The sequence below is a fragment of the Globicephala melas genome, chromosome 2 (genome assembly GCF_963455315.2).
Source record: "Globicephala melas chromosome 2, mGloMel1.2, whole genome shotgun sequence".
Taxonomy (NCBI): Eukaryota; Metazoa; Chordata; class Mammalia; order Artiodactyla; family Delphinidae; genus Globicephala; species Globicephala melas.
This window is the reverse complement of record NC_083315.2, coordinates 148,490,836-148,779,193: the sequence shown is the minus strand read 5'-3', so window position 1 is coordinate 148,779,193 and position 288,358 is coordinate 148,490,836. Positions and strand designations below refer to the sequence as shown.

General features: G+C 41.6%; 5 protein-coding genes across 12 annotated transcripts; 2 read left to right on the top strand and 3 right to left on the bottom strand.

The window, feature by feature from the left end:
• The first annotated feature begins 9,257 nt into the window (after positions 1–9,257).
• Positions 9,258–44,482, top strand: HEATR4 (HEAT repeat containing 4). The gene is made up of 16 exons (XM_030831642.3): positions 9,258–10,189; positions 11,133–11,323; positions 12,348–12,488; positions 14,010–14,213; positions 15,563–15,706; positions 19,548–19,727; positions 20,606–20,766; positions 21,397–21,501; positions 23,699–23,817; positions 24,532–24,712; positions 25,278–25,347; positions 26,215–26,404; positions 27,086–27,164; positions 28,493–28,652; positions 30,066–30,124; positions 44,285–44,482. The coding sequence occupies exons 1-16, from the start codon at positions 9,309–9,311 to the stop codon at positions 44,441–44,443; spliced, it is 3,024 nt and encodes a 1,007-aa protein (XP_030687502.1). The 5' UTR covers positions 9,258–9,308; the 3' UTR covers positions 44,444–44,482.
• On the bottom strand, positions 30,238–32,274 carry RIOX1 (ribosomal oxygenase 1). The gene has a single exon (XM_030831628.2). It carries the CDS (start codon positions 32,214–32,216, stop codon positions 30,243–30,245), a length of 1,974 nt encoding a protein of 657 aa, XP_030687488.1. The 5' UTR covers positions 32,217–32,274; the 3' UTR covers positions 30,238–30,242.
• Positions 44,483–66,402: 21,920 nt separating the features above from the next.
• Positions 66,403–253,756, top strand: NUMB (NUMB endocytic adaptor protein). 8 transcript variants are annotated; one of them, XM_030831631.2, is made up of 13 exons: positions 66,403–66,503; positions 107,344–107,472; positions 156,302–156,386; positions 187,067–187,207; positions 215,317–215,391; positions 220,966–220,998; positions 238,169–238,243; positions 240,260–240,400; positions 243,773–243,977; positions 245,718–246,011; positions 247,964–248,113; positions 250,358–250,504; positions 251,658–253,756. In XM_030831631.2, the coding sequence occupies exons 4-13, from the start codon at positions 187,082–187,084 to the stop codon at positions 252,371–252,373; spliced, it is 1,962 nt and encodes a 653-aa protein (XP_030687491.1). In that variant the 5' UTR covers positions 66,403–66,503; positions 107,344–107,472; positions 156,302–156,386; positions 187,067–187,081; the 3' UTR covers positions 252,374–253,756. The 8 variants fall into 8 exon arrangements, with proteins under 8 accessions (XP_030687491.1, XP_030687499.1, XP_069901089.1 ...); XM_030831639.2 differs by lacking the exon at positions 250,358–250,504; XM_070044988.1 differs by lacking the exon at positions 250,358–250,504 and having other exon boundaries at positions 220,963–220,998; positions 245,727–246,011.
• Positions 66,448–119,594, bottom strand: LOC138842571 (uncharacterized). Its single transcript, XM_070045040.1, has 3 exons — positions 119,501–119,594; positions 66,778–67,274; positions 66,448–66,732 (listed from the first exon to the last, which is right to left on the bottom strand). The coding sequence occupies exons 1-3, from the start codon at positions 119,592–119,594 to the stop codon at positions 66,448–66,450; spliced, it is 876 nt and encodes a 291-aa protein (XP_069901141.1).
• A 2,123-nt stretch (positions 253,757–255,879) lies between the features above and the next one.
• Positions 255,880–287,738, bottom strand: PAPLN (papilin, proteoglycan like sulfated glycoprotein). Its single transcript, XM_060293491.1, is given in 26 exon segments — positions 255,880–256,193; positions 258,565–258,731; positions 261,045–261,153; positions 261,260–261,387; positions 262,081–262,218; positions 262,851–263,004; positions 263,310–263,434; positions 263,570–263,707; positions 264,482–264,959; positions 265,967–266,081; positions 266,424–266,544; positions 267,528–267,783; positions 267,951–268,031; positions 273,652–273,793; positions 274,021–274,203; positions 274,721–274,928; positions 275,903–276,029; positions 276,515–276,638; positions 276,742–276,914; positions 276,991–277,071; positions 277,559–277,682; positions 279,263–279,393; positions 280,872–280,974; positions 281,282–281,342; positions 282,256–282,371; positions 287,685–287,738. Coding segments are annotated over 26 exon segments (3,951 nt in total).
• Between the last annotated feature and the right edge of the window lie 620 nt (positions 287,739–288,358).

The following is a 288,358-nucleotide window of genomic DNA, read 5'->3' as shown; positions in this document are numbered from 1 at the left end:
GTCCTCCAGCGGAGAGTGAGGTAAGAGGTGGATCAGACCACGGCCTTCTCCCTGGGGCCGTCCAGGCCCTCCGCAGCCTCCTGCCAGCAGGTGCGCTGGGGAGCCCCAGGACAGGCTGGGGGCTGTGTCCTGTAGGGCTTCAGAGCCCTTGCCAAGAATGCCCACTGGCGGGGCCCAGGCCTTGAGGCAGTGGTGAAGCTCTCCCCCATGCCCGTCTCTGCGACCTAATGGCAGCGGTAGTCTGCCTGTGTCGCAGTCTGTGGGACCTGACCTCCGCCTTTTGGGCGGCCTGAGGAGCCTGAGGGCCAGTTGGGTTCTGGACGCCTTGCTCCCTCAGTGATGACGGCTGGTCAGGGTCTGGGGACCCGGCCCTGAGGGTGAAAGTTGTGCCTTGGGACCTTGCCCTTTCAGGCCGGAACAGAGAATAACATTTGTTTGGTGGAGATTTATGAGAACATCGTTACCTGACCTTGACCTAACCTGACCTCAAGAACAAAGGATCTGGGACATCCCTGGTGGTCCAGTGGGTAAGACTCCCTGCTCCCAATGCAGGGGGTCGGGGAACTAGATCCTGCAAGCATGCTGCAACTAGGACCTGGTGCTGACTAAATAAATACATAATTTTTTTTTTTTAAAAAAAGGATCTAACATCAAGAAGTTTGCAACTAACCACGCCCCCTCCACCTTTCCTATAAAAGGTCTTTGCTGAAAGCTTTAGGGGAGTTTGGGGTTTTTAAGGCATGAGCCACCAATCTCTTTGCATGGCCCTGCAATAAACCTTTCTCTGTTCCAAACTCCAACGTTTTGGTATTGTTTGGCCTCACTGTGCATCAGGCACATGGACTTATGTTTGGTAACATTAATTGCCAGAGGAGTGGACTGGAATTGAGTTTTGTCACTTTGTTGAGTAATTCACACCAGCTAATAATCATGTCTTTTCTTTTAAAATGTGCACCGTAAAAAAAAAAAAAAAAAGACCTCCCTGGCGGTCCAGTGGCTAAGACACTGCCCTTCCAATACAGGGAGCATGAGTTCGATCCCTGTTAGGGGAAGTTCTCCATGCTGTGCGGCACGGCCAAAAAAAAAAAAGAAAATAAAAATAAAATGTGCACCATGGTGTTTTGCTTGTATGTTATTTGTCTATTATGATTATTTTTCCACACCATTCCACAACTAAGGGGCCTGGCGTCTTACTAGCTGTGTGACCTCACTTTCATTCCTTATGGGTGTAAAAACAGCCAAATGAGGTAATAGTTGTTATTTTGTTATCTGGACTCTTATATTGCTCCATTTAGGCAAACGTTATCTCCCTCTCGCCCTGGACTGCTCACCTTTTCCCACTATTTCATAAGCTATGGGTTCCATCCAGTGGTGAATTTTTCATCAAACTTAACTGCAGGCCCCTTCCAAGGCCTTGTACTTGATTTTACATTCATGAATTCATATCCTTTCTATTAGAGAAACCTGCAAATTGTATAAGCTTCAAACCCACAAAACCTGTGTTTGCCTCTGCTCCTAATAAGGCCACCCCCATGAGCTTCCCAGACAAGACTTTTTACCTAGTTTCAAATGTTCTCCTGTCCTGTTGGTCATTAATCATGCAACTCCCTTTAGCTCTAATTACTTTTGTACTGGTTCTGTGGGATACTTCACAGTGTATTTTGTGCACGAGACTCAAACTAAAGACGGTAAATAATAATAGCTAACTCTTAATCCTTACAAGAACCTTATGAGAAAATTAAGGCCCAGAGAGGTGAAGTGATTTGCTGAAGATCACACAGCTAGAAAGTGGAAATGCTGGGATTTATACCTTTGCAATCCAATTCCAGAGCCTGTGCTCTGAACCATTATGCTTTGTTTCTCACATGATGATGTCCTAGTTGAGAAGATTTGGGAAACAGACATTCATATACTGTTGGTGGATGTACACACTGGTATGAGCTTTTCAGAGCAACCTGGTTAAAAATATTTAAAAGATGCATTCTCTTTGACTCACAATTCCACTCTAGAAACTTTGCCTAAATAAACATTCATAAATGTGTGTAAATATTTGGCTATAATAATGTTTACCATATCGTTGTTTTAACAGAGGAAAAAGAAACTAGCAAGATAAATTTGGTTTAGTCAATTTGATTGTAATGCAGTAATACAACAGAAGAGATGTAGCCATTAAAAATGATATAGCAGAATATGATGAGGAAATTTTCATAACATTGAAAGCAGGTAGAGAACAGTTTGTAGAACTTTATATATATATATATATATATATATATATATATATATATATAAACATTAAAAAAAAAAAGACTAGTAGAAAGCTACCCTAAACTGTTGTCTCTTAGGCTTTGGGGTATCATGAGTAGTTTTAATTTTCTTCTTTGTGCAGAATTTCTATCACCAAAAAACACATGGCTTTTATAATTAAACAGGGTTGGTTTTTTTAAACTGTGGTAATATACAAAGATAAAATTTACCATTTTAAAATGCATAGTTACTTAAGTACATTCACATTGTTGTGCAACCTTTAACCCTATCTCCTTTTTCATCACCCAAACTGAAATTCTGTACCTATTAAACAACTCCTCATTCCTCCCTCTCTACCACAGCCCCTTGGACATCATTATTCCACTTTCTGTAGCTATTATTTGACTATTCTAAGTACCTTAGATCAGTGGAATCATACAGTATTTGTCCTTTTGCGTCTGGCTTATTTCACTTTGCATAATATCTTCCAGGTTCACCCATATATGTAGCATGTACCGGCATTTTATTCCTTTTTAAAGCTGAATAATATTCTATTGTATGTATATACCACATTCTGTTTATCCATTCATCCATCGATGGACATTTAGGTTGCTTCCACCTTTTGGCTGTTGTGAATATGCTATGAGCATGGGCGTACAAACATCTGTATGAGCCTCTGCTTTCAGTTCTTTGGGTATATACCCAGAAATGGAATTGCTGGATCACATGTTAATTTTAATTTCTTGAGGAACCTTAACCAGTGTTTTTGTTTTTGTTTTTTTGCGTTACGTGGGCCTCTCGCTGCTGTGGCCTCTCCCGTTGCAGAGCACAGGCTCCAGACGTGCAGGCTCAGCGGCCATGGCCCACGGGCCCAGCTGCTCCGCGGCATGTGGAATCCTCCCGTACCGGGGCACGAACCCGCGTCCCCTGCATCGGCAGGCGGACTCCCAACCACTGCGCCACCAGGGAAGCCCTTAACCAGTGTTTTAATATTTAATTTCTTAATTCTTTCATTCATTTCATCTCAGAGAACATGTCCTTTCACTCTTTTGTGAGGGACCCAGAGTCTGAGCACAAACTGAGCCCTGGTACTAAAGTTAGTGTTCAGGTTGGTCAGCAAGAGATGGTAACCACCTGAATAGCACAGCCCCAGATCAACGAGACAGACAGAACATTATGGCCAGAGATCTTCTTTACTGTCAGGACAAATTAGTTCTCTTCACAAGGGGAAGCCTGAAGACCAGTATTCTGTAGGCCTGGAATTTTATTATTAAAAATATAGGACCTGAAGAGTCCCCTTGTAAAAAAAATAGTGTTATTGGCTGAAAACCTAGCCAGAATTTGGGAAGCAGGGGAGATGGAACTGAACTGTGTGAAGGAAGGAGATTAAGCAGGGGCAGAGACGAAAGGGGAATGGGAAAGGTCCCAAAGACACTCATTCTGCTTTACCGTTTGTTCTGTCAACCTGGTGGTCTGAAGCATGCCAGAGCTGGGTGTTCATGTGTTCCCTTGCTCTGTCTCTTTCTCAGTAGGACTTATGAACGAATGGTGGGGCAGGGGGGTGGACATTGAGCTGCATAGACCTAGAGGTTTATTTTTCAAAGGATGACCAAGAAATCCATTTTGCCACCAATCAGTAAATACAATGCAACTTCCCAAAGTTCAATTTACAAAGAAGGAAATTTAATAAATAGCTGAAGATACCCCTGATTGAACCCATAGGTTCTGTGAGTAGACTCATGGAATTCTAAAGAGGTGGTTGCCTAGTAACCAATATAAGCAGCTTTGGAACCTAAAACTAAGGAAGGTTTAAGATGGAAGAAACTTGCTTCCCTTTGAAGACTGTGTGTGGGAAGCCACTTTGAAGGTAATTTCAAAACACTGCTGCTTCACCAGTATGTGAAAGGAGCTTATTAGCATCAGATGAATGATAAGAGACAGACAGAAGTAGTTGAAAATATTTTGGATTAAGTGTCAAAGTATCAGTGTGTTGCTTCAGGTACTAAGCAGTGCTGTGATCTTAGTCACGTCTGCTCTCCAGACCTTGGTTTTGAAACCTACTATAAAAGAGTTTTAACAGATTATCTTTATGGCAGCATTTCCAGAGTAATCTCATGAGACAGCAGTGTACCTGTATGAGTGCATGGCAAAGAATGGGAATTAGAAAGTAGAGGGGAGGGAATTCCCTGGCAGTCCAGTGGTTAGGACTTTCACTGCTCTGGCCCAGGTTCAGTCCCTGGTAGGGGAACTAAAATCCCCCAAGCCACTCGGCATGCCAAAAAAAAAAAAAGAAAGAAAAAAGAAAGTAGAGGGGAAAAAAATGAAGGGAACTTTCTGTTAAGAAAGAGGCAGCAGGGAATGGATAAAGAAGATGTGGCACATATATACAATGGAATATTACTCAGCCATAAAAAGAAACGAAATTGAGCTATTTGTAATGAGGTGGATAGACGTAGAGTCTGTCATACAGAGTGAAGTAAGTCAGAAAGACAAAGACAAATACCGTATGCTAACACATATATATGAAATTTAAGAAAAAAAAATGTCATGAAGAACCTAGGGGTAAGACAGGAATAAAGACGCAGACCTACTGGAGAACAGACTTGAGGATATGGGGAGGGGGAAGGGTGAGCTGTGACAGGACGAGAGAGAGTAATGGACATATACACACTAACAAACGTAAGGTAGATAGCTAGTGGGAAGCAGCCGCATGGCACAGGGATATTGGCTCGGTGCTTTGTGACAGCCTGGAGGGGTGGGATAGGGAGGGTGGGAGGGAGGGAGACGCAAGAGGGAAGACATACGGGAACATATGTATATGTATAACTGATTCACTTTGTTATAAAGCAGAAACTAACACACCATTGTAAAGCAATTATACCCCAATAAAGATGTTAAAAAAAAAAAAAAAAGAAAGAGGAGCAGGGACCTCCCTGGTGGCGCACTGGTTAAGAATCCACCTGCCAATGCAGGGCACACGGGTTCGAGCCCTGGTCTGGGAGGATCCCACATGCCGCAGAGCAACTAAGCCCACGCACCACAACTACTGAAGTAGGCTCTGAGCCTGCGCTCTAGAGCCCATGAGTCACAAATACTGAGCCTGCGCACTACAACTACTGAAGCCCACATGCCACAGCTACTGAAGACTGCGCACCTAGAGCTCATGCTCCGCAACAAGAGAAGCCACCGCAATGAGAAGCCTGTACACCGCAACGAAGAGTAGCCCCTGCTCGCCGCAACTAGAGAAAGCCCATGGGCAGCAACGAAGACCCAACACAGCCAAAAAATAAATTCATTAATTTAAAAAATACTTAACTTAAAAAAAAAAGGCAGCAGAGAGAGGGTATTTGAAATAAGCCAGGTTAAAAGGCTGTGTTCCCTGATCCCACTCTCCCCACTAACCAAACTTCCTTCACAAATCTGACAGATACATTTTGGAGCTATGGTTTCTCTAAATTTAATGTGTATAAAAACCTCTGAGAGCTTGTTAAAATGCAGATCTTCTAAGCTTCAATTGCAGCCCACTGAATCAATATTCTAGAGTGTGGGACACAAGAATATGCATTTTAACAAACTCCTCAGGTGACCTTGATGCAGAAGGTCCTTTAACTGTATCTAACAAGCACTGTCACAGAAGCTGACTGTCCCCTCTTGGGCCCTTCCTCAGAACTTCAGAATCTGTGTATGTAGATCAGAGTGTATTACTTGTCTAAAACGCTCAGAAGATGGGACTTCCCTGGTGGTCCAGTGGATAAGACTCCACACTCCCAATGCAGGGGGCCCGGGTTCCATCCCTGGTCAGGGAACTAGATCCCGCATGCCGCAACTAAGAAGTCCATGTGCCGCAACTAAAACCCCGAGTGCTGCAACTAAGAAGATCCCACAGGCTGTGACGAAGACCCTGCGTGGTGCAACTAAGACCCGGCGCAGCCCAAATAAATTAAATAAATAAATTAAAAAAAAAAAAACAACCTCTCAAGATACTGTGCTAAGGTTTATAGCCTTTCCTTCTGTGGCAGTTTCCACTGCTTTAGTAACAGAAGGAAAGAAACAAGATATTTCTCCTTTCAGCATGCATTATTTAGCCCACTTCAACTATTTCTGCAGAATAAAGGCAACAGACCAGGGGGTGAGGGTCGGGGACTGGGAAGTGAACAGAAGAGTGGAACTAAATTTGGAACCTCTGAGATAGCATCCATTTTGAGTCTGGATTTTTATATCAGGTGTTAACTGGACACATGTGGCATAAACCTTCGAGCCCCACTCCTGCCTGTCTAGCCAAGTTCCTAGAAATGCAAGAGATAATCTGGTGGTTGCTGCTTACCAGATTACAGGGCCTGATCTGCAGTTATGCCAGCTTTGAATAACTGTAGGATGCAATTTATTCAATTTCTTATGCTGTCAGTGCACAAAAGCACCCGGAACCTGCCACTCTGCTTTTGGTTCTTAAGGGCTATTTGTTGGGAGGGAACCCTGCCTCAATGTTAGTCCAAGTAATACTTAAGTTTGGATAATATGGAGCTTCCAAACTCTGTTTGTAGGTCTTTTCTTCCCTCTCTTAATTGCCTAGGGCCCCAGTATTCCTAAACTTTTCCCTAAGTGCCCAGTGCATCTACCTGTGGGGCCCCAGAGACTTGCCTTCTAAGGACAATACTCCAGGCTCTAAATCAATAACAATTCCTCACAGTTATGTAATACTTTGCAGCTTGCAGAGAACTTTCATACATGTTCCCTAATTTTGAGCTTCATATCAACACTAAATTAGAACAGGTATCAGACTCTATTTTCAGATTGGCAAACTAAGGCAAACCAGGGATATTAAATCATTTAAACATGGCTGGGAAGTGCAGAACCTGGCCTGACACTTGTCTTCTGACTCTAAGTCCGTCCAGGACAGACCTCTTTTGACCAAACCTTAGAACATTTTGTCCTGTCCCAATTCCTTTACAAAAACATATCTATCATGTGTTCATCCTTTTTCAACAAGCCATTATCTTAGATGATGATAACTATTCCTTGAGAATTTATAATAACTGATAATGATAACATGGTATTCTTTCTGTGATGATAGCATTGTAACCAAAGATTCTGTATGTCACAGGCTAAAGGGCATATATCTGGGGACATCCCAAATCATTCCATATAGGTAGTCATCTTAGGGTGAAACCAGTCCTCATTCTGTTTTTCAAGTGTTTAGGCTCAAAATGCCCCCTGACTTAGGAGCAAGATACTGACACACTGATATGTTAAGAATAAGATGTTCTATTAGGCAATACACAAGGCAGGAGAACACTAATATTGTGTTCATCTCGCAGTTCATTTTCAACCAGTGAGAGTAGACACTGTTTAAAGAAAAACAGCACCTTGTGACCACCCTCTAGCCTTGCCCTAATTTTTTTAGGCTGACTTTTAAAATACTCAGTGCCCGGTGGCCATGTTGCCTTCGTGACTGTGAAGAGATGGAACGACTAAATTTAACCTTATGTGCAAAAATTCCTGGAGGGACATCACATTAATCATATGTGACTTAATGTGAGTTAGGTCATTAATTCTGGCCTAGTGACATCTAGGTAAAAGCTGACCCTTAACAAAAAGACACACCAAGAGGACAGATTTAATACACAGAAGACAATGGAATAAATCAAGCCCTAAAAAGAGAAGGTACTGTGCTGGGTGTTGTGAAAGAGAGAGAGAAGAGTCAGATCCAGGCTAAGGGGTACCTTGTGCACAGGGCAGGAAAGGCAGGAGTTGGCACTAAGCACAATAGAATAATGGTCTCACCTTCATGCTTGGGGCAGAGGTTGGGGGGCAGTGTCACCTGCCCCTGGGAATGGCAAGGCCAACAAAATGAGTGGTATGGAGCCAAAGCCAGTGTGGCACAGAAGTTAAGTGCTCTGGGGTGGAATCTGGCAGCTGACTTTGAAGCCTGACTCTGCTACTTATGGCCTATGTGATCTGAAGTAATTTACCTACCTCTCTGAGCCTCAGCTTCTTCCCACAGGCAATAAAGACCAGAATATCACCCCAGTGTAAAGCCCTTAGCAAAGTACCCATAATTGTCAATTATTATTATTAGGCCAAGGAAGTGCTTCAGAAGGAAAAATTTTTAAAAAGCACTAACTCTGGGCGATTGTTCTCTACAGTGTTTTCCATGCTAGCTAAAACCTGGAAACAACTTGCCTGATAATTAAGAGCTAAGGTGATTTACCTATTTGATAAAATATTCTGTAGCTGTAAAACATTTTAACAATGAAGACTATGTAACAATATGGAAAAGTACTGGGTGACTCTGAAGGACAACAGACTGGAGACGTGGTCCTTACGGTGCAGTTAAGGAGCCAAATATTTAACGATGTGAGGTGTCACAGGGTTAAAAGTTAAAATAACTGGAATGGACTAGGAGTGATTTGTAAATCTGTGTATGACAGGGAGGCCTGGATAGGTCAAGAAAGAGTTACGGAGTAGGCAGGAATTGAGCTGGGCCTGGAAGAATGGACAGAATTTGTGTCAAGTATGGAAGAAAGGCTTCACATGGCACAGAAGGAAGAGCTACTTGTGGAGGGAAGAACACTCGGAGAAGAGCTAGGAGAGTCGAGAGGAGAGGTTACATGTCAGGACAAGGTCATAAACTGGGGTCATACTCAGGGAGAACCCTGAATGCCAGGCTGAGTTGTCTGAACTTTACGCTGTAAGTTCTTTGAACAGGGAGGAAGCAACTTTTGGGGAAAAACTGGAAACCTGGGATACTGCTGAAAAGCAGTAATCCCTCATAAGGAGATGAGGGTCTGAGCTTTGGGACAAATGTGAGAACTGGAAGCAAAGGTCTGAACAAGGACCATTTCAAATGTTGCAGCATTTCTTTCTTTTGTCTTTCTAATTCCCATGGCTTCCCCCCTCCCCTACCTGTTCTCCAAGTTCTTTTCTTACTGACTGCTATGGGCTACCAATTTCTACTGACCTAGAGCTCTCACCAGTTCTTGCCATCCCCTTAACAGGTGCCTGGTCATGCCTCCAGGTCCTCCTCTGGATCAGGCAGTGTGGAAGGAAGCATTTGCTGGGAAACAATGACTAAGACCGAGAAGGGAAAGACCTTTCTCTCCCAGCATTTCCGTCAGTCACTCCCCCCACGGCTGGGATGGGGCATGATTTTCTCCTACTTAAAACCAAGAAACAAGGAGGAGTGCGCCTCCGTTTCCAGTGTGCCTCCAGTCTTCCACTCCAGCCCGCAGCACTGTGCAAACCTCAAGAACCAATATTTGAAACAGGCAGCTGCAAACCTCACCTTTTCTCGGGAGGTGGTGCAGCAGCGAGGGCTGGCCAGCATTCCTTACAGCCAAAACAGCTTTGACCATCTCTACGATGCAGACGGCATCATCCAGCCTCCCCAAGTCAGGAAGCCCCAAGCTGAGAAGCCCGTCAGCTTCAAGTTCCTGGATTTTTCAGGTCCCTCAACAAGGGTCACCTCCCAGGCTATGAAGACGGAAAGCTCTGCCAATCTTAAGAAGCTGAAGAAATCAAAGCCAGCAAGCGCAGTCCAGGAAGCATCTGGTCCTCTCAGTCTTCATCCAAGCAGGGAGCTAGACGTGCTGGATCTGTCACTTTCTCCAGATGTCTACCTGGAGGAGAGGGAAACCTGGCTTCCCCCTTCTGAGAAGGAGGCCAGAGCATGGCAGGCTGTCGTGCTGGAAAAGCTTAACAAGCGCACTGCCCGATGGATCCAGAACAAGAGTCCTCTGAGGCCTGGGGTGTCCCCCAGTAAGTGGCAGAGCTTCTTACACCAGCAATACGACTGGAGCCACATCCGGGATGAGCTCACTTCCTCCAGTGACCTGGAGCTCTTGAAACAGCTGGAGGAAGAAGAGACAGCAGAATTTGAGGATCGAAGTGTCGTTCTGCCCACCCAGGAGGAAAAGAAGCCAGAGCTGCTGCTTCCTGTCTATTATAGGTAGACTGGCTGGGGCCTCGGGCGCGCCTTTGAGAATCCCTGGCTCCCCTTCAAGGACTCCTGGGTGGCCTCACACTCCTTATTTCAGAACACACTGTCACATTAACCTCTTGTGTTTTCCACCACCAACCTGCTAAGATTTCCACAAAGTAAGGTTTCGCAACCTCAGCACTCCTGAGGTTGGATAATTCTTTGTTGTGGGGCTGGTCCTGTGCACTGTAGGATGTTTAGCAGCAGCGTACTGCATGCCAGTAGCACTCTCCAGGTGTGACAACCAAAGATGTCTCCAGACACTGACGCATGTCCCTTTGAGGGACAAAGCTGCTCCCAGCTGAGAACCACTGCCTTTAAAGGAATGGGTTCTCAGCCTTTCCCAGCAGACTGAGCCATTCTGCTGTTCCAGGTACTATCCAGGTGCTCCTAGAAACGAATCCATGGTGGGAGTGAGGAAGGCAGAGACCTCATGAGGTTTGGTCCTGCCTCAGTCTGAATAAGGAGCCAGTGTGTCAACTGACTCGAAAACTGACTGGCGCAGGATGGAGAACTAAACAAGCTTAGAGAAGAGGATAACTGCACGTTTCTCACATTGCTTCCTTTTCATTTATAACTCTAAGGAAGACTGGAGCTATAACATCCCTGATTCCTAAAAGTGAACTAAAGATAAGTGGAAACATTTATTTATTCATCTATTGGACAAATATAAATTGCATTGCCACCACTTTCCAGGCACTCTGCAAAGTGCTGGGAATACAATGTAAATGAAACCGACACGGACCTATCCTTTAAAGAGCTTACAGTCTGTCCACTAAACAACCACACACATAATAGGTAAAGTGAGGTAATGTAGGAGGTGGGTTCCCTTCCCCAAGTCCATGCACCCTCTAAGGGCACCAGTTTTAAAGCTACCCGTCCCCCCTTTTCTCCCCATGTCACTCATTCCAAGATTGCCCAATTACTTGCCGCAAGTGCAGACAGTTGAAATCACACCTGGCATCAGTAAGACTGCTGAGGACATCGATGGAAAGGGGAGCATCTACCAGCCCCCAAGGCAGAGCCACTTCCGACAGGTGAATCCCCGAGCTGGAAAGTTTGCTTACTCCACAGACAACACCTTTGAACAGGAGATTTACTTTGGTAATGGAGCTTGGGCCCTGTAGTGGGGGCCTAGGGGGACATGGAGCAGGGAGGTGGAAGGTAGCTGGGGGATAACACAGTCATGGGTGTGGATGAGAGGCCCTGGATGAACCAAGTGTTCATGTTGACACTTCCTGGTTACTAGCACATGAGGTTTTTTTTGGGTTTGTGGGGTGGAGGCCGGGGACAGGGGGTAGGTATCTGATAGGAAGGAAACTCTTCTTCCTCTTTCCCCTCTCTCTATCCCTTTATGTTTACTAAAGAGGTAGTGGAGGTAGGATTGCAAAGTAAGCAAGATTCAGCTTTGGGAACAACCTACCTCTTCTCTGTTCTCCCTTCTCTCACTGAGATAATTCCCCCAATGAGGTGCTGTGTTGGAAAAAACAACCACAGGCTCTGGAGATCTGAGCTTAAATCCTGGCTTAGCCCCTTCCTACTAACCTTCAGCAAATTATATAAGCTGTCCAAGCCTTACATACCTTATTTGTAAAACAATATTAACAAAAATGCACTTTAAGTAGACAAGAAATATGGTGCTTCTTGCCCAATACCCATGAATGTCCACTACCTTCCCCTTCCATCCTGCTACCCTTTAGATGCCTGGGCTTCCAGGATACACAATCTAGGATTGCACGTTCCAAGCTGTTTATTCTTCCCTACCCTCATCTTGTTCCGAAACTGCTTTCAACTGAAAGTCTTCTTAAAATGTTTAACAAAATTATTCAGACAAAGGTATTTATGACTGATAAGAGATGAATTAGGTAACCCTTCATTAGTATCTAGCTTTTCATAGCGGACAATGCCTGTAAGTTAGGTTCTGACTTGGCTTCCAGGCTTTTATGAGGCCACCAGGTCATACTTCCAAGCAACAGTCACCTTCAAGGGATGCCCCCAGAGCATGGTAGTCATGAGTCCTAGAGGCTTAGAGTAGGGCAAAAGGAAACTCGGTTGATCCTGGTGACCAAAAACCCAGGAAGAGAGGAAGGAGGCGGGTTCTAGGGACTCATTATTTATCTGTTCACAGATAAAGTCCAGATCATCCACCAGATTGGTGCAAAGAGAGACCAAATTTTCCTGGAAAACCTCAATCGATACAGCAAGCAGCTATCTAAGGTCTTCCCTGAAACCCCAGAAAGGTGGACTTCCCAGCCAGTTCCTGAATCATGTAAGCACGAAGCTGATAATGGGGGTAAAGGTGGATGTAGGGTTAGTTCTTTAAGGTCCCTGTTTCATAGGCTGGGACACCACCAGCATCTAGGTGAGTCCCTTCCTACTAACTAAAAATCATCTCATAAAATTATAAAATACTAATTGTAACAGGAAAAGCCTTTGTGGCCCATACAGCTGAAATGAGATGGAACTTAGTTGTAACCAAGTGGTTTAGGGCCAGTAATTCCTAATAAGACAGATCTCACCTTAATGCTTCCAAATGAAGTACATCAAACCCTTGATCTAGCACTCTGCCCTTTTTCCTTGGGCTGGCTCTACCCTCCCACTCCATTCTCAGGCCCATACCTGCTTCAGGCCCTAGAATCAACCTGTGTTTCAAATTTCTGTTTCATGAGTACATCATCCTTCATTCTGTAAGTTAGGTAAGGTAGAGGGAAAGGAGTTAACCAAGAAATAAACTTATGAAACAAAAAGTGCCCATCCTCGGGCTTCCCTGGTGGCACAGTGGTTGAGAGTCCGCCTGCCGATGCAGAGGACACGGGTTCGTGCCCCGGTCCGGGAAGATCCCACATGCTGCGGAGCGGCTGGGCCCGTGAGCCATGGCCGCTGAGCCTGCGCGTCCGGAGCCTGTGCTCTGCAACGGGAGAGGCCACAACAGTGAGAGGCCCGCGTACCGCAAAAAAAAAAAAAAGTGCCCATCCTCCAGAGACTACGTCTCCATTCCCCATGACTCTTTTTTTTGCAGTGTCACCGTTCAGATGGGCCCACTGGTATGCAGAAACTAGCAGCAGTAGTGAACCATTCTTTTTCCTACCAGCCCCAAACCTCTGTCTCTAGTGCTGCCTGGCTCTAGAGGCAATAGCCACTAGAGCAGAGGAGGTGCTAATGATGGCAGATGTGGGCAGCTTCCACCAAACTCACACAGCCTCCTCCTTTGTTGAGGGCTACGATTATAAAGCAGTGAAGAAAGCATGTAGCAAAGCCTTGGGTTGGGTCTTAGCAAGTCACCTCTCAGGGCTTCAGCTGCCTCATTAAAACTGAGACACTAATCATTCCTATAGCAAGGCACTCGTAAACACTTAGCAGCTTATAGCACCATTCCTCCTCCCAAATTAAAAACATTAAAAAGAAAACAATAAATTAGGAATTAATGGCCAATTACATTCTACTTTAAATGGCAATATATCAAGTATTGAATTTTATGAGCAAACGTTGTTACATATAAACATATTTATATTCCTAAAGATTTATTAAACTTATAAAAAGGCTTATATGTATCTCAACTTTTCTTCCCCAAATTTCTCTGCTCCATCATCATGGCTTTATCATGTTTGTAGTCAGGACTTGTCATAACTCCCTATGGGACTTGTACTCAGTTTCCTACATAATCACAGGAAAGTTGGCTCTTGACAGTTTTGTTTTGCCTTAGTGCTAGCCAGGAATAGGAATGTGATGCTGGCTGGGAACACACGCTTAGGGCAGTGGGCAGAATACCTCATACTGCTGCCCCGCACAGCTTGCAGGCCTGTGAAAGGAGCCAGGCGCTGGACAGCTCTGCCCATACCGGCCAAGGATCTGCTGCTGCAGGTGGGTGAGGAGGACATGCCCACGAAGACCAGGAGACTGAAGAAGCAGGCAGAGTCACTGAAGGAGAATGTGACTTGGGAACTGGTAGTCCTGCGGAGGATGCTGCAGGAATGGAAGATGGCCTGGGCTCTAAGTGAGTGAAGGGGGTGGGGCGGGCGGGGGTCCTGACATATCAGCATGTTATTTGTGAAGGAGGAGGTTCTCACCTTGGACTAGTGTTTCTCAGTCTTTGAAAATCCATCCCTCTCTTGTGAGACATAAAAATCTGGTTGCCTCATCAAGGTTAGACTAGAAAAGAGCTTTTCACACAATGACAGCTGCATTTATCTAGATACTTTTTGCACGGGCAGGTTTTACATCAGTAATTTGTGGAAACTCACTATGCTGAGAACTCTTCACAGGCCGAGACCCTATCTTACTGACCTCTGAAACTTTACACTCAATAAGTGATGCGTGAAAGAAAGGCTGAAATGTGCCGCCCAAGCAATGGAAATGCAGTGATCAAAAGAAGCTTCAGTTGGCCGTGGTATATGCAACCCTTTTCCAAAATTCATTTGTAAATTTGGGATTATCATATATTTACTTTGCCTTCAGTGATATGGGAATAGAACGCTGAGTGCCTGGGACAGAGGAAGGGCCCAGCAAGGAGTGTTGAAAGCTGCAAGATTTGAGGACTCAAGGGCTGCTGGCTTTCAGAACATGAAAAACTAGTTTAGTTAGTGCAGGAAAAAGAGAGGTGATTCATCACATAAACTGGTTCAGGTAAACAAAAAGAGAGTTGAAAAAGAGATTCTGAGTAAAAGCTACCAGTGGGGAGCACCTACAGGTGGTGGGAGCACTGAAATAAAAGCTCCAAAGCTATAAAGAGAGCAGTTAGCAATAAAAGGAAGAAGCCCTTGAAAGCCAGATGGAAGAGCCCTAGAAGTCCAGGAAACCTAATGATAACCACAACCATTAACATGTGAGCCCTTATTATCTTGCAGGCATTTTGCTAAACACTTTGTCCAGTTAACTCATTTAACACTCAGCGTAACTCAATACAATGGGTTCCAGCATTATTCTCATCTTACAAATGAGAAATCTCAAGCCCAGTGAGGTTAAGTAATTTGTCCAAGGTCACATAGCTAGTAATTGCGATTCCAAACCAGGTATGTCTGATGACTAAGTCTCCTTAACTGCTATGTTTTATTGTACCTAACTATTTACCAGGTGATAACAATAAAGAGTTATTTAAGCCAAAAAAAAAAAAAAAAAGAATATAGGATGGGATTAGGAGTTTTGTTTGGGAACTACCTAAGAGGGTACATGGATCATCAGAGAAATAACTTCCCTCAGGACAGGACTCCATCTCTGGAGCCCTTTATTCTTCTGAACTGTTTTGCTTGAATTGTCCTAGGGGAAGGGGACTTCTTGTCACCTGCCTGCAGCACAATATCTAGCCCTAACCAGGTGGTTTTCTTCTAATTTTCCTCCTCATGGTAGTCATCGAGTGGCACCATAAGACAATAGAGGGCCTGCTGCAGAGCTTGGTGGACATCCATGATGACGTCCGCATCCAAGCCATCATCACTTGTGCCACAGCTGCTTTAGAACGGCCCCGTACTGCCATCAGCCAGGGGGACTCAGGTGAGAGCCAGAACTGGACTGCTTGAGAATATAAGCAATTCGCAGAGCCATAGAAATTTTGAACTGGCGGAGACCCTGAAGCTTATCTGAGATCATTTCACAAAATGGAAACCAAGACCCAGAGACTGGCCTGAAAAACCAAGACCCATCTCTTATCAGCAATAGAGATGAATTTAAAATTCCTGACTCCTAGTCTAGTGCTTTTTGCATGAATTTCATCACCCTTTGATGATCAGTAGCTTACAAGTAAGTTCACATTGTTCTACCTTGAGAGATCCCATTCATAATACCCAAAAAGTATGTGTATGTGTGTGTGAATGCACACACTTTTCTCCCGACTCCACTTTAGCGCTTCTTTTGACAGCACATCTCAAACTCAACATGTCCCATACTGAACTCATCACCCTCTCCACAGACCCCTCCCCACATTCCACATCGCAATCGGCATCCCCACAATCCATGCAGTTTCTGAGCTAGGACCCTGGGAGTCATCCTGGATAAAATCTTTCCTCTTCCCACAACCGATCGACCAATAAATTCTACAGATTCTGCTTCCTAAACATTTTTTTTATTATGAAAGAAATATAAAGTGTCATTATCAGTCAACACAGAGGAGTATAAAAAGAGGTGGGACTTCCCTGGTGGCTCAGTGGTTAAGAATCTGCCTGCCAATGCAGGAGACACGGGTTAGATCCGTGGTCCAGGAAGATCCCACATGCCACAGAGGAACTAAGCCCCTGCACCAAAAATACTGAGCCTGCGCTCTAGAGTCCACGAGCCACAATTACCGAGCCCACGCAACTACGGAAGCCCGTGTGCCTAGAGCCCCTGCTCCACAACAAGAGAAGCCACCGCAATGAGAAGCCCGCGCACTGCAACAAAGAGTAGCCCCCGCTCACCACAACTAGAGAAAGCCCGCACGCAGCAAAGACCCAGTGCAGACAAAAAAATTTTTAAAAAAAGAGGTGATTACCTTCCCCCAACTCACTTCCCAGTCCCAATCCCACCCCCATGCCATTCCCCAGGGTAACCAATGTTTAGTTTGGCATTCCACCATTTTCCCTATGCTTTTACAAACATATGCCAACATACATGTGAGCTTTTCTATTTATTACAAAAATGAGTGTTGAATTTTACCAGCCATTTTCTAGTTTCTTCTCCTTTAATTTGTGGATATAATGAATTCTGTTGTTAAACTCTTGGAAAAAATCCTAATGGATCTTTCTTTCACTCCACTGGGTTTGATTTGTTAATATTTTAGAATATTTTACTACATTTGTAAGTGAAATCGGTAGTTTTGTGTTTATTTATACTATCTTTATCAAGTTTTAGTTTTTACTAGCCTTTTAAAATGAATTAAGGACTTGGCCATTTTCCCCAATGGTCTGTAATCTTTTGAAAAAGAAATGTCAATAGTTTTTTCTTTGCTAGCAATAAGCAGTTAAAAAGGAAAATTTCCCATCTACAAGAGCCAGAACTGTAATCTACCAAGGAGCTGGCTTAACAAGACACAGGACCCAGATGACAGAAACTATAAAATGCTGCTGAAAGGACATAAAACCAACTGACTTACTAACCCCCAAGTACCCTCTCAGATACCACCTTTTGTGAGAAGCCTGGGCTGATACTTCTTCCTTCTCTGCTGATGGTAGCATCTTTTTAAAATTTTTATTTATTTTTAATTTTTGGCTGCGCTGGGTCTTCGTTGCTGCGTGAGGTCTTTCTCTAGATGCAGCAAGCGGGGGCTACTCTTTGTTGCGGTGTGCAGGCTTCTCATTGCGGTGGCTTCTCTTGTGGAGCATGGGCTCTAGGCACATGGGCTTCAGTAGTTGCAGCACACAGGCTTCAGTAGTTGCAGCACGTGGGCTCAGTAGTTGTGGCACAGGGGCTTAGTTGCTCCATGGCATGTGGGATCTTCCCGAACAAGGGATTGAACCTGTGTCTCCTGCACTGGCAGGCAGATTCTTAACCACTGCGCCACCAGGGAAGTCTGGTAGCATCCTGATATTATTCTGCCCTAACATTTATCATTCTGTCATAATTGTCTGTTTACTTTTCTGCCATCTCTACCAAACAAGGAACTTCTTAGAGGTGGGAACTAATTTTATCTCTACAAAGTTGTCAGGTTTTTAAAGTTTCATTTCACTTATTTCCTGTCTTCTGAGTTCCAGATATGGGCATTTTAACTCCAGGTTTTCAAATTTGCTGCTCCCTCTGCTGGGAAACTCTCCCTCTCCCTCTTTACCTGATTAACTTCTATACATGCCCTTCAATTTTCAGCTAAGGTATCACTTCCTCTGAGGAGCCTTCCCTGCCCCACCACCCAGACTTGGTTTGATGTCCCTGCTAATATGCTTCCACATGTACACATCCTTTATTTTAAACGCTTATTTCCTTGGGTATTAAATGGGATGATGTATGTTAGTGCCTGGCACATAGAGAAAACCTTCAATAGGTGGCAAGAGATATTATCTTATCCCCAAATCTTCCACATACATTAGAGAATACCTTTGTCTTTCCCTTTCATGTGATCCCTTTCCTGGGTGTCTAGATTTTGATTTTGTCTTGTTTCCTCCCCACAACTTCCCAAAGAAAATTATCTTACTCATTATTTCTTGAAATAATTGACTTCTGTCTGTTCCCCTGAAATGCACATATTTCCACCTAGCCCGTTCTTAACAGATGGCACAGTGGCCCACAGTAGTAGCAAAAAGGACAGATCAGAAATTCTAAAACCTTAGCTATAGAACTAGCTCTGCCACATCTTGGGAGGTCAGTTAACCTCTCTGAACTTCAAATTCCTTATCTATAAAATGAAACTAGTTGTGGACAAAAGGTTAACAAAACACTTTCCCCTCTTACTTGAGAAATGAGCTTTAGTTAAATGCCTACCTGTTGTCCCGATAACCTGATAAGGATAGGAACTATCTTTGCAGGCAACATTGCTTATGATAAAAATGAACCCTGACTGATAAATTACATCTGGACTGGGAAGAACTGTAAGTGAAATATACACGCCTGAAGGAGGCACCATCCTTTGGGCTCCCATGAATGCTGTAACTTGTCAAAGCATGCCCTTTGAGGACCTTGGAATTATATCTATGGAGTTGTTCTATAAAAGAGATAATAACTCTGGTGGAACATAAGACACATACCTGGGGATCGATTCCATGCTCCTGAACTGTCCCCAGAAGGCTCTATGGAATGCTAGACAAACCACCTCAAGAACTCTTGCCAAAAGGAACGCCTGATGCTGTCCTGTTGGCAAACTATGCTTCCATCCTATTTCCTTCCAAAGATTAGTGCCATGCGTGGCCTATGATAGTCTTGTGAGACTGTGTAGTTAAACCTGAAAGGACTCCTGCAATACACATATTTCAGGTGAGCTCTGCAGTCATACCTGCCTTGCCTACTTCAATGAGGGTTAGAAGACTGAATGAGATAATGAATATGAAACACCATATAAGCAGCAAAGCACTACCTAAATATATTTGCTATTATTATTAAAAATACAAAAATATTTAAATAGGTTGATTTTCATCACTAAAACTAATGGTGATGGTCACCATAGTCTAGCTGGAAACATTCTCCTTTGGCTTGAATATAGCTCTGTAGAGGCCAGATGATAAAGGATTGGGAACAGGAATACCCAGCACAAAAGTCAGCCTTAAAATCCTGCCCATTGTAGGGGCTCAGCTAAACTCTAATTATATTAAGAAGCAGTAAGCATGTGCAACTGAGACTGAGGTTGGCCACCATGTGACTACAGGAACAAGTTCTGTTTCAGAGGAAAGCAAAGGGGCTAGCTAGCACCCTCTTACTGGCTTTCTTTTGATCACAGACAAGGAAACCGTCAAAGCTCCACCTATCCAGGACTTGCCAGAGGTTCTACAGGCCCCCCTAAAGGCTGCTCTTTGTGACAAGAACGCCAGTGTGCGGATGGCAGCAGCAGTATGCCAATATGCCATGCAGTCAGATAATCTTCTTGCCCGGGAAATCATGCAGACTGCCCTTTTGAAGGGTGAGTAACTCCTTCTTACTTTTGACCTGGAAATATGGGGTAAAGAGAGGACACCTCACCATCAGCTTTTCCTAATCCTTTCCTCTCCACCATCATGCTCTATGATGTCTACTGTATTGGGTCTGGGCTTCCATTTAGATACTCAGAGATTTGTTCTTCCCAGGTACTTTACAAAATAGGTACACTGCCACCTAGTGGTACCTGGGCTAAACGTTTCATAAGTGCATTTGAACAGAAACCATGTCCCCTTTCATAAACCAGATTTTCAATTGAAAAGATAATGTAATATTAAAGAATACGTTCTAAAAATTTTTTAAATCACTACTTGAACACATCTTGCTTCCATTTTTGCACATGAACTTACAGGCATTGTCCACAAGCATTGCTGGAGTAATACAAGCAGAAAGGTTCTGTCAGATGATAGGCCCAAGGTGCCCAAATGCTCTGTCTGAAAGATGTACCTGCTCCTTGCGTGGCGGCAGGGGTGGAGGACAACTGGCTGACCAGTTTGGCCTTCAGCATGGAGATACTCAACGATTTAATTCATCTGTCTTAAGAAAGCCTCCACTCCAGACTTCCCAATCTCTAGTGAGGGGGACAACTGTATCTCTCACCCAGGCCGGGAAGTGCCTTCCTGCTGTTACCTAACAAAAACATATTAGGATTTGACTTTGCAGGTTAAGATTTTCAGTCTATATTTAGAACCTTGATACAATCCATCTAAATATGATTTAAATAAGGATTGAATTTTGAGACAGGGGGCAGAGGGAAGTGAGATATCAGGCAGGTAGCAGCCTTGTGTACCAACCCAAAGGCTGCTCTCTCTGTGGGGAGAAGAGATCGCCATTCTGGACTCCTTTTTCACCCCACTGTGGCAGGTAATAGCGTGGACAGCTGGGCTGCAGCTCAGTGCCTGGCTCTGGAAGGTGCTGCCACTTACCCCGTGATTACGAGGATCCTCCATCAGCTGTTTAACAAGAAGAATGAGGACACTGAGCAACAGTCTTGTATGCTCTTGAGCCATCTAAGTGCAAAGACAGTATGTGTCCATTACGGGGTCAGAGAAAGAAACCGAGTTTGGGGGGAACAATTGGGTCTTTGAGGTCGGTGCATGTAAGGAACTGAAAATGCAGGTGGTTGGATAGGGATCATCTCAAGCACAGGTAAAACCGGACTAAGTGTGGGTGAACCAGCGTGTATACAAGGAAGAGTGACAACAGCTAGCTGAGAAAGGTGAGAAAAGTAGGCTGCAGATGGCTTTTAACTGTGTAGGCAAGGAAAGTTGTGATATGCAGAATTTGCTTCTGCTAGAAGTTTACCACTGAAAACTACACAGACCTACAATTCTGTTTACTTCCAGTAGAAATGTGAAACTCACAGATTGAGGCATATACAAATCATTTTAGGGGGAAAGATAGTTAAATTAAGAAGAGAAGGTCCTAGGAATTTTCTGTTCAGATTACTAAATCTGTATATTGTTCCCCAGAAATCAGTTGGCTTGGATGGAAGAGTGCCCCATTGTAAACCCACTCTCCTTTGCTAGCAACGGGCATCTCATGTGTTTGTGACATTAACTATGCTGGATGCCAGGTTAGGATATAACTTCTTCAAGGCCCCATCATCTCTAAAAGTGATCTTGGATATCCATACACGTCTTCCATTTCCTCAGACCCTGATACATACCATGCTTGCCGTGGAGCTGAATAGCCATCAATGGAAAGACCGGATTGTAGCCTGCCGAGCTCTCTCCCAGATTGGTGGAAATGTCAATGTGGTAAGCCTTCTTTTCCTGTGTTTCCAGGACAGAAAGTCTAAGCAAAACTGAGCTAGGAGGGGTCTTCCCTGGTGGCAGCCATGGCCGCTGAGCCTGCGCGTCTGGAGCCTGTGCTCCACAACGGGAGAGGCCACAACAGTGAGAGGCCCGCGTACCGCAAAAATAATAATAAAAAAACTGAGCTAGGGAGCTCTTCCACTTTTTGCTGCTATCTAGTATCCCATTCTTGCCACACAGATCTCTGTTCCCATACTGCTACCTCTTACTCCTAACCCATAATTCTCTTCAAATGCCAGCATATCGTTCTATTACTTAAGACACTGCTTCTCAGCCTGGTGGCAGTCCACAAACTGTTTGTAACCTACCTACAATGAAGTAAGCAAGAAAAAAAAAAGAGAAAAGTTTAGAAACTTTTATAGTAATTTGACATTGCCTCCACATCAAGGTACTTTTATAAGTATCAGTCAATACTGTCCCTACTTTCAAAAACCTGACATTAGAGTTAGAGTAACAAGACTAACATACACAAATGATTCAAGAACAAGTGATAAATGTAATGTACTCAAAACTTTTCAGAGAGAGATTAGTGTGGGCTGAACCCATCAGTTAAAGTTCTGTGAAGGAAGGAGTGTGGGTCAGCTGAGCAAGACTTGGGACAGAACTGAAAAAAAGACTTCCAGGCACGGGAAACCCTGACCATCATTTAGGCTTTCACCTGACCTCCTTCTTGCCATTATTTTAAAATCAACTTCAGCTGTCCAAATGGGATTTTTCCCTTCTTCCTATGTGCCACTATCTTTTCCTTATAACACTAAGTAACTCCAAAATGGCCCAGAACACTGCCATTCCCACGAGAAGAGAGCACCCTCCATCCTGACCCTCACATTTTGATGTGGGAAGCACAAAACCTGGCCATTCAGTGTAATCAGTATAATTCTAGTCTGGGTTAATTCTGCCTCGACTGCCATAGTAGTACCCTGCTGCTAAAGTCTTGGAGCAGCAGCATAGGTATCACCCGGGAGTTTGCTGGAAGTGAAAAATCTCACCTCTGGTCAATTCAATCAGAACCTGAATTTAACAACACCATTTTAACAACATCTGATTAATTTGTACATTCACCTCCTCAGCACTTGTTACTCAGGATGGCCAACTGAAAGTAAAAAGCCATGCAGAGCAAGCAGGGGACGGGGTAAAGATGAGAACTTCACATCAGACTGCTGGGGTTAAGCAATATGTCCATCAGTCCTTTCACTCATTCAGTAAGCAAGCAGTTTCTGACCACATCCTACATGCTGGGCAGCATGCTACCACTGGGGATGCAAAGATAACAGAAGTAGCTGTAGAGTATTATGGGGATTTCCTATTGCTTACAGAAGGCAGAGGAGAGTTCACTGAGGAGATGCTTTTTGAGTTCAATCCTAAAAGAACAGGAAAACATCAGGTATCAGATAGGGGTGGAAAAGCGAGATGTTTCAGGCAGGGAGAATAGCTTTGGGCACATTACATAATCACCAACTAGTAATCTTCGTCCCTTTCCCTTTGAGAGATGTACTAACACATAGGGTGGCCAACTGTCCTAGCTTGTCCAGTACATAGGACTTTCAGTACTAAACCCAGGAAAAGTCCCAGGCAAATTGGAATGAGTTGGTCACCCTACTAATGTATCACTTTCAAATTTTAAGAGTCTCAAGTACAGATATAATACAGTAGTTTAAAGCGTGAGCTTCGGGCTTCCCTGGTGGCGCAGTGGGTAAGAATCCACCTGCCAATGCAGGGGACATGGGTTCGAGTTCCTGGTCTGGGAATATCGCACATGCTGCGGAGCAACTAAGCCTGTGCACCACAACTACTGAGCCTGCACTCTAGAGCCCATGAGCCACAACTACTGAAGCCCGCATGCAGCTACGAAGACCCAGCACAACCATAAATAAACAAATAAATAAATAAAATAAATTTATGAATAAATAAAGCATAAGCTTCAAAAACAGGCCTGGGTCTGAGTCCTGGCTCCAGCACTCAGCAGGTTAACCTTGGGCAAGAAATCTAAGCCTCCATTCTGTCACCTATAAATGGTAATATCTGCCTTATGGGATTGTTTGGGAGGATTACGTGACAGGTAGAAATACTTATTAGCACAGTGCCAAGTACAAAATTGACTTGGTAATAAATGGTAGCTAATTATTACACCTCTGTGTAGGATGTGAAACATAAGTTGATCCAGCTGATGTTGGGTGACTGGAATAAGAAAGTGAGACAAGCAGCTGCCCAAGCTCTGGGGCAAATGAGCCTTGGGAAAGAGGTGCATGACACAATCAGGTAAGACCTTGTCAACATGGAGAAAGAAGCTTTTTTATTCTTAAAAGTGTCCAGGGAGCCTGGGCTCCAGCCAGCCAGCATTTGTTAAGCTGCTCTGTCTGCTCAGCATTGTATAGATCCCATTGCAGAATTTTTTTGTTTTTAATAAAATAAAACATTAACAGCCCCTACAGACACTAACAATGTAGCTAAGGGAAGAGTCATTAATTGAATGCCCGCTAGGTGTTAGGCACTGTTTTAGATGTTTGAGAGTTCAGATGTATGCCATGATTCTGATTATACAGGCAAGATACACAAATGCCTAGCAAAGTCAAGTTTCATGAAGGATGGGTAAGACTACGTAGGCAGAGAGAAGGTAAGACCTTCCACACTGGGAGCCAAATACAGAAATGAACATGGCACATGTGAGGGCAGTGGGGAAGAGAACTTGACTGTAGCAAGAGATCCATGTTTAAAGTTTCCTTTATTCAGTCATTCAACAGAGTTTAGCGCCTAGCATACTCTAGGTAATAGGGATTCAAGTAAATAAAACAGTTGAGGTCTCTCTACCTGGTGAAACTTAAATTAATGTGCATAAGGCTAAGTAGGAAAGGGTGGGAATGGATAATGGAGAGCCTACAGAAGTTGGATTTTATCCTGAGGGCACTGGGGGTGGGCGTAGGGAGAGGGACCAAAAGTTTAAGGAGGGAAAATAAAAGCACCTGTGCCTTACAGAGTCAAGCTGGGCCAAGGAAACTCCCAGGAGCGTGTGGAAGCCCTCTCCCTGATTCGTGGGCTCAAGCTCATGACCGCCAAGCTTCTCCCAAGCTTTCTGAACTGCTTCTCTGATGACTTCACGGCAGTTCGGCAGGCAGCTTGTTTGGCTGCTGGTGCCCTGCAGATCCACGATAATATGGTGAGTCAAGGAGACATGTACCCATCTTACCTGATCAACCCAAGAGGGCATTACCCTGTGCTTCATTCGTACATAGCATACTCACCATTCTGTGGGGACACAGAATGAGAGATCAGAACCAGGAAGGTGAGGAGATATATAGGCCACACCAACAGTTTGGACCACACTTAGCTCCAAGCCAGCCTAGACTTCACTTTAGAGCACACCCCTGAATCCTGTTCTCACCTCAGTTAACTAGCTTCTCATTACATGGGTGCTGATAGGCTTAGGGATCGACTCCAGTGAATCGAGTTATAATCCCTAGTTATTAGTGGAAAACCTGATGGAGGTATTCAAAAGAAGCCTATATGGCCATAGATCTGTGAGCTGGGAAAATCAATCTACAGACAGGAGATAAGAGCACTCTGCGCCTAAGCCAGTACTTCTGGCTCCAGCTCATTTTTTCACTAGATTTGATAGAGGGCCACTTTTCCAGTTAAAGCACATTTAGACAAGAGGGGTCCCTGTCTCTGGTTCATTCTTGCTCTGATTCTCTCCACTCAGCACTGCCTTTTATCCATCCCAGGTCCTTGAATGCCTTCTGAATCTCACACAGAGAGATCCCTGCTGGAAAATCAAGGCCTTTGCCATTCGAGGTATTACAGGAGTGGCCCCAGCTCCTCAACCTTCCCGTATTTTAGTATAGATGATCCCCAGAACCTCTTTAGGAAGAGAGTAGAGCGTAAGGGAGGGGATAATCACAGCTTCTCAGAAGTTCCTTGCCTGAGAAATTAAAGATTATTTTCTTGTTCTTTTTAATTTTTAGTTAAGGCGTCTAGGTCTATGTCAAACGCTTTAAGGCAAAGGGCTGAAAGGACAATCCCTGCCAACAGAGTTAGGTATGAGTTCCAAGTAGGTATCCACTGTTGGATATACTTGCTTTCTCTGGAGGTTTCAACCATAGGACTCTGTAAAAGTCAGACCAGATTCAAGACTGCTACAAACCTAAAATCCTGCCCTCAAATTTCCTAGAGTTTCTTTTTAGGGATTTTTGGCATTGTTTCTCTCTGACAGTCTGGCAGGTCCCTTTAAGAATCTGCCCTGGGTTAAGCTGTGAAGTAATTGTGCCTTCTTTCCCCATTACCCTGCCTTGACTAGGTTGGTCTTCTGAGTTATCTATCCCATATCTCATTCCTAGATAAATAGGTAAATTAGTATATTCTCACATCCTAATGGACAAGGATGGCGTGGAATACCCCCCCCCCATTTCTGGGAATTCTCTGGGGATAATGTCCTATTCTAACCCATTCCTAAAATTCTAATGGTAATTGTCATCTAAAAGGGAAGGTAAAGACAAAATACTTAGTTTAGTATTTGCAATATTTAATTGCAAATTAAATAATTGCAAGTGGTTGCCTATACCTTATTATTATTATTTATTAATAAGGCCATTTCTGGATGCTAGGATATAGCAAGCTCAATCTTAAGTGACAGTGGAACACGCTGCCTTCTAATCTCTGCAGCTTTGGGACAAATTGGCCACGTGAATCCCCAACTGATAGACTCCCTGCTCTGGGCTATACACTATGAAGAATCACCAGGTGTACGACTAGAGGCTTGCCGTAGCATCCTAGCCCTCAAACTTCAAGGAGACCGAGTCAGGGACACCTTCCTAGACATGCTGCTCCTAGAGAACCATGATGCTGTTCTAAAGTAAGCACTAATCCTCTGGTTCCTGCCGTGACCTCTTTTACTGCCAACTCTCCCAACCTTGTTAACAGAGTATGTGCCTGCCTTTCCAGGCTGCTTAATGGCTGTAAAAAGCACAGGCTCACCTGGGCCATTCATCTACTGAGCAAGTGGGTAACAGAAAAACTGGCCTGAATTAGATTAAAAGTCAAGCTCATGTAGTTTACATACTTGTTCATCATCCCAGGTGGGTTTTTTTATTCAACTAACATTTATCAAGTGCCTACTTAGTGACGATAGGCTTTAGTGTCAAAAAGACCAGGATTTGAACCCCAGCTCAGACATGTGCTAGCTCTGTGAGTCTGGGTAAGTTACTTAAATTCTCTGAGCCCATTTTTTCATGTATCAAACGCAGACGGCACTCTGCCTTATGGGTCTGTGGTGATGAGTAATGAGATAACATGTTAGTACCTGTCATAAAGGTGTTCAATAAATAATATCTACTAGTACCTTCAAGTATATCATCTCAAAAACTACAGAGCACCCCTACAAGCTAAGCATCATACAATTTTTGCAAATAAAGCTCAGCAAAACTGCAGTTAGGATTGGAACTTAGGATTCTTGTCTGATTCCAAGTCCTGTATTTTCCACCTCCATGCTTTAAGGATAGGAAGAACAGCCTAAGAAGTCCTTCTTACCTTTCAGAGAAATTCACCATGCAATGAAGATACTCAACTTAGAAAATGAAGGAAACCAAGAAATGCTTCAGAAGATCAAGAACAGGGTAGATAAGTACAAGCTATGTTTTCAAGAAAAAATTCAGGGCTCTCAAGGGTTCCTCAGACCCCTTTTTTCCCCTAAGCATGTACGTACCCTCTTCCCCAACACAGAAATACTTTCTACAGCCCCAGATACAATATCTGACTTGAAGATACAAAATACATCTGTGCAAGATAGGATTATAAAATCCTACTAGTAAAAAGTAAAACAAAGCAAAAATCCCCTTAGGCCTGTCAAGTAGCCCTCAAAATCAGCTGTTTCTGAAATATTGTTTCCTTTCCTTCCCTTTTTTCCCCCACCATCCTCTAAACTCAAGTTCTTTCTTTTTTGCAGATAGGCATAAAGAAGGAATGAGGGACTGGAATAGGCCCCCTAGATTTTTTTTTTAATTAATTAATTTTTTTGGGCTGTGTTAGTTCTTCGTTGCTGCGCAAGGCTTTCTCTAGTTGCTGCAAGTGGGGGCTACTCTTCGTTGCGGCGCACGGGCTTCTCACTGCGGTGGCTTCTCTTGTTGAGGAGCATGGGCTCTAGGCACACGGGCTTCCGTAGTTGTGGCTCGCCGGCTCTAGAGCACAGGCTCAGTAGTTGTGGTGCACGGGCTTAGTTGCTCCGTGGCATGTGGGATCTTCCCGGACCAGGTCTCAAACCCATGTCCCCTGCATTGGCAGGTGGATTCTTAACCACTGCGCCACCAGGGAGGTCCCTAGATTTTCTTTTTCCTTCTAAACTTTCCTTAATTCCTAATCTGGGCTCTTTCACCAAAGGAACTCTAGCTGAACAGGTGGTTCTAATTTTTCAAAGCTGTTAGAGGAGATGAAAAATCGAGGGAAAAGGACTTTAAAAAGGCAAAAGAGGGCTTCCCTGGTGGCGCAGTAGTTGGGGGTCCGCCTGCCGATGCAGGGGACACGGGTTCGTGTCCCGGTCCGGGGGGGGTCCCACATGCCGCGGAGCGGCTGCGCCCGTGAGCCATGGCCGCTGAGCCTGCACGTCCGGAGCCTGTTGCTCTGCAGCGGGAGGGGCCACGGTGGTGAGAGGCCCGCGTACCGCAAAAAAAAAAAAAAAGGCAAAAGATTCTTCATATGATTCACAAAACCAATTTCACATCAAGCAAGCATTTCTTAGCAGATTCCTTTCATCATGTCCAAAAAGCTAAAGTAAATTTTTCAATAACAGATGTGAAAAATGTCCAACCAATATCACCAGAGAACAATGTTCTCAGGCATTTACATACCACCTAATACTAATAAGCATGATGCAATGCTACTTTATTAACGCTTTTTGATGATTTACAGCCTAGTATAGTTGTTTTTTTCAACATTTGTTCTGATTCAGATTCAAACACTAAGCCAAAAGGAACTGTTGATACAGAAAATATTCAAGATTGAGACAGTCATAGGAAAAGTGAAGGAGGAAGCAAAACGTGTTTACATGCAACCCAAACAAGGGCAAAAACCACTGAAATTCCATACTTTTCTCCAAGAAACTTTTCAGGGTAAGTTTTCTAGGGGTGGGTCCTATGCCTTGACTCCTTTAACAAGCCTTTTTCATGACTGGTTGTTTGGGGACTTAGTTGTGAGCCCTGTAGGATGAGAGCCAGGAAAGGACACTTTCTTTTCTTCTTGGCCACCATCCTCTCAGTCCTTCTGTTATCGTTTCCTTGTCCCCCTCCCCCAGGCTCTGATTTGCTATCTGCCCCTTAAAAAAAGAATGATGTAATTCTATCTGAACCAATTTGAAAGTTAGGTCAAAAAACGGACGCCTTAGAAAAACAAAACAAAAAACTGCCGTGTGTACGTCTGGTTAAGCACTCAGAAAAATCCTTGAAGCTTAATCTTGAATAGTAATATTACCTCTGGAAAGTGAGATTATACGTACATCTACGCTTTTGCAACTTTAAAAAAAAAACGATTTCATAAAGTTCTCAGCTTTACATAACTCAACCTATCAGTTACGGTGAAAGGATCTTAAAAGTTCCAGATACAACCTAAATGATGAGGTGTAGACATCAAGCTGTACCAAAACATACTTACAAAATCAGTGTGCCCAGGCGCAGCAGCAGCCTCAGGTCATTCAGCCAGCTGCCCACCAGCCACCACCCCAAACCCAGATCTTCTGCTTCCAAGTCCAGTGCTCTCTCTGGTACACCAGGCTCTTTTCCACCAACCATGAGAATATTCACTTGCCAGATTTGGGGAAGTTTCTTCCAACTGCCAGAAAAAAATGAGAGTGGAAAGTAACTTGAACACCAGCCTTCCCTCATGGCCAGCTTGCTACAAGTTGGCTGACTGAGGCCTATGACAGCACAACTAGGTGACATTCTGTCTCTTTGGGAGCAGTGCCAGCCACTGATGCAAGCAAGCACTGAGCAAAACCCTAATACACTTTTAAAAACATAACATACTCAAAACTTTTCTAATAGGATTGTGCTGTTTGGGGTTCGAGTAACATGATTAAAATGAATCAATTACCCCCAAAGTTGCAGAATTGGCCCCAATCCTACAACCGTCCCAAGTTACCTTTCACCTCAGCTGTTGATTTTCCCTATCGACCTCCCTCCTCCCACGTTTCTTCAGACCATGCCACATAAGAATCTAGCCCTAGAAAAAGGAAAACATTCTCTGGCATTTTAATAACTTTTCTAACTTTCACACAGACTCACAGTAACAAACAGGATACTGACCCCAACCCTCCCCCCAAACTGATGAAAGAGAACTCAAACGAAGGATGCAAATTCCAAATAAAAACTTCTAATGTCTCAAGCAGAGTAACACAGCAAATGCCACACAGTACACGGAAGCCTGAGGGTGATGATGAAGTTGGTACTCTCAAACGATCAGGAATCAGGGTTACTTCAGAACAAGCTCCTTCTTCCACCTCCAACTTCTGCTTTTACTTTTGTGCCTAGATGAGGTGGTGTTTCCTAGAAGACCGTCTGAGTTGTGTGACATTGAAGCAGTCATAAAGGTAAATGTAAGCACAGTCATGGTTATTAAGGTAAGAACGAATTTTCCCCCCCAAAAAAGTGGTGGTGGTAGGAGAGAATCACTACTGTCTTGTTTCTGGCAATCAAGGAGTAGCTAGTTCAGGTTAGAGGCATCTTGGTGAGCAGCAGCCCCTTGTCATATAACATGGTCGCCAGGGAAAGCTGGTCCTCCACACTGTCGCATGGCAAGTCCGCTACCCTCACAAACTCTGGGTAGGAGCGGAGCAGGAGTTCCATGGCATCAGCTTGCTGGGGGTATATCTCCAAGCACTTGGGCTCTTCCAGATGATAAACTCGGGAGTTTTCCACTGTATAATAGAGAAACAAATGGCCTCCCTCACCCACCAGCCGAGCTATACCATCCTGAAGCATGTGCACTTCTGTTTCTGTTGTCAACTGGGCCCCCACGTTTACGGGTTCCCCAGCCTCCCACCGAATTGGGAGCCCATAAACGCTTAGCGCCCTCTCCCTCTCAGTCAACACTGGGGGCAGAGAATCGTGGATGAAGTCTTTGGCTCTCTGGTCAGCCACAGCATCGACAGGGGCAAAGTGTCCCAAGCGGGCAACCAAGACCCGCACTTTCTCCATGAAAGCAGTTCTTCGCGGATCCTTAGACTCCGAATGCTGGGCCCCCATGTAATCCATAAAGTCTCGGGGCAGTCCCCTACGAAACTCCACATTTTCCTCCATTGCAGCCTGCACTGCCAGAGGCAGTACGGCCTCCAGGAAGTCGCCCCAGGTATTGCGCTGGTATGTGGACAAGGTCAGGTGCAGAGAGTGCACTCCATCCTGGCATTCGGCTTGGTGAATGAAGCCTCTGGGAAAATAGAGCAAATCTCCAGGTTCCAGCACCGTCTGCAGCACCGGCTCTCCTAGGTCGTCCTGACTGAAGTTGGGGCTGGATGTCAGGGCTAGTTCCTCGGTCGGAACCCGCGGTCGGTAGACCCGCCAGAGTTTCCTACCTTCCAGCTGCAGCACAAAAGCCTCGATATCGTCGTAGTGGGGGGCAAAGCCCTGCGAGTTGGGGGGCGTGAGGTAAACGTTGGAGCCTGCCATGCTTCCAAACTGCTCCTGGAGCACAGCCAAAAACTGCCACACGGTGGTGGAGAAAGCCTGCGGACAGAGGAGGCGCAGGGAGCAGCCGGCCCTGTACAGGGACCACGCGGCGGCGGGCAGGGCGCGGCCGGGTGGGTTCAGGGTCTCGCGCCGCCCACTGATGTAGCGCGCGGCGTCCAGGTGCTGCCCAAACTGCACCTCCTCGTCGCGCAGCATTGAGTCCAGATCGGCGGTAGAGAAAAGACCCTGGTAGTAGGTGTGGTCCTGCCGCCGCACCAGCACAGCCTCGCGCTCCCATAGGCGCCGGTAGAAATGGTCGGGCGGCATGGGCGCGATGAGCCACTCGAAGAGGCGCGCCGCCCGCCGCCGGCTGCTGGGGATGCGGTTCAGCTCAGCCAAGACGCGCTGCAGCGGGGAGTCCCAGGGCAGCTCCCCACCCGCGCTTTCCCCCTGCGGCCCCGACAGCGTCGCTGGAGCCACGGACGGCGGGGCGGCCGCCAAGTGCTGGGCAGAGCACAGCACGGCCGAGGTCTCCACCAAGCGCGGCGGGGGGCCCGAGGCCTGCACCAGGCGTGCCGGCAGGGCGGATGCCTCCACCAGGCGCGCCGGCGGGGTCTGCGCCTCCACCAAGCGCGCCGATGGGGTCTGCGCCTCCACCAGGGCGCGGGGAGTCTGCAGGGATCGGGACGCGGGCGAGGCCTCTAACAGCTCCGCGGGCCCGAGGTGGCCGTACGGCTCCCGCCGGGTCACATCCGAGAGGGCCGCCGCCCCTCCAGCCAGCGGGTCCCTGCGATCGTCGACCATCGACTCCACCCTCGAGTCCTCCGAGTCCTCGCTCGGCAGCGCCTGGGCCCTCAGCGCGGCCATCCGGGACGCGACACTTCTCCTCAGCTGCCTTCGGATCTTCCTGGGCCTCAGGGGCAGGGCCAGGACCGACCCGCTATGTGGCTGTGGCTGGCGCCGGCGCCTCAACCGCCCGCGCCTCGGCAGCCCAGCGCTAGCCCGGAGCCCGTCCATGGTCCTACCCTCTCCCGAGCCCAGCGGGAGATGCCGAGAAACCGGCTCAGGCAGTCGGCTTCCGCAGTGTACTCTGGGAAAGGGGTGGGCCTCCAGCCGCCTCTGGGTTGTCCCCGCCCACCATTCTTCCGCCGGCGCCTCCGGCTGGCCCCTTTAGAAAATGTTAATTCAATGCATGGCTTCCCGCTAGGGCGGCGGAGTCCCTGCCAAATTAACACGAATTCCATATTTAGGGGGCAGTTTACAAATCAAGTTGCCAGGGACTCCAGGAGAAAGAAAGTTAGCTACTGAACTTTTTCCTTCTAGTGTCTGCAAATTGCACTGTTCCTCGGGAGGTCCCCGTTTCTGAAAAACACGTTCCCCAGCAGCTTTGCATGAGAAAGCGCACAATTCTTGGTTTCAAGAAATGCCCTCAGGCAAAGTTCTAGGTTCAAATTTCGATCCGCCTGGGTCTCTTTACAGACTGATTGAAGCCCTAAATTCCTCCGCCTAACTTCCCTTCCTCCCCTCTCCATTACAAATTTTCAGTCATTGCTCTCTCTGAAAATGAAGCTACAGACTTTTCTACTTTTATTCTTTTTTTTATTTTTTTTTTTAATTTAACAAATGTTTACTGACTAGTAAGTGACAGACATTGCGATGGCATCGGAGTAACAATCATAGACAAGACAACGAAACAGACTATCACCTGCCTTCATGGGACACGTTTCAGAGGACACGATCAACCTGCAAGGAAATGCACACTTTCCTTTTTCTTCCCTTCATCTTTGCTAGTTTAATCCAGCTCAAACTTGAAGTTCATCTCCAAGGCTACTTCTTAATTAAACTGGAAAGGAATATTTTCTGACTTAATAATTCCATATTCAGTGAACATATGCTGACTCTACCTGCCCAGCATCCATCCCGGCCATCCACCCCCGCCCCCGCGACGAAAGACACTGAATTTCCTTTGAAGAACCATCCTGTGCTGGGACTCCACTTGGTCTCCAGAAGTGCTGCAGAACACAGTGAAAGCTCCCAGACTGTGGAAGGCCTGGCCACAATGATTGGCTTGTGCTTAACCAAGTGACCCAAGTTTCTCCAGTCAAAGTGACTCAGAGGAGCGTCACTATATATACAGGCTGCCTACGATTCTTTTTAGAGTCCACGTCTAGTGTTATCCTACTTCAGAAGGTCTTGAGAGGTGACCATATGCCAGGCGCTCTTCTAGACACCGGAGATGCAGAGGTGAGCGATATCCTCACTGTTTTTGGTGGCAGTTGAGCGTCCATCCAAAAAATTTCCTGTGTCCCCGAGCTGCTGCGGGAGACCAACTCTGAGTCCCACGTGTTCTCTCCAAGCTGCCCGTGCTGTTTAGGAAGAGCTGCGCGCAGCGTCTTGGTCCAGGGGAACTTTGGTCCCTCGTCAATCCAGTTCACTCGGGCGGCAGGGGTGGGGAGGGGGCCGACCTGCGCCTCCTCAGGGGAATCGGGGCCATTCTTTTTTTTTTTTTTTTTTTTTTTTTTGCGGTAAGAGGGCCTCTCACTGTTGTGGCCCCTTCCGTTGCGGAGCACAGGCTCCGGACGCGCAGGCTCAGCGGCCATGGCTCACGGGCCCAGCCACTCCGCGGCATGTGGGATCCTCCTGGACAGGGGCACGAACCCGTGTCCCCTGCAACAGCAGGCGGACTCTCAACCACTGCGCCACCAGGTAAGCCCCCGGGGCCATTCTGTATTCTTGATAACTGCCCTTCACACCCCCTCTGGGATTTTGTTTTATTAGCTACAACTTCTCTCTCCAGAATCTTCAAACTCACCTCCTCTGGACCTTAAATCGACTTCTTAAATCTGGGCCTCTCATTAACAGGCACTGTGGTAGGCATGAGGGTGCAATTGTTGAGAACATGGTCACTGTCCCCATGTAACTATTGTTGCTTTATACATAAAGATTACTTGTCTTCATTTGAAACATTTATGATAGATTACCAGGAATGGAATTGCTGGGTCAATTTAATTTTTGTGATTACTGTAGGGCAAGATAATTTTTGTGATTATTATAGGTTTTACCAAACTTCCTCCCAAAGAGTTTACAACCTTGCAAGCAATTATGAGCAGGTTAGACTACATGGCCTCTAGGGCCTTTTCTGTGTTTCTGTTTGATCTCTCAATCTTCTTCCTCACATTCCTATCCAAACCCTTGAGAAAGCATTTCGATTTTACCCCTACCCAGGTGTCACATCTACACTTTTAATTTCTCACATGGTCTATTACAGTGGTCCTCAAGTGAGGGCAATTTTGCCTTCCCAGGGAACACTCAAATATCGTATATTAACACATATATGTGGAATCTGAAAAAATTGGTATAGACGATCTTGTTTACAAAGCAGAAATAGAGACACAGGCATAGAGAACAAACCTATGGATACCAAGGGGGCAATGGGGGGGGTTGATGAACTGGGAGATTGGGATTGACATATATACACTATTGATACTATGTATAAATTAGGTAACTAATGAGAACCTACTGTATAGCACAGGGAACTCTACTCAATGCTCTGTGGTGACCTAAAGTGGAAGGAAATCCAAAAAAGAGGGGATATATGTATACATATAGGTGATTCACTTTGCTGTGCAGTAAAAACTAACACAACACTGTAAAGCAACTATACTCTAATAATGATTAAGAGAAAAAAAAAAAGAAATTGCAAACTCTACAGGCAGCTCAACATGTGGGTTTATACTGGGCCTTGATGAGAAACAATGTTGCTGGTTTCCCCTGCCATATTCTCTGGAACTCAGAACAAGAGACTTGATCAAGAATAGGAGAGAAACTTCAGTTCAAGAAAGAAGCCTTTTGACCTCATCAAACGTATAAGCTTTTGCACAGCAAAGGAGACCATAAACAAAACAAAAAGACAACCTACGTAATGAGAGAAAATATTTGTAATGTGACCAACAAGGGCTTAATTTCCAAAATATACAAACAGCTCATACAGCTAAATATTAGAAAAACAAAAAACCCAATCAAAAAATGGGCAGAGGGACTTCCTTAGTCATCCAGTGGGTAAGACTCAGCACTCCAATGCAGGGGGCCTGGGTTCGATCTCTGGTCGGGGAACTAGATCCCACATGCATGCCACAACTAAGACGTCCACATGCTGCAACTAAAAGATCCTACATGCTGCAACGAAGATCCCGTATGCTGCAGCTAAGACCCAGCGCAGCCAAAATAAATAAATAAAAATAAATAAATCTTTAAAAAAAAATGGGCAGAATACCTAAATAGATATTTCTGCAAAGAAGACATACAGATGGCCAAAAGGCACATGAACAGGTGTTCAACATCACTAATTATTAGAGAAATGCAAATCAAAACTGCAATGAGGTATCACCTCACACCAGTCAGAATGGCCATCATCAAAAAGTCTACGAATAATAAATGCTGGAGAGGGTGTGGAGAAAAGGGAACCCTCCTACACTGTAGGAGGGACTATAAGTTGGTGCAGCCACTATGGAGAACAGTATGGAGGGTCCTTAAAAAACTAAAAATAGAGCTACCATATGATCCAGGAATCCCACTCCTGGGCATATATCCAGAAAAGACAAAAACTCTATTTCGAAAAGACACATTCACCCCAATGTTCATAGCAGCACTATTTACAATAGCCAAGACATGGAAGCAACCTAAGTGTCCAAAAACGAATGGATAAAGAATATGTGGTGTATATATATATATATACCATAAAAAAGAATGAAATTATGCCATTTGGAGCAACATGGATGGACCTAGAGATTATCATACTAAGTGAAGTAAGTCAGACAAAGATCATATATCACTTTTATGTGGAATCTAAAAAAAATGATACAAAGGAACTTATTTACAAAACAGAAATAGACTCACAGACATAGAAAACAAACATGGTTACCAAAGGGGAAAGGGGAGAAGAGGGATAAATTAGGATCTTGAGATTAAGATTAAGATTAATATACAGGGGCTTCCCTGGTGGCGTAGTGGTTGGGGGTCTGCCTGCCGGTGCGGGGGACGTGGGTTCATGCCCCGGTCTGGGAGGATCCCACATGCCGTGGAGCGGCTGGGCCCGTGAGCCATGGCCGCTGAGCCTGGGCGTCTGGAGCCTGTGCTCCGCAACGGGAGAGGCTACAACGGGGAGAGGCCTGCATACTGCAAAAAGAAAAAAAAAAAAAAAAAAAAGATTAATATACACATTACTGTATATAAAATAGATAAACACCAAAGTCCTACTGTTTAGCACAGGGAATTATATTCAATACCTGTGATAACCTATAATGGAAAAGAACCTGAAAAAGAATATGTATATATCAGAATCACTTTGCTGTACGCCAGAAACTAGCACAACCTTTTAAATCAACTATATTTCAAAAAAAAAAGGAAAGAAAGAAGCCTTTTAATTCTACCTAGTGGGCCTTCTACATTGCCTCCCAAATGTTTTTCAAACTGCTTTGGGGAAAGTAATAAATGTTTGTGATTAAAAAAAAAAAATGGGGCTTCCCTGGTGGCGCAGTGCTTGAGAGTCCGCCTGCCGATGCAGGGGACACGGGTTCGTGCCCCAGTCCGGGAAGATCCCACATGCTGCAGAGCGGCTGGGCCCATGAGCCATGGCCGCTGAGCCTGCGCGTCCAGAGCCTGTGCTCTGCAACGGGAGAGGCCACAACAGTGAGAGGCCCGCGTACAGAGGAAAAAAAAAGGTCCACATCAAAAAAATCTTAAATAAAAATAAGTACCCTTATTAAAGCCCATTTCACATTCCATCTCCTCCCCAAAGGCTCTCCCATCTCCCTAGTCACAGGAGAACTTTGGCCCTTTCACATTGCTTTAGCACATTGTGCATGTATTGGTGTATTATATATCAGATTCCTTCTTAAACTTCCTAAACTGTAAACTCCTTCGAGCAAAGGACTTCCTTATGCCTCTTTCTCTTGCTTTTAGCACACTGCTCTTCACAGAGAAGATGCACAGGAAATGTTTGTGGGAAGCAGACCAACCAGAATTGAGTCCCTGCTACTCATTATCTGTGGCATTAGCTCAGTCAAGTTACTCTCTCAGATCTCGGTAATCTCATCTGTAAAGTAGGAGTAGTCATTGAACATACTTCTTCATAGATGTATGGAGAAAATAATGTTTTATTGTGAGCATAAAATAATGCATGCAAGGCACTTAGCACAGGATCTGGTACAGATCTAAACACTTAAAAAATTGTAGCTATAATTTATTATTATGGAGCAAGGACCTGTATGATGGCTTTTGTGCCTCTGGCCTAGTTCAGAGAAACTAGGAGTGGGGGAGTCAGAGAAGTTCTTGAATTGGCCAGGATGACAGCATGGGATGGGAAGATTAAGACTATTTTTGCCTGTGCCCTGTGGAAGTTTAAATGGGTGAGTGGGACCGTTTCAGACAAGGCCATCGTGTGAGGTATCGCTCTGCACAAAGTTACCTGGCCAAGGGCCAGAGTAGGGTCTGAAACCAACCGATGTTATCCTCGAAAGTCCTGTGCCCTACTCTAGGGCTGCAGTGTCTGGAGGAAGGGCCAGCAGAGGGGGAGCCCTCTTCCTAATTGACATACAGGCTGTGTGTGCTGGCCAGACCCTGATATCAGATTCCCCAGGGAAATATTGCAGAGGGCAGGTCAAGGATGGCACTGGGAGGTTTCATTGCTTTTTCAAAGGGAGCGGTTTTCAATAGACAGTGGACACATCCTGTAGTGAACTGGGGGGATGAGCTATGCTTCTCTGCTGGCAAAGCTGGGAAACACTGGGCTTAGCTAGACGAGAGCTGTAAATTTGTCTTTTCCACATCCTGTACAATATCTCCTCCTCTTAGTCTTTCCTGTGACGTCATCCTTTTCTTTCTTCAACATTTTGTGATTTCCTCAAGTAAAGAATGTTGTTGCTATCTGTCTTCTAGTTTCCCTTGTGACTGGGAGACACCTTTTGGAGACTGACTTACTTTTAATTTCATCATTTTCCTGTGGCTCTACTTAGTTCAACAAAAGCAGCTATTAATAACCATTTTCAGGAATATATTTACTGGGACTTCCCTGGCGGCGCAGTGGTTAAGAATCCGCCTGCCAATGCAGGGGACACAGGTTCGATCCCTTATCCAGGAAGATCCCACATGCCACAGGGCAACTAAGCCCGAGCGCCACAACTACTGAGCCAGCGCTCTAGAGCCCGCAAGCCACAACTACTGAGCCTGCGCACCTAGAGCCCGTGCTCCACAACAAGAGAAGCCACCGCAAGGAGAAGCCTGCGCACCGCATCGAAGAGTAGCCCCTGCTCCTCACTGCAACTAGAGAAAGCCCGTGCACAGCAACGAAGACCCAACACAGCCAAAAAAAAGAAAGAAAAAGAAAAAGAAATATATTTACTGACATGGAATAATGTTCTCAATATATCATTGAATAAGAAAAAAAGCAGACAAAATAAGTATTATGGTAGGATCCCATTTGGGAGATATATATGTGTGTGTCGATATGTATGTGTATTTCTATCTATCTATACATCCATCCATATATACGTACTACTGAAAAAAGTTTGGGAGTCTTTATGCCACAATATTTAACAGTGATCGTCTTTGGATGGTGGGATTCCAGGTGATTTTTATTTTCTTCTTCTTTGCATATTTGCCTGGTCTGGGTTTTCTACATTGTACATATCATTTGTGCAATTAAAAATATAGTGTTTTTTTTGGAATTCCCTAGCAGTCCAGTGGTTAGGACTCTGTGCTTCCACTGCAGGGGCAAGGGTTCCATCCCTGGTTGGGGAACTCAGAACCCGCAAGCTGTGGGGCACGGCCAAAAAAAAAAAAAGAAAAACATATATAGTGTTTTTTTAAACAACAAACTTCACTCTCCCTAATTCATTTCATTTCTTCTGATCTCTAATCATTGCTTGCCTTGCTCTTATTTTTTTGAATTGATATTATCTTTGTTTAATGAAAGAAATTTGACATTGAGATTACAGAAGTTACTAATTGTTCATCAGAGAAGCTGCTGTAGAAAAGAGGTTGAATAGAGCCAATCCCATGTTTAAATCTACATAGAATGATCTGAATCCTCTCAGAAAAGTTATCTCCCCCACCAAATCCCATTGTTAGATAGTTATACCTTTGGATAAGTCATTGCCTTTTTCATTCATTCTTTATTTAAAATTCAAATACACTGGGAAGGTGTAATAATTTGCCAGGGCTGCCATAACAAAGTACCACAGACTGGCTGACTTTAACAACAGAAGTTTATTTTCAGAAAACAATTTCTGGAGGCTAGAAGTCCAAGATCAAGGTGTTGGCAGGGCTGTTTTCTGGGGCCTCTCTCCTTAGCTTGTGGATGACTGCCTTCTCCCAATCTTTACATGGTCTTCCCTCTGTACAATTCTGTGTTAAAATTTCTCCTTTTCATAAGAAAGAACATCAGTCATATTAGATTAGGGTCCATTTTTACAATCTCATTTTAACTTAATAACCTCTTTAAAGACCATATCTTCAAATACAGTCACATTCTGAGGTACTGGGGGTTAGAACTTCAACACATGAATTTTGGGAGACACAATTTATCCCATAACAGAGGGGTGATATACACTAAGTCACAAATTCCTTTAAGCACTTTTCCTTTTTAAAGGAAGGATAACATGATAAGTTGTTGAAAGGGGGATAGGGAGAAAAAGAAATTAAAGAAAAAAGAAAAACAAGCGTCCAGGGTAGTGGTTCTCAGCCCAAGATGATTTTGCCCCCCCTCCCTTCCAGGGGACATTTGGCAATATCGAGAGACAGTTTTGATTGTCACAACAGGGGAGATGCTACTGGCATCTAATGCGTAGAGGCCAGAGATGCTGCTAAACATCCTGCAATGTGCAGTACAGCCCCACAACAAAGAATTATCCGGCCCTAAATGTACCAAGGTTGAGAAACCCTAGGATAAACTTTTGGATGACCCCATCAACATAAAAGTGTGGATATCTTTGATCCAGTAATACTGCTTCTAGGAATCTATCCTACAGAAATATTCATCCATGTGTACAAACATATATAGATATAGAGATAGAGAGAGAGATAGAGACAGAGATATATACAGATGCTCATTGCTTATCATTTCAAAATTGGAAATGACTCAAATGTCGACTAAGTTTCAAGAATTCTTGTTAAAAATAATGACTAGGAAAGATGTTGAAAATATATTGTAAACTGAAAAATCAAATTGCAGCACAACATATATGTTGTCCCTTTTTTAAAAAATCCATATACATTTATATATAGTTTCTTTAAAACCACATATGTTGTATTTGTGTGTGTGACTGCACAGTTGAATATTTGAAGTCAGAGGTTGTCTCTGGGGAATGGCATTATTGGCAATAGAAGAACTTTCATGTTTAACTTTATACATTTGTGAATAATTTTGCTTAAGACCTCAAGGATATAGGACTTTGCTTTGGCAAATGTGAGACAGATTACAGTCTAACTTTGAGACTACTGACTCACTAATTTGTAAAACTATTTTACCAAATTACTGTAAATTAGGGATCAACAAATTATAACTCTCAGGTCAAATCTGGCCTGACTTCTGTTTTTACACACCCTGTGGACTAAGAATGATTTTCATATTTTTAAATGGTTGAAAAAAATCAAAAGAAGAATAATATTTTCTGAAATAAAATGTGTACAAAACTCAAATTTCAGTGCCCACAGATAAATTTTATTGGAATACAACCACACTCATTCATTACAAACTGTCTGTGGCTACTCTCATACTACAATAGCAGAGCTGAGCAGTTTTGACACAGGCCATCAGGCCCACAAAGCCTAAAATATATATTATTAATATTTGGCCCTTCACAGAAGTCTGCCAAGTCCCGCAGAACATCATGTAAGATGCTGTCTAGGATGTTGAACTTCCAACTCTTTTGCTCATGGACCCTCTAAAAGAATTGTGAAAAGCTACGTCACGTCTTCACCTTTTTTCATTGGCATCAAACATTTTTTTTAAGTTTAAATAGACACAAAGCATCTAATTTCTAACATCTACATAGTCCAGCATTTATATATATTGATATTTTAAATTAAAACTGTTACATCAGGCTTCCCTTGTGGCGCAGTGGTTGAGAGTCCGCCTGCCGATGCAGGGGACGCGGGTTCGTGCCCCGGTCCGGGAAGTTCCCACATGCCGCAGAGCGGCTGGACCCATGAGCCATGGCCGCTGAGCCTGCGCGTCCGGAGCCTGTGCTCCGCGACGGGAGAAGCCACAGCAGTGAGAGGCCCGCATACCGCAAAAAACCCCCACAAAAAACTGTTACATCACTTTAAACATCCAACTAAATCTATAACAGTTCGATACCTACCATCATCCATTTAAAAAAATTATAAAATAAACAAGCTCTTCTTTGAAGTTGAAAATTTAATGTCTTTTTTTAAGCTTACATTTCCATTTTGAAATAACTTCCAGACAATTTTATTCTAATATACTATATGTTTATGCTTGAAAATATTTTTCATCATCATAACACTGTCTGTAACAAAAATATGTATTTAAATTGAGGTTACGGTTATATTCTCTTGTCATAGTCTGGGTTTTTCCTGGGATTCCCTGACCTCCTAAATGATTTTCTTTTTAATTTGTATTCATTAAGTTTCATTCTTGTGCTGTATAGTTCTACGGGTTTTCACAAATGCATAATGCCATGTATCCACCATTTCAGTATCATGCAGAATAGTTTAACCACACTATAAATCTTCTGTGCTTCCTCTTTTCCATCCTCTCTTCCTCCCCGCAAACAACTGACAATCAGTGATCTTCTTATTATCTCTGTAGTTCTGCCTTTTCTAGAATGTCATATAATTAAAATCATACATATGTAGCCTTTTCAGGCTAACTTGTTTCACTTAGCGATACATGTTCAAGGAGGTTCACCCAAGTCTTGTGGCTTGAGAGCTTATTTCTTGTCTGTGAACAATATTTCATTGTATGGATATACCACACTTTGTTTTTCATTTCACCTACTGAAGGTTGATTCTGGTTTTTAATGATTATGAATAAAGTTGCTACAAACATTCATGTGCAGGTGAGACTTACAAATTAAAAGTTAAAATGATATGACCCGTCACAATTGATTTATTCAATTTTTTAAGTAATGAAAAACAAGATAATAAATAATGTGTTGGTTCTTTTTCCTTAAATAGCAAAAATACAATATAATATGTAGCTAAAATTGTAAGTTATTTGTGAAATAAGAAATATTATACAAGGCATGGTGTTCTCTCTGCATATATGTAAGTGGGCATATATCAAACTTTGGGGTTAGGCTTTTGAGATTAATTAAAGAATAGTCAAGTATGGGTTGGCCAAAAAGTTCGTTCGGGTTTTTGTACCATCTTATGGGAAAAACCCGAATGAACTTTTTGGCCGACCCAATATAAAAAATCAGAAATAATCCCATTAAATTCATTAGACATCATAATAAAATTTTTCCTATTTATTTAATGAAGGAGGAAGATATATACATACACAAGGGACTTCCCTGGCGGTCCAGGGGTTAAGACTCCATGCTTCCACTGCAGGAGGCACAGGTTTCATCCCTTGTTGGGGAACTAAGATCCTGCATGCTTCACAGCATGGCCAAGAAATAAATTAATTAAATTAAAATTTAAAAAAATTCACCATTTGTAGTACCACTAGAGGTTTGCTCCCTGCAAATACACAATTCTGATGTATTCTATTTTGCTTGATCCTATCACAAAAGAAAAACATGGTGCATTTATTTATAATGCAGTTTTCCTGCACCACCACATTCTGGTAAGGAGCTCCAAAGACTGCAAAAATTCCAAATTCAAACCTGGTCTTTTTGTCAATGTAGGTGATAGTATGTATTTTAGTTAACAGTTTGGGGACTTCCCTGGTGGTCCAGTGGTTACGACTCCGTGCTCCCAATGCAGGAAGCCCGGGTTCGATCCCTGGTCAGGGAAATAGATCCCGCATGCCACAACTAAGACGCGGTGCGGCCAAGTCAATAAATATATATATATATTTTTAAAAAGTTTGGGGCTTCCCTGGTGGTGCAGTGGTTGAGAGTCCGCCTGCGATGCAGGGGACACGGGTTCAGTGCCTTGGTCCGGGAAGATCCCACATGCCGCGGAGCGGCTAGGCCCGTGAGCCATGGCCGCTGGGCCTGCGAGTCCGGAGCCTATGCTCCGCAACGGGAGAGGCCACGACAGTGAGAGGCCCGCGTACCACAAAAAAAAAACAAAACAAAACCGTTTGTTAGCTTGATTTTTAAAAAATATTTATTTATTTATTTGGCCGCGCCCAGTCTTAGAAGATCCTGCGGCACGCGGGATCTTTTAGTTGCAGCATGCGGGATCTAGTTCCCTGACCAGGGATCAAACCGGGAGCCCTGCAGTGGGTGGGAGTCTTAGCCACTGGACCACCAGGGAAATCCCTACTAGCTTGATTTATAACATTTAAATATTTAGACGTTTAGTAAATGGAATTCCATTTGTATTTTGGCCCTAAGCTAAGAATAAATTTGGGAATGAGATAGATAACTCTCTTACTATTTCATAGAGTAATACAGAAACCTAGATTAACATTAGAACAGCCTAGATGCCTGGGAATGCTTTAACCTAGGTACAAACTCAACTACGGCCATCACTACTTTGGTTTATAAGGTGAAAATAGAGCAGCGCTGTGTCCCCAGGGGCTGTTCACCCTGAGTGAATCCACCTTAGCACACATGAAGAATAAAGCTCTTTAGTCATTGCTACTACAGTTCCCATAGCTGCTGCTACGACTACATATTAATAAAGACATAGAAAACACAGGCTAACCCCAAAGATCACCGTGTGGAGGTCCAAGCATTGGGTGGGAAATTCAGGCATATTCTCCACATTAGGCTGCTGACTGCAATCAAAACAGGCAGGTCTTGGACTCATAGATTCTATTCTTTCATTTATTATGGTAGTTCACAGAGCTATTCTGATAAAACCATGGCTGAAGAGGCTTTCTCTTTGGATCTGTCACATGAGACCACATTTTGCACATGCGCTCACATGTTAATATCTCTCTGCAGCCTGTGAGGCCCCGCACACCAAATCCCTGGTCACAGAGTCCAGTCCCGGGCCTAAGCACAAGAAGCAGAGGTCATTCATCACTTGTCAAAGATCTACGCACTGCCCGGGAAAAAAGAATTGCGATGGGACCATTTGGATCTGACAACCAAGATCTCTAGCTAAGTAAAAACTCAAGTTTTTTCCAGGGTCGTGTCCTCTTCCCCTAGAAGGAAAGGTAATTATTTCTGGGATGAGCCCTTCTCTTGCTCCAAGACACAGGCAGCAGTGGACCTAGTCACATTCTTCTCTTTAACTGATGTTGTGTATCTCTTTGTCATTATGTTTATAAAGAAAAATCTGTTTAACAGTAAACCTGGCTCTTTAATGTGCACCATTTACACAGAGGGTTAAAGAAAATTGACAACACATTAGGTGACAGTCCATATTTTTCCATAACCCAGAAAAGTCCTATATTAAATATAGGTCAGAACTCCAAATTTTACTAGAATAGAAATATTCAAAGACCCAGAATCTTTTGTAAGCTATACAAAGAGCCCTTTGAAACCCAAACTAGAATCCCATTAATCTAGGAAAGAAAATCTTAAGTGATGTTTTCTATCTACAAGTCTAGTCTTGTTTTAGAGCAAGTTCTTTAACTGCAGCCCAGAAGGCAATAAGGAAGCCATGTCACTGGACTGTTACAAGAAAACAGAGCTAGTACAATATTTTCCACCTTGTACTGTGTGGGTGGGTGTGAACACTTTTAGATCCCTAGGAAGCATTGCTGCAGTTTCACAAGGCTGATTAGCAATTCTCATGAGCCTCCTTAATGTACTTAATGCTTAAAAGATTAAGGCATCATGGGAGAGTTACAAACGGTATCTGTATCCTAAGCTGGGATCCCGTAAGAGCACACAATATCCAAAAAATTGCCATGGAAGAGGAAAGATTCAGAACTCATGGTAGCAGAACTCATCCAGCTTTCTTTCCTAAATATTGATTGCTGTTTACACCCTAAATAGCTTTGGGACATTCAGTGATTAAAATAAAGCCAATATTAATTTCTCTCTCCATTTTTCTCCCCCTAATCAGATCCTCTCTTCTGGTTGCACTGTTACGATCAGAAATATAAAAAGCAATAATTTCCACTATGAACACCTAGCAGCTATTGAACATGGGGGAAAAAAGAACTTTGGGGGGATATCAGTTAAGTATGTAAAAGAAAATCTTCCCTTTTCCTGACTCATGTAACCCATGTTTTTATTTATTAATTTACACACTTCAAGTTAAATACTAATCCAAAAAGCACCATCACATACATCAAAATTATTTCCACATCTATCAAGTCTGAAGATTCTGAGATCTGGCTGCCATGAGACATTTGAGACAATAAATAATTCTGTGTGAGTACTTTCTCAGCCCTTCTATCTTTGACTTTGTCATTTCATAATGAAAGGACTTTATTGTGCTCTCTGCATCACTGGCAGGAACAAGAAGCCTGAACGGAACCCTTCAGTCAGTCAGCAAGGCCAAACAGAGGGTCTATTAGGCCTTCGGTACTCTGGGAGATGTAGCAGAAGCAGCAGAAATGGCCCTTGTCTTTGAGGAGTGTACAAAGGGTTCTATAAAACACACATATAAGAACCTTTGAAAGACAGTATGCTTAATCTAGTAGGAATTGTGGGGTACACAGAAGATGTGTTGTAGGAGTCCAGGGGAGAAGGGCGCTGGAGTAGTCATGGGTCTCAGGGATAGCACGAGCCTTAGATAGAGTGAGGGGAGGAGGGAAGATCTTCCAGGTGGGGGGAAGGACACGAGAAAAGCTGGAGGATGGAACTCGGCAGGGCTCCACGACATCTCCATTTTCCTCTTGTGTTTCCAAATCGGTTCACTTGTTGCTTCACAATAAAGAAGCAGGTCATCCATTCTCCTTGCCCTTGTGCTTTCTAGCTGTATCTATTCATATTAATAAACTGTTATAATGACAAAATATTCCAGAGATCCTTGCCTGTCCTTCCAGACTGAGGCAGTTGTAGGAGAGTTTTCCCACACAGAATGTTTTGGCTGTCTCCTTTCCATTGCTCTTTCCATTTTTCGTCTCCTTTCTTCTGCCACAGACATTCGCTAACTCCACAGGTTGATTAGACAAGGGATTGCTGCCTATCCTACTTTAAAAGGAAGCTTCTGTTTGGCCCAATTTGTGGGAGAAACACTATGCTGACCTTCTCTTTGTCGAGATCTAGAGAAATTTTCCATTTTTCAGCTAAGATTCATGTCCTTATTAGTTTACATATTCCTTCTAAGTTAGCATCCCTTAGTGAACTACATCAACAGAAATCTTCCGGACCAGACTAACAGCAAAGGGAGGGCGGTGGGTCGAAGGAAAACACCTGCGTTAGAATTTGTTCTTTAGAATTTGTTCTCTCCCATCCCACAACCTCCCATTGGTTATCACTTAATCCTCCCACTCCATCGTATCCTTTCTGGAAGAGCTATACTGTCAACAAATAGTTACCAAATGCATGTATTATACTTAGGCATCATGGCTGTGCCAGGAAGTGTAAGACAGTTTTTCTGACTCTGAGGAGTTTGTTTTCTTACTGGATAAAAGGGGCTCATTTGTTGGAGGCAGCAGCATCAGTGCCTCTCAGAGGTCAAGAGTGAGCTGGATACTCTGACTTTTTTGAGACTTCAGCTATATTTTTAAAAATGAAGTGCCAAAATGAAATTTCTAAAAATACAGTAGGTTTTTAATGTATCCACTTAAATTATTGCTTTTAACACAAAAAATTACAATGACTAACTTTTGAAACAATGTCAAAAATCTAAATTAACATGAATGTTCATAGCAATATTATTCATAATAGCCAAGAAGTGGAAACAACCCAAATGTCCATCAACTGATGGATGGATAAATAAACTTTGGTGTATCCATACAATAAAATATTATTTGTCAATAAAAAGTAATGAAGTACTAGTCCATCGACAGATGAAAGGATAAAGAAAATGTGATTTTATATATATATATATACATATACACACATATAAATGTATACCCACATATACAATGGAAATACTACTCAGCCATAAAAAATAATGAAATAATGCCATTTGCAGCAACATGGGTGGACCTAGAGATTATCATACTAAGTGAAGTAAGTCAGACAGAGAAAGACAAATATTATATGATATCACTTATATGTGGAATCTAAAAAAATGATACAAATGAACTTATTTACAATAAATTAGGAGTTTGGGATTAGCAGATACACACTACCATATACAAAATAGATAAACAACAAAGACCTACTGTATAGCACAGGGAACTATATTCAATATCTTGTAATAACCTATAATGGAAAAGAATCTGAAAAAGAATGTATAACTGAATCACTTTGCTGTATACATGAAACTAACACATTATAAATCAATATACTGAAGTACTGATAAATGCTACAGCGTGGCTGAACCTTGAAAACACTATGCTAAGTGAAGGAAGCCAGTTACCAAAGATCACATATTGTATGATTTCATTTATATGAAATTTCCAGACTGGACAAATTTTTTAATTTGTCTATTCCTTCTTAAACCAATCGTCTGTTGATGCGCACTTGGGTTATTTTCATGTCTCGGCTATTGTAAATAGTGCTGCTATGAACATTGGAGTGCATGTGTCTTTTCAAATTGGAGTTTTCAACTTTTCCAGATATATGCCCAGGAGTGGAATTGCTGGATATATGGTAGCTCTATTTTTAGTTTTTTGAGGAACCTGCATACTGTTCTCCATAGTGGCTTCACCAATTTACACTCCCATCAATAGTGTAGCAGGGTTCCTTTTCTCCACAGCCTCTCCAGCATTTTTTTATAGACTTTTTTCTTTTTTTAACATCTTGATATAGACTTTTGGACGATAGCCATTCTGATCGGTATGAGGTAGTGCCCAATTGTGGTTTTGATTTGCATTTCTCTAATAATTAGTGGTGTGGAGCATTTTTTCATGTGCCTGTGGCCATCTGAATGTCTTCTTTGGAGAAATGTCTGTTTAGGTCTTCTGCCCATTTTTTGACTGGGTTGGGTTTTTTTTTTTCTTGATATTGAGTTGCATAAGCTGTTTGTACATTTTGGATATTAACCTCTTGTCAATTGCATCATGTGCAAATATTTTCTCCCAGTCCATAGGTTGTCTTTTAATTTTGTTGATAGTTTCCTTTGCTATGCAAAAGCTTATAAGTTTGATTAGGTCCCATTTGTTTATTTTTGCTTTTGTTTCCTTTGCCTTAAGAGACAGGTCCAAAAAAATATTGCTACGATTTAGGTCAAAGAATGTTTTGCCTATGTTCTCTTCTAGGAGTTTATGGTGTTATGTCTTATATTTAGGTATTTTAACCATTTTATTTTTGTATATGGTGTGAGGGAGTGTTCTAATTTCATTCTTTTACATGTAGCTGTCCAGCTTTTCCAACACCATTTGCTAAAGAGACTCTCTTTTCTCCTTGTATATTCTTGCCTCCTTTGCAGAAGATTACAGAATATCAAATTTATATAAACAGAAAGTAGATTAGTGATTGCTTAGGGCTGGGAGAGGTGGGAATGGGGGAGGGAGAGTTGGAGAGGGGAATAGGAATTGACTGTTAATGGGGTTTCTTTTGGGGGAACAGATATGTTCTAAAATTAGACTGTGGTGATGATTGTTCAACCTTGTGAATAAAATGAAAAAACATTGCATCATACACTTTAAATGGGTGAATTGTATAGTATGTTAATTGTACCTCAATTCGGCTGTTTTTTTGTTTTTTTTTTTTTTTTTTTTTTGCGGTACGCGGGCCTCTCACTGTTGCGGCCTCTCCCGTTGCGGAGCACAGGCTCCGGACACGCAGGCTCAGCGGCCTCGGCTCATGGGTGTAGCCGCTCTGCGGCATGTGGGATCCCTCCGGACCGGGGCACGAACCCGTGTCCCCCGCATCGGCAGGCGGACTCTCAAGCACTGTGCCACCAGGGAAGCCCTCGGCTGTTTTTAAAAAATCTAAATCGAAAGGCTTTTGTGACTGTGAAAGGCCCACAAGTGTAGGATGCTGTGCAGTGTGGAGTAGTGAACAGAACACTGGCTTTGGAAGTCAACATGCCTGAGTCCAAATATTTTGCTGCTTATTAATTATGTGACCTTTGGTGAGTGACTTAAATTCTCTGAGATTTATTATTTTTTAAAATAAATTTATTTTATTTATTTATTTTTGGCTGCATTGGGTATTCGTTGTTGCATGCTGGCTTTCTCTAGTTGCGGCAAGTGAGGGCTACTCTTCGTTGTGGTGCGTGGGCTTCTCATTGTAGTATCTTCTCTTGTTGTGGAGCACGGGCTCTAGGTGCACGGGCTTCAGTAGTTGTAGCACATGGGCTCAGTAGTTGTGGCTTGCAGGCTCTAGAGTGCAGGCTCAGTAGTTGTGGCACACGGGCTTAGTTACTCCACGGCATGTGGGATCTTCCTGGACCAGGGCTCGAACCCTTGTCCCCTGAATTGGCAGGCGGATTATTAACCACTCTGCCACCAGGGAAGCCCTGAGATTTCTTTCATTCACTGTAAAATGGTGACAATAATTCCTACTTCATAGGACTGGGTTTTGTTTTTTTTAAAAAAACATTGATTCAAAAAATATTTATTAAAGAGTTATTACATTCCAGGAACTGTTCTAGGTTCTGGGATATAGCAGTGACCAGGATAGTCAAGGTTTTCTACATTATAACTCATGCAAAAAAATCTAGATTTTTACATGAAACTTGTCCACTGTAAAACATTGGCAATTACTTTAAAAATATTAAAAACACTGAAAACTAACGCTGTGCAAAACACATCTGGGAGCCAGATTTTGCCCTTGGGCTGAGAGTTTGTGACCCCTGATGTAGGCTTTTCAGAGGGTGAGTTTCTAGGCTATTGCTCACCTGGCTGAACCTCAGCACCCTCAGCCTGTTCCCATGTGCTGCCCAGCACCAACCAAAGAAAAATTCCTCAAAAATTCAGAGGAATCGTCCTAGCAAGTAATTGAGCTAGGCAGTGGCCTGGATCTCACCCATCTGTATAAGATGCTGCAGGCTTCCTCAGTGACCCAGTGAGGCCCCATTCATTTTCCATGCCTGGGCTGAGCTGGCACTTCCTACAGGGTAGGTTTGGAAGGCGCTTGTGCTTCCCATACCTTTCAAGATCATCTGTCCTCTGAGAATCTCTTTGGGAGGCCAGTTTAGGACACAGTCTCAGATGTTAGGATTTAGCCCTTTCATTCTTCTTTATCTGCTGATACCTGTCACCTCAACTGTTTTTGGACAAACATATAAGTGCGCACTAGTTGTATGGGAGGCTGTTTCCTGGAACTCAGTAATGGATAATTAATCTGTTTTAGTTCTCTAACATATCCCAGATCTCAGAAAAGAAAAAAAAAAGCTCTAAATATATCTTGTAACTATTCAATTCAGAGTCAAACAAATTTAAATTGCTCATTTGTCCATCAACAGAGCAGTAGAGTTTAAAGCTCTGGGAAGAGGGATTCTATAGAGAGAATTCAGGAAGTCAGTGCCTTCATTAGGCCATTTTACCGTCTCAACACCAAAATGCTGTTTGGGGTACTTCACCCCATAGGGTCATGGAATTTTCCAGTGCCTCTGAGTTTGAGACTTTCACAGGCAGAAGCTAAGTGGAGCACATCAGACTTCCAAAAGCCTCTACCAAGACAGCGTGGTACCATACCTTTGATAAAGGGGGCAAGAGTATACAGTGGAGAAAAGACAGCCTCGTCAATAAGTGGTGCTGGGAAAACTGGACAGCTACATGTAAAAGAATGAAATTAGAACACTCCCTGACACCACACACAAGAATAAACTCAAAATGGATTCGAGATCTAAATGTAAGACCGGGCACTATAAAACTCTTAGAGGAAAACATAGGCAGAACATGCTATGACGTAAATCACAGCAAGATCCTTTTTGACCCACCTCCTAGAGAAATGGAAATAAAAACAAAAATAAACAAATGGGACCTAATGAAACTTCAAAGCTTTTGCACAGCAAAGGAAACCATAAACAAGACGAAAAGACAACCCTCAGAATGGGAGAAAATATTTGCAAATGAAGCAACAGACAAAGGATTAATCTCCAAAATTTATAAGCAGCTCATGCAGCTCAATAACAAAAATACAAACAACCCAATCCAAAAATGGGCAGAAGACCTAAATAGACATTTCTCCAAAGAAGATATACAGATTGCCAACAAACACATGAAAGAATGCTCAACATCATTCATCATTAGAGAAATGCAAATCGAAACTACAATGCGATATCATCTCACACCGGTCAGAATGGCCATCATCAAAAATCTACAAACAATAAATGCTGGAGAGGGTGTGGAGAAAAGGGAACCCTCTTGCACTGTTGGTGGGAATGTAAATTGATACAGCCACTATGGAGAACAGTATGGACGTTCCTTAAAAAACTAAAAATAGAACTACCATATGACCCAGCAATCGCACTACTGGGCATATACCCCGAGAAAACCATAATTCAAAACGAGTCATGTACCACAGTGTTCACTGCAGCTCTATTTACAATGGCCAGGACATGGAAGCAACCTAAGTGTCCATCAACAGATGAATGGATAAAGAAGATGTGGAACATATGTACAATGGAATATTACTCAGCCATAAAAAGAAACAAAATTGAGTTATCTGTAGTGAGGTGGATGGACCTAGAGTCTGTCATGCACAGTGAAGTAAGTCAGAAAGAGAAAAACAAATACTGTATGCTGACACATATACATGGAATCTAAAAAACAAAACAAAAAAATGGTCATGAAGAACCTAGGGGCAAGTCGGGAATAAAGAAGCAGACCTACTAGAGAATAGACTTGAGGACACGGGGAGGGGGAAGGGTAAGCTGGGACAAAGTGAGACAGTGGCATGGACATATATACACTACCAAACGTAAAATAGATAGCTAGTGGGAAGCAGCCGCATAGCGCAGGGAGATCAGCTTGGTGCTTTGTGACCACCTAGAGGGGTGGGATAGGGAGGGTGGGAGGGAGACGCAAGAGGGAGGAGATATGGGGATATATGTATACGTATAGTTGATTCACTTTGTTTTAAAGCAGAAGCTACACACCATTGTAAAGCAATTATACTCCAATAAAGATGTTAAAAAAAAAAGAAAATGTGATATAGAGAAAAATGGTAGAGTCGTGTTCAAACTCCCTTCTGCTACGAATAACTATGTGACTCTGTGAAAAGTACTTTATCATTCTGAGTTTTACTTTCATCATTTGTAAAATGGGAAGAATGATAATTATCTCACGGGTCTTTTGCAGTGGTTCTCAACCTGGTTGCACATTAACATTGCTTTTAAAAATGTGGCAGCCTGGGACTTCCCTGGTGGTCCAATGGTTGGTTGAGATTTCACCTTCCAATGCAGAGGGTGCAGGTTTGATCCATGGTTGGGGATCTAAGATCTCACATGCCTCACAGCCAAAAAAAACCCCAAAACATAAGACAGAAGTGGGCTTCTCTGGTGGCGCAGTGGTTAAGAATCCACCTGCCAATGCAGGGAACACGGGTTCGAGCCCTGGTCTGGGAAGATTCCACATGCCATGGAGCAACTAAGCCCGTGCACCACAACTACTGAGCCTGAGCTCTAGAGCCCGCAAGCCACAGCTACTGAACCCACATGCCACAACTACTGAAGCCTGCACGCCCAGAGCCCGTGCTCCACAACAAGAGAAGCCACGACAATGAGAAACCCGTGCACCACAACTAGAGAAAGCCCACGCACAGCAACGAAGACCTAACACAGCCAAAAAAAAAAAAAAAAGAGAGAGAAACAAATTCAATAAAGATTTTTAAAATGGTCCACATCAAAATAAATTTTTTTAATTAAAAAAAAATGTGGCAGCCTGTTCTACAAATTAAGTCAAAATCTCTGAGGGTGAGATCCAGATAGCAGTAGATTATAAAAGCTCTGTAGATTATTCTAATATACAGTCAGGATTGAAAATCACTGGTGAGGATTAAATAATATTACTTGTGTAAAAAAAAAATTGTTACTTGGGTAAAGCCCATCTTACTAGTTCCTAGTTACTCCCTAACTTAAATTTCAATCCAGCAATTGACTATACTTTTGGCATAGGTTCTAAGATTGCACCACCAGGTGTCAGTCTGACCATGCAAGTTGGTTCCTGGAAGCTTCTGTTTACCTGTTCTCACAGTAACAGCCATGTACCATCCCTACAACCATTTGTTGAGTACCTGCCTGCCTTATGCCAGCTATAGTGCTAGTGACCATGTGATTTCTAATCGTACGACAAGTAGGCAAGATAGTTATTGCCTCTATCGTGAGGAAGCAGAGGGTCAGAAAGATTCCGTGACTTGTACAGGATGCACAGTAAGCAGCAGAACTTAGATTCAAGCCTCATTCATTCATTCACTCATTCAAAAACACTGAACCTTACTATGCACAAGGTACTCTACGTGGAATTGCGGATCCAAAGGCGAACAAAGTATAGTTCTTATCCTCTGGAAGCTCATTTTATCCTTTACTTGTAGGTACATTTGGGGAAAAAAAAGGGGGGGCATCTCATTTTACAGTTGTTCTTGGCCTCAGGCGAGCTACATCTAGAACTTAAATGCTATGTCCCTAAGAGGGTAGAATGGCCCTCATAGAATTTCCTGGGATGGCTGTTCCACTGTACCCAGCCATTATAAAAAAACAAAAAGAATTTGAGAGCCTATTAGTTACTTATGAAGCTAGGGACCACATCTGTTTTACCACTGTCTTATTTGCTTATTTACACCCTCAGCAGCAAACTATTAGCATAGAGTATGTGTCTAATTTTTAGTCAATGGATATTTACTGAATGAGTGAATGCCTAGTATTCTAAGCACTGCACACGAAGAGTCACAAGGGAAATGTTTAAAGAAGTCTGCACTGTATTCTGGTAAGCAGATTTGAATATTTCCTTCCAAAGGCTGTTCTAAAAAGCTCCAGTTGATTCATCCCTGAGGTGGGAAAGTCTCACAGATCTTGCAGAAGGTTCTAAATGAGCCAGGGGCCGGAGAATTATTATATTACTACATTTGATCACTGGATCCAGGGTCTAATGGCTACTCTGGAGTTTGGTCCGTATCACAAAGATACCAGCTGTTATGTCTCTGAGTTGGCATTCACTAACCAAGCAGTTTGACAGATTGGACCATAAGGATTACCAGGTTGAGACAGACCTATAGTCCATTTAATATTCTCTTACCTTGGATGAAAGGTTATTCAAGTAGTGGTTCTTAAACCTGGTTATGAATCAGAATCACTTGGTGGAGCTTTGCAAAAATGAAGTACAGATCTCTGGACCCTACTCCAACCTAATGAAGTGGAACCCCTGGAACTAGGAAAGGGATCTGGGACTCTGCAGTAGGACCGGGGTTGAAAAATGACTGGTTCACTCATGTATGACTCTGCAATTCATAAATTTGCTCTAATCATTTCTGTATTCTGACTATATTCCCTCCCTGGATAATGAGCTCCATGCATTTATTACCTACACCTTAAAGTATTCTTTTTTTTTACCAGTCCTCATCTTAACTCTACTGCAAGTTTGTCAATGATGTTATAATCCTAGGATTCGGGGATTTGAGAGCAGAGTTCCTGCTGATCTTCCCCATGCTGTTTGTGATACTATAGAGTTAGCTCAGCTCTCCCCCTAAAGCATGCCTAGCAGTCACGTGCCCATTCTTGAGATTTTCCTTGGTTTACAAGCAGCTCTGGCTTTATTAGGTGATCCATTCTGCATCAATTCGACAACCTTTGTCCACTTTGTGCAGCAGCAGAAAAATAATATCTGTTCCTGTGATGATTGTGACCTGGGATTGTTACTGCTTAGGTCATTCAGGACAGGTAAGTACTTGTTACAGGCTCGGGTTAAAGTCCTGTTATGAGTCTAGTCAGCCTGTTAGCTTTGGAGACACCAAGAAGGGGAATATACTTTCACTTAAGAACTCAATGACTAACACATCACTTTGGAATGACAATCTGGTTGGTTTGTGGAACAGAGACCGGGAGGGGTAGTGGGGCAGGAGCATTTATAGCAAAGTATACAAGGGAGTGAATAGAGAAGTAGAATACCAGGGTCACATACCTGCCGAATAGAATGAAAAAGGGTCTGGTTTAACCACTTCCTTAAAAATAAAAGGGCTAAGTGGTGGGAGATGGAGAGCCACAATTGGGGTGATCATTTTGGAGTCTCCAAATATCCTTTGATAAGTCAAAGTTCCTAAGTAGCCTTACACACATGTAAAAAAGAGGATAGGAGGGAGGGCTTAGGAGAGAGAGAGAGAGGGAGAAGTGTTACCAGGTCACAGCCTATACATCCCTCCACACAAATTAGGCCTGGCCAGGATCTGTTGCACCGAAAACTTACTGGTGCTTGGTTGGAAATTTGTAATACTCCAATGATGGGGATTTTTGGTTGTATTCCTTACAGACATCGGCAATGAACATGTTCTCAACTGAGGTTATTAGAAAACAGATCTCCAGGGACTGGTCCACCCAAGATGAAAATACTGTGGCCTCTGATTCCAATACAGGAGCTCAAAGATGCTCCGGGTCCTCTATGAATCAACAATCAAAATAATAACAACTTTTCCTGGCATGTCTTTTCATCTAGAGATTTCAAAGCATTTCACAAACATCTGCCTATTCCTTGGGTAGCTGATTAAGCCACATCTCTGACAATCATCTTTTGCGTGGGGTCCTTCCATCAACTGATGGCTGAGCAGGAAATAGAGTGTGGGCCTCCTGATCCAAGACCTCACACTCAACGCTCACTCCCTCTCTTTACTACCCAATCTGCAGCAATCTGTGCTCCCATGGGGCATAGTTCTTAGTAGGGCCTGTGTGTCAGATCTGCCTGCTTCTTTGCTGTCATCACTTCCCACTCACTGCATTTCTGATTCCCTGTGTCCTGGCAAGTGGGCTGTGCCTTGGTTGTTTGAAGGATCCTGTTTTAGGATCCCTAGGGATTCTTCATGTCTTGTCATCCTTCATCCCAATTCACAACTCCCCCACCATCTCAGGGCCATCAGAGTGCTGTGTCCTGTGGTGTATCCTTCCTCCTTCTCTATGTCCATCCTCACTTCCCCTCTGCAGAAGAAGAGGAAACCACAGACCAAGAGCTTTTGAGGTAGGAAGGAATGGGAAGGAAGAGTTTTGTCTTTTCTCTCAGTTTATCCTCTTGTTCCCAAGGAGGAGGCCAAGGCCATGAACAACGACCCCCAACGGGAGGATTAGCAGGATGAGTCTTTGCTTGCATCACTCATCCTGAGGGAGTTGAATTTTTTTGTTTTTTATCTGGAGCAGGAATGACTCAGTGCAGACCCTTGATGGGGAAATCCATCCCAGAGCCTGAGAGGGAAGTAGCAGAGGGCCACCACCAGCCCAGCATTTTAATTTAATTTTCAGACCAGAACAGTTTCACTGAGTCAGAGGAAACTGAGTTCTCCCTCTCCCCACTTTTGGCGACTGAAGGAATGACCCTGTCTCTCTATGGGAGTCCAACAGAGACAGGCAATGAGATTTCAAATTCATAATGCAGGGAAGGCCCTATACACACTGGTAGAAGGCTTTATTTAGTCATATCCCCCCACTGTGCTTTTACCAACTAATTAATGTAACCACTAGTGATCATTATATGATAATTAGCACATGCCTTTTTCATAACTCCCATAGCACCACCCCAAAATAAATGATGGTGTAGAGTGAGAAGGCTGCTTCTAGAGACAACTCCTGACTCATTCATTCACTGAGCATTTAGTGAGCTAGTTTGGGTCAGGCCTCGTGCTAGGAGCTGTGAGCAGGATGGATGAGTTTCCTGGTATCACAATGCTGCAGGGGGGATAGGCACTATGCAAGTTTACACATGGGGTGTGTGTATTCCCCACGGAAGTGCAGTGTGTATAAGAGGGGCATCCAACCCAGTGGTGGCTGGGAGAGGAGGTGTCAGCAGGCCCCACTGTAGTAGTGACTTTGAAGGTGAGATCTGTAAGATGAGAAGCAGCTAGTAAATGGAATCTAACTTAGGGTAAGCCTATACTATTGGTATAATTTCCCCAGAACATAGAGTTAAACCCAAAGCTGCCTGCTTATAACAACCCTCCAAAGTAACTCCCAGGCTCCTTCAAATACAGTGCCTTGGAGTCTGCTTCTGTACAGTGTGATGAGACCATGGGAAAGTGTGAAATTCTACACAAGTGGAAGATGTAATTATTGTATCCCACTAGAGAGACTATTTCAGGGAGGAAGATGGCACAGGGAAATAGGTGTGAAAATCGGGTTCTTCTATTTCCACACCCAGGCTCAGTTCTCCGTGCCCTTGGGATGTGCTGGGTCTGCCTCAGGAAATATGTTTGTCTGCCTTCACTTGAGCAACAAAATCCTTCTTATCAGCTGCTGCTCTGAGAAGACACTGGTGTCCTTTTGCAGGAAACTAACAGGAAAAGAAAGAAAGCCTACCACTAAATACACTTCCTGAGGACAAAATGAAATGGCTGTTGCTCTGGCTGCCTGTAGGAAAAGGCTGAATAAATAAACACACCATCTCTATTGTGTAGGCAGACTTCCTGGGGGCAAGTCCTCATCTCCTCAGCCCCTTTCCCTTCTAAAATTGGCCATCCTGCATAAAAGCAGACAGAGATCTTCTCTGGCTGCTGAGTGGTACTGAGCCTTATTTATAATTCTCCCCTTTCTCAAACGCAGAGGAAACATAGAGTTAGAAGAAGAAGAGACAAGAGTAACAGGAAGAGGAACTTGATGTTGCTATACACCTCTCCTTTAACCTCACAGAACTTTCCCAGCAACTTCTGCTTTGAGCCTTTCTGTGCACAAACTGGAAACACCTGGGAACACGCCCAGAGGAGAAGGGCCCAGAGCTGGTGCATCTCAGAAAATCAAGGAGCCTGTTTAAATCACAGCTGCACAGGTGACTTGATTTGGAGGCAGAGGTGTAACTGTTATTACCTGCGAGTATTTATTGAGCTCTAATGGTCTAGCACCACAGAAGAAACTGTTGGAGACGGAGGCTCTGGATCAGGAAACAGCTCCAGTTGAAAAGATCCTAGGGCATTTCCTTGTGATGATAGTTTCTTCTTCTGCCTGGAACACAGACAAAAGGAAAGAACATGTACAAATATAAAGAGAGGGAGGGAGGGAGGGAGGGACGGAGGGAGAGAATATTTGAGTAGCTACTCCTAGCCTGAAAAGATAAGATGAGGTGAGCTATGCACTTGGACCTTTGTTCTTCTACAGTGTTTTTGGTTTAAAGATCATTTATACTTTAGGGATATTTCTCTGCCATTTTTCTATATAATAATCATGGGTGAGCCCTGAGAAATGACTCAAAGCCAAAATAACGGGGTTTCCTTGATTATAATTCCTCATTTTCTCTGGCCACTAGCCAGACCTCAATATCCTCCTCCCTTACAAGGAATCCACTCAACGCAGCCCTGCTGGGTCACTCTAACCTTGTAGTGATCTTTCGTTCATGTTGCAAACTGGACTCTCTTCTTTCAACTTTCTAATTGCAAAATTTCTCTTTCTTCAGTCTCTTGATTCTGACTTCTCCCAATCCAGGTGTGCAATCCACCTCTTGGGTGTCCTTACTCCATCCACGGAGCCTGGGTAGAATCCCCCTTTCTCTCATCCTCAGTTAACGACTGACAGCAGATACACAGTGACCAGCTTCTTTTGAAAGGGACAAAAGTCACACAGCCAAGTCCTTGCTCATTCTGGGCACACTCCCCTCTCTCTGGAACTTTAATGGATCCAGGCTCAGATTTCTGCATACTGGAAGGTGCTGCCATACTTAGCCCATCTTGCTTGTTTTGAGCATGCCTTTCTTAGTATAGCGCAGGCAGGAAATTACACTGGATCATGGCTTTGTTGGTCATATTTTATGAGCCCCAAATCTAGAATTGTGTTCTGGAAAGTATAGGGTACACATGGATAAATGAGGCAAAACATTTGAAAATTAGACCACTCTGGAAGTTACCGTAATCATAGCATATCTTTCCAGTAGCTTGGAGGGGCAACCAGATAGCATATACTCATATAACATTAATAATAATTAATGGTTACTGAGCGCTTACTATGCGTCAGGTCCTTCCTGAATTATGTAGATTATCTCATTTATTGCTCATAAAAGTTTCCTCCTAGTAGCTAGAAGGGAGAGAAAACCAATCATTATATACTCAATAATAACATTAATAGTAATAATAGTTATTGTATACACCAGGTACATAATATATGCCAGGCCCTGAATTGAACATATTCTCTCCCTTAATGTTTAAACAAAACCTACAAGTAGGTATTATTATTATTATTATTATTATACTAAGGTAGTCTGCTTCTAAAGTGACTCCAATGATCCCTCTTCTGGTATGTACATCCTTGTGTAATCCCCTTTCCTTGAGTGTGGGCTGGACCTAATGACTTGCTTTTAACTAATAGAATGTGGCAAGAATTTTGGGATGTCACTTCTGTGATTAGATTACAAAAGACTATGACTTGCGTCTCTTTAGCAGTCTCACTCTTACTGGCCCTCTCTCTTGCCCTCTTGCTGGCTTGCTCTGATGAAGTAAGCTGCCATGTTTTGGGGTGCTCTATGGAGAGATCCACAAGGCAAGGCACTGAGGGAAGTCCTGAGCTAACAGCTCATGAGGACCTAAGGCCTTAGCCTAAAGCCTGTGAGCTAAGGAACCCTGCCAACAATGATATGACTGAGCTAGGATGCAGATTCATCCTAATTGAGCCTTTTTTTTTTTTTTTTTTTTTTTGCGGTACGCAGGCTTCTCACTGTTGTGGCCTCTCCCATTGCGGAGCACAGTCTCCGGATGCGCAGGCTCAGTGGCCATGGCTCACGGTCCTAGCCACTCTGTGGCATGTGGGATCTTCCCGGACCGGGGCACGAACCCGTGTCCCCTGCATCGGCAGGCCGACTCTTAACCACTGCGCCACCAGGGAAGCCCGAGCCTTTTTTTAAAAAAAATTAATTTATATATTTGGCTGTGCTGGGTCTTAGTTGCAGCACTCAGGATCTTCGTTGCCGCGTGGGGGATCTTCGTTGTGACATGCAGGATCTTTAGTTGCGGCGTGAGGGATCTAGTTCCCAGACCAGGGATTGAACCCGGGCCTCCTGCATTCAGAGCATGGAGTCTTAACCACTGGACCACAAGGGAAGTCCCCCAGTTGAGCCTTGAGATGACTGCAGCCTTGTGAGACCCCCAGAGCCAGAGAACCCAGTTAAGCTGCATCAGGATTTCTGAACCACAGAAACAGAGATAATAATTGCAGTTTTAAGCTACTAAGTTTTTGCGTAATTTGTTGTGCAGCAAGAGATAACTAATACATATCCCATTTTGTGGATGAAGGAACTGAAATTTAGGTAGATGAATCAACTTTCCCAAAGTCACACAGCTACGAATGGCAGAGCCAGGATCTGAACACATTTAGGTTCAAGAGTCTGAGTTCAAGTCTACTTTCTCATGAGATTCCAAGTGATTAGGAAACTGGAGCTCTAGAAGGTATTCTACTCTCTGAAATCCTTGGAGTGTAGCCATGTTTCCAGGAAACTCTTTGTGTGTGTGTAAAACTGGGATGGACAAAAGTTTAAAAGTTCTTTGAGCGGCCCACTCCCTGCTGCAGAAGAATGGCTGGTCCACCCATAGATCTGGTGATAGTAACCAGGGGTTCCATTCAATAGCACAATGGCAGAGCTAAGAGCTGCAGCCCATCCATTTTACAAGCACTCAAGCCATCTTACCTATGCTATGCAAGGTGGGTAGAGGGGTACACACACTTTTCTTGAGGATGAAAATTCATGCATTGAGTTATGAGAAGGTATGGTGTGCTATTTAAAAATCACATGAGCCCTGGAATTGGAAAGCAAATGGTTCTGCCTGAGGGAACACCCTCTTCCACTGACTTTTTTTTTTTTTCCTTCTTCCCTCCATGGAACAGAGCCTTGAACTTTGAAACCACAGTGCTTTGTTCGAGCATGGAAAGCAGCTTGGCACGTCCTTTTGTTGGAAGCTCCCCAGTTTGGGATGGCAAAAACATCTTCTTCCAGAAAATTTCCCTTTGTTTATCCAGAGCTTCATGCCAGTGGTCACCTTTATGAAATCAAATGAAGATGCACTTGATGGCTGGCTGCAGGGATCTATCCTTCCTTGTCAGCTTTGCCCTGGTGCCGAAGCAGCACCTGGCGATTTCCAGGTGGCAGGAGAACGATGATCCCATAGGGTAGCCTTCTGGCCCCATTCTCCTTTCAACCAGTGGCAGAGGCTGCGCTTGGTTGGTGCAATTGTGCAACCTGGTGTAAAGTCCATAGCTGCGGAGGTGGGGGTAGGACTCTAAGCTGGCTCAGCACTCTGATTGTGGCCTCTTGACTCTTTCTCGATTTCATTACCCTCTTCTCTATGGGCCCTCTCTCTCTTTTTCTTTCTCTTTCTCAGTTCTCATTTCCTCTGTCTCTGTCTCTCTTTCTCTCTCTTTCCTCCCTTCTCTCTGATGCCTTCATCCCTGTCAACCTCCACCTTCAGGGGTCCCAAACTCAGGGAACCATCGCTTATCAAATATCACGGCTTTGCCCCTAACTTCTAGCAGCAGGCAGCTCTGGCCCTTGTCCGCTTATCTGAGTGATTTTCTTCTCCACCAGTTGTTTGTTTCTCTAATCCATTTGGAATTGTGTGTAGAAACCACGGAGAAAAAAATCCAAAACCGAACAAACAAAAACCCGCAAAAGGAGCTTTTCCATAGTGAGACTGACCCCTGGACTAAAATAGAAATGAAAAGAGACTTAGATTCTGCTCCCTTGAAAAGTGATATGATGAAAAGAGAGGAGTAGCAAAGAAAAGAGAGCAAAAAGCACCAGCACACACTAGAGCCCAAGGCAAACCATACCACTCAGATATTGGGGCATCACTCTGAGTCCATCATTTTCCACTTCATCAGGATTTATAAAGGTTATTTTTGCCTGTAATATACCTGTCGTCCTGGTCTTGCTCAAGTGGTTTTGCACAGATACCATCTGCACCACCTCCACAGCCAGCCATGCGACGCAAAGCTGCAGACTCCCTGACCCCAGGGCTCTTGCTTTTTAAGAGGGGGCCTTGAGAGTGATGGAGAAGCACATAACACAGGAAAGAAAAGAGAAGCTGGATGGAGTAATTACTTTACAAGGTTACTTTGTGCACACAAAATCAAAACAAAATTAAAATGTAGGGTTCAAGCATTAACTTTTCCAGTACTGCATGGGCTTCAATAACACAATAGCCTTCTGTGGGATCAAAGAATGTTCCTTAAAACCTTCCTTCTTTAAGGTTTTCTCTCTTCTTACTGCATTGTACGTGTTTATATTACATTTTTCTTTTCTTTTTGAAAATTTATTTATTCTTGGCTGTGTTGGGTCGTCACTGCTGCGCATGGGCTCTCTCTAGTTGTGGCGTACCCTTTGTTGCGGTGCGTGGGCTTCTCATGGTGGTGGCTTCTCTTGTTGCAGAGCACAGGCTCTAGGCGTGCAGCCTTCAGTAGTTGTGGCACGCGGGCTCAGCAGTTGTGGCTCACGGGCTCTAGAGCGCAGGCTCAGTAGTTGTGGTGCACGGGTTTAGTTGCTCCACGGCATGTGGGATCTTCCCAGACCAAGGTCGGAACCCGTGTCCCCTGCATTGGCAGACGGACTCTTAACCACTGCACCACCAGGGAAGTCCCCATTTTTCTTCTTAATTGATTTTCACAAGGAATGGGAGGGTAGGAGTGTATATGTATGTGTGAGCAAAAATATTTATAAATGCTTTTTTTTCTTTTAGTGTATGAAATAGGAGGGGGACTTCCCTGGCAGTCCACTGGTTAAGACTCTGCTCTTCCAGATGTGGCACGTACATACAATGGAATATTACTCAGCCAAAAAAAGAAATGAAATTGAGTTATTTGTAGTGAGGTGGATGGACCTAGAGTCTGTCATACAGAGTGAAGTAAGTCAGAAAGAGAAAAACAAATACTGTATGCTAACACATATATATGGAATCTAAAAAAAAGAAAAGGTTCTGAAGAACCTAGGGGCAGGACAAGAATAAAGATGCAGACGTAGAGAATGGACTTGAGGACACGGGGAGTGGGAAGGGTAAGTTGGGACGAAGTGGGAGAGTGGCATGGACATATATACACTACCAAATGTAAAATAGATAGCTAGTGGGAAGCAGCCGCATAGCACAGGGGGATCAGCTCGGTGCTTTGTGACCACCTAGAGGGGTGGGATAGGGAGGGTGGGAGGGAGACACAAGAGGGAGGAGATATAGGGTTATATGTATATGTATAGTTGGTTCACTTTGTTATAAAGCAGAAACTAACACACCATTGTAAAGCAATTATACTCCAATAAAGATGTTAAAAAAAAAAAAAAATGAGCCCAGTAAGGAGAGTCTCAGCAAGCACCTGGGCAGATGGACAGCCTTGAAGAGTTGCTGTACCCTGTCATGCATGGCAGCAACCAAATGACTTCTGTGTCCCCGAGAGTAGCGGGGAAGTCACAGAGGGGCCCTCCATACCTGAAGGAGTCATACAGCTGGGATCTAGGGACACCTCCGCAGCACCCTGCCTGGCTGATGTTCAAAGCCCAGTCCAAGTGACTACCATCGCTGTGGGTGTCAGTGTGAGCAGACGGTACCAGGGACTATGCACCCCTCACCCACTCCTTAAGTCCCCAAGAAAAGGAGAGAACAGAAATCCCCAAAGCCATTAATGGCATCTTCTCTATGCCAGGCACTTGTTCTAGGCACTTGTATTACAGCAATAAACAAAACATTAAAAAAAAAGACAAGACTCTGCTCTTCTACTGCAGGGGGCACAGGTTCGATCCCTGGTCAGGGAACTAAGATCCCACGTGCTGTGTGGTGTGGCCAAAAAATAAAATGAATAAATAAATAAAACGAAATAGAAGGAATAGCTGACCTTTGTGGCAATTTTCCTGGTTTTGTGATAGTAATTCTGTTCAGTTCCTGAACTTAGATGACAAGTCCTCTTAGTGAGGCTGGCCTAATTCTATGTTCTCTATGGCACATAGTGACTATGACTGTGCAAGAGCCATTATTACCCAAAGTACCATAATAATGGACATGTCCTCCTATGACGTTATTGTTTCCTATCTTCCAGGACATTAATTGCCTTCTAACTTGCTCTAAAATTGGTAGGTAGGACACACTGCCAAGACTAGAGAGAAGAAAGCTGCTGGTAATATACTAAAAAGCTGGGTAAAGGACTTACTGCTACCTCCTTCTCATTGGAGCGTCTTCACATTTACACGTTACTTCTTTTGTTATGGGATGTTAGTTCAGCCTTGCCTTTTGTCTTGGATTCCGTCTTATCATGGTCAATGTCTGATCTTTCCTTCAATTGAATGATTCAGACAACTCTGAAGTTATTTTGGCTTTTCCAGTTTCCTTTTACAGGCTTTTTATGAGTCATTGAATTGAAGGGGAGGTTATTTCTAAATTGGAAGGTGAGGATGAGAGAAGGGGGAGGAAAGTTCCGGAAAATAACTGGGAAAAGACACCTTATTGTTATGTAGAGTTGCTGGAGGAATAATTTCCGCTTAGTTTGGTGATAGAGGTATGTAGTTTATTTAAACCTGACTAAAAATATATGTTAGAAAATAGACAATTTTTTTTTGGATAATGAACCATGCAGTTTTAAACTCCTTGTAGCTTGCTGGAACAGGATATAAGGGTAAATAGAAGAGATATGGAACAAAGAGTTAGTGGGAATAAGAAAGGGGCAAAGTCCAGATTCTTGGTGCCACAGAAAGTCCCCAACCACTAAAGGGATGCTTAAGAGGGAAGTACCCTTGACCTGTCCCAGTCCATTCCTGAGTGTATGTTTCATGACCCACAGGTTTGTGTATGCTAGGTGGAGTTGTGAGGAAGGTACATTTAAATCTGATTCAGAAATTGAAAGAATAATTAGGCCAGCATTTTGCTATTTAGGAGCAGGAAAAGGGGTGGAAATGAAAAAGAAATGCAAAAAACTAATGATGGATATATTTCTAGGAGCGCAAGAGTTTTTATAGCAACACCAAATTTCTCAAAAGTATCTACTGTGATTTGTACCCAAATGAGTAAAAATGCAATCATTTATTCTTGTGCATTGTGCCAATATGCGAAAGGAACTGCAGTCTTTCAATGGTCCTAATTTAGACTGCTTAGGAAGAGGAGAGGTTTAGAAAAAAAGACAAGTTTTTAAGTATCTGACACACAACTAGTAGGGCTATTTAAGAACTGCTGAGCATAAAAATCAAGTTGCGGGAGCCGAATTCTCTTGTCCAGAGCATCACAAGGGTAAAATATGGCCCATTTAGTCCAAACTTGCTGTTGGTTGCCTGGTCACTTCGCAGGAGCCAGCTAGGGGTGAGTCTGGAAGCTGGAGAACCCTCAACACGCCACTTCAATTTATTAACTGCAACCAAAGTGGACTGACCTCTGCAAAATAAACGGTTGTGCTTTGCCCTTTAGCATGGAGACTTCTGGAAAGAACGTCAAGGAAACTGGGCATCTTAGGACCTCAAGAAGGGGAAATTTTAATCTGTATACTGCTTTTCTCTCAAGGGGTTGTAAATGATTTTTAAACACAACCTCTGATGTTGCTGTTTTGTAAGTACTACCCTCTGGGTAAGCTAGCAGTGATAAGCTTCTCCTTATAGGGAGGAAGTTGGAGAAAGGGACGAGTTTCCAGAGTCCACTGTACTACAAAGAGTTAACCCTTCCCCTCGAACGTGAGCGTCTGCCCCTTGCTTTCTACTGCGCAACCAAACTGTGCCCAAGCTAGAACCAACCATGGCCGTCACATACTTTGCCAATTGACTTAACAGACACTTTCGGCAGCCTATCAGAACTTTGAACTGCCCAACCATCAACCAATTACAACTAAAGCTTGGTCTAGGACGCTCCAGGTCCGGGAGGGGGGGTAATACCGGGTCAGGAAAAGGGGTGGGAAGGAAGCTTTGACGGACGGGTAAACTAAACCAATAAGAGCAGAGAGCTGCCGCCCCACTACCCAATGGAGAGATAGGAAGTGTGAAGCGGGGTGGGCCTGTTGTCATGGGGGAGGTGGTGGCGCTAGGTGGCTACTGGCGCCCGAGGTAGAGGCAGTGGCACTGGAGTTGGCCGCGGGCAGCGGCAGGTGAGTACTGGTAACGCGGACCTGAGGTCTGGGGGCAGTCGCGGGGCGGAAACTCCAGCTCGGCGCTCCTGAGGCGGAAGGCAGCGGAAGGGGGCCTGGACTGCGGGCCGGGTCGGGCCCCGGTCGGGGCCAGGGCGGGGGCGGCGGCGGCGGCGGCGAGTTCGCGCTGACTGGGCTGGTGGGAGAGCAGCCCGGCTCCTGGCGGCGGAGTTCGTGGTGGCAAGGTAGGCTGGGGCCAGACCCAAGCGGGTCAGGCCGGGAGGTCCCTTGGGACGCTTAGCTGCGCGGGTCTGGGGCACTGCCCGGCGTCCGGTGTGTGAGGGGGGTAGGTCCTTGGGGAGACGGGGGTGTCTGGGGTCCCAGAGAAAGGGGTGACCCGGGGTGACCGGTTACGACCTGGTCCGTGGGCCAGGTGACTCGGACAGGACAGCTTGGGTGCGAGGAGGAAGGGGAACCCGGGAAGTCCGGGAGCGGCCCGAGAGGAGAAAGCTGGGGGGCCGGGAGACTGGGAGTGGCCCGGGTCCGAGGGAGAAGGGAGGCCGAGGGCGGCCGGGGTCTCAGCGAGGGCGTCGAGGAAAGGCAGGGAAGGCACCTGAGGATCCTCCTGAGAAAGGCGGCCATCCGAGAGAGGAGCGCTCCTGGGGTTCTTGGGGAGCTTTGGAGTGTCGGACCCGTGGAGACCTTGAATAGCTTGGGGAGGAACGGGAGCGCCCTGCCCCCCACCGCTGGTCTGGGATGGGAAATTCAAGACTGGCCTGGGAACCCCTAGGTCTGAGGGTCCCCAGGAAACCAGGGTTTTGAAAAAAGTTTTGGAGGGGTAGCTCGGGTTTGAGACTGTGGTGAGGGGTTTGGCTGAGGAATGGAAGTTCTCTCAGTTGGGGATAAGTCAAGCAAAATGACACGGCGGTGGGCGGGAGAAGTTGTTTCCTTGTAGGAAGGGAGTGGGAGGTAGGGTGTAGTAGGAGGGAGCGAGAAAGTTGCTCGGGAAGAGACTAGAGGTCTTGTGGAAACTGGCCGGAACAGTAGATATGAGAAATTAACATGGGGCCCTTAATAGGTTCTAAGGACTTCAGAAATAGTAGAACCTTCAGCTTCATAATACTAAGATGCCATCTAGGACCAGAGAAAGGGTTCTAAAAGCAGAGTTGTGACTTACATTCCAATGCTTTAGAAAAGAAATTTGTTTTAGGACGCGAGCAGTAATGTTAGAAAATAAGGACATTGACAATATGGGGAATTTAAAAGGGGAAAAGGGGATAGCTGAACTAAAGGAGTGCGACCGGGAACTTAGAAAGAAGAGAGGCATGAAGAGAACAGGCTTAACTTTCGCCAAATTAGAAATAAATTTGAATTCTAGTTCTACCACTTAGCTTTGACAACTTAACCTCTCTCTGTTTGGAAGTTTCATCTGTGTAATAAGGATAACAATACTTCCTACTTCTTAGGGTTGCTTTTTCACATGAGTTAATATCTGTGGAACTTTTAGAATAGTGACTGGCACAAAGTAAGCACTGTACTGGATTATTAAATGTGTAGAGGATAAAGAAAGTCCTGAATTCTTTAATGCGTTGTTCTCAAACTTTAACTTAAACCAGAATCACCTGGACGGCTTGATAAAACGTAGACTGCTGGCTCCACCCAGAGTTTCTGATTCAGTAGGTCTGGGATGGGGCCTGAGAGTTTGCATTTATCTCAGGTGATGGCTTATGTTGGTCAGGGGAACCACTTGCTTTATTGAAAACAGTAATAATGTAGCAACCTTAAAATACTTGTCTACCCTGCTAGAGACAGGTAGAAGCAAATTGCAAAACAAAGATCCTAATAATGTATAAGGGATGCCGTATTTTAAGCCTGTGTTTTTCAAACTGTGGATCATGATTTATTAGTAATTTATAAAATCAATTTAGTGGGTTAAATTAATTAAAAATAGAATAGAACAGAATTGACTACCATTGCACGTGGCAAGGAAAAATATTGTTTTGGGAAATTTTGCTCATACATGTGTGTACTAGGTCACAATGTAAAATGTATTTCTTGCATTAAAAAGAGTTTGTAAAACTGTTTTGAGCCATGCAGTGCAGCAAAAGCAGCCCTTCAGTAGGGACATCCAGCGACTGGGTTTATTGCTTATTTATTTTTCTTTTTGTGGTAATTTTATCAGGTGGTGATACATTCTATTAAATTTCTTCAGTTTCTGAATTGGTTTCTCCTGTGTTTGCCTTATCATACGTTGTGTTGCGCTTCTTTTTAAATACTGAGAATCTTTAACAGGAGGACTAAAGGGAATTTGAGGTAGAGAGGTGAAATTGAGTGGTGTTTCTCAGATGTGGTCCACTTTTGTTTCACTCATGCCCTCTTGTTTACCTTTTCTTTTTTACCAGTGTACTGTAAAGCACTGTCTGTATAAAACCTAAGTATACACAGACGTGTTGACAGTAAACAACCAACACAAATAGACTGGTTTGAGATCAGTTCCTGTATAGAAAGTAAGCAAAAACCAAATAAGACACATTTCAAAAGAGAAAAGCAAAAGGGTGTTTCCTTTTTAGAGAGTAAGGAATTCTGAAGTTTTCATGGCCTTAATACAAAATATATAATATAAAAGCATTTTTAAGGGAACCAGATATACTTGTGTATTTTAGATTTCTAGGTTTTTGAAGAGAGAAGACATAGTAATAATGCTCAGATGCACCTGGGATAGAGTTTTAACTACAAAGTAAATAGTTTATTAAGCAGGAGCTTTTGTTTTGATGGTTTTCTCCCTTGAGAATGATCTGGATCTGGCATAGAGTTGTAAATTTAACTTGTTTGAGGGACCCAAATGTAATCTATATACTTATTTTAAGCTATATTAAGAATATATATGTATGTTTTGTGCTGTTCTTCGTTTGATTTTTCTTCTGTAAGACTAGATGGTTTATATTTAGAAAGAGTTGATTCATGTTTGTTTTAATGGATGTAAGGACAGAGAAAACAGTATTGAAAACTGAAAGAGATTCTTATAGCTCTCTTTAAAATCTTTAATCTAGGGGATTTATAACCCTTTCATTAATGTTTTATGAAATTGTGAAGAAACTTTTGGAGTAGCTTTGCATCAGGATTTTTAGATTTTTTTCTCAAATAATTTTTAGTTCTATTTCATGTTTTTATTATATTTTTACAAAATTTTAATTTTTGTTTGGAAGACTATGAAACATGTAATTATTTCATTTTTGAGTTGAAAAACATAAGCAGTCTTTTCATAAAACAAATTTACTAATTTTTTTGTGACAGAGGTTCCAAGGATGAAAGCTTTTGAATTACTTGCTTTGAGTTAAATGTAGTATCCCTACCACCAAAATGGTTAAGTCATTGTACAATTGATGGGCACTTTTGTATAGATCATTCAGTTCTTTTTTTTTTTTTTTTTTTTGCGGTACGTGGGCCTCTCACTGTTGTGGCCTCTCCCGTTGCAGAGCACAGGCTCCAGACACGCAGGCTCAGCGGCCATGGCTCACAGGCCTAGCTGCTCCGCGGCATGTGGGATCTTCCTGGACCGGGGCACGAACCCGTGTCCCCTGTATCGGCAGGCGGACTCTCAACCACTGCGCCACCAGGGAAGCCTGATCATTCAGTTCTTTACTAACTGATGGAAGAATGTAAAATCTTAGTAATCGAGTGTGGGAAAAATATAAAATTCATTCGTCATAATTGTGGACATTAACTAGTTTGATTACTTACTTGCTTTTTAATGAATGGACTTTATTCAGTTGACTTATTATTCACCCATAATTTAATCATACTTATCTAGGAATATCTCTGATTGCTCAACCGTTTTTACAGTGAGATTTGTTAATTTGTAGTTGAAAAAATGGTGGTTTTTAAATTCCAGAGAAACTGCTCCTGATGGTACAATTTAGTGAGGCTCATTTTCCAGTTTCAAAGATTATTCAGGTAAATGGTTTTTAAAAGTGGAAGTTCAATTAACACTAGTTCATTAAGTTTATTTTCTATTTCAATAAAGTTTTGTCTTTTACACATCGCTTCTGATCTGCTTTCTCTGCTTCTTTCTCTTCAACTACTCATACAATAAATCCTAATGGAAATGTGCTGCCTGAAAATCTAGTTCTGTGAAAGTACAGAACCCCAACATCTGGTTTTTAGTTTGCTGGGAGAATTCCTTTTATCAGAAAAGGTCCCGTGGTAAACTTATTACCTTAAAAAAAGTCTTTTAATAGAGTACTTGGAAAGCTACCTGTTTTTTTATTTTAAATAAATTTATTTATTTATTTTTGGCTGTGTTGGGTCTTCGTTTCTGTGCAAGGGCTTTCTCCAGTTGCAGCGAGCGGGGGCCACTCTTCATCGTGGTGCACGGGCCTCTCACTGTCGCGGTCTCTTGTTGTGGAGCACAAGCTCCAGACCCGCAGGCTCAGTAGTTGTGGCTCACGGGCCCAGTTGGTCCGCGGCATGTGGGATCCTCCCAGACCAGGGCTCGAACCCGTGTCCCCTGCATTAGCAGGTGGATTCTCAACCACTGCGCCACCAGGGAAGCCCGGAAAGCTACGTTTTATTTTGGACTTGCCAAAATACATGTATTGTGTTTAATAAATTTTGATTTCTATGGAATGGATCTTTAATTCTGCCAGTTTCTGAACTCTGATATATGTTTCCTTGGTGGGGCTAGGGAGAAAGGAAACAATTGTACTCCTTAAATTTTTTTGCTATATTATTTTTTATCTTGACATTATGATAAATCCTTTATTTGCAAAGAAATACAATTTTTTGGAAAGAAAGAAAAATTTATTTGCAAAGAAAATTTATATTCAGTAATATAATGTATTGGAAATCTCATTATTAAAGATGGAAATTCTATATAAGGCTTTAGGACGTTTGTTCAGATATGAGACACAGGTAATGATAAATAGGATGTCATTATCCTATTGCCATATATTTTTGAGAATATAAAATATGCACTTGTAAATCTTGGGGCAAAAGGATTGAGACTAAGGGAGAATGAGGAGAATACTGATATGTTTGAGGAGGAGTCGGAGGATCTGCAGGAAGTATGTCTAGAGGAGTGAGCCTTTCTTGGCAGTTTTCCTGGAGTGACATATGTAAAGGAGGATGATCCTATTTGCAACATTCTCGCACGGACATATTTTTCGCTGTGCTTGTTAGAACTCTTTCTTTGTTGTGTTCCTCTCAGGAAAGTGTGTCAGAATACAAATGAATACACTGAGAATTGCTAGTCCTAGGATGGGAGGCTTTGCAGGACCATGTGGATTTAGAAGGCTGGACACTTGTCTCTGCTTCTCCGGTTCTTGGGAATAGGTGCCCAACAATTGTAACTAGGCCAAGTCTTCCCAGTTGTCCTTTCTAATGGAGTCTGGGATTAGGCAGTAGGAAGAGACTCCCAGTCATCTTAAATGGATTAACCAAGGGGCTGCTTAATAATTAATGTTCAGTGACTTCCCTTTCCCTCTCTACCGAAACTGTTTCTCCCTACTTGCTTGCTGATACCTTACCTTCAGGATCAAAGTCTTGAGTTCTCTGATTAGATAGCAAAATATTAATTGTGGTAACTTGTTTATATTAAGGTGGATATAGTTAATTAGGAAAATGATTATTATCCAGTTTTTTTCCAGTTTAGTTGGGGAGGAAGAGGGATTTAAAGCCATAAAACACTGCTTGGCTCCTGAATAAAGGCAAAGTCAGGGAAGTCAGGAACACAGAAAAAAGCAAAATTTATATCTTTAAAATTGACTTCCTTTGGCCTTAGAAAAGTAAAAGTGATGCTTTTGTCCTGGTCAGCTGTGCACAAGTACTCCATGGGTACCTTTCAATTGTGTCATGTGGTACTGCTTTGCATAATTTATAAGGGTTTATTTACCTAGTTATTTTTAATATAGCTGACTTTGTTATCAGGAATTTTAGCTCCCAGGATTATTTCATCACGATAAACTTTTTTTTCAACCTAGAATCTCATGGAGTCATAGAATAGCCTGATGATCACAGAAGTACATTTGTAATAGCATATTATGATATTGAAAAAAGCATCATTTGTGTTCTGAGTAAGAATGATAGAATGGAAGAAAAATCCAAGTTTTATCATTGTATGACCATGTTTTTGAATCCTGGATCTGTCATTTACTAATTGACTAATTGGGCAGTTTATTAAATCTCTTGTAGCCTCAGTTTTGTCATCTATAAAATAGAGCTTATCCTCCTTAACTAAGCTGAGAATTAAATGAAAAGCATTTTATGTAGTACCTTGCTTATAGTGGGCACTCAACACATGATGATGTTAATTTTTTTTATTAGTAATTATAACAATATTAGACTTCTCTTTCTAGGAAGGGCTAATATCCCAGATACTGTGATTATAAGCAATGTGGCAGTTAGAAAAACTGGAATTGACTTTAGTTATTTATTTTTAAATTAATTAATTTATTTTTGGCTGCGTTGGGTCTTCATTTAAAAACGGGGTCATCTTTTATTATTGAGTTATGAGTTGTGAAAAACCTTTATATGTTCTGGATACAAGTCCCTTGTCAGATGTATGATTTGCAAATATTGTCTCCCAATATGTGGCTTGTATTTCCACTTTCTTCCTTTCTTTTTAAAAATTAATTAATTAATTTATCTTTGGCTGCGTTGGGTCTTCGTTGCTGCATGCAGGCTTTCTCTAGTTGCGGCGAGCTGGGGCTACTCTCTGTTGCTGTGCGCGGGCTTCTCATTACGGTGGCTTCTCTTGTTGCGGAGCACGGGCTCTAGGTGTGCGGGCTTCAGTAGTTGTGGCACGTGGCTTGCAGGCTCAGTAGTTGTGGCGCACGGGCTTAGTTGCTCCGCGGCATGTGGGATCTTCCTGGACCAGGGTTCGAACCTGTGTTCCCTGCACTGGCAGGCGGATTCTTAACCACTGCGCCATCAGGGAAGCCCCTATTTTCACATTCTTGATGCACGAAACTTTTTTTGAAGCATAAAACTTTTTCACTTTGATATAGCGCTATGTTTGTGCTTTTGGTATAATATCTAAGAAACAATCGCCTAATCCAGGGTCATGAATATTTATGCCTATGTTTTCTTCTAAGAGTTTATACAAATTTTAGTTCTTATGTTTAGTTCTTTGATCTATTTTGGGTTAATTTTTGTGTATGGTATGGAGAAGGGGCCCAACGTAATTCTTTTACATATGGTTATCCAGTTGTCTCAGCACCATTTGTTGAGACCATTACTTTTTGTTTATTGGCTTGTTAGAAAAGTTTAATAAAATTTTCTGCTTTGTTACTGATTCTTTGAAGTAGCATTTTGTTGGCCTTTTGGTCTAGTGTGGCAGTTGGGGTCATGGTGCTGAGGGAAACAGTTTAGAGTTGCAAGAATGGGTTATAAATGAACCTGCTGATTTAAATATATGGTTGTCTAATTTCATCATTACATTCCTTTATACTTGAATACTATATGAAGTTCAGCTGCCATTTTTCTGCCTACTGGGCGACCATGTCCCATAGTTCTGCAGAAGCTTCAGTGCTGGACCATTTAATGGAAATCAGGGTCAGATTTTTAAACATGTGGCTTAAAAGAAGAAAAGCTTCTATTATGGCCCCTTTTCCTACCCCTCCCCCCTTTTCCTTCTTTAACTCACCTATCCTATTACCTTTTTATCTTAAGAAGACTCTTCTTTTGGACTATTAACAGATAGTCTTTTTCTGAAGGAAGATCAAATACTAAGGCTTTTTTATTTTAAGTTGGAGATTGAAGGAAATGTTTTATAGTGACGATTGAAAACATTATAGAGAAATTATAAGTATTTTTGTTAACCTTGGTAAATTTAAAATCCAGAATTAATATCAATAATATCAAAGTTTCCTTTTCCTTGTAATCCTAGTTGAAGGTTAGAAATAGCATGGTATTTTCCTTTCATTTAAAAAAAAATAAAAATACAGTTATTTTACAACTTGTGAGATTACTTAGCATTTTGAAAGAAACATTATTTATAGAACATTTAACTCTAAATTGGGCTTTTAACTTTTTTCCTATTTTAAGAGGCATTAATTATTCTCTTTTGGAGGTCTTACAAGCAAAGGCAAAAGTATACATCTTTTACGGAGTATTTGAATTTTTTGTGTCTCATCTCTGTAGAGTTCTGCTTCTTTAGAATATGAGGCCAGTACTTTGCCAAGAAAGAGCTAATTTCCTGGGAAATCAGATTGCTGGCTTGACTTCTTGCTGTGCCTTTCCCTTCTTCTTTTGTTGCTTTGTAAAAGAGCTGAGCTCAGTCCTGTGGAAAATCACTAAATTATCTAATTATTTTCCCCAGTTCAAATTAAATATGATTGATATATATTTGCACTGCATTGAATTCTGTGAGTTTTTCTTGTTATAGATTTGTTAGCATACCCTGAAGGACTTTGACTTCATTTGCTGAGTTGGCTGTTCGTATCTGAAATAATATAATACTAATGGTGTGTTTCTTTAATGAATGTTCTTACTCTTTTGGTCTTTTTTTCCCCCTCCAGTAGACCTAGTTAGTGAGGGGTATAACTTGTGTTCTTACAATAAAATTCAGACACTTTTATTAACATACATTTTATTAACATACATTTTAATATCATTACAATTATTTGAAAACAGTTTAAAAGAGCTGAAGAATGTTCCAATAATGGATACATCATTTATACAACCAGTGTCCATAGTGTTCACATTTAGATTGCTAATTTCCAGTTATTATAAACAAAACTTTAGTGAATATGCGAAACCCAAATCTTTGTCCACATTTCTGTGTTCTTTAAAAAATAAATTTATTTATTTATGGCTGCGTTGGGTCTTCGTTGCTGCCCGCGGGCTTTCTCTAGTTGCGGAGAGCGGGGGCTTTTCTTCGCTGCGGTGCACTGGCTTTTCTTTGTTGTGGAGCACGGGCTCTAGGCGCACGCTTCAATAGTTATGGCTCTTGGGCTCTAGAGCGCAGGCTCAGTAGTTGTGGCTCACAGGCTTAGTTGCTCTGCAGCATGTGGGATCTTCCCAGGCCAGGGCTCGAACCCGTGTACCCTGCATTGTCAGGTGGCTTCTTAACCACTGCGCCACCAGGGAAGTCCCACATTTCTGTATTTTTAAGATAGATTCCTGTAAATGGAACTATCAAGTCAAGGTATACATTTCTTAGGGCTTTGAAGAGAGCAAAACATTGCACAGTTGCTCTCCAGAAAGGTTGTAGGACCAATTTACATTCCCATTAGCGATACATAAGATTGAGATATATACCTTTTAAAGTATTTTAAATATTTAAAATGTTAACATAAAGAGAAAATAGTAACTGATTTCTTAAATTTGAATTTATTCGATCACTAGCCAAATATTTTAAATGTGATCTTTAACCTTTAAGTATTTCCTTTAAGTTAAGTTACTGTTGTTTTTGAATTTCATATATTTGCAGTAATACCATATGTACTCTTGGGACTTCCCTCGTGGTCCAGTGGTTGAGACTCTGCACTCTCAATGCAGGGGGCATGGTTCGAGGATCAGGGAACTAAGATCCTGCATGCCGCGTGGTGCGGCCAAAAAAACCCCCCAAAACCAAAAAACAAACCAAAACCCCATATGTACTCTTTTTATCTGACTTCTTTTGTTTAACATGTTTTTGAGATTCATTTTGTTTTGTACACTTTTATTACTAAGGAAACCATAACCAATAGAAAATTACAGCAATGGTATGGCCTTTAAAATAAAATGCCATTAAAGCATTCTCTAAACCACAGTTTGTTAACTATTTAATTTACCTCAAGTCAAAGTTGTATCTCCCTAAGACACCATTTCCATCACAGTAGCCATTTTAAGCCAGTCTTATTTCTACACGTGGGTAATTTCTGGAGAGAGCACTCTACTCAGGATGAACATGCACCAGGAATGCATAAGAAAAATATGTATGTGCAAATACATTTAAGAGTTTCTGTGGGAGAATCATTTAATAAAACCCTGGGATTTATTTGCCTCTTAAAAGCACCAATTAAAACATTTCTCAAAAGTTTATATTGTGGCAAGAAAACTCAAGTTAGTTACTAAACAAACAAAAAATAAGGTTATTTTCAGAATAAAAATTATCTTCAACTAGGGATTGTTTAAAATGCATTTTAAAATGAGAGAGAATTTGAAGAGAATAAAAATAAGACTTCTTCACTGAATAGTAAATTCAAAACATTTTTGTAAACACCAGATAACTTCCTAGGTGGCATAGTATTCCATTTTATAAATATAATACACTTTGTTTTTCCATTCTCCTGTTGATAGACATTTGCATTATTTCTGTTTTTTTTGTTTTTGTTTTTTTTGCCTGTTATGAATAAGACTGCTGTAAGCATTCTTGTACAAGTCTTTTAAACATATGTTTCATTTCTCTTGGTCGAATACCTAGGAGTGGAATTGTTGGGTCACAGGGCAGATATATGTTTAACTTTATAAGCAATTGCTGAATGGTTCTCCAGTTGCTCCATGTCTTTGCCACCACTTGGGTTGTTCGTCTTTTTGACTTTTAGCCATTCTAATGGGTGTAAAGTGATATCTTAGAATGGTTTTAATTTGCAATTTCCAGGTGACTAAAGATGTTGAGCACTTACTGATTTTTTTTTTGGTTAAAATCTTTTACAAAGGCAAATTTGCAGATTGATAGTAAATACTTTAACAGAAAGTTCAGTGTGTTTTATTACTATATAATGGATCTAGACTTATCTGATTTGTAAGATCAGAGATTAATTTGTAATTAAAAGTAAAATGAAAAATATTTCAAGTATAAGATTTTTCAGAAGTTCCATATCATAGTGATAATTCATAGTGGTTTCTTGGAGTTAAGTAAACATTTGCTGTTGATTAATATTTGTGAGAACTTTGATAAGTAAATGATTCAAAAGGAAGACTTCAGACTGTGTGTTGTAGAGCTGCTTTTTGAATTTTTGCAATTGAATCATTGATTCAGGAACATTAATATTGCATGATCTGGCTCAAAAACTATTCTGTATTTGAGCCACACGTGAGAACTGATAGTCTAGTAAGGGTATCAGGTAATAATAATAATACTACCAACAGCTAACACTGTATTCCAGGCTTTGCTCGAAGTGCTTTACATGCACTAATTTAATCCTACAATAATCCCTACGAGAGTAGGTACTGTTATTATCCTTACTTTCCAGTTGAGGAATCTGAAGCACAGAGGTTAAGCAGTTTGCCCCAAATCATAGAGCAAGTGATGGACTCATATTCTTACCCCTCAGTGCTAAAGTAATTGAATCAAATGCAGTCAAATTTGCATTCTTTATAGAATGTGTGGTAGTGGTGGTCAGAGTTTAAACTGGGATTTCTAAGTTTGAACATAGGCTGTCTACCAGTCTCTCTCCCTTCACTATCAATACTCCTGTCATGTATCCCGGGGGGTGATTTATGGAAGGAAAGTTTTATCTGAATTAACAGATGATGGAAACCCTAGTAACCTGAGATTGAGTGCTTTCCTAGAGAAGATGTCATTTCTCTCTATACCTTAATTGACTCTTGGAATTGGAGCATTTATTTTTGGACAGTCTTTAGTAGTGTTTGTTTAACTGGTCTTTGTGAAAATCTCTAAGTGTAAATGTTTAACATCCTCTGGAAACAAACTGAGTGAGATACGAGGTTGATGGAACTTGTGCCTGAAAAATGTTGGGCCTAATAACAGCACTATCTAAAATACTTAATGTTCATAGATATTTATGATGGGGAATCACAGTTCTTGACATTCTTTTCTTTCTTTCTGAAACCCCTGCATACTGACCCATGGAACACTTCTTTGTCATTAGTTTGGGTTTAGATAAGATTAATCTTTGAGGGGAGGACTATATTTTTTGGCTAATTTCCTTGAAAGAAGATTTGGAGATGGAAGAAAATGAAAGAAGTATCGGCTTTTTCTTTCACCATACCTTTTGTGGCTTCCTCCACTTCTGATTTGTGTCTGTTGATATGTTGATATCATGGGTAACTTGAAGTTGGGGTGGGTGGAAGTATTTTGTGTGTATTAAATGAGGGAATGCCAATTCCCGAATGAATAAATCATGAGATACGAGTTTAATTCCTGTGCTGCCACACTCTGTGATTTGGCTAAATGTTTTAACTTCTCTGGGTCTTTGTTTCTTCTTTAATAAAGTGAAGTCATTGGACTAGATCTTTAAAGTTTTTTTGATGCTGAAATATTTAAATTATTCTAAAAATTACAGTAAATAATACAATGAATATAATTCAGTTTTTCCATATAGAAAATAAGTAGTACTAACACCCCATTTATTGCGTATCATCCATTCCTTACTGATCTATAGTGAGGATCTGGTTTTTTTTTTTTTTGGCCACACCACGTGGCTTGTGGGATCTTAGTTCCCCAACCAGGGATTGAACCCTGGCCCTCGGCAGTGAAAGCACCGAGTCCTAGCTACTGGACCGCCAGGGAATGCCCTACAGTGAGAATCTTAAGTCATATGTCATGTTCTGTATACGCATGGGCCTGTTTTTTATGCTCTCTCTATTTGCCTATCCATGAGGCAGTACTACACTGTCTTTATTTACTGTAGCTTTGTAATAAATTTAGATGTCTGGTATGGTGAGGCCCCATCCCCCCACTTCATTATTCTTTAAAATTATCTTGATTTTTCTTCTCTCTGTTAGCCTATAAAATTCTGTGATTTTGTGTGTAGTACTGTAATACTGCTTGGTAATCAATACTTACTTATTGAATGAGTATAATGAACAACAGCTAGTTATGTTCTATAAAGCTTATGGACAACAACGTGTCACAAGTTAATATCAGTAAAAATATGACTCTTGACTTTTGAGAATACCACTAAAATACTTGGCTTTTCCTTGTGGAAATGTTTAATTAAATTACTTTGAAATTTAGACTGGGTGTAATATTAAATATCTTGAATGCTCCCCCCACTCCCTGCCCCATTCCATACTCCCTTTGGTTACAGTTTTGGAAAGAGTAAGCAGGATTTTTGAAAAATTGTAGTTTAGACAAATAGTTTAAAACCACTTTAAAAGTCATGATAAACTTCACATGAAATTGATGAAACATGCTTTATGAGTATCTTTTACTTTAAAACTAGTTGTCTGTATAAGCTCCATCATTTGGAATTTAGACCTGGAAAGGACATTCGTTTTCATTTACTTGAAAATACTCCATATTTTCATTTTATAGTGGATAAAGTTGAGTTCTATATCACACTCACTGAAAATTTTGTTTCCTATTTCCTAACTACCATTATCAAACATTGCAGTAGAACTCTGTAGTTCCTCATGTTCTAGCTGCATTGATCTTTTTAACCTCCTCTCCTTATATACCCTTTACTTTCTCCCTTTTTGTCTTTTCATTAAGGTTGTTTGCTCTGCTTTGAATGCTTTTTCTTTGTTGTCCTTCCAAGCCATAATAGAACCATCTCCTTACATGAGGGCTTTCTTATCACTTTCTCTACACTTTTTCTTTCTCTTTTGATTCTTTAGCACTTTATACCAATGTTATATGGCATATTGTCTGCTTTGCATTATAGTTAAGTTTACATTTTCCCCCCTAACTAGATTATGTACATACTGGGAACAGGATCCGTGTTACTTTGACTTATTCTTTGTAACTCCCACAGTTGCCTATCATAGTTTCTTGCATGTAGCTTCCATTTTCTTAATGAAAGTGTCAAATTAAAAGAGTTGGGAGGGGGACTTCCCCAGTGGCGCAGTGGTTAAGAATCCGCCTGCCAATGCAGGGGACATGGGTTTGAGCCCTGGTCCAGGAAGACCCCACATGCCGTGGAGCAACTAAGCTTATGTGCCACAACTACTGAGCCCGCTTGCCACAACTACTGAAGCCCGTGCGCCTAGAGCCCGTGCTCGGCAACAAGAGAAGCCACCGCAATGAGAAGCCCGTGCACCGCAATGAAGAGTAACCCCCGCTTGCCACAAGTAGAGAAAGCCTACACGCAGCAACGAAGACCCAATACAGCCAAAAATAAATAAATTAAAAAAAAAAGAGTTGGGAGGAAATGGAGAGGAGGGGAGAGATGTTTAAGAACTGAGGAAAAAGTATAAAGCAGCAACTACGGGGAACTTTTAGAGCGATATTGAAACTGGGCGGGACCCTATGGGGCCCTCCCAGGCACAGAGGCCTTTCCCTGTCCCTGTTTCTTGTTTGTAGAAAAAAGGCTTTCAGTCTGCTAGACCTTCCCTGAGTTCCAAAGGGCAGATTCAAACAGTTGCTAATTGGGGGAGTGTAGGAATGCAGAAAGAAGCCCCAGTGCAATGATGGGCAGAGTCCTGGTTCTTCCTCAGAGGATGTGCATAGCAATTTGATACATACATACCTCTGAGTTCTATAGGAACTAAGGCCCCCCACCCAGGTGGAGTGTGGTAACTTCAGGCTAAGCATAAGCACGTGGACCCCAGACTGGTTGGAACCAGAGGCTGATGATTGAGATTCCTAGAACAACACCTGTTACCTCATCACCACCCACTCAGAGGAAGGTCACACACCCTGCAGCCCTCCCTGCAATTTTGCCTGTAAAACTTCTTCCCTGAAAACCATCAGGGAGTTAGGGCCTTTTGAGCATGAGCTGCCCCATCCTCCTTGCTTGGTCCTTGCAATAAATTTTTCTTCACTCCAAACTCCGATGTTTTGGTTTGTTTGGCCTCACTGTTTGTCAGGTGCACGAACTTGGTTGAAGTTGTTAAGTGTGAATTTATGACAATAACCATTCTGCCTGGGTATGTTATCTTCTTCAAGATTCCACTGCTCTGTTGCAGTCTTGGAGAAGGTGAGCTGGAATTTTGCTAGGAGAGTGTGAAGGAGAGAGACATGGGAAACATTGAATTGAGTTCAAGGAGTGATTATATTGTTGGACTGTGAAATCTTAGTTGGATAAAAAAGAGAGGGACTTCCCTGGTGGTCCAGTGGTTAAGACTCTGTGTTTCCACTGCAGGGGGCACGGATTCGATTCCTGGTCAGGGAACTACGATCCTGCATGCCATTTGGCGAGGCCCCCCCCCCCCCAAAAAAAGGAGTGAAACCAGGAGATTGATAAGGACCAAGTGGAGACTTTCATAAATAGGTCCTCTCATTAAGCACTAAGAATTATTTCTTCTTTTTTTCCCCTTTTTGGCTGCTTTGGCTCTTTGTTGCTGTGCATGGGCTTTCTCTAGTTGCGGTGAGCGGGAATTACTCTTCATTGTGGTGCGTGGGCTTCTCATTGCGGTGGCTTCTCTTTGTTGCGGAGCACGGACTCTAGGCACTCGGGCTTCACTAGTTGCAGCACGTGCCTTAGAATGCATGGGCTTCAGTAGCTGCGGTGCATGGGCTCAGTAGTTCTGGCGCGCGGGCCTAGTTGCTCCATGGCATGTGGATCTTCCCAGACCAGGGATCAAACCCATGTCCCTTGTGTTGGCAAGCGGATTCTTAACTACTGCACCACCAGGGAAGTCCTAAGAACTAAGAATTGTTTCTGACGGCCAGTTGAACAAGTGAGTTGGAAAGATCAAATCTTTTTTATTATGTCTTTCTCATTTATGTTCCAAATGACCAGAATTTGTGAAGACTTAACCACTTGGAACCTTCCATTCTAAATAGACAGTTTAAACCCACATTCTAGCTAGACTGAAGTGGGTGCGCACACGGACAGAGTTAGTGACCTATAGAGCTTTTTTTTAAAAAAAATATTTATTTATTTATGTAGCTGTGCCGGGTCTTAGATCTTGGGATCTTCGTTGTGGCATGGGGGATCTTTAGTTGTGGCATGCAGGATCTTTAGTCACGGCATGTGGGATCTAGTTCCCTGACCAGGGATCAAACCCGGGCCCCTGCATTGGGAGTGCGGAGTCGTAGCCACTGGACCACCAGGGAAGTCCCTATAGAGCTTACGACTGTGATTTCAAACATGACATTTTTTTTTTTTAACATCTTTATTGGAGTGTAATTGCTTTACAATCGTGTGTTAGTTTCTGCTTTATAATAAAGTGAATCAGTTATACATATACATATGTTACCATATCTCTTCCCTCTTGCGTCTCCCTCCCTCCCTCTCACCCTCCCTATCCCACCTCTCTAGGTGGTCACAAAGCAGCAAGCTGATCTCCCTGTGCTATGCGGCTGCTTCCCACTAGCTATCTATTTTACGTTTGGTAGTGTATATATGTCCATGCCACTCTCTCACTTTGTCACAGCTTACCATTCCCCCTCCCGATATCCTCAAGTCCATTCTCTAGTAGGTCTGTGTCTTTATTCCCGTCTTGCCCCTAGGTTCTTCATGACCTTTTTTTTTTCTTAGATTCCATATATATGTGTTAGCATACAGTATTTGTTTTTCTCTTTCTGACTTACTTCACTCTGTATGACAGACTCTAGGTCCATCCACCTCACTACAAATAACTCAATTTCGTTTCTTTTCATGGCTGAGTAATATTCCATTGTATATATGTGCCACATCTTCTTTATCCATTCATCTGTCGATGGACACTTAGGTTGCTTCCATGTCCTGGCTATTGTAAATAGAGCTGCAATGAACATTTTGGTATATGACTCTTTTTGAATTATGGTTTTCTCAGGGTATATGCCCAGCAGTGGGATTGCTGGGTCATATGGTAGTTCTATTTTTAGTTTTTTAAGGAACGTCCATACTGTTCTCCATAGTGGCTGTATCAATTTACATTCCCACCAACAGTGCAAGAGGGTTCCCTTTTCTCCACACCCTCTCCAGCATTTATTGTTTCTAGATTTTTTGATGATGGCCATTCTGATGGGTGTGAGATGATATCTCATTGTAGTTTTGATTTGCATTTCTCTAATGATGAATGATGTTGAGCATTCTTTCATGTTTGTTGGCAATCTGTATATCTTCTTTGGAGAAATGTCTATTTAGGTCTTCTGCCGGTTTTTGGATTGGGTTGTTTGCTTTTTGATATTGAGCTGCGTGAGCTGCTTGTAAATTATGGAGATAATTCCTTTTTCAGTTGCTTCATTTGCAAATATTTTCTCCCGTTCTGAGGGTTGTCTTTTCGTCTTGTTTATGGTTTCCTTTGCTATGCAAAAGCTTTTAAGTTTCATTAGGTCCCATTTGTTTATTTTTGTTTTTATTTCCATCTCTCTAGGAGGTGGGTCCAAAAGGATCTTGCTGTGATTTATGTCATAGAGTGTTCTGCCTATGTTTTCCTCTAAGAGTTTGATAGTGTCTGGCCTTACATTTAGGTCTTTAATCCATTTTGAGTTTACTTTTGTGTAAAACATGACATATTTTAAAGTCTTAAAAAAATCTTTTTTGTCTATTTGATAAATACAGATATTTATCAATATGAATATTTATTATTTATCAAATCAACTTCCTTTGTTAACTCCTACTTCCTATAAATAGGACATAGGAAAATAATTTCCTCTGATAAATAAATAATTTCCTCTGGATCTATTTAGGATCTTTCTATGAAGTTTGTGACATAAGATCTAAACTTACTTTTCCTTAAAACCATTAAACAACTTATTCATTTTTGGTATAGTCTTTTTAAAAAACAGGTTGGCAGGTTCTTATATATAGTTAAACATACAGTTAACATAATAATCCAGTAGTTCTACTCCTAGGTATTTACTCAAGTGAAATGAAAACGTGTAGTCACACACAAATCTATATGCTAATGCCCCAAACTGGAAACAAACCCAGATGAACCTCAGCTGGTGAATTGATAAACTTTGGTACATTCATAAAAATGGAGTACTATTTGGCAGTGCATGCAACAACATGGATGGGTATCAAATGCATTATGCTAAGTGAAAGAAGCCAGACTCAAAAGACCACATACTGTATGGTTCCATTTTAATGGTACTTTAGAATAAACATAACTAAAGGGACAGAAAACTGACTAGTGGTTGCCAAGGTGTGGGGGGATGGTTTAACTACACAGGGTAGGAGGGAGTTTTTTGTGGTGTTCTATATTGTCTGTTAACTGTTCTATATCTTGACAGTGGTGGTGTTTACATGACTATGTGTTTTTCAAACTCAGAAGTGTACACTTAAAAGTGAACTTTAGTGTATATAAATTATACCTCAGTTAAAGTTCTAGCATGTAATATGTTACCATATTAAAAAGTATTTTGGAAAACTGTCTCAAGAAAATGTTTTGTTTATTTTTAGATTTTGCATATGTAACTTTTTGGGAGGAGAGAGCGGTGGACAGGCATTATTGGCATTTATAAAATTCTTTGAAGCTCTAGAAAACGCATACATGATGAATTTGTCTGCATTTAGCAAACATTCTTACCATAAGTTTAAAAGAATGTTACAGTGTTACAATTAGTAAAGCCCTAGAGACTTATAGTGTTTGTTTTACAGGTAAAGATGAAGCCTAGTTTAGGTTAGCTAAAGTCACATAGCTAGTTAGTGGCAGAAGTAGGTCTAGAATTTAAATGGTGGGTTACTAATTTGATGCTTGTTTTACCAAAACACTTTTTATTCGAGTTATTCTTTCTAGAGACTATTTTAAATGGCCGTTCAGAACCTTTCAATTGTGTCATCTTTAAGCTGGAAACCACAGCCTTCTTAGTGGTAGGAAAGTCCTGTGTCTGGTTGATAATAGGAAGGCTGAATTTGAGAGATGCTACATCACTTAAAGTTTGTGTAGGCATAGTCAACACATTTAGTTATAAAGACAGTGTGCTTTAACCGTGGGAAACTGGATGCTAGATTTTGGAGTTGTCAAAGGCTATCATTTAGAAATAGGTTTTTGACACTTCATTGCATTTAAAAAAGTAATCTTTTCAGATTATCGTGATTATTGGTTTGTTGGGAAGGTAGAAAAGGTTTAAGAGTGTTAGGTTTTTCCTGGTTACCTTAAGTAATGAGGATTTATCTTATAAATACTGAGATGTAAGAGAAAGCCATGGAAACGGTCTTAATAGTTACACTTTCAGGAAATAGATAATGGAATGTCATTCAGACTATAACAGCAGCTTTAGTTGTCTTTTTTTTAAAAAAGTATTTATTTATTTATTTGGCTGTGCCGGGTCTTAGTTGCAGCACATGGGATCTTCGTTGTGGTGTGCGGGATCTTTAGTTGCGGCATGCAGGATCTTTTAGTTGTGGCATGTGGGATCTTTTAGTTGTGGCACGTGGGATCTTTTAGTTGTAGCATGCAGGCTCTTAGTTGTGGCATGCGGGATCTAGTTCCCTGACCAGGGATCGAACACGGGTCCCCTGCATTGGGAGCACAGAGTCTTAACCGCTGGACCACCAGGGAAGTCCCTTTAGTTGTCTTCTATTCTTGAGTCTCAGCTAACTTTCCTTGTCCCTCTTGTGTTCACCTCCCTCCTTGTATAGTAGTTTCACACTTGCCTTTGGACCCCAGTTCTAGAACCAGGCTTAGAGTTCCTGCCCCTCAGAGATATTGGTGATACTGTGGATATTGCAGACCCAGTCACAGACCTAGCAGGTGGCCTGGTTTCTTTCTTGGTTTTGAAGCTGTGTCTGTATCCTGCAACCTTCCTGGGGGTTATTTCCTGTAAGCCATGACCTCAGGCAGAGTTGGCAGTTGTTTTCTTTATAAGAGAGCCCTACCCAGCCCTAGCTCTGGCCTAGCTATGATAAGCCCTCTGTCTCATGTGGAGCACTTTTAGTCCCTGTTCCCCAGGGAAGCCAAAGTCCCAGCTGCCACCGCCTGTTTCTAGACCAGGAACCCAGTGGGCCTCTGGTTTCAGCACCACATCATTTTGCATCTCTGTTCCTTATCACTGCCTGAGAGATATTTATATTGTTTTTTGAGCCAGCTATGCCTTGTTTGTTTATTCTTTTAATTAATTAATTTTTAACAAATTTATTTTTTTTATTTTTGGCTGTGTTGGGTCTTTGTTGCTGTGTGCAGGCTTTCTCTAGTTGTGGTGAGCGGGGGTTACTCTTCACTGTGGTGCGTGGGCTTCTCATTGTGGTGGTTCTCTTGTTGCAGAGCATGGGCTCTAGGCGCGCGGGCTTCTGTAGTTGTGACACACAGGCTTTAGCAGTTGTGGCGCACAGGCTCTAGTGTGCAGGCTCAGTAGCTGTGGCACATGGGCTTAGTTGCTCTGAGGCATGTGGGATCTTCCCAGACCAGGGTTCGAACCTGTGTCCCCTGCATTGGCAGGCGGATTCTTAACCACTGCGCCAAGTCCTGCATTGTTTGTTTATGTATTTGATACGTTTATATATTGATTGTTATTTGGGTGAATTTACTGTACCACCTTGAGAAACCTTTTACACACTTGTATATAAATTCTTAGAACAATACCTAGCATAAAGTCAGTTCTCTATATATTGGAGCTGTTGTATGTTCAGGTGAGTCCTAGAATTCCTTGTTGATTTCTGTGTTTAGACAGTGTGTGTGTGTGTGTGTATATACACACACACACACACACACACACACATATATATAGTGTGTGTATATATATAGTGTGCATTATATATATGTAGTGACCCCAAAACACTTGTCAGTCATTATTTGAAATTTCTGCAAATGTGTCTGGGGATTATGGCATGTTTTGAGGCTTTTTGGTGGGACATTTAAATTGAATTTTAATCTGTGTTTTGGCAAGCTTGAATTGGAAATTTTTCAGGAGGAATTACAAATTTTTTTTCAATGTAATAAAGTGCTGAAGTGCTTTATTCTTTGTGTTTGTGGTAGTCCAGTAATTGATATTCTTTTAAGCTCTATTGCATGTACTTTCCATTAGCTACTAGTCAAAAAGTCAGTGCAGTATGTGAGAAGATCATAGAGATTATGGAAGTTATAACGGAGTGAATTTTAAGTCAGGAAAGGGAATGTTAAAAGTGTGCATGAGAGAGGAAAAAGGGTGGTTTGAGGGAGAGGTTTTGGCTTTGACAAGCATAGTTACGCTGAGGTAAAGATCCTCTTTGGGAAAGAGGAACAAAAAGGAGGGATAAAATATTATGACAGATTTCCATTTTGTGTGTTTAGGTATAACTAATATGCTTGAATATTGTAACCCCTAAAGCCTTCATTCTAGTCTGTTAAAACTTTACCCATGAATTCAGAAGCATAAATTAAAAATTTTTTTCTTTTAAAAGAGAAATGTCAGTTAAATTATTCTTTCTTCTTGGATTTTGGGTTTGAATTAGTGGAAGGGTGAGTCTGATAGATCATCAGCTACTACTGTTTTTAAGGTTATGCCGAATCGATTATTCTGCCCTTTAGAGATGTGTCTAAGATGGTGCTTGCTGATAAATGATCTTACTTCCTTATTTCTTCAGCTGAAATAATAAGACACACTACTTCCTTTTTCCTCTTGCATCAAGCCCTGATGCAAGGGCTTTTATTTTTGTCTTATGTTGTAAACTATTGTGCACATATAGGTATTTGGAACCAAGAAAGTGGTTCAAAGAAAGAAGCATGGCACAATACCATTTAGAGTCTTAATCTACTGGTCATGAATGAAAACTAATTCAATATGTCATCCCATCATGTAGTCATTCTCAGGTGAACTTTAGATATGTGTTTCACAGAGGACTGATCCAGCTGGTGACTACGTTAGTGGTATTTTGCTTGAGATTTTTAAAGAGTTCTTAATGGTTATGCATTTCTCCCCAAACTGAAAGTTTTTAAAAAAGACTTCATTAACTCTTTTTTTTTTTTTAACATCTTTATTGGAGTATAATTGCTTTACAATGATATGTTAGTTTCAGCTTCACAACAAAATAAATCAGTTATATATATATATACATATATTCCCATATCTCTTCCCGCTTGCGTCTCCCTCCCTCCCACCCTCCCTATCCCACCCCTCCAGGCGGTCACAAAGCACCGAGCTGATCTTCCTGTGTTATGCGGCTGCTTCCCACTAGCTATCTACCTTACATTTGGTAGTGTATATATGTCCATGCCTCTTTATCGCTTTGTCACCGTTTACCCTTCCCCCTCCCCATAGCCTCAAGTCCATTCTCTAGTAAGTCTGTGTCTTTATTCCTGTTTCACCCCTAGGTTTTTCATGACATTTTTTTTTTCTTAAATTCCATATATATGTGTTAGCATACGGTATTTGTCTCTCTCTTTCTGACTTACTTCACTCTGTATGACAGACTCTAGGTCTATCCACCTCATTACAAATAGCTCAATTTCGTCTCTTTTTATGGCTGAGTAATATTCCATTGTATATATGTGCCACATCTTCTTTATCCATTCATCCGATGATGGACACTTAGGTTGTTTCCATCTCTGGGCTATTGTAAATAGAGCTGCAATGAACATTTTGGTACATGACTCTTTTTGAATTATGGTTTTCTCAGGGTATGTGCCCAGTAGTGGGATTGCTGGGTCATATGGTAGTTCTATTTGTAGCTTTTTAAGGAACCTCCATACTGTTCTCCACAGTGGCTGTATCAATTTACATTCCCACCAACAGTGTAAGAGGGTTCCCTTTTCTCCACACCCTCTCCAGCATTTATTGTTTCTAGATTTTTTGATGATGGCCATTCTGACTGGTGTGAGATGATATCTCATTGTAGTTTTGATTTGCATTTCTCTAATGATTATTGATGTTGAGCATTCTTTCATGTGTTTGTTGGCAGTCTGTATATCTTCTTTGGAGAAATGTCTATTTAGGTCTTCTGCCCATTTTTGGATTGGGTTGTTTGTTTTTTTGTTATTAAGTTGCATGAGCTGCTTATAAATTTTGGAGATTAATCCTTTGTCAGTTGCTTCATTTGCAAATATTTTCTCCCATTCTGAGGGTTGTCTTTTGGTCTTCTTTATGGTTTCCTTTGCTGCACGAAAGCTTTTAAGTTTCATTAGGTCCCATTTGTTTACTTTTGTTTTTATTTCCATTTCTCTAGGAGGTGGGTCAAAAAGGACCTTGCTGTGATTTATGTCATAGAGTGTTCTGCCTATGTTTTCCTCTAAGAGTTTGATAGTTTCTGGCCTTACATTTAGGTCTTTAATCCAGTTTGAGCTTATTTTTGTGTATGGTGTTAGGGAGTGATCTAATCTCATCCTTTTACATGTGGCTGTCCAGTTTTCCCAGCACCACTTATTGAATAGGCTGTCCTTTCTCCACTGTACATTTCTGCCTCCTTTGTCAAAGATAAGGTGACCATATGTGCGTGGGTTTATCTCTGGGCTTTCTATCCTGTTCCATTGATCTATATTTCTGTTTTTGTGCCAGTACCATACTGTCTTGATTACTGTAGCTTTGTAGTATAGTCTGAAGTTAGGAGGCCTGATTCCTCCAGCTCCATTTTTCGTTCTCAAGATTGCTTTGGCTATTTGGGGTCTTTTGTGTTTCCATACAAATTGTGAAGTTTTTTGTTCTAGTTCTGTGAAAAATGCCATTGGTAGTTTGATAGGGATTGCATTGAATCTGTAGATTGCTTTGGGTAGTAGAGTCATTTTCACAATGTTGATTCTTCCAATCCAAGAACATGGTATATCTCTCCATCTATTTGTATCATCTTTAATTTCTTTCATCAGTGTCTTATAATTTTCTGTATACAGGTCTTTTGTCTCCTTAGGTAGGTTTATTCCTAGGTATTTTATTCTTTTTGTTGCAATGGTAAATGGGAGTGTTTTCTTAATTTCACTTTCAGATTTTTCATCCTTAGTGTATAGGAATGCCAGAGATTTCTGTGCATTAATTTTGTATCCTGCTACTTTACTAAATTCATTGATTAGCTCTAGTAGTTTTCTGGTTGCATCTTTAGGATTCTCTATGTATAGTATCATGTCATCTGCAAACAGTGACAGCTTTACTTCTTCTTTTCCGATTTGGATTCCTTTTATTTCCTTTTCTTCTCTGATTGCTGTGGCTAAAACTTCCAAAACTATGTTGAATAAGAGTGGTGAGAGTGGGCAACCTTGTCTTGTTCCTGATCTTAGTGGAAATGCTTTCAGTTTTTCACCATTGAGGACGATGTTGGCTGTGGGTTTGTCATATATGGCCTTTATTATGTTGAGGAAAGTTCCCTCTATGCCTACTTTCTGCAGGGTTTTTATCATAAATGGGTGTTGAATTTTGTCAAAAGCTTTCTCTGCATCTATTGAGATGATCATATGGTTTTTCTCCTTCAATTTGTTAATATGGTGTATCACGTTGATTGATTTGCGTATATTGAAGAATCCTTGCATTCCTGGAATAAACCCCACTTGATCATGGTGTATGATCTGTTTAATGTGCTGTTGGATTCTGTTTGCTAGTATTTTGTTGAGGATCTTTGCATCTATGTTCATCAGTGATATTGGCCTGTAGTTTTCTTTCTTTGTGACATCCTTGTCTGGTTTTGGTATCAGGGTGATGGTGGCCTCGTAGAATGAGTTGGGGAGTGTTCCTCCCTCTGCTATATTTTGGAAGAGTCTGAGAAGGATAGGTGATAGCTCTTCTCTAAATGTTTGATAGAATTCGCCTGTGAAGCCATCTGGTCCTGGGCTTTTGCTTGTTGGAAGATTTTTAATCACAGTTTCAATTTCAGTGCTTGTGATTGGTCTGTTCATATTTTCTATTTCTTCCTGATTCAGTCTTGGCAGGTTGTGCCTTTCTAAGAATTTGTCCATTTCTTCCAGGTTGTCCATTTTATTGGCATAGAGTTGCTTGTAGTAATCTCTCATGATCTTTTGTATTTCTGCAGTGTCAGTTGTTACTTCTCCTTTTTCATTTCTAATTCTATTGATTTGAGTCTTCTCCCTTTTTTTCTTCATGAGTCTGGCTAATGGTTTATCAATTTTGTTTATCCTTTCAAAGAACCAGGTTTTAGTTTTATTGATCTTTGCTATCGTTTCCTTCATTTCTTTTTCATTTATTTCTGATCTGATTTTTATGATTTCTTTCCTCCTGCTAACTTTGGGGTTTTTTTGTTCTTCTTTCTCTAATTGCTTTAGGTGCAAGGTTAGGTTGTTTATTCGAGATGTTTCCTGTTTCTTAAGGTAAGATTGTATTGCTATAAACTTCCCTCTTAGAACTGCTTTTGCTGCATCCCATAGATTTTGAGTCGTCGTGTCTCCATTGTCATTTGTTTCTAGGTATTTTTGATTTCCTCTTTGATTTCTTCAGTGATCACTTTGTTATTAAGTAGTGTATTGTTTAGCCTCCATGTGTTTGTATTTTTTACAGATCTTCTCCTGTAATTGATATCGAGTCTCATAGCGTTGTGGTCGGAAAAGATACTTGATACAATTTCAATTTTCTTAAATTTACCAAGGCTTGATTTGTGACCCAAGGTATGATCTATCCTGGAGAATGTTCCATGAGCACTTGAGAAGAAAGTGTATTCTGTTGTTTTTGGATGGATTGTCCTATAAATATCAATTAAGTCCATCTTGTTTAATGTATCATTTAAAGCTTGTGTTTCCTTATTTATTTTCATTTTGGATGATCTGTCCATTGGTGAAAGTGGGGTGTTAAAGTCCCCTACTATGAATGTGTTACTGTCGATTTCCCCTTTTATGGTTGTCAGTATTTGCCTTATGTATTGAGGTGCACCTATGTTGGGTGCATAAATATTTACAATTGTTATATCTTCCTCTTGGATCGATCCCTTGATCATTATGTAGTGTCCTTCTTTGTCTCTTCGAATAGTCTTTGTTTTAAAGTCTATTTTGTCTGATATGAGAATTGCTACTCCAGCTTTCTTTTGGTTTCCATTTGCATGAAATACCTTTTTCCATCCCCTTACTTTCAGTCTGTATGTGTCTCTAGGTCTGAAGTGGGTCTCTTGTAGACAGCAAATATATGGGTCTTGTTTTTGTATCCATTCAGCCAATCTGTGTCTTTTGGTGGGAGCATTTAGTCCATTTACATTTAAGGTAATTATCGATATGTGTGTTCCTATTCCCATTTTCTTAATTGTTTTGTGTTCGTTATTGTAGGTCTTTTCCTTCTTTTGTGTTTCTTGCCTAGAGAAGTTCTTTTAGCAGTTGTTGTAGAGCTGGTTTGGTGGTGCTGAACTCTCTCAGCTTTTGCTTGTCTGTAAAGGTTTTAATTTCTCCATCAAATCTGAATGAGATCCTTGCTGGGTAGAGTAATCTTGGTTGCAGGTTTTTCTCCTTCAACACTTTCAATATGTCCTGCCACTCCCTTCTGGCTTGCAGAGTTTCTGCTGAAAGATCAGCTGTTAACCTTATGGGGATTCCTTTGTGTGTTATTTGTTGTTTTTCCCTTGCTGCTTTTAATATGTTTTCTTTGTATTTAATTTTTGACAGTTTGATTAATATGTGTCTTGGCGTATTTCTCCTTGGATTTATCCTGTATGGGACTCTCTGTGCTTCCTGGACTTGATTAACTATTTCCTTTCCCATATTAGGGAAGTTTTCAACTATAATCTCTTCAAATATTTTCTCAGTCCCTTTCTTTTTCTCTTCTTCTTCTGAAACCCCTATAATTCGAATGTTGGTGCGTTTAATGTTGTCCCAGAGGTCTCTGAGACTGTCCTCAGTTCTTTTCATTCTTTTTTCTTTATTCTGCTCTGCAGTAGTTATTTCCACTATTTTATCTTCGAGGTCACTTATCCATTCTTCTGCCTCAGTTATTCTGCTATTGATCCCATCTAGAGTACTTTTAATTTCATTTATTGTGTTGTTCATCGTTGCTTGTTTCATCTTTAGTTCTTCTAGGTCCTTGTTAACTGATTCTTGCCATTTGTCCATTCTGTTGTCCATTGTATCTCCAAGATTTCGGATCAACCTTACTATCATTATTCTGAATTCTTTTTCAGGTAGATTGCCTATTTCCTCTTCATTTGTTAGGTCTGGTGGGTTTTTATCTTGCTCCTTCATCTGCTGTGTGTTTTTCTGTCTTTTCATTTTGCTTATCTTACTGTGTTTGGGGTCTCCTTTTTTGCAGGCTGAAGGTTCGTAGTTCCTGTTGTTTTTTGTGTCTGTCCCCAGTGGCTAAGGTTGGTTCAGTGGGTTGTGTAGGCTTCCTGGTGGAGGGTACTAGTGCCTGTGTTCTGGTGGATGAGGCTGGATCTTGTCTTTCTGGTGGGCAGGTCCACGTCTGGTGGTGTGTTTTGGGGTGTCTGTAGACTTATGATTTTGGGCAGCCTCTCTGCTAATGGGTGGGGTTGTGTTCCTGTCTTGCTAGTTGTTTGGCATAGGATGTCCAGCACTGTAGCTTGCTGGTCGTTGAGTGAAGCTGGGTGCTGGCGTTGAGATGGAGATCTCTTGGAGATTTTTGCTGTTTGATATTATGTGCAGCTGGGAGGCCTCTTGTGGACCAGTGTCCTGAAGTTGGCTCTCCCAACTCAGAGGCACAGCACTGACTCCTGGCTGCAGCACCAAGAGCCTTTCATCCACAGGGCTCCTTAATTTGGGATGATTCGTTGTCTATTCAGGTATTCCACAGATGCAGGGTATATCAAGTTGATTGTGGAGCTTTAATCCGCTGCTTCTGAGGCTGCTGGGAGAGATTTCCCTTTCTCTTCTTTGTTCTCACAGTTCCCAGGGGCTCAGCTTTGGATTTGGCCCCGCCTGTGCGTGTAGGTCGCCGGAGGGCGTCTGTTCTTTGCTCAGACAGGACGGGGTTAAAGGAGCCGCTGATTCGAAGGCTCTGGCTCACTCAGGCCGGGGGGTAGGGAGGGTCGCGGAGTGTGGGGCGGGCCTGCAGCGGCAGAGGCCGGCGTGACGTTGCAGCCTGAGGCTCGCTGTGCGTTCTCCCGGGGGAGTTGTCCCTGGATCCCGGGACCCTGGCAGTGGTGGGCTGCACAGGCTCCCCGGAAGGGCGCGTGGCCAGTGACCTGTGTTCGCACACAGGCCTCCTGGTGGCGGCAGCAGCGGCCTTAGCGTCTCATGTCTGTCTCTGGGCTCCGCACCCTCAGCCGCGGCTCGCGCCCGTCCCTGGAGCTCTCTCAAGCAGCGTTCTTAATCCCCTCTCCTCGTGCACCAGGAAACAAAGAGGGACGCAAAAGTCTCTTGCCTCTTCTGCAGGTCCAGACTCCTCCCCGTACTCTCTCCCGGCTAGCCGCGGTGCACTAACGCCCTGCAGGCTGTGTTCACGCCGCCAACCTCAGTCCTCTCCCGGCGCTCCGACAAAAGCCGGAGCCTCAGCTCCCAGTCCCGCCCGCCCCGGCGGGCGAGCAGACAAGCCTCTCGGCTGGTGAGTGCCGGTCGGCCCGATCCTCTACGCTGGAATCTGTCCGCTTTGCCCTCCGCACCCCTGTTGCTGTGCTCTCCTCCGCGGCTCCCAAGCTCCCCCACTCCGCCTCCCGAAGTCTCCACCCGCGAAGGGGCTTCCTAGTGTGTGGACACTTTTCCTCCTTCACAGCTCTCTCCCGCTGGTGCAGGACCCGTCCCTATCCTTTTGTCTCTGTTTAGTTTTTTCTTTTGCCCTAACCAGGTACGTGGGGGGTTCCTTGCCTTTTGGGAGGTCTGAGGTCTTCTGCCAGCGTTCAGTAGGTGCTCCGTAGGAGTTGTTCCACGCGTAGATGTATTTCTGGTGTATCTGTGGGGAGGAAGGTGATCTCCGCGTCTTACTCTTCCGCCATCTTCCCGGAAGTCTCCCATTAACTCTTTAATTGTCAGAATCTGTGGTGGGATTCTGAAGTGTTTGATTCAGTAGAAGATTCATTAGGATTCTGATCCAGAATCTTTCTGATATTAGGAAATAATTAGACACTATATGTCATGGTAACTGCTAAAAGTTTACTTTTTTCTTTTTAAGTATTTTTCTTTTTCTTTTTCAATATGAGACAAGACTGTTAACATTTTAAAATCTCTCATAGGGCTTCCCTGGTGGCGCAGTGGTTGAGAGTCTGCCTGCCGATGCAGGGGACACAGGTTCGTGCCCCAGTCCAGGAAGATCCCACATGGCGCGGAGCGGCTAGGCCTGTGAGCCATGGCTGCTGAGCCTGCACATCCAGAGCGTGTGCTCCGCAACGGGAGAGGCCACAACAGTGAGAGGCCCGCGTACCGCAAAAAAAAAAAAAAAAAATTCTCATATTGAGAAATAACTGACATACGTAGTATAAGTGCAACTATCTGTCATATATCAAAATAGATTGAGGCTATACATTGACACTTCTGTTGTACTGAGTGGTGAATTTCCTTTGATCTGTATTGCCATATTGGGCCTTTGTGAAGCAGATACTAGTTTGAGGGAAAGACGCAGGATTTGAAATCAGAGGGCTTAAAGTCCTGTCTCTGTCAGTTTATTAGGTCTGTGACTTTGACCTTTTTTAAAAAAAATTTAATTAATTAATTAATTTTTTTTTGGCTGTGTTGGGTCTTTGTTGCTGCGCGCAGGCTTTCTCTAGTTGCGGTGATCGGAGGCTACTCTTCGTTGAGGTGCGCAGCCTTTTCATTGCAGTGTCTTCTCTTGTTGCAGAGCACGGGCTCTAGGTGCGCGGGCTTCAGTAGTTGTGGCACACGGGTTCAGTAGCTGTGGCTCGTGGGCTCTAGAGCGGAGGCTTAGTAGTTGTGCCACATGGGCTTAGTTGCTCCATGGAATGTGGGATCTTCCTGGACAGGGCTCAAACCCGTGTACCCAGCATTGGCAGCGGATTATTAACCACTGCGCCACCATGGAAGCCCCGACTTTCACCTTTTTATTTATTTATTTATTTTTTGTGGTACGCGGGCCTCCCACCGCTGTGGCCTCTCCCGCTATGGAGCACAGGCTCCGGACGCGCAGGCTCAGCGACCATGGCTCACGGGGCCCAGCCGCTCCACAGCATGTGGGATCCTCCTGGACTGGGGCACGAACCCGTGTCCCCTGCATCGGCAGGCGGACCCTCAACCACTGCACCACCAGGGAAGCCCTGACCTTTTTAGATTGTTTTCCTTATAAGTAATTTGAAAAGAATAATGATATCTGTCCCATAGAATTGCTATAAATATTAAAATTAAAAATGCTTTGTGATCTATAACATACCCTTTCTTACAGTGTTTTTCAGTTGTGACATTTGTTGTATTTTAGCCAGATAGCAATACTGTCCTTAAAGATTGCCATCATTTGGGTGAAAAGACTGCCAGCTTTTGGTTTGATGTATCAATTGTATTTAAGGCGAATATCCTTAGGTTTTTGCCTGCCTTTATATTTTCCCTAACAATAGATTCTTCACCTTATGAGGATTCCTCCTTTGCCAAAGTTAGAAATTGGTTAGACTTTATCATTTACATTCAGCTTCGTGATGTCATGTAAAATAAGGGGCGTCTAGAATCCAAATTGGGACCTAGCCTTTCTCAAAGTCACCGGTTCTCAATGGAGTAAGTACTTCCCCTATGATGTGCTTGGATCTTTGAGTGTGCACCTTTGGTTGCCACAGTGATTAAGGTGGGGTAGGTGCAGCATTGGCATTTAGTGAGCAGGACTCAGGAATGCCATACATCTCACAAGGTATGAGACAGTTCTGCATGAATTTTGAACATTTCCCCAGACCTTCTTAAGGGTGAAAAACCTGTTTGTACTTATCTGATCCTAGTTCTGTTTTACACTTAAACACAAAGTGGGTTTTTGCATGGCTTTAATAGACACTGAATTTTCCAGGAATGTAATTACTGGGTAAATGGAGAGCAAATTGTACTTTGTTTTGTTCAGAACTAAAACGAGTTGTTAACTGTTTTGGAAAATCATATTACCAGTGGCATTGCCCCTTGTGGTATTTGATTTCCCAACACAGCTCATTTGTGTCAGTCTTCATTTGTAGCTGTCATGTTCATGGCATTTCTTTTCTTTTTTTCTTTTTTGTATTTATTTATTTATTTTGGCTGTGCTGCGTCTTAGTTGCAGCATGAGGGATCTTTATTGTGGCATGCGGACTTCTTAGTTGCAGCATGCAGACTCTTAGTTGCGGCATGTGAACTCTTAGCTGCAGCATGCATGTGGGATCTAGTTCCCCAACCAGGGATCAAACCCAGCCCCCTTGCACTGGGAACACGGAATGTTACCCACTGGACCACCAGGGAAGTCCCTGTTCATGGCATTTCTGTGTGTGGGAGCAAGTGTCTATTTTCTTATTAATATGAATTTTAGGATGGTTATACTGGTACATTTACATATTAAAATATTTTATTAAAAATTACTTTTTTCCCCTCTTATATTACATTAGGCATTATCTTTTAAAAAATTTTTATTTATTTTATTTATTTATTTTTGGCTGCATCAGGTCTTTGTTGCCGCGCGGGCTTTCTCTAGTTGTGGCAAGCAGGGGCTACTCTTCGTTGTGGTGCACAGGCTTCTCATTGCAGTGGCTTCTCTTGTTGCGGAGCACAGGCTCTAGGCCCGCAGTCTTCAGTAGTTGTGGCTCATGGACTCTAGAGCACAGCCTCAGTAGTTGTGGCGCACGGGCTTAGTTGCTCCAAGGCATGTGGGATCTTCCCGGACCAGGGCTCAAACCCATGTCCCCTGCACTGGCAGGCGGATTCTTAACCACTGCACCACCTGGGAAGCCCTAGGCATTATCGTAATTTTTAAAAACTGAGGATAGGTAAGTTACCTACTTGCGTTTCATTTCAGATTTATGCTTTCAAAACAAAAAACTTTTTTTGTTTTAGTGGGGTTTCAGGATGGAGCCTATATTTAATGGAAGTTTATGTGCCCTTTGCAGGGAGAGATAGGAGTTCCATGTTGACTTTCATTTATTGATGTCTGTCCTTCCCTTTCCTTTTCTTCCCTCTCCCTTCGTTTTCTGTTTTCCCTTCCCATTATGAACTATTTGATATATAGATTAGAATATGGTACTGTGTATGTAAGTAATGAGGCATATAATGAAACCAATACCTGTAAACCCACCACCCAACTCAAGAAAAAGAACATTACCAATGTTGTTGGGATATTTCTCCTTGTTTTCCATCTACTTGTCTTTCCACCAGGGATGAAACTATTCAGGATTTTGTTTTGGAATGTTTACTTATCATTCCCTTCCTTTTTTAAAAAGTTTACCACATTTGCATGTATTTCAAAAATATATTGTTTAGTTTTATTTATTTTTTAACTCTAAAAATAGAACCATGGTGTATGTATATTCTTGCTTGCTTTGGCTAATCAACATTATGTTTTTTTTTGTTTGTTTGTTTTTTTGCGGTACGTGGGCCTCTCACTGTTGTGGCCTCTCCCATTGCGGAGCAAGGCTCCGGACGCGCAGGCTCAGCGGCCATGGCTCACGGGCCCAGCCGCTCCACGGCATGTGGGATATTCCCGGACCAGGGCACGAACCCGTGTCCCCTGCAACCACTGTGCCAGCAGGGAAGCCCTGTTTTAACCATTTTTAAGTGTACAGTGCAGTGGCATTCAGTACATTCACATTGTTGTGCAACCATCACCACCATCTATCTCTAGAACTTTATCTTTCCAAACTCAAACTCTGTACCTGTTAAACATTAACTCCCCATTCTCCTCTTCCCTCAGCCCATGGCAATCTCCATTCTTCTCTCTGTCTCTACAAATTTGACTACTCTGAATATCTCATATACATGGAATTATACAATATTTGTCCTTTTGTATCTGGCTTTATTTCACTTAGTGTAATTTCTTCAAGGTTAATCCATGTTGCAGCATTTATCAGAACATTGCTTTTTTTTTAAATTTTATTTTTTTATAAAGCAGGTTCTTATTAATTATCAGTTTTATACATGTTAGTGTATATATTTCAATCCCAATCTCCCAATTCATCCCACCACCACCAACCCGCCCTCCCCCCCCACTTTCCCACCTTGGTGTCCATACGTTTAGAACATTGCTTTTTAAGGCTGAATAACATTCCATTGTATGTCTATTTGGAATAATATTCCATTGTATGTACATTTTGTTTATTCATTAACCTATCACTGGACACATGGATTGTTTCCATCTTTTGGCTCTTGTGACTAATGCTACTGTGAACATTGGTGTACAAATACCTGTTTGAGTCCTTCTTTCAATTTTTTTAAGTATATACCATATGGAATTGCTGGATCATATGGTAATTCTACGTTTAATTTTTTGAGGAATGGCCATACATTTTACTGGTTTTCTTTTACATCTATAATTTATTATAGATGTATTTTTAATCAATAATTATAGATCTGTTTTTATCATTTTTGACGGCTGCATAGGGTTTCAGGGTATGGATATGTCATGGTTTATTTGTAGACATTTCTACTGTTAACAATTCTTGCTATTATAAACAATATTATGGTTCATTCATCAAATATTTATTGAACACCTGCCATATGCTAGGCATATGTAATGGCTCTTCTGTACACACATATTTGCACACATCCATTTATTTAGAATAAATTTTTTAGAAGTGGGGCTGTTTTGTCAAAGGATAGGCATATTTTGAAATTTGATTATTTTCCTAAAAGTTTTTATAAACTATTTTAAAATATAGTACCTTCAGACTATACTACAAAGCTATAGTCATCAAAACAGTATGGCACTGGCACAAAAATAGAACTATAGTCCAATGGAACAGGATAGAAAGCCCAGAAATAAACCCACGCACCTATGGTCAATTAACCTATGACAGAGGAGGCAAGACTCTACAATGATGGAAAAACAGTTTCTTCAACAAATGGTGATGGGAAAACTGGACAGATACATGTAAAAAAATGAAATTGAGATCATTCTTTAACACTGTACACAAAAATAACCTCAAAATGGATTAAAAACCTAAGTGTGAGACTGGACACTATAAAACTCCTAGAGGAAAACATAGGCAGAACACTCTCTGACAAAAATAACAGCAATATCTTTTCTGATCTGTCTCCCAGAGTAATGGAAATAAAATAAAAAATAAACAAATGGGACCTAATTAAACTCAAAAGCTTTTGCACAGCAAAGGAAACCATAAACAAATGAAAAGAAAACCCAGAGATTGGGAAGAATATTTGCAAATGATGTGACTGACAAGGGATTAGTCTCCAAGATCTACAAACAGCTCCTGTGGCTTAATATCATCAAAACAAACAGCCCAATCAAAAAATGGGCAGAATACCTAAATAGACATTTTTCCAATAAGACATACAAATGGCCAAGAGGCACATGTAAAGATGTTCAGTATTGCTAATGATTAGAGAAATGCAAATCAAAACTACAAAGAGACATCACCTCACACCAGTCAAAATGGCTATCATCAAAAAATCCACAAAGAATAAATACTGGAGAGGGTGTGGAGAGAAGGGGACCCTCCTACACTGTTGGTGGGAATGTAAATTGGTATAGCTGCTATGGAGAACAATATGGAGGTTCCTTAAAAATGAAAAATAGAGCTACCATATGACCCACTCCTGGGCATCTGTCTGGAGAAAAACATGGTCCGAAAGGATACATGCACCCCCAATGTTCCTTGCAGCGCTGTTTACAATAGCCAAGACATGGAAGCAACCTAAATGTCCATCGACAGAGGAATGGATAAAGAAGATGTGGTACATATATACAATGGAATATTACTCAGCCATAAAAAAGAGTGAAATAATGCCATTTGCAGCAACATGGTTGGACCTAGAGATTGTTATACTGAGATAAGTAAGTCAGACACAGAAAGACAAATATTGTATGATATCGCTTATATGCAGAATCTAAAAAACAGAAACAGACTCACAGACTTAGAGAATGAACTTATGGTTACAGGGGGGCAGGGGGAAGGGTGGAGGGAAGGGATGGTTAGGAAGTTTGGGATTGACATGTACACACTGCTACATTTAAAAAGGATAACCAACAAGGACCTACTGTATAGCCCAGGGAACTCTGCTCAATGTTATGTGACAGCCTGGATGGGAGGGGAGTCTCGGGGAGAATGGATACGTGTATATGTATGTCTGAGTCGCTTTGCTGTGCACCTGAAACTATCACAACATTGTTAATTGGCTATACTCCAATATAAAATAAAAAGTTAAAAATAAAATGCAAAAAAAAAATATATATAGTTCCAGTAATAGTGAATAGGAGTGCCAGATTCCCCATACCTTATAAAACACTGGGTTTTATTGATCATTTTCGTATTTGTCAAGAAATTATAGTAATTTGCATCTCTTTGGTCGCTACTAGTGAAGTTGAACAGCGTGTGCTTATTATTTTCTTTTTTTGTCAGTTGGTATTCATGTATTTCTGCTCCTGTCTTTTTATTAATTTGTAAGAGCTCCTTATACACTAAGGATAGTAAACCTTTGTTTTATATTGTAGATATTTTCCCAATTTGTCATCTAATTTTTCTTCATAATGTCTTTTGCAGTGTAGATGTTTTACATTTTTATAGTCAGTTTTATTAGTCCTTTACTATTTCTATTTTGGCCCATTGTTCTGGTGGTCTTGGCCCACCCTGATTTAATATTTTTTATATATATATATATATATATGTATAAAATTGAGAGATTTCTAGAAAATGTTTTTTTAGAAATAGAAATCTCTGCATGAACTGATTAAATCTGTTTTGAATTAAATCTGATATTGTAAGTAGTTTGGGAAAATGAAATGTAAAAGGCAGGTGAGGAATCAAAACTTTATTTTAACCTTTTTTTTTTTTTTTTGGATGAAAATCTTCATAGAGATTGATGAAAACTTTTCCAAACCAATACTTAACTTGCCATAGAAAACATAGTGCATATTGAACCTAATTTGCTTTTTATTGATCTCTAAGGGTTTGGGATGTATTTTCTTGTTAATTTAGATATGTAGGATATAGTAGATGGGAGAAATGATACACTAACCTCATGAGATATTCTACAGTCTACTTGCTCTAAAAATTTCTTGCATTATGTGTCATCATTAGAGGTTGTTGACGAGGATGCTGCCTCGGTTGGTATTCTGCTCTTTGTCTTTGTAGCCACTTTTGCCTATATCTCATTCCTTGAGACCTTTGATTACTTTTAATCCTGATCTCTTCTTTTCTATATCTTGTTGCTATATCTGGTTCCTGATTTTTTTTGTCTTTTCCATACCTTTATTCATTTCTTTTCCTTTTGTTTCTTTTCTCTGTTTCAACAAGAACTAGATAAGGATCGAAAGAACTTATTTCTTCTTGTTTTAAAAAAATTAATCATACCATGTAATCTTTAATTTTTATGTACAGATTCTGTCCAGCAGTGTGTAAATTTTAGGCTTCCTTAAACTCTGAGTGCATAACTCTTCTGGACAGTTGAACTTGCTAGCTACCTAGGTGATAGTGGAGGATGTATTGATATACGTAGAGGAAGTATTAGAGTCATTTGACCTAGAATATAATAATGAAATACAGTAATATTAATAATGATGTAATGATTTGATTAAAATGTTGTTGAGTCTTATGAACTTAATCATGAACCTGCCTTGTGACCTCGATCAAATCCTTTAAAGTGTTATATTTTTCCTTTTTTAAGTTTAGGTGATCTCATATTTTAGCTTCCCTTACCTTAGGTAGAATTTTGCTTACATAGCAAATGGAAGAGCCAAAGAGTTAAGAGTTGGAGGACTTTAGGGATCATCTGCTATCTATTTTGTTCCCTTTACAAATATTTGCCTGGCACTGTTTTGGTTTTGAGGATACAATGAAGTCCCTGGCTTCATGGAGTTTACAATCTTTTATGAAAAGGTTAGGAAGAAACTATGTAGTCTTATTTAAAGATTCCTTATTTCATTTTGGTGGGTTTCAGTATGCTCAAAAGAAAAAGGATCTGGTCCCCTTATATGCCAGATAGGAAGTGAGGAACTGTAAAGCAGGAGAAAGAGACCCTGAATGAGTGAACAAGGACAGTGCCTCTCAAATTTTTCTATGTGTATGAATCACCTGAGGATCTTGTTAAATTGCAGATTCTTAGCCAATAGGTCTAAGGTAGGGCCTGAGATTCTGCAATTCTGACAAGCTTCTGGGTGCTGCTTCTGTTACCAATCTGTGAACCACACTTTGTGTAGCAAGGAATTAGTGTATAAATAAGAGAAAAGAAGAATAGCCTGCTACCATTTTGAGAGGAGTGATTTGGGGCCATGCAGCACAGACTTGGAATTCTGAGCAGCACATCACTCAGAACTTGGCCTTGGTGAAGTGAAATGATAAGAGCTGTTAATGTTCATATACAAAGAAGGGGTATTAAGGAGGTAATCAACTGAGGTTGGATAGTGGGTGGGTCTAAAACCTTTGAAAAGATACTAGGCGGTGAAAGAGATGAGGATTTTCAGGTATGATAAAAGTAAATATCTAGTCAGAGAAACAAAATTTGTTAAGAGTTAGGTATTGACTAGGAGGACTTAGTTTGTAATTGGGAAGATTTTCTCTCCTCTTTATACTTACTCTAATTGGCATAGTGATTGTAGTAAAAAAAAAAAAAGTAAAAATAAGTGTTTGGTTTTTTTTCTTTAAATAGTATAATTTTTCCCATAGGCATATTCTGTGTGGAGAGTATGTCAAATTTCTTTGTTTGGGCTTCCCTGGTGGTGCAGTGGTTGAGAGTCTGCCTGCCGATGCAGGGGACACGGGTCCGTGCCCCTGTCCGGGAAGATCCCACATGCCGTGGAGCAGCTTGGCCCGTGAGCCATGGCCGCTGAGCCTGCGCGTCTGGAGCCTGTGCTCCCCAACGGGAGAGGCCACAACAGTGAGAGGCTCGCATACCGCCAAAAAAAAAAAAATTCCTTTGTTTTACAGATCTGAATAAGCTTAAATGTGATTAAGTTGCCCTTCTCTGATCTGTTCCTCTGGTGACAGCTACTTGGAGCATAAGCAACCTGGGAATTCATTTATCTTCACAGAATTAGCAGAAGACTCTTAATCTTGGAGGTGGTATAAAATGTCCAGTGGGTATCAAGCATTTATCCATAGAGAAAAATTTGGCAAGCCAAATCTTTGAACCAGCAACCTTTTATTTAGTTTTATGAATTCACAATGCTAGTGTTTCCAGTTGTGTTTTTAGAAGTTTAGATTTTTTTTTCCCCTTTCTGGTACTATTTTAAAAGTAACATATTTTCATGTATCCTCTTTAATATAACACCTAGTTTGTTCCAATCTGAAGATATTGGGGAATTACTACTAACATCCATAATTTATTATGGCTCTTTTAGTGTCATTGGAACATGTTGGTTTCCTTTTAAAATATTGGGTTGGCCAAAAAGTTAGTTTGGGTTTTCCGTAAGGAAAAACCCGAACGAACTTTTTGGCCAACCCAATAGTTATAATATTGTAAGGAGACTTAGTTATTGTACTGTTAATGTAGGCAGAAAGATGTGAAATGTAATCATGGACAAAATCTCATTGTTCCTTTAATTGTATTGGTTCATTATGATTAAATGAACCACATGTCAAGTTTTTTCGCTAGTTACAAACCCAGTGCAATTTCTGGCATATTTGAAAAGCGTTTGCTGCACCTATTGTTATTTCAGTATTTCGTTCTCTTTTAACATAACTGTTAAAACTGAAAGTAAAACATTAAAAGCATTATAGTCTGTTCTAGAATCAGGCCAAGGAAGAAATTAAGTAAAACACATTATAGGCTAAAAATATATTTGCAAATTACATCTGAAATTGTTTTGTTAGAGCATCTACTGGAAATGAAATTCATCTGTTCTTATTCTGTGGGTTTTAAAAAATGTAGTTATCTGGGGACTTCCCTGGTGGTGCAGTGGGTAAGACTCCTCACCCCCAGTGCAGCAGGCCGGGGTTCGATCCCTGGTTGGGGAACTAGATCCTGCATGCATGCTGCAACTAAGACGCCTGCATGCCGAAACTAAGATCCGGCTCAGCCAAAATAAATAAAATAAAAAATAAAAATGTAAATATCTCAAAGTAGGTGTCCATACAAAATAAGTTTCTAACGTTTTCCAGTTTTTAACCCAGTTTTCCTTTAGAACCATATAAGCCTTTCCTATATATTCTGAAAACTCAAGATAGTAATACCTGGAAATGTAATTGAAATATGAAATAAATGAAAAAGTAATGTAAATGTAAAGTAAATGAGAAAGAAAATACAGATAAGTCTAATACTGAAATAATTAAATTTAAGAATAAAATTAGGGTGTGACTTGTTAATATTACATCACCACGTTGGTGTGTAATTGAGCCTTTGAGGGCAGGAACTATATTATATATTTGTGTTTAGCGCACATATTAAAGGACTCTTTGTTTAGTTTTTTTTTTAAGACTCATTAGGAGCATATGTTTCTAGTTCTGGTAAAGTCTGTTTTGTTTTTTCTTAAAGTTATTTAGTTAAAGAAAAATAAAAAGAGGAGTCTGGAGTCATGCAGCCTGATTTTTTTTCTTTAATCCCAACCCTACTGCTTAGTAGTTTTGTGATGTTGGAAGTAACTTGACTTCTCTGTGCCTCAGTTTTTCTGGTTATAAAATCATTAATAGTCCATTTCATAAGTATTGTTGTTAGGATTAAGTGAGATAATTAATCCACGGAAAATGCTTTGAAGAGTTTTGGCACACAGTAAGTATTCAATAAATGTTAGTTGCTGCTAGTCTTTTTATTTGGGAACACCACTATTGCATCGTCTGTGATGAATTTATTTTGCTTTTTAAAACAGGCATGCATATCCAGGTTCTAATACGACAGGTTTGGGTGCTTAACATATACACTTAATATTAGTTTTGAATAAAAATCTTAAGAATTTTTACTTTCAGCTACTATAACTTTAATTCCTGTATAAAAAAAGAGAGAGAAGCCATTCATTCAATAAGTCATTTTTTCCTAATAAACTTTATTGATACCTGTTCTTTATAAGGCATTGTACTAGGTGCTAGGAATGTAAAATGGAGCAAACTTGGGTGTGTCCTTCAGTTGTTCAGAGGCTAGTAGAGAAAGGTACCACTGAGTGTAAATCAGTGTTGTAAATAACCCCTTTTGTGCCAGCTCATTAATACATGATACATTTTTATTTTGTCTTCAGGAAGGTATATAAGCCAAATTTGTGGGTGGATTGGCCCTTTATTTTTAGCATCTTGTCATATTTACCACAACTCAGTGGTATCTGTAATCATTCCTGTTTTGCAAATGTGGAAATTTGCAAATTGAGGTTCAAAGAGGTAGTTTCCTCATACAGCTACAAAACTCAGTCCAAAATCCTACTTAATTTAAAAACTCATTCATTTTACTGTTCTACCTCCTGTATGTTTGTCGTAGGTACAAGACCTCTCTTTGAAGACTTAACCCATTAAATTGTATTTGAGGTTTATGTGTCTGTTTTCCTGTTAGATTGGGAGATTTTTTTAGAGCAGGGACTAGTCTTAAGTATTTCTGGGGCCCCCCCAGCAACTAGTAGAGTACTTGTCACATATTAGTTACCTAATAAAAGTTGAGTAGTGAATGAATATGTAGAATGTTAGAAGTAAAAGGAATTTTAGAGCTCATGTAAATATTAGACACTAAATTTCTAAAATACAATTTTTGATTGTTTACATAGGGCTTCAGCTTTTGATTTTGCCTATTTAGGGTATTTAAAACACAACTACTACTGTCTATCACATCATCTCATAAAAGAAGCCATTTTAACACCAAAAAAGTAGGAAAGGCAATCTCATAGTAAGCACAGTTTGGTAACTTTAAACCCATCTTTTTGGTCATGGCTGGTACCTGTTCAAGAATTAGATTTCAGGAACTATTATCTAATGCAGTCCTCTCCTTTTAGAGATGATGTATCTGAATCTAGAGAAGTATCCAAGTTCTTACAGCAAGGCAGAATGACCACTGAGTTTAGAACCCAGATCTTCTGACTCTCAGCCCCAAATTTTGATCCTGTCCTCTCAGTCTTCATCACATGCTGAGATTAAGGCACAATTTGTGCCTTCACTAAGATCATATAGCTCTTAAGAAGTAGAGTTGGACTGAATCCATGTTACCCAAATCCATTTTAGCGAAACCTGTGCATTCACTTCCATGTAATTTTAACCTACTCTAACAGCTCCCATTCAGTTGTAGAGATGGAATTATAAGTGATTTTAAAAAGATGTCTATATTTAGCGTTTTCTTTCCTTGAAAATTTCAGATTTGGGGCTTAAACAACTTCCAGGGAAGAAGGCCAGTGCAGCTGCTGTTGCAACCCAAGATTTTGATCCACATCCATAGATTGGAATATTGGTGGGCCAGCCATCCTCAGACACCTCACTGAGGACAGGTAAGTGAAAGAGATAAGAAGGATAAGAAAAGTAGAATGAGTGCTAATACGATTCCTTCCTATTTCTTGTTAGATGCAAACAGTTGACTGCCTTTAAGAATTTAACCCTTTATCCTGTTAAAAACAAAGCATTTGGAATTCTAGGTGGGTGGGCAAAACATTTTCTTGATTGTAAAATATGTGTCAAAATGTTATCAGTGGTGAAACTTAGGGTAATTAAAATATTTTTCTTTTTGTATGTTTTTCCAAATTGTATTTATGAACTTGCGTTAGTTACCTGTTGTTGCATAACAAAACACTGGAACTTAGTGGTTTGAAACACATCAGTCATTTATTTTGCTCATGAATCCACAATTTGGGCAAGGCTCGCTTGGTGGGGACAGCTTATCTCTGTTAAGACGTGGTGTGAGGTGGGGTTGCTGGAGGGAGGGTGGTGGCTCAATGGCTGGGAGCTAGAATCATTTTTCTTTTAACATCTTAATTGGAGTATAATTGCTTTACATTGTTGTATTAGTTTCTGCTATATAACAAAGTGAATCAGCTATACTTATACTTATATCACCATATCCCCTCTCTCTTGTGTCTCCCTCCCACCCTTGAATCATTTGAAGACTTGCTCACTCATGTGTCTGGTAGTTAGTGCTCTCTGTAGGCCAGAACACTTGCAGATGACCTCTCTTTTTGGCTGCTTGGCTTCCTCACAGCATGGTGGGTTCCAAGCGAGAGCATCCCAAAAGAGCGAGGCGAAGTTACATGGCATATTTGACTTAGTTTTGGAAGTCACCTAGTGTTACTCTGCTCTTTTTTTGTTGGTTGAGGTAGTCATAAAGGTCCACCCAGGTTCAGAGGAGGGGCTGGACATAGACCCCACCACTTGAAGGGAAGAGTATCAACATCAATTTATAAGAGCATATGGGATGGAATCTGCCATTGTAGCCATTTTTGGATGATATAATCTGCCACAATTTGTATTACTTTTAAGATAAAGAATATAAACATGGGTATAATAAATGAAAAACTGGGATATTTGCAGGAAATTATGGTGTATGAGTCCAATAAGAATTTTTTGTGCTCTTGTCTACTAGAATATGATATTGAAAATAAGATGCCCAAACAGGAAGAAGTGAAATAGATTTTGAATTTTCTTGCGTATCAACAAAGCAGCATACTGCTATAATCAAAAGTAGAGACAAAAATTTATACACAAGATGCAAAATAAGATTTGTAGTTCGGGTTTGTTGTTTTTTAGAAAATGCTAGTTATTTTTGTTCAAAGTTTACTTGGGTTTTTTTTTCCTTGTTTATTTTAATAATTTGAGAATTATTTGGGAAAGTGATTTCCAATACAGTATTTAGATTTGAGAAATTAGTGCATCAAGTTTGTCTCTCTGCTTCTTTTAAGAAAAACTATGTAATCTTTTTCAGGATTTTTTTTACCTGCTAAACTTCCGCTAAATAGGAAAATATTTTTTCAGTGTGACAGTAAAACTTGGAAAGTTATAGAATATTTGGTTGTCTTATTGATCACACTTACCAATTATATAAATTGTGGCATTTATATAATTATATAAAATTATATAGATCTGTGGCAATTTTGAATATAGCTAATACTCAATTTCTGGATGTAACGGGATGTTTTTAGATAATCTTCTAAGCGTTACATGAGGGTGTTGATCCATTCACTATAGTTGGGAAATAAGTTCTAGGGAGCAAGCGTCTCGTTATCTCTTAGACCCAGAACATTTTCTTGCTATCTAGATGCTTTCGCATTTCTAGTTGATTTATGTTATAATGAGCCTAATTCAGTTGAGTTGGTTCATTACTATTTCCCCACTACTCACAGGTAGATAGATACTTTACAATGGAAAGTGACTGAACCAGCTATTGTGACAATAGAGGTAATCGTTTTTCTCTCAACTGTGAATAATAAGAATTGACTGAATTTGTGAAATAATATATTTTAGTTCAAAAGGTACAATAATTGGGAAAGCTGTTTTTGTTTTTCTTGGCATTTAAAAACAAGATGAGATGGTTTCCAGGAGAATTAGATTGGGAATAATGATTACAGATATTATAAAATAGTGTATCTTATACAACAACAAAATATGTGCATATATGTACGAACATATATAAAGTCTTTAAGCAACTAACTTGCTGCCTTTTTTGTTTTAAGCATTTTTTTAGCCCACTTTTGCGTTTAAGTAGTCTGAATAGGTGAATTGCTGATAACATCTTCCGGTTTATTGAATACTTTGCCTTGCCTCCTTTCCACAAGGCCAATGCCTGAGGGGATAAAAATCCCTTAAGTAAGTGAGATACTGCTTTCTGACTGAAGCTAAAACAAAAGACAATGGAAACTCCTAAAACACCATGTAGAAATTGCAAATATGGTGGTGTTTAGTCTGTGGTACTTTATTCAATTCATGGAAGGAGGTAAATGATGAGGTTCTCTTGTAAATATGAATGGCTGTGTAAATATTCTTTTAAAACGCAAAAAGAATTTTGAATAATTGTGGAAGGCAGACATATTTCTTTGGGGTCGGTGGTTCTCCTGCTTACCATTATCTTTTGGTGAGATTCTTATTTCTAACAAATGGCGTTCAGTTCATGCTCATTCAGGTTTTTGGCAAAACAGAAGTTGTGTGACTTTCTTCTTGTGTGTGCCCCATTATTAAAAGGTATGGTACCTTTTATATATGAAATGTTTAACAAAAGTATTTAAAATCTGTGGCAAGGAATTGATTGACCTAGCATAAAATTGACCATATTGGGGACTTCCCTGGTGGTCCAGTAGTTAAGAATCCGCCTTCCAATGCAGGGGACGTGGGTTCGAGCCCTGGGTGGGGAACTAAGATCCCGCATGCCACGGGGCAACTAAGCCCGCGTGCTCTAGAACCCATGTGCCGCAAAAGAAAGATCCCATATGCCGCAACTAAACACCTGATGTAGCCAAATAAATAAATAAAGTATTTCAAAAAAATTTGACCATATTAATCTTTTTTTTTGGCTGCACTGCACGACTGTGGGATCTTCGTTGCCTGACCAGGGCTCAAGTCTGTGCCCCCTGAATTGGAAGCATGGAGTCTTAACCACTGGATTGCTAGGGAAGTCCCCATATTAATAATTTCTTTTTATAAATTTATTTTTTATTTTATATTTACTTTTGGTTGCATTAGTTCTTTGTTGCTGCACGTGGGCTTTCTCTAGTTGCAGTGAGTAGGGGCGACTCTTCATTGCAGTGTGCGGTCTTCTCATTGCAGTGGCTTCTCTTGTTGTGGAGCACGGGCTGTAGGTGCGTGGGCTTACGTAGTTGTGGCACACAGCCTCAGTAGTTGTGGCCCACGGGCTTAGTTGCTCCGCGGCATGTGGGATCTTCCCGGATCAGGGCTCGAACCCGTGTCTCCTTCATTGGCAGGTGGATTCTTAACCACTGCGCCACCAGGGAAGTCCCCATGTTAATCATTTTTAAGTGTACAGTTCAGTAGTATTAAGTATGTTCACATTGTTGTGCAACCAATCTCCAGAACTCTAAACCTTGCAAAACTGAAGTTCTACCCAATAAACAACTCCCTATTCCCTCCCTCCCTCTAGCCCCTGGCAACTAACATTCTACTTTCTGTGTATGAATTTGACCACTCTAGGTACTTCATGTAAGTGGAATCATACACTATTTATCTTTTTGTGACTGGCTTATTTCACTTAGCATGATGTCCTCAAGGATCATACATGCTGTAGCATGTATCAGAATTTCCTTCATTTTTAAAGCTGAATAATATTCCATTGTATATACCACATTTTGTTTATCCATTTATCCTTTGATGGACACTTGGGTTGCTTCCGCCTTTTGGCTACTGTGAATAATGCTGCTATGAATACTGGTGTACAGATACCTCTTTGAGCCCCTGCTTTCAGTTCTTTTGGGTGTATACCCAAAAGTGGAATTGTGGTAATTATGTTTAAATTTTCAGGAACTGCCATACCATTTCCATAGTGTCTGCACCATTTTACATTCTCACCAACAATGCACAAGAGTTCCAGTTTCTCCATATCCTCACCAACACTTGTTATTTTCTGTTTGTTTTTCAGTAATAGCCTTTCTATGCAAAAAGCATGGACTTTTGATCAGATATACTGGAGTGAGTGCTGGTGGGGAGCCCACCTCTTCATACCCATGTGACCTGGAGCACATTTGTTAACCTCATCTGTTAGAAGGGTACAATTGTCCTTCTATCATTCAGTATTAAATGTTAGGATGGCCTGGCACAGTCTAGACATTCAGTAAATGTTGCTTGCCTCCTTGGCCCCATCACTCCTAGAAGTCTGCATTGATTCCTTCTGTGTCATCTTCTCTCCCCTGAGCAGCCAGCTCCAGTTGGAATTAAAGCTTGGGGAAAAAAAAAAAAAAATAGCCTTTCTAACGGGTGCTAGGTGGTATCTCATTGTGCTTTTGATTCGTATTTTTCTAATGATTAGTGATGTTGAGCCATCTGAGCATCTTTTCCTGTGCTCGTGGGCCATTATACAAATATAAATATAGTTTCTGTGGAGAATATCTATTCAAGTCCTTTGCCTGTTTTCTAATCACGTTGTTTGGTTTTCTTTGTTGTTGCATTGTTGGAGCTCTGGGTATTAACTGCTTATCAGATATAAGTTTTGTAGACAATTTTTCCTATAGGTTGCCTTTTGACTCTGTCGATTGTGCCCTTTGATGAGAAGTTTTTAATTTTGATGTAGTCTAATTTATCTATTTTTACTTTTGTTGCCTTTGATTTTGGTGTCATATACAAGGACTCATTCCCAAGTCCAATGTCATGAAGCTTTGCGCCAATGTTTTCCTCTAAGAGTTTTATAGTTTTAGGTCTTATATTTAAGTCTTTGATCCATTTCAAGTTAATGTTTGTATAGGGTGTAAGGTTGAGTTAATTTTTTTTATATGGCGTGAGGTAAGGGCTCAGCATCATTCTTTTGCATATGGTTATCCAGTTGACCAAGCACCATTTGTTGAAGAGACTGTTCTTTCCCTCATTGAATGGTCTTGGCATCCTTGTTGAAAATCAATTGGCCATAGATATATGGATTTATTTCTGGACTCTCAATTCTTTTCCACTGATCTATATGTCTGTCCTTATGTCAGAACCATACTGTTTGATTACTGTAGCTTTGTAGTTAAGTTTTGAAATGAGGAAGTGTGAGTCTTCTAACTTTGTTCTTTTTTATTTTATTTTTTGCTGTACGCGGGCCTCTCACTGCTGTGGCCTCTCCTGTTGCGGAGCACAGGCTCCGGACACGCAGGCTCAGCAGCCATGGCTCACGGGCCCAGCTGCTCCGCGGCACATGGGATCCTCCCGGAACAGGGCACAAACCCATGTCCCCTGCATTGGCAGGCGGACTCTCAACCACTGTGCCACAAGGGAAGCCCCTAACTTTGTTCTTCTTTTTCCAGATAGTTTTGGCTGTTTGGGACCCCTTGAGATTCCATATGAATTTCAAGATTGTCTTTTCTATTTCTGAAAAACAGGCTGTTGGAATTTTGGGAGGGATTGCATTGAATTTGTAGATTGCTTTGGGTAGTATTGCCATTTTAAAAAAAATTATTTGGTTGCACCAGGTCTTAGTTGCGACAGGCGGGCTCCTTAGTTGTGACAGGTGGGCTCCTTAGTTGCAGCATGTGGGCTCCTTAGTTGTGGCATGTGAACTCTTAGTTGTGGCATGCACGTGGGATCTAGTTCCCTGACCAGGGATAGAACCTGGGCCCTGTGCGTTGGGAGCTTAGAGTCTTATCCACTGTGCCACCAAGGAAGTCCCAGTATTGCCATTTTAACAATATTAAGTTCTTCAGTTCATGAGCATGGAATGTCTTTCCATTTATTTAGGTCTTTAATTTCTCTCAACAGTGCTTTGTAGTTTTTTTCAGTACAGAAGTCTTAGTTAAACTTATTTCTAGGTATTTTATTCTTTTGGATGCTATTATAAATGGCATTGTTTTCTTAATTGCCTTTTTGGATATTTTACTGCTAGTATAGTTGACCCTTGAACAACATGGGTTTGACTGAATCACTTTGATGTATACCTGAAGCGTAAGTTAACTATACTTCAATTAAAAACAAAAACAAGAACATGGGTTTGAACTGCAAGGGTCTATTTATACATGGATTGTTTTCAATAAATGCATATAATACTATGAGACCCAAGATTGGTTGAATCCATAGATGTGGAACCTCGGACTGGGAGGAACGGATATGTAAGGCAGATTATAAAGTTTTACATGGATTTTCGATGGCATGGAGGGTAGTGCCCTTAACCTCTGTGTTGTTCAAGGGTCAACCTTATACAGAAACTCAACTGATTTTGTATGTTGATATTGTACCCTGAAAATTTTGCTAATTTCATATATTAGCTCTAATGCGTGTGTGTGTGTGTGTATTCTTTGGGGTTTTCTACATGTAGAATCAAGATATCTGAGAATAGAGATAGTTTTACTTCTTTATAATTTGGATTCCTTCTGTTTCTTTTTCTTGCTTAATTCTCTAGCTAGCATGTCTAGTACAGTATTGAATAGGACATTATTTTTGTTTTAAATAAATTTATTTATTTTTGGCTGTGTTGGGTCTTTGTTGCTGCACGCGGGCTTTCTCTAGTTGGGGTGAGCAGGGGCTACTCTTTGTTGCGGTGCACGGGCTTCTCATTGTGGTGGCTTCTCTTGTTGCGGAGTGCAGGCTCTAGGCATGCAGGCATCAGTAGTTGTGGCACATGGGCTCAGTAGTTGTGGCTTGTGGGCTCTAGAGCACAGGCTCAGTAGTTGTGGCACACGGGCTTAGTTGCTCCACGGCATGTGGGATCTTCCCAGACCAGGGCTTGAACCCTTGTCCCCTGAATTGGCAGGCAGACTCCCAACCACTGCGCCACCAGGAAAGCCCCCAGGACATTTTTTTTTTTTCATAATAACTTTCTTTAGCATCTTTATTGCAGTATAATAGCTTTACAATGGTGTGTTAGTTTCTTCTGTATAACAAAGTGAATCAGCTATACATATACATATATCTGCATTTCTCCTCCCTCTTGCGTCTCCCTCCTACCTTCCCTATCCCAGCCCTCTAGGTGGACACAAAGCACCAAGCTTATCTCCCTGTGCTATGCGGCTGCTTCCCACTAGCTATCTGTTTTACATTTGGTAGTGTATATATGTCCATGTCACTTTCACTTCATCCCAGCTTACCATTCCCTCTCCCCATGTCCTCAAGTCCATTATCTACATCTGCATCTTTATTCCTGTCCTCCCCCTAGGTTCTTCAGAACCATTTTTTTTCTTTTAGATTCCATATATATGTGTTAGCATACGGTATTTGTTTTTCTCTTTCTGACTTACCTTACTCTGTATGACAGACTCTAGGTCCATCCACCTCACTACAAATAACTCAATTTTGTTTCTTTTTATGGCTGAGTAATATTCCATTGTATATATGTGCCACATCTTCTGTATCCATTCATCTGTCGATGGACTCTTGGTTGCTTCCATGTCCTGGCTATTGTAAACAGTACTGCAGTGAACACTGTGGTACATGACTCTCTTTGAATTATGGTATTCTCAGGGTATATGCCCAGTAGTAGGATTCCTGGGTCATATGGTAGTTCTATTTTTAGTTTTTTAAGGAACCTCCATACTTTCTCCAAAGTGGCTGTATCAATTTACATTCCCACCAACAGTGCAAGAGGGTTCCCTTTTCTCCACACCCTCTCCAGCATTTATTGTTTGTAGATTTTTTGATGATGGCCATTCTGACCGGTGTGAGGTGATACCTCATTGTAGTTTTGATTTGCATTTCTCTGATGATTAGTGATGTTGAGCATCCTTTCATGTGTTTGTTGGCAATCTGTATATCTTATTTGGAGAAATGTCTATTTAGGTCTTCTGCCCATTTTTGGATTGGGTTGTTTGCTTTTTGATATTGAGCATGAGCTGCTTGTATATTTTGGAGATGAATCCTTTGTCAGTTGCTTTGTTTGCAAATATTTTCTCCCGTTCTGAGGGTTGTCTTTTTGTCTTGTTTATGGTTTCCTTTGCTGTGCAGAAGCTTACAGGTTTCATTAGGTCCCATTTGTTTACTTTTGTTTTTACTTCCTTTTCTCTAGGATCTTGCTATAATTTATGTCATAGCGTGTTCTGCCTATGTTTTCCTCTAAGAGTTTGATAGTGTCTGGCCTTACATTTAGGTCTTTAATCCATTTTGAGTTTATTTTTGTGTATGGTGTTAGGGAGTGTGCTAATTTTATTCTTTTATGTAGCAGGACATTATTTTTTTATGCTTAACTATTTACAATGTTTAATGGAGGCTAGGCTATTTTCTACATTTTGCCAAGGAGGTCTTGCCTTTTGATGCATATGGTGATGTTTCACATTATGTGGAATACTAACTTTTATTTTTTATCAATTCAGTAAATTAGAAGTTCTACATATTATTATTTTTTAAAGGTGGTTTTTTTTTAAATTAATTAATATATTTTTGGCTGTGTTGGGTCTTTGTTGCTGCGTGCAGCTTTCTTTTTAGTTGCGGCGAGTGGGGGCTACTCTTTGTTGAGGTGCGCAGGCTTCTCATTGCCATGGCTTCTCTTGTTGTGGGGCCATGGGCTCTAGGCGCAAGGGCTTCAGTAGTTGTGGCACATGGGCTCAGTAGTTGTGGCTCGTGGGCTCTAGAGTGCGGGCTCAGTAGTTGTGGCACACAGGCTTAGTTGTTCCGCGACATGTGGGAGCTTCCTGGACCAGGGATTGAACCCGTGTCCCCTGCCTTGGCAGGTGGATTCTTAACAACTGCGCCACCAGGGAAGCCCAATTCTGCATATTATAAGAGCTTAGTCATTCATAATGACTGGCCATTTTTATATTATATCAGTAGAGATATAAATTTGTCTTGGTTTTAACCTGATCATAATATTTAAAAAATGTTAGCTTCTCAGAGAATTTGGAAGTTTACTAACTCCAAGTTACTTTGACTGATTGAACAGTCTGTGTCAGAGGATTGACAGTAAAAACTTCATGACATAAGCCTCTGTTTATAAGGGCACAGATTGTATGTTAATCAGTAAACATTAACATTAGAGATACTTTGCACAGATGTTTTTCTTTTATCTTCTAGCTATGGAAGAGAAAACTTATCTATTAACTCCGACTCACAGAGAACCATTTAAATTTACAGGAAAGGTGAATCCTAAGAGCCTTTTCTGACTACAGTAGAAGGAAGTCAGAGCTCCCTCTCCCGTTGGGATAATTTAATCTTTAGAAAAGGGAGCCTTTGAGAATTTTGATATCTTTGAATCTCTGGAGAGTCTTAAAGTGATAAACATCAGGAAAGTCCAGTTCTGGCAGTGGTTAAAGGTAAATTAGAAAACTCAGTGCTCAATAAAACCAGGGTTAGAATGAGCAGCGAAGGATGAATTAAAGATTAACGGGATTTTTTTTTTTTTTTTTGCGGTACGCGGGCCTCTCACTGTTGTGGCCTCTCCCGTTGCGGAGCACAGGCTCCGAACGCGCAGGCTCAGCGGCCATGGCTCACTGGCCCAGCCGCTCCGCGGCATGTGGGATCTTCCCGGACCGGGGCACGAACCCGTGTCCCCTGCATCGGCAGGCAGACTCTCAACTACTGCACCACCAGGGAAGCCCTAACGGGATATTTGGATATTTATATTTCTTTACATTATATCTCATCCTTTTGAATATGTTAATACTAGTTAATATTTATTAAGAACTGTTTCACAGAAAAATGTGATTGAATGAAAAATGTGTTATTTTCTGAGTCCATTAACTATATAAGAAAAACCTGGTTATTCATATCATAAAACTGCACCATTTTCAGCAATTGCATTTTACCCAATTCGTGACATGTTGATTAAGAAAAAGTAGAGGAGAACTTTTAGAGGCTTGAGCAGCTTGCAAATTAAGTCTGGAAAGTGATGACAGTGCCATAAGAAGGAATTTCCCAGAGCTTGGGGTACTGTATTGAAATTAACTCTTTTTGCCAGAGCAAAACTGAGATAGTGTTGATTGGGTCTGGTCTTTGGAATTTTAAGATTAATAAGAATATTGTCATTTATTTTATCAGTGTAATATGGACCTGCTAAACATGGAATCTCAGGATGATTTTGTGATGTGAATAATTTAATAGTCTTGCTCTGCATTTTAACTTTAAGCAAGTCTTTTTCTTTGCATTCACTGTCATTGTCTTGCATTTAGGTGTCATTGATGTCTTTCAACTGTCAAATAGGCCCCCAACCAGCCTTTTTACTGCCAGCTTTGTGTTCTAGTCTATTAGGAACTTGCTTTGCATAGATATCTGCATTAAAAATTTTTAATTATATTTATTTCTTATTTTTAGGTAGATTTATTGACAATACAAGCATACCTCATTTTATTGCACTTTGCTTTGTTGTACTTCACAGATACTGCATTTTTTACAGATTGAAGGTTTGTGGCAGCCCTGCATGGAGCAAGTCTGTTGGCGCTGTTTTTCCCAACAGCATTTGCTCACCTCATGTCTCTGTGTCACATTTTGGCAATTCTCACAATATTGCAGATATTTTCATTTTCATTATATTTGTTATGGTGTTCTGTGATCAGTGATCTTTGGTGTTACTGTTGCAAAAGATGATGACTCACTGAAGGATCAGGTGATATTTAACATTTTTTAGCAATATAGTATTGTTTTTACATGATTTGTTTTTCATTTTTTAAATGCACAGTATGATGTTAAAATACACGACACTGTTGAAAAACAAATATTTCAGAATTTTTTTTAAATGACATGAAATCCACTGATGTCCAGAATCCTTAACAAGGTAATAGATCATCTTGAATAATTCGTTTACTCAAATAAGAAGGAAAATAAAGTTTCACGCTTTCTGGAGAGTGGTTAATGAAAGTTCATTCTGTCACCTGAGTAAGTTGACAAAGACAGACCAAATACTAGTGATGTTTCTGGACCTAACATCTTAGAACCAGGTCTTGCAGTGGGTGCTGATTCTTTTTTTTACACTACTGGATTGGTTCCAGAGGGCCCAGTGACATGATGGGAAATCAGGAAACTCAAAGATTGGCTTCGTACTTCACCAGATCATTCTCTCCACCTACACATGCTTTTTGCTCTGTCTCATGTCTGTTTCCCCTGGTGGGGTAATAGGATCCTTAAATAACGCAGGGCCCATCTCCTGCCCTTAGGAACATCACTCAGCCATCCTATCAGAGTCAGGCTGCTTTGGACAGGGCAAAACTGCATACCTATTGGAACTTAAATGTTGATGGCCATTGTCCCAACCTAAATTTTTAATCTTCTGTAGGGGAATTTGTTGCAATTGTACCAAAGTGAGGTAAAGTTGAGTAACCCCATTTTTTTCTGAACCAGTTGCTCTGGGGTCAGGATGGACGAATGCAAATATACTGCAATGTTAATGAAGGGCAAGGTTGTCCAGCTTGGCTATTTTGGGCAATATTTATTTTAAAAACAAAACAAAACAAAAACCCTTAATAACATTTCTTTTCATAAAGAGATTTTTGGAAAGAAATTCCTTCCAAGAGTAATGTTTCAAAAACACTTAACATTTTCACTTGAAATCTTTATGTTGGAAGATGATCATGGCTTGGTCCACTTTCATGTAGTGGGCAGTCATAAGGTTGATGGATGCCTCCAGCTACCCACAGGCCCCACTTGCTGGGAAGGGTTCTTTCCTCTAAGGAACCTAAAATCCATGTGCATCATTAACAGAGCAGATGCTTTCATGTGAGAATAGTGATTTAGTAAACTCCCTACCCAGAGAGTAAGGACCTCACTGAATTCTTTTATAATGTTGAAAATGTGAATGGATATGTCTGGAAATTGACAATCTCAACTGTGTAAAGGATTAAGAAAAAAACAAACATATAGTCCAAACTTCCACCCAGTACATCCTCTCAATTTATCATTGAACTTCTCGATAATCAGGGGCTCTCCAATTCCTGATTTCTTACAATTCTTACTACAGGGAAGAGAGTGCTCAGTTCTAACCTGATGACTGGAAACTAGATTGGTTTCTCCGTCTCTCTCCTTCCAAGTAACTCTCCTTGGTTCCTCTTTTCACGGTGGGAGGAAACATCATCATGTTGGTTCTTTGGTTGCATTGGTGGTGATGTTCAACATTTTTTAGCAATATAGTATTTTTAAATTAAGGTATGTACATTGTTTTCTTAGACATAATGCTGTTGTACACTCTAAATATTTAGACTACAGTATAGTGAAAAAATAACTTTTTTCCAGTTTTATTGAGACATAATTTACATACAGCACTATATAAGTTTAAGGTATACAGCATAGTGATTTGACTCATCTATAACATGAAATGATTATCACAGTAAGTTTTGTGAAACTTATCCATCATCTCATATATATATACAAAATTAAATAGGAAAAAAATTTTTCCTTGTGATGAGAACGCTTAGGATTTACTCTCTTAACAACTTTCATTTATGACACAGCAGTGTTCATTAAATTTATCATGTTGTACATTACATCCCTAGTACTTATAACTGGAAGTTTGTACCTTTTGAGTGCCTTCATGTAATTCCCCCTCCCTATACCCTCCTGCCTCTGGTAACCACAAATCTGATTCTTTTTTCCTATGAGTTTTATTTGTTTTTGATGACCTACAACACTATGTTAGTTCCTGTTATACAACATATTGATTTGATATTTCTGTACATTTCAAAATGATCACAATGACACGTCTAGTTCCAATATGTCACCATGCAAAATTATTGACTGTGTTCCCCACACTGTACGTTTCATACCCGTGATTCATTTATTTTGCAACTGGAAGTTTAGACTTCTTAATCTCCCTCACTTATTTCTTTCCTCCCCATCCCCTCCCCTAGGGCAACCACCTATTTGTTCTCTCTGTCTGTAACTCTGTTTCTGTTTTGTTGTTTGTTCATTTGTTCTACATATAATAAACATAACTTTTATATGCACTAGGAAACCAAAAAATTTGTATGCCTTTATTGTGATATTTGCTTTATTGCAGTGGTCTAGAACTGAACCTGCAATATCTCCAAGGTATGTCTGTAATTTATATACCACAAAATTCACTTGTTGTAAGTGTACAGATCAGTGACTTTTAGTAAACTTACAAAGTTATATGACCATCTCCAAAATTCAATTTTAGAATATTTTCATTACCCCCCCTTCCCCCCCACCAAATTCCTTGTGCCCATTTGCAGTCAATTCTTGTTCCTACCTCCAGCCTCAGGTAGTCAGTGATCTACTTTCCATTTCTACAAATTTGCTTTTTCTGGAGATTTCATATAAATAGAATCATACACACATCAATATGTGGTCTTGTGTCTGGCCTTTTTCACTTAATGATTTTGAGGTTTATCCATATTGTAGCATGTATCAAGCAGCATTGTTCCTTTTCATTGTTGAATAGTATTCCATTGTATGGATATAGCACATTTAAAAAATTCATTCGGGGCTTCCCTGGTCGCGCAGTGGTTGAGAGTCCACCTGCCGATGCAGGGGACACGGGTTCGTGCCCCGGTTGGGGAAGATCCCACATGCCATGGAGCGGCTGGGCCCGTGAGCCATGGCCGCTGAGCCTGCGCGTCCGGAGCCTGTGCTCCACAACAGGAGAGGCCACAACAGTGAGAGGCCCACGTACCGCAAAAAAAAAAAAAAAAAAATTCATTTATCAGTTGATAGATGTTTGGATTGCTTCCACTTTTTGACTGTTATTATATTTATATCATTATATTTATCATCTCATCCTTTAAACATTTTCTACTTATGTGTTTAATATGTGACTATAGTAATGTCTAGATGTAGTATACATACACACACATTGAGGGATATGCTCAAAATTTTTGGTAATGGGGTACAGGATCAAAAAAGTTTGGAGGTCACTGTTCTAGTCCAGAACAGTCAGAAAATAACCAGAATTATCCTAAGTCACAGGTCTGATTTACCACTCATAAATAAACCCTACTACTTGTGAAATAAATTCCTAAATGTGGTGTTTAAGGAGCCCTACCTTATGGGCCTGAACTTTATCTGCTTTCTAGCTACCACTTCAGTTTTACAGCCCACTGCTTCCTTTTAGATTATTCTCACCATATTCCTTGTAGTTCCTTCAGTAAATTCTGCCTTTGAGCTTTTGCTAACTATTCCCCTTGCTTAGAATACTATTTGCTGCCCACCTTTAGCCTCTTGGGGGTACTATGATAAATTATTTAAGCTCCAGCTAAATCACTTCTCTGAATTGCTTCCTGGCTTACCCAAGTCAATTTAACCACTTCATCTTCTATGATACCTCTGTATCTAGCATGTACCTTTATTATAGCAACTCTCAAACTAAATTGCAATTATTTATTAGTGTATCTTCACTGCACTGCTACCTCCCTGAGGACAAGGAAAGGGCCTATTCATCCGATACTTGTTGAATAAATGAATGGGTGGTAGCTTCATGGGTGAGCCACTTGCATGACCCTGAGAGTGAGTGCCACCTTAAATTTTGTGCTAGGGTACCTCACTTGCCTCATCCTAGTTTATTAGACCCTGCTTGCATCTAATAAAACTAGGCTAGATCCCCCTGGCTTACAACTGGACCTGATAAGCTTTAGATTGGTTTTAGATTGGCCATGCTGCCTTCTATTTTCAATAGTTGATATCACAGGAAATAAACCTTTGTTAAGAGACTTTTAATAAAATTTAGACTGAAAATTGGAGATCAGTTTACCTTGATTTTTCTTGTATCACACGCTGCATACTATTTGGTACATAATAGGAGTTTAATTAAGGTCTGGTAAATGTAATAGTAATAGCAAAGAGTGATTGACCTTTTCCTGTGTGCCAAGTACTGCTCTAAATCCTTTACATGTATTAACTCATTTAATCCTCATAGCAAGTTCATAAGGTAGGAACTGTTATTCTCATTTGACAGCCGAGGAATCTGAAGCTCAAATATTCACATAAGTAAAGGGCATGTGACTCAAACCTGAGCAAAATCTGGCTCTAGAGCCATCCCACTTAACCACTGTTCAGTAGAGCAAAGGAAGAGGTTTAATTTTTCATATAGGGTGGTTCCAAAAATAGTTTTCAGGTAAGATAAATAGATATCCTCTTAGAGTAAATATTTTAGTGGCAAAGTTTGATCATTTAATAATTCAGTGTTAGGAATGATTATTTTTCTAGACTCAGCTTAAAAATTAGCTTTACCAGGAAACTTTTGGTTTTTTTTTTCTTTTTACTCTGTGTTCTCTAGCTCCCTTTAAAGAGTTTAAGTACACTTACAGTGTTTTGTGTTTGTTTCTCTGAATAAATGAAACTACTTAAGGGACAAGACTTACTCAGTTCTTTATCCCAAGGCTTAGAACAGAGTTACTGTTCAATAAATGTACGTTGAATGAGTGAATTGGTGAGTTTGGTATTGTAACCCAGGTCCTGTCATCCTAGGTTCTATGCTTCTACCTGGTTTAAACACTACTTCCTCCCTAGATGTTTTTTTTTGGTTGCTGTTGTTAGCTTTTGGGATCTTACTTCCCCAACCAGGGATTAACCCCTTGCCCTCAGCACTGAAAGCATGGGGTCCTAACCACTGGACCACCAGGGAATACCCCCTAGATGTTTTTATCCCTGCCAAAACTTATCTTTTGTCCTGATAATTCCTGTCGGATATTTTATGTATAGTGATTTATTCCTTCTAGTATGTATACTTCTGTTATTTGTATTTTTTTTTAATTTTTTAAATTTAATTTTATTTTTTTATACAGCAGGTTCTTATTAGTTGTCTATTTTATACATATTAGTGTATATATGTCAATCCTAATCTCCCAGTTCATCCCACCACCACCACACCCCCGCCACTTTCTCCACTTGGTCTCCATACGTTTGTTCTCTACATCTGTGTCTCTATTTCTGCCTTACAAACCAGTTCATCTGTACCATTTTTCTAGGTTCCACATATATGCATTAATATACGATATTTGTTTTTCTCTTTCTGACCTACTTCACTCTGTATGACAGTCTCTACATCCATCCACATCTCTACAAAAGACCCAATTTCGTTCCTTTTTATGGCTGAGTAATATTCCACTGTATATATGTACCACATGTTCTTTATCCATTTGTCTGTCGATGGGCATTTAGGTTGCTTCCATGACCTGGCTATTGTAAATAGTGCTGCAATGAATATTGGGATGCATGTGTCCTTTTTTTTTTTTTTAACGTTTTTATTGGAGTATAATTGCTTTACAATGGTGTGTTAGTTTCTGCTTTATAACAAAGTGAATCAGTTATACATATACATATATCCCCATATCTCTTCCCTCTTGCGTCTCACTCCCCCCCCACCCTCCCAATCCCACCCTTCTAGCTGGTCACAAAGCACCGAGCTGATCTCCCTGTGCTATGTGACTGCTTCCCACTAGCTATCTATTTTACGTTTGGTAGTGTATATGTGCACATACGCTCTCTCACTTTGTCCCAGCTTACCCTTCCCCCTCCCCGTGTCCTCAAGTCCATTCTCTAGTAGGTCTGCATCTTTATTCCCGTCTTGCACTAGGTTCTTCATGACCATTTTTTTGTTTTGTTTTTTTAGATTCCATATATATGTGTTAACATACGGTATTTGTTTTTCTCTTTCTGACTTACTTCACTCTGCATGACAGACTCTAGGTCCATCCACCTCACTACAAATAACTCAATTTCATTTCCTTTTTATGGCTGAGTAATATTCCATTGTATATATGTGCCAAATCTTCTTTATCCATTCATCTGTAGATGAACACTTAGGTTGCTTCCATGTCCTAGCTATTGTAAATAGAGCTGCAGTGAACATTGAGGTACATGACTTTTTTTGAATTATGGGTTTCTTAGGGTATATGCCCAGTAGTGGGATTGCTGGGTTGTATGGTAGTTCTATTTTTAGTTTTTTAAGGAACGTCCATACTGTTCTCCATAGTGGCTATATCAATATACATTCCCACCAACAGTGCAAGAGGGTTCCCTTTTCTCCACACCCTCCCCAGCATTTATTGTTTGTAGATTTTTTGATGATGGCCGTTCTGACCGGTGTGAGATGATATCACATTGTAGTTTTTTTTTTTTTTGCGTTATGCGGGCCTCTCACTGTTGTGGCTTCTCCCATTGCAGAGCACAGGCTCCGGACGCGCAGGCTCAGCGGCCATGGGTCACAGGTCCAGCCGCTCCGTGGCATGTGGGATCCTCCCGGACCGGGGCACGAACCCGTGTCCCCTGCATCGGCAGGCGGACTCTCAACCACTGCACCACCAGGGAAGCCTGCATTGTAGTTTTGATTTGCATTTCTCTAATGATGAATGATGCTGAGCATTCTTTCATGTGTTTGTTGGCAATCTGTATATCTTCTTTGGAGAAATGTCTATTTAGGTCTTCTGCCGATTTTTGGATTGGGTTGTTTGCTTTTTGATATTGAGCTGCATGAGCTGCTTGTAAATTTTGGAGATAATTCCTTTGTCAGTTGCTTCATTTGCACATATTTTCTCCCCTCCTGAGGGTTGTCTTTTCATCTTGTTTATGGTTTCCTTTGCTGTGCAAAAACTTTTAAGTTTCATTAGGTCCCATTTGTTTATTTTTGTTTTTATTTCCATTTCTCTAGGAGGTGGGTCCAAAAGGATCTTGCTGTGATTTATGTCGTAGAGTGTTCTGCCTATGCTTTCCTCTAAGAGTTTGATAGTGTATGGCCTTACATTTAGGTCTTTAATCCATTTTGAGTTTATTTTTGTGTATGGTGTTAGGGAGTGTTCTAATTTCATTCTTTTACATGTAGCTGTCCAGTTTTCCCAGCACCACTTATTGAAGAGGCTGTCTTTTCTGCATTGTATATTCTTGCCCCCTTTATCAAAGATAAGGTGACCATATGTGCGTGGGTTTGTCTCTGGGCTTTCTGTCCTGTTCCATTGATCTATATTTCTGTTTTTGGGCCAGTACCATATTGTCTTGATTACTGTAACTTTGTAGTATAGTCTGAAGTCAGGGACTCTGATTCGTCCAGCTCCTTTTTTTTCCCTCAAGACTGCTTTGGCTATTCGGGGTCTTTTGTGTCTCCATGCTAATTTTAAGATTTTTTGGTTCTAGTTTTGTAAAAAATGCCATTGGGGGCTTCCCTGGTGGCGCAGTGGTTGAGAGTCCGCCTGCCGATGCAAGGGACATGGGTTCGTGCCCCAGTCCAGGAAGATCCCACATGCCGCGGAGCGGCTGGGCCCGTGAGCCATGGCCGCTGGGCCTGCGCGTCCGGAGCCTGTGCTCTGCAACGGGAGAGGCCACAACAGTGGGATGCCTGCATACTGCAAAAAAAAAAAAAAAAAAGCCATTGGTAATTTGCATTGAATCTATAGATTGCTTTGTGTAGTATAGTCATTTTCACAGTATTGGTTCTTCCAATCCAAGAACATGGTATATCTCTCCATCTATTTGTGTCATCTTTTATTTCTTTCATCAGTGTCTTATAGTTTTCTGCATATAGGTCTTTTGTCTCCCTAGGTAGGTTTATTCCTAGGTATTTTATTCTTTTTGTTGCAATGGTAAATAGGAGTGTTTCCTTAATTTCTGTTTCAGATTTTTCATCATTAGTGTATAGGAATGCAAGAGATTTCTGTGCATTAATTTTGTAACCTGCAACTTTACCAAATTCATTGATTAGCTCTAGTAGTTTTCTGGTGGCATCTTTAGGAGTCTCTATGTATAGTATCATGTCATCTACAAACAGTGATAGTTTTGCTTCTTCTTTTCCAATTTGTATTCCTTTTATTTCTCTTTCTTTGATTGCCATGGCTAGGACTTCCAAAACTATGTTGAATAATAGTGGTGAGAGTGGACAACCTTGTCTTGTTCCTGATGTTAGAGGAAATGCTTTCAGTTTTTCACCATTGAGAATGATGTTTGCTGTGGGTTTGTCATATATGGCCTTTATTATGTTGAGGTAGGTTCCCTCTATGCCCACTTTTTGGAGAGTTTTTATCATAAATGGGTGTTGAATTTTGTCAAAAGCTTTTTCTGCATCTATTGAGATGATCATATGGTTTTTATTCTTCAGTTTGTTAATATGGTGTATCACATTGGTTGATTTGCGTATATTGAAGAATCCTTGCATCCCTGGGATAAATCCCGCTTGATCATGGTGTATGATCCTTTTAATGTGTTGTTGAATTCTGTTTGCTAGTATTTTGTTGAGGATTTTTGCATCTACATTCATCAGTGATATTGGTCTGTAATTTTTGTTTTTTGCAGTGTCTTTGTCTGGTTTTGGTATCAGGATGATGGTGGCCTCGTAGAATGAGTTTGGGAGTTTTCCTTCCTCTGCAATTTTTTGGAAGAGTTTGGGAAGGATGGGTTTTAACTCTTCTCTACATATTTGATAGAATTCACCTGTGAAGCCCTCTGGTCCTTCACTTTTGTTTGTTGGAAGATATTTTAACTATTTTTTTTTTTTTTTTGCGGTACGCGGGCCTCTCACTGCTGTGGCCTCTCCTGCCGCAGAGCACAGGCTCCGGACGCGCAGGCTCAGCGGCCATGGCTCACAGGCCCAGCCGCTCTGCGGCACATGGGATCCTCCTGGCCCGGGGCATGAACCCGTGTCCCCTGCATCGGCAGGCGGACTCCCAACCACTGCGCCACCAGGGAAGCCCTGTTGGAAGATATTTAATCACGGTTTCAATTTCATTACTTGTGATTGGCCTGTTCATATTTTCTATTTCTTCCTGGTTCAGTCTTGGAAGGTTATACCTTTCTAAGAATTTTTCCATTTTTTCCAGGTTGTCCATTTTATTGGCATAGAGTTGCTTGTAGTAGTCTCTTAGGATGCTTTGTATTTTTGCTGTGTCTGTTGTAACTTCTCCTTTTTCATTTCTAGTTTTATTGATTTGAGTCCTCTCCCTGTTTTTCTTGATGACTCTGGTTAATGGTTTATTAGTTTTGGTTATCTTGTAAAAAAAACCAGCTTTTAGTTTTATTGATCTTTGCTATTGGTTTCTTTGTTTTTATTACATTTATTTCTGCTCTGATCTTTATGATTTCTTTCCTCCTGCTAACTTTGGGTTTTGTTTATTGTTCTTTCTCTAGTTCCTTTAGGTGTACGGTTAGATTGTTTATTTGAGATTTTTCTTGTTTCTTGAGGTAGGCTTGTATTGCTATAAACTTCCCTCTTAGAACTGCTTTTGGTGCATCGTATAGGTTTTGGATCGTCGTGTTTTCGTTGTCATTAGTCTCTAGGTATTTTTTGATTTCCTCTTTGATTTCTTCAGTGATGTTTTGGTTACGTAGTAAAATATTGTTTAGCCTCTGTGTGTTTGTGTTTTTTACGTTTTTTCCCCTGTAATTGATTTCTAATCTCATAGTGTTGTGGTCAGAAAAGATGCTTGATATGATTTCACATTTCTTAAATTTACCAAGGCTTGATTTGTGACCCAAGATGTGATCAGTCCTAGAGAATGTTCCAAGTGCACTTGAGAAGAAAGTGTAATCTGCTGTTTTTGGATGGAATGTCCTATAAATATCAATTAAATCTATCTGGTCTGTTGTGTCATTAAAGCTTGTGTTTCCTTATTAATTTTCTGTCTGGATGATCTGTCCATTGGTGTAAGTGAGGTGTTAAAGTCCCCCACTATGATTGTGTTACTGTCGATTTCCTCTTTTATAGTTGTTAGCAGTTGCCTTACGTATTGAGGTTCTCCTATGTTGGGTGCATATATATTTATAATTGTTATATCTTCTTCTTGGATTGATCCCTTGATCATTATCTAGTGTCCTTCCTTGTCTCTTGTAGCGTTCTTCATTTTAAAGTCTATTTTATCTCATGAATATTGCTACTCTCGCTTTCTTTTGATTTCCATTTGCGTGGAATATCTTTTTCCATCCCCTCACTTTCAGTCTGTATGTGTCCCTAGGTCTGATGTGGGTCTCTTGTAGACAGCATATATATGGGCCTTGTTTTTGCATCCATTCAGTGAGCCTGTGTCTTTTGGTTGGAGCATGTAATCCATTCACCTTTAAGGTAATTATGGATAAGTATGTTCCTATTAACATTTTCTTAATTGTTATGGGTTTGTTTTTGTAGGTCCTTTTGTTCTCTTGTGTTTCCCACTTAGAGAAGTTCCATTAGCATTTGTTGTAGAGCTGGTTTGGTGGTGCTGAATTCTCTTAGCTTTTGCTTGTCTGTAAAGCTTTTGATTTCTCCATCGAATCTGAATGAGATCCTTGTGGGGTAGAGCAATCTTGGTTGTAGGTTGTTCCCTTTCATCACTTTAAATGTATCTTGCCACTCCCTTCTGGCTTGTAGAGTTTCTGCTGAGAAATCCACTGTTAACCTTATGGGAGTTCCCTTGTATGTTATTTGTCGTTTTTCCCTTGTTGCTTTCAATAATTTTTCTTTAATTTTTGTCGATTTGATTACTGTGTGTCTCGGCATGTTTCTCCTTGCGTTTCTCCTGCCTGGGACTCTCTGCGCTTCCTGGACTTGGGTGGCTATTTCCTTTCCCATGTTAGAGGAGTTTTCGACTATAATCTCTTCACATATTTTCACGGGTCCTTTCTCTCTCTCTTCTCCTTCTGGGTCCCCTGTAATGCAAATATTGTTGCGTTTAGTGTTGTTCCAGAGGTCTCTTCGGCTGTCTTCATTTCTTTTCATTCTTTTTTCTTTATTCTGTTCCGTGGCAGTGAACTCCACCGTTTTGTCTTCCAGGTCACTTATCTGTTCTTCTGCCTCAGTTATTCTGCTCTTGATTCCTTCTGGTATATTTTTCATTTCAGTTATTGTATTGTTCATCTCTGTTTGTTTGTTCTTTAATTCTTCTAGGTGTTTGTTCTTTAATTCTTCTAGGTCTTTATTAAACATTTCTTGCATCTTCTCGATCTTTGTCTCCATTCTTTTTCCGAGGTCCTGGATCATCTTCACTGTCATTATTCTTAATTCTTTTTCTGGAATGTTGCCTATCTCCACTTCATTTAGTTGTTTTTCTGGGGTTTTATCTGGTTCCTTCATCTGGTACAAAATCTTCTGTCTTTTCATTTTGTCTATCCTTCTGTGAATGTGGTTTTCCTTCCACAGGCTGCAGAATTGTATTTCTTCTTGTTTCTGCTGTCTGCCCACTGGTGGATGAGGCTATCTCTGTATGTTTCTTATTGTACTAGAACCTTGCTGAGGTCATGTTCTGCTATTTTCCGTAATATTTTATGTGGGTTGTGACTTACCCAGAAAATGTATTGAGTAAATATTTCTTAAACGCATAAAAATTTTTTTCATTAATAGGGGAAGGTTTTAGAAGTTCCTCAGTGGCTGTTGGTGTATTTTTAGTTCATTGTGAGCCAGAGGTTCTGTTATCTGTCAGATGTGTGTCAGAAAGATATAAAATGGTGTCTTTGTTAACAAGTACTGCATAAAAATTTGTGGAAGTATAACAACCTTGTATGTTATTAAAAGAATTATTTTCATGGGTCTAAGAATTACGTGACAGTGCATCTAAAAGCCTTAGCACAGTGCTTGGCATGTATAAATGTTACTTATTGTTATCAATCATAGTGTTAACCAACAATTAGTTTGATTTATTAACCACTTGTACCCACCAACTCTAGTTTGTTCAGTGAAATTTAGAAATGTATATATGTCCCAACTTGAAAAAAATCGATATTTGGTATCTGAATTTACTAAGAAATTAAAGCAGGGGAGTAGCCTTTCACTGTAGGTTAAGTAGGTTAGGTTAAATTTTTTCTTTTTAAAAATATGTAATTGGGTACTTCCCCCCACCCCCTTTGTATGATTTTCCTATATCCAGAGACTAGCAAGATTTGGATATTCCTTGTTATTGTTAGGTGCAGAATTTTCTTTTTTTCTTTTTTTGGCGGCCCCCCGTGTCTTGCGGGATCTTAATTCCCCCAGAAGGGATGGAATCCCGGCCATGGCAGTGAAACCACTGAGTCCTAACCACTGGATTGCCAAGGAATTCCCAGAATTTTCTAATTCTGTCATTTTCTGAGTCATTTAGAAATCTAGCTTCCCTCCCTATTTTCTAAATTGAGTCTTGCCTTTTTTTAGAAAACAAGTGATACCACACTCTCTAGTGGACATTAGGAGAAGTTTTGCTTTTTAAAAGGGGCATTAATTTGTTTGGAAAGGATAGTAGCAATTGTTAATGGAAAGGCTTCAGGACAGTCAGGTGATATGTTGAGACTTCTGTCCTGTTAGAAGTTCGGTTTGTTTCTTCAAAAGGTTCTTCAAGCCTGCTGATACTTCGATCTCAGGCACAGAGGAAGACGACTTTTGGTACTTAGTCACTTTAGGGGTTTAAGATTTTCATTAGTAAACAGAATGAATGATATCAGAATTCCTGTGTAGAGCAGGACAACTAAGGGTTGGAGGAGCTGGAAAAAGAATATTTTCTCAGTGGTTCTGCCAGTGGTGAAATGATAATACCAACTGCTGTTTACTGTGCATTTATTTGTATACCAGTTGCTATGTTAAGCCACGTATATACTTTCCTATTTAATCCGAATGAGGTAGATGTTTTTACAGATGAGGAAACTGAAGCCTAGACTGGTTAAATGACTTTGAAAGCCAGAATGAGAATTTAAATCCAGGATTAATTCCAAAGAGTGGATGTGCTCTTTCCACTGCCCATAGTACTGATTTGGGTGTCTTTTACTTGTAGTGAACTGTCTATAATTTTTAGCCCAAAGGATAGATGTTAAATTGGACTTCTGGGGGGTAGAAGGGAAAGTTGATTTTATGGTCACCTTCTATGCCTGTTTTATAGTATGGCATTGTTGTGTATAGATAAGAAATTCGAGAGTAGGCAATAATTGATAGCATTACAGCCATTTGTTTAAAGTTGAAGGTGGTTATTACAACTTTTAAGTTAATCCCATTTTAAAGGATCAACTTCAACTGTTTTATCCTAACAAGTTATATCTAAATTCCTTTGTGTTCTATTTGCCTATCGGGGGACTAAATTATAATATTATTTCTTTTCTCTTTTAAAAGAAACTTTTGTAAGAAAAGGAGTAAGAATATGTCTCTTTTTCCATAGTACATGTTTCTTCATTTCTTAAAAAAATTAAGTATAGTTGATTTACAGTATTGTGTTAGTGTCAGGTTTATGGCAAAGTGATTCAGTTATATATATATATTTTTCCAGATTATTTTCCATTATAGATTATTATAAGATATTGAATATAGTTTCCTGTGCTATACAGTAAATCCTTGTTTCATTTTTTTGTGAAAAATGATTTGTCATTCTGTAGATTATGTAGGTTTTGATTCATAAACAAAACTAAAACAGAGAAACTGAAAATTTTGATGTAGCTCAAAGTTCTTTAATTCAGTACATTTTGTTTCAAAGATCTTTTAATAATTGAAGTTAAATTCAACAAATTTATATTAATTCAGTGAAGATGTTGAGGTGGGTAAGAGATGGGAGCCAAACTTCATGGTCTGAAAGCATTTTAAATCTTTTAGAAGAGATGGAACTTGTAAATAACTATAAAAAAGAAATTATATTTCTTAACATAGATGCCAAATTTCAGTGTGCAACTTATAGTACTTCTTGAGTTTATAGGTGAGAAATGTTCTTTCTTACTTGCTTCATGGATATGGCATTTGAGTGGTGTCCTGTGATTGAGTAGGATTTTAGGTAAGTTGGGAGTCTGAAAAGAGGTCAGTCTACATTGAGGGGTTGCTTAAAGATGAGGAAGAAGAGTGGTAGGTGCCTCCTGGTTCATTATGTGAGATGAATGGTTTCCGAGTTTTTTTCATTCCTTTTTTCTTTTTTTTTAGACTGAACGTATTTCAGTAGTTTGATTTTTTTGAAAACATTAAAATGGGAGGGAAAGAAAAAGTATATTTTAATTCAAAGGACATTGAAATCTTATTCACAGCTTTTGGTTACTTGATTTTTCAGTTCTAAAATTTTTTCTTCTTTATGTCTTGTATTTTTTTGCTAATGATTTCTAATTTAACATTTATTTCAAGAGTGTTTGATGTTCATTTGAGCATTTTTACAATAGCTGCTTTAAAGTCCTTGTGAGATAATTCCCACATCTAAGTTCATCTCTTCATTGGTGGTGTGTTTTCCCATGTGAGCAGAGATTTTTGTGGTTTTTCTTATGTTGAGTAGTTTTGGTTTGTATCCTGGACCTTCTGAGTATTATGTAATGAGATTCTAGATTTTCTTTAAAGTCTGTGGAAAATGTTGACATTTTTGTTTTAGCATTCTGTGGGTTGTGGTTCCAATGTCAATTCAGTTTTCAGAGCTTTGTCAGTGTCAGATCTGTCCCATATGTGTTCCACTCGTTGGTCAGTCTGGGATCTGGGTGGAGGTCTACTCATTTTCTCAGTTTTCAAAAATTTTACTATGTTAATTAGCATCAGATTCATACCTACACAGGTTGAGTGTGAGCTCAGGAGTTCATAAACAACTTTATGGAGTCACTTTCTTGAGAACGGAGAGAGAAGGAAAAAAACAATGGAGTTTGGTCTGCCCATTTGGAGGCAGGGCTCCATTGAATGGAGAGGAATGTTCTCCTCACAATTTTCCCTCCTGAAGGCTTCCCATTCCCAGTTGATCTTGCTATTGTTGCTGTTGCACCCACCACAGAAGACCTGGGGACTGGGACATGAGAGAGAAAGGAGAAAGAAAAAATACCCCAGTGGATTTCTCCACTTTCTTTGCACTTTAGGAGTTCCCTTTTCTGGCTTTGAGCCAGAGCTAGAGGGTTTCTCCTGTATCTCGCTGCCTGCACAGGTAGTGCTCACTTCTGGGTTTTGGGTTGTGTTGAGTGCAGGCTGGGGGATACTAGAGGGGAAAAATGGTAAACTCACAGCAAGTTAGGTGATACTTTAAATTCTGGTGCTCTTCCCAGATCTACCTGTAATATTTACATTTCACAGTATTCAAATAGTTCTTCATGCATTCTGTCCAGGTTTTATAGTTTAGTTCAGTGGGAGATAAAGAGAGGTGTGTGTTTATTACTAAACTGCAAGTCTTCCCAGCGTTTTGTTTTAACATTTTATTTTGATATAATTTTAAATTCGTAGGAAGTTGTAAAAAGAGGACAGAGAGGTTCTGTGTGCTCTTTACGCAGTTTCCTCCAGTGGTTACATCTTACATAGCTATAGCACAATATCCAAACCAGGAAATTAACATTAACACCAACTTTTGAAGTTTTCATAATATTAACATTAACACCAACATTTGAAGGTTTCATAATAACCTTCAAATGTATAAGAATGTTGAAAGAATAGTACCATTATCCAATACCATTATCATACCTAAGAATATTAACAGTATGAGTTTTTTTTGGACAGTAGTCTTAATGTTCCAGGGCTTTAATTTTGACTCTTGAAGGCTTAAGTTATTGTTCAAGGAGATGGCTCTCCTGATGATATGCTCTTGGTGGTTATTTTGAGAGTCTGGGCTCTTACAGTGTGTGCAATTCAGAGCCTAGAGAGCTTCCTGATTCTATATTCTTGTTCTCTCTCATTCTTCCCTCAGCTCAGACTTCCTACAGGTCTGTGAGCAGATACTCATTAGAATAGTCCTTATCAGGAGGTTAGAACTTTGTCAGGCTAATTTATTACTTACAGTTAAAGTTGTAGAGTTTCTGATACGGTGATATATAAGGATTGTATAAACTATAAGTAATTAAAAATCTGACTACAAGGCTTAAACAAAGAGAAGTTTGTTTTTCTTACTGAAGTCTGGAAGTAGGCAGTTGCTCATGTTGCTTCAGTGACTCAACAATGTTGGGGCCCATATCTTTGTGATTTGCTTGGCCTTCATGGTCCTAAGATAACTTCTGTAGCTCTAGCCTTCCACGCACAATTAAGGATGAAGGCAAAAGATCCAGGCCAAGCAAAAGCTTTCCTAGAAGTGACTTGCTCAGAAGTGCTTCTAATGTCTCATGGGCCTAAATTGGGTTATATGGACACCTCTAACTGTAGTTAGCCTTTTGGCCTCTATAGAGAGGCAAGGAGGGCGGAAGGATTTGGGAGTGGCTTTTTGGGTAGCCAGTAAACAGCATCTGTCACAATTATATGATTGCATTCATTTTACTTTAGAAATGCATTCATTTTATTTCAGTATGATGTTCAACACATAGGTGCTTTATGATTACATAATAACATCTTACTGGGTACTAAGGGAAACAGGAAACAAAATGAATTTTAAATTTAGCTGTGAAGGTGAGATTTTGGTTACGCAAGATGAAACTGGCTTGAATTTTGGGACCTTGGTACAATGATTTTGTGCTGGGAATTTCATTCCTTTTTGCTCAACACTGTTTTAAGACTTAAACGTGTATAAATCTAGTTTATACCTACTGACTGTTGTATAATATTGCATTTTATATGCATTTCTACATTTTACTTATGTATTTCTCTGATAATGGATTTCTAGGTGTGGCTTAAAAATTACTGATACAATAGTACTGCTATGAACTTCCTTATACATATCCCCTATCGACTTGTGCAAAGGTTTCTCTGTAGTACATACTGAAGAAAGGAATTCCTGACTTGTGGTCTATACACATACTTAATTTCACTAAATACTGCTAGATTGTTTTCCAGAATGGTTTCCCAGTTTATGCTCCCACCAGCAGTGTATTAAGGTTCCCATTTCCTTAAATCCTCGCCAGCATTTGGTCTTATCCATCTGTTTAGTCTTGTCAATCTGATGGGAATAAAGTAGTACTTTGTTTTAATTTACATTTCTGTGATTGAGAGTGAGGTTGTGTATCTCTTTATTTACTTTGATATCATTTGTGTCTCCCCTGCATATTGACTAAAAAAGTTACCCAAACAATACTTGTTAGTTGTAGATATTTTTGAAAATACAAATAGGCAGATACAAAAAGGTCATCTCTAATACTCCAGTCCAGAGGTAATTGCTATTAATATGGCTGTATCTTTCTGGTCTTTAAATATTCATGCATGTACAAATTCGTATACACATACACAAATATGTATTTTTGATTATTCATAAGATCATATACACAATTTCATAACTTATACTTTTCACTTCACAATAATTTATGACCATTTTCCCCTGTTGTTGGAAATTTTTTTACATCACCATGTAATAGGTGCATATCATTCCGTTTTCTGGCTTTAAGTTATTTAATCTACTATGGCACATTTATGCTTTTTACGTTTTTTCCTCTCATTATCCATACCTTGGTGAACTATTAATCAAGCCTGCATTTTGACGAGGCAGGGCTAGAGGCATCATGCTTTTGCTCCCTTTGTGAAACTGGGTTTATAGCAAGTTGCAGGCTCAGTCTGTTTTCTGCTTGGATGCTAGGGCAGCTGTTAACGCTTCATTTTATAAAGATGACATCTAGCCCTTGATGTTCCAGGGCTAGAGTTCAAAGATTTCCCCATTGGGCCTTATCTTTCTCTCTTTTTTTTTCCCACTTTGGCAAGCCCAGGTTAGCAGAGAAGGATAGCTCAAGAGTAGACTTAGACCTGCATTTAATAAATATCACTGTCTCCTCTGATAGAGGGCTGCTAAATTTCAACTGTAAAAAACTCTAGGGCTTCCCTGGTGGCGCAGTGGTTGAGAGTCCGCCTGCCTTTGCAGGGGACACGGGTTTGTGCCCCGGTCTGGGAAGATCCCACATGCCGCGGAGCGGCTGGGCCCATGAGCCATGGCCACTGAGCCTGCGCATCCGGAGCCTGTGCTCCACAACGGGAGAGGCCACAACAGTGAGAGGCCCACGTATCGCAAAAAAAAAAAAAACAAAAAAACCCTCTAATCTAAATTGATAATTTCATTTTATTTTTCAAAATGTTAATAGCTTTTTATTATAAAAGTAAGAATGTTCATTGCAAAACAATCAATATAGAAAGCCATAAAGAAAATAAAATTCCTATAATCCTTCTACTCAAAGATAACTGTTACCATTTTACCTTATATCATTTTTTTTGACATATAGTGTCTGTGCATTTATTTTAAAATATTTATTTCTTTATTTATTTGGTTCCGCTGGGTCTTAGTTGCTGCAGGCAGGTTCCTAAGTTGCAGCTCACAACCTCCTTAGTTGCAGCACTTGGGCTCCTTAGTTGGGGCATGCAAACTCTTAGTTGCGACATGCATGTGGGATCTAGTTCCCTGAGCAGGGATTGAGCCTGGGCCCCCTGCATTGGGAGCATGGAGTCTTAACCACTGCGCCACCAGGGAAGTCCCTTACCTTATATCTTTTTTGATATTTTTCTAAATCATTGACTCACCAGAGCCAGTAATTAAAGAATTATGCAAATCCATATCATTGGTAACTTGATATTAGCTATGGTGGGAGTAGTTACACTAAAGAAATTGGCAAATGCTACAAATCGGGGCTTCCCCTTCCCTGCTGAGTTCTGTCCAGAATCCAGAGCCAGTTTATCAGCACACTACTGCATATATACATTATATCAATATAGATCTACTTCATTTTCAGTGGCTTCATGGAAGTCCATTCTGTAGCTCAGTGGTTCTCAGACCAGCAGTATCAGTGTTAACTGGGAATTTGTTAGAAATGCAAATTCTTGGCCTCTACCCAGACTTAACAGAATCAGAAACTCTTCTGTTGGGGCCCCAGCAGTCTATGGTCTTACAAGCTGTTTAGGTGATTCTGATGCATGCTGAAGTTTGAGAAGCACTGTAGAAGTATACAGATGTACTGTAAATTATCTGATTGATCTGATGATTTCTATATGATAAATTCCTAGATATATTTTCATTTAAAAGTCTTTGGATGCATATTGCCAAACTGTATTCTAAAAAGGCTGTACTAGTTTCCATTCCCACCTGAAGTCTACATCAACTTCATTTTAGGTTCTTTTTCTATATAGAGAAAAGTAGCTGTATTAAAGATCTTACTTCTTTTTTAGCTGTTTGTATCCATTTATACATCCTAGAACTCAGTTCACCTGCATTATCTTCAACAATAAAGTACTTTAATGTTATTTATACTTTTAAAAAGAGAACAGTTTAAAAAGACACAGAAAAAAACTATGCCTTTCCTGCTGCAGAACACATCATATGTGGCTATACCTGTGAGTACCTACCTTTAATCCCTGTTGTGAATAGTTAGATCATTCTTCTTTCCTTACCTCTGGCACGGTATTTCATTCTGAAACACAACTTTAAAATGTACAAAGACTTGCTGTGAAAGTTGCTACTAATGGTGCCAAGCTGGTAAAACAGGGGAAAAGATCCCAGTAAGAACTTGTGACTCTTCTTGGCCCACATAGACAATAAGCTGGAAGTACTTTATTTTAAAGACTTTTGTTAAATTAGGAGCCAGAATTTATAAGTATTGGGAATTTTTTTCTGTAGAGCCGTTGTATATTTTGACATTCAGATTTTTAAATTTTACTTATTTAAATTTGATTTTGTCTACTTTTAACATCTGACAGTGGAAAAGAGAATGGGTAGCTTCTTGGCTGAAACTCCTTTTCTTTAAGAAAAGAAAAAGTCTAGCAGTGCATTTATTTTAGTTCTTAAGTAAAAATGAATGTGAGTGAATTTCCGGCTTTTTTCTGGAATTTATATTATATCTGGAATGTTCTATATTTCTAAATATTTTGCTTCTAATAGCGAGTGAAATATGGTAAAATGAATGTCAGCATATTTTATAGCAATATGAATATTGAACACAGTGCATTATTTTTTCATGTAATTTATTAAGTGTGTTCTATAGTCACATTAATAAGTGATCTGGGGACTTTCTGGTGGTCCAGTGGTTAAGACTCCATACTCCCATTGCAGGGGGCCCAGGTTCGATCCCTGGTCAGGGAACTAGATCCTCCATGCTGCATCTAAGATGTGGTGCAGCCAAATAAATAAATAAATTGTTTTTTAAAAAAGTGATATGGGGGCTTCCCTGGTGGCGCAGTGGTTGAGAGTCTGCCTGCCGATGCAGGGAACACGGGTTCGTGCCCTGGTCCGGGAGGATCCCACATGCCACGGAGCGGCTGGGCCCTTGAGCCATGGCCACTCAGCCTGCGCGTCCGGAGCCTGTGCTCCGCAACGGGAGAGGCCACAACAGTGAGAGGCCTGCGTACCGAAAAAAAAAAAAAAAGATATGGTTTGCAGTATTTCCATTCTTTTCTTCTAGAATTTGTCAAAATTCTTGAAACTTTCTGGAAAACAAATTCAGTAAATATAGTTGTTTTGACCTTTCTTTCATTTGAACCACTGTTCTTTATTTTTTGGCCGTGTGGTTTGTGGGATCTCAGTTCCTTGACCAGGGATTGAACCCAGGCCACGGCAGTGAAAGCCTGGAATCCTAACCACTAGGCCACTGGGGAACTCCCTGAACCACTGTTCTTAATAGGGAATATTAATCTTGCCCCTGCAGGAACTTTTGGTCTGATATGAAATAAATTAACTAGTTGAATGTGTACCTGTCAGTTTTCTTCTTTAATATTTGATTGACAAATGATTAAAAATGAGTTCTCAGAGCCACAATAGACAATAATGATTTTTAAAAGAAATAATGATAGCTCAATTATGTATAAATCATTTATTCTAGTAAACTTCTACGAAATTTGCTTTCTGCTGTAATACAATCATTAAAAGTTTTAAGTCATTTCTCACTTAAAAAAAAAAGTCCTGACAAGGAAGTTATATCTTACAAGGGAGAGGTTTTCCATAATTTTCATTATAGTGATAAAGTTTTTTTTTTATTAGACTGCTTAACAAAACATCTGATAGATTGAGTATCCTTTATTACCTTTCCTTTGATTTATAATCTCAGTGATTATAATTGGGCTGATAACATATGACTCTCAACAAAATCTCTGTGGGTTGCTAGGCACTGAGGGCATTTAGAATCTTTAGACTTCACTATGTAGAACAAATTTTGAATTGGAACTTTCTTTACTTTTGTTTTGTTTTGTTTTGCTGTCACAATTTCCTGGTAGTATTCAGTTAAGACTCAGGGATTTTCTTCTAGAGATTAGGCAGCCTGTTCTTCCCTTAGGAGGTTATTCAGAGTCTGTTTTTTCTTTGTGTTATGTGCTTACCAGGCTGAGTAGCCACTGTATTCTAGTAAGAAAACCTATTGCCAAAACACCCAATAGCAGAGAACTGTCCTACTTAATACTGACAAGTTAAAAAAAAAAAATCTTTGGAAATGTACCAGCATTGGATTAACTTCTTCCTTCTCTTGTGGTGGATAGGGTGGAGTAGAGAAGAGGATGAGAAAGGAGAGTGAACTGCTGCAGGGGAGTAAATGAATATTTAATTACCTGAAATGATTTGATTAAAGGCTATTCACTGTACAGCACAGGAAACTCTACTCAGTGCTCTGTGGTGACCTGAATGGGAAGGAAATCTAAAAAAAGAGGGGATATATGTATACGTATAACTGATTCACTTTGCTGTACAGTAGAAACTAACACAACATTGTAAAGCAACTATACGCCAATAAAAATTAATTTTTAAAAACAGCTATTCATTTGGTACAATTTGAAGGCCTCTAAAGTGCAGCAGTTCTTCTTGGATCACTTTAAACTTTGGGGGGAAAAAAAAAAGCCCTAGGAAATTCCTAGGGCTTTCATGCTAATAATCTAGAAAAGCCCTCTGGTTAAGGTTGTCAGTCAGCATTTCCTGAATAATTGGGGTTTTTTGCAGGAGGATATGGTAAATTTATTAAAAACTTTCAGTTATAGTTTTATCAGTGTAGTACATTTCAGAATTGATAGATATTGAAACAGAGAAGAATGTTTGGAATATTTATTTGTAGCAAGTGACTATGGGCCTTAACTTTATCAAACCCGTTTCCACTGTTATCCAACCAAATTTTCACTACTCTCAGTATCTCAGTAATTAGAGCTGTGCTATTCAGTACAGAAGCCACTAGCCATATGTGGCTATTTAAGTTTAAATTAATTAAAACTGAATAAAATTTAAAAGTAATTCCTCCATCAAAGCCACATTTCAAGTGCTTACTAGCCAAATGTGGCTAGTGGCTACCGTATTGGGTAGTACAGATATAAAACATTTTCATCATTGTAGAAAGTTCTGTTGGATACGATTGTTCTAAAGTCTGCCTCATTCTGTCATTCTTTAATTTTTGTTTCCCCACCTGGGCACTGTTGACATTTTGGGGAGCATAATTTTTTGTTGTGGAGACCTTATACGATGTTTATCAGCATCCCCGGTCTTTACTTACTAGATGCCAGTAGCACTCACCCAGTTGTGACAATCAAAAATGTCTCCAGACATTGCCACATGTCCCCTGGGAGCAAAATCAACCTTGTTTGAGAACCACTGACTACTTACACATATTAGTGCTGTATCAGTTAGTTTTTACTTAAAAGGCTTAGTAGCTTAAAATAAATCATTTAATAGCTCATGGTTCTGTGGATTGTCAGTTTGGGGTATATTGGTCTCCGTAGTCTGGTGGTGGTTTGGCTAGGGCCAAATGGTATAGAATAGCCTCACTTATATGTGTGTTGGTTGGCAAGCTTTTGGCCAAGGTAAGGGTGTGGGAAGTTTGTTCTCCATGTGTTCTTTCCAGCAGGCACATTCATTCACCTGATGACTCAAAGTTCTAAGAGTAGCCGAGAGATTGAAATGTGCAAGCACTTTTAAAGTCTCTGCTGTATCACATTTTCTAATGTCCCATTGGCCAAAGCAAGTCATATGTCCAAGCCCAAATTCAAGAGGTAGAGAAAATGAATTCCACCTCTTGATAGAAAGAGTAGCAAAGTCACATTGTAAAGGGGTGTGCATAAGGAATGGGAGGAATTATTGTGGCCATTTTTGTACACAGTCTACTGCTATTATTTTCTGGACACTACAGGTACCTTACAGCTCTTTCATTCCATTTATCGTTCCCATTTTGGGTTTTGTTTATTTGTTTGGGGTTTTTTTTGCTTTGTTTTTATTTATTTTTTTATTGTTTTAAATAATTCATAGTTATTTAATTTTACTCATGTTTTCTCTTTCTGGTGTTCTTGAGTCTTTCCTGTGTTATCATGCTTTCATCTGAGAGTATTTCTTTCTTCACAGATAATTTCTTTTTAAATTTTTAAATGAAGTATAGTTGATTTACAATATTGTGTTAGTTTCAGGTATACAGCATAGTGATTCAGTTATATGTATATATATTTTTTCAGATTCTTTTCCATTATAGGTTATTACAAGATACTGAATATAGTTCCTTGTGCTTGTTACTTATCTGTTTTACATATAGTAATTTGTATCTGTTAATTCCATACTCCTTATTTATCCCCCTCTTTCCCCTGTGGTAACCATATGTTTGTTTTCTATGTCTGTGAGTCTGTTTCTGTTTTGTGTATAGATTGATTTGTATTATTTTTTAGATTCCACATATAAGTGATAACATATAATATTTGTCTTTGTCTGACTGACTTCACTAGATCATTTTTTTCTTAGTGTGAGTCTACTGGTAGTGAATATTCTCTTTTTGTCTGAAAGCACTTTTTATTTTGTTTTCACTTTTAAAGGATATTTTCATTGGGTATAGAATTCCAGGTTGGTAGTTATTTTCTTTCAGCATTTTAAGTGTATCATCCCATTGCCTTCTGACTCCATTGTTTTTGTTAGAGAGGTAATGTCTTTGGTTTTTCATGTTTTCAGTAAGGCCTTTTAGGCAGTTTTCTTTGTATTTAAGGTGCTTGAGTTCCATAGATACTCTTGAATCTGTAGCTTGATGTCTTTTGTCAGGTTTGGAATATTTCTTCTGATATTGCTTCTGCCCCACTCCTGCACTGACTTTCTTCTGGGGTTTTAGATGTGTGCTAGATCTTTCTCTGCATCCCATATATCTCTCATGTGCTGTTCGGTATTTTCTTCCTTCCTTCCTTCCTTCCTTCCTTCCTTCCTTCCTTCCTTCCTTCCTTCCTTCCTCCCTTCCTTCCTCCCTCCCTCCCTCCCTCCCTTCCTTCCTCCGTTCTTCCCTCCCTTCCCTTCTCTTCCCTTCCCTTCTCTTTTCCTTCCTTCCTCCCTCCCTTCCTTCCTTCTTTCTGTATTTTCCATTTTTTTTTTTTCCCTGTTCTTCATCTGGATATTTTCTGTTGACCTATTTTCTATTTCATTTAGTGTCCAATCTGCTGTTACAAGAATCTGTTTTATTATTAATTTTTTATTATGTATTTCTTAGTTCTAGAATTTTAATTTAATTATTTTTCATTTGTTTTTGTAGATTCTACTTCTTTGGTGAAATTCTCATCTTGTCATCTGTTTTCCTGAACATATTAATCACAGTTATTTTAAAGTGTGTGTCTAATAATTATAATATCTGGATCCCCTTTTGGTCTTTTTCTATTGTCTGCTTTTTCTCTTGGCTTTCAGTCATCTGGTCTTGTCTCCTAGGATTCCTGGTAATTTAAAAAATGAATGTCAAACATTATGTATGAGAAATTATAGAGGCTCTTGATGGTGATATTGTTCTCTAGGGAGGATCTAATTTTCTTCTGGTGGTAGTTAGAAGCAGGAGCAGATGACCCTGATTCAATACAGGCTTGATGACTTGAGGCTTTGTTTTAAGCCTCTTAAGGGCTGGTTTAAATCCAGTTTCCCCTTAGTCCAAGAGCGCTGTCCTTCAGAGGTATCAAATAGAATCCTGTGGTGTTTGCCAGGGCCTCTCCATCTTGGCAGGCCCTGAACTGTAATTTTTCTTTTCCTGGCATTGTGAGACTACCAAAAATTCTACTTACCATTTTGCTTTAAAATAGGGACTTTGCTTGGTTTTTGGCCTCTTGGCCCCACACAGGTTAGAATTCAGTAAATAGCCTGAGGGCAAAAACAGTACAGGATGTCCAGACTCACTTTTCTATGGTTGCCTTCTCTCTGAAATCTTAGCCCCTCAAATCCTGCTTGTCTTGATAAGCCCTGAACTCTGATTTCTGTCTCTGCAGGCCTGTAAGACTACTAAAAGCTCTAGTCTGCAGCTAGTTGCCTCAAGAGGAAAAAGTAGTGTAGAATGCTAGGCTTAACTATGCATTTCCTTTTTCGCTGGTATTTTGGTTTTTTTATTTTTTGGCTGCGTTGGGTCTTTGTTGCTGTGCACAGGCTTTCTCTGGTTGTGGCGAGCAGGGGCTACTCTTCGTTGCGGTGCACGGGCTTCTCATTGCAGTGGCTTCTCGTTGCGGCGCATGGGCTCTAGGTGTGTGGGAGTTGTGGCACACGGGCTCCGTAGTTGTGGCACCCGAGCTTTAGAGCGCAGGCTCAGGAGTTGTGGTGCATGGGCTTAGTTGCTCCATGGCATGTGGGATCTTCCTGGGCCAGGGCTCAAACCTGTGTCCCCTGCCCTGGCAGGTGGATTCTTAACCACTGTGCCACCAGGGAAGCCCCTGGTATTTTGACTTCTTACATCCTGGCTGCCTTCGTTATTTTATTTATTTTTTTTTATAGTTTATCTTGCCAAGAGAATTGGTCTGATCTACTCTATAATAATTTGTAATGGATGTCTCTACTTATTAAGTCATTTATTAAATAATATTAATAATTTATAATAATAAAGCAGGGCTTCCCTGGTAGCACAGTGGTTAAGAATCCACCTGCCAGTGCAGAGAACACGGGTTCGAGCCCTGGGCTGGGAAGATCCCACATGTCGCAGAGCAACTAATCCTGTGCACCACAACTACTAAGCCTGTGCTCTAGAGCCCATGCTCCGCAACAAGAGAAACCACCACAATGAGAAGCCTGCGCACTGCAATGAAGGATAGCCCCCGCTTGCCGCAACTAGAGAAAACCCGTGTGCAACAATAAAGACCCAACGCAGCCAAAAATGAATAAATAAATTTATTTTAAAAAATAATAAAGCAATATTATAAATGATTTAAAGCATATATTAATCGTTGTAGTGAACTTAACGTATGGGTATCCTGCCTTTATGCAGCTTATATTCTTGTAGGGAGGAGAGATACCAAGAACACACTTATTTATTTATATTGTGATAAACAGTAGAGGAGACGTACAGGGTATTATGAGCTTATTATAGAGATTTAGTTCAGATGATGGGGGTGGTCAAGGATAGCTACTTTGAGGAAGTGATATTTGACCAGCACTCTGAAGGATGAATAGAATTATTTAATATCTCTGAACCAGAATTTTCCCATGTGTTATATACTAATAATAGAAGCAATAATAGAAGGATTAAATGAGCTCTAATTGTTAAATGTGCTCAATAAATGGTAGGCCTTTTTACTATTGTACAACTATAAACCATGAACTCTGCTTTCAAGGTATCTGAGCTCTATAGGACATGACATATACCAATAGTTACAATCTATAACTATCTCATTTGTAAACGTCTACATTTTGTGAGGCTTAACAAACAAACTTCTCATTTACCCCCTTAAGCCTACTCCACCTTCTGTCTTCTGCATCACTGTAAACGGCAACTCCATTCTTGCGATTGCTCAGCCCAGCAACCTTAAGGTCATTTTTCATTCTTTACTTTCTCTCACTCTGTATATTCAGTTCATCAACAAAATCCTGTCAGCTCCATTCTTTTTTTTTTTTTTTTCCATTCTTAAGATATATCTTAAGATACATGTCCTGGAAAATGACTGTGGATTATCGTAAATTTATTCATTTGGTGATTTCTCATGCAATTGCTGCTCCAGGTGTGGTCTCTTCTTGAGCTGAGGGCACATATAAAAATGGACCACCTATCTCTCTGACCTGTCTTACCTCCACTGCTATCACTCTGGTCCAAGCAACTATCACCTCTCACCTGGATTCGTTTAATAGCCTCCTAACTAGTTTCAGCTTTATGATCTGTTTACCTACAGTAACCAAAATGATCCTTTAAAAATATGAATCTCATTCCTCTTGCTCAGAACCTTCTAACTAGTTTAGTTAGTTTAATAACCTCCTAACTAGTTCCAGCTTTAATAGCCTCCTGACTAGTTCCAGCTTTATGATGTTTACCTACAGTAACCAAAATGATCCTTTAAAAATATGAATCTCATTATTCCTCTGCTCAGAACCTTCCAGTGGCTTGTCTTATTAAGAATAGAAGACCAAGATTTATTGTATTTCTGATAAATAGGCCAAATATCCTGTGAAACCCTTTGAAGCACTTGGCTTCCTTTCTGACTTCAGTTTCTACCTTCCCTTCACTGTAGGAGCTGCAGCCACATCATCTCCTTGCTCTTCTCTAGCACAGGGAACATAGTTCTGCCTCAGGACTGGTACACTTATTCCTTTGACCTGGAATGTTCTTTCCCACCTCTCTACTTGGGCTTACCCTCTCGCTACTCAATACCTTCAGAATTGTCTGCTCAAGTATAACCTAATGAGCAAAGCCTTCCTTTATCACTTTATTTAAAAGAGAGTCCTTTCTATCTACCCTCCAACACCAACACTTTCTTTCCTCTCACCATGCTTGATTTTTCTTCATAACATAACATATATTTGTTTCTCTATTATTTTCACATTCTCCCCAAATAGAATACACCACCAGGAGGATAGGGACTTTGGTTAATTCTCTGCCTTATTTCCACAGTCTAGAAGAGTATCTGTCCTATAAATGGTCCCCAATTCATATGGTATGTTTTCTGGTTCAAATAACAATGTTTTTTACAAACTGCATTAAAAAATAATTCTAGAATTAAGAAGCAGCACTTAGATGTTTTTGTCTAATATAGGAAGAGGAACTGTTACTCTTGAGACATGTTTTTGGATTAAGATATAGAAATGTGGGTTTCTTTTTTAATTGAAATATAGTTGACAAACAGTATTACATTAGCTTCAGGTGTACTACATAGTGATTTGATATTTGCATACGTTATGAAATGGTCACCACGATAAGTCTAGTCCTTATACAAAGTTATTGTAATTTTTTTTTTTTTTTTTTCGGTACGCGGGCCTCTCACTGTTGTGGCCTCTTCCGTTGCGGAGCACAGGCCCCGGATGTGCAGGCTCAGCGGCCTTGGCTCACGGCCCCAGCCGCTCTGCGGCATGTGGGATCTTCCTGGACTGGGGCATGAACCTGTGTCCCCTGCATCGGCAGGCGGACTCTCAACCACTGCGCCAGCAGGGAAGCCCTGTACTATATTTTTAAATTTTATTTAATTGATTAATTTATTTTTGGCTGTGTTGGGTCTTCGTTGCTACGTGCAGGCTTTCTCTAGTTGAGGCGAGCAGGGGCTACTCTTCGTTGCGGTGCGAGGGCTTCTCATTGTGGTGGGTTCTCTTGTTGCAGAGCATGGGCTCTAGGCATGCGGGCTTCAGTAGTTGTGGCATATGTGCTCGGTGGTTGTGGCTTGTGGGCTCTAGAGTGCAGGCTCAGTAGTTGTGGCACACGGGCTTAGTTGCTCTGCAGCATGTGGGATCTTCCTGGACCAGGGATTGAACCCATGTCCTCTGCATTGGTAGGCAGATTCTTAACCACTGTGCCACCTGGGAAGTCCTCTAATATTACTGACCATATTCCTTATGCTATATGTTATATCCCTGCAGCTTGTGTATTTTCTAACTGAAGGTTTGTATTTCTTCACCTGTTTCTCTACCTCTACCCAAAATGTGGGTTTCTTGATCGTTCAGGTAGGTGAGTTGATAACTGGGTAAAATGCTATACACAAAGGGCAAACATATATGGTTCCATGCCTACTTGATCCTGGAGAGAAGTCTTTTTGGCCTGTTGTAAGTTTCCTAATTGGGTCAGGTCTTTTTTTCTTTTTTTTAACAGACTTTATTTTTAAGAGCAGTTTTAGATTCACAGCAAAATTGAGCAGAAAGTACAGGGAGTTCATATATTCCCTCTGCCTCCACATATAAACAACCTCCCCGACTAGTAACATTTGGCACTGGAGTGGTGCCCTTTGTTACAATCAATGAACCTACATTACATATCATTCTTACCTCAAGTCTGTATTTTACATTAGGTTTCGCTCTTGGTTTTGTACATTCTATGGGTTTTGGCACATATATAACATATCCAACATTAGAGTATCATATAGAATAGTTTCATTGTCGTGACATTTTCTGTGTTCTGCCTCTTTATCCCTCAAAACCCTCTAGTCCCTGGCAACCACTGACAGTCTTTTTAGTGTCCCCATATTTTTGCCTTTTCCAGAATGTCGTAGAGTTGGAATCATACAGTATGTTTAGATTGGCTTCTTTCACTTAGTAATATGCACTTAAGGTTTCCCCATGTCTTTTCATGGCTTGATAACTCATTTCTTTTTAGTGCTGAATATTATTCCATTCTTTAGATGTATCACAGTTTACTATTTATCCATTCATCTGTTAAAGGACATCTTGGTTGTTTCCAAGTTTTGGCAGTTATGAAGTAAGCTTTTATAAACAACCATGTGCAGGTTTTTGTGTGGAGTTTTCAGCTCCTTTGGGTAAGTACCTGGGAGGAGGGGATTGCTGGATTGTAAGGTAACAGTATGTTTAGTTTTGTAAGAAGCTGCCATACTCTTCCAAAGTGGCTGTACCATTTTGCATTCCCAGTAACAATGAGTGAAAAGTAACTGTTGTTCCACATCCTTGCGAGAATTTGGTGTTGTCAGTGTTCTGGATTTTAGTCATTCCAATAGGTGTATAGTGGTATTTCATTGTCGTTTTAATTTGCAGTTCCCCAATGGCATATGATTTTGAACGTCTTTTCATGAGCTTATTTGCCATCTGTATATCTTCCTTTTTGTTTAGAAATTTATTTGTTTATTTATTTATTGGCTGTGTTGGGTCTTCGTTGCTGCGCGCGGGCTTTCTCTGGTTGCAGTGAGCGGGGGCTACTCTTTGTTGTGGTGCATGGGCTTCTCATTGCGGTGGCTTCTCTTGTTGCCGAGCATGGGCTATAGGTGCGAGGGCTTCAGTAGTTGTGGTGTGTGGGCTCAATAGTTGTGGCTCGCGGGCTCTAGAGGGCAGGCTAAGTAGTTGTGCACGGGCTTAGTTGCTCCGCGACATGTGGGATTTTCCCAGACCAGAGCTCAAACCCGTGTCCCCTGCATTGGCAGGTGGATTCTTAACCACTGTGCCACCAGGGAAGTCCTGTATATCTTCTTTGTTGAGATATCTGTTCAAGTCTTTTGCACATTTTTAAAATTGAATTGTTAGTTTTAAGAGTTCTTTGTATATATACTTTAAAATATTTATTTATTTATTTTGGCTGCGAAGGGTCTTAGTTGCAGCATGCTGGACCTTCGTTGCAGCATGCAGGATCTTTAGTTGGGGCATGTGGGCTCTTAGTTGCAGCATGCAGTCTTCTTAGTTGTGGCATGCAAGCTCTTAGTTGCGGCATGCATGTGGGATCTAGTTCCCCAACCAGGGATCGAGCCCAGGCCCCCTGCATTGGGAGCGTGGAGTCTTACCCACTGGACCACCAGGGAAGTCCCTCTTCGTATATTTTGGGTAACAGTCCCTTGTCAGATGTGTCTTTTGGAAATATTTTTTCCCATTCTGTGGATTGTATTCTCTTCTCTTGACAGTGTCTTATGCAGAGCAGAAGTTTTTAATTTTATGACGTCTAGCTCATCAGTTATTTCTTTCACAGATCATGCCTTTGGTTTATTTTAAAAGTGATTATCATACCCAAGGTTGTCTAGATTTTTTCTTTCTGTGTTATCTTCTACAAGTTTTATAGTTTAGCAGTTTACATCTAGGTTTCCGATGCATTTTTAATTAATTTTTGTGAAGGGTGTAAAATCTGTGTCTAAATTAATTTTTTTTGCATGTAGCTGTTCAGTTGTTCCAGTATCATTTATTAAAAAGACTATCTTTTCTCCATTATAGTGCCTTTGCTCTTTTGTCAAAGATGAGTTAACAGTGTTTATGTGGGTCCATTTGGGGCTTTAAATTTTAGAATGAGTTTGTTGATGTCTGCAAAACAACTTGCTGGGATTTTGATTGGAACTGTGTTGAATCTATAGATCAAGTAGGGAAGAATTGATACCTCAACAATATTGAGTCTTCCTATCCATGAACATGGATTATCTCTCCATTTATTTAGTTTATCTTTGACTTTGTTCATCAGAATTTTGTAGTTTTCAAGATCTTGTACATATTTTGTTAGATTTGCCATAAATTATACCTAAGTATTTAATTTTTTAGGTGCTAATGTAAATGTATAATTTGTAATTTCAAATTTCACTTGTTCATTGCTGGTATACTATAAGAAAGTGATTGACTTTTGTATATTGACCTTGTATCCTGCAACCTTGCTATCGTTAATTGCTTATTAGTTCCAGGAGTTTTTTTGCCGACTCTTAGATTTTCCATGTAGATGATCATATCATCTGCGAACAAAGACAGTTTTACTTTGTCCTTCCTATTCTGTATACCTTTTATCTCCTTCTCTTGTCTTATTCCATTAACTAGCATTTCCTAGTTAATGATGTTAACTAGGAGTTATATGATGTTACAAAGGAGTGGTAAGAGGAGACATCTTTGCCTTGTTCCTTTTTTTAAAAAAATATTTATTTATTTAGCTGCCCTGGGTCTTCAGTTGCAGCATGCGGGCACATGGGATCTTCAGTTGCGGCATGCTGAATCTTTAGTTGCAGCATGCGGGCACATGGGGTCTTCAGTTGCGGCATGCTGAATCTTTAGTTGCGGCATGCGGATTTTTAGTTGCGGCATGTGGAATCTTTTAGTGGTGGCATGCAGGATCTAGTTGCCTGACCAGGGATCGAACCCGGGCCCCCTGAATTGAGAGCACAGAGTCTTAACTGCTGGACCACCAGGGAAGTCCCTTTGCCTTGTTCTTGATCTTTTCAGGAAGCCTTCTAGTTTCTCATGATTAAGTAAAATGTCAGCTGTAGGTCTTTGTAGGTGTTCTTTATTAAGTTGAGGAAATTACTCTCTACTCCTAGCTTGCTGAGAATTTTTATCATGAATGAGTGTTGGATTTTGTCAAATGCCTTTTCTGTATCTCTTGATATGATCATGTGACTTTTCTTTTCAACCTGTTAATATGATGGATTGCATTAAATGATTTACAAATGTTGAATCAGCCTTGCATACCTGAGAATAATCCCACTTGGTTGTGGTGTATAATTCTTATTATACATTGTTGGATTTGATTTGCTACTATTCCTGGTCACATTTTTATTAATAGTTTCATTGGACCCTTTCATGGCATGGTGATCAAGTATTCAGTTGAAACTTTGAAAAATAGCATATATATGGGATGACAGCATTGAAGTCAGATATTTTTTCCCTCCATAGACTGAATTGGTTAAATCTAGCAAGATAGAATCTAGAACACATTATATAAAGATTTTTTGAGAATCAGTTTAATATGTGCAGTTAATGGCACAAACTAACTGCCTGCCTGTTTTTTAATTCCAGCTCTATCACTTAGAAGCTTTGTAACCTTGAGCAGGTTGTTTAACCTCTTCATTTCTCAGTTTCTTCATCTATAAAAGGGATGTACTAATGATACTTATCACGTAGGGTTGTTTTGAAGTATAAAAGAAGTAATATATATAAGTCATTTAAAATAATACCTGGGACGTGGCAGGGACTATTAACTGTTACCTGTGGTTATTATAAAGTTCTGCACTTAGGTTCAAACAAACCCAGTTGTTTAGGATTTGAGTGGTATGGTCTAGCACAACTGAGAAAGATTAGCTAGCTTAGTCTTTTGTTGATTGTAAATGTAGGGGAGTGATAGTGTGATCTGGTTAGGATTAAAGGTCTAAAAGAGTGGTTAACAGCCCTGATAGTGCCTCTGTCAATTTCCCACTAAAATCGTTTGAAGAAAAAAAGAAATTTAATATTTTGAGTTTGAGATTGATGGAAAGCCCTTTGCCAGAGTCTAGGAGAGATATGTAATTACTTACAAAGTAGAGGATCTGGATTGAGAAAAACCAACCTAAATATTTCTAGATTTTGGCTAAGATTCAGTGAAAGAAGGAAGGAAAATGTCTTATGACTTTTTTCTCATAGTCTGTCCCTGGGCCTGTAGATATAAGGTTAGCACCAACTGAAAAATTGGATTGCTCTTCTTCTCTCCTAATGACTTTCAAACTTAAAAAAATTATTCATATAAAAGGAAGCTTTCTTTTTTCAGTGAGACCTAAACTGGACATGCTATATAATATTGCAAACTATCTTGTTGAATTTTTTCTATAACTTTCATCTTTTAACTAACTATATACAGTTTACTTAGGTTTATAGTTTATCTCTCCCACAACTAGAATTGTAAGTCCCATGAAGGCTTTTTTCACTGAAGCACCTACAACAGTGCCTGGGACAACATAGACACTCAGTGAATGTTTGCTGAATGAATTGGATGAGCAAAATCTCAGACTAAAGCTCAATATATTATATCAGTGAAAGCAATAGCATCTTGAATTCAAGTCAGGGCAGGGACCTGGAGTTCTACCCACTGGGTCCTGCCCTCTTCTACCCTGTGGCATCTCTCTAAGTAGCATGAAAACTATTTTACAAGTAATATCTTGCTGTAGTAGGGTTTGCCCATTTCATTTTATCCTTCTTTCTATATCTAGAAACAGTAATTCCCGGAAAACAGCTTGGCCTCAGTGGGATGGTGGTAGATACATGTGATTGGCTACAGAAAGGCTCATTTCTTGTGGGAAATATACTTTCTAAACTATGAAGTTGTATTACAATCACTGGTTGAGAGAGAACCCCTGGTAGCATTGCATGTGATATCAGTGCAGAATATCAGAGAACATTGTCATGCTAATGTTTTAGATACTAACCAAAACAAAACAAAAAATCAGCAAAGAAAATCAATAAAGTTGGGATAAAACCCTAAAATATAAACAGAAACAAATAAACCTGTGTTTCAAGTTAATAACATAATTTAAATAACATAATATAAACAAATTAATAACATAAACACACAAATTAATAAACCTGTTTCAAATTAATAACATAAATAACATGTTTTTATATTAAAAACATAAAAGGAAATCAATAAAGTTGGGATAAAACACTAAAATATAAACAGAAACAAACCTGTGTTTCAAATTCATAACATAAACACACTGAAGGGAGAAAGTAAGCCAAATAACTTTTGAGCATCCTATACTTTGAAATTCAAGATAAAAGGAGCTGTAAACAAATAACAAACCCTAATTTGTAGGCTGTTTTTTGTAATGGTGTGAATTGGTAATTTTGAAACTATTTTCTATCTATTTTAGGACTCAACAAATGAATGAGTGTATTGAGGAAAATGGGAGCCAGGTTTTTCTTTGTCGGAGAAGGGAGTTTTAGATATAAGGAGGAAAAGACTCCAATGAACCCTGTGACGCTGGATTTGAATCAGAGGTTATGAACTCATGGTTTTTAACATTTATTTATATAAAGACAGAGAAACATACATGTATGCATGTATACACTTACGTATCTTTCCCTTAGAGACATATGTGTGTATTTGTATGTATACATATATATGTGTATGCATATGCGTAGATGTATTTGTGTATATTCCAGCTTTGTTTGCTAAGAGACCTAGAAGCAGTTACAGTGAACACACCTAACTCCCACATGCTGGTTTCAAAACCATTCTCCACTTAAAGGAAACCACAGCTCCTTGGAGAAATGGATGATCCCAGGAGGAACTGGATCAGGGAAAGTACAAGAGGAGGCTGGAACATATTATTGTTGCAGAAAGTAAGGAGATAGTCAAAGAATGGTGGGGACAGTCAAAAGGAACAGGAACCAGTTTGGAGAAGCATCCACTGGCCAAATGAATAATGATAGTTATAGATTATAACCCATTGAAAAAATAAGAACCATACGAATATAAGTAAGTGAATGAATAAATTACTAAGTTGGGGAGAAGTGAAAGTTATTCATTAAAATGGCTAATAGGTGTAGAATTAGAAAATGGAATTAGAAAATGACCATTTTGGAACAATTAAAATAGTACTTTCTCACAAGAATCTTCTGCAGGTACCAAAACTATGGGGTGAAAGTTTGATGAGGAATATATTTACGTAGTCTCAAGACAGTTCCTAACGAAATATTTACTTATTACAAAGAGAAAAACAATAACTTCACAGTGGAGAAACTTGGCAGATACTCCTTAACCAAGTGATCAAAGTTAGCATCACTGGTAATAGAACCCACTAGCCTCTTGCAGCTTCTGATATGATGCAGTGAGAAGCACCTACCATGACTTTGTGACATTCCTACAAAAATGCATAGCCTGAATTTAAACATGAGAGACCATCAGACAAACCTAAATTGAGGAACATTCTACAAAATAAATGGTCTGTGTTCTTTAAAAATATCAGTCTTAAAAGACATAGACAGACTAAGGAACTGTTCCAGATGGTAGGATTCTAAAGAGACATTACCACTAAATGCAGTACATGATTCTGAATTGAATTCTGGACTGGGGAGATCAGAGGACATTTTTAAATGGACATTTAATGGCTTTATAGGACATTTTTAAGGCAGTTAATGACATTTGAATATGTGCTGTAATTATATAGTAGAAATTTTAACATTGACACAATACTGATTTGGTTAGCTATACTGTAGTTATCTAAGTGAAAGTGTGTGTTCCTAGGAAACTACTTGAAAATATTGAGGGCCGAAATGCTACAGTGTCTGCAACTCACTCTCACGTGGTTCAGAAAAAAATGTGTGAGGAAGAAAGAGACTGACAAAGCAAATGGGGCAAAATGTAAATAGTTAGTGATATTTGCAAATTTTCTCTATGTTACATAAAAAATTTAGGTAAAAAATTTACCTAAAAATTCCTAAATTAAAATATTTGAGTTGTGATTGAACCGACTTGACCTTATCAGTGATTTGTAGAACTCATGAAAAGGACAGAAAAATTATTCTCATCATTTAGAGAAAGTAGAGTAGTGAAGGAAATGCTGATTAGGTAGAAAAACTCCAAATTGTTAAGATACAGAGTCAAAGGGCCTGATTTTTTTGTTTGTATTTCCGTCCTGGCGTAGTAACCTCGAGTACCTCATGTCGTATGTTCATTTCCTTAAACTTTTATAAAATAGGTAGTTTAAGGATTTCCTGAACATTTCCTATATAACTAATAAGTTTTCTTTAAAAAGGTGCTTTGTAAAAATTAGATGACCTTTGTTCCAGACAGATAATTTCACAAATTTATTAAGAAAATTTGGGGCTTCCCTGGTGGCACAGTGGTTGAGAGTCTGCCTGCCGATGCAGGGGATGCGGGTTCGTGCCCCGGTCCGGGAAGATCCCACATGCTGTGGAGAGGCTGGGCCCATGAGCCATGGCCGCTGAGCCTGCATGTCCGGAGCCTGTGCTCCACAACGGGAGAGGCCACAACAGTGAGAGGCCCACGTATCGCAAAAAAAAAAAAAGAAGAAAAATTGAAGGCCATTTTTGCAATTATTTGTTAAAAGGGGATATTTTGGGGGATGGAAGTTATTTCCTTATTAAATCTTTGAGCTACAATGAACACACAGTCATTTTAATAATTATTTTAATGTAATACGTTATTTTAATTAATATAATTCATATTTTAGACTAGTAACCTTCATAAAAACTCACCTTGATGATAGTAATTTTTTTTTTTTTTTTTTTTGTGGTACGCGGGCCTCTCACTGTTGTGGTCCCCCCCCCCCCAGTTGTGGAGCACAGGCTCCGGGCGCACAGGCTCGGCGGCCATGGCTCACGGGCCCAGCTGCTCCGCGGCATGTGGGATCTTCCCGGACCGGGGCACAAACCCGTGTCCCCTGCATTGGCAGGCAGACTCTCAACCACTGCGCCACCAGGGAAGCCCAATGATAGTATTTTTTTTCAAAATATATTTATTTTTGGCCGCATTTGTCTTTGTTGCTGCACGCGGGCTTCTCACTGTGGTGGCTTCTCTTGTGGTGGAGCACGGGCTCTAGGTGTGCAGGCTTCAGTAGTTGTGGCTTGCAGGCTCTAGAGCACAGGCTCAGTAGTTGTGGCACACAGGCTTAGTTGCTCTGTGGCATCTGGGATCTTCCTGGACCAGGGATTGAACCCGTGTCCCCTGCATTGGCAGGCGGATTCTTAACGACTGCACCACCAGGGAAGCCCTGATGATAGTATTGATGAGCTGTTTAACAAAATTATCCTATAGGATTTTTGTATAATATAATTCCTAGTTTTCCTTTTTTAAAATGATCGTTGTATTGTATTGCTAAAATCACCCCCGTCAAAGAAACACCTAACCTTATCACAGATGGATGTATTATTGGTAAATGCAGGTATTGATAGAAATCTCATTATTCATTGTAAAATTATTTTATTGAGGTTCTAAAGACAGCAGTAGTGACAGTTTTACTTGTTTTGACTAGTGTAAAATGCCAGGTGTAAAGGGACACAATCATTCTTTGGTGGTAACGATAGTTGTACCCTACTTTGATGACATGTTTATTTCTTTATGTTTTTCTCTTAAAAAAATTTCTTCCCACCAGTGCCAGGAATCACTCCTCCTTGACACCGCTCTTCCTCGTTTGGGCCCCTTGAATACTACTAGTCTTAGAAAGTGTATGCGTGGAATGGGATTCGTGGGAGTTGTTATCAACAAACAACGTCTTATCTATTTGTCTCTTTCTCTATGTATATATGGTATTTTATATTTCAGAGATTCAGTAATTTACCTCTAGGCATTTGACTTTTATCCAGGGGAATTATTTATTATGAGTTAGAGGGTATTATGGTTCTGTTTGTATGGGAGTCTTATAGTTGCTGTGGTGACTTGGAGTGGTCATCTTCATTATTTATAATAAAGCCCTGATTTCTGGGGGAAATTGTGAACCTCCTCTATTTTGTGTATCTGTTGTTTTGTTTGGATTTACATATCAATGTAATGTAGCAATAATTATGTTACTAACAACAGTTTTGTGAGATGTTTATTATTCTCATTTTACAGATGAGGAAACTGAGGCTTGGTGAAGTTACGAAACTTGTCCAAAGTCACACAGCTTGTAAAGGGCACAGTCAAGATTCAGAGCCAGGTCTGTCCAACTTCAAAACTCTTAATCATGGCCATGAAACTTTGAAATAGCTGTGAAGTGTCAACCTATGATAAGTTGTATTGATATTAATATTGCTTAACTGTTGTTTAACTCTTATTGATAATTTTTTTAATGGTGAGTTTTTTCATCCATAGTAATTTTGTGTATCTTTTAAATATCGTGAAAAGAAATATAATATAGTAATTGAGGGTCTGGGCTCTGGAGACAGCTACCTGGGTATGAATCACTAAGCGTCTCCACTTACTTGTGTGACGTTGGGAAAGTTACTTAACTTTTCTGTACCTCAGTTTTCCTATCTGTAAAACGGTGATAGTAATATTATCCACCTGATGAGGGTTATTGTGAAGATTAAATGATTTACTGTATACAAAGCACTTAAAACAGTGCCTTCCACACACTAAGCATTCAATAAGTATTAACTATTAGTATTATCATCTCCTAACAACCAGTAAAACAGATGATCATTATTTTTAATACTCTATTAGGAAATTTGGATAAAGCAAAGTTTAAGCAGCTCATGAAATCTATGTAAACCAAAATTAAAATTGAATAAGTTAGACCTAAAGAAAATCATTCATTTGATCAAGTTCAGATCTGTTATAAAAGCAGACTGGGCAACTGCTTATCGGTCTCACATGTACAAAGGGTATTGTATGTGTAAGCACCACACATAGGTCCACTAGAGGTACCCTTTGAGCTCAATATGATCATTGTATGATGAATGTGTTTTGTCTGTTTTCCTCTTGTAAGAGGAATTTGTATTCAAAATAAATGTTTACATTTTCAGGTGACTTTTAAGGAGATGGTGTTTTGGCAATGTTCACAGATAATTATCAAGAATGAAAACTTTACGTGTTATGTAAAATGTTGGCAACATTTCATCACTTGCAGGAGTGGTTATTAGAACTTACATTGTGGTGATTGTGCACACTGAATGACCTTTGAATCAGTGGGACCACAGCACATTCAACTAGAACTCGGCCATGTACCGATCATATGCTCCTCACTCATACTTGTTCCTTGCAGCTGTCAGAATTCTGAAGTGTGATATCAACTCTTGCTACAATTAGTTAAAAAGTATATATAATTAGTGCTTAATAAGTTTATACCAATTGCAAAAATATCCATCAAAGTGAGTAATTTGAGTCAAGTTACGTAAAAATTCATAAGCTGTTATTAAAAATGGGACTTGCTTGTATATGAGCCCAAGATTCCAGAAGCTTTAATCTACACATGCATTTACTTTATTCTCTTTATTTTATGATATTGAGCCTTCCTTTCTTTGAACATAGTATATCTTTCTAGCTATTTAGATATTTTAAAATATTTTTCAGTAAAGTTTCTTTTTCTCTGTAAAGGTCTCTCAAATGTCTTAAATTTAATTATTAGATACTTTATTTGTTGTTACTATTGTAAATAGTACGTTTTTCCTCTTTTTTTCCATTTTGTTTGCTGATAAGCTTTTTTGGTATATAGATCTATGTTTAGTACCTAGTTACTAAAGTATGATGATTGTAATTGTGTCTTCCTTTCCAGTGCTTAGACTGTTTCTTTTTCTTGCCTTACTATGCTAGTTAGGACTTTGACTACAGTATTCAATACAAGTGTTAACAGTGGGCATTTGTTTTTGGGTTTTGGTTTTTTTTTAAAAATTAATTTTTAATTATTTATTTAATTTATTTTTGGCCGTGTCGGGTCTTAGTTGCGGCATACAGGACCTTTGTTGTGGTGTGCGGGCTTCTCTCTAGTTGTGGCATGCGAGTTTTCTCTTCTCTAGTTGTGGTGCGCAGGCTCCAGGGCACGTGACCTCTGTAGTTGTGGTGCACGGGTTCCAGAGCGCATGGGCTCTGTAGTTGGCAGCATGTGGGGTCTAGTTGCGGCGCATGGGCTTAGTTGCCACGCGGCATGTGGGATCTTAGTTCCCTGACCAGTGATTGAACCAGCATCCCCTGCATTGTAAGGCAGATTCTTTGCCAGTGGACCACCAGGGAAGTCCCAGCAGTGGGCATTCTTATATTGCACTTAGTTTTTAAAAGGAAGTGCTCCTTATGTTTTACCATTAAGAATAATCTTTGCTATAGAGTTTTGTTAGATACTCTGTAGGTTAAAGGCATTTCTGTTGCTATTTGGCTAAGATTTTGTATGTGTGTGAAGAATGAGTATTGAATTTTTTTTTTTTTTGAGTATTGAATTTTATCAGATGCTTTCCCTACATTTGTGAGATGGTCATGTGGTTGTCCTCATTCTGTTAATATGATGAATGACATTTATCAAGTTTCTAATGTTGAATCACCTTTCCATTGCTGGGATGAACCCAACTTAATCATGATGGTCTTTTTAAATAACATGTAGTTGAGGGACTTCCCTGGTGGTCCAGTGGTTGACACTTAACACTTCCACTGCAGGGGGCGCAGGTTCGATCCCTGGTCAGGGAACTAAGATCCCACATGCCATATGGAGTGGCCAAAAAAAAAAAGTGTAGTTGAATTTAACTTATTAATATTCCATTTAGAATTGTTGTATGTATGTTCACAGATGAAATTGGTCCATAATTTTTATTTCTTATAGTATTGCCCTTATTTGATTTGGTATCTAGATTATGCCAACCTTAAAGAATGAGGTGGGAACTAACCCCCCCATCCCCACCTCCCAGAAGGATTTGTATAAGACTCGAATGGTAGGGCTTCCCTTGTGGCGTAGTGGTTTAAGAGTCCGCCTGCCAATGCAGGGGACACAGGTTTGGGCCCTGGTCCGGGAAGATCCCACATGCCGCGGAGCAACTAAGCCCGTGTGCCACAGCTACTGAGCCTGTGCTCTAGAGCCCACAAGCCACAATTACTGAAGCCTGTGCGCGTAGAGCCCACGCTCCGCAACGAGAAGCCACTGCAATGAGAAGTCCGCGCACCGCAACAAGGAGTAGCCCCTGCTCCCCGCAACTAGAGAAAAGCCTGCTTGCAACAATGAAGACCCAACGCAGCCAAAAATAATATAAATAAAAGAAAAAAGAAAAGACTGGATTGATCTATTTTTTGAAAGTTTGGTTGAATTTCTGTTTGACTCTCTGGGCTTAGTGTTTTGGGAGGAGAGGTGTGAGCTTAGTGTTTTGAGGGGGAGATATGTATTTGGTTTTCTAAATGGTTTTATCTAGGATTTCTGTTTCTAGTTTAGCCAGGTTTTAGAAAGTTTTTCTCTTTTTTTTAAGAATCCATCCACTTTGTCTACGTTTTTAAAGTATTTGGCATAAAGTTGTTTAAAGCATTCTTTTTGTTTTAAATTTCTGTTGTGTAAGTATTTATCTCTGTCTTTTTTATTCCTCATATTTTTTGTGCCTTCCATTTTTTCCTTCATCAGTCTTGCTAGAGATTTTATGTATTTTCTTAGCCTCATCAGAAAAACAGTGCTTGACTTTGATTTTCTCTATTGTATGTTTCCAATTTCATTAATTTCTGACCTTTCTCCCTTCTTCATTTTTAAGGGAAATGCAGGGTCTAACATAAGGACAGTGGGGTGTCTCCCAGTTCCCAAGGACAGGCTTTCATTAGGGATTAAGAACAGCTGGAACCAGGGCTTACAATGGTACTAGGACCTTACTTCTTTCTCTTTCCTTTAAGTCTATTTCTTTCTGTCTTGCTATCAATTGGCTTTTCTACTCTTCAGTCTACATGGCAGAAAATAGTGAAAATGAGTCTCTGAAATTTGATGTCAGTTCCAGCTTGGTGTGCTCTTGATTCCTCTAGAGATTTCAGATTTTTCCATGTGCATACTATCTTTCAGAAAATTTTCTCTTTAGAATTCTCTTTAATGAGATTTTCTATAGTAAACTCAGTTATTTTGTCTGAAAGTCTTTATTACCTTCTTTAGGTATAAAATCCTGGGGTGGTAGTTATTTTCACAGTCATCGGAAGAAATAATTCCACTGTCTTCTGGATTCCATTGCTGCTATTGATAAATCAGCTGCCAAATAGTTCTTCACTTAAGCGAATTGTTTTTACCTCGGACTGCTTTTGAGTTCTGTGATTTTTGATTTTCTGAAGTTTCATATGTTGTGTCTAGTTATCGATTTCTTTTATTTATCCTATGTGAGATTTTGATTGTGAACTGCTTAGTTTCCTTGGAAAAAATATTTGTGGGTGTTCTTTGAGGCCTAAGAAGGAAATGCATTGCTTCAAGAGGATTTACGTCTGTTTTTTTTTTTTTTTCCAGATGCCTCAGGTACTACAGTTTGGTGACTAGATTCATCCTTTGAGGTTCTGGACCACCCAAAGGAATTGAATTTGGGTTACAATTATGTGCGTGGGCTTGCTTGTCTTCACAATCTCTTAGGAATCCTTGTTCTCTTTTGCCACAGGAAGACAAATTTCCTTGTAGTCCTTTGGGGATCCTATGTGGCAATGGGTGGACTAGGTTTACTTCTGGTTCACTTGTTTCCTGAGGATGAAACTTTTGGTGGGGTGTGTGTGTGTGTGTGTGTGTGTGTGTATGTATGTCCCAGCTTTATGAAGAAAGGGTCTTCTGTTAGATTTTCCATGTTGGGTGGGTCTTGAACTTTGACTTCTGTTCTTTGCCAGGAGATCATCAAATCTGAAGCTCAACATTGTCAGTTAGGCAGATGTCTATAGGACAAAGACAGTTTTATTAAGCCACTTATCTCTTTCTTATAGATTTTGGTCTGGTTATTCCTTTACCATCTTTTGAGCTCCTCGATACTTTTAATATTTTTTGAAATAAAATTTTATCCATCACTTTTAGTTGTTTTCAGTGAGAGAATTGGGTGAATAATCTAGCCTAATATGTTACTGGAGGTGGTCTTTTGTTCTAATTTCCTTGGGTTTTCTTTATTCTTTTTCTGATTCCTTCAGATAGATGTTTAGCTCACCAGTTATTAGCCTTATTTTCTAATATAAGCATTTAGAGCTATACATTTGTAAGTGGCTCATGAGGTTTGAAATAGAGTATTTTCAGTATTATTAACTACACATTTTTAAGATTTTTAATTTGCTGTTGTGATTTTCAGTTATGCTTGCCTCCTTAAGCCATGACCCAGGACCCACAAGTCAATTGGAATTTTGAAGTATGTGGATTTTAAAAGATTTATTCTGGGACTTCCCTGGCAGTCCAGTAACGACTTCACCTTCCAATGCAGGGGGAGCGGGTTCGATCCCTGGTTGGGGAGCTGGGATCCCACATGCCTCGTGGCCAAAAAACCAAAACAAAACAGAAGCAATGTTGTAACAAATTCAATAAAAACTTAAAAAAAATGATCCACATCAAAAAAATCTTGAAAAAAAGATTTATGTTTTTGTTATATTTAACTCACCTTTAAAAAGAAACAAGATTTTCAATTTGTATTACAAAGCAGGACTCAACTATGCTGTATACAAGAGACACAAGGTGATATAGAAAAATAAAAGGGATAGGTGAAGATATACAAGGCAACTGGAAACACTAAGAAAGGAAGAGTTGCTCTGTGACCATTCCTTTCAGTGGCTTTTTGTCCCCTTCCTGATAGCAAACTTTAGTAAATAACTAATATTCCGTATCATTGAGATGTTTTGAGGAAGTCTCAAAAAGATTGATTTTGTGTTAACCATAGAATAGTCATTTTCTTTTTCTTTCTTCTCCTCCTCCCCATTCTTTTCCTTCTCTTCTTCTCCCTTCTCCTCTTCCTTTTTCTTTACACTTGAACATATCTGAACTGGGATGTATCTCTCATATTGAGATGCATCTTACTATTGATGATATTTCACAATTAATGAACAATTATTAATTAACAATTAATTTTGGCAGCATTTTTTTCTCTTTTGGAACGTAAAATAATGATATATCTTGCAACTGACGGTATCTTAGCTTTGATGAAATATACATTTTTACATACATGCTATGACTCTTTATCCTACCCCATCTTCTACTTGAAATGCCCTATTTTTTGGTCTCTCCCATCCTATGCTTATATTATTCAAGATCTTAATGGAGGAAATAATCCTTATTTTCTCATCCTGACTCCTCTTCTTCCAGCACTTAGCACAGTACTTTGTTGGACACAGGGTTGTATTTAATTAACAATTAATGGAAGTGTGTAGGTATAATGAATCATAGCACAGACTGTGACACATTTATATTAGTGACCAGTTTTTTAGCTTCTTGGTGAGAGGAGATTAATACCTACATTAGTTAAGATTATTTTGAATATAAACAACATAATCCAGTGTTTCCTACATCAAGCAAGTTAGAGAATTTATTAGATGGATGTTTAGTCATCTGATGATGTTCAAGAAAGAGTTTAACCAATGAAACAAAAAAAGTAAGTAAAGGGAATTCCCTGGTTGTCCAGTGGTTAGGACTCTGCACTTCAACTGCAGGGGGAACAGGTTTAGTCCCTGGTTGGGGAACTAAGATATCCCACATGCCGTGTGGCATGGCCCCAAAAAACAAAATAAACAAAAGAAACCCAGTAATTAAAAAATACAAAGCACTGTGAAGGAAATGAAAAGAGTAGTAACAGTAAAGAATACAGGGGAGGAAGGAGCTTCAAGATGGGAGAAGAGTAAGATGTGGAGATCACCTTCCTCCCCACAAATACATCAGAAATACATCTACATGTGGAACAACTCCTACAGAACACCTACTGAACCCTGGCAGAAGACCTCAGACCTCCCAAAAGGCAAGAAACTCCCCATGTACCTGGGTAGGGCAAAAGAAAAAAGAAAAAACAGAGACAAAAGAATAGAGACAGGACCTGCACCAGTGGGAGGGAGCTGTGAAGGAGGAAAGGTTTCCACATACTAGGAAACCCCTTTGCGGGCGGAGACTGCGGGTGGCGGAGGGGGAAAGCTTCAGAGGCACAGAGGAGAGCACAGCAACAGGGGTGCGGAGGACGAAGTGGAGAGATTCCTGCGCAGAGGATCGGTGCCCACCAACACTCACCAGCCCAAGAGGCTTGTCTGCTCACCCACTGGGGCGGGCGGGGGCTGGGAGCTGAGGCTCGGGCTTCCGTGGGATCCCAGGGAGAGGACTGGGGTTAGCTGCGTGAACACAGCCTGAAGGGGCTAGTGTGCCACAGCTAGCCAGGAGGGAGTCCGGGAAAAAGTCTGGAGCTGCCGAAGAGGCAAGAGACTTTTTCTTGCCTCTTTGTTTCCTAGTGCACGAGGAGAGGGAATTAAGAGCGCTGCTTAAAGGAGCTCCAGAGATGGGTGTGAGCCGCGGCTATCAGCGTGGACCCCAGAGACAGGCATGAGACGCTAAGGCTGCTGCTGCAGCCACCGAGAAGCCTGTGTGCAAGCACAGGTCACTATCCACACCTCCCCTCCCGGAAGCCTGTGCAGCCCACCACTGCCAGGGTCCCGTGATACAGGGACAACTTCCCCAGGAGAACACACGGCACACCTCAGGCTTGTGTGACATCACGCTGGGCTCTGCCACTGTAGGCTAACCCTGCACTCCGTACCCCTCCCTCCCCCTGGCCTGAGTGAGCCAGAGCCCCCTAATCAGCTGCTTCTTTAACCTCGTCCTGTCTGAGCGAAGAACAGACGGGCTCAGGTGACCTACACACAGAGGCAGGTCCAAATCCAAAGCTGAACCCCAGAAGCTGTGTGAACAAAGAAGAGAAATGGAAATTTCTCCCAGCAGCCTCAGGAGCAGCACTGGTCCACAAGAGACCTCCCAGCTCCACGTAATATCAAACGGCGAAAATCTCCCAGAGATCTCCATCTCAACACCAGCACCCAGCTTCACTCAACGGCCAGCAAGCTACAGTGCTGGACACCCTATGCCAAACAACTAGCAAGACAGGAACACAACCCCATCCATTAGTAGAGAGGCTGCCTAAAATCATAATAAGGCCACAGACACCCCAAAACACACCACCAGACGTGGACCTGCCCACCAGAAAGACAAGATCCAGCCTCATCCACCAGAACACAGGCACTAGTCCCCTCCACCAAGAAGCCTACACAACTCGCTGAACCAACCTTAGCCACTGGGGGCAGACAACAAAAACAATGGGAACTATGAATCTGCAGCCTGCGAAAAGGAGACCCCAAACACAGTAAGATAAGCAAAATGAGAAGACAGAGAAACACACAGCAGATGAAGGAACAAGGCAAAACCCCACCAGACCTAACAAATGAAGAGGAAATAGGCAGTCTACCTGAAAAAGAATTCAGAATAATGTTAGTAAAGATGATCCAAAATCTTGAAAATAGAATGGAGAAAATACAAGAAACGTTTAAGAAGGACCTAGAAGAACTAAAGAGCAAACAAACAATCATGAACAACACAATAAATGAAATTAAAAATTCTCTAGAAGGGCTCAATAGCAGAATAACTGAGGCAGAAGAACGGATAAGTGACCTGGAAGATAAAATAGTGGAAATAACTACTGCAGAGCAGAATAAGGAAAAAGGATGAAAAGAACTGAGGACAGTCTCAGAGACCTTTGGGACAACATTAAACGCACCAGCATTCGAATTATAGGGGTCCCAGAAGAAGAAGAGAAAAAGAAAGGGACTGAGAAAATATTTGAAGAGATTATAGTCAGAAACTTCCTTAATATGGGAAAGGAAATAGTTAATCAAGTCCAGGAAGCACAGAGAGTCCCATACAGGATAAATCCAAGGAGAAACATACTAAGACCCATATTAATCAAACTATCAAAAATTACATACAAGGAAAACATATTAAAAGCAGCAAGGGAAAAACAACAAATAACACACAAGGGAATCCCCATAAGGTTAACAGCTGATCTTTCAGCAGAAACTTTGCAAGCTAGAAGGGAGTAGCAAGACATATTGAAAGTGATGAAGGGGAAAAACCTACAACCAAGATTACTGTATCCAGCAAGGATCTCATTCAGATTTGATGGAGAAATTAAAACCTTTACAGACAAGCAAAAGCTAAGAGAATTCAGCACCACCAAACAAGCTTTACAACAAATGCTAAAGGAACTTCTCTAGGCAGGAAACACAAGAGAAGGAAAAGACCTACAATAACAAACCCAAAACAATTAAGAAAATGGTAATAGGAACATACATATTGATAATTACCTTAAATGTAAATGGATTAAATGCTCCAACCAAAGGACATAGACTGGCTGAATGGATACAAAAGCAAGACCTGTATTTAAGCTGTCTACGAGAGACCCACCTCAGACCTAGGGACACATACAGACTGAAAGTGAGGGGATGAAAAAAGATATTCCATGCAAATGGAAATGAAAAGAAAGCTGGAGTAGCAATTCTCATATCAGACAAAATAGACTTTAAAACAAAGACTGTTACAAGAGACAAAGAAGGACACTACATAATGATCAAGGGATCAATCCAAGAAGAAGATATAACAGTTGTAAATATTTATGCACCCAAGATGGGAGCACCTCAATACATAAGGCAAATACTAACAGCCATAAAAGGGGAAATCGACAGTAACACAATCATAGTAGGGGACTTAACACCCCACTTTCACCAATGGACAGATACTCCAAAATGAAAATAAATAAGGAAACACAAGCTTTAAATGATACATTAAACAAGATGGACTTAATTGATATTTACAGGACATTCCATCTAAAAACAACAGAATACACATTCTTCTCAAATGCTCATGGAACATTCTCCAGAATAGATCATATCTTGGGTCACAAACCAAACCTTGGTAAATTTAAGAAAATTGAAATTGTACCAGGTATCTTTTCCGACCACAATGCTATGAGACTAGATATCAATTACAGGAAAAAATCTGTAAAAAATACAAACACATGGAGGCTAAACAATACACTACTTAATAACCAAGAGATCACTGAAGAAATCAAAGAGGAGATCAAAAAATACCTAGAAACAAATGACAATGAAAACATGATGACCCAGAGCCTATGGGATGCAGCAAAAGCAGTTCTAAGAGGGATGTTTATAGCAATACAATCCTACCTTAAGAAACAAGAAACATCTCAAATAAACAACCTAAGCTTACATCTAAAGCAATTAGAGAAAGAAGAACAAAAAAACCCCAGAGTTATCAGACGGAAAGAAGTCATAAAGATCAGATCAGAAATAAATGAAAAAGAAATGAAGGAAACTATAGCAAAGATCAATAAAACTAAAGCCTGGTTCTTTGAGAAGATAAACAAAATTGATAAACCATTAGCCAGACTCATTATGAAAAAGAGGGAAAGGACTCAAATCAATAAAATTAGAAATGAAGAAGTTACAACGTACACCACAGAAATACAAAGTATCCTAAGAGACTACTACAAACAAATCTATGCCAATAAAATGGACAACCTGGAAGAAATGGAATAATTCTTAGAAATGCACCACCTTATGAGACTGAACCAGGAAGAAGTAGCAAATATAAACAGACCAATCACAAGCACTGAAATTAGGACTGTGATTAAAAATCTTTCAGCAGGGCTTCCCTGGTGGCGCAGTGGTTGAGAGTCCGCCTGCCAATGCAGGAGACACGGGTTCGTGCCCTGGTCCGGGAAGATTCCACATGTCGCGGAGCGGCTAGGCCCGTGAGCCATGGCCACTGACCCTGCGCGTCTGGAGCCTGTGCTCCACAACGGGAGAAGCCACAACAGTGAGAGGCCCACGTACCGCAAAAAAAAAAAAAATTCTTTCAACAAACAAAAGCCCAGGACCAGATGTCTTCATGGGCAAATTCTATCAAACATTTAGAGAAGAGCTAACACCTATCCTTCTCAAACTCTTCCAAAATATAGCAGAGGGAGGAACACCCCCAAACTCATTCTACAAGGCCACCATCACCCTGATACCAAAACCAGACAAAGATGTCACAAAGAAAGAAAGCTACAGGCCAATATCAGTGATGAACATAGATGCAAAATTACTCAACAAAATACTAGCAAACAGAATCCAACAGCACATTAAAAGGATCATACACCATGATCAAGTGGGGTTTATCCCAGGAATGCAAGGATTCTTCAATATATGCAAATCAATCAATGTGATACACCATATTAACAAATTGAAGGAGAAAAACCATATGATCATCTCAATAGATGCAGAGAAAGCTTTCGACAAAATTCAACACCCATTTATGATAAACACTCTCCAGAAAGTAGGCATATAGGGAACTTACCTCAACATAATAAAGGCCATATATGACAAACCCACAGCCAACATTGTCCTCAGTGGTGAAAAGCTGAAACCATTTCCACTAAGATCAGGAACAAGACAAGGTTGCCCATCCTCACCACTGTTATTCAACATAGTTTTGGAAGTTTTAGCCACAGCAATCAGAGAAGAAAAAGAAATAAAAGGAATCCAAATTGGAAGAGAAGAAGTAAAGCTGTCACTGTTTGCAGATGACATGATACTATACATAAAAAATCCTAAAGATGAGCTAATCAATGAATTTGGTAAAGTAGCAGGTTACAAAACTAATGCACAGAAACCTCTTGCATTCCTATACACTAATGATGAAAAATCTGAAACAGAAATTAAGAAAACACTCCCATTTACCATTGCAACAAAAAATATAAAATACCTAAGAATAAACCTACTTAAGGAGACAAAAGACCTGTATGCAGAAAATTATAAGACACTGATAAAAGAAATTAAAGATGATACAAATAGATGGAGAGATATACCATGTTCTTGGATTGGAAGAATGAACATTGTGAAAATGACTATACTGCCGAAAGCAATCTACAGATTCAATGCAATCCCTATCAAACTACCAATGGCATTTTTCACAGAACTAGAACAAAAAATTTCACAATTTGTATGGAAACACAAAAGACCCCAAATAGCCAAAGCAATCTTGAGAAAGAAAAACGGAGCTGGAGGAATCAGGCTCCCTGACTTCAGACTATACTACAAAGCTACAGTAATCAAGACAGTATGGTACTGGCACAAAAACAGAAATCTAGATCAATGGAACAGGATAGAAAGCCCAGAGATAAACCCACACACATATGATCACCTTATCTTTGATAAAGGAGGCAAGAATATACAGTGGAGAAAAGACAGCCTCTCGACTAAGTGGTGCTGGGAAAACTGGACAGCTACATATAAAGGAATGAAATTAGAACACTCCCTAACACCATGCACAAAAATAAACTCAGAATGGATTAAAGACCTAAATATAAGGCCAGACACTATCAAACTCTTAGAGGAAAACATAGGCAGAACACTCTATGGCATAAATCACAGCAAGATCCTTTTTGACCCACCTCCTAGAGAAATGGAAATAAAAACAAATGGGACCTAATGAAACTTAAAAGCTTTTGCACAGCAAAGGAAACCATAAACAAGATGAAAAGACAACCCTCAGAATGGGAGAAAATGTTTGCAAATGAAGCAACTGACAAAGGATTAATCTCCAAAATTTACAAGCAGCTCATGCAGCTCAATATCAAAAAAACAAACAGCCCAATCCAAAAATGGGCAGAAGACCTAAATAGACATTTCTTAAAGAAGATATACGAATTGCCAACAAACACACGAAAGAATGCTCAGCATCATTCATCATTAGAGAAATGCAAATCAAAACTACAATGCGGGCTTCCCTGGTGGTGCAGTGGTTGAGAGTCCGCCTGCCGATGCAGGGGACACGGGTTCGTGCCCCTGTCCGGGAGGATCCCACATGCTGCGGAGCGGCTAGGCCTGTGAGCCATGGCCGTTGAGCCTGCACGTCCGGAGCCTGTTCTCCACGACGGGAGAGGCCACAACAATGAGAGGCCCGCGTACCGCAAAAAAAAAAAACCAAAAGAGTCATGTACCATAATGTTCACTGCAGCTCTATTTACAATAGACAGCACATGGAAGTAACCTCAGTGTCCATCAACAGATGAATGGATAAAGAAGATTTGGCACATATATACAATGGAATATTACTCAGCCATAAGAAGAAATGAAATTGAGTCGTTTGTAGTAAGGTGAATGGACCTAGAGTCTGTCATACACAGTGAAGTAAGTCAGAAAGAGAAAAACAAATACCGTATGCTAACACACATATATGGAATCTAAAAAAACAGAAAATGGTTATGAAGAACCTTGGGGCAAGACAGGAATAAAGACGCAGACCTACTAGAGAATGGACTTGAGAATACAGGGAGGGAGAAGGGTAAGCTGGGACAAAGTGGGAGAGTGGCATGGACATATATACACTACCAAATGTAAAATCGATAGCTAGTGGCAAGCAGCCACATAACACAGGGAGATCACATCGGTGCTTTGTGACCACCTAGAGGGGTGGAGTCGGGAGGGTGAGAGGGAGAGAGACGCAAGAGAGAAGAGATATGGGGACGTATGTATATGTATAAGTGATTCACTTTGTTATAAAGCAGATACTAACACACCATTGTAAAGCAATTATACTCCAATAAAGATGTTAAAAAAAATATAGGGGATTGTATTTAGAAAGAGAGGAAAAGAAGGCCTCATCAATGAAGTGACGTTTAGGTTGAGACTTGAAGTATGAGTGGAAGACATAAGTTTTTTTGGGTTTTTTTGGTTGTTTTTTAAATATTTATTTATTTATTTGTCTGTGCTGGGTCTTCGTTGGTGGCATGCGGGATCTAGTGTCCTTACCCCTCGGATCGAACCTGGGCCCCCTGGGTTGGGAGCACAGAGTCTTAACCCCTGGACCACCAGGGAGGTCCCAAAGACAAAAGCATTTTAGACAGTGGGAAACAGTAGGCCCAAAGTGGGAAAGAGCTTGCAGTTAACTGAAAGAATACTAGTTAGTTGAGGAAAGTGCCACCTCGAGGTAGGAGAGCAGGCAGGGGCTATACCTTAATACGCTAACATCTGCTGTGCATTAGTGAAGTGCTGGCCACTGTTCCAAGCACTTCTTGAGCATTGTGAGTAATTGTGCCATACTGACTCTCTGAATGCTGAGAGTTTGGATTTAATTTGAAGATGCATTGGGAAGCCATGGAACTATTACTCAGTGCCATGATCCATTTTTAAAGATTACGCTGGCTACTTTGTACATAGTTGATCAGAAGGGGACAGCAGAGGAAATAGAAATGAATACTAGTTGATGGTGGTTCAGGTAGGATATGAAGTAATCTTGGACTATGGTTCTGATGGTAGAGGTGAAGAGCAGTGGACGGATTTAAGATATATTTACAAGTCTTTTGTTGATGTCTTGGATGAAGGGAGAGGGTTGTGAGGGAAAGGAAGGAGTCAGATTGGAGAGGGTTAAAGAATTGAAGAGATGATATGTGTAGATAATTTGCGAAGTTATTTGTCAGTAAAGGAGAGCAGAGTTCTTTTCAACCTTCTTATGTCTATCATTTTTCCTGTGGCATTTCTGTCTTTTTAAAAAATTCTTGGAACCAAATATATTTTTATTCTAGTCTGCCTCTCCAGATTGCAGCACCTTTTTCTTATCCCACACTTGACAGATGCTTAGAGGAGGAAAGTCAGTTGAAAAGTAGGCTAGCATTCTCAGCAGTTCTGCCCTTTTTCATCAAGATGTTCCTTGCTAAATCAGTCCTTGCTATATCAGAGCAAAACAATTTTGTTCTATAAGTAAAGGTTTAATTCTTGAAGGAACAGCATCTTAGGAAGTCAGTCTCTGTATATGTGTTTTGTGGGATTAGGGGTGATGGTCATATGTATTTTTATCTGTTAAGTCTCAACATGCCTTAAAAGATAAGGGTAAGAATAGCTGAACTGCAAATTCAGTTCACCAATTGTTTTCTCAGTTGAAAGGCAAGTGATCAACTAAAAGATAAAATTGGTTGTGTAACTGAAAGAAAAACTCTCAGAAGAGATAGCTTTCTTTTTTAAATGTTTCTTAAATATATATAGGTTCAGCTTTTGAAACCAACTTTGACTGCAATTTTATTTTTATCTTTTAATTTATCTATTTTGGCTGCTCCAGGTCTTAGTGGCAGCATGCGGTATCTTTGCTGTGGCATGCGAACTCTTAGTTGTGGCGTTCATGCAGGATCTAGTTCCCTGACCAGAGATTGAACCCGGGCCCTCTGCATTGGGAGTGCGGAGTCTTATCCACTGGACCACCAGGGAAGTCCCTGACTGAAGTTTTAAGTAGACAGGGTCTTTCCTCATTTTATGAAGCTCTAGTTTTCCACTGTTTTTAAGGAGTGAGTAAAGAAGCCGTGTATCAAAACAAAAGGGAGAATTTTGTGGACAATATGAAAATTCGTAAAGCAGAAATCTGAAATTAAAGTCAGATAATAGATAAGGATCATGGAATACTGTTTAAATCAGTGGTTCTTAAATTTTTGGTAGTTACAGAATCCTTTGAGATACCAAAGAAAGTTGAAGAATCTGGCCCCAGAAAGTGCACAGATACATGTGCATTCAGATTTGTACATAATCTTAGGGCATTGCTAAATCTGAAGAGCCTATGCAGATGCCCTGGTCGAGAACACGTGGTCTGAATGGTAATCAGGGCTGAGGAGTAGAATGTGCCTAGAGAGCTTCAACATTCATACTGTGACAGTAATCTTTTCTCAAATACCAATCTTTAGGGCAGCCCAGACTCAATTTGTTGTTGCTGTTTTTTTTGGTTTTTTTGCGGTACACGGGCCTTTCACTGTTGTGGCCTCTCCCGTTGCAGAGAACACGCTCCGGACGCGCAGGCTCAGCGTCCATGGCTCACGGGCCCAGCCACTCTGCGGCATGTGGGATCCTCGCGGACTGGGGCACGAGCCCGTGTCCCCTGCATCGGCAGGCGGACTCTCAACCACTGCGCCACCAGGGAAGGCCCCCTGAGTGTGAACTTTTAAAATGAACTTTATTAGTCCTATAGGTTAAGTACTGGACATATTTATTTCACAGTTGGTGATGAATCTGTACTTTGTTACTTTTCATTTGGGTTAGTGCCTAAGTGGAACACTGAGCTAGTGATACAACTTAATAAATTATAAATTGTTTCCTGTTAGGCAGACTATGCCAGTTAGACCAATATTTAATGAAATCCAGAACTCTTTTTTTTTTTTTTTTTTTTTTAAATCCAGAACTCTTAGGATTCACTGATTGAGTAGGTGATTGACTAGATGACCTACCTCTAAGTCCTTTGGCCATGGTAAGAGTCTAGGATTCCTTACATTTTTTCACTTACTTAACTTGATCAAATAAAAGGATTTCTTTCCTTCACTCTAAATCTTGAAAGCAAGTTTCACATCACAAGAAAAAGTAGAAATCAAAGAAAGAAAATTCAAAAACGAAATGCTTTATGGTATAATATTATACTTTAAATGGTGATTTAATATATGCCATTTTTAGCTTACATTTTTAGTGACTGAACAAATTATTATTATTACTATTATTGGCAGATGGACAGTCAGTGCAATTTTTTTCTTGTAACTTATAGAATTCTGGAGTAGAAGTGTGATGAAGAATATAGTGGAGGGCTTCCCTGGTGGCGCAGTGGTTGAGAGTCCGCCTGCCGATGCAGGGGACACAGGTTCGTGCCCCGGTCCGGGTAGATCCCACATGCCGCGGAGCGGCTGGGCCCGTGAGCCATGGCTGCTGAGCCTGCGCATCTGGAGCCTGTGCTCTGCAACGGGAGAGTCCACAACAGTGAGAGGTCCGTGTACCACAAAAAAAAAAAAAAAAAAAAAAAGAATATAGTGGAATTGTATATATGCACATTCAACCGTGTTTGTTCAGAGAACAGTAAAATAAAAGTGAGAGTTAAAAACAGTATAATTAAATTTAGATTCTCTATTGTTCTCAATGAGTTTCTGCTGTACAGTGTTCTTGTGCCTCCCATATTGTGAGCATGCTCTGTGGTTCTAGTGCTAGGTAGATATTTTTCTCATAGCATAATTCCTAAACATTAGTAAGCTACTTCAATTGTGTTCAGTTGAAAACAGCAAACTGTTCCATATTACAAATAATCCTTGGGTGTGTTGCACTTATTGCAAGAGAGTGTACTGTGGTACTCTGTGGATGATTTAAAGTATTCCCAGTGTTGGGACTTCCCTGGTGGCACAGTGGTTAAGAATCCGCCTGCCAATAGGGAACACGGGTTCGAGCCCTGGTCTGGGAAGATCCCACATGCCGTGGAGCAACTAAGCCTGTGCGCCCCAACTACTGAGCCTGCGCTCTAGAGCCCAAGAGCCACAACTACTGAGCCCGTGTGCTGCAACTACTGAAGCCCATGCGCCTAGAGCCTGTGCTCCACAACAAAGAAGCCACCACAATGAGAAGTCCGCGCACTGCAACAAAGAGTAGCCCCCGCTCTCGCAACTAGAGAAAGCCCACGCACAGCAACAAAGACCCAAGACAGCCAAAAAAAAAAAAAGTATTCCCAATGTTATTTTGAATTTATGTGATGTTTTGCTTTTAGAGCTATCTTTGGAACTTAACCCTGTGAGATTAGAGTGTCCTGAAAAGATAAATTTAGCTAATCTAAGGAAATTTGTGAGTTTATTTTTTTCCCAGCTATTCAGAATGGTACCCATGGTTTTATATTTTAGTTTATATATTTTTACATTTGAAACCAACTAATACTGTTTTAACAATTAGAGTAATTTTACGATTTTCCCTAACTTTGATTTTTCTTTTTCTTTCTTAAAGGGAAACTATCTTAAGTGTCAAGGTCAAGTTTCCTGTATGTGTCTTGTCTATATCTGTGTTTATCAAGTATGTGCTATTTAGCGTTGTTTTTTTTTCTCATAGTGAATTTTCTAAAGCATTGTCTTGTCCAATCTTCCTTATAATTTATATACAAGAGGGGCCTAAAGCTAGAGGTATAATTGTGTCAATAGAACAAAGAAAAGCAAACAAGTATAATTTAGAAGGAAAAAAAACTCTAGAGAGAAAAGTCCTCATTTTTCTAAGAGTTGTAGCTCTCTATTGGCCCTGCAGAAGCCTCTGGTTCGTTTTATTTTCTCTTTTTAAAAAAACTTCTTTTTTAAATTATTTTTTTCTTTTTCTTCTGGCTCATTTTATTTTATTTTATTTGGCCGCACCACGTGGCTTGCAGGATCTTAGTTGCCCGATCAGGGATGGAACCTGAGCCCTCAGCTGTGAAAGCATGGAGTCCTAACCACTGGACCGCCAGGGAATTTCCATCTGGTTCATTTTCGACTGGGCTGGACAAACTGAATTTCAGTAACTTTATTCTTTTTAGTAAAAGTGAGACTTAAATATTATAACTAAATGTGACTTGTTTTTCTTTCTTTCTTTTTCTTTCTTTCCTTTCCTTTCCTTTCTTTCTTTTCTTTCTTTCCTTCCTGTGCGTTGGGTCTTTGTTGCTCCACTCAGGCTTTCTCTAGTTGTGGTGAGCGGGGGCTACTCTTCGTTGCAGTGCGTGGGCTTCTTATTGTAGTGGCTTCTCTTGTTACAGAGCATGGGCTCTAGGCATGCAGGCTTCAGTAGTTGTGGCGCGTGGGCTCAGTAGTTGTGGCTCGCAGGCTCTAGAGCACAGGCTCAGTAGCTGTGGTGCATAGGCTTAGTTGCTCTGCGGCATATGGGATCTTCCCGGACCAGGGCTTGAACCTGTGTCCCCTCCATTGGCAGGCGGATTCTTAACCAGTGCGCCATCAGAGAAGTCCCGTGACTTGTTTTTCTTACCCCTTGTTAGATATCTCATAATTATAGGTGTGTATGTATTTATATTTCTACACTCCCCGTCTCTATCCTCAGAAGGATTTTAGGTGACTTGCTTTCCGCCTAATTAAAATTATAAAATAGTTGATGTATACAAAAGAATATATGTACCATATGTAGGTTATAGAGCATAATGAAATGAAAACTTGTGTATCTTCTACTCAGCTTAAGCACTACTAAAACTTTTGGAGTCCCCATGTGAACCTTTCCTGATTATGTCCCCCTTTCTTTTCCCTCAGAAGTAACAGTGCCCTTAATTATGTTTATCATTCTCTTGTTTTTCTTTCTATTTCTATACACATATCCCTAAATGTTATCATGTGTAGTTTTGCATAATTTTGAGAGGTAATGTGAGGGGACTAAGAGTACAAATTCTGGAGCCAGGCAAATCTGCCACTTAACTAACCATGTGATTTGGGCTAATTACTTAACTTTTCAGTGCTTGTTTCCTCATTCATGAAATAGAGATTAAAAATAGAATCTACCTGATAGGGCTATTGTGAGAATAAAATGAGTCATTATATGCAAAGTGCACAGTGTACAGTGCCTGGTACGCAGGCAGTATTCTCTGAGTTAGTATTTGTATGAAGGAATCATAATATAAACAGTTTGCTTCCCTCCTCCCTCAACATGATTGTGAGATTCATCCATGTTGATAGTTATAGCTGTAGATGATTTATTTTTACTTCTTTTTCTCTTAATTAATTTTTTATTTTTAAGAGTGTTTAAATTGAGGTCTTATTTTTATTTCTGCATGGTATTGTAATAGTGTGAATATTCTCTATTGCTTGTGTTGATGGATAATTAGATTCTAATGTTTATTTTACTGTTACAAATAATAAACAATGCTACACAGACATCTTGCACACCTTCTTGTGCACATGTTTAAGAGTTTCTCTAGGATATACACCTAGAGAAGGAACTGCTGAGTTGTAAGGGTATGTGAGCCTTCAACTTTCCTAGACAATGCCAAATTACTTATCAAAATGGTTGCACTAGTTTATGCTCCTGTAAGAGTATGAGAGTGCCCATTGCTCCATATTTTATTGTCTGATTCTTTAATATTTGCAAAACTGACAGATGTAAAATGGTATATAGTGTCTTTTTAAAAATTATTTATTTTTGGCTGTGTTGGGTCTTGTTGCTGCACGCAGGCTTTCTCTAATTATGTCGATGGGCTTCTCGTGGTGGCTTCTCTTGTTGAGGAGCTTGGGCTCTAGGCGTGCAGGCTTCAGTAGTTGTGGTGCATGGGCTTAGTAGCTGTGGCTCGCGGGCTCTAGAGCGCAGGCTCAGTAGTTGTGGCTCACAGGCTTAGCTGCTCTGTGGCATGTGGGATCTTCCCGGACCAGGGCTCGAACCCGTGTCCCCTGCATTGGCAGGCAGATTCTTAACCACCGCGCCACCAGGGAAGCCCAGAGACAGTATTTCTTAACAATCTGTAAACTTGCACATGAAACTCCTGTTAAAATACCATTCACAGTGGATGCCTAATATTTATTATTTCTTCTTGTTCTTTTTTTGGTCTTTCCTGGGTAGAGCAAATTACCACGTGTGCTTGTAATCCTTCATACACTCGTATACCTAGGTAGTGTTCAAGAAATCTGTTTATCTTGTCAAGCATGAGGTTAATTACCATGAAAAGTATGATAATTTAGCTGATCTTTTGATTAATATTATAGATAAGATTTCCTATTTGAAACAGTCGAGCAAATACTTTTAGAAAACTGCCTTTAATTCCAGCACTGGAATTTAGTACACCTTTCTCCCATTTAAATACTCTAAATCTGATTTCAACAGATATTATATCAGCAAATAGTGCATTTTCTAGAGCAGGCATGAAAACAAGATTCAGGAGCACTTCTAGTACTAACCGTCTGGATTCAGTTCACTGTCATCTGCTGGATTATTATAGTAGCCTCCTAATTGTCTCCCTGCTTCATTCTTGTTCTCTTCAATCTATTCTTAACCCAGCAGCCAAATGTAAAATATAGGTGCTTCCTTTTAGAACCCTTCAGTGGCTCCCCATTTCTCTCAGAGGAAAAACTAAAGTGTTTGGCCCACAGGGTCCTATATTACTTTGTCCTGTATAACCCATCTGGTCTCATCTCTCCTATTCTCTTGTCTTCATTTTGCACTGGACACACAGACCTTCTTTTGTTTGTCAGACACTCTAGGCAAGCTATCCCTTCAGGACCTTTGCATTAATTATTTTCTTTTTCTGGAACGCTCATCCTACTGCATGGCTCACTTTTTTACCTTCTTCAATTCTTTGCTCAAGTGTTACTTTCTTGGTTTAAAATTTCATCCCTGCCTCCAGTACTTCTAATCCCTCTCTTAACCCTGTTCATCTTTTTCTGCATAGCATTTACCACCTCTAACATACCACAGAGTTGGTGGTGTTCGGGTAAATGTTTCACAATTAGTTCTCCAAGTATAGTTCCAACATGAATGATGGTTGATATTTTTGCTTGTTTAGTAAGATGAAAGTGAAGCAATGAAGATGTGTGTCAAATTTTCACTCATTTGTCATTGACGTAAGAGACTTCTTTGCTGAATCGGATAATAGTTTTCAAGTAATGGAAGAATATTTCCTCAAAATTTTTGTGCTATTCACAATGTAATGGTTATAGACACCACACACTTTTAAGTTCAATCTGCGTGTTAACATTTTCTCCATCAGTTTCTTAGATCTAGACAATCACAGAACAATAAGTCAAGCAGTGATTGGTAGTTTTTGCCAAATTCTGTAGTGTAAATACTTCCACCATGGCCGATTTCAAGTTACCAACATGAAGTCACTGAACTGAACGTGTTGTTGGGAAGAGATGTACAATAGCCCGGCATTAGATAGTATTTCTACCTTACAGATAGAAAATCATAAATAACCCCAAGAGCATAGATAATGGTAAAATGTAGTTAAAAAAAATAGGAAGTGATGAGTTTTTACCTTTGTTTTAAAGTAACTTATATAATTATGTTATATAACATATAATTATAACATATAATTATAATTTAATTTGTAATAAAGGCTATGTTTAGCACCCAGTTCACAAACTTGCAGAAAATTTGACAGTTGGATCTTGTCACTCAGCACACCACTGTGAATAATCTGGCTATTTATTTTCTGTCTATCTCCTTCATAGAGGCAGGGGTTTTGTTCTGTATTGGTTACTGCAGCATGGCATGGTAGGCAGTCAATAAATACTTGGTGACTGAATTTTAATTAAATATTTGAGGTCTTTTATATATAATTTAAAATTAATGTAAATAAATGAACTAGGTGCTGAGTGAAAAATAAATTTTGTCTTCAAATAAATTGAAACTTTTTTCTTCATTTTTAAATATGAAGTTTTGATTATAACTAGCATAAAATTCTTGTTTCTCTGAATTATTGACCTAGATTATAAATAAAAGCATGTTACTCTGAAAGGGATGGAAAGATTTTCAAATTTGCCTTGCTGAGAGAAAGATATCATGTGATCCCTCTTTTATAAAAAGAAAAAATTGAAGCATATAGGCACAGAGAAAAACAAAGGTGAAAACTCTAAAATGTTGATGGAGCTTATTTCTGCTTAGTGGGATTACAGGTCATTTGTATTTCATTCTTTGGATTTTTCTGTTTTTCCTGTTCTTTACAAGTCACATCTATTACATGAGAAAATTATTTTAAAATCAGCTTCCTTATCATACCCTAGTATAGTATTTTAGTTAAATGAGGAGGAAAGTAAAATATTACAAGTAGAATATATAGGGTGAAGAAAGAGAAAGAAGTGGGAAAGCCACAGAATATTTGAAAGGTCTGATCTTCATAGGATTATGCAGGAAAGCATTGGGAGACAAGGCTGGACTGTTGAAGATCCTGAAGTTTAATGTCTGAGTCTGGCATTCAGGAGCCTCCACAACTTGAACCCAACCTTTTTCCAGCCCAACAGTTTTTGAACACATTCAAGGAAGAATTTTAGGAATATTAATCTGGCACAACTATGTAAGGAGATTAGAGGAAAGAGGACTTGGAGTCCAGGGGCTGTTGCAGAGGTTCATGGATGAAGTGATTTTTCTGCCAGGGCAATTAGGAATAGAAATGCTGAATGGCTGAATACCAGAGATATTGATACCTATTCCCATCCAGTAGCACCTGTTGATGGACTTGGTATGGAAGAATTATGAAAAAGTGTCAGAGATGAATCTTAGAGTATGCTCTTCTCATTTCAAAGCTTTGATGGATGTAAAGGTGTTACATAGAAATAGGGAAGTCAGGAAGAAGAGCTTGTTTGAAAGGAAAGATAAATTGATTTGGAGACATTTGAATTGGAATTGGAAGTACAAGACTAGAAATCACAAAGAAGTCAGGGCTAAATGTGAACTCTATGGGAGATAGAGAAAGAAAAGAATTTATGCTTATTATTAGTTGAATTTTAACCAATTTAAAAAAAATCTCAGTTCAGTATATAATCTGTGAATTCGGAGAAGGAAAGGTACAGTTTGTCATGAGCTATAACCTTACATATTAACAGGGACATTTTTAGTTTGCTAATAAGGTGACTTATGTTGATTGATTTTCAAATGTTGACTAACTGCATTTATTAGAAAAACTCCCATGTAGTCATGATATATTTTTAATGTATTTTTAAAATTTGATGTGCTAAAATTTTGTTTAGAATTTATGTATGTTCATGGGAGATATTGGTGTATCTATTTAAGAAGCTTAAATAATGTCTTTGTTTGGTTTTGGTGTCAGGTAATCTTAGCCTGATAGAATGATTTGAGAAATATTCCCTCCTCTTCAATTTTTTGGGAAGCGTTTGTGTAGAATTGGTATGATTTCTTCCTTAAATGTGTGGCAGAATTCACCAGTGAATCTATTTAGCCCAGGAGTTGTATTTGTGGAAAGATTTTAAACTATAAATTCAGTTTCATTAATAGATATAGGACTATTTTGGGTTATCTATTTCTTCTTGAATAAGCTATGAAAGTTTGTAACTTTAAAGGAATTTTTTCATTTCATTTGAGTTGTTGAATTTATGGGCATAAACTTGTTCATAATATTCCCTTATTATTTTTAATATCTAGAATATTAGAGACAACACCTCTCTCATTCTTGATCTTGGTAATTTGTATCTTTTTTCCCCCTAAATAGTCCAGCTATAGGTTTATCAGTTTTTTTAATCTTCTCAAAGAGCCAGCTTTTGGTTTCCTTTTCTCTCTGTTTCTATTTTCCTACTTTATTGTTTTCTGCTTTGATTCCTACTATTTCCTTTTTTTCTGCTTACTTTGCATTTCTTTGTCCTTTTAGTTTCTATAAGTAGAAGCTAAGGTCATTGTTTTAAGTAAGACCTTTCTTATTTTCTAATATAGACGTTTAGTGCAGGGTTTCTCAGTAGTGACACTATTGACATTTTAAGCTGGATAATTCTTTGTTGTCAGGGGCTGGCCTATGCATAGGATGTTTAACAGTATCTCTGGCCACTATCCATGAGATGTCAGTGGCATCTCCCCTAGTGACAACCAAAAATGTCTCCTCCAGATATTGCTAAATGCACAAGATTGCCCTTCCCACCCCCGGTTGAGAACCACCGGTTTAGTGCTATAAATTTCTAAGTACTGCTTTTGTTACATCCCACAAATGTTGATATATTTTGTTTTCATTCAGTTCAGAATACTTTCTAAATTCCTTTTCGATTTCTACTTTGACAGGTTGGCTATTTTGAAATGTGTTATTTAGTTTCCAAATATTTGGCAATTTAATTCCATTGTGGTCAGAGATCATACTTTGCGTGACTTGAAGCCTTTTAAATCTGAGACTTGTTTTATGGCCCAGAAAATGTTCTGTATTGGTAAATGTTCCACATGCACTTGATTAGAATGTATATTCTGTTGTCTTTGGGTGGAATGTTCTATAAATGTCAGTCAGGTCATGTTGGTTGATAACTGTTGTTCAAGTCTTGCTGTTTATATCCTTGATGGTTTTCTTCCTACTTACTCTATTACTTATTGAGGGGGGCGTATATAGCCACTCTAGCTTTCTTTTGACTTGTATACTATGTATACTTGTATAATATGGTATACTGTTTTCTATCATTTTACTTTTAACCTATTTGTGTCTTTATATTTTAAGTGGGTTTATTTATTTTTGAATTTTATTTTATTTTTATATTTTTATACAGCAGGTTCTTATTAATTATCCATTTGATACATATCAGTGTATACATGTCAATCCCAATCTCCCAGTTCATCACACCACCACCACCACCCCACCCACCACTTTCCCCCCTTGGTGTCCATACATTTGTTCTCCACGTCTGTGTCTTTATTTCTGCCCTGAAAACCGGTTCATCTGTACCATTTTTCTAGGTTTAAGTGGGTTTATTGTAGGCAGCACATGGTTGGGTCTTGCTTTTTTATCCAGCCTAATGAAGAGTTAGTCTGTTTGACTACTGGGGAGCTAGTGTCACTGCTGAAGGTACTGTCTCCCCTAACAAGTCTATTCCACATTTCACTGGGGGAACATGTGGCGATGGGGGCCAACACTCAGGACCATGGTGGACAGGGTGGAGGGCTGGTGAGTACTGTTGTATCATCCTTGCTGTGCCTACCTGGGACCGGGCAGAGGCACATGAAGGCAGGCCAACCCTTTGGGGACCCTGTAGGAAGCCAGCAACTCTGCCTGAGAGAGATGAGACTTTTGGAATCGGACTTACATTGTTACTGACCAATCAAAACATTCACTGGCCTTACTACTCAGCTGAACCAGTTGTTGGATTGTGGACGGTCAAGGGGTAGATGCTAGGCTAGGGGCTCAGCACAGTGGCTGTTTACTATCTAGAATGCAAGCATTGCAAAAACTTAATCACTGCTATGGCTATGTTAATTCATACTGGCCAGTTATATAGTGTGTGCACCTCTATTTATTCATGTTTGAGTGTGCTGGGTGTAATTCTACTTACTGTATCCTAACTCCTATTAGGAAAAATAGGGAAATAATGAGATCATCACAAGAAAAGTTTCACCTGTCGTGACTGCTTATGGTTGCCCTGATCTCTTCCCTGAACTTAGGCTTATACATATCTCCACCTAGAAGCCCTATAAACAGACCCCTCAAATTCAACAATTCAGTTTGCTGAATTCATCTATCCAGTTTACTGAGGCCTAAAACTTAGGAGTCATATTTGGATTTCTCCCTCTTCCTCACCTTCTGTAATAAATTCCTGCTCTTGACTTTCCCCATAAAGAGAGTCCTGTTGATCAAGCAAAGCTGAGTTTATTAAACTTACTGCAGCAAGGGGGAGCACCACTTTGACAGAGCCTTGGTAGTTAGGGGAAGTTAGGAAAGGGTATTTCTAGGGTTTTGAGATCTGGACTCATGTGGGTTAAGGCAGATCCTTCAAGGTGGGGAACTGGTTGGGATGGGCAAAGTTTGTGACACAATATTTAAAATTAGTGGACTTAACAAGAAAAGGTTCTTGAAGCAGTCTGTTATCCTGTCAGGAGCGCTGTTTGCCCTGATGTACAAATTGTTTGCCCAGATAAATTAGTTTGTAAAACTTTCCTGACACAGTGAAGCTAATGCTTGGCTTACAGTCTTATCATTTTCATTTTGGGCAAAATACTTCCCTGGAGCACAGTTATATCATGTTGACTCAGTTAATTCATAGGTTTCCTGAATCTGTGTTTTGTTGATGCTGTTGCCTCTACCTGAAATATCTTTTCCCTCCTACTCTACACAGTATGTGGCTAATGTTTGTTCTTTTAAAACTTAACTCAGGTAGTATCTCCTACAGGAAATGTTTCCTGAACCTAGACTGCTTCTAGGCCATACTGTGTATAGTATTATTATTCCATTCCCCATATTGTGCAGAAATTAACCTTTTATAAGGGAAGAGAGCCACCAAAAAGCAAGTTGTCTTACGAATTTCTGTATCCACTAGCATTAGTAACAGGGCCCAGCACATGGTAAGTTTTCAAACAGTTTTTACTGACCCAAACAATTTGGGTCAGAGGGGGGAAGACCGAAGGAATAGGAGATAAGAGGTGATGATTTTTTTTTTTTTTTTTTTTGCGGTATACCGGCCTCTCACTGTTGTGGCCTCTCCTGTTGTGGAGCACAGGCTCAGCGGCCATGGCTCACGGGCCCAGCCGCTCCGCAGCATGTGGGATCCTCCCGGACTGGGGCATGAACCCGTGTCCCCTGCATAGGCAGGCGGACTCTCAACCACTGCGCCACCAGGGAAGCCCAGAGGTGATGATTTAACATTAAATTAATGTGATTGAGACAGCGTTGATGCACCCAAATGTAGGAATTTGAGTAAGAGAGTAAGACTTAAGAGTACAATTAGGAAATGATCATAGTTGGGGTAATAGTTTGTGTTGATTATTTCTCCAAGAGTGATAATGCACAGAGAACACCAGTGGAGGACTGATATTTGGGGAATAGCCTCAATGTGTAGGAGAAAGTAGAGGAAGCCCTCAAAGGCATCAGTAGAGACAGAAGTGAAGAAGATAAGCCAGAGGAGTAGAGTATGGGGACAGGGAAAGGCAGGGAGGAAACACGTGTACAAAGGAGAGCTGGAATTGTGGTGTCAAATTTTGCAGAGCATTTAAGGAATGAGGACTGTGAAAAGATTTTCTGAATTTGGCAATTAAGTTGTACCTAGTGACCTTTGAAAATTCTAGTAGAATGGGGATTTCATTTTTTAAAAATTTAGAAAGGACAAAATAAGTTGGTTCTCAGGTTTTATAGTTACAAAAATATATTCTTTACCTATATTCAACCAGGACTGTCAGAAGGGGTATGATTTTCTTTATTTGGGAGTAAAGTTCGACCTTGCTGAGGACCAATAGTAAATGTTACTTTGAGTTAACTTTTTTATTTTTTTATTATCTGGTTTTTTTTGTAAGCAAAATCATTATACATAGATTACTTGAAAACAATGTTTGGTTTCTTCCCTGTATTATTAATTGCTAGATTATTTTACAGGCCAGTGGTAGTTACTCATTAAGAAGTAACAAGCAAGATACTATCATTGTGTATTTTCACTTTGCCAAGTTCATTTTAGAACAATTATAATTAATATCACTAATTTTCAAAAATTTCTGGCTGTGAAACCCTTTCCTTAAACTTTTACATGGAACCCCAACATGTAAATCAGAGAAAGTGGAGCTTGTCTGTTTGAAGCTGTGACAGGGACCTGAAGCTCCTCCTGAGAGTTTTGTCTAGTCTTCTAACCTCCTTCTCTTCCCTTCCAAACAACTGGTGGTCCTGGGGACTCCGCTGTGGAAATCCTAGGGCTACCTAATGCATAGTTCAAGAATCACTGACACGTAATTTTCTTTGTAGAAATGCTGATTGCAAAGCATTTTAGTACTGAAAGTGACATGATATTTAGACCCCCCAAACCAATTGACACTTCCAGTCTCTTGTCTTATTGGTCAGTAGAGTGGTACAACAATAAATAGCTGCCCAAGAGCAAATAAATTTGTAATAGAGCTATTTAGACAGAGGTTGGATGTCTTCCTCTAAGGAAAGTTGTCAAAGTAGTTCCTTTGTCAGTGGGAGGTTGGCCTACTATTAAATGCAGTCTCTTCCAACATCGATGATTCTCTGGTCTTACATGTCTACATTTATCCTACCTAGTAAATATCATCTAATACGATGGGGTTTATCTTTCATTTCTTCAAATTTATAGTATGGCATATATATGACAGGCAGTGTATTAGATGCAGGGGTACTATTTAAACAAATAAGATATAGCCTACCATAAAGGAAATAGAAAATTGCTGTAAGTCTTGAGGAGTAGAGTAATAGAGTTATCTGGAGGGTGTTCATGGGAATCACGTGAAATGCAAGGACCCAGACCAGATAGGGGCTTGTCAGAAAAAATGCTAGCTTCTATTGAAGACTCTGAGCTGACTCTTTAAAGATGAGTAAACTTCAACAGAAGCAAATAGAGAAAGGTCTTTCTAGGCAGATGAAGGAACATGTACAGAGGCTCTGAAAGATAGCATGCCTTGTTTGGAGAACTGTAAGTAGTTTCATATGGCTGGAGCTTAGCATGTGAATGGGGCTGGTGAGTGAAGGCAGATTAAAAAAAGGACTGTGTTTGCCATGCTTGGGAATTTAGACTTTATCTTGAAAGTGATGTGACGCAATTGCAGGATTTTAAGCAGAGTAATTGCATGGTCAGATTTGTATTTTAGAAAGCACTCTTGCAGTAGTCAGGAGAACAGATCAGAATGGACCTCTCTTGGAAGCAAAGAGACCATTAAGTTGTTAAGCTTTTGCAATGATTTAAGCAAAAATGAGGATAGTAGAACCGATGTGGTGGGTGGGGGAATTAATTCAAGATATACTAAGGAGGTAAGATCCATAGGTATTGGTCAGAGAAAGAATAGAAGTGGGGATGACTTTCAGGTGTTTGGGTTGGCCAGCTGGATAGGTGTGTGTAGTCTTTTTTTGCTAAGAGAAAGAAATTAAAAAGAAAGGAATCATATAGGCTTTTTGCCTCAAGATTCTTAGGGTGCCAACTTGAGCAAGGATATAGGTGCTTTTTATTTTCTTATATTTGTATTTGTGTATATTTTAAAAATGTGATATGAAAGTATATAACAGGATGTATTATCAAGGAAGGTTATGGAATTCCTTTTGGAAGTCTGTTAGATTAAGGTAGGCTCTCATTTAAGGTAGTTTAGGAATGAGTGATCTACTTAAAGGCAAAGGGATGAATTACCTTTTGTCGAGTCCTTTGATTGTTTAATATCTACCTCATCTCTATAAATCAACTTTGAATTGAGAAATAATAAATTGATTTTTAGAAAATCCAGAGATTTTTACATTACCATTCATCTGTCAGAATTTTTACCTTTTAAGAAAAACGTGTGGTAAGATTGGCCTGTCTGTGTAAATTAGCTAATTTGGTAATAGTTCTGCTGTGGCATTATGAACTTTAAAATACAAAATGATTTTTCCTCAGAATGCAAACTTTGATTTTCAAATCTTTCATTGCTGTTAATGTGGGAATTAATGTTCCATCCCTTGTTATTTAACACTCCTGACAGAGAAGATGTTTCCTCTATATAGCTTTGTCACATCATTTTCTCAAGTTAGGATCTCTTTTTTAGGCTGGTTGAGGTGCTTAAATCCCTTATGGAAAGAATGAGCAATGCTCCTTAACAGAAAACTGAAGGTATTGGTTTCAGATTTTGAGATTCGCCCTATAAAGGAACACTTAATCATTATGTTTATTCATTGGCTCTTAAATGCTCCATTGTTTCTTATCAGATAAGTCTTCCTTCCCTGTAGTTTTGTGATTTCTACTGTACCTTTGAAAGCATTAGAGAAGTGCCTCTTCCAGTAACAAAACAAAAACACTGACTGTAGTTTAATACTTTTAAATTTACAGAGTTAATGATGAGACTTGGACCTTTGTCATCGAAAACTATTAGATTACTTTCATATCTGTAATTATTATGAATATGAAAGTACATTCTGATGTCATACTACTTGCAAGAAATTTCTTCTTTAGAATAATGTAATCCTAGAACTTTTTCTTCTTTAAGTATGTTTAAAGGAAACTTTATTTCTTTTTATAAAATATCTTTTACAAAAGGCTATTAAAGTCCCTGCTTTGCTTAGTGTCTTCTGATAGTAAGCCAAAAAGATCCCCAAATTTCAGTGTTCCAGAATGTTTTTTTCTTAATAAGGATCAAAGTTTTCAGAATATTTTCAAAAATTGTTAGCAGTTCATAATTTGGCTACAGGTACACACTTCCTTATTCAGGAGTTAGAATGGATTTGAGAGGTAGATCAGGAGGAATACTCATTGGATTATTGCAATTAAAGTGCTTGAAAGTTCTTAGAATAACATCTCTTCAGATCCTACAACAGGTTATTGTTGTTTTACAAGAATAGCATTATAATTGTCTTTTCAAAAAGTGAAGTGATTTGTTTGTTTGAACCTAGAGTTACTCTAAGAGGAAGTATACTAATTGCTCATTTCCCCCTAAAACAAAACCTTTAATTTGGGATACTAGTTTTTTATTAGGACGGTAATCCAAACTTTAAATATGTGAGAAAGTAATAACTTCCTTTTCATACTTCTTTTACAGCTTGTAAAAATTAAAATGAATAAACTACGGCAAAGTTTTAGGAGAAAGAAAGATGTTTATGTTCCAGAGGCCAGTCGTCCACATCAGTGGCAGACAGATGAAGAAGGAGTTCGTACTGGAAAATGTAGCTTCCCAGTTAAGGTAAGAGCTCATGTTTCTATAAATCTAGACGTGGAAAAGAATTGACAGTTTATTTTATGTGAAATTCCATTAATTAGGACAGTTAAAAGAAAACACTCTAAAAGCTAATCCCTTTATATTCTGCTTCAATGATAGAATTAGTAAGAAGAAAAACAGATTATAATTAATGATTTTTCTTTTTATATTTAAATAAGAATTTCTTGTATATAATCTGGAATCACTACAAATAAAATCACTTCTTTTTTTAAATTTATTTATTTTTGGCTGCGTTGGATCTTCGTTGCTGCGTGCGGGCTTTCTCAAGTTGCGGCGAGCGGGAGCAACTCTTCATTGCGGTGCCTGTGCTTCTCATTGTGGTGGCTTGTCTTTGTTGCAGAGCACGGGCTCTAGGCGTGTGGGCTTCAGTAGTTGTGGCTCATGGGCTCTAGAGCGCAGGCTCAGTAGTTGTGGCGCATGGGCTTAGTTGCTCTGCATTACGTGGGATCTTCCTGGACCAGGGCTTGAACCCGTGTCCCCTGCATTGGCAGGTGGATTCTTAACCACTGAGCCACCAGGGCAGTCCCAAGATCACTTCTGTTGAGAATACTAATCCTGAAATATCTAGAAGTCCTGAATTATTAAGAATCACAAGAATCAAATTATTTTCAACAGGATATGCTTACTAAGTGGTGGGACAGAGGAAGCTGGCATCTGCCTTCTTAAATACAGGCCTGGTATGTTCTAGAAAAGCTTAAATGGGAAGAGTTAAGTCAGAAGGAATTTCCTCTTTAATCTTGTAACTTTTAATCACGTAGAGGTCATTTAAACTAATGCTGTCATTTGTCATATCAGAAAAAGGAAGCTTAAAGAGGTTAAGAACATAGTGAAGATCTAGGGAAGTGGGTGCCGTGCAGGTGCTTTTTGTTACTGCTACTTGAGACTGGAGAAGAAGGGTCTGTATTTAAGGTCATGTAAGAAATAAACGTACATGCTATACTGCTTAGTGAAAAGAAGCAATTAATAGTATAAACATGCTATGAGATGTATTAAGTATGAGGACAAAAAATAGAAGGAACTACAACAAAATGTTAATATCTTGAAAAAAAATTTAGTTTAATATAAAGTGTTAGCATTTTCTCTATTTTTTGTATATTCTTATGTGTGAATATGCTTATTGTGATTTTCTGCTCCTTTTTACTGCCTCAGTACTATGATTGAAACATGGACTAAAGTCTCAGAAAGAAAAACAATCAATATGACAGGAAAAGTGCTTTTGAGAATCTGCAGGTTAAATTAATACATGATTTTTAAAATACACAAATTATCCACAGTCTGTCAATAATGAAACATTTTCCTAATCACTTAGCTTTGTCTACGCAACTCATTTGCTGAAACTTCTTTTATAGGAATAATAAACTTAATATTTAATTTTAAATGCTTAGTATGATATTAAAATACAAACAAAACAAAACAAAACACCTCTCTTACATAAAAACTAACACTCTGCTCTATTACCCCACACCCAGCCAAACAGTGGGTTCTTTTTTTTTTTTTAAATAAATTTATTTATTTATTTTTGGCTGTGTTGGGTCTGTTGCTACACATGGGCTTTCTCTAGTTGCGGCGAACGGGTTACTCTTGGTTGCAGTGAGTGGGCTTCTCATTTTGGTGGCTTCTCTTGTTGCGGACCACAGGCTCTAGGCACACAGGATTCAGTAGTTGCAGCACACAGGCTCAGTAGTTGTGGCTTGTGGGCTTTAGAGTGCAGGCTCAGTAATTGTGGCGCACGGGCTTAGTTGCTCCGTGGCATGTGGGATCTTCCCGGACCAGGGCTCGGACCCCTGTCCCTTGCATTGGCAGGTGGATTCTTAACCACTGCGCCACCAGGGAAGCCCAGTAGGTTCATTTTGATTATACAAATTGAGTATTAAGTATATCGAAGTTGGGCTTCCCTGGTGGCGCAGTGGTTGAGAGTCCGCCTGCTGATGCAGGGGACACGGGTTCGTGCCCCGGTCCGGGAAGATCCCACATGCCGCGGAGCGGCTGGGCCCGTGAGCCATGGCCGCTGAGCCTGCGCGTCCGGAGCCTGTGCTCCGCAACGGGAGAGGCCACAACAGTGAGAGGCCCTCGTACCGCAAAAAAAAAAAAAAAAAGTATATCGATATGGGTACTGTTACACATTGTTGATTGCCTGGAGGATACTTTGCAGCCTTATAGGAGGACAATTTGGAAATATCAGTTAACATTTTAAACACACTTTTCATTTGACCAGCAATTTTACATTTAAGAATTACGTTTAAGTACATCCATAGATATACACTGGCATGAGTGATCATTGTAGCAGTTTGTTTATAATAGTAAAAATCTGGAAACAAGTTAAATGCCATCATTCTGGGATTGGGTAAAGAAATTATGACATCAATTATGGGGAATTCTTTGACACTTAAAGTAAGAATAAGGTAGATCTGTATTCACATATTTGGTAAATTATTTTGAATACCTGCTATGTGCCAGACAGATGCTAAGTGGTAAGCAAATAAGATATAGTTCTTGCTCTTGTAGAGTTTATAGTCTCCTTGTGGGAGAGATAGACTTTAATTAGATATTTGTGTTAATAATATATGATTACAAACCGAGATATGTGCTTTTTAAAACTTCTTTTTCTCTCTTTTAAAAATTTTTTTGGAAATATAGTTGATACACAATGTTGTGTTAGTTTCAGGTATAGAGCAAAGTGATTCAGTTATATATGTATTCTTTTCTTTATATTCTCTTCCATTATAGGTTATTATAAGATACTGAATATAGTTCCCTGTGCTATACAGTAGGTCCTTGTTGGTTGTCTATTTTATATATAGTAGTGTGTATATTTTAATCCCAAACTCCTAATTTATCCCTCCCCCACCCCTTTCTCCTTTGTTAACCCTATGTTTGTTTTCTATATCTGTGAGTCTATTTTTGTTTTGTAAATAAGTTCATTTGTATCTTTTTTTTTAAGATTCCACATATAAGTGATGTCATATGGTATTTGTCTTTATCTCTGTGGCTTACTTCACTTAGTGTGATAATCTCTAGGTCCATCCATGTTGCTGCAAGTGGCATTAGTTCATTCTTTTTTATGGCTGAGTAATATTCCATTGTATTTACCACATCTTCTTTACCCATTCATCTGTCGTTGGACACTTAGGTTGCTTCCATGTCTTGGCTATTGTAAATAGTGCTGCTGTGAACATTGGAGTGCATATATCTTTTTGGATTATAGTTTTCTCTGGATATATGCCCAGGAGTGGGATTGCTGGATCATGTGGTAGATCTATTTTTAGTGTTTTAAGAAACTCCATACTGTTCTCCATAGTGGCTGCACCAGTTTACATTCCCACCAACAGTGTAGGATGGTTCCTTTTCCTCCACAGCCTCTCCAGCATTTATTATTTGTAGACTTTTTGATGGTGGCCCTTCTAACTGGTGTGAGGTAGTACCTCATCGTAGTTTTCATTTGCATTTCTCTAATAATTAAGTCAAGCATCTTTTCATGTGCTCTTTGGCCATCTGTATGTCTTCTTTGGAGAAATGTCTACTTAGGTCATCTAAGTAGACACTTTTGATTGGGTTGTTCATTTTTTTGATATAAAACTGTATGAGCTGTCTGCATATTTTGGAGATTAATCCCCTGTCCAGCGCATCATTTGCAAATGTTCTTTCCCATTCTGTAGGTCTTTTTTTTTTACCTTTTTTTTTTTTTTTTGGCTGTGTCGGGTGTTACTTGCGGGATCTTCGTTGTGGCATGTGGGATCTTCGTTGTGGCATGCAGGATCTTTCCTTGCAGCGCGCGGCATCTTCTCTGCAGTGCGAGGGCTTCTCTCTAGTTGTGGCGTGCAGGTTTTCTCTTTCTCTAGTTGAGGTGCGCAGGCTCAGTAGTTGTGGCACGCACGGGCTTAGTTGTCCCACGGCATGTGGGACCTTAGTTCCCTGACCAAGGATCGAACCCGTGTCCCCTGCATTGCAGGATGTATTCTTTACCATTGGACCACCAGGGAAGTCCCTGTAGGTTGTCTTTTTGTTTTGTTTATGGTCTGTTTTTCTGTGCAAAAGCTTTTAAGTTTAATTAGATCACGTTTGTTTGAGGTAAGTGCTTTTTAAAAGGGAATCTGGTTCTGTAAGAACGTGTAACTAAAAACTTGACTTAGACTACAGGATCAGGGAAGGCTTCCCTGAGAAAATAAAGTTTGAACTGATATCTAAAGACTGAGTAGGAATGAATTAGGTACAAAGATAGGCAGAACATTTCAAAATTATGGAAAGTGTATATACATAGGCCCTGGTGGTGGGAGGAAAGAATAGCAAGGAGCTAAAGGAAAGCTGTAGTATAGGAAGTTAGATGAACCTGGAAAGAAGTAAGGCAGAGCTTTGTAGGCCATGTTAAGGATTTTAGGCTTTTAGAGTAATGGGAAACCATTAAGTGGTGTGTTGTTCATTACTTGATTATTTTATTATGATAAAATATACATAACAAAAAAATTTAATAACATTCATATTGTTGTGCAGTCATCAGCACTATCTATCTCCAGAACTTTTTCATCTTCCCAAACTGGGACTCTAGCTGCAGTTGTTTGGAGGTCACCCATAGTGGTTACAAGGAATCTGGTGAAAGATTGCTAATCCAGAGGGGAGATAATGGTAGGCTGGACTAGGGTGGTGACTGTGGAGATGAAAAGAAATGAAGTAAATTGAAAGATAATTGAGATAAAGGCAACAGGAATTGGAGACAGATTGGATCTAGGAAATGAAAAAGGGTAGTATTAAGGATGATACCTAGTATCTTGTCCCAAACTGATAGAGGTGATGATCATTGATATAGGAAACATGAAAGAATATTCTCTGCATGTGCTTATACAGATGATTTTAGTGTATTATTAAGTGATAAAGACAAGGTACAGAGCAGTTTATATAGAATGATTCTGTTTATGGTTAAAAAGAAAAAATCATGTATATGCTTATATATATGTAAGAAATATCTGTAAGAAGATGACGCAGGTAATTCTGAACTCTGAATGGTAATGAAGGATTGGGAATCTTTTACTTTTCAATATATATCTTTTGGAACTAGTGACATTTTTTATCATGAGCATGTATCATATTTGTAATAAGCATATATATATGTATATATATGTATATTTAAAACCTCATTCACAGGATTCTGAGAGACTCCTATAGTGTTGAAATAACTGTAGTAAAGTTAATTGAAGCACTTTTAATTGCCTATGAAATATACAGCTTTAACGTATTTTATGTGAGATAAGTAAGGCTCAGTATCTTTCAGTGAAGTTCTCATTTGTCATAAGAAACAGCTGGTTGGGATGTGTTTTAGAGGTAAACACAGAAGATAAGAGATTTTTATCTTATGCAGGTAGGGCAGCTTGTTTAGGGTGTTTTTGTTTGACCTTTTCCAAATGGTCTTTTGAAATCCTTTCTACAAGATATTCATCCTCTCTGCTGTGTTGTGTTCCCCTTTCCTGCCTTCCTTCCCAACCCACCCTATCCCCCACCATCCCATGCTCTTACATACAGGTGACCCAGGATAGAATAGGAGAATCAAAACCTGAAATTCTTTTCCCATAGCCTAGAAATAGATGCATTTCCTCAGATATAACTGGGCAAATGATATCTTATCTGGGCTTGCCTTAGAAACCACTGAATTCTGAACTAGTAATGGATTGGTATAAATAAATTTCCCATGTAGGCAACTAGTAAGGTGGTGGGCGTGCTTACTGAGGGAGAACATGTTTGGGGGTAGAGAAGATGAGTTTTGAGGTGCATATGAGACATGCACATGCAGATCCCCACTGACCACAAAAGCTCCATGAGCTTTGATTTTGAGGTTACAAATAAACTTTAGTGAGTAGGTGAGTTTGCAAATATGGAATCCTCGAATAACAGGGGTTGGCTATATATAAATTAACATTAGAGTCATGAGTAAGTAAGATTGCCTAGGGGAAGTGAGAAGAGAAGAAGGCCTGGGACAAACATAGAAAGGACAGGCAGTGTAATAGGTATCTTCAAAGGAGAATAAGAATGAGTAGCCAGGGCTTCCCTGGTGGCACAGTGGTTGAGAGTGCGCCTGCTGATGCAGGGGACACGGGTGTGTGCCCCGGTCCGGGAGGATCCCACATGCCGAGGAGCGGCTGAGCCTGTGGGCCATGGCCGCTGGGCCTGCGCTTCCGGAGCCTGTGCACCACAACGGGAGAGGCCACAACAGTGAGAGGCCCGCGTACCACAAAAAAAAAAAAAAAAAAATAGCCAGAGAGATAGAAGGGAAACCAGGAGAATGTGGTCTCAGAAACCAAGGTTTCAAGGAAGAAGAAAGTGGTCAAGTGCTATAAAGAAATCAAGTAAGAAATGAAACTTCATTAGATTAAATATTTGAAAGTGTTGGTGACTTACATTGGAGTCATGAGGATGGAATCTAGGTTGAGTGGATGGATGCAAAATAAGGAGACAACAAATCTAGAGATTACTAATCCAAGAAGTTTGTCAGACAAGGTTATGTGATGGGGGAGGGGTGGAAGGGGGCAGTATTGCAAGAGGTAGAAGGAAACTTTGGTGGTAATGGCTGTCTATTACATTGATTGTGATGATGGTTTCTCAGGTATATACATGATCCAAAAACTCAACAGATTGTGTACTTTAAATAGGTATAGTTTACTGTATGTCAGTTATACCTCAGTAAGGCAGTTAAATTTTGTGGGGTTTCTTTTTTTTTTTTTTTTTTTTTTTTGCGGTACGCAGGCCTCTCACTGTTGTGACTTCTCCCGTTGTGGAGCACAGGCTCCAGACACGCAGGCTCAGCGGCCATGGCTCACGGGCCCAGCCGCTCCGCGGCATGTGGGATCTTCCCGGACCGGGGCACGAACCCGTGTCCCCTGCATCGGCAGGCGGACTCTCAACCACTGCGCCACCAGGGAAGCCCTTAAATTTTGTTTTTAATGAAGAAGTCTGTCTTCAAAGGAGACCAGAAAGGCAGAGTAACAAAGGGAGTGTGAGGTTGAAAACCTGTGTGTGTGTGTGTGTTGGGGGTGGAGGGGTATTTTGTTTTGTTTTTAAAAACAGTTTTATTAGATAGGTTGCATAAAATGAAGTTTACTCATTTAAAGTGTGTAAATCACCATGGTTTGATTTTGTGTTGAATTTTGTTTTTAAAATGGGAGAGACTTGAGCATAAATAAAGGTCTTTACAAAGAAGCATGTAGAGAGTAGATTAGTTTTATACTGGAGGAAGGATGCTACTTCTATTTTTAACAATAGCAAAGGTGAAAAACGGGGTAAATGCACTTAAATTTATGGTGTTGGTGGCATGAGATTGATGGAGTTCTATTCTAAAGACGTATTTTCTCAAGGAAATAGGAAGTGAAGACATCTGTAGAAGAGAGAGGGGAGAAGTTGTGGAATTAGATTGGCATAGCTACTCTAGAGAATAGGTGATACAGAATATGCAGTTACTAGAAATAGAAATGCAATTACTAGACACTAATCAAGTGAAGCTACAGCTGGTTTGGACTCTGCCATGTATGTTTAAATAAACTGGTGCCTGTGGAAGTGTAATAATTTAGTATTAGAGTAGTGATAATTAGAGTTAAGTAGGTTTCAAAGCTTGTCTTGCAATTCTGTCTGCTAGTATGAGAGAAACTATTAATAAACAGAATCCAGCAACCAAATTAAAGAATAATTTATGTCCTCACTCATTATTATCAAAAGATAAAGATCGAGGGAGCAAATACCTTTTATATCAGAATGGGACAGCTCTTTACAAACATACACACAGAGACTTCCCACTACTTTACGTTGGCTAAGATTGAATCAAATCAAATCCATAGTTGCAAGCAAAGTCAAGAAAGCAGTTATTTGTTTTTTTCAGCCTGTACCGTGGAGGCAAGCTCTTCTGGCAGGGAAACCATTCGAAAGAATGGCTGTCATAGGCAACTAACAATGTCAGCCACAGTCACTATATCATATATAATCTTCTTAAGTATCTGTCCTCTCTTTTTTTGTTCTTCTTCCTACTGCCACTGCTTTAATCAAGCCCTCATCTTTGTTTTCTCCCTCAGACCATTACAAGAACTCTTGACTGTTTTTCTTGCTTTTGATCTTGTTTCCCTTCCAAACTGTTGTCTTAGTGCATAATAGTGATCTTTCTAAATTGCACATATGGTTACGTCACTTACCTGCTTCCTGTCCTTCAGTGGCTCTGTAATAAAATTTTGGAGAGGCATCTAGACTTCTGTAAAAGCATATACTTTTAAGCCAAACTACCTGAGTTGAGTTTGATCTATGCCAGTTATTATTAACTATGTGATCTCTCTTAAAAATTACTTAACCTCTGTTGAATGGATAAAGAAGATATGGTATATACATACACTGAAATATTACTCAGCCATAAAAAAGAATGAAATAATGCGATATACAGCAACATGGATGGACCTAGAGAGTATCATACTATATGAAATAAGCCAGTGAGAGAAAGACAGATAACGTATGATATTGCTTATATGTGGAATCTTAAAAAAAAATACAAATGAACTTATATACAAAACAGAAATAGAAGCACAGACATAAAAAATAAATTTAGCACCAGCTTCTGGTGGCCACCGATCTATTTTTCTCTTCTGTATTTTTGCTTTTAGCAGAAAGTCATATAAATGGAATCATATGATATTTTGTTTTTTGAATATGGCTTCTTTCAGTTAACATGATGTACATGTGATTCATCTATGTTGTTGTGTTTAGCATTTAACTGAAGAGTAGTATTTCATTGTATGGTGTACCACATTTATTAGTTCTCTAGTTAGAGGAAATTTGGGTTTGGCCAGCTTGGGGGGATTGCAGATAAAGCCTATAAACATGATTGTGTAAGTTTTCATACAAATATAAGTTTCCATTTTAATAAGGTAAATACAAAGGAGCAGAATTGCAGACCATGTGGTAAATCTGTGCTTAACTTTGTAAAATACTGCCAAATTATTTTCCAAAATGTCTCTACCATTTTGCGTTCCCACCAACAAATATAAGTGTTACAGTGATTCTACATCATTACCAGAACATGGAATTGTCAGGTTTTTAAAGTTCTAATTATTTTGTCTATTCTAAAGATACTTGGTTGTATCTCATTGTGGTTTTAATTTGTTTTTCTCTAATGACTAGTAGTGTCGAGCATCTTTTCATGTAACTATCTTGCCATTCATACTTTTTTTTGGTAAAATTTCTATTCATATCTGATGCCAATTTGAAAAATTAGATTATTTTCAGATTTTTGAGTTTTGAGAGCTCTTTATATATTCTATATATATATGTACTTTATTAAATATATGATTTGCAAATTTAAAAAATAAATAAATTTAGGGTTACCAAAGGGGAAAGGGGGAGATAAATTAGGAGTTTGGGATTAACATATATACACTACTATGTATAAAATAGATAACCAATTAACATATATACACTACTATGTATAAAATAGATAACCAGCAAGGACCTACTGTATAGCACAGGGAACTGCACTTTTGTAATAACCTATAAGAGAAAAGAATCTGAAAAAGAATATATAATGGAATCAGTTTACTGTACACCTGAAACTAATACAACAGTTTAAATCAACTATACTTCAATAAAAAAATAAAATTAAAAAAGAAATTACTTAAAATCTCTGTGCCTCAGGTTTTTCATCTGCAAAATGAGAACTAGTACTAGAATTAGTATAGTGTTATGAAAAATTAAATGAGTAAATACAGTATATGAAAAATACAACACTGTCTGGCACATAGTGAGTGCACAATAAATGTTTGCTGCTGCTGCTGCTCTGATTGTTGTTATTGGTTAGATGACAACTGAATACTTGAGTTTTTAATCTGCATTTCTTATTGTTTTGGTGTTTTCCTCAATTGACTTTTTTAACACTGCAAGTTAAATGTGTTCTCTTGAAAAGTAGCCGGAAGTTTTTGATAGATGTTTGGTGCCTGAGGACTTATGCACTGGTTATACCAACCTCTCCCAGCTTTAAAAATTCTGTTTATCCCAAGAGATGAGATATTTTCTGCTGCTTATAATTTTATTGCTTGTGTGTGACAATCTTCTGCATATGTAATGTTTTGTTTCAAAGCTGCCTCACACTGTAAAACTTAATGTTCAGCCACGTGTGATACCAATGAAATAAATCGACTGAAGTGACAGTTGGTTGAACAGATACATTGTATTCACATCTACGTTTGCTAGCACTCTGACAATGACAAATACATCATAATTTGCTCTTCTTTCTGAAACATTAAAAATTTGGAAAAATCGGTCCTTGGATCAGAGCAATGAGATATTTCAGATAAGTTTTGTTTGTTTGTTTGTTTTGGGGTTTTTTTGCGGTATGTGGGCTTCTCACTGTTGTGGCCTCTCCCGTTGCGGAGCACAGGCTCCGGACGCGCAGGCTCAGTGGCCATGGCTCACGGGCCTAGACGCTCCGCGCGCGGCATGTGGGATCTTCCCAGACCGGGGCACGAACCCGCGTCCCCTGCATTGGCAGGCAGACTCTCAACCACTGCGCCACCAGGGAAGCCCTCAGATAAGTTTTTAACATAAATTTTGAAATGTTTATTGGCTTATTCGTCCCAAGCATTTCAGTTACTCATGATTTGCTGTATACTTTACAAAGAAGCTTCAACTCTATTCAGTAACTCTTTTTAAAAAAAATTTACTGAAATATAGTTGATATACAATGTTGTGTTAGTTTCAGGTGTACAGCAAAGTGATTCAGTTATACATTCTTTGTTTACATTCTCTTCCATTATAGGTTATTACAAGATAGAGTATACTTACCTTGCTCTACAGTAGGTCCTTGTTGGTTATCTGTTTTATATAAACTAGTATGTATATTTTATTTTATTTATTTATTTTTTAAACCTGGTTTTTAAAAAATTTATTTATATTATTTTATTTATTTATTTTTGGCTGTGTTGGGTTTTCATTGCTGCGCACGGGCTTTCTCTAGTTGCAGCAAGTGGGGGCTACTCTTTGTTGGGGTACACGGGCTTCTCGTTGCAGTGGCTTCTCTTGTTGCAGAGCATGGGCTCCAGGCACACAGGCTTCAGGAGTTGTGGTTCTTGGGCTCTAGAGTGCAGGCTCAATAGTTGTGGCTCATGGGCTTTGTTGCTCCATGGCATGTGGGATCCTCCCAGACCAGGGCTCAAACCCATGTCCCCTGCATTGGCAGGCGGATTCCTAACCACTGCGCCACCAGGGAAGCCCAGTATGTATATTTTAATCCCACTACTACTTTATCCCCCCCCACCCCTTTCCCCTTTGGTAACCCTAAATTTGTTTTCTATGTCTGTGATCTATTTCTGTTTTGTAAATAAGTTCATTTTTATCTTTTTTTTTTATAGATTGCACATATAAGTGATATCATGATATTTGTCTTTCTATGGCTTACTTCACTAAGTGTGATAATCTCTAGGTCCATCCATGTTGCTGATAATGGCATTATTTCATTCTTTTTTTATGGCTGAGTAATATTCCATTGTATGTATGTATCACATTTTCTTTATCCATTCATCTGTTGATGGACACTTAGGTTGCTTCCATGTCTTGGCTATTGTAAATAGTGCTGTTACGAACATTGGGGTACATGTATCTTTTGGATTATAGTTTTCTCTGGATATATGCCCAGGAGTGGGATTGCTGGATCATATGGTAGCTCTATTTTTAGTTTTTTAAGGAACCTCCATACTGTTCTCCATAGTGGCTGCACCAGTTTACATTCCCACCAACAATGTAGGATGGTTTCTTTTCCTCCACAGCCTCTCCAGCATTTATTATTTGTAGACTTTTTGATGGTGGCCCCTCTAACCAGTGTGAGGTGGTACCTCAGTAGTTTTGGTTTGCATTTCTCTAATAATTAACATTGTTGAGCATCTTTTCATGTGCCTTTTGGCCATCTGTATGTCTTCTCTGGAGAAATGGCTATTTAGTCTGTTCAGTAACTCTTAAGAATTTATTTTCTTTGTGGAGTAAAATGTAGTAAGATTACATGATATTGTTAGGGAATAGTTGATGATATCTGATTATTTGAAGTTAGGATTTGAACTTTGGCAGTCTAGATTTAGAGGGTTGTGTTCTTAAGCACTGTTATAATTTTATAACACAATGTGTGAATTTAAAATTACTTTATTAAAACAGTCTTGAATATAATTAAACTTTAAAAAATTTCATGATATATGCTTTTCATTCATATGATATATGCTTGTGGCTAAAAAACAACAGTGCCTTCCCTACCCCTAATCCCACTCCCCAATGACACTTAACCATTTTTATTTCTGGTTCCCATTGGTAATATTTTAAGTTCTTTAGATAATATGATTTTACTGTCTGTTCTTCATTTACCAATGCTTATCATTGGTTTTCCACTATAAAGAAGAGAAAGGATGATTTAACCCACACATCCTGCCCTTCCATCTTCTCTGTGCCCCTTCTCCACGCAGACTTCAGGGATTAGATTATTTTTAGTTTTTTCTCTTGGGTTCCTATACTGATAAAATTTTTTTGTTCTATTAATTTTAGATGGTATGTCTTCATTCCCTACCATGTAATATAAAAATACTAAAACCCTTTGTTCTCTTACCTTCAAACTGATATCAACTGTGCTTTTCTTTTTAACATTATATAGGTCAATAATATTTGCATTCTACACCATAAATTGTCTCCCTTTCTTTGTCTTGAGTTTATTGTAAAAGTTTTCATTATTATGACTCTTATTATTGTTTAATGTAGCACTAAGTAATGTGTACATTTCCTTCTCTGTCCAGTAATTCGTTGATGTAGTCAAAAGATATTCACTGAGTGCCTGCTGTGTTGTAGGCATCTAGGCACTGGGAACACAAGGGAACAAAACAGACAAAATCCTTGCACAGTGCATACATTCTAGTGGGTGTTAACAATGAACAAATAAATGTACCTGGCATACAAAAAGGGAATTAGGTGTTAAGGGAGTATGTGGAGGGTGAGATTTAAAATAGGATGCTCTGGGAATCCCTCACTGAAAAAGTGATTTTTTAGGAAAGACCCAAAAAAAGTAAGAAAGCAACATTCAGGTGTCTGAGGAAGCAGATTGTAGACAGTGGGGCAGCAAGTGCAAAGACGCTGGAGTAGGAGAAAGCCTGGTGTGTTGGAGGCACAGCAAGGAGGCCAGTGTCTTTAGAGCAGATGGCACAAGTAGAGGTGAGATCAGGTAAGTAGCAGGGTCCCCTGATTATGCATGTAGTTTAGTACTTCTCGGTACTATCAGAACTATCACCTGTTAATTTACTAGTTATATAACCTTGTCTAAAGCACGTAACTTTTTTGACACCTAGTGTCTCATTTGGAAGGTGAAGTTTTTTGATCTCTTTAAGTTCTTTTAAGCTTTAAATTTACATGATTAGATTTAATACATATGCTTAGTTTAGTGGGGTTTTTTTGGCCGCACTGTGCAACTTGTGGGATCTTAGTTCCCTGACAAGGGATTGAACCCTGGCCCTTGGCAGTGAAAGTGCGGAGTCCTAACCACTGGTCCACCAGGGAATATACTTAGTTTAGATCACTTGTTCAAATGTAATTGTATTATTCCAAATTTATACTTAAAGAATAGTCCATTTTAATTTAACTACTCCTTTTTGATTAAAGACCCTAAACAAATTCTGATGTCATGTTCTGCACATCTGTGTCCTGTATTTGCTAAATAACATAGGCTATGTGTATGTGATAATGTGCCTTGTAGCTTCTTATAAATTAATGATTCTGTCACTTTTTGTTAATGCTGGGAACTGCTGACTGTACAGTGTCTCACATCAGAGCTCTGCGATTTCTTCTCATGGATAACAGTCAAAGCAGGGGGGAAATCTACTTTTTAAATAATTTTTTTCAAGAAAAGGAAAAATGACTTAATTCATCCAAGAATGAAATTCCACGTACTAGTTTTTCTAAACTACTTTTTGTGAATAAAAGCCCCTGACTCAAAGGGAGTTTGGAAATGGTATACAGACAAAAGACGTTCCAGAGTCAAATATTTTAGCCATTAAAGCATAAATCAGCTGCAGTTCTTCAGTGAGATGGTGTCTCAGAGAAGAAAAGAGACCTCTTTAATAATGTTTTTTCAATTGGCATGTTTTTCTCATAGTCTAATAAGACACAAGGCTGATTTCCATCTCCACATTTCTAAAATAGATTATGCGGCTGAGTTAGTCCACCAAGCCTTCCCTCCTTTTTTTTTTTTCCTGGCATAAATACCCATATGTGACCAGTTGAGATGATCAAGATGATAGAATAAAATCCCTTGGAAACACTTTGAAACCTCTATTCATTTCTCAGCACCTAAAGGTAACTCAAAGAACATAAAACCCTACTTTCTCATTTTATTATTAATATAAAATGGAAACAGAGGTTAAATAACTCAGAGGTAGTATTAGAAATGAACCTTAATAAAAAACAAGAAAGAAAACATATATAAGAGGATCCCCTGGTGGTTCAGTGGTTAGGACACCACATGTTCACTGCCAAGAGCCCAGGTTCAGTCCCTGGTCGGGGATCCCACAGGCTATGTGGTGCAGGCAAACCCCCCCACCACCACACACACACAGATAGGTGATACTAGAGATAAGAAAGTGTGAAGGGACTTCCCTGGTAGTCCAGTGGTTAAGATGCCATGCTTCCACTGCATGGGGCGCGGGTTTGATCCCACACACTACGTGGCGCAGAAAAAAAAAGAAAAAAGAAAAGAAAGAAAATGGCGAGACCCAATTACAGACTAAATATGTGAATACTGTATAGTTTGATAAATTTGAAAATTTAGATTAAGAATATTCTAGGAAAATATGCATTATTAAAATTAGCTAAAGTACAAGCATAAAAGTTGAATAGACCCCTAACCATGAAGGAAATAGAGAAAGTTATTAAAACTCCAAAGCTGGGCTTCCCTGGTGGCGCAGTGCTTGAGAGTCCACCTGCTGATGCAGGGCACACGGGTTTGTGCCCCGGTCCAGGAAGATCCCACATACCACGGAGCGGCTTGGCCCGTGAGCCATGGCCGCTGAGCCTGCGCGTCCGGAGCCTGTGCTCCACAATGGGAGAGGCCACAACAGTGAGAGGCCCGCATACCACCAAAAAAAAAAAAAAAAAAAAAAAGCAAAAAAACTCCAAAGCTATCCCCAAAAGACTTAGCATAGATGGTTTTACAGGTCAGTTTTCTTTCACAACCTTGAAGCATAACTCTTATGCTATTTAACTGTACCAGAGCTGACGGGGGAAAAAAATAGAGAAAGAAAGGGAAGAAAAAGAGGACAGTTTCCAATTTTTTTTTAAGGCATTAACAAAATCCTGATACAACTACCTAACAAAGATAAAACAAACACAAAAAATCATAGACCAACTCCACTTAAGAATATAGATGAAAAACTAGGCAGAAAAGTAGAACAAATGGGATCTAAAAGTAGGGTTTAACTCAAGAATCCACAAATGATTCAGTATTAGGAAATTTGATATAGTTCATCAAATTGATGGACCTAAGAGGAAAGAGACTTCATCATTGCAATGGAAGCGACATTGAAGGACTCACACTTTTTGATTTAAAAACTTAGTACAAAGCTTAAGTAATCAGACCATTGTAGTAATGGCATAAGGACAGATGTATAGAACAATAGAATAGAATTGAGAGTACAAAAATAAACCTAAACATCTATGGCCAACTGATTTCTGACAAGAGTACCGAGACCATTCAATGGGGAAAGAATAGTCTTTTCAGCAAATGGTGATGGGACAACTGGATTTCCACGTGGTAAAAAATGAAACTGGGGGCTTCCCTGGTGGCACAGTGGTTGGGAGTCCACCTGCCAATGCAGGGGACATGGGTTCGTGCCCTGGTCCAGGAGGATCCCACATGCCGCGGAGCGGCTGGGCCCGTGGGCCATGGCCGCTGGGCCTGCGCTTCTGGAGCCTGTGCTCCACAGCCGGAGAGGCCACAACAGTGAGAGGCCCGCATACCTCAAAAAAAAAAAAAAAAAAAAAAAGAAGAAGAAGCTGGACTCCTACCTCACACCATATACAAAAATTAATTCAAAATGGATCAACAACCTAACTAGAAGAGTAAAACCATAAAACTCTTAGCTGATAACATGGGGATCTCTTCGTGACCTTCATATACATGACACCAAAAGCATGAGCAAAAAAGGAAATAATATACAAACTGGACTTCATTAAAATTAAAAACTTTTGTGCATTGATGTCAAGAAAGTGAAAAGAGAACTACAGACTGGGAGAAAACATTTGGAAATCATATGTCTGATAAGAGTTTAGTATCCAGAATATATAAAAGAACCTGATTTAAAAAGGGACAAAGGACTTGAATAGAAATTTCTCCAAAGAAGATACACAAATGGCCAACAAGCACATGAAAAGATAGTCAGCATCATTAGTCATTAAGGAAATACATATCAAAACCACAATGCAGTACCACATCATGTCCACTTGGATGCCTATACTTAAAAAAACAAAAAGGAAATCAAGTGTTGATGAGCATGTGGAGAAACCAGAACCCTCTTACATTGCTGATGGGAATGCAAAATGGTTCAGCTTCTGTGAAAAGCAGTTTAGTGGCTCCTCAAAAAGCTATACATAGAATTACCATATGACTCAGCAATTCTACTCCTAGGTATATACCCAAAAGAGTCAAAAACAGATACTCAAATAAATACATGTACACTCATGTCTAATAGCACCACTATTCATGATAGCTGAAAGGCGGAAACAGCCCAATGTCCTTCAGTGGAAGAATGGAAAAACAAACTATGGAAATACATCAGCTATAAAAAACAATAAAGTACTCATACATACTACAGTGTGGTGACCCCATACCACAATGTGGTGACCTCAAAAACAGTATGCTAAGTGAAATATATCAGACATGAAAGGTCACATATTGTACGATTCCATTTATATGAAATATCCAGAATAGGTAAATCCATAAAGACAGAATGCAGGTTACTGATTGTTAGGGCCTGTGTGGAGGGGCATTGGGAAGCAAATGCTTAATAGGTACAGGTTCCTCTTATGGTGTAAAGAAAATGTTTTGACTATAAAGCTACTATAAAGTATGGTACTGGCGCAAAAACAGAAATACAAATCAAATGGTACAGGATAGAAAGCCCAGAGATAAACCCATGCACCTGTGGTCACCTAATCTATGACAAAGGAGGCAAGAATATACAATGGAGACAAAGCAGCCTCTTCAATAAATGGTGCTGGGAAAACTGGACAACTGCATGTAAAAGAATGAAATTAGAACACTCCCTAACACCATACACAAACATAAACTCAAAATGGATTAAAGACCTAAATGTAAGACCAGACACTATAAAACTCTTAGAGGAAAATATAGGAAAACACTGACATAAATCACAGCAAGATCTTTTATGACCCACCTCCTAGAGTAATGAAAATAAAAACAAAAATAAACAAATGGGACCTAATTAAACTTAAAAGCTTTTGCATAGAAGATGAAAAGACAGCCCTCAGAATGGGAGAAAGTATTTGCAAATGAAGCAACAAAGTATTAATCTCCAAAATATACAGACAGCTCATGCAGTTCAATATCAAAACAACAAACAACCCAATCAAGAAATGGGTGGAAGACCTAAGTAGACATTTCAGCAAAGAAGACATACAGATGGCCAAGAGGCATAAGAAAAGTTGCTCAACATCACTAATTATTAGAGAAATGCAAATCAAAACTACCATGAGGGCTTCCTTGGTGGCGCAGTGGTTGAGAGTCCGCCTGCCGATGCAGGGGACATGGGTTCGTGCCCCGGTCCGGGAAGATCCCACATGCCACGGAGTGGCTGGGCCCGTGAGCCATGGCCGCTGAGCCTGCGTGTGTGGAGCCTGTGCTCTGCAACGGGAGAGGCCACAACAGTGAGAGGCCCACGTACCGCAAAAAAAAAAAAAAAAAAACTACCATGAGGTATCACTGGTCAGAATGAGCATCATCAGAAAATCTGCAAACAATAAATGCTGGAGAGGGTGTGGAGAAAAGGAAACCGTCTTGCACTGTTGGTGGGAATGTAAATTGATACAGCCACTGTGGAGAACAGTATGGAGGTTCCTTAAAAAACTAAAAATAGAACTACCATACGACCCAGAAGTCCCACTACTGGGCATATACCCTAAGAAAATCATAATTCAAAAAGACACATGCACCCCAATGTTCATTGCAGCACTATTTACAATAGCCAGGATGTGGAAACGACCTAAATGTCCATCGACAGATAAATGGATAAAGAAGGTGTGGTCCATATATATAATGGAATATTACTCAGCCATAAAAAGAAATGAAATTGAGTCATTTGTAGAGATGTGGATGGACCTAGAGCCTGTCATACAGAGTGAAGTCAGAAGGAGAAAAACGAATATCGTATGTTAACACATATGTGTGGAATCTAGAAAAATGGTACAGATGAACCTATTTTCAAGGCAGGAATAGAAAGGCAGACATAGAGAACGGACATGTGGACACAGTGGGGCAAGGAGGGGTGTGATGAATTGAGAGATTAGGTTTGACATAAATACACTACCATGTGTAAAATAGATAGCTAGTGGGAACCTGCTGTATAGCACAGGGAGCTCAGCTCGGTGCTCTGTGATGGCCTAGTTGGGTGGGATGTGGAGGGAGGGAGGTCCCAGAGGGAGGGGATGTGTGTATGCATATGGCTGATTCACTTCGCTCTGCAGCAGAAACTAACACAACATTGTAAAGTAATTATTGTCTAATAATAAATAAAAAAATGTTTTGGAACTAGATAAAGGTGGAGATGTACAACATTGTGAATATACTAAATGCCACTGAATTATTCACTTTAAAATGGTTAATTTTATGTTATGTGGATTATATCAGTAAAATGGAAACATTAAAAATATTATTTTTCAATCCTGATAAATCTTCTTATCAAAATCAGAATAGCATAATACTTTCTTTCAATGACTGAAAAACTATCCCAGAGTCATGCATAATGATGAAAGATGTACAATGAATTCAGGAGGAAAGTCAGGTTGTTCTTAAACATCATTATTATTCGACAGTGATTGAGAAATGGTAGTAAGTACTTTTGGATAAGAAAATAAACAAAAGTTGTAAATGTGGGAAATCCAGATATTTTCTGTATTTTCTTTTTCTGCAGATGATGTCTATCTGAAAAACCCAAGAGAATCAACCCAAAAAACTGTTGAAAATGATAGGAAATTCTAGTATTTTGGCTGCTTTTAAGATAGACTGAAATCAGTGGATAGAAAAACCAGTTAGTTTAGTTGGGAAATATTATAGGTCTTAGATCCTGGCAGAATGTGGATTAAGCTAACACAGTAATACTCCCAATACAAATATCTAGAAATGCTGACTGTATTTTCAAACAAACTTTTCTCTTAAACCATAGCTGAGCTTTCGATAAAGACAGATCTCCAGTTACCAGAAATTAAGAGGGAATTTGAGAGCAAGGCAGAAATCACACTAGCAGCCTAAGAGGGAAACGGTTTGTGAGCTAGAGCCTTTGGTTTTAACATCCATTCTGAAGGTCCTGGACTCATAAAAAGTAGAGAATTAGAACTGAGAACCCAGCATGGAACAGAACCTTCAGTGGGCTTTACAAGCAGTGAAATAGAGAACTAGAAGGAAAAGCCAAAAAAAACACAACAAAAACAAAAAAGGAAGCATTCCTCTACCCAGAACTTGGGTGAGAAAAGGAATCTCCCAGGAAAAATTGAAACCATGGATTTGGACTTGATGTGCTAAAACCTGCATGATGTAAGAATCTTCAAATTAATATACAGTAGGTCTTAGGCTACTAAACATCTGCGGTACCTTTTAGAAGCAAATGTAAAACTACTCCACAATGTAGAATGCATGAAATTTCCCTACAAAAATTGAGCTTCACTAGAGGTGAGCTTACAGTTTTTTTAAAGTTTTAAATCATATGTGGAAATGATCAACAGAGACAGTAAAGGATTATACAATAAAGATTAACAAGAGGATTAACACTCTAAGAACTTGAAATAATAGGCTATAGAGGAGACTATAAAATGTGTATATATAAAATTATTAGAAACCAAAAAATGAATTCAAACCATAGGAAAAAAAATAAAACAGTGAAAAAAGGAATGGGCAGATTTGACAAAGAATCAAATCTTACCTTCTAAAAATGAAAAACACTATTACTGAAATTGAACTTAGTAAATAGATTAAATAGTGAATTAGAGCTGGCTGAAAAGGCAATTGGTAAACTGGAAAATAAATTCGATGAAGTTACCCAGAATGCAGCACAAGAGAAAATATGAAAAAGAGGTTAAGAAACGTGGATGAACAAATTTAAAAGTCCAATGACACTAGCAGACCTAATGGAAGCTCCAGGAAGAGAGAGGAGGATGAATTCATTCAGAGCAGTGTTTGAATCCTCAGATTGAAGAAGCAAATGGGGTAAATAAAAATTAGTCTAATACATCTACATCCAAGTGATTTTTGACAAGTGTGCAAAGTTCATTCAATGGAGAAAAAATTGTCTTGTCACCCAGTGGTTCTGGGACATCTGGATTTCCATATGAAAGAGTGAAGTTGGATTTCTGCCTCAGACTATGTAAAAAATTAACTCAGTGAATCAGTGACCTAAATATAAGAGTAAAAACCATAAAACTCTTAGAAGAAAACATAGGGGTAAATCTTCATGGCTTTGGATCTGGCAGTGGAGTCCTTAGCATGAGCAGCAAAAGAAAAGAGAGATAATTTTTTGTTGTTGTTTGTTTATTTTTGGCTGCTTTGGGTCTTTGTTGCTGTGCGTGGGCTTTCTGTAGTTGCGGCAAGCGAGGCTACTCTTCATTGTGGTGCGTGGGCTTCTCATTGCAGTGGCTTCTCTTGTTGTGGAGCACAAGCTTTAGGGTGCACAGACTTCGGTAGTTGTGGTGCACGGGCTTCAGTAATTGTGGCTCGCGGGCTCTAGAGCACAGGCTCAGTAGTTGTGGCACACAGGCTTAGTTGCTCTGTGGCATGTGGGATCTTCCTGGACCAGGGCTCGAACCTGTGTCCCCTGCATTGGCAGGTGGATTCTTAACCACTGAGCCACCAGGGAAGCCCAAGATAGATAAACTGAACTTCATCAAAATTGAAAAATTTTATGCATCAAAGGACGTTTTCTTTTGAAGAAAGAAAGTGAAAAGGCAACCCAAAGAACAGCAGAAAATATTTGGAGATCATATATCTAAAGAGTAAAACCCAATTTTTAAAATAGGCAAAGGATGTGACTAGGCATTTCTCTAAAGAAGATATACAAATGGCCAATTAGCATATGAAAAGATAGGTGCTCAATATTATTAGTCATTAGGGGCATGCAAATCAAAATCACGAGATATGCTTCACACGTATTAGGTTGGTATAATTTTTTTTAAAAGGAAAATAAAGTGCTGATAAGCATATAGAAAAATTGAAGCTCTCATACATTTTGATGGGAATGTAAAATGGTGCAACACTATGGAAAATGGACAGTTCCTCACAAAGCTAAACATATAATTACCCAGTAATTCTACTCCTAGGCATGTACCCAAAGAATTGAAAGCAGGGATTCAAACAGATACTTATATGTCAGCATTCATTGCAGCATTATTCATAATAACCAAAAGGTGGAAACAACCCAGGTGTTTTGTCAATAGGTGAATGGATGAACAAAATGTGGTATATACATAGAATGGAATATTATTCCACCATTAAAAGGAATGAAGTTTTGATATGTGCTACAACATGGATGAACCTTGAAAACATTATGCTAAGTGAAATAAGCTGTACATGAAAGGACAAATATTGTGATTCCACTTATATGACATATCTAAAATAGGCAATTTCATAGAGACAGGAAGTTGATTAGAGATTACCAGGAGCTGAAGGAAGGGAGAACTTGGGAGTCACTGCTTAATGTTTTCAGCGTTTGTGTTTGGAGTGATGAAAAAGTTCAGGAAATAGGTAGTGGTAATGGTTGTACAACATCGTGAATATAATAAATACCACTGAACTATACACTTAATAGTTTAAATGGCAACTTTTTTGGCAAATTTTATGTTATATGTATTTCACCACAATTTAAAAAAATTAATTGATGACTCAGTGGTGCACGTTGAGTGAATTGTATGGTACGTGAATTATATCTCAATCTAAAAAAAAAAGTCTGTTTCCTAGACACGTGAATGAAACTGTAGATATCAAAGACTAAGAAAATCTTGAAAGCAACCAGAGAGGGAAAGACAAATTATATACAAATAAAAATATAATGAGTTTACACGCCTATCAAGAATGGTCAAAATCCAGAACACTGACAACATCAAATGCTGGTTAAAACGTGGAGCAACAGGAACTGTAATTCATTGCTGGTGGTAATGCAAATGGGACAGCCACTTTAGAAGACTTTAGGAGAAGTTTTCTCATAAAACTAAATGTACAGTTACCATATGACCCAGCCAATCACACTCAAACCAAATGAGTTGAAAACTTACGTCCACACAAAAACCTGCACACGGATGTTTATAGCCACTTTATTCATAATTGCCAAACTTGGAAGCAACAAAGATGTCTGTCAGCAGGTGAATGGATAAATAAACTGTGATATGTTCACACAATGGAATATATGAAAAGACATGGGGAACCTTAAATGCATATTACTAGTGAAGGAAGCCAGTCTGGAAAGGCTACATACTGTATGAGTCCAACTCCATGACAGTTCTGGAGAAGGCCAAACTATGGAGACAGTAAAAAGATCAGTTCTTGCCAGCGTTTAGGGGAGAAGAAGAGATGAATAGGAGGAACACAGAGGATTTTTAGGGCGGTGAAACTATTCTGTATGATACTACAATGGTGAATACATGTCATTATACATTTGTTAAAATCCATAGAATTTACAGCACCAAAAGTAAAACCTAATATAGACTGTGGATAAACTATAGGTTTGTTGATTGTAACAAATGTACCACTCTGGTGTGGAATGCGATAGTGGGGGAAGCTGGGGGGGTGGTGCAGAGGGTATATGGGAACTCTGTACTTTTCTGCTCAGTTTTCCTGTGAACCTAAAACTGCTCTAAAAACTAAAGTCTTTTAAAAGAATATATATACACAAATATATACATAAATAATGGCTGTAAAGCCAGTTCACAGTAGCAACAAAAATTATTAAATACTTATTAATCTAGAAAATGTGTATTTGAAGCCTACCTTAAAACTTCAGAGACATAAAAGACTTGAATAAATAGTATTAGATGGAATGGGTCAATATTATGTCAGTTTTTCTCAAATTAACCAGTGAATTTAAGGTAATCTTAATTAAAATCCCAAAGGTTTTATTTGTCAGCAACTGAACAAAATTACTATAAAGTTGATCCCAAAGAATAAACATGGTAAATAACCAGGAAAATTCTGTGGGATAAAAATTAGCGAAAGTGATTATGCCAAAGCAGTTGTTAACATAATGATCAAAATAGCAGCTTGTGCCAAAATAGAAAGAAATATTGGTACAGCAAAATAGAAAATACAGGATAATGTAATTTTTAAAAATACATATTTGGCATTGAGTCAGTGATCAAGGATAGAGAATAAATTAAAAAACAAAATAACAAATTTTAAAAAATTGATAGTATATGTGGCAAGGTACCCAGAATGAGATGTCAGAATTTCTTAATATGTTAGAACAGCAATGCTGAGAGCTCAATTGCTGAGATTTTACTCTTTCCCAGTACTTGATTTTCTTTACTTATTGGACCAAGAAATTAAGAATATATTATTAGGCTTTGAAGAAAGCCAAATATCAACAGAACATGAAGGAATATTTTCTAGAGCCGAATTCAAAGAATTATTTAAATGGCCATTCATCACTGTCTCCAAGCTGAAAAATACAACTTTCCAGGATTTGAGTGTAATATGTAGTATATCACTGTAGCATCTGACTGAATGATGAAAAGCAGTCTTCAGTGACAAAGTATTCTATTATTTCTGGGTGTGAGCTCAATCTCAACATCTAGAACGAGTTCACAGAGTCACCAAACACTTGACATTTCTGACAGCCTATAATTTTGAATTAAAATTTTTCTAATCTAGACAAGAAAAAGGAACAGAAGGTAGCCAAATTGGGAGGGAAGAGGTAAAATTGTCATTATATGCAGATGACATGATACTTTATATACAAAACCCTAAAGACTCCACATAGAAACTATTAGAACTGATAAATGAGTTCAGCAAGGTAGCAGAATGCATGATTAACATACAGAAATCTTTTCTATTTCTTTACACTAACAACAAAATATCAGAAAGTGAAAGTTAAAAAAAAAAATCCCGTTTAAAATTGCATCAAAAAAGAAAATACCTGGGAATAAACATGACCAAGGAGATGAAAAATTTATATGCTGAGAACTATAAAACATTGATGAAGGAAATAGAAGACAATTCAAAGAAATGGAAAGATATCCCATGCTCTTGGATTGAAAGAATTAATATTGTTAAAATGGCCATACTGCCCAAAGCAATCTACAGATTTAATGTGATCCCTATCAAATTACCCATGACTTTTTCACAGAACTGGAACACATACTCCTAAAATTTATATGGAACCACAAAAGACCCGGAATTGCCAAAGCAATCCTGAGGAAAAAGAACAAAGCTGGAGGCACAACCCCACCCCCCAACTTCAGACAATGCTACAAAGCTACAGTAATCAAAATAATGTGGTATTGGCATGAAATCAGACATATGGATCAGTGGAACAGAATAGAGAGCCCAGAAATAAACGCACACACCTATGGTCAATTAATCTTCGACAAAGGAAGCAAGAATACACATTGGAGAAAAGTTAGTCTCTTCAGCAAGTGGTGTTGGGAAAGCTGGACAGCTGCATGTAAGTCAATGAAATTAGAACACTCCCTTACACCATATGCAAAAATAAACCCAAAATGGCTTAAAGACTTAAATACAAGACATGACACCATAAAACTCCTAGAAGAGAACATAGGCAAAACATCGTCTGACATAAGTCGTAGCAATATTCTCTTAGATCAGTCTCCCAAGGCAAAAGAAATAAAAGCAAAAGTAAACAAATGGGACTTAAACTTAGAAGCTTTTGCACAGCAAAGGAAACCATAGACAAAATGAAAAGACAACCTATGGGCTGGGAGAAAATATTTGCAAACGATGTGATCAACAAGGGCTTAATTTCCAAAATATACAAACAGTTCATACACATCAATATCAGAAAACAAACAACCCAATCAAAAGATGAGCAGAAGACCTAAATAGACATTACTCCAAAGAAGACATACAGATAGCCAACAGGCACATGAAAAGATGCTCGACATTGCTGATTATTAGAGAAATGCAGATCAAAACTACCATGAGGTATCACCTCACACCAGTCAGAATGGCCATCATCAAAAAGTCTACAAATAATAAATGCTGGCGAGGGTGTGGAGAAAAGGGAACCCTCCTACACTGTTGGTGTTAATGTAAATTGGTACAGCCACTATGGAGAACAGTATGGACGTTCCTTAAAAAACTAAAAATACAGTTACCATATGATCTAGCAATCCCACCCCTGGGCATATATCTGGAGAAAACTGTAATTCAAAAAGATACGTGCAGGGACTTCCCTGGTGGTCTAGTGGTTAACCACTCCGTGCTTCCACTGCAGGGGCACAAGTTCTGTCCCTGGTTGGGGAACTAAGATCCCATATGCTGCATGGCATGGCCAAAAAAAAAAAAAAACCAAAAAGATACATACACCCCAGTGTTCATAGCAGCACTATTTACAATAGCCAAGACATGGAAGCAACCTAAGTATCCATCGACAGATGAATGGATACGGTGATGTGATATATACATAACAATGGAATATTACTCAGCCATAAGAAAGAATGAAATAATGCCATTTGCAGCAACATGGATGGACCCAGAGATTTTCATGCTAAGTGAAGAAGTCAGACAGGGAAAGACAAATATTATATGATATCACTTATATGTGGAATCTAAAAAAACGATACAAATGAACTTATTCACAAAACAGACTCACAGACATAGAAAATGTACTTACAGTTACCAGATGGTAAAGGGGAAGGGAGGGATAAATTAGGAGTTTGGAATTAACAGATGCACACTACTATGTATAAAATAGATAACCAACAAGGACCTACTGTATAGCACAGGGAACTATTCAATATCTTGTAATAACCTGTAATGGAAAAGAATCTGAAAAGGAATATATATATATTATATATAACTGAATATATATATTATTTGATTCACTTAAAAGTGAGCATTCTTGCTGCTTTGTATAATGTTTATTCAAAATTATAGCTGTTACAATTCTTTAATGTCCTTAGTCTATATGATCTTTATGATCGATACCTCAGGTATTTTGCTACCTAAAGTCCAACAGTTTCCTAAATTGATTTTAATATGTTGGTTTTATGCATTTATTCAGTATTGGAAAGATAGGGGTAAAAATGAAAAATTCAGTATATGAACATTATAGGACTGTCCTGGGTCAGGCTGCTTGGGTTTGAGCATTCACTAGCTGAATGGTTTTGGGCAAGTTACTTAAACTCTCCATGCCTGTGTTTCGTAGGGCACTGGTTATTGTGCCCATGAATTACTACTGTTTCATCTTCATCCAGGGCCAAATGGTGGGAGATTCGGCGGGGGGGAAGTAGAAAGGGGGGTGGAGGTGTTGGCCCACCTTCCTGGAATCACAGTCTCTTTAAACAGAGGACAGCCGCCTCTTCTCAGAGGTGTGTGGCTCTTGCAGGTTTCCCTTGCTGCTACCACAGACACCACCACGGAATTTCCTGGGGACTGGGATGTGAAAGTTCAAAAAAAGATAAATAAAAGGGAGGGGGATTCCTATACTCTCTGAGGATAAGGAGTTACCTTACCTGGTCCTTGGGCCAGAGCTAGAGTGCTTTTCCCAGAGTTCTGTCTGTGCCATAGCACTCACTTGGATATCTGGCTGTGTAAAGTTCAGGCTGGAGGTACCAAAGGGGAGGAGGGGCAGGGAAGGTAAACTCCCTGCCAGTTCAGAAATACCTTGAATTCTGGTATTCTTCTCTGATTCATCTTATACTCTTTACAGAGAACTCAAATAGGTGCTTCCATGTATTCTGTTCTGGTTTTATGGTTTCATTCAGAGGGTGGGACAGGGTAATGTATGTCTACTCCATCTCACCCAGAACCAGACTCTAAATTTCCTTTTAAGAGAGAGCACTTGTGATATTGCCATCATCCTTTGTGCTTTCTAACCCAAGACTATTCCCATACTAAGGTACAATTTGAATAATATTACTACCTTGCAAAAACAAACCAAAAAAAGCTTTATTAGCTCTCCATTGCCTCTAGGATTAAGTACAGACTCATTTCAGTGTTCAAATTCCCCAGCTGCATATACCTCATATTCTTGCCAGACAGGAATATTTGCTGATATATAGTTATTCTATTCTACACCTATAGCTTTTGTTAAATTCTACCTGCCTAAAATAGGTTCCCAACCTTTCCAATACAGCTTCTTCAAGTTCTGCACATCTTCTAAAGCTCAGATGCACTCACTACCTTCTTAAAATTTTAGTTTTCTGCCCTGTTCTTATGTGCTTCCCATAAAAGGAGTATGTGATCTCTTCAGCCCTTGAGTAACTGTTTTTTATTTGTACCTTTTCAACACACACACACACACACACACACACACTTTGTTTTAGGACTATTTTTATGTTTAGAGATATAGTAACTGTGTCTAGCATAGGCTGTTATGCCTCAGATCCAATAGATTCAGGTAACATTTAGTGCTTATCATGTACTTTTTCGCCTACTCCTCTATAACAGCTCTTGGAGACCTTTATTCTAAATCTCAGTCACATGAGGACACTGAGGGTAAGTAAAGTGACATTACCTTAACTCTTCTATAATGGCTGTGAGTTTCTTGAGTGCAGGAATTTTAATATTCAGTTTTCTACCATATAATATCTACTGTATAGTAGCTACTCAGTAAACAGCAATAGCTGTAACTTTTCTCTTCTTTCTACAGTACCTTGGGCATGTAGAAGTTGATGAATCAAGAGGAATGCACATCTGTGAAGATGCTGTAAAAAGATTGAAAGCTGTATGTATTTGATGGTTGCCAGTGTTGATCTATATGCTGTAAATATTTTCTCAAAAGATTTTGCTCAGTAAATTTTAGTGACCCACTATCCAGTAAGAACAGTATTTCTCTTAAGGCAAAATATGTGGGCTCATTAATAAAGAGCATTTCACGTTGTCCATCCAAAGGTGTAAGTTACAATGACCAACTTCTTCAATTTAGGCCAGACATTATCTAAAAGATACTTTTAATTCAGAACCCATATTAAGCAAGTGGTATGAATTCTTATAGATGAATAATATTCTAAAACCAGGATAAAACTATTACAGTTAGTCTTTTAACCTAACTGTGACAACTGGGTTATAAATTACTGATTTTAACTCTATAAGAAACAGCTTTCCAGGAAAAAGTGTAAAATAGAGATATCTGTGTTGACAGCAGGTGAGGTTTACATTTTGGGGAGACTTAATTATCATTACTGCTACTCCCCAGTTTCCTTCTCTATACTCCTCTAACATAAACAATGTATTTCCCTGCCTTTTGCACAAACTTCAGCATACTTGAAATGGAGAGTCCTTTTCCAGGATAAATAATGTCTGTTTTGCCTATTATGCCATAGAACACATCCCAGGCACATGCCTGTGTATTTAATAAAAGGAGAGAATGAGTTCAGAGTTCATAAAGGTTAAGATTAAAGTGTTAACTTCATATTTTGGATAGGTTTGAAGAATGTTTCTTAAATTCTGACAGCCCTCTTCACAACCTTCTCTCCAATGTGTGGCCTTTCCCCCCTTTGCTGTGAAAGCTTTAAGCATTACTTCTGCATGCCCTTGCCCCAGAACAGCATTAAATACTTGTTGCTTTGGGTTTGCTGGTATGGTGGGCTGCCACAAGTTTGGCTACTAATGAGTGCTTTTTTTTCCCCTCAATTTGCTTAATCAAAACTTTTCTGCTTCTTGGTACATTCTATATGACCTCTTACATACAGTTCCTCAATATAAAAGATACAAAGTCAAGGAAGCAACCAACTCAGAGAAGTGGATTATGTTTTCGAACAAATGTCTGAATCTATTATAGAAAGGAGAGGAGGAGAAAAATAACTGATTATGGTATGCAAAAAACTAAAAAACAAAACAATATATAGACACACATACATACCCTTTACTGCAGATTTTGGTCATTTAAATTCTTAAATGTTTGAAGCCCTTCTTAGTCTATCTGTGTTCTCCATTTAATCATCATTAATGTTAAAGGGACTTTATATAATAATTTATAGACTTGCCGTGTCCACGTAAATATAGTCCCCAGTTAAATACAGCCTCAGATAATGCAGTTTTCCAGGAAATTTAAATTCAATCTCTTATTTAACAAAATAATTCTAAGTTCAGTAATAGAATAAGATTTTCTAAGAACATTTTAAAAAGTAATGCAATGATTTACCCTACTAGTCATTAAACATCATAATGCTAATAACTGAAAACAACAGATGAATCAGTGAATAGACTAGATAGACCTGAAACAAACCTTAAATAGTTATTAAAATCTTAGAGCCTACATAAACTTAACATTTGGAAGGTCACTGTGGAATGAGCCTTTGGAAAGTCTTAATTCAGCATATGGCTTCATGTTTACTCTCTAAATAAGGAAAAACTAGGGATGGTTTAAGTTTGCCCAGAAGATAATTAAGAAGTGGTATTTAGTTGTTTAATGAGCAGTCAGTCCTCTTCACTGTCTAGTTTTCTTTAACCTGCTTTTAATTAGAAACCTCTCTTTATTACATAGGTAGTATATGTTCATTCTGTAAAATACAAATGAACAAAAACAGTACATAAAATCTCTTGCAGTCCCAGAGATAGCCACTATTCACTGTCTATTTTTATTTTTATTTATTTATTTATTTTTAATAAGGGCAGAGTGCCTGCCTCTATTTATTTATTTATCTATCTATCTGTCTGTCCATTTATTTATTTATTTATGGCTGCGTTGGGTCTTCATTGCTGTGCCTGGGCCCTCTCTAGTTGCGGCGAGCAGGGGCTATTCTTCGTTGTGGTGCGTGGGCTTCTCGTTGCAGTGGCTTCTCTTGTTGCAGAACGTGGGCTCTAGGTGCACAGGCTTCCATAGTTGTGGCATGCGGGCTCTAGAGCACAGGCTCAGTAGTTGTGGCGCACGGGCTTAGTTGCTCCGCGGCATGTGGGATCTTCCCATACCAGGGCTCGAACCTGTGTCCCCTGCATTGGCAGGCGGATTGTTAACCACTGAGCCACCAGGGAAGCCGTCTAGTTTTAAAACTCATTGTTTAGTTGAGTGAATTTTTTTATTTTACCTTTTGGTTTTAACCAAGGAAATTGTAAACTATAAGCATGGTTATTTGAGATACAGGACTTATTTAAATAATAAAATTATCGAAAAAATAAGTTTTTATTTTTACTAGAAATCGGAACCAAATTGCTGTTTGAAAAATTATATCTATGCCTGGAACAGTGTCTGGCACATAGTAGCCACTCAAAAAATATTTCTGGAATAAATATACAGAAAACAATTCAGTCCTCAATATGGGGTCAAATTGAATTTTGTAATAACCATCATAACAATGTTATATTTAATGTTTAAAGTTTATGAAACCCTTTTGCATATCTCTTAAAAATCCTTATTTCCCCATGGTCTTTTACAACTAAAATGAAATTATGCATATTTGGATTGCTTTTCTGGACATACTTAAACTTTTGAACTTTGAAGGAAGATTGACCACTTCTGAACTTTTGATTCAAGAAGTTCTTTAAAATTTTTCAGACTAACCCTACCCAGGAGACTTGGAGCAAGTGTTGTATAATAATTTTGCACAGGCAAACAAGTATTTTTAAAAATAAGATTGAATTTTTGGGAGACTAGTGCCAATTTCCTATTTATTATACTCACTGGAACTTCCCCTTCTATTAATACCCTTTCTAATGCTGTATGAAAAAGGCTGCAGAAAGTTGGAAGTCTTCAGATGTTGTTCATCTCAGATCATGTTAGTCCACAAAAATTCATGCTTTTTGTCTTCTTTTCATATTTTTACTATACAGAATTTTCTAGATGCCTTTTTCCCTTCTTTTAGCTAACATTCATCTAACAAACATGTATAATCTACTGTGCCAGATGCTTATATTGTGCCAAAAGCTATGTGTCTGGAGATGTTTGTTTATTTTCATAGATGATAAATGTTCCTCTTATCGTTTCAAATAAATGGAAGCAAATGTAAAAATGTACAGACCTACAGATTAAAGAAGAAATAGCATGTCTGGAACAAGTTTGAATGCCAGAAAAGCTTTAAAATTTAAAGAATTATGTAGCTCAGATGTACCAGTTAAATAGGAAAACAAACATCTTAAACCTATCACTCAAATGATCTTTGAACTAAAAGTGTAACATTCTAGCGCTTTTTAAATTTGTGCGGGCTTGAAGAAGCAGGATAATTTGCAAGTTTTTTTTTTTCCTTCCAAGTAGTCCCTTACAATTTAGGATTACTTTAACTTCAGTTAGAAGTTATCAGCATACTTAATATTTTCAAATGAAAAGATATTGTAACTAAACAACATATGCTTCTCAGAGCATAAGTATGTTTAAATTTTTTTTACTTTATATGCATAAAGTTAGTTACAGTTATTTGCCATTCATTTGCTTTGTGGCGTAATTTTACCAGTTAGCCACTTAGGGACTTAGATTGTATAGGATAAATGACAGAAATGACTATTGCCCATTTTCATTGCCTTAATGCAGAGTTAGTTGCAGGGGGAGGAGTACTGTCATTTATCAATCTATTTTGTAAAAAGTGTATTGGACCTTTGGTTATCTTGCTTGATACTGGTGCAAGATGCCTTTCCTTTTAAAATGTCTTTTCTTCCCATTGTCTCTGTGTTTCTCCCTCTCTGTCTTGGTTTTAGACTAGTTTCATTACACTACCAGTTTCTAATATGTTGATTTTTTATTTGCTATTTGATAAATTTGTTTTAATGTATGTTCTTGTTTTAGCAGGTAAAAGAATCATAATTTAATTTTTTTAAATTAATATTATTCTCTACTCTAATAACTGTCTTTTGATGCATTTTGCACGTCAACTTTTTTCATTAACATCTGAGGTCTTTTATAAATAGAAGGCAAACTCCATGTTTAACAGGAGCTTTTCTGGGAGCTAAATTAAATATTAACGAATCTCCTTCCCACATCTTCCTATCCCTAAAGAATGGTGAATCTTTTAACTTGGGCTGCATCTTTTAAAAGCTGGTGGTTACCTAAAAGTCTAACGAAACTAGGGTCACCAAACTTGGCAGCAGAAATAAGCTTAGTCTTATTGTTACAACTATCCCAATTACCTTATTATATTTCTAGCTTAAGTTCAAAACATTTTATGGAAATATTTGATGCTGTTTGTGATTTTCAAAACCTAGAGAAAAAATAAACCATTCAGTGTTTGAGAGTATTGAATGAGTTTTATGAGTCAAATTTCTGTAGAGTTGTCTTTTTCTAGACATTTATTCACTATTAATAATGGATTATAAAAGGTAAAGGTTTAAAGTATAGTTCAACCAAAACTAGGAAATGTTAAAGTTAAGCTAGCTTGGGTGAGTTAGAACTCATCTACTTTGCATAAGTTCTTCAGATTTTAAATGGTGGGCAGTTTTCAAGGTTTGTATATGCTTAAAAATTGGTGCTGGGACCACAGACAATTGTGTCTCTTTTACCTATGTAGTTTTAGAATTGTATAGTTATAACTGTCAGTACAAATTTCTTTCTTCTAAAACAGTAGCATTTAAAAAGAAAACAACCCTATTCTTCAAATTTTAGTTGTGGTTAACAGATGTGGTTTGGTTCTCAAATATACTAGTTTTCTCAGCTCCAGTGAAAGCATTGGCCATGTGTTCTTTATAGATGATTTATTCCGTGTTTGAAATAGAACATATCTATTATTTCCCCACAGTTGCTATGGAATTGATCAGCACACACATACATACAAACCTGTCCTAATGCATAAGTAAGAATTCTCAAAGTGGCATCTTGAACTCAGCAAGAAAAAGTCTGACAAGGACCCTCCCTTCACACTCATAATTTAAGTGTAGCATTTTTTTAATGTTACTTTGTGATCATTTGAGTGTGGACTGGTTTTTTCATTGGTGACTTCCACATATTTGACCACTGATTTTAAATTGAAAAATGTATGTGAACCAATCAATTTACCACTCACTATTACGAAAATTTAAATGCAAATCTCACAAACCAGTATGTCCTAGTCTTTTTCTCTGCTGCCAAATTTGAATAATCTCTGTTTTAAAAGTCAGTAGAGAATGCTAAAGTAACTAGTTGCTCTGCATGGATACAGGTTCTGATTTCTTCTCTTTCTGCGGATTATTAGGCCATACAGTATGTTTCACTGCATTTTCATGCACCCTTCCTTTTTCCCTGTCACTCCTGGTATGGATAACTCTTTAAAACTCTCACTCCCTTCCCCTTCTCCTACTTTGCCCTTCACCCAACCTCTGTATATGCTTATTGCTGTGAAACCTTGGGACATTTAGCCCATACAATAATAGCGCTCGACCTGTCCCCCTGTTCCTCCAGGAAAGGAAGTTCTTCAAAGGCTTCTTTGGAAAAGTAAGTTTGATGCCACATTCATGCTTGCTTTATAAGGAGTTACACCCCTAGTATAGCACTGACACATTTTTTGAAAAAGAAGTACAGCTTTGGTTTCTTTGTAATACAGGAATTGATTTGACTAAATATGTAAATTAATGAATTGGAAAGCTATCTATGATATTACCTGTGTGTCTGTTGATACTAAATCTGATGATTCCTAGGAAAGTCCAATAAATAAATCAAGTAGGTTAGAAAAGAATTGCTTCCTCAAGACTAGGTGTTAAAATAAATTTAATTTGATCTTGCAAAATTGTTCATATTAGCATATTTGTTGAGTTTTTTAACAAGTTTTACTTAGTGTTCAATATTGACAGAGAAGTGGGAAGAAATACTAAATTCAAGTGAAAATTAAATGTATCGCAAATTTTACATTCATTGCTATTACTTTTTTTCAATCCAAGTTAAATTTCAGACGAAGTAAGTGAAAGTACATAAACTTATCTTTGAAGATCCTGTGCTCTTTAACCTGGGATGGTAACCTAAGAAAAACTGTCTTAATTAGTAGTCTACCAAGTGTCTGTCATATGTGGAATGTTCTTTATGTAGCTACTTTTCAAAGAATGCTTGTTCAAATTTCCTTAGAATTAAGAATATATAGGATTGGGGGCTTCCCTGGTGGCGCAGTGGTTGGGAGTCCACCTGCCGATGTAGGGGACGCGGGTTCGTGCCCCGGTCCGGGAGGATCCCACATGGCTGCAGAGCAGCTGGGCCCATGAGCCATGGCCGCTGAGCCTGCACGTCCGGAGCCTGTGCTCCGCAAAAAAAAAAAAAAAAAAAGAATATATAGGATGGGACTTCCCTGGTGGCACAGTGGTTAAGAATCCACCTGCCAATGCAGGAGACATGGGTTCGATCCCTGGTCCAGGAAGGTCCCACATGCTGCGGAGCAACTAAGCCCATGTACCACAACTACTGAAGCCCATGCACCTAAAGCCCGTGCTCTGCAACAAGAGAAGCCACTACAATGAGAAGCCTGCGCACCGCAACGAAAAGTAGCCCTCACTCAACGCTATAGAAAGCCTGCGTGCAGCAACAAAGATCCAACACAACCAAAAATAAAATAAATAAAAATTTAAAGAAAAAAATATATATATAGGACTTCCCTAGTGGCGCAGTGGTTGGAATCCGCCTGCCGATGCGGGGGACGCAGGTTCGTGCCCCGGTCCGGGAGGATCTCGCATACTGCGGAGCGGCTGGGCCCGTGAGCCATGGCCGCTGAGCCTGCGCGTCCGGAGCCTGTGCTCCGCAACGGGAGAGGCCAAAACAGTGAGAGGCCCGTGTACCGCAAAAAAAAAAAGTGTGTGTGTATATATGTGTGTGTGTGTGTGTGTATATATATATATATATATATATATATATATATGATGACAGTACAGAATGTATCTGTATTATAGATAAATACATTTCTAACATTTTTGTGTCTAAGCTTATCATTGTCTAGTTTTGAGTAAGTGCTACAAAATAAGTCAGACTGAGAGAGTATAAGAAAAAACTACTGTCATTGTATAACTGAGTGTACATTACTAAAAGTTTATGTGAATATAAAAATCCCATCACAGTTCGTTTTTCACTGGGTGGTTTTGTTACTTTAAAGAACGATTTCTTTTTCCTGACCCTGCCATATGCCACGTGAGATCTTAGTTCCCTGACCAGGGATCAAACCCATGCCCCCTGTAGTGGAAGCTCAGAGTCTTAACTGCTGGACCTCCAGGGAAGTCCCTAAAGAACAATTTTGAAAAATTATTAGGGCTTCCCTGGTGGCGCAGTGGTTGAGAGTCCGCCTGCCGATGCAGGAGACATGGGTTCGTGCCCTCGTCTGGGAAAATTCCACATGCCACGGAGCGGCTGGGCCCATGAGCCATGGCCGCTGAGCCTGCGCGTCAACGGGAGAGGCCACAACAGTGAGAGGCCCGCGTATCGCAAAAAAAAAAAAAAATTATTAGTTTCCACTTTCTTCTCAATTAAATATTTTAGTTGTAACCCTTTTTTTTTTACATGTTCTGGTTTAGGTCACCTTTATATTAATGTAAACAAATTTGAAGGATTTTAGATTGAATGGTTTAATTCAGTAACTTCTGTCAATCTGAAATAAAAAGTCATATAATTTACCCACACATGTCACAATAAAATCTTTTAGTAGATATTTTGAGCCTGAGTCAAATTAACAGGTCCGTAGAATGTGGGATCTATAACTAGAAAGAATAAATCCTATAGACATTTGCATCATTATAAATAGACACTATAATTGTTAAGCAGATTTTTTTGGTGGAGCATTTACTCTTTCCTAGATAGAATTTCTCAAAGCAATTTCACATCACCCCAGTTAAAATACAATTTTAATTATCTTCTAAGTGATCAATTTTTAATATATCTACTTTAGTAAAAGTCCATGAAGGCTAGATAGAGAAAGCTAAAGGAGAAAATATTGATTTGGTTTATAGAAAAAACATGTTAAAGTATATTTTTTAAAAGGTTATAACATGATGTTAAAGAACAAAGATAGCTCTCACTTGAGAATCACCTCCAAGGTGGCAATATTCATTGCTATAAATAATGGGGTCATTGTGCATCTCCAGTGTCACCAAACTGGGTCACACTGTGCTTCTTAGCTGTTTTCACTGCATTTTGCTACATGGCAAATCCATATGGTATGAGAAAGAAAACTATGAATTATCTCACTTAATCCTTACAGTAACCCTGAAATTATTATTTTCCCGTTTTACAGTGAGAAAACTAAAGTTTACAGAGGTTAAGGGACCTGCCTGAATCCACAGATACAATAAGTGGTAGAATCTAGGATTTGAACCCAGATAATCTGATTCCAGAGTCTACACTCTTAATCACTATGCTATACAATCACTCAGTTTTCAGATTATTTACAAGCAAAGTTTAAAAGATTTAACCTTAAAAGATGCTAGTTAAGAGCTTCCTGGAAACTCATTTTTACTTTCTAACTTTCTTCTTTAAAGGTAGTAGTTTTTTTTAAAATTTATTTATTTATTCATTTTGGCTGTGCTGGGTCTTAATTGCGGCATGCGGGATCTTTAGTTTTGGCATGCAGACTTCTTAGTTGCGGCATGCCTGCGGGATCTAGTTCCCCGACCAGGGAATGTACCCGGGCCCCCTGCACTGGGAATGCTGAGTCTTACCCACTGGACCACCAGGGAAGTCCCTAAAGGTAGTAATTTAATTTTGGATTTTTGTCTCTTGTCAGTTTACTTTGTTACTAGTTAATGCTTTAAAGAATCTTTTTCAGTGGTTCAGACTAACATTTTATTTATTTAGAGATGTTTAAACCATACTAGTGAGATTTTCTTAAAAGATACTAATTGATCCCATAATGTGAACAAACATGAACCTCAGAATTTTTTTCTTCCAGTTTTATTGAGATATAATTGGCATACAGCACTGTATAAGTTTATGTACCGCATAATGATTTGACTTCATATATCATGAAATGATTACTGCAGTAAGTTTAATGAACAACTCTCATCTCACAGAGATACAATACAGAATTCTTATGTTATTGTGGGGAGAATTCTTTTTATGGCCAGGCAATTTTATTCTTATGTACAATTTTTTTTAATTACAGTAAGTCATTCAAAGAGTTTGGAAAATCAAGGGAGAAAAAACCATCACCTATAACTTTCCAGAAATGTGCTTAATTTTAAGTGAAAAACTTTTCTTTAATTTGGAGCCTTTTAAACCTTTCAGGTTGGCATCATTCAACTCACATTCACACTTATCTACAAGAAGTAGTCTGGTGAAAGAGATTTGGTTTGTTGAGTTTGCTAGGTCAATTGTGTTTTGATGAAAGCTAAAAATGAATCTCATAGGGAGTTTTTATCTAGTAGAGTTCCTCATAAATTTTGATACTTTCTTAGCCTTCTTATCATGTATGGTTTAATGGACCAAGATAAAGAGAACAACAGTTATCAAGTGTTTCCATCAAGCACATTTGGAGAAAAGTAGGTAGATGGGAGAATTATTATCCCTGATTCTGAATTTGTAAATCATGGCCAGGAGAACTGCTGCTGCTTTTCCCTAAGTTGCGTCCTGGACCTGACCACCCTGTTCTATTCCTGTCAGGGGCCTGACCTCCCTGTTCCTCCAGCAAATGGGAGCAGTACCTTCAGAAGCTTTAGCAGTGAGGAACAGATAAACCTGGGTGTGTTACAGGGCTGTATTATTAACCCGGTGTAAGATTACACACATCTTAGAAGGAAAAAAACCCCTGAGGCTCTGAAATACCTTTTTCTAAACTTAGCTACATTAAATTGATCATTTTTTTAGGAAAGTCAAGAATGTACTCAGCTTTTTAGGAAGTATTACATACAGCTTCTAGTGTATTTGGCCATACTCGGCAAATATTTTATTACCAAGCAATTACGTGGCACTTAACGTTTGAAAAGGATATTAAAAGTTTAATGTATTTGAGGAAACTCATGAGCTAAGTAATCTATATTACCATTTTATGAGGAACTGACTGAACACAGAGATATAAAATCTTTTCAGGCCACCCTATTAGGTCTCTTTCTAAAGCCATTGTATTAAAAAAATTCAGTTCAGTCTACCTCCTGTGAGTCTTTCTCCTGGGTGTGTCCTTTACTACTGACACAAAACACTTCTAGTCACCAAATGTGTAGAGATTTTTTCCCTAACCAAACAATTCTCTGTGACACCAGCTAGGTGTCCTACAATTTAACTCAATTCTAACACTATCTACTTGGAGATAGTGTCAGATCCCGTAGATTTAAAGACTCAGTCTCACAAGACTGCTCCCACCGACTTCAGATGCCAGTTGCAATTGCAGGTCCCCAGGTTACCCATAATAACTTCTGTCTAATTTGGCTACAAATTGGAGGTTCCCATGACCTCCTCCTCAGGTTTGATTAATTTGCTAGAACAGCTCACAGAAATCAAGGAAACACTTATGTTTACCAGTTTATTAAAGGATATGATAAAGGATACAGGTGAAGAGCCAGATGAAGAGATACATAGGGCAAGGTCTGGGAGTGTCCCAAGGGCAGGAGCTTCTGTCCCTGTAAAATTGGAGTGTGTCACCTTCTCCATGTGGATGTGTTTGCCAACCTGGAAGTTCTCTGAACCTTGTACTATTGGGATTTTGTGGTAGTTTCCTCACGTAGGCTTGATAGATTATTCCAATTCCAGCTCCTCTTCCTGCTCTAGAGGATAGGGGTTAAGGCTGAAAATCCTAAGCTTCTCATCATGGCTTGGTCATTCTGGCAACAAGCCCTCATCCAGGAGCCCACCCAGGGTTGTCTCATTAAACAAAAGATGCCCTTCACTTAGGAATTTACAAGGGTTTTAGGAGCCTTGTGTCAGGGATGGGGTCAGAGACCAAATATCAGGACAAGAGATGCTCGTTGTGCTCTTATCACTTAGGAAATTACAAGGATTTCAGGAGGTCTGTGCCAGGAACCAGGGACAGAGACCAGTATATATTTTCTACTATCTCTTAGCCATCTACTTGTATTTATATAGAACTTTGTAGTTTGTGATGTGTTTTGACCTACTTTCTAACTTGTTACTCACAACAGCTCAGTGAATTAGACGTGATAGTTCATGAAACTACATTTTACAAATGAATAAACAAGCTCAAAGAGGTCACCCAGCTAGTAGTAAATGGCAGTGCCTACCCTGAAACCAAAGTTTTCTGAAACTTAGTGCAGAGTTCTTTCACCTACCCTGTGTTCTGTCATTCAGAAGTGTTGGCCTCTGCTTTCCTCGGATAGGCTTTAATTATAGTGAATGGAGAAGTGTCAAATGCAGGGGACACTAGATAGCTCAAGGGCCTGAATGCTTCCCACAAACATGCATCGTATGGCCTGCGCACAGTTCATAAATTTGGATTAGTTGCTAATATTTCAAACATTGAAATTTTTTACATCAAAACTATTACATCTGGGATTCCCTGGTGGCGCCGTGGTTGAGAGTCCGCCTGCCGATGCAGGGGACACGGGTTCGTGCCCCGGTCTGGGAAGATCCCACATGCTGTGGAGCGGCTGGGCCCGTGAGCCATGGCCGCTGAGCCTGTGCGTCCGGAGCCTGTGCTTTGTGACGGGAGAGGCCACAGCAGTGAGAGGCCCGCGTACCGCAAAAAAAAACCCAAACTATTACATCTATCTTAAGAATGGAAAATCTGGCAAAACGGCATGCTTTGTATGCAGCAACAGTGGCTTGAGCTGAGTACCAGTTGTGCCCTTTGGTTGCTTGTTTGCCACATCCCTGCAACTCCCTATGGTCCCTACACTCAGCCTGCTTCACTCATTTTGTTACCGCTTTTAACCCTGTAGGCGTTTGAGTTTGTGAACTCCTCCCTGGGCTATTATTTGATTGTGGTGGGGGGTGTGTGTGTGTGATAACCACTTCTAACTGTATAAAAAGCACCAAAAATATTATAATATTTGTTTTAACAGATACTGTTAATGTACTGCCAGATATAATTTTTCAAGTTTTGATGCTGTTACAGTTGTTAAATGGCATCATTAGAAATGATTATGTTTTAGAGAATACATAGTTGAAAAGTAATGCAGGGTTATATTGTTTTCAACTAATTATCAAGAGTAAAACATTTCATGGTATTTATGACCACTGTTAAGTCAGTGTACTCACATCTACATTCTAATTAGATTTCCTAAATTTTCTCCTCAATGGCAAATTGTACTTAGTGCTTATCTTCACTCTGGATCCTTTCCTTTACATGTGAGGGAATATCACTTGCTGCCTCTTTCCTTTTCTTCCTTTCTGTTTTTTAAATTCTCATGCCCTTCTATAAATTTTACCTTCTTTTGTATTTTTTTTTTTTTTTAATTTTTTTTTTTTTTTTTTTTTTTTCCGGTACGCGGGCCTCTCACTGTTGTGGCCTCTCCCGTTGCGGAGCACAGGCTCCGGACGCACAGGCTCAGTGGCCATGGCTCACGGGCCCAGCCGCTCCGCGGCATGTGGGATCCTCCCGGACCGGGGCGCGAACCCGCGTCCCCTGCATCGGCAGGCGGGCTCTCAACCACTGCGCCACCAGGGAAGCCCCTTTTGTATTTTATTAGTTGCATCTTTTAGGATTTGGTTTATTTATCCTTTTGAAGTGCAATATAACAAATTTCTGAAGAAGAAAAAAGACAATCCCAAGAGTACTCAGAAGATTTCCATTGATCCTTGGTTTCAGTATTTCCTGTGACATGATCAGCTAATATGTCAAATGCCCTGGCCATTGATCTTTTCTAGATTAAAAAAAAATTCATTAACCTTTGGAGTTATCTTTTTTATTTGTATTCATGAAGACTTAGTGGTTCTCAAGCCTCAAGTCACAGTGTCTAAAACATACTAGGGACTGTGCTAGGCTATCCAGATCAAAGATGAGCGAGACAATCTCCATTTTTTAAGTCCAGTTTACTCTCATTTTCAGATGACTATTTGACTCCTCCTTCCTTTTCCTTAAACCTCCAGAATTTCTTACTCTTCTTTCAGTTGATGACCCTGCTTCCTACTTCACTGAAAAAACAGAATCAACCAGAAGAGAACTCTCAAACATGACACCACATCTACTTACCTACGTGAATCTGTGCATATATACTCTGTTTTCCCTCCAATTCAAGGGATGAACTGTCTGTGCTCCTAGCTGAGGCCAACTCCTCCGCAAGATTCTTATACTAGCTCTTAGTCATTCTAGTAATGCTACCCACCTCCTCCATAATCAGTTTTTCTTTCTCTAGTGGATCATTCATTAGCATTAAAACAAACCATCTTTCTAAAAAAAGGTTTCTTCTTGGTGCCTTCAGTTTCTGCTCTCCTTTCCCCTATTAAACTCATTTAATCAGACTTTATTTACTCAACCTGTCAGCAGCATTTGATGTAGCAGCCAAATCCCTCCCGCTCCTCGAAACAGTCTATTCATTTGGAGTTCAGGTGCCATATTCTCTTGATTTTCCCTTGTGTTGATGCCTACTTCTTAGTCTGTGGACTGTTCTCTACCTACACTTCTCCCTTGATGATCTCATCCAGTGTCATGGATTTAAATACCATCTCTATGCTGATGATTTTGAAAGTTCTGTCTCCAGACATCTGCCCTAAACTCCATAATGGTACTTCCATCTTAGAAGCAGTATAGCATAGGGGTCAAGGACACAGACTGGGGATCTGGATTAATTGTATTTAATCCTGGCTCAGCCACTTATTAGCTTTGTGACGTTGGGAGAGGTTCTTAACCATTCTGTACCTGAGCTTCCCCACTTATAAAAAAAGGATAATACTAATTCCATCTTCACCTGATTGTTGTGAAGATTAAATGAGTAAATATAAGCAAAGTGTACAGAATAGCCTGCCATATGGATGTGTCAGTATCATCATCATTAAACATTTCACACTAAGGCATTTCACACTAATGTGTCACAAACCAAATTCCGAAACGCTCTCCCAAATTAGTCTTCCCTAGTCTTTCCCATCCCGGTCCATGTGCTTTAGCCACAAGTCCTGGATCTGATCTTGTCTCCTCTCTTTCTCTTTTACCCTGTATCCATCCCATCAATAGTTCCTGTCTCACTACCCTCCATCACTATTGCCATGGTCCAAGCCAGCTTCTCCGCTCACCTGAATCATTGCATTAATGTTCTACACAATCTGCTTTCATTATTGTCCCCCTACCATCTGTTTTCAAGATATCAGTCGGAGTGATCTTTTTAAGACAGAGGTCTGATTGTGTTGCTCCACTGCCCTAGATCCTCCAGTAGCTTCCTGAGCTACTCAGGGTAAAAACCAGTCTTTTAGGCCTAGCAGGCCATTATACATGCATTATCTCTGTCCCTTTTCCTATCTTCTCCTATTCTTGCTTCCTGTGTTCCAGCCACACTAGCCTCCTTGCTGTTCCCTGAGCATACCAGCTATGCTTCCACCTCAGGACCTTTGCACTTACTGTAACCTCTAATCTGGAGCACACATCATCCAGATATATGCATGGCTCACTTCCTCATCTCTTCCCATTTGTTCAAAAGCCCCATTTTCACTGAGGCAGTCACTGAGAGAACCTTATTTTAAATTTCAAATACCACCCTCCTCCATATATAGACACTCACTATTCCCCTTCCTAGCTTTATTTTCCTCTGATAGGGGTTATCACCATTTGTCATAGCATACATTTTACTTATTTGGGTTTTTTTTTATCTCTTCCTCACTAAAACATAAACATTTTGTGGACAGAGATCTTCACCTAATTTAGTTCACTGCTGAATCTTCAATGCCTAGAATAGTTTGTGGTCCATAGTAGCTGCTCCAAAATGTCTGAGTTAGTGAATGACAAATGCAGTGCTTTCAAGTTCACCCTGTAGTGGGAAAAACCAGACAGGTAAAAAAAGGTAGTTAACAAATTGTGTAACAATAATAGGTACTACTGGAGCAGAGAGGGACAGTGAATGTTGGAGATTAAGGCTTCTGAGAGGAGATGATACCTAAGGCTGAGACTTAAGACTGTGACTTCCAGTTAAACTAAGTTAGAGGAAAAAGGCATAGAAGGAACAGCATTAACAGGGCCACTGGAGCGACAGAGAACCTGCTCCGACTCATTCACTTATTCAACCTAGGGATATACAGAAGGAGACAGAAGATAAGACCCAAGTTTATGGTATGGATGAAAGGTGGTGGGGAAATCATTCACTGTGAGAAGAGTTATGATGAATTTGGTTTTGGACAGGTTGAATTTGAGGTCCCTGTGGAATTTTCACTCTATTATATGCATTTGAAACTTAATATGAACTTAGTATGAACTTAAATGAACTTAATATTAGAATAATTTCTTTTCTAGGTTCCCTCCTCTCAGTTAAAAGTGATTTATAAACTAGGAGAGCTAAATAGCCTCCAAAAATCTCGCCTTTGTTGTTTGGTTCATGACGTGCTATTATCCTTATTTTTTCCCCGAAAGCCTTTAAAGGCCCTTCTCACTTAAGAAAGTGCAGGTTAAAAGTTACTGTACTTTTAAGGAAGCAGCCATTGGAGATAGTACCAGTCTCAAATCCTACAGAAAGTTGTGTTTCTCGGAGGTACATACTGTATCTTGGAATTATAAGACAAAATTTATTCGTTACACAGTTCTGTTCAGAAATTCAAATGTCATCAAATGATAGATTTGAAGGCCCTCTCAGATTAAAAAAGAAGAAGAAGAAGCCAAGTTTCCTGTTAAGGAAGTCTCTCATTCACTCATTGCAAGACACACCGTGTCATGGTTGCCTACGAATATATCATTATTACTCCATAATGACTGGGTTATCTCTGTGTGTAGGTGTGACAGAAAGACTGACCAGAGATTCTTTACATATTGGGTACCCTTGAAGACCTCTTTGGTGTGTAGCAGAAGAGCTTTGCACAATAGAATGGCAGATCGCCATTGCTCAGAAAGAATGACTTGCTCTACCCTTCCTGCCCAAATTTGTCTGTTTGCTGCTGTTGCTTCTTAACATTTCATAGCTATGCCAAATTATGCTTCTGTGTGTCTTTAGCATTTCTTTGCTTTGGCTTACATTAGAACACCTTTTTTGTTCTTGTCTGTCATATGCCCAACACAATTGTCTTGCCTCCAAATATCACTTCTGTTTATGTTGATTAATTGCGTGTTCTTATCTCCCTGGTGGCCTTAGGAATCATAGAACTTTAGAGTTGGACTGCGCCTGAGTTTGGGTCTCAGTTTAAAATAATAGGATATAAGCACATTTGTTTAAAAATAGAAAAGAAAAAGAATTCAGGGACAATTCCAAACAGTTCTAGTATTTCAGTATAATGAATTGTCTTTCCAAAACAGGTTTAATCACTTTCCAGGGATTATGATGATTTATATCAGAGGTCATCAAACTATGGCCCACTACCTGTTTTTATAAATAAAGTTGTATTGGAACAAATCCATGTCCATTTGTTTACATATTGTCTGTGGCTGCTTTTGTGCAGCAGGGCAGAGTTGGGCAGTTGTGACATAGACTGTATGGCCTGCGAAGCCCTAAATATTTGATACCTGGTCCTTCACAGGAAAAGTTTTCCAATCATGATTTAAACAGTTTAGAAACATACTTCTCCAACTGGAAATCCGAAGTACTTCCCCAGATAACAACATGTAAAACAGAAGAGTGACTGTGAGGATCTGTTAGCGTACTGAGCACACTACCAACTTGTGATCTCCATCCATTTAAAAAAATTTTTAAGTGGTGTCTACCAAAAAAACAAAACAAAAAAACCCCTGGAGATTAATAGGTAGGCAGATGGCAGTTCTTTATTGTAATTAGTTATTTCATTGCCTTTTATTGTGAGTAGCTTTTATATTTAGGGGAAATGATCTTAGTGTACTGAGTTTGTTTAATTACTATCTCCATGTCATTTTTGCAACCTTTTCGTCTTTCTTCACTGGTATTTTCACGTTAAGATTACCTGTGCATTCTCTTGCTTGCAGTGTAAGCTTCCTGATTTAATAATTTGTAATAGACCCATTTCCTGCTATCATTTTCTCCAGTGTCAGAGTCTGCTTAATTTCTGTATTGGTTTATATCTACCCAAAGTAAAAGGTGTTTAAGGGAAATGTTAGTTTTAAAATTTTAACATGGATATTTAGAGAGTTGAGTGGTTACTTGAAAATTATATTTGACATTTTTCACTCATAGGGTAGTTTGATCCTTCTCAGTTTAAATTCTAAGTTACTGAAATTCTGTTCATGTTAGACCCATTTTCTTTCCTTGAAGAATAAGCAGTTTTCTCTTTGTTGTAAAACTATTTTTCATGCATTAACACTACTCAGTGTGAATTCTACCTATAACCTTGAAATTATTATTAAAATAAAAAGCATTGGAACCGTGGTGATGAAATAATTCTTACTGTCTCACATATACGTTACCCCTACCACATTTTTATTAGTGTCTGAAGTATTATGTAGTCTTTTTTTAAGGGGTGTTTGTGTCACTAAGATGTATGTATATTCTATCGTATAATAACGCATATGTGGAATCTAGAAAAATGGTATAGATGCTCTTATTTGCAAAGCAGAAATAGAGACATAGACGTAGAGAACAAATGTATGGATACCAAGGGGGAAAGGGGTGGGGAGGGAGGAATTGGGAGACTGGGATTGACACATATACATTATTGATACTATGTAGAAAATAGACAACTGATGGGAGCATACTGTATAACATAGGGAGCTCTACCTAATGCACTGTGGTAACCTAAGGGAAGTCCAAAAGGGAGGGGATATCTGTATGGTATGGCTGATTCATTTTGTTGTGCAGTGGAGGCTGACGCAACATTGTAAAGCAACCATACTCCAATAAAAATTAATTTAAAAAAATTAAAAAAAAGTTTTTAAAGATGTATGTATATTCTATATTTCATACTTACTCTGGGTTATCTCTTTTTTTAGTCCTGTGGCTAGCTAACTTTGGCCTTATCTCCTAAGGTATTGGCTTAAGTGGATAGTTTTAGGGCAAACAAAAGGAAAACTTTCATCTTCTGTGACTTTTATCATTTTCTAAAAAGTGTTCAGGAATCTTAGTTTATATTATCAGAATGAAAGACACTAAAGTTTACAGATAGTTCAGAAGCATTACTACTTTAGAATTTGTGAGAGGAAGTCCGGACTTAATTTCAGCTGCAGGTGTCTTTGAGTGTTAATATCTCAATACCTGATTGAAATAATTGTAATGTGGCAAACTATACTGACATCCAAGAACTGGCACTCAAATGTATGAACAAATGGAAGAATTCATATTATCTGTTTTCTTCGCCTATTTAGAGAAATCAAATGCTGTGAAATACGATAAATACAATGCTTCACTGATATATTAGTACAACACTATAAAAATTAATATAAAGACATACCTCAAAAAGCAGAGATATTTTCATAATAGTGTAATAGGGCCAATAAAGTATTTCCCTGTATATGATAAGGAAACTAAATGGGGAACAGTCCCATTCTAAAATGACCTTTTATATATCCCACTGTTAGTCTCCCAACCTTGAAGTAGTTCTGTCTGTTGCCTCCGATGCTGAACACTGTGGGCTGCATTTGCACAATGAGCGTATTGATATAACTGCAAATTGAAATTTCTTACGCAGGATTTTCAGTGCCTTTTGGCAGTCTTCTGTGTCACTGATTAGCTGTCTCCTATTTCCTACAGCAGATATTTAGCAAATTTATTCCTTCAACAAATATTTCTTAAACTCCTACACTGTACCAGGCATTGTTCTAAGCTCTGAAGTTATAGCAGTGAACAATAAGGATGGAAAAAACCCTGCCATCATGGAGCTTACGTTCCAGCAAAATACTAAATGCTACATAAGCATTGGTTAAATATGGGCAGTTACTGTTGTTGATGGGGTGACTGTTGTCCCAGTTTGCCTGAACAGCCCCAGCTTAACACCTGTTTCTGGGTTTTAATAGTGTCCCCTTTCACTTTCAAAGTGGTCCCAGTTTGGACAGTAAATTATATGGCCACCGTAGTTCTAAACCTTTTACATCTATTTATTTATTGAATCCTCATAATAATCCCATGAGGTATGTGACATTATTAATATCATTATGCAGATGTGGAAACTGAAGCATAGAGAGGTTGAGTAATTTGCCCTTGGTCATGCTAGTAAGTGGCAGAACCAGAATTCAAACCCAGACAACAGCCTGGCTCCAGAGTTTGTGCTGAGTCACTATACTGTACCGCCCCAATACTGCTATGGTAAATCTGCTTTCTTATTCTGCCTGTCTACCTTGTTCTCCCTAGCAAAGTAAATCAGGTAATCTCATCTCCTTGACAGATGAATTTGTGGCTCTTTGGAGTGAACTTCCTCAACTTGTCACTCACTCCTTTACAAATCTGTCTTCATTTTTACTTGGCTTCACTCCATCCCTCTATTTCAAGGATGGGACATCCCTCTTCCCATCTAAAACTTGTATTCTAGCCTCATCCCCTTTTGCCTCCTAGAGGACTTTGTTCTCTACATTACTCTTTTTGGGCCTTCAGTCTCCGTCTTTCCAGTGGCTTTTCCCATTCAGCATATAAGCATGATCTGTTGTTGTTGAAAGTGTGTGTTACTCCTTCAAGAAGCTTTATTGTTGGGAGAATTTTTTTAAGTTTATTAATATAATGATGATAAATGAATACCAATTATTTATTACCCTCTTTAAATTCCAGGTACTGTATACATCTCTGATCCTTTTACCAACCCTATGGATACTTTACAGATGAAGAAATGGAAGCTCAGAGGACTCTATAACTTGCTTAGCTTATGGATAGTGGCATTGAATTCAGATTTGTATTTGTCTTACTCCAAAATCCATTCTATTTCTAGTATATCATGTTAGTTTACCACAATTCTTAAAGGACGTCCCTTGATCCTCTGCTTGTCCTCCATCGCCTTATAGCTCTTTTTGTATGTGTAGACTCATCTTGCCTTTCATTTACTTCTCAACCCATTCTAGTCTGACTTCCACCTTTTTATTAGTCAGATCCTCCAAAGAAACAAAACCACAATCTGTCTCTCTCTCTCTCTCTGTCTCTGTGTGTGTGTGTGTGTGTGTGTGTGTGTGTGTATGTGTGTACACACAGAGGCCAGCAGGCTGGAAATTCAGGCAGAATTTCTGTTACAGACTTGAAGCAGAATTTCTTCTCAGGGAAACCTCAGTTTTTAACCCTTAAGGCCTTCAACTGATTGGATGAGGCCCAGCCATATTATCAAGGGTAATCTCCTTTACCTAAAGTTAGTTGACTGTAAATGTTAATCATATCTGCAAAATACCTTTATAACAACATGTAGACCAGTGTTTGATCAAACAACTGGGCAACCATAGACTAGCCAATATGACACATAAAAATCACCACCACAACCTCTATCACTGTGGTGTCTTACTCATTGCTAAATCCAGTGGACATTTTTCACATCTTTCCTTAACTTGGTCACTTTGCAACATTTGACATTTTGGACAACCTGTTACTTCTCGAAACCCTTCTCCTTTAGTTTCAATGACCCTAATCTCTTTTCATTCTTCTGTCCGTCTGGCTATTCCTTTTCTGATATTTCATTACTCGTCTCCCAATTCCTTAATTATTAATATTCTCTCCTGTCCTTGGCCCTCTTATTACTCCCGCAGTTGATGTCTCCCCAAACTAAAATTCCATCTTAGAATTCTCTACTGAGCTTTAGACCTGTATATCCAATTGCTTGGATGTTGCACAGACATCCCAAACTTTGCTTGTCTAAAACTGAAATCCTATTCTCCCACTCTCCAACTTGCTTCTGCATCTCTTCTTTCTCAATCTTAGTTTGTTGTACCGTCTGCACCCAGTTAGTTTACCAAGCCAGGAACCAGAGAGGAGTCTTCAGCATCTCTCTTACATTTACCATTTAAGACTTTCCCATCTCCATTCCTATCTCAACCAAGAAAGCTCAACCCTCATTTTCTCTCACCTAGAATCTTGTTGTGGTATTTCTACCTCCCATCAGTCTCTTTCCAACCCCTCTACACTGCTGCCAAAGTGATATTTTAAAAATGCAAATCTGTTTATTCGTGTTTAAAATTCCTTTAGTAGCTCCTAATTGCCCACCGAATTAAGATAGAATTCTTTAGCAGGCATACAGTCCTCCATGGCTAGGCCTTTTCTGCCTTTTATATTCCACTGCGCCTCACTCACCCATCCTACTTCAAGCCACGCCGACATATTTATAGAGCCCAGATTTGCTGTATTGTTGGCTTCCACGTCCTATTCTGCTGTTTCTTCTGCCTGGAATGTCCGCTACCTCTATTACTTCCCTACCTTCCTACCCCCACCTGGGGCATCTAGAAAAATTATTTTAGTACCCAGTTCAATCTTTAGTTTGGAATAAACTTCCCCCAATTCCACAAATAGATTTGACCATACCTCCTTTCTGACATTGTTACAAGCTTTTCAACTCTACTATAGCACTTACTACTGTATTATTTATTTTTTGTTTATCTGTCACCTTTCAATGGACTGTGAACTCTTCGAGTATTTCTACTGCCTGGCATATAATAGGCTCTCATCAGATTTGTTGTGGTGGTGGAAACGGAGCCCAGAGTGGATTATACAGTTCACTTAAATAAGGCCATGCCTTATTGAGGAGTGCTGGGCTTGGACATGTATAGTGAAGAATGGTAGACATTTCTTTATCTTCCTTTGTTCCTTCTAGAGGCTGCTGTTCCAACCTTTAGTACCAGATTCCTTTTGATCTATACTTTTTATGATGTTCTGATACCTATTCTCAGCCTTCACTTTGCTTTTTATTTTGCTTGTATCTTTGGAGCAGTTAAAAAGAAAGGAAGCTATTTAAATTACTATTACAAATTCCCACTGTCCCATTTTCATTCCATCACAGGAGAAATCATACATCAGCTTGTTCTCATGTGATTCTTGTGTGCCAAAAGTCTTTTCTCAGCCAGTAAAAAGAATTCATGTTATAATGACAATATTTTTCCAACAGTTTTTTAATTCTCCTATGTCCCCAAAATGTCTCCATGCATTTAATGTCAAATTACAAACTAAACCAGTTCTGTGTTAATCCTGAGAGAAGAAATAATGGTTTTTAAAGATTGTTAAAGGAATAATGAAGACTTCTTGGGTTTTTAATGTGAAAGTTTCAGGTGACCAAGGGTCCTGCTATACACATTGGGGCCAAAGGATAGTAGCATGGCCAGCATCTCATTTTAGACTTACGTATTACTTTCTACTCTAAATGCACTTGTAGAAGCTACTTGTGGTGTAACTCCTTATGTATTTAATATTTATCTAACTCTTGGTTTTCGTGGTTGAGTTTTGAAATGAGTGAAGAATCTACTTATTCTTTGCCCTTTACAGAATGTGATATCTTGGTTTTTATTCCATTTGTCCCCCTTACCCTTTACTTAATTTTATCTCATTATTTTGCATTGTGTTTCTAAAATAATGGCTTTGGCTTATTTTTTCTTGAATGTTTCTGCAGTTTGGTTTGAGTATCTAGCTTTGGCAGCCCTCCTGAACTTGACTCCATCTGTACTTGTGACTTTTGGAAGGCAGAAGTCAGTGTTTTCTAGGGAGATGACTATTTTTTAATATTATATATGTGTGTGTCTCCCTTCCTTTTTGGTTTCTCTTAAAAGACTGGAAAGAAAGCAGTTAAGGCAGTCCTGTGGGTATCGGCAGATGGACTCAGAGTTGTGGATGAAAAAACTAAGGTAAAACTTTCATAAGCTTAAATGTTACTGCTCATATGTTTTTTATCCCTATGATCAAATATAATGCCATTAAGCTGTTGTAGTCACTCTGTATCCTTCCACTTTGTCCAAAGAACGATCTTTGGAGAGACTAGTTAATGTTCAGAAAAACCAATTTAGTTACTCATTTACCTTACGAAAAACAGAAGAGAATTCTCTCAACATTTTGGTCTACATGACACAGCATGTTTAGCCTACGGTGTATTAGCATTTAATGTTAAGATCTGAGTTCTGTTTTTGTTCTGACACGTTAAAAAACTTTACCCCCACAAATACGATGTGAAAAATGATGGACCTTCTATTGACCCACAAATACGATGTGAAAAATGATGGACCTTTTATTGATATCACAGTTAAAAATTAAAAAAAAAAGTTGATAGACCATATCTAAAATTTCTTCTTGTTCCTTAATAAAACACTATTTTTAGAAAGTGATATTTGAACTGATTAACCTACTATTTAACTGAAGACTCAATTTAAGTGAAATCTTAAGGACTAGTAAATTGCTTATTTGGTTAACATTTATTTAGAATACACACAGTATCTCAAATAATATGTAGCACTTTGCATTTGAAAGAAAGTGATCCTACATGCCTAAATAAGAATAGACATAGACTCTGCCCTTAGCATAAGGTGTTATTTATATAAGTACATTTAATCATTAATTCGAACTTTTTAAGAGACCTAAATCTGGAGAAATTTTAACAAGAAGGCAATTTTCAAAAAAAAAAAAGAAAAAAGAAAAATAACCCTCAGGTGTCACTGGAAGGAGGAGAAAGTCTGGCAGGTAAAGAACAGTTTTCATGGGTAGCTTGCCTGATATATTGTAAGTGATTTAATTTAGCTACATTTTAGTTCTTTTCAGTAAGGCTTTTCTTTTTTTTTTTAAGTTCAAGAGAAGTGGTAGTCTCAAGTACATTACAATTGGAAATAACTATCATTTTAATTAGCTTATTTTGTGTAGTTTTCATTAGTGCTTTGGGTGAAATTTGTTGTATGTGGAGGCTATATTTTTAGTTGCTTTACACGATAGTTAGAAAGTGATGTTGCCCCCTGTTGGTTACTTATAACACTGGAATTAATTAATTTACTTCTTCCCACATTGAGTGATAATAGTAATTGATGACTTGTCATCCTGGGACCCATTATGAGCAGAAAAGAAATTTTGCAATATGTATAACAAATGAAGGGCTCATATTTAGAATATATAAATAACTCCTACATATCAGAAGAAAAATGACAGATAATCCAAAATACTTGAATTACTTTGCTGAAGAGGAAATTCATAGTAATCAAGGTTATGCAAAATAAAATTATAATGAGCCACCAGCATTGCAGAACTTTAAAGAATTGACTGGCAAGTTTGTGGAGCAATAGGAATCCTTATAGTTATGCTGTATAAAAGCCATTTTGTTTGCATGTTTTAGCACTTACAGCCCCCATCTCAGCATCTAGGGATTTTAGGTGACTGGAATATCACACAGAAGAGCCAAAGAGTGTCAAGATTTTAAAAAACATTTTGTGCAATGTTTATACTATGTGTATATGATGTCATTCAGCAAGTATATAAACATAGAGAGTCATACTCAAAATTAAATAATCAGTAAGTTAATAAATACATAGAGCTGTTCTGGAAATGATGTTATTTGAATGTAAGTTATATGGAAATTGGATTAAATTGATTTACATATATTGTAAAATTGAACATGGAATTTACAATCATAAAACTAGAATCAGCAGGCATATATTATATATATGAAGATGAAGTGAGGGAGGCATCTGGGGAAAGTGCCTCTTGGGATTTCTCCTAGGTCAAATTCTTAGTATTCAGACTTCTGGCTCAGATCCAGCTATTCTATAGCCTTGATGCATTAGATGTAGAGATTCTGTGTTGTGAAATGAACATCCTGTGTTTCTTCTGAGAAACTTGATTAACCTCATAAGTCCTCTATTCCTTTGTGTTTTCCTTTTTTCCAGGACCTCATAGTTGACCAGACAATAGAAAAAGTTTCCTTCTGTGCCCCAGATAGGAACTTTGATAGGGCCTTCTCTTACATATGTCGTGATGGCACAACTCGGCGCTGGATCTGTCACTGCTTCATGGCTGTCAAGGACACGGTGAGTCCAATAGCATGGATTTCATCATGACTAGCCTCAGTCACCAAGCTCCTTCTGGGCTGGCTCAGCCAAACAGTTTCCACTACATTTTTTTTTTTTAACATCTTTATTGGAGTATAATTGCTTTACAATGGTGCATTAGTTTCTGCTTTATAACAAAGTGAATCACTTACACATATACATATGTTCCCATATCTCTTCCCTCTTGCATCTCCTTCCCTCCCACCCTCCCCTATCCCACCCCTCTAGGTGGTAACAAAGCACCAAGCTGATCTCCCTGTGCTATGCGGCTTCCCACTAGCTATCTATTTAACATTTGTTAGGGTATATATGTCCATGCCACTCTCTCACTTTGTCACAGCTTACCCTTCCCCCTCCCCATATCCTCAAGTCCATTCTCTAGTAGGTCTGTGTCTTTATTCCCGTCTTGCCCCTAGGTTCTTCATGACCTTTTTTGTTGTTTTTTTTTCCCTTAGATTCCATATATATGTGTTAGCATATGGTATGGGCATATACCCTGAGAAAACCATAATTCAAAAAGAGTCATGTACCAATATGTTCATTGCAGCTCTATTTACAATAGCCAGGACATGGAAGCAACCTAAGTGTCCATCAACAGATGAATGGATAAAGAAGATGTGCCACGTATATACAATGGAATATTACTCAGCCATAAAAAAGAAATGAAATTGAGTTATTTGTAGTGAGATGGATGGACCTAGAGTCTGTCATACAGAGTGAAGTAAATCAGAAAGAGAAAAACAAATACCGTATCCACTACATTTTTAACAAGTATGTGCTGTTACAGCACTTGGAAGTGCCTAAACTAGCCTGCTTTCACTCCTTTTATTCAAGTAATTCACACTCTTGGTATAACCCTACCACTCACAGAGCAAGATGATTGGCTGAGGTCCAAGGTCATTAAAGGAAAGTAAAAGTTCTCTGGTGATGGTGGCTGCTAATCTTTATTTGAAACTTTTCATTATTAGAACTATTTTCAAGATCCTTACATGCATTTGTTTGCTAATTCATCTGGGTAGAATATACTGGCATTTGAAAGGCACTTATAAATTCATTTACAAAGTGACTACCACAAGAACTGAGTGGGAGTATATTTTCAATTAAAAAAATAGAAATACTAAATTATGGTACAGTGAACTATGCTAGAAATTGCTACATAGTAGAAATTTTGGTTTTATTTAAAAGTAGAGAATAGGGACTTCCCTGGTGGCGCAGTGGTTAAGAATCCGCCTACCAATGCAGGGGACACGGGTTCAAGCCCTGGTCCAGGAAGGTCCCACATGCCACGGAGCAGCTAAGCCCGTGTGCCACAACTACTGACCCTGCGCTATAGAGCCTGCGAGCCACAACTACTGAGCCCACGCGCCTAGAGCCCGTGCTCTGCAACAAGAGAAGCCGCCACAATGAGAAGCCTGTGCACCTCCACGAAGAGTGGCCCCTGCTTGCCACAACTAGAAAAAGCCCGTGTGCAGCAACGAAGACACAATGCAGCCAAAAATAAATAAAATTAATTAATTTAAAAAAGTAGGGAATAATCGAATCTATCATTCTTCATCTAAATTACCCAAAATTCTGATATGAAAGACAAGACTCTTAGATGATGATGATCTTCATTATAATATAGCGTTGAGTGTGTAATATTTGAGTTTTTAAACATCCAGACAGAATAAGGCAGTTGTAGCAATTCACGACTACAACTCGATGAACTCTTGCTAAGGTTTAACCTGGAAGGGAAGTGGTGGCCATATTCTAATATTGACCAAAAACTTTTTAAAAAGCAGTTGTATAAACAAATATTAGGAGCTCAAGCTCTGAATCAGATATGGGTTCAGTTCCTCTTTCTGGTTCTTACTAACTGTGGGTTTTGGGGCAGGTTATTTAACATTTTCTAAGTCTTAGTATCCACTTCTATAAGATGGAGATAACAGTTGTGGGGACTAAATTTGGTAACAAGTATAAACACTTATAGCATAGGGTCTGGCCCGTGGTAACTGCTCCACTTCAAGAACTTCTGTCATAAGGCCTCGCAGAAATAATAAGTTTCCTTGGCCTATAGTTCTGTCCTTGTAATAGAGCTGTGTTCAAACGCACACGGGTTCTAAAATTCTTTCGGTCCTCTCTCCTATTTCACCCTTCAATGCCTACCCTTGTATCATCCTACTAAGAAGTTAGATAGAAACTCACGCAGATTCATAAAGAGTGAGTCTGTCAGTCTTTAAATAAGCAGTCATGTGAAATCTTAGGGACAAAAGCATTTCAGACATTTACCTCCCCTTATGATATCTGATATTGGTGTATAAGATGCAGTGAAATTACTTACTCAGAGCGATATGTAGGAGCAGCTGCTTACATGGTATGATTTTGGAAACTCCACAAAGGTTTCCCTGTTCTCAGATTTTCTTCTCGCTGTTAAAGACGCCAACAGTTATTATATCATCCCTAACTTTTTTATTCCACAATTAGGGATATAGTTTAAAATACAGATAACCCTGGTAAAAAGTAACCCACCAAATCTACTAAATTTACTCTAGGTAATCCAGTGTATCTTTAAAACAATATTTAGTTTACATAAGCCTTCCTCCCCTCCCACACACAAAAAATTCAGGTTTATCTGTTTAATTCCTTTATAAGTAGAAAATGTGAGTGAAAACATGCTTTTACTTTTGCCTGTGTGTGGTTGGGAGGTAGAGTTGGGATTTGAGAGAGCTAGAAGAAGACAGGGAAGTTATGGGAGAGAGCCTACAAGCACTGAGGGCCCAGATGGGGCAGGGGAGGAGCATTCAGAAAGACTGAGAAAGCTAAGCTTTCCTTTGCCTGATTGCTTCTCATCGCTGCAGTTGTATTTATTTATGTGAAGTTTTAAGTTTGCGCCTTTTGTTCCTAGACATGTTGATAGTATATTTAAGCTCTGAAATAAACCCTGCCTTTCCAGTGGTTTCTTAGAAATGCTTGGTAAATATTCCTACTATTCCCCTAAATGGCAAATAGAGGTTTGTGTGTCAAGACTTAGTGCTTGGAACCTTGAGCAGTGTCTTCTAAGCTGGTGACCAGAGTTAATGTGAGTGACAGAGGGACCTGACTAATAAGGAAGTATTGGTGGCTGCTCAGAAAACACCGCTTACCGATGGTCGCTTTACCCAATGCCTACTACAGTAAAGGATCATAAGCATTACCTAAGGTAATAATTCATTTAGATTAATTTGGCGTATTAATATACTAAAATCTAATTTTAAGCTGGAGTTCCTAACATTTTGCCTGTGTGGAAACAGACTTATTTTGTGGTCCAAGCTAATTTGTAATTTTTGACACCATAACTCTAAAAAGGTTTTTTAAACCTTCTGTTACATACAGGGTGAAAGGCTGAGCCACGCAGTGGGCTGTGCTTTTGCAGCCTGTTTAGAACGTAAGCAGAAGCGGGAAAAGGAATGTGGAGTGACTGCTACTTTCGATGCCAGTCGGACCACTTTCACAAGAGAAGGATCATTCCGTGTCACGACAGCCACTGAGCAAGCAGAAAGAGAGGAGATTATGAAACAAATCCAAGATGCTAAGAAAGGTACAATCTGTTCTACTACAATGTGTGTTTATTTAAACAGTTTTTGCCAACAGGTTAGTATTTGGAAGCTATCAGGGGCAAACTTTTTCAGTCAAGGAGAACTCTTAGCAATATATGAAGACCTTAAGAACAAAGCTGAAAATCTAAACAGAGTCCTTTCCTTTAGAGTGGCTTGTTTAGTGGCTTCAAAGTGTTTACTCTTCCCATTATGTTAAACTACTGGGGAAGCTGAGAGTGTAGTTGAAGAAGCTGCAAAGACATTCAAAAACAAAATTGGGAAAACCTGCATCCTCGAACAGATTTTTAAATTCTGATGCATCTGATGTCTGTGAGAAGCAAATGCTATCAAGGACCTACATTTTAAAGGAAGAAGTACAAGTCCCAGGTTTAGGCTGCAGAGGACCCACTGATGGTGATGCTGGGTATAAATGCAGGCAGAAATTTCTCGGTGATACTCTTCTTATTAGATTATTACTGTTGTTTCAGTGCTTTTGTGAAAAAAGTCCACAGATTTTGAGATGCTGGCCCGTCTTTTTTCCATAGCCCCATTAATTTTAGTGTGTGGTTTTGCAGAATGTGTTTTTTTTTTCCAGGTACCCATAGCAGCATAGCAGAAATGCCTGTACAAGCATTCAAGTCACTCAGGAGGCTGTTGAGTCAAGTGTGTTTTAGAACTGAGTGATAGGGCTTAGGGAGAATGCTTTGCATTCTTGTGTATAACTAGGGCTGAAACCAACAAGGAATATTTTGGAATTAAACAGTTCGGTTTAAATATAATTTTGCTAATTTTTTTACTATATTCTTTCAATTCTAAACCAGCCGTTTTAGGTAACTTCATTAATACTGACCCAAACAGCTCTAATTTTTAAGCCAAAAAAAGGATACATATTTTTATTTGAAATTAAATTATTGATTGTGATTTTTTTTTCATTTCTTATAAACATTTGTGCCAGGATACCAAAGAATAAAGAAACGCCATGCTATTTTAATTAGGAAATGTAGTATGTATACCTGTTATGTAGTATGCTTCAGTGATTTTCAGACTGGATGCATATTCTTTAATACCACCGAAGAATACTTTTTGATACACACAGCAACTGCCAAAATGGTTGAGTCCTAGCATCTGCAGAGGATTGTGAGGGGAGGGGAGTAGAGACTTACCACAATCAGAATGGGACACAGTGGGTACTCACATGGAAACAGTCTTGTATTCATGTTTACTCCAATTTAAAATTTTACTTCTGTATGCTTTTATTCAAATGAGCCACAAATGCCTAATGTCCATGTCTGCTTTATGACATTCTTTAACATCTAATCAAACTTACGCTTATTTAGACCTTTCTGACTCTGCCACTCCTAAATCCTCTCCCCCAAACAAAAAAGCAAACAAATATTGAACACTGTGAACCATCATTCTTTAAAGGACCTTTTGCTAGGAGTTGATAGGTAGTTTTGTTTTGTTTTGTTTTGTTTAATCTTGTTCAGAGTCTTAATCACTGCATGGGAATAAAAGATCTAATATTTTTGTCTTAGTAGATATACCATGTGACATGTAGTAGGTTACTAAACGTTTTATTTGTCTGAAAAATAGATCTGAGCCCCACTTCTAACCTGTCTTTTAAGAGACATGGTGAAGGAGATGGGTAAAAAGACCTAGAAGAGTTTTTGAGTTCCTCAGCAATATAAGCTCAAATTATTTGAAGACATTGCTAAGGTCCTCTTTCTCTTGACTTTCTTGAGCTGAAACAGATAAGACAGTTGTTGGTTCATCAGTGGCCCCTGGCAACACTGCCCCATCCCCATCCTCTCCCACCTCTCCCACTTCGGATGCTACTGCCTCTCTGGAGATGAACAATCCTCACGCCATCCCACGCCGGCACGCACCAATTGAACAACTTGCTCGCCAAGGCTCTTTCCGAGGATTTCCTGCTCTTAGCCAGAAGATGTCACCCTTTAAACGCCAGCTATCCCTGCGCATCAACGAGTTGCCTTCCACTATGCAGAGGAAGACTGATTTCCCCATAAAAAATGCAGGTAATGCAGCATCCACCTAACTCACTGGGTGCTCTGGCACTGAAGCGTTACCATCACTTCCAGTGGAGTCACTGATCCCATCAAACTAGCCACCCCTCTTTCTGAGGCTGGTTGGTGGTTACATATCTTGTATCATTTCCCATTGGAAGAAAATGGAGATTCATGGAGAGGGACGTGAGTCATTCATTTCTCTTCGACAAATAGGTAACAGAGCCATGATGGGAATTCCCAGCCTGAGCTGCAAGGTTTGTGATTTGTCCTGATGAAAGTGTACCTGCTTCCAAACATCAAGGGTCTCAAGTTTCCATTCTTATTCTGCCATTTGGGACCCAGCAGGGAATTAATTTAAAAGGCTTTGGAAACACATCCAGTTAAATAGCATTACTGTCAGATGTACCAGAAGAAATGGATAAGTTCTCAATGTCCTTGTGGCTGGTTGGCTCCATAGGGAGGAAACTCTAAACGGGTCTCCTGCATAAATCTAAGATCTGTTGTTCATCAGAGACAGTGGGATTGCTCACACATATTCATTACCTTTCAGAACTGCCACACAGGCCTTTGTGTGGCCTGTGTACAGCTGAGCCAGCCCTGGTAGCTCTATCCTCATCATAAGATCCGGAGCTAAAGTGTCAGATCTGGTCAGTGCTTTTATTGGGCCCTATTTTACTTCACTCTGAGACATGTTGAGCTGGTGCTATAACAGAATCTGAGGAAGCTCTGTCTCAATAGGGCACTCCCACTGCTGGTGGTACAAAAGTACAGAGAGTTAAGTTCTTTGATGGATAAAACTCAGCCTAAAGAACAGTTAAACTAGATGGTTACTGAGGGTCTTTTCACCTCTCAACTCCTGTAAAAACTGAAACTCCAGATGCTTCAGGTACCTCATTTTCAGTCTCCCTCTGGAGCAGATGGGAAAAAAAACGATTATTCTCTTTCCACAGTTGAGCAAACAGAGGTTCAGCACATACAATTAGCTTCCTCTGTGACACAGAAGTATCCCAGTGTCAATTTTTTTGTTTTGTTTTGTTTGTTTGTTTATTTTTGGCTGTGTTGGGTCTTCATTGCTGCATGCGGGCTTTCTCTAGTTGCGGCAAGCAGGGGCTACTCTTTGTTGAAGTGCGCAGGCCTGTCATTGTGGTGGCTTCTCTTGTGGCGGAGCACGGGCTCTAGGTGCATGGGCTTCAGTAGTTGTGGTACACGGGTTCAGTAGATGTGGCTCAGGGGCTCTAGAGCGCAGGTTCAGTAGTTGTGGCGCACGGGCTTAGTTGCTCCATGGCATGTGGGATCTTCCCAGACCAGGGCTCAAATCCGTGTCCCCTGTGTTGGCAGGCGGATTCTTAACCACTGCGCCACCAGGGAAGCCCCCTAGAGTCAATGTTAAGAACAAAGCCTCTGGAGTCCTGGACCTCAGTTCACTTTTTCATGTTATCACAGCTCAGGTACTTGGTACTTTGGAGAAGAATGAGAGTGATCACACTGTCGTAGTTTATTACAGAGGAAAGGACTGAGCACCCACTGGTGCACCTGACTTTAACCCAGTTTTTGACAAGAGTCACTGGAAGGTTGCAGAACTTAACTCAGACCACAGCCTTGGGACCTGGTCGGAAGACAAACAGGTTGATCTTACTGACTGGACATCTTGGCACAAAAAGAGAACAGCAAGTTCTCAACAGTGTCACACAGGAGAGGAAATAAGGAAATCTGGGGATTTGCAAGGGAGGAAGATAGACCTTAGTACAGGAATTGTTATCATTTTATACCTTCTCATGTGAAAAGCCAGTGAATAGTGGTCAGGAAATTTTTTGAAGCTGCTTTTATATCCCCACCTGACAGTTGAGTCTTTTCCTTCCACAAATAAAAGATTCAGTATAAAATGCCACCTTGTGTGATGCTGTTCTGTTTCAGGATCGTTCCATTTTGCTGTCTGGAGCCATCTTCTGTTTGTCTTGCAGTGCCAGAGGTAGAAGGGGAAGCGGAGAGTATCAGCTCCCTGTGCTCACAGATCACCAATGCCTTCAGCACACCCTCCGAGGATCCCTTTTCATCCGCCCCAATGACCAAACCAGTGACAGTGGTGGCACCACAGTCTCCTGCCTTTCAAGGTTGGTGCCCACTTAGCCTGCTCACCTGTTCTCTTTGAAACTAGTACTTTTATGACACTGCTCACTAACTGTAAGTTGGCATTCTGAGCTTCCCAAGACCTGGTCATACCCACTAATTTCCCTGTTTGATATTATCTCGGAATCGTTAAATTTCCCTATTTGACAGTGTCTTTGTGCTTTGTTCCCCTTCCTGTTTCCTGAGATGTCTGCATTTGTCATTTTGCACGTACCTACCTGTCTTTCATCCCATTCTATCAGGAGCATCTATAGTCCCAACCCACTGCTTTATTTGCTACTTAACTGTTAAGAGTCAGAGTATCCAGCCATTTCTCCAGAAACAGTAGTCATCAGAGTTGGTTCTAGCCTTATGCTTTCTTTAGCACAGTGGTTCTCAACCTGGGGTGATTTTGACCCCTCAGGGAAAATTCGGTATCCATTATCTGGAGACATTTTTTGGGTTTCACAATGTGGTAGCAGGTGCTTACTGTTGACATCCTGGTAGAGGCCAGGCATGGCAGTAAACATCCTTCAGTGTTGTTTACTGCCACACTGAATAGCCACCCTCACAACAAAGAACAATCTGGCCCAAATTATCAGTGGTGCCAAGACTGGACCCATCTAGTCTCTACCCTGTCACAAGAGGCCCATAAAGAAAAAGGTACTTCAGTTCATTTCATTTTCCATAACAAGTATCCTAAAATTAGCCTTTGTGGCATTGAAGAATTAGTAAAAGTTGTTGTTTTCAGAGATACTGAATTAATAGTTGGTATTGACTCAAAGGTCAGCAAAGAGTCTATATAACTTAAATTACAGACTTTTAGAATTTGAGCTCCTGTAGTTGATCTTTCTTCATTTCTTTTGGGAGAGAGCTCAGAAAAAGTTTTTCTGTGGAGACGTTTTTTGCCTGCTCTTATTGAAAAGCTACAACATGCTTTTCCTGTAGGAGGGAGTCTCTTTAAAAAAAAAAAAAAAACCTTAATAGTCATATGCACCAAGTGGCTTTTCATTTCATCTAACAAATATTTATACTACCAATAATAATAGGCACAGTTTATTGGGCACTTAGCACAGTGTCTACCACATACATCATGGTAAGGACATACATTTTTTCATCTCATTTAATCCTCACAACAACCCTTTGAGGTAGGCATCACAGATACAGAAAATGAGGCTCACAGAGGTTAAGTAAATTGCCCAAATCACACAGCCAGGATTTAAACCCAGGTCTTTCTGAATATACTTCCTGTTACAGTCTACTTACTCTGTGCCTATTTACAGGGCAGTGGGTATACAAAACTGAATAGAATATAGTCCTTTCCCTGCCTTTAAGGGAATCTCAGTGTGTGGATAAGCTAGTCTTTCAGGCAAGCCCTGGGTAAATCATACCAATGCCATAAGCATAGTCGCTGAGTCTTAAAGAGGGACTGATTGGTGGAGGGCAGGAGAAGGTGCCTGCTTGTCTGTTCCATATGAAATATAGAGAGCTAGGCTAAGGAATAGAAAGTGATGGAATAGATGTCTGGAGTAAAGGAGCACGGGTTAGGAGATTTTAATAAAGGGAGACAGGAAAGAACAGTAGGTGCCTTGAGATATTACAAACATTACTGAGGGGAAAAAAACCTTTAAAAAAGATGAAATTAATTCTATAGCAAATTAAAAAATTATTAAGCATATGAAAACATATACCAAGTTTGATTTTTCTCATCTGTAATATGGGGGTTTTGAGAGAATTAATTGAGATGATGCACACTAAAGTACTATTAGCATAGTGCCTAGCACATAATAAGGACTTATTGTATTTAACCATTGTTGTTATTGTTGGCATAATTTGATCTTTTGGAATAGTGGTAGGAGAAGAAAATACTTTGTCTATATCATTATGCTGAAGGCTAAGCTGTATCTTAGAATAGTTAGACTTTTTCCTGCTTGTAATACAAAGCAGCTCTGTTCAACTTAATTTGAAATTGTTTTTCTAGTCTTCATTTCCTCTCTCTCCATACACGTATTTTCCTAAAAGAGTCATACAGCTTTATCAGTACACCCATTTTAATTACATCCTCTAATTCCCTCTTTGCCAAAAGGTTTGTGTACCCATTGCAAATGGCATGGTTATCCCAACACCAACTTTTCTGTTTTATGTGTTCCACCAGTATTGCACATTGACCTGACTGACCCAGCTCCAAGGGGCCACCTGTACACCTTGCATGAATTTAACTACATTGGTGTTGTCTGCTCCCATTGTAGCTAATGGCACTGACTCAGCCTTCCATGTGCTTGCTGCTAAGCCAGCCCATACTGCTCTAGCACCCGTAGCAATGCCTGTGCGTGAAACCAACCCTTGGGCCTATGCCCCTGATGCTGCTAACAAGGGAATTGCAGCCACACATTCGGGTAAGGTGACCACAGATGATGGTGAGGATTCTGGGATCAGATAAGTGACCCTTGTTCAAAAATCAGCCATTTAGCTGAGTGGGAACCAGGGAGGAGTCCTTTTAGGAAAAGTATGATCCCTCTTGGAAATAAACTACTACTAAGAAAGGATGGTGTCACAGACATAGAGAACAAACATACGGATACCAAGGGGGCAAGGGGATGAATGGGGAGACAGGGATTGACACATATTTACTACTATGTATAAAGTCGGTAACTAATGAGAACCTACCATATAGCACAGGGAACTCTACTCAGTGCTCTGTGGTGACCTAAATGGGAAGGAAATCCAAAAAGAGGGGATATATGTATACGTATGGCTGATTCACTTTGCTGTACAGCAGAAAATGACACAGCACTGTAAAGCAACAGTACTCCAGTTAAAAAAAGACGAAAAGAAAGGATGGTTCCTTCAGAGAGGAACTAAAGAGGTTAGGTTGATAGTTCTTAGGACCATAGAACCACCCATAGAGCTCCGTAATACCCAGATTCCTGGGCCCCACCTCCAGAGAGCCTGTCCCTGGATGCAGATCCGTGGCCATGCCTGCAGAAAGAGACGACTCTGCCTCTTACAATGGCAGGCCTACAAAAAAGGCTGCAAAAAGCACCTTGTATTTGCTTTTCTATATTTTCTAGTTTTTCTGTAATGAACATTTTAAAAAAACTTAATAACATTAAAGGCAGTTCACCAGGAAGACAACATATGTCTGGAAGCCAGGAAGGGGCCACAAAGTACGGCACCAAGTCGCTGGTTATTTTCTTTTCCTTCTGTTAGAGCAGAAGGTAAATTACCTCAGGCCCTTTAGAGTATGTGCAGGCCACAGCAACGGTGGGGACGGGTTCTGATGCCAGCCAGCAGCCTTGGTTCGATGCAGTTGAGCCATATCTAGCAGCTCCTCAGTGTGGCTGAGGTAGCCACATGGTCTCATGGGTTCTCCCTGTCCTACCACAAAACCTGGTAATAGAGACTTTCCTCCCACCTACCAAAACCACAGAATATCCCACTGGGGGGCTTGTTCTACGTTAGGCTCATTCAAATAGCCAAGATTATCCAGTGAAGAAAGAAGCCCCTAATAATTCTGATTCTCTCCTCTCTTCCTCTTGTTGGTTCCAGGGACCGAGTGGGGTCAATCTTCTGGTGCTGTCTCTCCAGGTCTCTTCCAGGCTGGTCACAGACGCACTCCCTCTGAGGCTGACCGCTGGTTGGAAGAGGTGTCCAAGTGCGTCCGGGCTCAGCAGCCCCAGGCCTCAGCTGCCCCTCTGCAGCCAGTTCTCCAACCTCCTCCACCCAGTGCCATCTCCCAGCCAGCGCCACCTTTCCAAGGAAATGCATTCCTCACCTCTCAGCCTGTGCCAGTGGGTGTGGTCCCACCCCTGCAGCCAGCCTTTGTCCCTGCCCAGTCCTATCCTGTGGCTAACGGGATGACCTATCCAGCCCCTAATGTGCCTGTGGTGGGCATCACTCCCTCCCAGATGGTTGCCAACGTGTTTGGCACTGCAGGCCACCCTCAGGCTGCCCAACCCCATCAGTCTCCCAACCTGGTCAAGCAGCAGACATTCCCTCAGTACGAGACAAGCAGTGCTACTGCCAGTCCCTTCTTTAAGCCTCCTGCTCAGCACCTCAACGGTTCTGCAGCTTTCAATGGTGTAGACGATGGCAGGTTGGCCTCAGGAGACAAGCACACAGAGGTTCCTGCAGGCACCTGCCCAGTGGATCATTTCGAAGCCCAGTGGGCCGCATTAGAAAGCAAGTCCAAGCAGCGTACTAACCCCTCCCCCACCAACCCTTTCTCCAGTGACTTACAGAAGACTTTTGAAATTGAACTTTAAGCAGTCCTTATGGTTTACGTATTTTGTCTGTACTTAGGCAAGGGCGGAGGGTGGAGGTCAAAGGAGCAAAGGGGACTTTGTGTTCCCAACCAGTATGCTTTTCACTAATCCCAAAGGTCCCCAGGAGCATGTCCAGGCATAGAGTGCTGAAGGGGTGATTGAAAAAAGTGGAGAAAACCATTCCTAGAGAAGAGCTGTCTTGCAGTTAGACTAAAGAATTTAAGGAAATGTTACCCTCTGCCCCCCTCTTCCTCCCTCAGGCCCTCACAAATCTCTGGCAACAGAGAGGCAGAAGTATCTGAACAGGAACCTGTATTCAAAGCACATTTACTGGAATATAAAACACAACGGGAAGCAAAACGATCTCCCTTTGTTTTTCAGGCCATTCACCTGCCTCCTCCCTCAGTACTGGCCTGTCTTAAAGATCAAAAACAAGGTGGCCTGTGCTTGGGCTGGGGACAAGAGGCAGGCTCTGCTGCCAGAATTCCCAGGAGGGCACATCAGGAGCCGCCCAGCAGAGCTATATTTTAGGGGTAAAGTTGAGCTTCCATTTTGAGTAAGAATAAATATTATAAATATATATCAAAAAGCCAAAATCTTTATTTTTATGCATTTAGAATATTTTAAATAGTTCTCACTATTAAAAAGTTGTATGAGTTGTAAGTAATCTTGCCAAAGGTAAAGGGTTAGCTGTAAGAAATTGTACATAAGATTGATTTATCATTATGCCTATTGAAGTAAAAAGAGGAAGGGTTGGAAGTTGCAGACGGGATCCCTAGCTTACTTGGTATCATTTACTGTAAGTAGCACATTGCAACAACAATCATGCTTATGACCAATATAGTCAACTAGGTTGTAGTTTTAAATAAAGAGTGAGCAGTATTGTCCTGGTTTTAAACCTATAAAGAAATTCTAATGTCATTATTTTAATGGAATCAATCTAAATAGAGAATATGTATTTTCTTCTATATATTGCTGCAGTTTCCTTATGTTAATCCTTTACTTTGTTTTAACACTAAGGTGACAATGACATCATATCCATAGACAGGAACACAGGTTACTGTGTTGGTTTGTCATGTAGGTCTTGGTGGGTTTTGCTTTAAGTAAGTTTTGTTCCCACGAGTTTTGTGGGGATGGAGGTTCTAGTTTTATTAGCACTGCTTGTGCGTGTGCATGTGGGGGTGTGTGTGTCCATCCCTCTCCCTCCCAGTGAGCAGAACATCCCATTTGCCAGTTGCAGCCACTTGACCTCTGGTAACAACGTGAGATCCCATCTCATTTTTACTTTTGAACGTCGGCCTTACAATCAAATGTAAGTTATATATATTTGTACTGATGAGAATTTATAATCTGCTTTAACAGAAATAAATGTTCGTGGTAGAAGCTTTTGGCCATGAAGGGCTATTCTTTCCCCTTTATTAGCAAGTGAGTTTTGGTTCTTTTTGGTCTTGTCCTCTCTCCATTCTACTGCCGCCACAGATTTCTAGGTTGATGGCTAGAAAATCTTTCACCGGGATTAGTATATTCTTAAAATTCATATTTGTATCCACACTTTAGGCTTTGGTTGTTCCTAAGCGCATCTCTGATGTCAGATTCTTCTTGCTCAAAGTGCAGGCAGACTTCAACCTGGCAGCTGGTTAGAGATACAGAACCTCAGCCGACCCCAGACCTAGTCAGGATCTGCATTGTGACGAGATTCACATTCTGAGAAGCTGGGCTGGAGCAGTGATTTCCAACTTTGAATACGTATTAGAATCATCTGGGAGATTTTAAAATCCTCATGCCTGGCCCATACTCCAGACCAATTAAATCAAAATCTCTGGAGAGTAGAACCCCAGGTTCAGTTTTTTAAAAAGCTCCCAGTATGGAAGAAGGTTGAGAACCACCGGTCTAGGTTGAGTTTTACTCTCACCTCTAACCTTACCCCACTACTCTGTGACTAGTTCCAAGAACTAACCTACCTCAAACTTACCTTCTGAAGTGTGTCACAAATTTGCCAAATACTAGTTTAACTAAAGAACGGGGGAGTCCAAGAAGGTAGCCCTTATTTTCCAGTTTCTACAGCAAAACCAGCCATGGTTAGGGAAAGGGATGCACCTCAATATTTTTTTAAAAATGAAAAAAAGACCTGTGCCACCACATTTCTTTTGTTGAATGAGAGGTAGACCAAGAAGAAGTATCACTCACCCATGATGCAGCTGTTTGTCTTTTCCAGCCAGTGTGTTGGTAATAAAAAAGTCACCTTTCCCTGTAATGCCTGTCTTTCTTGTGTCCCAGAATAACCTCTGTTACTAGGCCCAGCCAGTCCTCTGGAGGATGTGTAGAAGGTTAAAGTGGAAAGAAACTCGGAAACTCACTGAAACCAGGCCTCTTGATTTAGCAGCAAGGAATTAAGAGGCTCCAAGAGAGGAAGAATGACCTCTTCCAACTCAAACCATTTCTGAAACCACTTCCCTGTATTACATTGCGCTCCACTCCATTGGTTCCCCCCCCATCCTGCTGGTGCTGTTTTTTATAATAGTGTTTTTGTTTTATTTACTTATTTATTTTTGGCTGAGTTGGATCTTTGTTGCTGCAACACAGGCTTTCTCTAGTTGCAGCGAGCAGGGGCTACTCTCTGTTGCGGTGCGTGGGCTTCTCATTGCGGTGGCTTCTCTTGTCGCGGAGCACGGGCTCTAGGCACACGGGCTTCAGTAGTTGTGGCTCGCGGGCTTAGTTGCTCTGCAGCATGTGGGATCTTCCTGGACCAGGGCTCAGACCTGCGTCCCCTGCATTGGCAGGCGGATCCTTAACCACTGCTCCACCAGGGAAGCCCAACAGTCTGCTTTTTATCTGGCAGCAAGTATTTTGCATCAGACATACTGGCTTGAGGAGGAGAGGCTCCTTGGTGGTCACTGCACCGAACAGGCTCACCTGCTCCCTGCAGGTGTGAGACGATCCTCACGGCTTGGCTTTGCCTGTCTGCCTCGGGAGGAAGGCTCCATCCAGCCTCTTGATGAAAGGAAGGCGCTTTTCTAGTTCTTTCATACTCAGATAATGATGCAGTGGCTGCTGTTTCATCCCAAATCCCTATACTGGGCCTTTCATTTATATTCCACTTCGTCGACAGTTTTCACAAACATCATGCTATTAATGACCATATGCACAGATGGGATTTGAAGCTGGTTGCTATACTACCTAGAAGGGCGAGAGAGGCTAGAGCAATGAACCGCTGTTTGGACCCCAGATGAGACCTAGTTCTATCAAAGTATGCTTCCCTGACACAACAGGAGTTAGTGTTCCCGTAGAAGATAGGTATTAACTTTGAGATCATTACACACCTCCCCACACAGCTTTAAATGAAGTGAGAACCCTGGTGGCTTTCTTTAAAACACAGTGAACTGATCCTGTGTAACAAATTTTAGAGGGAAGTTGTAAAGTGAAGGATGTCCTTATCCAAATAGATGCTTCTTCTTGACAACTCAGCAGGTGCTTGTGGTACGTCAGAGAAGCAAACACTGCTGGGACTACAGAGGGAGGCTGCCGCTGGTGCTCAACTGCCGGAGCAGCTTTGAAGAGGCCAGTGTCTCCGGAGGAGAACTCCCTTTGCCAGCCAGACAGGGGAGACTGAGAGCCTGTCTCCCCTTCTCCCAGCCCTGTGAGTTATATCCCTGCTGCCAGATGGGCTGAGCAGGAGGCTAGACCCGGGAACAGCTGGCACAGCAGAAGCTGGAGTAGTACTCATTGCCGCAGAGCCGGGCCTGCAGGATCAAATCACAGTTGGCCAGCTCCGGCTGGTCGATGCACTCCCTGCCAGGGTCCCTCGGCACGGTGGCCAGTGCTGCAAGACAGCGGGGGAGAGAGGGTGGTAAGAAAGCTCTGTGTAGGCTGAGAACTCTCCCCTACTATTTCATTTCATTTCGTTTCCCTGAAAGGAAAGTGCTGTCACACTGTAACCTTGTGACACCTGTATGTACAGCTATGGGAGGGCTCTCAGTTTCCATTGTCACTGGCCTCACTTCAGCATGCAGTTGTCCTCCCATTCTTTTGCAGCTTCCGCCCAGTGCACAGCCCATCACAGACTCCCAAATATTGACTGCCTGGACGATTAAACATCTCTGGAAGTTAACCCCCTGCCCTGACCATTGAGACCCGAAGAGCTGGACGACACTGTTGCAGCCTGTGGATGGGGCAGAAGAGAGAGCAGGGTCAGCCCTAAGCACAGTTGAGTCGGCAAAGGCTGTGTTCTCTTTCACTACTGGTTTCCTCCTACCTCAAAAGTTTTGTGCCTTCAATAGCCCCAGCTTAGTCACTTAGTTCCCCATCTTTCCAATTTTTCCACTTCCCCCGGAGACAGCAAAGAGTATTAGGCAAGCTGACAGGAGGACAGGCTGTGAACTGTGGCACTGAGACTACATCGAGCACAAAGTGCTGGTTGCCTCCCCCTCTGAATTTACTGGAAGCTTCAGTATCTTATAAATCCCTGTGAGAGTTTCATCCTGCTGCTTCATCTTAGCACTGAAGTGGCCTTTTCTTTCTGGAAGGGGCTCTTATGACTCAGCTTGGCTTAGGCCTGAGCAGCACCTCCCTGAAGTCATCTCACGGGGCTGGGGATGGCCTACTCCATGCCCTCTCCCCTGCTCCCTCCTAAAATACAACTGAAAGGCCATACCTAACAAGTGGACGGCTGTATAAAGTAATACCGATAATACAAGAGTATGAACTACTTACGTTTACATAAAGAGCAAGCCACCTATGCCTATTCTTAAAAATCATAACATTGGTATCAACTTTATCTCAGCCATTGCAGCCCTTGGACCCATCACGGCCAGAGGTGAGGAGGTGCTGGGCTTGCTGGTGAAGCACGCTGGTTGCCTGGGCGCCATCATGGCTCTGCCACTTCTAGCCGGGGGTCTCTGGGCAAATTAATATTACTTAAGCTCTCTGTTTCTCAGTTTTCTTATCTGAAGTGGAGATAATAATAGCACCTGGGGCACATAGTAACCATGGCTAGAATGTGCGCATGTAACTGTTTTGCCCCATAGCATTCCCACTCACTTAGAGTAGTGTGAGTGACCGTCCCCCGCTATGTTTTAACCTTACGATATTTTCTGTTTCTCACCCTAAACTTTTAGGCAAAAAGCTTGAGAGGTCTTCACAGTAGAAGTATGTCCCTTACACCAGAGTGTGACTAGCTCAAGGCCCCCCACCCTGATTCGAACACTGCAGTTCCAACATGCCACCAAACCACGAATAGGGCACAGTGAGACAGCCTCAAGCAGTGAAATGCTACAAAAAGCTTACATGCGTGACAGCAGATAACATGCAGCCTAATCGATGGAACGAACACTGTTAAAGGAGGGAGAGAGAGAGCTTCTCATCAAGAAAGGTTCCCCCCCACCGCCCACACACAAAAAAAGTAAGATTAGCAACGCTCATCTAACGGGGCGGGAGAAAGGCAGCTGGACTGAGGCCATAGTGTCCTATCCAGGAAGGCAGTCACGTCACACCACATCAGGAGCCCCACCAAACTTCAGCATCAACCAAATTTCTAATTACAGTTTAGCTTCCCAGGTAGACATGTCTATAGCTAATCACAAACATGCCCATCTGGATCCTCCTAACAGCTCTCCTTCTCTCATAAATCTGCCTTCTGGCCCTGTCTCAAGTCTCGTAAGTTTGGTAAATACACAGACAAGGATCTATTTGCTGGGCAGGACAGAGGTGAAAAGTGGCCCCTACAGGACGGTGCTTTGGCCAAGGCAACGCCTTCACGCAGGCACGTACTCCATCACTGAGTCTCTGAGCACCTGGTGATGCAGACACTGCGCTGGGCCCTGGGACGTGTGCGGCCCAGTTGCTGTCTGAAGGAGCTCAGACTGGAAGCCCACTGTCAGTCCCGCTCACTAAGCAACATTTCTACCAGACTTCAACCTTTAGCCTGGCCAATTCCAGCCTCAGCCCCACAGACAGGAGGTAGCCAGGCCTGACCATCCAGGCTGACCAGCACGGAAAGGCCCTGGCAGTTCTCTCCCAGGCTGTTTCAAGCCCCATGATAACTGGCCTGCTCCAAGTCACACTACCAGGAACTGGCAAGGTGAGGCAGGACTTGGAGTTGAGTCCCCTGGACTGCAGAGCCTGCCCCCTCCGCATTCTGCAGCAAGCAGCCAGCTCTCAAGGACAAGCAGATGCCTGGGGTAGGCCTTCCTTACCCGGCGGGACCACCTTCACCTCGGTGCTGCGGCTGACCGCCTGGCTTCCACGGTAGGCGCTGCATGTGTAGGAGCCCTCGTCCCTGGCCTGCAGGTTGTGGATCAGCAGTGTGCCATCTGGGGACTGGTGGACACGGTGGCCATCGGCCCGCACCGGCAGCCCATTCCTAGGGGGGAGAGGACACTGGGAGAGCTGTCCAGGCCCTGGGAAGCTGTGCCAGCCCTCGCGGGGCCAGGGGGAGGTGGTGATCCAAGGCCACTCCAGAGCCAACGACTCCCTCTTTGCAGCCCCTCACTTTAAGGAAGGGATGGGTCTGGTACCAAGATGATAGACCAGCAACGCCGAAGCAAAATACCTTGGAAGTGAGGTGGACTCACACCAGCTGATCTAAGTGACTGCAGATCTGCCCCTTATCCCCACAGGAGTCTCTCTCTCCCTCTTCGTCCACAGAGGTCCTCTAAGCAGCGGGATGAAGGACACGAGCATCCTGCCTCCAGCGAGGTGGGGCGGGGTGCAGGTGGTAGGGGAGCCTTCCCTAAGGAGGACAGCTGGCCGAGGCCTGACCTGAGGGTGAGGAGGAGCGGCTGGCTGACAGGAGGACACGGGGACCTGGGGGTTTGAAGGAAGGCCATGGCTGCAGCGAGGAGAGTGGGTGTGGGAGGAAGTGCGCACGGCTCCTGTCAGGAGTCCGGACCGGATCCTGGGGGTAAGCGAGGGGTGTGAGCTGAGCAGGACTGACAACGCCACGTGTGCTTGGAAAGGATCACCAACCGCAGCGTGGGGCAGGGACAAGCCCGAGGGCAGAGGCCAGGTGAGTGGCTGCCGCAGGTGTGCACACAGGTTGACGAGACAGACAGTAAAGCAAAGGGACCTGGGTGAGGGTCAGAGGTGGGGGAGAAGAAGAGATCAAGGGTAGCAGGTTCCTAGCTTGGTTACTGGGCAGTGGTGGTGCACCTCCACCGTGGGGAGACCCAGGGCAGGATGAGGAGTGAATGGTGAGGTTATTTTCCCCCATTTCGCATTTCGGGTGCTCTGAGACACCAGGAGCCATCAGGTTTGAGGTCTGGACCCAGGTAGTGTCTCAGCAGTGATGGTCCTGGAAACTTCATGTCTACAGGGCTACCCAAGGTGAAGTTAGAGAAAAGCCGAGGACCGAGGACCAAGGACCAAGGACAGACCTCAAGGTACAAGAGCCTCTCAGAGAGAGGGATGTGATGAGCGGGCCAGTAAAACAGAAGCTGCAGCCGTAGAAGCAGGAAGGAGACTGCAGGTCATGTGGGACTGAGTCTGTTCAAGGACTGAGGAACAGGGAGGTACTGGTGACCTCGGTCAGGGCAGTGTCCCTGGCATGGGGGTGCGGGGGTGGAGGAGAGGCCCCGGGGCAAGGGCTGAGCTGCCAGCAGGGAGGTGAGCAGACCAAGATAATGTGAACAGCCGTGCATGAAGGGGACGCAATATAGGACCCCACTGCAGGGAAACACTGGGTCAGAGGAGGGTGTGTTTATGTTTGTTTGTTTTGAAGAGGGGTGTCCTGAGCATGTTTGCTGCTGGGAAGCTCCAGGCCTGATAGGATAATCACAGCCACAGCTGATCAGGGCAGGGCCGGCTGAGGGCACCAGCTGAGAAGCCTGCAGAGGCTCCCACCACCTTCCCTGGCATCAAGGCCACAGAGAGGCAGCTGACCTCCGTGCCCCTCACCGTTCCTGCCAGTGTGCAGGCCCATTCCCATCCTGGCATCATCGCTCCAATACTCACCCTTGAGGCTTGACCAAGAACATCCTTCCCTTCATCCATTCTCCCAGACAGGAGACAGCCTCACCCCACTGTACACAGACGCACTTAAGGCAAACCTCTGGAGCCTGGGGGACACTGGGCCATCTCCTGCCTGGGAGTTTTTGGGGGACTCAGATTACCCCAGGATCCCCAGAGCCTAGCCTAGTCCTGACATACTGCAAGGAGGAAGTGGGCAAAAAAACGCTGAATGAATAAAAGACCAACAGATTTGGGGTGAAAGACCACTGAAGTCCTCAAAGCTGTGTGCAGCCCAGGGTTTCTCAACGCCAGTGGAGATTCTGTCACCCAGGAGACATTTGGCAACATCTGGAGACTTTTTATTGCCATGACTTGGGAGGGAGTGCCACTGGCATCTGGCAGGTAGATGGCCTGGACGCTGCTAGACGTCCTCCAGTGCACCCCAACAGACGAACGTGTCAGCCCAAAATCTCAATAGTGCCGAGGTTGAGAAACCCGGGGTAGCCCGACCAACAGAAAAGAGCAGTCCCAGGGGGCTTCCGGGCGTCGGTATGAGGGCGCTGTGGCCCCTTCCCTGACACCAGGCCGGGAGGCAGGAGTGGAAGAATAAGGGGAGGGGGCAGTGGTGACCGCAGCATCCCGCAGGAAGGTGCACCCCCTCTGTCTGGGCTGTACCACCTCAGGTACGAGGGCCCGAGGGCCAGGCCTGCCTGGAGCAGAGCCTTACCTGGACCATCTGATGTTCACGCTTTCGCCCGCCACCGCACACAGCAGCCTGGCCGTGTCACCTTCTGGCACCATCACCGTAGAGGGCAGCCCTGTGATTGTCAGCTCCCCTGGGCCCAAGGAGGGGGCACTGTCAGCCACCACGCCCATCCTGGCCCACCTGACCTCAGAGGCCACCGGCCACACTCACCCTCCCGCCCGGGACTGCCGCCTTACCCAGAACTCTGAGCTGGACCCAGCGCTGGTCTCGGTCCTGCCCGTTGACTGCAACACAGGTATAGAAGCCTCCATCTTCCACAGCCACGCGGCTGATGACCAGGGAGCCGTCGGACTGCAGCTGGTGTCTGGGGGCCAAGCACAATCAGGTGTCCCCACCCCAAGGTGCCCGGCAGGGGGCAGGAGGGGCAGGATCTTCCCTCCCCTGGTGAGAGGCTGAGCAGCCCCTGCTGTCACTGGGATCTGACCAAGGGCCAGTAGGCCTCCAGCCCTCAGGCCCTCCAGCTGCTGGCACTCTCCTTAAAGATGCCTGACTTTAGAGCCTGAATAAACAAGTCAAGTTTTCTGATACAAAATAATTCTGGTTTGGGTTTCTAGTTTTTGCTACACTTGTTTACTAGGCTCGGTTCTGGTTCTACCACTTAGGAGCTGTGTGGTGTTCAGCTTGTGCATGTCAAATGGGGATGAACTAGCACCCACCTATTTGGTCTCCTCTGCAGGTCATAGGAGGAGAAAAGCCTCACCTCCGAACGGGCCCAGTAAACGTGAGCCCTTGGGATTACGGCCAGAAGTGTGTCCGCCTCTGTTTCCTCGCTCAGCTGTCACCTCTGTTAGCAGGCCCTTACTTCTGTCCGCTAACCACAGTCCAGAAAGGCCCAGAGACCCAAATGCGGTCTGCCCCGAGGAGCCCGACGCCACAGCTCCAACCCTCAAGGGGCCCTGGGGCCCTCCTCAGGACCAGGGGGCACCTGCAGCTCCCTCCCCCAGTGGGGGTGCGGCTGGAGGCCGGCCAGGCGGGAGGGGAAAGGAGCTGAACGAACCTGGGAGAAGAGAGGGGCTGCCCATCTCTCTGCCACTCGACGCTTGTGGGTGGGAAGCCCTCAGCACGACAGGTCAGCCGGATCTGCTGGCCTGGATGGGCGTCCACCACCCCAGGCTGGTGCCGGTCCAGACGCAGCCTGCAGAGCAAGCACCCCATGGCCGTGAGGGGGTCCTTGCAGCTGCCTCTCCCCCACTCCCACCCACGTCAGGGGACGGGACCTCCGCACAGCCTCGTGGGCCCCTTCCCCCTCTCCAGCCAGATTCCGCTTCCCAACATCACCCCTTTGTTCCGGTTGGGACATCTTGGACCAGGTCTAAAAGACACCTGTGGCTTATCTCACCTCCCCACCCAGAACCTCCGACTGTCCCCCGCCCGACCGACCTGCGCGTCTGCCTCCAGGTCCTTGACTTGGGCACCCCCAGCTCTCTGCGTCCCCTCCGTAAACTGCCCTTCTTCAAGGCCTTCTCAGGCCCTCTAGCTGCCGGTGTCCTCCCCTCCCTCGGCTCCTGAGGCCTGGGCCAGGCCCTGGCTCCGTTCCCCACGACTCAGGGTGGTGGGCGGGGTCCCCTTCCTCCTCCAGAAGCTGAGCTCCAGGAGCCATGCTTCCCCAGCCCTCCCCTCACAGAGCCCTGAGCAGGCACCAGCAAGCCCGCTCACAGCACACGCTGGCCTGGGACCACCCACCCTCCCCCCGCTCTCCCCAAGACGTCCCCTAACCCCGGCCTCAGTGGGGCAGACCAAGAGCGAGACAGCACTGCACACTGTTACCTGCTCGTGGGCCATGGGTGCGAGGAGGAGACGGCCCCCCGGCCCCCAGAACTGCCCCCTAGGCTGGGGTCCCGAGGACTGTGGCCCTGGGCTGGGTCCCTGGCCTGAGGGAAGTGCCTTGGTTCAGCCTCAGGAATCATGGCCACGTCACCCCCTGTCATGAGGCAAGGAGAAGCAAGGGGTGAGCTGTGGGGAGAAGCAAGGGGTGAGCTGTGGGGAGAAGGGGGTGGAAGGAAGGGTGGGCCATGGGGCCCGTGGGGAACCAATAGAGAAATGAGGGCCACGAGGGGCAACACATCCGCCCCAGCCCAGCTGGAGCATGTGGTCCCTGCCACCAGGAGGCCTTGGCCCAAGGAAACACTAGTCCTCCAGTGTCGAGGCCCCCCGGCCCAGGCCCTCCCGGCCGGTACCCCACCCCGGGGCCCGTGAGACCCACTGCGGGGGGCTGGGGACAGAGACCTGTGATGCGAAGCTGGATCTTCTGAGAGTCACGGACTGGCCTGGTGCTGCCACAGCTGTAGGTGCCAGTGTCCTCTGCCCGCAGGGGGCTGATGACCAGGGAGCCATCGGGCTGCAGCTGGTGCCTGAATGAAGAGAGGGCGCTTGAGCTCTGGGCTCCTGAGGCAACGATGAGCCTGGCTCCTACAAGAGGCGCCGTCGCCCCACACTCACCCACCCGTCCCAGGAGATCAGAGGGGCTGTGCAGGCTGCACACACACCTGGCAGAGGAGATAGGCCGCCCGTCTTTCTGCCACCTGGCGTGGGGGTCCAGGGAGCTGTTATCTGGGCAGAAGAGCCGCACCAGCTGCCCCAGAGCCACCTGTACCAGGGAGAGCTCCGAGCCTGCCAGGGTGATCCTGGAAAGGTGGGAGGGAGGGTCTGCATGAGTGCCGGGACCAGAGACTTCACCACACAGAAAGCTTGGTGCCCATCCCGTCCTGGGCACCGGTGGGGCCAGAGGGTCCCAGGGGAAGCCAAGCTCCAGAAGCCCGAGGACTCAGGAGTCCGCCCTCCCCCACCCCCCCAATATCCCCAGGCATTGCTACCTCAACCTGTTCCTGCCAGAGCACAGAATAGGCACAGAGCCCAGGGAATGGAGAGGCTGGGAGAGAAGCAACACCAGGTTCCCATGGGGAGCTAAACACATGCCTGATCCCTTTGGAATTCAAAGTTTTATTTATTTTGTTTTTAATCTTCCCAAATCTCATTAATATGACAGTCACAAGACTAACAACAAATGAGACCCACATTAAACCTATGAGATCACATCACCACTTTACAGGGCAAGAAACTGAGGCTTCGGGAATTTGGATGACTTGCCAAAGGTCATGAAGCTTATAACCTAGGCCTCAACTAGACAGGCCCTGGGCTATACCGGCAAGATCTGCTGGAGAGTCTAGGCACCACCATCCACCGATTGCCTGACCCTAAGCAAGTCTCATATCTCCAAAGCCTGAGCTTCCCCATCTGTAGAATGATGGTAGCAAGGCCCTCCAGTCTGGGCTGTTTGGAAGATTCCAGGTTAGGGATGGAGGGGGGCCCAGCTGACCTCAGGGTTTTAGCTCCAAAAGGCTCAGCCCTTGGGCCTGGGTCCCTAATCCCCCATCCCACCTGGGGAAGGTGGGCCTCACCTGTAGGAGGAGCTGTGGGAAGGTGGCACTGGTGGTCCTGCGTCTCCGCCCAGTCCAGCGGCACTGGGCCCAAGCTCCTGGCCCTGCGGCCCTTCTCCAAAGGCCTGTCTGTGGTCCACGGCCCCCGGCCCAGGCTCTTGATCTTGCCTCCAGAGGCCACCGGAAGGCAAGGGCTTTCTCTGGACAACAGGCCCCGCCCCGTGCCGGCTGGCCTCCTGCTGGTCCCCAGGACCGCTGCCGCCACTGTCTCTATGGGTGCTTTGGCCAGAGGCCCCGGGGTCGTGTCGGCGGGGCCCATGTTGGGGTCCCCGGCAGCTGCTCACACACTCCTCCTCTGAGGCAAAGTTATTGGCGTTGCCGTGGCAGCCACCATACCAGAAACGGTTACACTGGCCCACGGAGGCGATGAAGTACCAGCGGGCGGCCCAGTCCGTGCAGGAGCCATGGGCACTGGGCAGTAGGCACCGCACAGGGTACACTGAGGGGGCAGGGAGGACGCAGGTCACCGAGACCCAGTAACGAAGCTGCAAACGCTGCCCAGGACGTAGGAGTGAGGCCCTTCCCAGGGTACGGAGCACATCTACACTGGGCCCCTGACCAGCCCTGGGGACAGTCTGTTCACTGCCCAGACCTGCCCTGGGCTGGGAACCCAGCAGCCTCCACAATCATCCCCGTCCACCTCCACCCCCAGAACTAGAGCCGTCCAAAGGTCAGGGCCATGAGCTCCCCGGACAGGCTCCCTCGTGCTCTTCCCCACCTGACCCAGGCCCCAAGGGCGCACACAGAGCAACCCCAGGGCCAAACCTTGCTGTGCTTAGCTCACAATGAGGACCCAGCCCTGAGCCCCCAAAGGCCTGTGAAGATGCCCAGTGAGGGGCCCACCCTTGTTCCCAGGGCCCTTCACCAGCTCTGAATCTTCTCCAGCCCCCAGCCTGCCCATAACAATCACCCTCCTCCCAGGCACAGCCTGCTCCCTCTCCGCATTCAGATGTGACCACGCTGGCCCCTGCTTAAAGCCCATCCAGGTGCCCAGCCCCCTGCAGACTCAGCCCACCAGCCCACCTGGCTTCCAACGTCCCTGTGATGGTCCCTGGCACTCCACCCATGCACCCACCTCACAGCCCTCCTTCCAGGACTCATCCCAGGCAGGGTGGGGACACCCCATCCATCCCAGCCCTGACCTCCCTGTCTCTGGAGGGGGCTGAGCCCCGGGGGCAGCACAGCCTTCCTTCTCTGTGGAATCCCCACTGACAACTCTCCCCAACTCCCTCAAGCAACCAGGCGGTGACAAGTGCAAACTGTTGGACACGATAATAATCTTGCACTGTTCTCTGGCCTGGCACCTAGTAGGTGATCAGTAAGTATTTGTGGAAGAAAAGAGCAATAACCAAGGCAGTAGGAAGGTTCTCGGCTCTGGGTGGGGTGGCGAGCATAGTGGGACCAGAGCCTACCCACCAGGAAGGACAGGAAGGGGCATCCACTCACTGTAGCTGGGCTGGCCCACACAGCCTTCCCCAAGAGGGCCCACCGCAGAGGCCATGTTGTCGTAGCAACAGCCGAACTGGGAGACCCGGCACTTACTGGGCTCATTCTGCTGGGCCTGGGGAGGAAGCCCAAGGTTGGGAAGTTGGAAATAAGTCTGGCTCTTGGCGGGAACTCTAGGCTGCCAGGTAGAGGATGGCACGAAGAGGGACAGAACAGTGAACGCACGGAGCATAACCCCAGCCCTGGGGGCAGATCAGAGGCCAGGAGAATGTTGGCTGAACCCCCCAGCTCCAGCCCAGGCCTGTCGCTGAAGCCCTATGCCCTCCAGAGGATGGTCCAGTCCAGCCGGCTTCAGGGACCTCCTTTCTGCAAGGCTAAAGCTGCAGAGCCTGGGTCGCAGTGGCTCTGAGCAGGCTCGGGGGCTGGACTCCTGCCCCTCACGTGACCAGACACTTACCGTGGAAGCCACCTCTCTCGACTGTGGCCTGCTCCCGGTGTTGCTGCGTCCATAAGAGCTCGCACAGCCAGCCTGATGGGGCCCCTCGGCCACAGACACCCCGTCAGGACAGCACCCGAACCTAGACAGACATCACACAGCCCTCCCCTCACCACCCAGCCCTGACCCCCACCCCTACCAGGGACCCTGAGCTTCCTGCATCCCAGGATCCGGGCTCTGAGGCTCCCTGAGCCAGGGCCTGACCGGGTGAAGATCCGCGTGGGAGACGGGTTTGTGAACCCCAGTCTCTGCCATGTCCACTGGCCGCTTAGAGGCTCCCAGTGAGGGCGACAGGAAAACAATACGCAGGGCTGAACCCTTAGTAATTGAGAGATCTTCAACTCACACAGCCCACCACAAAGCCGAGGAGGGGGAAATGCACCTGAACCTGCCCAGACACCAGGTTCCCAGGGAGTTTTTACAAAATGTCAGCGGTTGGGCGATGGGGCAGAAGAGGGTGTCAGAGGAGCCCACCACTTAGTTCACCTCCACCAACCAGGAGCTGGGAAGGAAGGTGAAAGAAGGAACATATCAAAGCACCTTCTATGTGCCAGGCACCATGTGATTCGTTTCAGCCTCACAGGAACCCCAGTCAGTGGCTGTCATTGTTCCCAATTCTCAGCAGAGGAAGCCAAGATCAAAGAGGTTAATAACTTGCCCCAAGTCACCCAGCACGCAACCGGTAAGCGGCTGAGCTGAGAACCACCCCCAGGCTGCTGGGCACGGAATCTCAGCCCTTAGCACCACAGCCTCTGAGGGACTGGGGGCCTGGTTTGGATCGGAGAGCTAGAATCATAGCCCACTTGCCTTCCCAGAGCCTCAGGCTACATCTCAACAGGCTGACTTCTGCAGAGAAAGCAGGGGGTTTTGCCCACAGCCAGCACGTTAAGGAGCTCAGCGAGAGGAACCCAAGCCCTCGGTTTTGCGCTACCAGGGCAGCTCAGCCTGGAGCTCTGCTAAGCCACCCCACGCCCTCTCCGAGCAGAGACACTGCCCGTGCATCAGACACACCCCCTGAACACACATCTTCCCTCTTCGACCTGGGGAGAAGGAAGAGGCACCCACCTGCTCTGCTGACATGAGGCCCCCGGGCAGCCTTGCCACTGCGGCCCAAGAGACGCAGTGTGGCCATCGGGGCAGCACCCATGGGGGCTGTGTCTGCAGTCACGGGGGCCCAAGCCAGACCGCAGGGGCTGCCGGTGTGAGGAATGCCGCAGAGATGGGGCTGGGCCCGGGGCTGGCAGGTGTGGGCTCTGGTCGCCTCTGGGGTTACCCCGAGCTGAGGGTTGCTCCTGGGGTGCCCACCACTGGTCTCTGAAATCTAGAGAGAAGAGGAAGCAGAGGTCATGTGATGTCTCCACCTGGCTCCTCACCCTCCATCTGTGTCCGCATCAGACCCACCTCTCCCCATCCCCCCAAACCACCTGCCGCCACCCTCAACCTCCATCTCAAGGGCCCGGGGCTGGGGGCTTCCACTGAGCTTCTCACCTGAGGTGGGGGCCTCCTGTGGGACCAGAGACATCCACGGGTCCCTGGGGCTGGTGTGCATGTCCTGCATGCTGGGGACTTCTGCAGGGAGCCGGGGCAGTCAGGGTGCAGAGGGAAGGCCACCCCCACCAACATCTGCTCCCACCCCACTACTCAGGCAGGACCTGGGGAACCCAGGACAGTAGAAGGAAAAAGGAGCAGACTTGTGTTTTTATAAACACCCTTCCCAGGTTTCAAGAGAGTCTTTGATTGCATAGAAAATGCTCATGTTACGTGTTCAGCAAAAGGAAAAGCCACATGTAAAATTAGCGTTCATGTTTGATCCCAATGACATAAAGCAAAAAATGATACACAAACATTTTTAATTGGACTAATGAAAAGATAAACAATCCAGTTTTAAAATGGGCAAGGAACTTGAACATATGCTCCTCCAAAGAAGACACACAGATGGCCAACAAGCACATGAAAAGATGCTCTACATCATCAGTCATTAAGGAAACGCAAATCAGAGCCATAAGGAGACACCACTTCGTATGCACTAGGATGACTCTAATCAGAAAAGACTGAAATAACAAGTGTCGGCGAGGATGCGGACAAACTGGAAACCCATGCACTGTTGGTGGGAATGTAAAATGGTGCAACACTGTGGAAACAGCCCGGCAGTTCCTCAAAAAGTTAAACGGAGTTACCATAGAGCCCAGCAATTCCACTTCTAAATATATACCCAAGGGAACTGAATATACACACCCACACAGAAACTCCTACATGAATATGTTCATAGCAGCATTATTCATTATGGCCAAAGGGTAAAAACAACCCAAATATCCATCAACAGACACATGGATAAACAAATCGGGCACATCCATGTAACTGAATGCGATTTAGCCGTAACAAGGAATGAAGTGCTGATGTATGCCACAGCTTGGATGAACCTCAAAAACATTCCGCTAAGTGAAAGAAGCCAGATGCAAAAGACCTGCTCTTCCTTTTATCTGATATTATCTAGAATTGGCAAATCCATAGAGACAGAGAGCAGGTCAGGTGACCAGGGAAGGGGACTAGGGTTAATGGGGAGTGATTACTTGATGGGTACAGGGTGTTTATATGGGGTGATGAAAATTTTTGAACCTAGAGAGTTGGTTGTTGTACAACATTGTGAACACAACAAATAAGAGCACACTGTCTACTTGGACTTCCCTGGTGGCACAGTGGTTAAGAATCCGCCTGCCAATGCAGGGGACACGGGTTCGAGCTCCAGTCCAGGAAGATCCCACATGCCGCGGAGCAACTAAGCCCGTGCACCACAACTACTGAGCCTGTGCGCCTAGAGCCCGTGCTCCACAACAAGAGAAGCCACCGCGGTGAGAAGCCCACGCACTGCAACGAAGAGTAGCCCCCGCTCGCCGCGACTAGAGAAAGCCCGCGTGCAGCAACGAAGACCCAGCGCAGCCATAAATAAATAAATAAATAAAAACAGCACACTGTATACTTTAAAGTGGTTAACTGTGTTGATTTTCACGTCAATTTTTAAAAATCCATATTAAAAACAATTGGATTAATAGATGAAGGGATAGAGAGTAGATGATGAAAAAGTAATTACAACAAATATTAATTGTGAACTTGATGGTGGGCACGTGGCTGCTCACCACACAGCTCTTCAACTTTTCTGTGTGATCCAAATTCCTCATCGTCTCTTGTCCAGCTTAGTGAACTTACTAAAAACCACAAACTGTACCATTAGCATGGGTGAATTTTACGCTGTATGATGTTTAACCACCTCAATATTAAGTTCTTAAAAAGATTTTCATCACAAAATATTAGAGAAAAAATGCAAAAGGCTGAGTAGATAAGATTAGGATAATAGGAATTTTTAAAAATGATACCCAAAAGAATACTAGCAGGACACCCCCCAAATGCTCACAGTGACTGTGAAACAGACTCACAGAGAACAGATTTGTGGCTGCCAAGGGGGAGGGGGGTGGGGGAGGGGTAGATGGGGAGTTTGGGATTAGCAGGTGCAAACTATTTCATAGAGGATGGATAAACGACAAGGTCCTACTGTATAGCACAGGGAACTATATACAATATCCTGAGATAAACCATAATGGAAAACAACATGTATACTTATACACATACATATATATAAAAAACTGGGGACTTCCCTGCTGGTCTAGTGGTAAAGAACCTGCCTTACAATGCAGGGGATGCGGTTTTGATTCCTGGTCAGGGAACTGGGATCCCACATGCCACGGGGCAACTAAGCCTGCGTGCCACAACTACTGAGCTCGTGCGCCTCAACTAGAGCCTGCGTGCCACAAGCCACAGAGCCCACGCACTCTGGAACCCACGCCACAACTAGAGAAGCCCAGGCGCCACAACGAAAGATCCCGCATGACTCAACGAAGATCCCGCATGCCGCAACTAAGAACCAATGCAGCCAAAAATAAATAAAACAAAAAATAATGATAAATAAATCTTTCAAAAAATAAAACTGAATCACTTTGCTGTACAGCAGAAACTAACACAACATCGTAAATCAACTATACTTGAATAAAATAAATTAAAAAAACAAAACCACCAAAATGCTCACAGTGAAAGTTTCTGAGTGCTTTGTGTGTGTGTGTGTGTGTGTGTTTTGTGAGGCAGAGGTGCGGGGGGTCCCCTCCTTCTATTTGTTAGTTTTTCAAATTTTCCACAATAAACATATTACTACCTAGTGGAACAAAGTTATAAAAAATAAAATAAGTGAAAATCCCATTCTCGCATGGACATCTTGCCAGTCTCCAGGGAATATTTAAAAAATAATGATTTAGGGTTGGAAGATTCCAGTAGAGAAGAGGTAAAATCTTTGTTTTCATTTTATTACCTACCCAACCTGGGCCAAAACCTCGGACAAGGCTGATTCCAGTTCTCTCCCCTGTTCTGGTCTCCTACGCACATTCGGCCCTGCGTTCACAGCCCCCAGCCAGCCTTGGAATTCCTGTTATCTCTCCGTTGCCTGAAAGGCACCTTTCTGCCAAGCCCACCCTGCCTCTGGCTTCCCCTCCTGTGACTCTTCTCTGCCACCTTTTCAGGCTTAACTTGGAGTCCGGGGCCCCTCCCCACACCCACACCCGCAGGGGATGAGGCTCTGCTGGGCCAGCGCCGGCCCCTCCACTCCCATCATTCTCTCTAAGAGCCTGGATTTCTGCACCTGCTCCCCACCTGGCTCCTACTTCTCAACTCTCTCCACTTTGGCCTGACAGGCAGGTGCCAAATCTGTCCTAAACATCTTTCATGGCGTCACTCTAGCTCCAAAACTTTCAGCGGCTCCCCTGGACCTATTAGACAAATTTAATCAGTAGCCAGAGGCCTGAGGCCCTCAGCATTACCCCAGCCCGAAGAGCACCCGCCCTGGACAGACCTGTCATCACCCTCATACCCTGTGCCGAGGGCCGGTCCTGGGCCCCTACTGGTCTCGCAGTTACTGAGCACTTGAAATGTGGTTTGAGGGACTGAGAAACTGAGTTTTAAATTTTACCGAACTAGAATTATTTTTAAATTTAAACACTGACACTTGATTCATTTATTGAAAAACCTTCAGTATGTCTGGAACAACTTGGGGATGTGAATCTGCTTTTTCAACTGTACGTTTCATGATATCTAAATCGAGATCAACTACACCAGTGAAATTTTAGCACTGTGGGTTCAATCCCTGGCCGGGGAACCAGGATCCCACATGCCGCAGGGCAACTGGGCCTGCGCGCCACAACCACTGAGCTTGTGTGCCTCAACTAGAGAGCCTGCGTGCTGCAAACTACAGAGCCCACACGCCCTGGAGCCCATGCGCCACAACTAGAGAAGAGAAAACCTGCGCGCCACAACTAGAGAGAAGCCTGCACGCCACAAGATCCCATGTGCCTCAATGAAGATCCCGCATGCCACAACTAAGACCTGATGCAGCCAAAAATAAATAAATAAATAAATATATATATATATAAAATAAATAACTCTTAAAAATAATAAGTAAAATGTGGTTCTTAGAAAATTTTAAATGACATGTGGGGCTTGCCTTCTATTTCTATTGGCGAGCACTGCTCAAGAGTCTAGAAAAGACGGGGAAGCAGAGCTGTCTGGTGTGTCCGCTCAGAAGCCTACCCCTCAGGAGGCCGCCTCTTTGCACCCTCGGCCCCTCCTCCCGGGCACTTGCCAGTAAGCACTACAGCACTAGTTACAGTACCCAAAACAGCAGGAACCACCTAAATTCTAAATTCATACCCACCATGGACTTCTGTGGAGCCCCTAGAAATCACAAGACGAAAATGTTCACAGACCAAATGTCATTAGGGGCAAAAAGGAGATACAAAAATCACCCATACGTTACAAGGAAGTTCACTAAATATTTATCCCAGCAATGGATGGAGTCAAGGGTAATTTAAGTTTCTCGCTATATACTAATTTTCTAAATTCTCCAAATTTTCCACAATGAACATAATTATTTTTATAATTATGAAAACAGCAATGAAGGTTATTTCTTTTACAACTCAGCCTGGCCTGAAGGTCTCTTTCTGTTTCCCTCCTTTCGACCTATGTGAATGCCTCTCTGGGGTAAGTTCAGGGCAGCCTCTTCCAGGAAGGCATCCAGGGTCCCGGGACACCGAGTGGCTCCAGGGAGCTGGACTTGTAAGAGCCTGAGGATCCATCTGCTCGCGCATCCCAAGGGCCAGGCCCAGGCGAAGGAGCCCCAGGAGCCCGGCCCAGGGTCCCCCAGAGCCTCACCGCCACTGCCACCCACGCTTTGCTTATGGAGTACTGTGTATTCAGGCACTGTGCCAAGCGATCGTCACGAGCCTGGAAAGTCAGTCTTATTAACCCCACTGTACGGATGGGCAAACCGAGGATCAGAGAGGAGGGGCAGTTGCCCACGGCCACATGGCTGGTCAGCAGTGGAGTGGAGATTTGAATCCAGGTTAGCTGTTGACTCCAGGCCACTGGCTCTTAGCCACCTTGCCACGTGCCTCCACTGGAACCCAACCATTCCCCCATCATTAGCACATCAGGGCCACACGCCTCTCTGCAGTATCTCAAAGCCGACCACCCCCCCACCCCCCGGCTCAGCCCCAACCCACACCTTCCCTCAGTAACACTTCCTCACACCAAGTAAGTTGCTGCCTCTGTGCCCTTTGTCCTGCAGCTCCTCACGACTGGGACACCTTCCTTCCCAGTGGGGATGGGGGTGAGGGGAGGCGGGAAGGCAGAGGCAATACGTGAGGACAATCCTTCCTGGACGGCCTCCCTCTCTGCACTCAGTCACCCAGTCACTCAACAATTACTGAGTACCTAGCACGCGCTAGCTAAGTTCTGCAGGGGTATAAACAGAAAGAAGGAAGGGGACCTGGCCCTCAAGAAGCTTACAGCTAGTAGGCCTACAAGCCATGTACAACCACTGCAGCACCCGGAAACCAACCTAAGAGTGACAGCAGTTACAGTGAGCTATGGGGGTGGGGTAAGGGATGCTACCTCCGAGGGGGGAAACAGGGCTGCCTGGTGAGGCTGTCCAGAGCCAGACTTTGTGGGTGGCAAAGGCTTCACACACGGTGATGTGTGAGAGCGTCCCAGGGGGCTGACAGCACAGGCAAAGGCCCAGCGGCAGGAAGGGCTGGCCAGGTTGATAGCAGGGAAAGAGGTGGGGCCAGGTACCAGCTGCCCCTCCTGTCCTTACCTGGAGGAAGATGGCAGGGCTGCGTGTTACAGGGCTCCACATCCGCAGGCCTGGAGGGCTGCAGGCTCCCACAGAGGCCGGGCGGGCCAATGGCGCAGCCCACCTGGCGCCTCCGAGTGCCCGAGCTGCAGCTCGTGGAGCACTGGGGCCCCCCGGGGTGGGAGTGGGGAGAGAGAACAAGCCCGCAAAGGGAGAGAGACCCTGAGACTGGGTGGGGGGTACCCATAAGGCAGGGGGAAGGGGGAAGGGGGAAGGGGGAATTGCCTGGTACTGCGTGTCAGACCCAAGGACAGGCACATGTGCAGCCTCCGGTCAGAGACCCAAGGGCCCGGGACTCGGCAGCAGGTATGGGTGGGGGGAAGTACTCACTAGACCCCAGGCGCCTACGTGCCAGGCCTGGTCACTGAGGAGGGGACAGCTGTCATGCACACAGGGCTCAGTGAGGGGGGGACGGTCCTCCAAGGAGCACGCTGTGGCGTGGAGCAGAGACCCCTCGCCACCCCGGCAGGTGACAGTCCGCCTCCGGACCCCGGCGCCACAGCTGACAGAGCACTGTAAGGACCGGGCTGTCAGCACGAGCTGGTCCTCGCCCAGCTGGAGTCCCACCAGCCTGGCCCAGAGGGCAGACAGCACCCTGCTGCCCCATGCCCAGTTCCCAGGCCCAGAGAGGCCGAGTCATCCTCCTGCGGTTACACAGCCTGAACCATGGCTGCAGATACCAAGCTGAGGTGCGTTTTCCACATTCCTTCATTTGCAACTGCAACATAGGTAGGTGCCAGAAGCAGTGACCAGCAGCCCCAGTTTCTCCCTGGCCCCCAAACAATGTGCCCGGCTTCTTCTTTCCCACCCGGCCTGGGACCCTAGTGAAGGAGGAAGAACACAGGAGCAGGAATCCAGGCCCTCGCTCTAGTCCCAGCCTTGGCCACTGCTTCCAAGACCACGTGGCAGGTCACTTTACTCCCAGGATCTGTCTGCCCGAGGCGGAGGACAAGCTTCCCAGCCCTGCTGCTGCCCAGGTCCAAGACCCAGCTCCTGACTTCCGCCCCTCCTAGCAAGGCCCGGGCCTCACCTCGCCCCAGGGCTCCGCGCTCCAGGCTGTGCAGCGCTGCAGGTTGCAGGCCTGAGTGGTAGGGGGCTTCTCAGGCAGGGCCGCACACTCGGTGTCCTCAGCAGCCTCCTGGACGCCGGCGCCATCAGATGAGACACAGTAGACGGTGCGGGACTGGGAGCCGCCCTCACAGGAGGCCGAGCAGGGAGTCCAGGGCCCCGTCTTCCAGCTGGCAGGGAGCAGGAAGGCGGTGAGGCTGGCCCTGCAGCAGGCGCCAAGGTCCAGGCCCAAGGGGGCACAGGAGCGGAGGGGGGACCCCCACCCGGCCCATTCTCTGAGCATCAGGCAGTGCATGTGAGGGGCAAAGAGCCCTGCGCAAAGGCCAAGGTCCGGGCCTGCTCACCCATTCCCACCACTGTGCACTGGTCCCTAAAAACACGGAGCCTGGCCGCCTCCCTCTCAGCGTTCCTGTCCTCACCTGAGTCCCCCTTCCTCCTCCTCACCAGGTCAGCCATCACCCCCAGCCAGACTCCATCCCCTCTGGGGCTGAACTTAGTGGGGAGCATCTCCCGGAGGGGCTGTGCTCACCCAAGTGGGGAGAGGCCCTTCCTGGCTGTGGGGCCCAAGGACCTAGAAGAAAGGGCCAGCCCACATGCAAAGCCACACCCACCACCATCCCAAGAGACCAGCTGCCACCAAGGCCACAGGGAGGAAGGACTGCACAGCCCTGCGGGGAGCCTGTGGCCCAGGAGCACCTGTTCCTGCACACACGCTGGGCCCCAGCGAGGCGCCACGCTCTGGGCTGGTGCAGGTAAGAGGTCCCTTGTGCACAAACACAGGCACTGCCGATGCCCTCAGGCCCCTTGGCCCAAGCCGTGGCCCATTCCTTGGCACCTGCCAAGTCCCCTGCCAACTCAGACAAACGGGGCCTCCGATACACCCCCAACCCTCCCGCCGCCAGCCTGGACATTCTGGGCACTGTGTGGGCTCAGGATGGCGGACGGAATAGCCTGGGGTCTCATGCTCAGGACCCCCCACTGCCCCTGCCCGGCTGATGGCTGGCTCCTCCCCCTCTGGCCACAGCTCTGAGGAGCCCCTCAACCTCCTTCTTTGCTCAACGCCTAAAGCGGCTGAGGGACCCCACTCCCTTCCCACCTAAGAGCTTGGATCCCGCAGGGGCTGAGGGGGCCAGCAGGGCCTCACCGCTTGGTGTGTGGGCAGGGCTGAGGGCTGCAGGGGCGGCGGTCAGCTGGCCGCGGCTGGTGCCGGCACAGATGTTCGGGGTAGACCTCATTGTCGATGATGCAGAACACTGGGCGGGTCTGCTGACCTGCAGAGGCCCGGCCGTAGCAGGCAACCAGTCAGTCCAGACTCGCCAAATGCATTCTCTGGGCCAGGCACCCTTCCGGACACATCCCAAGCGTCACCCTGATTAAGCCTCACGTGACCCCCTGGGGTAGGCTGCCATCACCATCCTCAATTTACGGATGAGGAACCTGAGGTTCAGAGACTTGTATCTGTGGGCGATGGAGCCCCGCTCTGACACCTGACCACTAGCTCCAGGCCCAGGCTCCACTGACAATGGAATACTGTCTCCTGTGAGATGCCACTGCCTCGGGGAAGCCCTCTGGTTCTCTTAGGTTGGGCGGGGGCCCTTCCTTGAGTCTCCTGATCTCTGGGTTTCCCCCAGGTGACCCCCCATGACGTGAAGCTGTCTCCTCTACTTGTCCACCTCGCACCCACAGCTGGAGCGCCTGGAAGACAGAGCCAAGCCCCGCGTGCAGCCGCACCCCCTGACCGGGGCCCTGCCCTCACCTCTACCACACGTGGCGCTGCAGTCGCCCCACGAGCCGTGGCTCCAGCTGAAGCCGGGCCGGGGGGAGCTCAGGGGCAGGTGGTACTCGAAGCGCACGCCAGGGTTGGGCTCCTGGCTGATGAGCTGTGCAGGAGGGTCCCCACTGAGGCCTGATGCCAGGGGGCCGCGCCCGCCCAGCCCACAGCCCTCCTACTGGCCGCCCCCCTCTCCCGCCAGCCCCGCTCACCTCGATGATCAGGGGCTCTGAGGTGGGGCCGCGGGCGTGGAGCTGCTCGGGCGCCAGGTCCCCCTCAGCTCCCCGCTCATAGTGCAGGACGGTGCTGGCCACAGGTAGGGCCCGGGCGCCCTCGATGGTCCAGTGCCCGTTGAGGTAGTATTCACCACGGACGCTCTTCACCGCTGTGCGGGGCGAGCACCCAGGTCAGCTGCCCTGGCAGGACCCACCCCCCTGCCCCAGACCCAAAACTTTCCTCACCCAGGAAATTCCTGCTGGCGGCCGCCTCCTCAATGCGGATGCTGGTGGCCCCCACGGGAACTATGAGGATCTGGTTGTAGCCTGAGGGGACAGAGATGCTCCGGGACCACTCTGGCCACAGGGAGGAGTTGGCCCTGAGGATGCTACGTGCCCGGCAGCACAGGTGGGGTCAGGGAAGGGCAAGGAGGACACAGGCAGGGCAGGGTGCTTGGGAAAGAGTGTTCCTGAGGAGCAGACAGCCTTACAAAGCCCAGAGGGGCGGGCAGGCTCCAGCACCCATACTGACCGGGAGGGGAGGGGGCAGATGCGGACAGTGGGGGAAGGGATGAGGAGGCATCCAGGTGGCCACTGGATAAGGGGGCAGAGATCCTAGTGTGAGCCCACAGGCTCCTGGACTATGGTTTAGCCTCCACCCTGAGGCGGGACCTCAGGGCTTTCATGACCTGAGTGCCACATCAGACCCTCTGAGTGCCATGAGAGCAACTCAGCCAGTGAGGGAGACAGGCCAGGAAGGAGCAGGTAACAGACCCTTGTCTCAACTGTCTGTGGACCCTGGGAGGAGCCCCACCTCTGCTGAGGTCATTGGCATCAAAGACGCCTGTGACGGGGTAGCAGGTCGTGCCATCACCACCACACTGCAGACACTTGTCCTCCCGCTTCGACGAGTCCAGGTTGTAGTCACAGCCGACAACCTGCCAGGCAGAGATGAGGGGAGATGGGAGAGACCAGCGTGAGTCACGGTCACACCAGGACTTGAACCCTGGCCGCGTAGCCAGGTCCGGGAGGTGCAGTAACCAGTCACTAGCCACGGGGGCCGCGTAAACCTTGAATCTGGCCTGTGGCTGACAGTCCGCCTCTTCTGCCTACTCGGCACCGTGTCCCCTTCTCTGGCAACAGCACCTCACTTTCCTTCCTCTGTGGGAGCACCTCTCTCCCACAGAGTTTGCATACAGTTCCCCAACAGGGGCTTCGGGCCAATCAGCGGGTTGTATGCCTTGCTCAAAGCTCACAGGGGGAGCCCCAGGCCAGGACAAGCCAAAGGCAACCCCAGGTTGCTGGAACTCCTGGGAATAGGGCGCCCTGTCCCCGGGAGTTGCCAGGCTGGGACAACTGAAGCCTGAGCTGCTGGGCTATCTTCACACCTCATCAGAAGAACCTGTCTGCCCCTAAGCTGACCAAAGAGACAAGGAGAGAGATGTTTCCAGCATCATCATTCAAGCACCTGCAGCCAGCCAGCCACTCCCTCCCCCAATGGCATTTTTTTTTCTTAAGTCAGTTTTAGTTGGGTTTCTGTTACTTGCCCATGAGCTACAACTACTGAGGCCACGTGCCACAACTACTGAAGCCCGTGCGCCTAGATCCCATGCTCCACAACAAGGGAAGCCACCGCAATCAGAAGCCTGTGCACCTCAACGAAGAGTAGCCGCCGCTCGCCACAACTAGAGAAAGCTCATGCCCAGCAACAAAGACCCAACATGGCCAAAAACAAATAAATAAAATAAATAAATTTAAAAAAAAGAAGAAATACACTGGCGAATGTATTAGAATATTTATGCCTGGAAAATTTGAGGATACAGGAGAGAAGGCTATAGGGACATTATCTTCAAGTATCTGAAAATAGGAGGAAATCCAGGGGTGGGAGAGGGGAATGGAAAGAATTAAGAATAATGGGGCTTCCCTAGTGGCGCAGTGGTTGAGAAAATGCCTGCTAATGCAGGGGACACGGGTTCGAGCCCTGGTCTGGGAAGATCCCACATGCCGCGGAGCAACTAGGCCCATGAGCCACAACTGCTGAGCCTGCGCGTCTGGAGCCTGTGCTCCTCAACAAGAGAGGCCACGATAGTGAGAGGCCCGCGCACCACGATGAAGAGTGGCCCCCGCCTGCCACAACTAGAGAAAGCCCTCACACAGAAATGAAGACCCAACACTGCCATAAATAAATTAATTAATTAATTAAAAAAAAATAATGGAAGAGAGGTTCATTTAGTATAATTGTGAGCAGCTGTGAAGAGCAGCGTGGAAACAAAATTACCGGGAAGAAGTGGTAGCCTCAGTGTTCACAGTGCCACCCAGAGGGTTCCTATTACTGTGGGGCTAGAGTTTTCAAAGGGCAAAGGTAAGAGGGTCACAGGGCATCTGCGATGCAAGGCACCTTAGAAGCTAGTCTTGAGAAGACGTCAAAGTCATGAGAGCCCCTGGCCTGCTGGTGCGGGGCTGGGCGACGTCTGCAACAGGCCCCGAGCCATCTGGTGGGGGTGGGGGCATAACTCACCCGGCAGCTGCCATCCACGCAGATGTCCCGTTTGCCAGGCTCGCAGGGTGTCCCGTCTATGACGGCCTCCCTGTGCTTGTAGTAGAAGCTCTCCCCCTTGGGAATGCAGTTCAGTTCACATTTGTTTGGGGCTGCGGCGAGCAAGAGGAGAAAGCTGAGAGGCTGAGCGAGGTTCAAGGCCTGTCCTAGCAACAGCGAAGTGTGGGCAGGAGCCAGAAGCACGCGCGCCCATGACTGGGAGGGGCCCACAGCGCCATACATACTCCCAGTGGCTCAGAATCCCACCCCCAAGCCAGGGAGAAGGGATGCTCTCCCGGAAACTGCTGCATCTCTGGGAATCCCTGGGAATCAAGTCGAAGAAAAATCCCAGAATAAGGAAAAAGCTAGACATTTGAAGAGGTCTATCCCACCCTTATTATTTATAATAGTCCAAGTTTTAACAATCAGCTACTCTATTATCTATCACTAGAATATTACGCGTGTTGACTGTGCTATTAAAAACTGTGGTTATGAAGACTAGACAGTAATGTGGGAAGATGCTTATAACAGAGTGCAAAGTGATACTATGTAATAACTACAAGTAGGTAAACAGAGAGAGAATAATGTGAAAAGGGCTCGCATGAAATGCTAGCCTGGATCCTATGAAAGAGATAGGGTTAAGGTTTTTTTCTTGTTTCAATTTTTATATTTATCTAAATATTATATACACATTGTTTAAACAGCCCAGAAGTGCTAACAGGATTGTAATCACCTCCACCCAAAGAAGGCATTCCTCAACAACCCTTTTTAAACTTTCCCCTGTGTTCTAATTTTTCTATAACAGGTATTTAAATTATTTTCAACATACCCTCACCTTAGGATCCAGGAGGAGCAATGAATGCAAACCACCGCACTGGGGCCGCCCCCCCTCTGGCCAAGACCCCTTCCCCACCCCAGAGCACACACAGCTCTGTTTACTGATTTGGAATCCCGAGTGCCACAGAGTTTCCAGGAGTCATCCACAGTGAGCAGTGAAAACTACTACTCAGAAGGTATGTTCTGACTCATCTAAAATGTTTTAAGTACACGTTAGTGTTTTTTGTTTGTTTGTTTTCTTGAACTGTATTGCTCTAAAAATTAATGACCTACATCTTCCTCAAATTTACCCAGAGCCAGGTTCCGGCCCCAGAGACTCTGAGTAAACGAGCTCTTGCCACATCAAGCCCCCTGCAGCCCAGCCTGCAGGTTGCCCAAACTCAGGCACAGACTCCACTCGCCACCTCGCACCCCACCCCCTGCCCGGCCCCCCACCATGCCTCCTGCCACGTGAGGAATGCTTCCGGAGCAGGCCAACCAAAAGAAGTCTCAAAACATCAGAGGCTTGGCCAAGGCTTTGTTTGAAAACGTATGTATGGAGGGGAAAAGGATGGAAAAACCTCAAAACGACCACCACTGTTGTGCCCTGCTGGGGGTACTGGAGGTTTTCCTTTAAATGTATTTGACAACGTGTCTATAATATGGTAATGAGAACTGCGAAATGCACTCAGTGTAGCAAAGAGATCCCCAAAGATGGGGCCCAGCATAGGGCAACGCAGTGGGGGGCAGCAGTCGGAGGGACTCGCGCACTTACCGCCGTAGTACGGCAGCCACTTGTACCGCCGCCCCTGGAACTCCTGGCCGTCGAACTCGGCGCACTGCTCCGCCCTGAAGTCGCGGGCCCCGTCGGGACAGCTCTGCGGGGCGAAGGGGACAAGGGAAGGGGCTCGTGGGTCCACCACTGGGGTCTGCCGCCCGGTTAGCCCCGGGGAGGTGGGGTCCTGTCCCTCCAACCCCCGCTGTAGCTTCGGGTAGGTGGAGTCGGGTCCCCAGGGCTCCCGTGCGCCTGCTCTAGGGGCCTTGGGCTGCCCGGGCGAAGCTATCATTTCAGGGTGGGTGAGGAAGGGGTTGCTGTGCACCGACAGGAGGGCCCCCGAGGGCTAGTATGTCAGCCGAGCAGGGCGTCCGGGAAGCTGTCCCCCACCCCCGGGGACTTTACCTTACCTCGGTGCGGCAAGAGCGGTGGCTCCGGGAGGGGCCCACGCAGCCGGAGCCCCCATCTCTCCTGCAGGGCGAGAGCGCTGGGAAGACCCGAACCCCCATGACCCAACACCCCGCCCCCTCCTGGGGCTCCCCCGCCAGGACCCCAGCTTCGGTGGCGCCACCTGGTGGGCACCACTGGGCCCGAGGGGTGGCAAGGAGGGGAGGGGTGCGGCCTCACACATAAATCCCTTTAGGTAGGTTTAATCAGCCCTCTGTTTATACCTGGGAGAAGCCAGACCCAGAAGTCTGACTACCCCGGAGTTTGTCTAACTTGGGGCCACTCTGCCTCTTAAAGCAAATTCCCAGAGAAGCCTCAAATTCTGCCCTTGGAGACACAATAAGATGTAATACCTACCCACCTGGTAAGGTTATTCTGCCACTTAAGGAGTAAATGAGGATAAGGCACTTATAGTAATGTCTTATCTCTCTCCCTCTTCACCCAAAGTTTTCAGGAACAGGTAAACCCACTGACAGGCTGGGTGTCATCACCCCTTCTTTTGCACCCTATAGTACCTATCAGAGTGCAGAGCACAGAGCAGGTGCTTACTAAGTCACTTAGAGTGAAAAACATCTATACTTGACAAAGAAGCTGACAGTAGAGAAACCACACAGGTTAAACTGTTGAAGATTATTCATTAATTCAACAAGAATTCACTGCACCTGCCAGGTACTGCATGAGGATCTAGAGACTCGGGGTGGATGAAGCAGGAATGGCTCCAGCCCCCTGAAATAAGGTGGTTGTTGCAGTCAGAGTGTAAGGACGTGGAAATGACTCAATTTCAAATTCTCCACTAACGCTGCTCCCAGCACAAATCCATTATGTCGTAGGTCCTGCCCCTGTGGCCTGGCACTGGCCCGGGACACCTAGCCCAAGACCCAGCTGCTCCCTCACGCCTGCCCTCTTTTTACAAGCTGGCCCATTCCCACCTTCCTACCTCTGGGAGTAGCAGGGGCGCTCCCGGAAGCTGACGCCCCCTCCACAGGTCCGGCTGCAAGGGCTCCAGCTGCCCCAGGAGCTCCAGGTGTCACTCTGCCGCCTCACCCTGGGAGCCTGCGGGAGGAGACACTCAGGAGGGACTCAGCACTCGGAGCCCCACAGGGTGCTCAGGGCTCCCCCGGGGCCCCCTGTCTCAAAACACCCCCTCCCCTGCAAAGAACCTGAGATCTTGTCTCCTAGAGCCAAGCCTTCAGGACGGCAGCACCGCCAGGCACCCGGACTTATTTGTGGAACTGGCCAGCTGTCACCATAAGGAGCTGGGAGCCGGCCTTCTCATCCGTCAACGCTACCTCCACCAGCCGCCCCTACTTGCCAAGTACAGCGGGCAAGCCGCCAAGCTGGGGGCAGAGATCTCTCCCCTGACCGTGATATCCCCTGGCTGGGAAGAGCCTGGTTTGAGAATCAAGATGTCTGCGAACATTCCCTTGAATGGAAGCCCACGGATCAGCAGAGCATGCCCTTCCAGGAGGGAGATACAAAAGGGCAGGAAGAACAGCGTGTCATCAGGCAGACAGGACTCCACCTGTGCGGGGAATGTTGCCCACGGGCAGCGCCATGTTTTTGTAGCTCTGGCCTATTAGAATAAGAACTTAATCTAACCGTGCGTGCGTGCGTGGTTGGAGTGGGGGCTGTGGTTTCTTCCTGCCGATCTGTGGCAGGGACTCCCAGGACTTCCCCAATATCCATCCTCCCCTTCTCCTATTAAGAGGACCCTTGACTCTTAGCTGGATACCTGGCTGCCTCCATCCCAAAATTCATTTCCCAGATTTCCTGCAGCTAACCACAGCTATATCACTAAATTCTTGTCAGTGAGATGTACATAAAAGTGTTGGGTAGCAGCCTCCAGTACAGGCATACCTCAGAGATATTGTACGTTTGGTTCCAGAACACCGGTATAGAACAAATATGGTGAAAAAGCAAATCACACAAATATGGGGATTTCCCAGTGCCTATAAAAGCTGTTTGCATTATACTGTAATCTATTAAGCATTCTGTCTAAGAAAAAACAGAAACAAATGTATGCACCTCAATTTAAAGTACTTGGGGCTTCCCTGGTGGCGCAGTGGTTAAGAATCTGCCTGCCAGTGCAGGGGACACGGGTTCGATTCCTGGTCCAGGAAGATCCCACATGCCGCGGAGCAACTAAGCCCGTGCACCACAACTACTGAGCCTGCGCTCTAGAGCCCGAGAGCCACAACTACTGAGCCCGTGTCACAACAAATGAAGCCCGTGCCCCTAGAGCCCATGATCCGCAACAAGAGAAGCCAACGCAATGAGAAGCCTGCGCACCGCCATGAAGAGTAGCCCCCGCTCGCCGCATCTAGAGAAAGCCCACACGCAGCAACAAAGACCCAACACAGCCAAAAAAATAAAATAAAATCATTTATTTTTAAAAAGTACTTTATTGCTAAAAAATGCTAACCATCATCTGAACTTTCAGAAAGTCGTAATCTTTTTGCAATAGTAACAAAGATCACTGATCATAGATTACTGAAAAATATAATAATGATGAAAAATTTGAAATATTATGAGAATTACTAAAATGTGACACAGAGACACAAACTGAGCAAATGCTGTTGGAAAAACGGCACCGACAGACTTGCTCGACACAGAGTTGCCACAAACCTTCAATCTGTAAAAAATGCAATATCTGCAAACGCAATAAAATAAGGCGTCCCTAAGAGATAGCTTGCATGTGCATTTGTCCTTTTTCTTCTTCCTCCTGTATTCCTTCCTGCTATTTGGAAATCAGATGTGATGGCTGGAGTTGGAGCAGCCTTCTAAACTATAAGGTAATTTGGGAATGGAGGCTTCACATAGTGAAGCAAAGATAGAATCTGGAGCCTGGAGGATGTGGTGAGACAGAACATCCCTAGACTTCTGACCTCCGGGTGTTTATTTGAAAGAGGGATCAAGTCTTTCTTGTGGAAGGACTGTTATTTGGGACTCTGTAACAGAAAAATAATCCTAATAGATACAGTTTCCCACCCGAAAAATGTGACACCCTGCAGCTGGCATCAGAAGCCCACATGCTACACACATATTCTCTTATTCACTCCTCAGAATAACCTGACGGACCCCAGTGCATGGAGTAGAGAGAGGCAGAGAGAGAGGGAGCCACGTAGGAACAGGTGGACACAATAGCAGGTTGTCTTCACCCAAGGCCTCTGCTCTTTCACCAGAGTCCCACCGACCTCACCTGGAGAACCAACGCCGACACTAGCCGAGGCCTAAGGAGCTGGAGAGGTGTTGGACGTGATTTCTTGCTAGGAGGCAAAAGGTGGACTGGAAATATGTCCCGTTTGCTGGAAGGGGACTTTATTTTAGGGCATCACGACATAAGAATCTCTAGGGGAAAGAAATCCCTGCCATTTTCCAGAGGAAGAATTCAAGTCCTAACGTGGAAAAGCAAACTCTTCCTCCTGTCGCGAGCCACCCGCCGGGTGAGGATGGAGGTTTGCGCACGCGCAGATTACTCACAGTGTTCTAGCGCCTCGGTGCCAAACATCAGGTTTTCCTTGTTTTATAATAAAACCAGAACCCTGAATCAGAACAACTCACACATGCAATGAACCACGTACAAAACCAAGAAGGAAGGGCCAGCCAGGCCAAAGGTCTGAGCTTTCACTCCTCAAATCATTTACCCTTCAGTTCTAACTGGGCCAAAATCGCCAAGCCTCCAAAAACCAGCGAACCAGAATATAAAAGTGTTCTCTCTATGAAATTTAAACTAAAATTTACTTGGATCCGTTCCCGTTTTAAAGGGGAAGATGTTGAGTGTCGGCGTTGGAGGGTGACTTTCCAGGGACCACAAGCACCTCCACTCCAGACTCATCACTACAAAATAAGAATTCTGGAAGCGGCCCACAAGAACTGCTGCTTTCTCATCCTGCCGCCTCCGCCTGGCTACTAATTACCTCTGACCAAGTCCTGTTTGGGTGTCAGTCTCACTCCTGAAGCACGAGACTGAGCCTCCCCAGTCTACCCTTCCCTGCGCCTGGGCTGGGCTTACCGGCGTGGGCAAGGCAACAAGGGGCACCCCTGCCACCCAGCCACCTTGGGCCATCAGGATGGGGTGGGGGAGGACTCACCTGAATACAGGACCCCTTAAGTACCAAGCCTTACAAACATCCCCTTGCCCCCGAGCCCAGCACCCGTGAAGCAGGCATCCTAGAGCCAGGCCCCGTCCTGTACTTTAGTTTCTCTGACAAAAAGAAATCAGTCAGCCAGCAGCATCATAGACACATCTTGTTTCTCTATAATTACCCAAACCATGAGCCGCATGATGGTGTGAAGCCAGAATGAGCTGCTCCAGTCCACCCTCATCCTGGGCCTGTCCTCACCTGCCTCCTGACGCTCTCAGCACCCCACCAGCTCCTCCTCCAACCCCACCTGGGCAGCTCAGGAGCCCCGTTTCCTGCTGCACTGTTCCCAGGGGATCAGCTGCCCGACGTGCATGGGTGAGGGTGGGAGTGGGAACAGAGGCAGAGGCGAGGAGATTGGAAGTCCCCCTCATGAAGCCTCCCCCCGACCAGCCTGGGGTTGGGGGCGGCAAGGGGCGTGGTGCTTTATCCCTCCGTAATCAGCTACTCACTCTGCTCAGGCTGACCCCTGTCAGCACAGAGAATGATCCCATGAAGTTCTGGGGGTCCGGTGAGGAAGTCCTGGCCTCAGCTAGAACCGGCCTGGGCCGTGGGGCAGGGGGCTGCATCCAGCTAAAACCAGCCTGAGCCACACCCTCCCGCAGACAGTGCAGGGGGTGTGGAGAGTTTTCAGCCCCAGCTATCCAGGTGTCTCTAAGGGAGAGAGCGCCTAAGAGGACCCAAGTTGCTATGGATACCTTGACTCACTTCACCTGCACGCAACCTGTGGGTGGGTGTTATTATCCCCCCCGCCCCCCATTAAAGGAATCTAAGACCTGGTGATTTGCTTAGGGTCACAGCTGTTAGGAGGTGGCTCTGAGTTTCCTCCTGGTGTCCTGACACTGTCACCATGCCCCACCCGCACCCTGAGCCCTGAGCTTCAGCCAGGCACTAGGATAAAGCCTGTGCCGAGGACCTCAGCGTGTGGCACTTAGGGAACAAGACCATGGGGAGGCAAAGATGACCCGGGGAAGCCAGAAGGTGGTGGAGAGGACATGAGCAAGGGGGCTTTAGCCCACCCTCTGCTCTGACTGTGGCCCATGCTAAATCCGTGGGGCTCTGGAGCAGTGCCCACTGCTGACGTCCATCCCTGCCTGCCCCTCTCGGCCCTGGTCGGAGGAGTCCTTCTCATCCTCCACTCACATTTCCACTGAGGCATCATTCCCCCTGCCCTCCTCAAGGCAGCAAACAGTTTGGGTCCTTTCTCAGGGGTCCTCCTGCTGGCCTCAGAGGGCTGGGTAGGGCTGTGGGTCTCCCCCTGCGGAGCGCTCTCCAGGGACAGGACGGAATCTGTGCCCTCCATCCTGTCAACGCAGGAGAAACTTGGCAGGAGCAGCCTCCAGGACCAAGCCCTGCTCTGCAGACAGTCCCTTCCCCAAAGATCGGTCCTGTGGTCTAGAAGATTCTCTGCACCTCCATAGAACCCAGGTATGTTCTCCAGGGAGCCCTGTCCTTCGGGCTAATGAAACCACTACTGTGATCACCAGTTGGCTTCCTGTGTCCACTTTCTAAATTTGCGCTAATGCGGTAGCCACTAACCACATGAGTCTATTTAAATTCACTTTAATCAAAATCAAATAAGAGTCAGTTCCTCAGCTGCATTAGCCACATTTCATGTGCTCAGTAACCACATGAACTGAGTGGTTATCTTATTGGACAGCACTGATGCAGAACATTTCCATCATCTCAGAAGGTTCTATCGGTCAGCCCTGCTCTAGATGCTAACCCCAAAGGCAGTGGGGAATGGCTGGCACCCCAAACCTCCCCACTGAGGAGCAGCTGAGTTTGGTCCCAGGCAGGTGGCAGACATCTGGTGGGATGGGCCACCTAGCCCTGCATCTTGGCTGGTGCCAGCACTGACCCCCTCTTCCTTCCACCGTGATATACCACCCGGACAGGACGTTCCCAGCATTAGCAGTGCCCCCCAGCACCTTCTGAAGGGGGAGGGCGCTGGGACGTTGCCATTTCTGCAAACTGTGCCCCAAAGCCAGGAGGGAAGTTTCAAGGTCCCACCCCTCTTTGAAGGAGCTGGGGCCGAGGGTTCCCTCCTCCCACACCACCGTCCCCGTCGCCGACATTGGCCCTCTCCTGGGGATGGCGCCACTGCCGGGGGTGCTCCAGCCGTCGGGGGCTCCGGCCCGCGGCCAAGCCCTCGCCCCCGCCTCCCCAGCAGGGTCCTCCCGGGGCGGGGCGGAGCAGGGTGGAGGGGAAGGGTCGAACTCACCGAGGACCCGGGCGCCTGGGGCAGCAGCAGAAGCGTGAGCAGCAGTAGCTGCATCTCGGCCTGGCCTGCGGGAGAGGCCAGGGTTGGAGCGCGTGGGCGGGACAAGGCGCCGCCCCACCCACCCCGAATCCCGCGCTCCCCGCGGTCTCCTGGGCCGGCGCGGCGGGGGTGGCCTGTCCCTCCCTCCCGGCTGCCCACAGGTGACCCGGACACCCGCAGAGGGACTTGTGGGGATGCCGTGGGGCGCAGCGGAGCGGCCGTGCCACTCACACGGTGAGGGAGGGAAGGCCCGTCTATAACTGGCTGCTAAAAGTTCAAGAGTAACTTCTTTCAGAGTTTCAGAGGGATGGAAAGAGGGCAATTAAAAATACTTCCTTAAAAACAAAGACAAGGACTTCCCTGGTGGCACAGTGGTTGAGAGTCGGCCTGCCGATGCAGGAGACGCGGGTTCGTGCCCCGGTCCGGGAGGATCCCACATGCCGCGGAGCGGCTGGGCCCGTGAGCCATGGCCGCTGAGCCTGCGCGTCCGGAGCTTGTGCTCCGCAACGGGAGAGGCCACAACAGTGAGAGGCCCGCGTACAGCAAAAGAAAAAAAAAACAAAAAACTTCCTTGTTAAAAGACCGGGAGTTCAGAATCAAGGCAATCAGACTCACTGTTTTAATTCAGCAAGAGA

Coding starts and splice junctions, on each gene's coding strand:
- HEATR4 (XM_030831642.3), top strand. CDS start 9,309: ATGACTAAGACCGAGAAGGGAAAGACCTTTCTCTCCCAGCATTTCCGT. Junction 10,190..11,132: donor CTGCTTCCTGTCTATTATAG/GTAGACTGGCTG, acceptor ACTCATTCCAAG/ATTGCCCAATTACTTGCCGC. Junction 20,767..21,396: donor GCCATCTAAGTGCAAAGACA/GTATGTGTCCAT, acceptor CCATTTCCTCAG/ACCCTGATACATACCATGCT.
- RIOX1 (XM_030831628.2), bottom strand. CDS start 32,216: ATGGACGGGCTCCGGGCTAGCGCTGGGCTGCCGAGGCGCGGGCGGTTG.
- LOC138842571 (XM_070045040.1), bottom strand. CDS start 119,594: ATGATGATGTTTCCTCCCACCGTGAAAAGAGGAACCAAGGAGAGTTAC. Junction 67,275..119,500: donor ATCTAGTTTCCAGTCATCAG/GTTAGAACTGAG, acceptor GGGGACCCTCAG/ACCTAGGGGTTCCCAGGCCA. Junction 66,733..66,777: donor CCAGACCCGCGCAGCTAAGC/GTCCCAAGGGAC, acceptor GTCTGGCCCCAG/CCTACCTTGCCACCACGAAC.
- NUMB (XM_030831631.2), top strand. CDS start 187,082: ATGAATAAACTACGGCAAAGTTTTAGGAGAAAGAAAGATGTTTATGTT. Junction 220,999..238,168: donor TCAAAGGCTTCTTTGGAAAA/GTAAGTTTGATG, acceptor TTCTCTTAAAAG/ACTGGAAAGAAAGCAGTTAA. Junction 248,114..250,357: donor ACAGTCTCCTGCCTTTCAAG/GTTGGTGCCCAC, acceptor CTCCCATTGTAG/CTAATGGCACTGACTCAGCC.